Here is a 288358-nt window from a genome sequence, read left to right as displayed (position 1 = left end):
CACTGGGCTCATTGATAGCACACACAGCTTGTGAAGATAGGTCTATTCCCCTAGGAATCCCTTTCTTTGCTTTTCTCAGGCACAAGCCTAAGTAACTTAAGGGAGGTGTAATACAATAGTTTATCTCATATTTCTATTTTTTGATAGATCAAGAGCTGTAACAAGAAAAGTTCTTACCCCATGGTGCTTCAGTTGGAATACATTTACAAAATTAATGAAAAAAAATTGGAGTTGATTAGCTACATTAGATATTCTGTCAACAAATCCAGCTCATGCTAATCAGTCATAATTAGCACTGATGTTTGATGAGAGGTACAAGTAAGAGTAGCAAGCTGACATCCCTCTAGGGAACTGGGGAAAGTCGGCTCATTTTCCTCAACTTGGAAAGGAAGTATATATACTACGTTGGCCAAATTGGCAAAAGAAGTATATGCTCAACCCCTAATGGATTCAAGGATGTTCTGTGCACGGTTAGCACACTTGGCAAATAGGTTTTAGTTTTCTCCAGGAACGGGATGTGAATCCTGCAATCCTGGCATCTCAGCAGAGTCAAATGCCAACCTAAGCCATGCTTTCCACCATACTTCTCAAGCCCAAGAATGTTAGAGACTATCTCCCAGCAAGGGCGGTAGTAATTAAATTAGCATGCTTCTATGGCCTGGAATAATCCACTGGGTGAGAGAAAGGAGGCAGAGCTGGTCACTGTATTACGGCAGACACATTCCTGTAACCCCAGCTTGGCAAGGAGGGCACTTCTATACCATATCAGCATGCAACAAGCCCATCGAAGCAGACCGGGTTCCGCACAACTCATTTCCCAGCAAGAATAAATGCTGCCTTTAGTATTGCTCAGATCTGCCACGACTTTACAAAACAATTTTTTTAAACCACTAAATTCCTTGTAATTCTGCAGACGTAGAGGAGAGAAACAGGATCTAGCATCTGTGGATTTACCCGGGTTGAAGTTTTTGCTTCTACCCACCTAGCCTTCCTACCTCCCCCAGATGAAGTTCTCCTCTGTCTTACTTGTATTTTCTATCCTGCCTTTGAAAGTATGGGGTTGACCTAAAAGTTTGTTCGGGTTTTCCATAATATGTAATGGAAAAACCCAAACAGACTTTTCGGCCAACCCACTACTTTGTTCCTATCAGCCTTTAAACACGCAAGTCTTTTCATTAGAAACTCACCTTCCGCTACTTCTTCCCTAATCAGCTTTACTCCTTAACTTCGGCATCTGATTTCCACCGTCTTTACTCTGCAGGAATCTCTTCCCTCAACCTTCAGTTCTGATCTAAAAATCTTTCTTCATTCTCGAAGCTTTCTTGGGAACAGTTGACTGAGCTGACCATCTATGTTTTAATCTCCTCCTCCCCATGGTACCAGCAACACAAATTCCCTGAATTTTCTCATATCTTGGATTTATCTTCCTTTTCCTCTTAATTATAGGCTTGTCCCCAATGTGTCAATAGAGCCCTTTAGCCTCCTTTCTGTATTCTCTCCTTCGACAACCCCTTCCATCACTAAAAGTGACCACTGAAGTCAAATGCTCAGCTACAGACACCCTGGGGTCCATGCTAGAGTATAGGCCATAGTACTCAGAAGTATTGCTGCTTCTTGACTGTAAGTAATATCAAAAGCTATTCTCATGTTAAAACAAATATAAATATCAATTTATACACTTGATTTGTTTTCATTTAACTATTTGTCAAGCTCAGCTGTAAAACAATGTTAAGAAGAAAACATATATATTGAAGAATAAAAGGCAAAATAAATTTTTAGATGAAGCATAAACTTTCCAAGGAAATTTGCTTCTTATGCCCTAATTCCTCCCTCCCCAAACACCTCCAGGTCAGACCTTCACACACTCTAGTTCCACATTTTCACTATTTTCATGGACAATTCTACATAGTTCCCCCAGAAATCCATCACACTCTGCCCTGAAAATGGAATTGCTGTCTCACCCCAAGCCTGATTCCATCCCCAGGCATCCTGTTTTGTAAGCAGCAGCACCAGTTGGAGAGTGACCCAGGCCCAAGAGCTCATAGGACTGGAATTCCCCTCTCATTCTCTCTGGTTGCTGTGACCAAGCCACTGCTAAGCCTCCCGAGGCCTGCCAGTTCATCCCTGTCCTTTCTTCAGTTTTCTTATCTCCGTTCCTCCCTTCATTTTCCATCTTTTAGCCCCTACTTCTCTTTACCGCAAGCATTACAACAGTCTCCTAAATGATCTGCCTCCTCTTTACCATCCACATGCCTCTTCCACAATAGTCATTTCCACTCTCAGAAATGTCCTGTTGTTCCCAAGAACCACCTCTGTTTAATAAAGATGGAATGTCTTAGCCCAGCCCAAAGTATCCTCCCCTCTCTGGTCACACCTTCTGTTACCTTTTTCTGCTTTTATCCTCCAAAGTCATTCAGTTTAGTTCAGTCGCTCAGTCGTGTCCAACTCTTTGCGAACCCATGAATCACACCATGAATCACCCTGTCCATCACCAACTCCCGGAGTTTACCCAAACTCATATCCATCGAGTCAGTGATGCCATCCAGCCATCTCCTCCTCTGTCGTCCCCTTCTCCTCCTGCCCCAATCCCTCCCAGCATCAGAGTCTTTTCCAATGAGTCAACTCTTCGCATGAGGTGGCCAAAGTACTGGAGTTTCAGCCTCAGCATCAGTTCTTCCAATGAACATCTAGGACTCATCTCCTTTAGAATGGACTGGTTGGATCTCCTTGCAGTCCAAGCGACTCTTAAGAGTCTTCTCCAACACCACAGTTCAAAAGCATCAATTCTTTGGCACTCAGCTTTCTTCACAGTCCAACTCTCACATCCATACATGACCACAGGAAAAACCATAGCCTTGACTAGATGGACCTTTGTTGGCAAAGTAATGTCTCTGCTTTTGAATATGCTATCTAGGTTGGTCATAACTTTCCTTCCAAGGAGTAAGCATCTTTTAATTTCATGGCTGCAGTCACCATCTGCAGTGATTTTGGAGCCCCAAAAAATAAAGTCTGACACTGTTTCCACTGTTTCCCCATCTATTTCCCATGAAGTGATGAGACCGGATGCCATGATGTTAGTTTTCTGAATCTTGAGCTTTAAGCCAACTTTTTCACTGTCCACTTTCACTTTCATCAAGAGGCTTTTTAGTTCCTCTTCACTTTCTGCCATAAGGGTGGTGTCATCTGCATGTCTCTCTCACAAAAACATGTTATTTGAGTTTTAGGTCAACATTAGCATCTTTCCTGGTATGGGATGGGGGAAGGGGACAAGTGAGGGTTTAAGTCTGTAACTCCATGAACATTTCAACAAGGTCTAGCTCTCAAATCCATTGTGCCCCTTTTTATCAAAGATGGGTGTGGTCCATCAGAGGGTTGTGCTCCACCAGAGCAATGACATGTGCAAAACAGAGTATCACCTGCTGCAGACGCAGAGCTCCATTTCACTCTCACTGCTACCCTCTCCATGGACAGCACTGCTGCCACGTCCCTTGGGCCTATTGGATTTCCATGTGTGTGTGTTTCTTTGCTTCTGTGTGATCTCAGCAGGGATAAATGAACCTAAGACATTAAAATGTAATTTGTTCAGATCTTTGCCTTTAGGGTGAGCACTAAGATGCTGCCATCAGCCAGAAAATTTGTGATCTAATTTAGAAGCAGTGAGCCATGCTGTCTTTCTTCAGACACTTCAGAAAGCTGCACTGGGTCCCCGCTTTTCTATCGCTTCGCAAAAGATTTTCTTTCTAGCTCTAAATAATGTTTTTTTTTTTTTTTCCTCCACCTTAACATTCCAAGAAAGATACATTTAGTCAAGGCCGGGAGTAGAAAGCATGCTCTTTGGCTGTCACTCTGTTGAAATGCCACATTGCACAAGTGACTTCCCTTTTATCTCGCGGCTTTGCTCTATTAAAGGCTCTCCCACCCTGATTCAGTTTTTACTCAGACATTTTGAAGAAAACTCTCCCTGGTACTTGCAAACAGAGTCCCAGGATCAGCACTGAATGGACTTTTGCAAAGATTTCTAAATTGGCAGTCCTCATATGCTCTGTGATTTCTCACCCAAGTATCATTAGGTTAACATCTTCAGGACAATCACTAAACAAAAATCAAAGAAAGATTTTTATTTTACTATAGACATTTTGGGCTTCCCTGGTGGCTCAGATGGTAAAGCGTCTGTCTACAATGTGGGAGACCTGGGTTCGAGCCCTGGGTTGGGAAGATCCCCTGAAGAAGGAAATGGCAACCCACTCCAGTACTATTGCCTGGAAAATCCTATGGACTGAGGAGCCTGGTAGACGACAGTCCACGGGGTTGCAAAGAGTCGGACACGACTGAACGACTTCACTATTCACTACTCACTATAGACATTTTGACCAATTTTAGTTCATGTTCCATCTTATCCCAGCTCAAGACTGGTTGTTATTACTAGTTTATGGGTTTTTTTCCTTTGGTCTTGCAGCAAAAGAGAAACAAATTGTGGGGTTTTAAAAGGTCTATTGGGTACCAATCTTGGATTTATTATTCTTTATTAATCTTTATTATTACTTATTAATCTTTATTTTTTAATTCTAAGATTTAGTTAGGATATAAGTGGAAGGCATAAGACATGACTTTTTGAGATCAATTCAGCATAGTTAGAAACTGGAGTAAATCCAACTTAAGAAAAAACCAGGGACCACAGTCAGATGAGTGGCTGAACTTCCCAGAAAGGATCTGAGAAAATAGACTCAGAGTTCTTCTGAGAATTGAAAAGCTCCTTACACTTTTCTGCCACCCTTCAAGAAAAAAAGGTAAAGGACAGGTTTCAACTTCCTAAATGAAATTTAATTCAAGAAAATGGCATTTTGTTATTACTGAGATTAATAGGCACACATACCCCAAGAGGGAAAGAAAATAAACAAAAATAAAGGTATCCAACAGTTATTTCAGAGTAATATAATAACATAATGCTAGGCTAGTGACTGAAACACATGTGAGTTTGTCATTTCCTTTACAAAAATCCAGTAACTTCCTGAAACACAATTATTTTCAGATTACATATAGAAGAGAAAGCACTAGAATCCTCAGGTCTTCAACACAAAAGGAACCAAGTCACACATTCACTGGTTGCTGCAGACACCAGCAAGATGTCTTTTGTGAATACTAATTGATGGATAGCTTCTTAACAATGCAACAAAAGGGATTTGAGGCTTTTAAAATAAGATATTGCCTTGCATTCAAACAGTAAATCTGACAGAAAGCAAATAACACTCTCAGCAAATGCATAAGGCTACAAACTCGCAAGTATAACAGCACTTTTAAGAAGGAAGCTTTCCAGGGCAGCGGCCGCACCTTCAAACAACACTAGCAAAGCAGCAGGACAGACACCTCCTTTAAACTTCCCTTCACTTCCCCATCTCGGGTTTCATCCAACACTGGGGCTCAATCACTTACTGCAAAAAATCAGTGTGGTTTGAAAAGACCAAATGATGCCCCTGTGCTACAAATTTACCTCTTCTAACCCCTCAACCTAATTTCGAAAGAAAAATGACGAGGATGATGGTGAGGATAATACCAAAAGGTCTTGCATCAAAACTCAAAATGTACATACCTTTTCTTTCTAAATCCAGCAGATTGCAAAGTTCTCCCTCCTTTAAAATAGCAAAGATTCTCAGAGCAACTTTGCAAGCTTGATTAAAAGGCATATCAATTTCCAGAAATGTTTTTTATTTTTCAGTTGCATTTTCCTCTGTGAAAACCTTTATTAGATTTTCAACTCTAAGTGTGTTCTGACTATATAATTTAGCAAAATGCTGCACTTCAATAATCCTATTTTCATCATGCAGTCTGATTGTTTATCATGAACATAAATATAATCCATAGGCTTCAACAGAATGTGTTCAACATTTTTAGGACGACCTTAAAATAAAAGTTGTATGAATTGTCACTGAAAATTACACAACCACATTACCTGTATTTCAAATTGCACTGATTAAGACTTTCATATACCCAACCCATTCAACAGAGATAATTAGATAGCATAGGAAGCTCTAGCATTATAAAATCAAAGAATTTAAGTCTCATTGTAAGCTGTGCGTGCCAATCAGGGTCCTGTTTGAAATGTTTGTAGGGCATGACTGCCACCTACTGGCAGAGATTAGAGATTGCACCATTCGACCAAGAGCCAGGGACTTCATTTTTGCAATCTAACCAAGACAGGATTTTTCCCTAGAGCCAAAACGCACCAGTTTGGTTAGGTGTATAGTTTTCCTCACTAGATGTTAATATTTCTGTAATGAAGTCACACAACAAGTTCCACTTTTGCCATTACATTTTACATGTGCAAGCATTTTACATAATACATACATACACATACCTGTGTGTGCTTGTGCACTTGTTTTTTCAGTCTATCACCTTTTACAAGAACATAATCTCAACAACAGCAGCAATATTTTATTCACTAATGTATTCTACTGGGCCTAGAACAGTATCTGGCACTTAGTGAATATTCATTGTTTACTATGAATAAATGAGCAAAATACTAATGTTTTAAGACAATACAATGTACCAGCTAATAGCCTAAGTTCTAAAAACAAATGAACATAAGCTGAAACTGTGGTTGTCTCTATATCTTCTGCTGAACCTCAATTTGCTGATCTAGTAAAGATAATAACACCAAGGTAGTTAGAACAACTAAATGGGCAAATAAATGTTTATAAAGTACTTGGCACAGAGCAAGTGCATAATAATTAATATTATGACCCATTATTAGTAAGTTCTATAGCTCAAATGAGGGGTGGCAGCAATTTAATAAAGGCCTTAAGCATTAAGAGTTCTTCCTTCACCATAATCCTTGCTATTAAAATTCAGCCTAAAAAATTCTCCACTTTCATCAAATACTAGTTCCAAACCAGTGTCCAGTAAGCTTTCAGATAGTCATAGATCTTTAGAATTGTTAGAGGAGTTGCAGTGTGATATTTAAGAAATCACTGTTCTGGAAATCTCTAGACGGTACTGAAGCACTTAAATAGTTCAGAACTCTCTGGAGGGTTTTGCAAGTTTTCAATTTTGCAAGTTTTACAAAGTTTTAATTTGCCTTACAGCTGATATAATACTTTGTTACCTGCCAGGAAACCATTCTGTACTTGCAGGCACGCACCTTCCCATAAAGGCTTCTGTTAGAACGGTAGGCATGGAACAGAACACCCACTGAAATGGACTTAAACCTCAAGGGACTTTATTGTTGTTCGCAACAGGAAGTCCAGGCGCAGCATTGTTGATGATTTGCAGCTGGACGGTCATTACGAAGAACCCGTGTCCTTTTCATGCTATATTCTGCTGTCCAGTATGTTACTTTATCCTGAAGCTGGTTACTCTTGTGGCCTTAGAGTGTTTCCAGTAGAAATCTGGGCCATATGGCATGCTATTCACATTCAGTGGGAAAAAGAATGGTTCCCAGGTGCACCCTAGGGAGGGTGAAGGATTTTTCCCAGAGAGCCCTGACAAGTCATTTCTCTTGGCTTATTGGTCAAAATACTAAAATGTATCCATTCTTGGAACTGGCTGCCTGTAAGATTAATCTGATTGACTTGAAGTCTTAGCTCAGTCATGATCTGTCTGTGGGGCAGAATGGGGTCAGCTTCCGCTGGGTTCCATGGGCTGCATAAAGGAGGGGAGTAGACCTGCCATCGGGTCCATTAAAAAGGAAAAGGGAAAGGGTGGGGGCAGGGCACGCAGCTTCAAGTCCCCACTCTTGTGAGAACACACAGAGACACAGTGGTCTGGGCTATGAAAACAATGATCAATATGATGAATTGTTCATCATTTTTTTTTTTAATCCTTGAGATAATTTTAAGGGGATGTTTTCTGGCAGTCCACATACCAAGAACCCAAAATGCTTCCATGGCAAATGTTCATCTTTAGGTCTACTAGGACATAAATGTCCTGCGAACTTTTACTGAACATGATACAGTTCAAGCAAAGAAACACACTTAAAGCTCTGAATACGAGTGTCTATTGCTCCTCTGGGTCTCCCTTTCCCCACCTATTAAATAAAAGATGGGCTAGATGAGTTCAGAGGTCTTTCCCAACTTCATTCTGTGCAGCTGAATCCTGATCCACTCACTTCACCAAGTGAATATACTTAATAAGCTTGCACACATTTTTATTCCTCCTTTAAGTAAGTATTGACCTCTTATTGTATGAATTCTACTTGGTATGGAACTGCTAAGACAAACACAAGGGTACGGCAAGTTTCAGCTTTCCAGAACCCTCACTGGGGAGAAAAGGCAGATACAGAAGACAGGGCAGCAACCAGTAGCAAAGTTAGGCCAGAGTGGAACAGCGGAGGCAGGAAGAGTGAGGCGACGGGAGGAGGTTAGAGTCAAGCCAGGTCTGATTTAAAATATTGACCAGAATGGGAAAGCAGGAACTGATTTATGTTTATGACCACAAGATGGTTATGATGATGGACAACACTGATGATGCTTGATGGCGGTGACAGCCCCAGGCTTCTGTGACCTACCAAGTGCCACACTTCAGCTACAGTATTTCGTATAATGCTCACAAGAACACTGGAAAGAGGTGTCATAATAAAGTTCATTTTATCCTCAACTTTTCTTGCCCAAAGTATACAAAAAAGTAGTGAATCTGTGGTTAGAACACACGTCCCTACAACCTCAGAGGCCACTTGCCTTCGCCTTTACTGCACTTCTCTGCCTCTTTGAAGCTCAGGAGCTCACATCACCCCCTGAGCCTGCCAGTCCAGCTGTATGCCTGCGTATGCACAACAGCCAGTTCAGAAACACAGGAGTGTCTATGACAAGGCTACATCTTTCACACAAATGAAACAGCTTCTCTGATCCCATAGAGAGACCATCCCTCTGCAAGAAGATGCAGAGCTTCACATTTTACATTACCTAATTATTAAATAGAATTATGACAATGAACAAAATGGCACTGCTCATCAGCCACTGACATGTTCATGTCCGGACACAGATGAGAAAAAAAAAAAAAACTAAGGCAGCTTTGAGGCTTTTCTCTTGACACTGGACTGAGGAGCTCTATTGATAATTGACGCATTGCCTAGGCTGCCTGGTGCTCTGGAAAGAACCTGCCCACCAACGCAGGAGATTCAAGAGATGCGAGTTTGTTCCCTGGGTCAGGAAGAGCTCCTGGAGGAGGACATGGCAACCCACTCCTGCATTCTTGCCTGGAGAATCCCATGGATAGAGAAGCCTGGTGGGCTACAGTCCATGGGGTCGCAGAGTGGGATACGACTGAGCGTGCACACACACTGAAAAGTGAGTCGGTGCCTGCGTTGCCTCCTGCTCTGTGTGTGAGGGTCTCACTTGGCAAGAGACAACAGGGGGGCCTGTTGTCTCTGACCTCCCACCCTCCAGTCACCATGTGCCCACTTCCGTCACCTACAAAAGAGCACTGCCCCCAGACACCCAACTCAGCGCATATCTGAAGCTCTTCCAATAGCTTCTGCAGCCTGGGCATATGCTGGGCAGGGTCACCCCATAGTCTGACGATGACATGCAGGACACAGACAAACTCCATCGCTAGGCATCATTTTTCAAGTGCAAATGAAGTTCCCCTACCCTGCTCTAGTCCCCAGGAAATGGTGGATGCTGAACTTCCTTCACCAGCTGCCGTCCTCTCCTCGACAGTCATGAAAAATGCCTTTTGATCTGTGACCTGCTTTTAAAAACTGACATCGGGCTGTTAGGGTGGTAATTAGACATCATTTAAAAGATATTTCTGTCTTGTTAACTGGATGACTCTGTGATCAAATTGTGGGATAATTTAGAGGAATTCAGGCATATTGATTGTATAATCCATACCGTGTGTAATTAATAACTACCCACTAAAAGCTCTATATGAGAAATTGTAAGGATTCACAATAGATAAAACGTCAAGCCCTGAAGAGTACCTTCTCCTCAATGCCTTTTATTAACTACACATACAAGCGAAAGCGTTCCAAGGAGATGAAGTCGAGACTCAACGCCAGAATGCACTGACACTTTTGCTCCACTTATAGCCCTGATGGCCAAAGACTAGTGTCGCTTGGGACTGTCCTCGCCCCAGGAGCCTGAAGTGCCATCTCCCTAGGACTGCACATCTTTGTGGGGTGCTCTGACTGCTGGCTCCTTACAGATAGCTGCACTCTTTACTTCTGAGTTATAAATGGAGCTCGTCCGCAGCCACGGAGATGCAAGGGCTTAGGCTGATCCATCTCACAATGAGCTGATGCCAGCAGGTTGATGTAGGCTGTTTCTACTTATGCCTCAACAATGACAAAATTATACTGGTTGTGGTAACACTGATCAAGGTGAATTCTCTGTATGCTTGAATCCTATCCTGCCAATTTATAGCAACATCAGGTCCCCAAGACATATGCCCACATACACACAGACATTATTATTAACTAAGACTTCCACTCCAAACTCTGTCCTCCCATGCTGTGACCTGGGCTAGACCTCTGAGAGGCAGAAAATCTTGAGCTATACACAGGCAAGCACCTGCTCAGTGGCTCCCTTATCCAGGCCCACTCTGCTGCTGTCTGGCCTTCAAAGAGCCTGAACCAGAGCCCCGAGGAATCAAGACAGCAGAGCTCATAAAAAAAGAGATGCACTAACACAAAGAGAAGGGCCTGCCAGCTCCATTTGTACATCAGAGTAAATGTGACCTTGTTTAGTCTTTATACACAGGCTGGTTGGGCACCTGCATCAATTTATCATCCTTTTGCTACATCCACTAATGCACCACTTTGGTGGGACGGTGACATCATAACAGCTTGTATTTGTTGAGCTCAGTATTCTGCTAAGTGCTTTACACGTGCTGTTTTATTTAATCATCAAAACAACTGCAGAAAATAAGTGCCAACACTACCCCCAACATACAGGTAAGAACACTGACGAATGAAGAGGTTCAGTAACCGACACCAAACCTAGGGCTTAGAACCGGTCGAATCTAATAGGAACGGACAGGCCTCTGTGTCTGCTACCAAGAACTCCCCTAGCCATGTGCTTTCTAAGAAGTCCATCTCTTCTTGACAAAGGTCAGCATTCCTCCTCTTTAGAGGCAGAATCGGGAAAAGATAAGGAGGTCGAAGGAGAAAGAAAGGCACTGACAGATGCAGGGAAAACAAGAACAGATCTTAAGAAGAAAAGACGGCTGGGAGAAATTTTCAGTGTGAAGGAAGCCAAGACTTGTGGAATAAAGATGGCTGCTATTCAATTGTAAATCATGTCCTGTGTAGTTCTCTGATCTGAAATAGCCCCCAGCAGTCATTTTTCAAGGGCCGCCAGAACAAGTTATCCCAGACTGGGTGGCTTAAACAACAGAATTTTCTCACAATGCTGGAAGCTAAAAGTCTGAGATGAAAGTGTGGACAGGGTTGATTTCTTCTGAGGACTCTCTCCGGGGCTGGTAGATGGCCGCTTTCTCCCTGTGTCCTCATGTGAGCCTCTCCTCGGTCTGTACCTGAGTCTAATCTTCTCTTCTTATAAGGACATCAGTCATGTTGAATTAGGACCCACTCCTTTGACTTCACTTAAACTTAATCATCTCTTTTAAAACCCTATTTTGACAAAGATCTGAATACTGAAAACTATGGTTTTTCCAGAGTCATGTATGCATGTGAGAGTTGGACAGTAAAGAAGGGTGACCACTGAAGAATTGATGCCTTTGAATTGTGATACTAGAGAAGACTCTTGAGAGCCCCTTGGACTACAAGGAGATTAAACCAGTCAATCCTAAAGGAAATCAACCCTGATTACTCAATGCAAGGACTGATGCCAAAGTCGAAGCTCCAATATTCTGGCCACCTGATGTGAAGAGCTGGAAAAGACCCTGATGCTGGGAAAGACTGAAGGCAAGAGAAGAGGGTGCCAGAGGATGAGATGGTTAGATGGCATCACCGACTCAATGGACAAAAATCTGAGATGGTAAAGGCCAGGGGAGTGTGGCGTGCTGCAGTCCATGGGGTCACAAAAAGTCAGACACGACTTAGCCTCTGAACAACAACAATAACTTGAGGTACTGGAGGTTAGAGCTTCAGTATATGAAATTGGCGGAGTACAATTCAGCCGATAACACGCATGCACCCCCACCCACATGCTTTACCTCTGGATTTTCAGTAAAGGCACAGTCTGAGATGTCTTAGATGTCTTAGAAATGTGGTAGAAAACTAAAGGCAAAACTGTCTTCCATATATGGAATTGATGAAAGGACAGAAGGGAAGAAACAGACCAGGAGGCCAGATGAAGGGCAGCAGGCAATTAAGCATAAGCAAGAAAAAAACACAGACAGACATGCTAGGAACAGTTTAGTTCCCCAGCCGCCACCTCCCAGAGATACTGTGATTCCCAACTATACATGAGATAGGCCTTGAGTATATTTTGCTCTGTTTGCTTATGAGTATCAAAGGAATGATAACTCCTGATGGCTGGATGTCTTTCAGTGGCACAGTAATGAATGCTATGGCAATTTTTTAGTGAATTACCAACAGATTTTAGGTCCTCCCTGGTGGCTCAGCTGGTAAAGAATCCACCTACAATACAGGAGAACCCAGATCGATTTCTAGGTCGGGAAGATCCGCTGGAGAAGGGATAGGCTACCCACTCCAGTATTCTTAGGCTTCCCTGGTGGCTCAGCTGGTAAAGATTCTGCCCACAGTGTGGGAGACCTCGGTTCAATCCCTGGGTTGGGAAGATCCCCTGGAGAAGGGAATGGCTACTACTCCAGTATTCTGACCTGGAGAATTCCATGGACTGCATAGTCCATGGGGTCTCAAAGAGTCAGACACCACTGAGTGACTTTCACTTTCACCATCAGATTGTAGCCTACTTAAATCAAAGGTCACTCAACCCTTGTGATAGAAATGAATGCAGATATTTGACTCTTGATTATGTATCTTTCGGTTACCTCTTGATTCCCAACCCAGTTTACCACCTTTCACTTTAAAACAAACTAGAAAGGGTGTCACCCACTAAAGATGAGAAGAATAATGGGCATCTTCTCTGATCCAAGGCAGCACAGTAATTCAAAATCAAAAAGCATAGCCGGTGAATCCAACTGACTCACAAAGCTCTTCACTGCAGTCCTAGGTAATGGAATTTCAAGATAGGAATAACATTATTAAACCTCATTTGTGACCAATATTTTCAGTGAAAAATCACTGACTCCTCCCAACCCTCCTACACTGTTGGTGGGAATGTAAATTGGTACAGCTACTATGGAAACAGTATGACAGTTTCTCAAAAAACTAAAACTAGAACAGCCATAGGATCCAGCAATTTTACTTCTGTGTATTTACCCGAATAAAACAAACACACTAATTCAACAAGATACACATGCATCCCAATGTTCATTGCAGCATTATTTATAATAGCTAAGATATTGAAGGAGCCTGTGTCCATCAGTAGATGAATGGACACAGACGCTGTTATCTCTATACACACAAGGGAGTATTACTTGGCCACTAAAAAAAAATCTTGCCTTTTGTGACAACATGAATGGACATCAATAGTATTACGCTCAGTGAAATAAGTCAGAGAAAGACAAATACCATATGATCTCACTTAAAAACAGACTCAGATACAGAAAACAAATGGGTGGTTTGCTAGATGGGAGGTGGGTGGAGGGTGAGTGAAATAGGTGAAGGGAATTAAGAGGTACAGAAGAAAATAAGTAAGCCATGGGGATGTAATACACAGGATAAGGAATATGGTCGGTAATATAATAGTCTTATATAGGGATAGATGGCATTAGACTCATGGTGATCATTTTATATGGTATGCAAATTTCAAGTCACTATGTAATAATAATATACCAAAACTGATATAATATTGTACCTCAACTATATTTCACCTTAAAAAATCATTGGGTCCTCTGAACCTTAAGGCTCTGAAGTAAGTTATGCTATTAAATGGATCTCCTTCACACTGACAAAATTATTGCAAGCCACTGTGAAAGGACATTTCTGCTGATAGTGCAGAGGGACAAACTGGCCCTCTGGTTCTATCCGGGGTGGAACTGCATGTTTGTGGGGCTGATGGATAGGACCACTGTGCCAGCATGGTGCCATATGCCAGCTGGTCAGTACAGCTGGGGACACACACGTACTGAGTCCGGTATCAGAAGCCTCAGCTGGTCCCTGGCAGCCATGCCAAAGACACTGGGCCACTTGGCTGCACTAAAACTCGACCATGTGCATGTGTGAGTCTATGTGTGTCTGATGATACAAACCAGCAAAGCCTATCGGCAATGGCTTTTCAGACGGATAGTAAGCAAGAAAATGCTCAGAGTTTCTACCTTTGAAATCATGTAGAGCAAATAAGGAGAAAAGCCAGGAAAGGAAGGTAAATGAGGCATTTGACAACATATTAAGGTGAGGACTGGCACTGCATTTCTACTAAAATACACACATACTCTCACATCCTAGCTGTCCATATTCATTGTTCAGTCCCAAAAGTTCTAGTGAGGCCAGTGTGATAAGAATTATGCAGACATAAAAACAGGAAGGAAGCTAAAATAATTAAATAGAATTAGTTCCTGAAAACCTTAAGGAAACAAAATAGTCATATCTTAAAGGAATATGCATGACCCTTTAAAAATATATTAGAAAATTTTTAAATAGCTATTTTTTAAAACTCAGGTGCATAACAGCAAAATAGGAAGGCATGTGGCTAACTGATATATTTCCATAAAAAAAATATTTCAAAGGTGGTAATTCTGAGACTGATATTACCTACATTAAGAGTCTTTGAGTAGTGAGAAATAAACACTGACTCTGACTAAATGCAGAGACATTGAAGGAGAGAGAGAAAGAATTTATTAAAAGGACACTAGTAGGACTTTGTGATGCTCCAGGGACTTCATTGGTAACTTCTTATTTCTTATTATGTAACCTCGACTACGTAATAGAATCACATGGGTAAATGTGAAACACAAGCAATGTACTGGCTTTACTATGACAAATTACATCAAAATCTCTGGGGGTGGGGCCCACAACTAAGTATGTTTCCAAAGCTCCCCAGTTGATCTTACTGTATAGCCACAGTGGACAATGTCTGGAGTGTTGGAATTAATATCCCATTAATAACTCGTGGGTTCACTGCTTTTAGGTCAAATTATAAAATTCCTAGGACAGAGAATTTAGATGGTTCAGTTTATAGTCACAGGCTATCACTGAAAAAAAATTAGCCATTGTCAAGAAAGCAAGATCATATGGGACCAAAAACGGCAGATGGCAGCTGGGAGTCCTTGACTATGGATCAGAGCAGGCTGGAGCACTGAGCCAGGCAGCCACCCAAAAAGTGTACACTACAGCAACCCCTGAGGTAAGGTTCATGCTCAGCCAATTCTCCCTTCTTCAGTAAGCGCACACACAGACAACACAGCACCATAGAATCCAGATTCCACTCAGGGATCCCAGGATGACACCATCATGAGAGCAGAGATGCGTCATGAACCCTGGCCATGAATGGATCCTCCTGTATTTATTCATTTAAACGCCACTGTCACCTGGTAAACATTCTGCATTAGTAAATAAGAACAGTTTGTAAAAACTGTAATGAAGCCAAGTTTCCATTTGCTTCTGCTTTCCTTATGAATGTATATGAACTAGCAGCTTAAACAATGAAAGAAGATCTTCTCTTACATAAGTATTTCCCAGACAAGCCTGTTTATGCCAGATTCAACAGGCCCTCTTTTCCTTTTTCTTCTGCAAAAAATAAACTCTAGCCTTCATTTGGCCCTAACACAAACTTGGAATTAAAGAATTTTGAATGAACTTTAGATAAATAACTTTAATAATAACTTTTAATAAATAACAACCCCAGTTATGATAGATATTCAAGGGAAAGCACACAGCACATGTGGAATAACTTACAAAATCAAAAACAGTATCCAAACTCAAGCATCTGAGATGCATCTATGAAGCACTCAGTTCCAGGGGAAATTAAAAGTCAGGGTGAGAGAGCTGCTGCTATCAAGATAACCGATGCTTCAAATGAGTGACCAAACCTACACTCAAGAGTTCATCAAGCATCTCAAGAGAGCATGTGATTAAGAGTGAGAATGAGCGATACACAGCAAGGGCTATGTGAGTCACTGAAAGAGCCCAGTGTGTTGGCATGCACCCAGCCCTGTCCCCCGAGGCTCCAATGAATAGGCTGGACCACCTCCTTAACATCCCTCTTGAATTCAAAACACACAAGACTCAGGGACTTCCCTGGTGGTCCAGTCATGAAGACTCTGTGCTTCCAAGGCAGGGGATACAAGTTCAATCCCTGGTTGGGGAACTAAGATCTCACAAGCCACTTGGTGTGAATGAATATATAGAAACACACACACATGACAGTCTAGGTGTCAGGAAGAGGAAGATATACTCTCACAACATGACTGGGGAGAGAAGTTAGAATAGCAGTATGCGACGGAAGAGCCTGGTTCGCTGCAGTCCATGGGGTCGCTAGGAGTCGGACACGACTGAGCAACTTCACATTCACTTTGCACTTTCATCCATTGGAGAAGGAAATGGCAACCCACTCCAGTGTTCTTACCTGGAGAATCCCAGGGACGGGGGAGCCTGATGGGCTGCCGTCTCTGGGATCGCACAGAGTCAGACATAACTGAAGTGACTTAGCAGCAGCAAAGTGCCAGATAAACTACATCATCATGGTTACCCAAGGACACAGGGCCACCTTGATCTGTTCTTCCCTAGGCTTCCCTGGTGACTAAATGTAAAGAGTCCGTCCGCAATGCGGGAGACGTAGGTTCGATCCCTGGGTCAGGAAGATCGCCTGGAGAAGGGAATGGTTACCCACTTCAGTATTCTTGCCTGGAAATTTTCATGAACAGAGGAGCCTGGTGGGCTACAGTCTATAGGGTGGCAAAGAGTCAGACAGCCCTGAATGACTAACACTTCACTTCAAGCAGAATGCGAGACAAGGAATTCAAGCGCAGGTACTTTATTCAGGGGTGGGGGACAAGGGAAGAGAAGGCAGGCTCTAAAGTTTGTATACTCAAGCAAGTTACCCCTACAAGCAATCAGAGTGTCACACCACCCAGGAGGAGAACTTACAAGTCTGTGAGGAACATCCTCAGAAGCATGCCTCCCAGGGCAAGGGGGCCAAGGAATTTATACTGCCAGCAGCCATTGGTTGAGAGAAGCAGGAGGATATCAACAGGGCCTGATGGGCATGTGGGCTCCGGAAGCCAGAAGAGCCCACAGCAAGCATGATGTGTCCTGGCGTTGAACACAGCCAACCTACAAAGACATGGCGAGGCCTGAAAGGAGAGGGTGGGCTCCAGGAGTGTCTGGAAGGTGGGGAAAGGGTGGGTGAGGAAAAAGCACTCCATGTGACCCAGGGATGCCCACGCTTGAGGCAAGTTCAATTAACAGCCTTTCCTGGGGTGGCCGAGAGAGGCAAATGCAAACAGATACACACTTTACAGAACAAAGCGTAATATGCACGCCAACTACAGTTATTAACTGCTGCCTTTCAGAACTGAAGTACTGGACCTAGTACTGGAAAAGTACAGAGTTCTTCCAATCACAGTCTTGGGTTCGAGTCCCAGCTCTACCACTTATTGACCAAAGGGCCTCAGTTCAGTAACTTAACCTCTGCTTCTCTATCAAATAGGACCAATGACTAATACCTGACCCATCATGCTGACCTGGCGATTAAAAGCATTTCTGCACATAAGCCATCACAGACCATGCCTAGCAATTGGCTGGTCTTCCCTAGTGGCTCAGATGGTAAAGAATCTGCCTCCAATGGAGGAGACCAGGCTTCAATCCCTGGGTCAGTTAGACCCCCTGGAGGAGGGAACGGCTACCCACTCCAGTAATCTGACCTGGAGAATCCCATGGACAAAGGAGCCTGGCAGAGGCGGACATGACTGAGTCACTTTCACAGCAAATGGCTAGAATCCACATGTTAGCTACCATCAGCATCAGCATCTTTATTATATAGAAATCTGTATTAACTTGGGCTGCCATAACTAAGGATTGTAAATTGGGCAGCTTAATGACAGAAATATAAATTCTCACAGTGCTGTTATCATTTAGTCTCTGAGTCCTGTCTGACTCTTTTGCAACCCTGTGGACTGTAGCCCTCCAGGCTCTTCTGTCCATGGGATTTCCCCAGGCAAAAATATTGGAATGGGTTGCCATTTCCTTCTCCAGGGGATCTTCCCAACTCAGGGATTAAACCTGGGTCTCCTGCATTGGCAGGTGGAATCTTTACCACTGAAGCTGCCTGGGAAGCCCTCTCACAGTTCTAGAGGCTGGAAAATCCAAGACTGAGATGCCAGCCAATTCAGTTTCTGGTGAGAAATGTCTGCCTTTCTTGCCAATGCCTGCTTTCTCACTGTATGTTCACACGGCAAGGAAAGAAAGATTTCTCCTTTTGTTACAAGGCCACAGATCTATCCTGAGGCTCCACCAGCTTGAATGATTCCAACCCTAATTACCTCCTAAAGGCTTCCCACCTCCAAGTACTATTACTTTGGTGATTAGGACCTCAATACGCAAATTTTGAAAGGACCCAAGCATTCAGTTCATAACAAAACGTTTGAACGGCAAACTAAAATGAGCAGTAACGAAGTAAATTCTATAACCATTTATCTCCACTGACCCACGTTAAAAGGAAGTGCACCCAACGGTAAAAGGATAGATGAACAGAGGATTGGAATGCTATGACTGGAGACTGTGGAGTGGTTAAATTTTTTATGTTTTTCTGTTTCTAGGTCATCCCAAAGCAAATGTACAACATTTTCTACTTGTTCGTGGCATCATCTGGGTTGCTTTCTGGTGGGACTCTAAAGTACCCTAGCAAACAAATGCAACCAGGAGAGTACACTGTCTGTGAAACTAAAACAAATTCTTATTACAGAAATCCTTTTTTTAATGTCTGCTTCTCCGCTTTAGTAAATAGAACATAGAGAACATAATTGAATATTTGATGACTGAAAATCTTGCAGTGTCTGTGGGCTCTCATGCTGAACATCAGTTCTCATCACACAAGCCTGTGGGTATGCTTGTGGGACAGCAAACACATTAGACAGAATCTTTAATGGCCCTGAGAAACTCCCATAAGGTTTTTTGTCTATGTTCTTTAAAAATAAATAAATAAATATGTGATATTGGTTTGGTAAGGTTTATGTTTGTGAATTTTCTCCATGTGACTGAGTCTAAGGGAAATTCGTTTGCTGCCCTCTGAATGATATGAGTTCTCTCTCTCTCTCTTTACACAGAGGGGAGGAGGGTGAGAGGCTCACTCAGCACCTCCGGGGCCACTTGGGAACTAGACACTTTCCTCTCTCTGATCTAAACCCAGAGAGAACATTAGTACACCCAGCCTCTTGCCCTCCAGCATTCATCAAGGGAACTCTTCTCTTACACGTTTTCTGAGTCTTTCAGTGAAGAGCTCACCATGAGGAGCCAGACTACCCTACCCCAGCATGGTCCGCTCTGGCCTCTCTCCCTTTTTTCCTGGTTCTGCCTTTATAAGGGCCTTTCTCAAGTGATGGAATCTTCAATGACACAGGTCCTCATAATCCATCCTGCAAGATATCCTATCAGCTATATTGAATCCTGGAAGCTGTCTTCCTTGAATCAACCCCGTAATGAAAGTCAGAAGGGAAGAATCATGGTAGGGAGAAGATTCAAGGAACACAGAACAGATGTGGATTGTTCAGAAGATGATTCCTAGGCCAGTGATAGCCAATTCCCTGATGCATCAATTGTGGAGGACTCGAGTCCCAAAATTAAGGAAGAACATTTGTCTTCATCCAAGTCTTCGCCTCTCTCCACTGTTCTGGCTCCGAGGATGGAGTATGTGAAGTCATGCAATGTTTTTCAAAACCAAAACCCAACCATGTCATAGTAAAAGTACTACCTTCTTGGTCTCAACTACGTTTGTTTTTCCCTAAGTTTACACCTTTGGTACCAATTTTTTGGTGGTTATCTGTGGGTGTTTCAAGAGGAGATCTGAAGGAGTTTTATCAGGCATTGCTTATCAACTACCACAGAAACACAGAAATAACAGAATAAGCATCCTGACATTCCAGTTATATGGAAAGTTGTAGATAGAAGTCGTCTATCCATCAACCGCAAATACTGTGAATACAGTGCCAGTTTCCACACATTAAAACTCATACACTTGGCTCATGAAAAGATCTGAAATCTACCAACTGTCTAATCCAACAGCCATTCTGCTCATTCTCCAAAAGCCCAAATTTTAGCTGGGTATATTACAATCAAAAACAAAGGATTCCTTTTTCAGCCTTCCCTGCTGCTAAAGGGCTTCCCTAGTGGCTCACATGGTAAAGAACCCACCTGCAATGCAGGACACCAAGGTTCAGTCTCTGGGGTGGGAAGATCCCCTGGAGGAGGGCATGGCAACCCACTCCAGTACTCTCGCCTGGAGAATCCCATGGACAGAGGAGCCTGGCGGGCTACGGTCCACGGGGTGGCAAAGAGGCTGATGTGACTGAGCCACTGACATACTTTGTTTCTGCTGCTCAGAGTGACCATGTGACTAAATTTCTGGCCACAAATGGGATTGTGTGGAATTCCAAACAGTTACCCTGAAAGGGTAACTTCTATGCCTCCATCCTGTTGCTGGGAATGCAGATGTGATAACTGGAATTCCAGCAGCATCTTGATGTATGAGGATGATAGAGCTGTGCTAGAGATAACGGAGCAGAGAGCTGGAAGGAGTCCATGTCATTAATGCCTTTCTTGATTCCCTCTTCCAATCTTATATTTCTGAGTAACAAACCAGCCAAAATTTAGTCACATAAAACAGCAGTTATATACTATCATTATGTCTTACGGTTCCAGGGGTTGACTCGGCTCAGTGAGGCAGCTCTTGCTCAGGGTTGCTCACGTGGGGCGGGAGTCATCCTGGTGGCTTCCTCACTCTCGTATGTGAAGTTCATGTTTACTCCTGGCCCAGTGTCCTACTCAAGGCTTCCCAGTGTGGCCTGGGCGTCCTCACAGCATGGCAGCAGAAACGAGCAGTCACTGTAGAGCCTTTGTGCCCAAGCCTCAGAAGATAAATGGTGTCACACTGCTGCACTCACTCTACTGGCTGAGGTAATCCCAGACACAAGGAGAGGGGTCTCAGATTTACCTCTGAAGGAAAAGGACAGGGGATGGAAAGATCATAATTTAAGAAAAGCAGAAGGTATCGTTATGGCCATCTTCAGAAAATAAAATCTGCCATAGCACCATACTAGCCCTGAATTACCTACTTCCTGATTTATGTTATGTGAGAAACAAATATATCTTGTTTAATAATGTTATTATGGATTTTTCTATTATGTGCAGCCCAACCTGATCCTAACTGATCTGGCTCCCTAAGCCATCACTCCTATCTGATCTACATTTACTTTATACATACCTCCAACCAGCTTGCTTCATCTGGACTCTCCTTTCAAAGAAGATTAATGACCACAGCATAGAAAGGGGGAAATGCTGTTAGAATCAAACTAGGTATACCCACAGCAACAGAAACTGAGGTAAGAAACTGGAGAGCCATAAAAAGCCAACCCTATTACTTTCAAGAGGCATAGCTATCTATGGCCATTAACTAAAAAAGACAAGCAGCTTTATATGAATCAAAAACCCTAGAGATTTTTACCAAGTTCAAAAGAACAAGAATTAATGAGGGCCCTAAAATATTAAAAAGGATAGAGGCTTATTCATGACAGTCCCATTAAAGATAACTTTTTTGTACATAGAATTGCTGAAGATGATTTCTGAGAAAAGATTTTCTTGTAGGTTTTTGAGAAATAATTTTATATTCTTACACTTTTTCCTTAGGAGACTGCCAGAGAGCTCACTTAATTCCCAATTCTATTTTTGAATTAAGTTAAGTAACAAATAGAGAAAACACAAAAGCATTTTTAACTCTGTCAGGAATGTTCAAATTAAGCTCAATTTGGTACCTGGAGGAGTTACTTCAAAGCTGCCTCATCACTTCTCAAGGAGCACACTGACATCCCTTCTCAAGCCGTGAAACTGGGGCTGTAACTACGGATATCAACGGTCTATGGTATCACCCCAGCCCCTACCTTCTCATTTACAAACTAGAGTTACTGTCGTCTTCCAGAGTTCGTTATTTTGCTTTCTGTCCCAATATTTTTCTTATTTCTCCTAGTCCTAAAATGCCTTGGGATTAACCATCACTAAATTCAAGAATAAAGCATACTTCAGCTAACATCCTCCTCCCATCAACCACATAGAAAAAGAAAAAAAAAAAAAAGTAAGATATAAATCATTTTCCTCACTTGCAATGTTAAGAAAAACAAAAAACAAAAGACCCCAAATCCTTAGGCACCTTTAAATCCTTCCTTTCCTGATTCTATTTAGCCTTCTGAAATGAAATCCCTATAAACACATCCATCTCTCCTTTCCACTAGCCTTTGGAATTTTCTATGCTTTATTACCTTCAGAAACAGAGTGACATGTGCCAAGAAAACTACTTTCTTGTCAGTATTACCCCCTAAACACACTGGTCCACACCCAAGCCACAAGGAACTGGTCCCACAGCCCACAATGCTCCATCCAACACTGACTCCTCTGTTCCCAACTGTCTATTTCCTGCCGCCTTCACGTGTCTCCTCTATGAAGCCTGTCCTCTTCTTCTAAGTTAGAATTAAGCTCTTTCCACATTTAACAAATAAAGCTGGCACTGGGCACTGTTTTAGGGGCAAGATATTCAACAGGGGGTAAAATACAACATACTGCCCTCCTACTTGGAGAGAGAAACATTTCTCAAATCAACAGTGGATGAATTGGCTGCGACACACACCGTGAATGAGTGGCACACGATGCTGGGACAGGCGGAGTCTGACCAGCGGTGTGTTAAATTGGAAACCATGAAGGGTCGCAAATTTTATCCAGCTTGCGAGCTAACAAGATAGTCTGCCAGGTTTACATACGTATAATGGCAGAAAATGCAAGATAAGACTCCTGGATAAGAAACAGTGATCATTTGTTACTCATAACAAAACAGCATCCAGGGCAGTATTTTGTTTCGCTTCCCTATTCCCCAACTGCCACAGAGAAACAGGATTTGCTGGATGTTACCGACTTCTGCAGTAAGGTAGACCATAGGAGACAAGGCTCAGATTCTAGGAGACTGGCTCTTCGAAGGCTGTCGCCCACCTATCCATGCCTCAGGAAAGAAAGTGAAATTAATATAAATCTATCTCCTCCACAGGAGAAGGGGACAAATCATTACTACTCTGGAATGGAGAGGGAAGGGGAGAGATTTACTCTCAGGCGTCTCCGGCAGGTATGTTTCCAAACTCCATCGAGGCAAACACTAGCTCTAGCTTCCAAACTGTTAGTGTCAATCGCTCAGTCATGTCTGACTCTTTGCAACCCCATGGACTGTAGCCCACCAGGCTCCTCTGTCCATGGAATTCTCCAGGCAAGAATGCTGGAGTGGGTTGCCATTCCTTTCTCCGGGGGATCATCCTGATCCAGAGATTGAACGCAGGTCTCCTCTACGGCAGGCAGATTCTTAACCATCTGAGCCACCAGGGAAGTCCAATAATACTGGAGTGGGTTGTCATTTCCTTCTCTAGGGGATCTTCCTAATCCAGGGATCGAACCCAGGTCTCCTACATTGGCAGGCAGTTTCTTTACCACTGAGCCACCTGGGAAGCCTCCAAGGCTGTTTGCTATTCCAGCATGTCTTTTGCTCAGAAAACTTGGATCAACGAGGAAGGAAGGAAATTTATGGAGAACAGTCTCCGCCCATTGCAAAGATCTGAGTTCTTCCTAAAGATAAGAAGTTTGTGTTGAGATCTGAAAAATGGGTAAGAGGCAGTGGATTAGGGCAGGGAGAGAGAAGGGGTATCCAGGCAGATGAAGCTGCATGTGCAGGGCCCAGTGCCAGAAAAAGTACAGGGTTTGCAAGGAAGTGGCTGTATGGCTATAGCACCCAGAGCAGGATAAATCTGGACAGGCAGACAAGGACCCGGCCATGCAGGGCCTTGTCAGTTCATAGTAAAGATTTGGTCCCTTAGACCAAGAGCAGCAGAAAGCCCAAGATTTGTCTTAAGTCAAGGAATGCTATGATGAGATTTGCATTCCAACAAAGCCACTCTTGTATGTGAGAAAGGATAGACTAGAATGGGGTTAAGACCTTGTGTTCCAGCTTCCAGTAGAAGCTGAAAGTATGGTAAACTCTTGAGCTTGTCTCTTCCACTTCTAACTCCTCTTGTAGCCCCCACATAAGGCAGCCCAGTCTCTTGAAATCTGTCATGTGTCATTTATTATCAATAATATGCAAAGCACGAATTTGAACCAAAAGTGATTCTCACTGTTCAGTCAATAATGAGATGTCCTTACCTTCCTGTAGCTTCTATTTTAACATGCTGTAAATCTGTTCATTTCAATTAGCATCTTTGAAGTCTTCGACTTCTCTGCTTAGGCTACTTCAATGCGTCTACCCCAGGAAAGATCTAGATAAAGATGACTTAGATTTATGAAAAATTCAGTTGCTCTGGAAAATATCACCTGAGTTGAGTCAGAGTGACTTTGAATGAGGGCTGTGAGCTGACTTTGGTGGCTCTGTATATAAGGAAAAAATACATATGATGCCCTGCTGAAACTGGAGCTGGGGTAAAAATAAAGATCTGAAATCTTGACTGCCTTGATGAGGGAAGGCCAAAAATTAAGATAGAGCTGGAAGTATGTGATGAGAGAAGAAGGGCAGAGGACGTGATGGCTGCAAGCAACAGCTTCTTCAGAAGCAGCGGATGGGTTTTATACATGAGATACCATTAGAGTGGTACCTTTTGCATTTTCCCCTTTACCACAAATTTAATAACTTTATTTCCACTGCAGCTCCATCAATTTTAGTTTGGTTGTGCTATGATTCACTTCCCCAGAATGTTTGCATAATATGTATCCCGCAGGTTTCATTTCTGTAAATCACTGCTTTGTGGGGGAGAAGGGGGGGCTAGATTTCAGGCATGCTCCAGCCTTTGAGTAAGTTTTGAGACCAAAAGGAGATTGCATTTTCTGATTGCTAAGTGATCTCCGTTGTTCACTGAGAAATTATTTTCCCTATAACACTTCCGTTTGTATATTCGATAAAGTTAATATCTGTGAAATCAGTTGATTCTCACTGCGCTAAATTATTCCAAAATAGACAGAAGATTGACTTCCTGGTATTGACAAGAGAAAACTCTCAATGTCTTTTGACTTATTATCTCTGGCAGTTGGAAGGAATTACAATAAAATACAAAATTACTTTACAGGGTATGTTTAGAAAGCAAAGAAAATTAATGGAGGGATGGATTCTTAGGGTATTTTGCCTTTTGACAAAGATTTCTATTTCCTGTCAAACATTTCCTCTGAAATGAACTGCACAAACACAATGTAAATTGATTTATCTATGCCTTAAGAAATACCTGAGGTTTAATTGCCTCTACAAAATTTATGTTTACATAAATAATTCAATGGCAAATTAATCCAGCTTTTATAATTACCTCCCACAGAGGCACATGGCTCAGCCCCAAGGACTTAATTACAGCTTGATGAAGGTACTTTGGTCACTAGAACCAATAAACCATATAGAAAATTCTAAAGACATAAAGGAAAGAAAGCCATAGCTTTCAAACCTAAGCTCTCCGAAAGAAATATAGTATCTGTAGCTGATCTCAAACACTGTGGGCTTTGGGAAACAGCACTACTAATGACGAACTTTCTAAAAATACACTGTTTCAACCTCATCCAAGAGCTCATAGCACACCAAATTCTTGAACACAAGGTGAGTGACACCCTTCCTGAGATTTGTGTCCCTTCCCCCCACCATATAACCTGGTAGGAACTGCCATTTCTTCCATAGTGTTTCATTCACCGTCTCTGGCTATTCATTTTATGTTGAGCTATTCTTCTCCTTTCACTCTGCTCACTCCCCTTTTATTCTGCCCAGAGCCAAGGCTGTCATCCCAGACCTAGATCTCAGGTAGAGGAAGGACAGGTAAGCTCAGTGCCAGCATCTTACTGGATCCTTCTCCAGCCAGAGGACAACTTTCTCTTCTTCCAAGAATTCATATTTTAAAATCCAGGATTCAAAAAACAATACATCCTATCACGTGCTAGTTGGAATAGTAACTAAAATTGGCATTGAATTTTAGAGCTCATTAAGAGATTCCATTACATTATTCTACTCCAAACCAAACTCAAGGAATTAGTATAATTCAGGTTATAAACAAGGAGACTGAGGCTCAAAGAGGTTGAGAAATTACCTCCATGTGAACAAGATAATTTGTAGAGTCCGGTTTAAACATAAGTCTTATCCTAGCTCATGAATCCTCTACGGAGTAGGGACTTGAGTTCACTACCCATGGGCCTAGACCCAGCACAGTGCCTGCACATAACAGGCTCTCACTAAATATGTGCGTGAAGAAAGGATGTAGCTTCCTGCTCTTTGCTCTGCATCACATTGCCTTCCTAGGAAACATATGACTCCTCCATCCTCCTTCCACATCCAGCCTGTCGAAATTTACATGATCATCACCTAGACTTCAACACCACACTCACGTCTCCCTGCATTGCAAAGCCTTCTCACATGATTCTGCTCATATTCTGTTATCACATAATCAAGCATTGGGCCATGCACTGTCTTATACTGGCTTCTCTTGTGTGTTGGTCTTGTCTTCAGTTCCTTTCACTCTTCCTCACGTCAACAAAGCCAAAAGTGTCTGCTAATCTGCAGGTGGGCTACAGCTGTACTGAAGATTAAACAGCTCAACAGCACCATTTTGGCAAGGCAACAAGCTGAATCCGTTTAACACTTGCTACTACCAGTAGAAAAGTAGATAGCAAAAGAGAAGAAGGAGACACAAAGCCACAGAAAAGGGTTCTTCTAAGTCAAGTCAATCCTTTCCTGCTAGAAGCCAGAAGCCTGTGAGATTAGCAACAGTAGGAGGGAGAATTCATTTTATTGCATTTTGCACAGTGAATTTATAGTAGGAGAGCTGCACCTTCCAGAATTTGTGCAGAAATAAGTCATGCTGCCTGGCTGATGGCTTTGGCAATATCCTAAAGAGAAGGAATTCATGAGGAACACTAGCATCAGCCAGGAGAACTATACATGTAAATTATTTTTAAATCCTGTATGTATGTATACAGGTATGGGTGTGATGTTTAACTGAACAACTTGGGCTTTTTTTGATCATACATATTCATTCACTTTGGGTTTTGACTTTCACTACAAAGTCAAGAGCTTTCGCAGGTATGTTTACTGAGAGAGAAGCCTATGATGTTTGCCATCACCATACAGGTGCCTCGACTGGGCAGGCACATGAGCAGGCTGCTCACTTTTTGTATCCTGTTCTGGATAGAGACTTTAGCTGGGCCCCTACCACTGCCTTGCCTCACTATAGGCTAGATCCTAATATTAATACCTTCTGTAGATGACATCTTTGGGGTAACTCCTTGCCTAGATAGATTGGCAATGTCTTCCTGCTTCACAATACCCTGTCCGTACCTTCTGGGTGTTCCCTTGGTCTAGCGGAAACTCAGGAGCTATGTCCAATACTTCTCCTTTATCTCCCACAGACACAGGCAAAGAGCAAATGTTTATTAACATATATATCAAATTAAAGCCCATGCAATGAAGTAGGACACTCGAAGCTGGTGCTCTGGAGCAAACCAGAGGGATGGGGTGGGGAGGGAGGTGCAAGAGGGGTTTAGGACTGGACGCATATACACCTGTGGCTGAATCATGTCGATGTAAGGCAAAAACCATCACAATATTGTAAAGTAATTATTCTCCAATCAAAAGTAATTCATTAAAAAAAAAAGCTCACGCAAGTCTGAAAATTTAAGAAAGCAAATTCTTTCAGATATTGAAATATAACAATATGTGGTTTCTTAACCTGTAATTTGTAAACGGATTTCATTGGGCCTCCCTTCAAACTGTATGAAAATTTTCACAGTGGGTACAAATGTTCATTTTTCTGAAAGTGAAGAAAGTGAATGTCACTCAGTCGTGTCTGACTCTGCGACCCCATGGACTGCAGCCCCCCCAGGCTCCTCTGTCCATGGAATTCTCCAGGCAAGAATACCAGAATGGGTTGTCATTGCCTTCTCCAAAGGATCTTACCGAGCCAGGGATCGAACTGGGTCTCCTGAATTGCAAGTGGATTCTTTGCCATCTTAGCCACCAGGGAACTGATGACAATTATGCTCATTTTTCTGGGCTAAGCATAGTTATCATCAGCTTCTCAATGGGCTCTACTACTAAAAACATAGGGCTCTGCTACCAAAAACTCTACAGATTGCCCTCAAAAGCAAAGAGATTTGATCTTTTTAAAAAATAGGTTATGTTTCCGCACAGTCACAATCCTTTTTGTCATGTAAGGTCCCTGTCTGGGAAAAGGTGAGGACAAAAAGGTATCACTGTAGACCTCAATTTCTTCAAAATCAGTATTTACAGAGCTTATGTTGGAGCCTCCACTCCAAGTCACACTTTGATGGCCCCAGGCAGTGAAGAAATGGAGTCCATCTAGAAAAACTATCTAGCAAAATTAGTTCCTGTCTAAAAAGCAAGATTAAAGAGTCTATTTTATAGAAACATTTCAGGGCTTCAATTCTCCTAAGGGTTTCTCTGAGTCCTTTGATATTCAAATCATTCCCTTTCAAAGGGCCTCTCAGGCCACTATCAAGGTTTATTTTCCACTCTTCAATTGTTAACTGGTCTAACTCTGCCAGACCCTCATTTCTCAATATTAAGTCCCCCAACATCACTTACTTGAAACCCCCTATCCCCTGTAAAATTTGAAATTTCAATTTGCCTTGGTTTTGCACTGAAACATCAGGCGTGAGTAGTCTGGGTAGCTGGACACAAGGATTAAGCAGGAAATGTCTAAGCGCAGACATTTTCTAACTGGTCAGTTTATTAGTGAATATTTTTATGCAACTGTGTTTGAAAAATTTTGTAACTGCTGAAACTCAAAAAATAAATATTCAGATAATCAGGATCCCCTAAACATCAAAATGTTTGCAGCAGCGATCCCTAAGTGGTGTGATTATGAGTAATAAAAATGATAACTGACAGCACTCACAGTGCTTGCAAAGCAGTCTGCAGGCACAACCTCATCGAGTATTCACAGAAACCCCCTGAGAGAGAGACTATTACTTGCTCCTTTTCAAAAGAAGAACCTGAGGTTTAGAAAGGGTAAAACGCTTACCCAAGGTCACCCTGGTAAGTGGCAGGGCTGGGATTTAACTTGACTGACTGTCTTCAGAGCCCAGGCTCTTAACTTAGCATTTATTTGTATTTGCTTCATTTCATACAAAGAAAATTTATTACTAGTGATATAAAGGAGAAAACAGGATTATTTTGAAAAACCAGTGAGTATGACTATCAGCTTGTACAGCTTTTCAAGGTCATATTCCCCAATAAGTTTAGGGTCCATTTGATAAATATCACCTATCAAAGCTTATTTCTCTGGGGTTTTATTAGAACTGACACTTAAATTTCTTTTAGAAAGTGAACATTTTGGTCAAAGATTTTTAACCACTGGCCAATCTCTGATTCTGGGGAAATTGAAGGCAAGAGGAGAAGGGAGCCACAGGGAAGGAGATGGTTGGATGGCATTACTGGACATGAGTTTGAGCAAACTCAGGGAGATAGTGATGGCAGAGAAGCCTGGCGTGCTGCAGTTCATGGGGTCACAAAGAGTCGGACACGACTTAGCGATTGAATAACAACAAATCTCTGGCTAGAAGCCTGTGGCATTTGTTTTCAAAGTTCCTTTTTTGACAAAAATACCAACTCACCTCTCTCCCCTAAGTGCCTCAACATTGGAGGGCCACAAAAAAAAAAAATTGAACTAAAAAGGAAAGGCAAGAAACTGCATTCTATCTCACAGGGGACAGGAAAGATTCAGAATTTGTATTTAATCATTTGTTTTTAAGTATTGTCTGTATAGATTTCTATTCACTTTATGTTATTAATGCTTTATTCATAATATTTATGTAGTAATTAAAGTTCTCTATTAGAGTTCTCTAAAGAAATAGAACCAGTAGGATATATATATAGAGAGAGATATGTTTAAGAGGAAAGTCATCGTAAGAATTGGCTCATACAGTTACAGAAGCCAAGAATCCCACAACCCGCACAATCGGTGGCTGACAAACTGCAGAACTAAGAAAGTGTTAATTGTTCAGTCATGTCCGACTCATGACCTCAAGGACTGTAGCCCTCTGGGTTCCTCTGTCCGTGAAATTCTCCAGGCCAGAATACTGGAGTGGGTAGCCATTCCCTTTTCCAGAGGATCTTCCCAACCCGAGATGGAATCTGGTTCCTAACATCATGGGCAGATTCTTTACCAACTGAGGTGCCAGGGAAGTCAGTCCAAGTCAATAGACCTGAGAAGCAAGGGGAGCCAATGGTGTAATTCCCAGTTTAGGGGAGGAGTGGGGGGTAAACCCCAGAGTCTGAAGGCCCAAGAGCCAGCAGCACCGATGTCCAAGGGCAGAAGATGGATGACCCAGCTCACAGTGAAAGAGACGTCACCCTCCTCCACCCTTTTTGCTCTGACTGGGCCCTCAACAGGTTCCCATCACCCATGTGGCTGGGCATCAACCAGCTGTCTTTACTCAGTCTACGGAATCAAACCCATCTCTTCCAGAACCATCCTCCCAGACACACCCAGAAACAGTGTTGGTTCCAGCCATCTGGGCACCCTTTAGCCAAGGTGACATGTAAAATTAACCATCACAGTGACCTGGGGTAACTCTGATCAGCCCAGAGCTTGGGGAAACCACCTATGCCAGACTGTTCAGAAATGTTTGTAAGGAGCCTTGAGTAGCAAACTACAGCACCAGAAAGATGTCAAGAGAAGCAATGAAGGTGGAGCGTACTTCAGACAGACTTTGGGAATGATAAGACAATGGAAACAATATGGCCTTAGGAGGAAGATGGAAGAGGGCAGGGCTCCCAGATATCCCACACTACCCTACCCTGTGTGCCCCTCCCCATAACAGTGTTGGCAGCAGCTCTGTGGCAGCATAGGTGTTAGCCAGTATAAAGGGAGCTCATCTAAGCTCTAGAGCCATCAACCCTAGAATAGCTCAACATATCAGATACCATGTATTATAAAGCTAACAGCAGGATTCCCAGAGCTTCACAAGACTCCCTACAGGAGCATCAGGCTTACTGGAGACTAGTTAGATTTTTCAGTTCTCTTTCAAAGAAGTCAACATACCGTAGACTAATATCTCGGGCTGAGTAAACCTATGGATGAAGGGACTCCATGGGATGAAAAAACAATTTCCTGATAGTGAGATATGGCCTCATTAGTACCTCAGGCTGATGAAGCAGTACTATGCTACACTTACAGAGCTTATATATGTTTTTATATGATTTTCCCTTTTATCTTAACTGATTTTTACTGAGCAGATATAAAGGATTTTATATTTATATAATTAAACGTATCAGCTTATTTATACTATTTTTATATTGCTCTTATATTAATATAATTCCCAGTCCTAGAACATGCCCTGAGTATGTGTGCTGAGTATTAGGCTGAAGATTTAAATTAGATGATCTTATTCAACTCAACAATAGCTCTTAATTTGTTGCCCTTTACAGCCAGAATAATAATCCTTTCTCATGTCTTATAATTTTGTATTCTTTCTGTAAGTTCACACTTGTCTGTTTACAGTATGTGTACTGAGGCATGGATCTAAGCATATTTATCTCAGTACCAATGGTTAGTATGCATAAGTCCCACCACCTACCTCTGTGGGCTCATTTGGGTTTTCCAGGTGGCTCAGTGGTAAAGAAATCCACCTGCCAACGCAGGAGCAATGGTTGCTAGGAGACACGGGTGAGATCCCTGGTTTGAGAAGATCCTCTGGAGGAGGAAATGGCAATTCACTCCAGTACTCTTGTCTGGGAAAATCCCACGGACAGAAAAGCTTGGTGGACTACAGTCCATGGAGTTGCAAAGAGTTGGACATGATTTAGGGACTAAACATCAGCAACAAAGCAGAGTTACACTCATCTGCTTACATATTGTCTGTGGCTACTTTCACACCACAAAGGCAGAGCTGAGAAGTTGCAAACTTGAAAATATTTACAATCTAGCACTTAACCTAAAAACCCTGGTCACACAGTCTCCCAAGCCAAATGAAATAAAAGTGAAAATAAATGGGACCTAATCAAACTTAAAAGCACAACAGAAAAGAAACTATTAACAAAAAGACAGCTTATAGACTGGAAGAAAATATTTGCAAATGATGTAACTGACACAGGGTTGATATCCAAAACATACAAGCAGCTCATACAATCAATATAAAAAAATAAACAACCTTATCAAAAAAAATGGGCAGAAGGCCTAAAAAGACATTTCTCCAAAGAAGATATACAGAAGGCCAACAGGCACGTGAAAAAATGCTCAACATCGCTGATTATTAGGGAAATGTAAATCAAAGCCACAATGAGGCATCGCCTTACAGCAGTGAGAATGGCTATTATCAAAAAGTCTACAAATAATAAATGCTGGGTATGGAGAAAAGGGAACTCTCTTACACTTTTGAAAGTATAAACTGGTGCAGCCCCTATGTAAAACAGTATGGAATTTCCTTAAAAAACTAAAAACAGAACTATCGTACGATCCAGCAATTTCACTCCTCAATATGTATCTGGGAGAAAAGGAAAACTCAAACTTGAAAAGACACACCCTCGATGTTCATAATAGCACTTTATAATAGCAAAAACAAGGAAACAATCCAACTGCCCATCCACAGATGACTGACTTAAGATATGGTACATATATACAATGGAGTATCACTCAGTCACAAAGGAGAATGAAATAATGCCATTTACAGCAACACGGATGGACCTAAAGAATATTAGGCTTAGTGAAACATGTCACTAACAGAGAGAAGACTATTTTATGATATCACTTATATGTGGAATCTAATAAATGATACCAGTGCGTCTACATGCAAAACAGGAAGGACTCACAGACATAGAAAACAAACTTACGGTCCCAGAGAGGGAAGGAGCTGGGGAGGGGCAAATTAGGAGTATGGGATTAACAGATACAAACTACTACATATCTAACAGACAGGCAACAAGGTTTCACTGTGTAGCACATGGCATTATAACCATTACCTTTTAACAACCTATGAGGGAAAATTATCTAGGAAAAAATTCTCCAAGTGCTGTATACCTGAAACACAATATTCTAATTCAACCAGAGTTCAATTTTAAAAAATTAAGGGGGAAAAAAGCAATGATCACTTAATTATTCCTCTCTTGTTTTATCTTGTCTCATTTGTTATCACTATTTACTATTTCTTTGAGTCACCATATGAAAAGTACCAGACAATGTAAGAAGAAATATTTTAAAAATATTTTTAAAACTCAAGCCAAACTTTTCCTTTACTGCTGTTTAGTATTTTAGATTCTATTAATTGTCAAAAGTTGTTCAAGTGAATAGACATAGATGAACAAACTAGTTGTAGCTGTTTACTTTCACTAGAACAACAGTCAGCAAGCAACAATACCTCTCTACTATACAATAATAGACATTTACTTAGGTCATGCCTCTGCTCAAGGTTGAGGTGGTCTAAGCTGCCGGTCCAACTAGTACCATTTCTCCATGTAGCCACCAACCTCTTCCTGGGATCAACAAGCTACCCTAAGCAGATTTCTCATGATGGCAGAAACCCACAAGGTTTCTTATAACCTAGGCTCAGGACTAGCACAGTGACATCCTCACCTCATTCCACTGGCCAGAACAAGTCACGGGGTCACTCCAGAGTCAAGGGGCAGGAAATGAGACTGCAAAGTCACACAGCAAAAAGCAAGGCTGCAGGGACCGATGAAGAGCTGTGATCCGTGAGACAATGTCACATGTGTGCACACATTTGAACTTCAAAGCACATTTGCACTTCTATAGGATATACATTTTAATACTTAATCGTGGCAAATGTCCTAGGAATTAGGTATCATCACTGTTGCCTTTTAAGAATGACAAAGCTGAGTCCGTACATCCTACTTGCTCAATGTCAGTTTGGAAGTGGCAGAAGAAGGACTTGAATCCAAGCCTGACTCCAGAGGCTTTTCCTCTGACCATGTCTGCATTATTAAACTTGCTTAGTGGCAATGGTTATGGCCCCATAAAATTCAGTCCATGGTATAGGACTGTAGCTACTCAGGTGCTGCAGCCCCAAAATCAGGCTGGTGTCCCCTCCCCCAGAATTCAGATGTTGAAACCTACACCCTAATGTGATGGTATCTGGAGATGGGGCCTTTGGGAGGTGATTAGGTCATGGGGAAGTCTCATGAGCTGCATTAATGTCCTTATAAAAGCGACCCCAGAGAGCTCTCTCACTCCCTCCACCACATGAGGACACAGTGAGAAGACAGCACCTCTGAATCCAGAAGCACGTCCTCACCAGACATGCAGCCTGTTGGCCCCTTTATCTTGAAGTTCTCAGACCCCAGAACCATGCAAAATGAACATCTGTCATATAAACCACCCAGTCCCCGGTATTTTTGTTACAGCAGCCCAAATGGACTAGGACACCAGGCCCCATCACGTGGAAGCTCAAAAGACATATTTCTACCAACAAAAGTGAGCAGAAGTGATGTGTGCCATGTCCAGGCCGAGACAGTTTTCTTTTTGTCTTTTTCTGGCTGTAGCTTGTGGAATCCTAGTTCCCTGACCAGGGCCTCCTGTATTGGAAACATGGAGTCTTAACCTGGATCACCAGGGGAGTCTCCCAGGCCAAGACTTTTTAAAAGAAAGCCTTCCTCCTGCACATTTGCTTATGCCCTTGGACAGGATGAAGACAAGGCTGTCCAATGAACTTTCTGAAATAATGGATGTATCCCACATCTGCATTGTTTCATAGGGTATCCACTAGCCCTAAATAAATATGCAATATATGTTTAGTACAACTGCAGGCTTAAATTTTTAACAGGGTCTAATGCCTCTAATAAAGCAATTCTAATTAAGTTTATTGTGAAATTCAGCACACTGAGATTGAAAACAGATGGAAAGGAACTGAAAAACATAAATGTTCCCTAAACTGGTACAACTGTCTGGCAGAGGTCAAATACTGGCCAATATTTTGGTGAGCAAAATAAGGTATCTAAAAGAAACAAACTCCTGATAGAGTTACAGTTTGATATTTCCAGTTTCCTTCAGCCTGGGTAACAAATTAAAGTCTCTTTTACTACAGAATTAATTTGCCTCTCTCACTGGTAAATAATTTATCATTTTGAGGCAACCTGACATACAGTGTGCAGGCATTAAAGCCACCTTTTCTAAAATCCACTGGTTCTTTGGAGCCGTTGTATTTTTTATTGATATTTATTGTAACAACCCAATACTCCTAATGGTTGTGAAACTCAGCTGGTCCGTGCACTTTCAAAACAAATAACGCCAGAGTAGCTCCCAAACACCACTACCATCCATCACTTGAAAGACAGTTACTGTGACCGGCGCCCCGCTTTATGGATGGCTGTATGCTACGGTTCTAGAAAACAAGCTTCTATCTTTCCAGCGGTGTGGCAGAAAAACTTGGAACAGACGCCCTCGGCTGGCTAACCTTTTAACTGTGAAAGCTGGAGAGGATTTTGATCCACTGCTTACGTTCTTACTAGCGCGTGTAGAAAGTGAAAGTCGCTCAGTTGTGTCCAGCTCTTTGTGACCCCATGAACTATACAGTCCATGGAATTCTCCAGGCCAGAATACTGGAGTGCATAGCCTATCCCTTCTCCAGGGGATCTTCCTGAGCCAGGGAGCGAACCCTCATTTCTTGCATCTCCTACACTGGCAGGCAGACTCTTGACCACTAGTGCCACCTGGGAAGCTCCTGTGACTGGGAGGCAGAATCAACTCATACTGTGACTCCTTCTATTAGTTGAGTGGTCACAAGCAGTCACCTCCCTGAATCTCATTTTCCTTCTTCACATGAGGATTAAAGGGAATACTACAGATAAAGTATGTAGCGCATAGTAACTGCACACTGCATAGTATTCCATATATGTAGCTGTTGTTTCTGGAAACTTCTCCACCCTCCCCCACCATTCCCCCCAAACCACCTCTTATGCATACAGATATCAGCACCGCATGGCAACTTACTCATTTTTAAAACCTCAAAATTCATTCAACCAAAAGCATCCTCATAACATAACAGACATTTCAGGAAGCAGATGAAAAGGAAGCGAGCCTATTAACGTACACAGGTGGCTCCGGTTATGATTCAGAGAAATGGGAGATAAGTAGGTCTTAGCCAGATAGCTCTGTCTGTTACCTGGGACAGAAACTGCTACTTTCCCTTCCTATGCTAATACTTTCAGTCATAAACCTCATACCCTTTTATTTTGTAGAACAAAATCATCATGACCTCAGAATAGATGATGGATGCTGGGCCCTCCACCTTTCTCCCATTTGCTACCTCAGATGCATGTGATCTGTACTTTTGTCTTATGCTTAAGACATAGATGTTGGATATGACCAAGTCCGGCCTGACCAGAAGCTTTCTCCAGGTCCAAATCCAAGACCTTCCTTTGATCAGGACTCTCAAATATTGAATGCCTGTTGCTTACTGAGGATCTATCAGCACACTGGATGAGATCACAGAAAATGAATGTGCCATTCTGCAGCCTCACTTGGTGGTGATTTCAAATCAATTTGCAGTGATTTCCCTGCAAATCATTCTCCGCCTCCTCCTTACTGAGTTCTGGTTCAGAGTTATGAGAAAGCTGTCAAACAGTGAGAGGAGTATTTAAGATGTTACCATGCAGACAGAGGCTCACAGCCTACAAGGATTTATACAGTATTTCTTCTATGATCTGGGTCTCAGTGGGTTATGTTTTTCCATGACAAATCCTTCCATCACGTTTTCTAAGATTCTTCAATTGATCTGTCATCACTGCTTTCAGCCAGGGCTCCTGACGACAGTTTCTGAGAGAGGGAAATACAAGAACACCAAGCCACACATGGCAAACACAGCTGCACAGCAGGTATTTGTGCCCCTTTGTCTAAGTGTAGAATTATTAATAGAATCAGCTGCCTAGCCCAGAACTTTTCCTCTCCTGCTTGCCCCCTCCCCAGGAGGGAGGAGATGCAAAGATGTAGCATGTGACTTTTTCCTACTAAGGGTATGTGAACAGAAAAAAATGTGTCACTTTGTGGCTGAGATAGTTAAAAGACAGTGTGCCTTCTCCATACTCCTCTGGATGTCTAAACTCAGGCTCACACTGGAAGACACATGTCAAATATGGTGGAGCCACTAAATGCAATAATTCTGAATCCCTGAATCACTGCTCAGAGGAGAGGAGATTGCCTTGCCGGGTATTCTCCCACACTGAACTGTTTAGTGAGTGAGAAATAAACTGAAGCTACTGCAGAAGCCGGTGTTAGCATAACTAATAGCATGAGTTTTAAAAGGGAAGATAAACAGTACAATCCTATATCTGGCAGCTGGCCACTGTTGTAGTGTACATAGCTAGAAGAAACAATTTAATTGTATTAAGAGGTACCTAGCTCACATATGTCTGGTGAGAATGCAAATTAGTACAACTACTGTGAAAAACTGTTTGGCGAAATCTACTAAAGCTGAATCTTTGAATATCCTGTGACCACAGCTACATATAATTTCATCAAGTGGTGCAGGAAGGCTGGTTTTGTATTATTATTACATTTTAATTTTTTAATTTTTAATGATATTAGCCGATTGCGGAAATACATTTCTAAAATTTTCTGTCCTCTCAAAAAAAAGAAAAAGAAAAAGAAACTGTAGACTCAAAGGAAAAAGAAGTCCAAAAGGGCATCCTTCTTGCCTGAAGTCAGGAGAACCTCTGAAGCAGCTGGGGGAAATGAATTTAGAATCTGTATGTGAATGATCAACACAAATCAAGAGAGCCTAGAATTCTTTATTATTCCATAAATGGCCCACTGTATGCAGATTACCTACTTTGTCAAATTATCATTCATCTAGGAGTACCAACAAGAAATATATTTAACAATAAAAATTCTATGGTAATTTCACACTCAACAATGCCTTGTGTTCATAATTTCAATATTAGATATGATTGAATATGATTAAATATGGTCTGTGCTTTCCAAAACGAGTTGCATGATGGATCTAAATGAACTCATTAGTAGCTAATGCTGTAGAGATCTTTCTAAATGCTAATGTTTAGCTGCCTTTGGCTCATTAATTAATTTAAAGATGGTATAATTATCAAAGCTTTCCATTCAAGTATGTCTACCACTTTTTATTATTGGATGATGCTTATTTGCATGTGAGCATAAAAAATTAAATTATGTCACCCAAAGCCATGGAACACAATACCAAATCATATAGGCCATGCATTTATTCGCAAAGGAAAAAAAGCGAAGTCAGAGGGGGATGTTCACTTAAACACATGAGTTGAGACCTCTACGAATTCTCGTCTCCAGAACAGGAGTGATGAAAAAAGAGCAGGGGTGGACAAGCTGTCAAATGTTGCAAGAACACGAGTAAACCCAACGCATGGAAAAGAAAGGGAGTCTGGGCTAATTTGAAACTAGACAGCCTCATCCTAACAGTGTACTGTGGGCAGGGGGTGGGGGTGGAATCCAAGGTGATAGGAATATTCTAAATTTCAATTCTTTCAGAATCTGATCACTGGAGTCTACTTGAGAAGGCTTTAAGATCACAAGAGGCTGTTATAAACCTAGAACACCTGAAGCACAATGAGACACTTTCAGGTACTGAGTGATTTCCTTTCACACTCAGGGCAAGATTCAGTGCTAGTTGCCAACAGAAGGGCAACTGGGTCTAGTGTTCATTCTGTGTCACCATCACCACACATCTGAGGACAGTCGATGGAGACTGACGAAGGTCACCATCCCACACTTAGGAGTAAAGGCAAGAAAGTGTTAGAGGCACTGTTGGGGGGAAGAAGTGAACTTGGAGGGGTTCCGATAGATCCCACGCAGGAAGCCCACCTATTCCCCAAGACTTCCATCATCAGGAAACCTCCTTGTAAAATAAGGGTAATACAAATGAGGACAGAATTATAAGCATTTTTTTAATATTTATTTTTATCTCTTTGGCTGCACTGGGTCTTAGTTGCACCATGTGTCATCGTTAGCTGTGGCAGGTGGACTCTTGTTTATGGCATGTGGGATCTAGCTATCTGTACTAGCCGCTGGGTCACATAGGAGTCCCTAAATAAATATTTGTAGACTGTAATCTCAGTGAAAGCAATGGCACCCCACTCCAGTATTGTTGCCTAGAAAATCCCATGGATGGAGGAGCCTGGTAGGCTGCAGTCCATGGGTCGCTAAGAGTCAGACAGGACTGACCGACTTCACTTTCACTTTTCATGTTCATGCATTGGAGAAGGAAATAGCAACCCACTCCAGTGTTCTTCCCTGGAGAATCCCAGGGTCAGAGAAGCCTAGTGGGCTGCCGTCTATGGGGTCACACAGAGTCGGACACAACTGAAGCGGCTTAGCAGCAGACTGTAATCTACCTCTGTCTCTGTCAGTAATCGGGTTTATGGATATCACCATACTGCAACGTGTGCAGCTCCCGTGGGAAGACATTGGTGTGAGATTTCAACCAGAGGGAGCCAGTCTAAGCATGACTTTAAGAGATGTCTTCTTACTAACGTCTGGTACATTTTGGAGGGTTTGGGACCTACAGGGGATCTCACATTGATTTGTTCCATTATGCTTGGAAATTACTTAGATGCGCTGGAAGAAGTCCTGCAGACTAAATCAAGATCTCTGAAAGGAAACAGTCAAGACTGTAAATGCTGCAGGTGTGGCAGTGCATGAGAACAGTGACCAGAAGAACTACAGAAGGTTTTACCTACTCAGCATTCTATTTTAGCTTAACATTCCCCCCAAAGATGAGCTTTCGGGGCTTCCCAAGTGGCACTAGTGGTAAAGAACTTGTCTGCCAACGCAGGAGACATAAGAAACTCAGATTCAATCCCTGGGTTGGGAAGATCCCCTGGAGAAGGAAAAGGCAACCCACTCCAGTTTTCTTGCCTGGAGAATCCCATGGACAGAGGAGTCTTGTGGGCTACAGTCCATGGGGTCACACAGAGTCAGACATAACTTAAGTGACTTAGCTTGCACATGGCCTTTCAGAATCATGTCTTAGACCTATTGCTGTGGGCTTAATACTTGTGTGCCCCTAAATTCATGTCAAAAACCCATTTTTCAAGGTGACGGCAATAGGAGGTGATGCCTCTGCCCTCATGAATGGGACTCAGGCAATCATAAAAAAGGAGCACACAGCCCCCTGGGCCATTCTGCCATGTGAGGACACCATGTCATCTGCAAGCTGGCAGAGGGCTCTCACCTCCACTTGCTGGCTGGCAGCCTTCATCTTGGACTTTCGGCTTCCAGAACTAGGAGGAATAAATATCTATTCATTCAGTTCAGATCAGTCGCTCAGTCCTGTCTGACTTTTTGCCACCCCATGGACTGCAACGTCAGGCCTCCCTGTCCATCACCAACTCCCGGAGTTTACTCAAACTCATGTCCATTGAGTCAGTGATGCCATCCAACCATCTCATCCTCTGTTGTCTCCTCCTCCTCCTGCCCTCAATCTTTCCCAGCATCAGGGTCTTTTCAAATGAGTCAGCTCTTTGCATCAGGTGGCCAGAGTATTGGAGTTTCAGCTTCAACAATAGTCCTTCCAATGAACATTCAGGATTGATTTCCTTTAGGATGGACTGGTTGGATCTCCTTGCAGTCCAAGGGACTCTCAAGAGTCTTCTCCAACACCACAGTTTAAAAGCATTAATTCAGTGCTCAGCTCTCTTTGTAGTCCAACTCTCACATCTATACATGACTACTGGAAAAACCATAGCCTTGACTAGACGGACTTTTGTTGTCAAAGTAATGTCTCTGCTTTTTAATATGCTGTCTAGGTTGGTCATAGTTTTTCTTCCAAGGAGTAAGTGTCTTTTAATTTCATGGCTGCAATCACCATCTGCAGTGATTTTGGAGCCCCCAAAAATAGTTTTGCCACTGTTTCCACTGTTTCCACTGTTTCTCCATCTGTTTCCCATGAAGTGATGGGACCAGATGCCATGATCTTCATTTTCTGAATGTTGAGCTTTAGGCCAACTTTTTCACTCTCCTCTTTCACTTCATCAATAGGCTCTTTAGTTCCTCTTCACTTTCTGCCATAACAGTGGTGTCAGCTGCCTATCTGAGGTTATTGATATTTCCCTCAGCAATCTTGATTCCAGCTTGTGCTCCCTCCAGCCCAGAATTTCTCATGATGTACTCTGCATATAAGTTAAATAAGCTCGGTGACAATATACAGCCTTGACATACTCCTTTTCCTATTTGGAACCAGTCTGTTGTTCCATGTCCAGTTCTAACTGTAGCTTCCTGACCTGCATACAGGTTTCTCAAGAGGCAGGTCTGGTAGTCTGGTATTCCCATCTCTTTCAGAATTTTCCACAGTTTATTGTGATCCACACTGTCAAAGGCTTTGGCATAATCAATAAAGCAGCAATTGATGTTTTTCTGGAACTCTCTTGCTTTTTCTACAATCCAGTGGATGTTGGCAATTTGATCTCTTGTTCCTCTGCTTTTTCTAAATCCATCTTGAACATCTGGAAGTTCACGGTTCACATATTGTTGAAGCCTGGCTTGGAGAATTTTGAGCATTACTTTGCTAGAGTATGAGATTAGTACAATTGTGTGGTAGTTTGAACATTCTTTGGCATTGCCTTCTTAGGGATTGGAATGAAAACTGAGCTTTTCCAGTCCTATGGCCACTGCTGAGTTTTCCAAATTTGCTGGCATATTGAGTGCAGCACTTTCGCAGCATCATCTTTCAGGATTTGAAATAGCTCAACTGGAATTTCATCACCTCCACTAGCTTTGTTCGTAGAGATGCTTCCTAAGGCCCACTTGACTTCGCATTCCAGCATGTCTGGCTTGATGTGAGTGATCACATCATCATGACTATCTGGGTCATGAAGATCTTTTTGTATAGCTCTTCTGTGTATTCTTGCCACCTCTTTTTAATATCTTCTGCCTCTGTTAGGTCCATACCATTTCTGTCCTTTATTGAGCCCCTCTTTGCATGAAATGTTCTCTTGGTATCTCTAATTTTCTTGAAGAGAACTCTAGTCTTTCCCATTCTATTGTTTTCCTCTATTTCTTTGCATTGATCGCTGAGGAAGGCTTTCATATCTCTCCTTGCTATTCTTTGGAACTCTGCATTCAAATGGGTATATCTTTCCTTTTCTCCTTTGCTTTTGGCTTCTCTTCTTTTCACAGCTATTTGTAAGGCCTCCTCAGACAACCATTTTGCCTTTTTGCATTTCTTTTTCTTGGAGATGGTCTTGATTTCTGTCTCCTGTACAATGTCACAAACCTCCGTCCATAGTTCATCAGGCACTCTGTCTATCAGATCTAGCCCCTTAAATCTATTTCTCACTTCCACTGTATAATCTTTAGAGATTCGATCTAGGTCATATCTGAATAGTCTAGTGGTTTTCCCTACTTTCTTCAATTTAAGTCTGAATTTGGCAATAAGGAGTTCATGATCTGAGCCACAGTCAGCTCCCAGTCTTGTTTTTGCTGACTGTTTAGAGCTTCTCCATCTTTGGCTGCAAAGAATATAATCAATCTGATTTCAGTATTCACCATCTGGTGATTTCCATGTGTAGAGTCTTCTCTTGTGTTGTTGGAAGAGGGTGTTTGCTATGACCAGTGCATTCTCTTGGCAAAACTCTATTAGCCTTTGCCCTGCTTCATTTTGTACTCCAAGGCCAAATTTGCCTGTTACTCCAGGTGTTTCTTGACTTCCTACTTTTGCATTCCAGTCCCCTAGAATGAAAAGGACATCTTTTTTGGGGTGTTAATTATAGAAAGTCTTGTAGGTCTTCATAGAACCGTTCAACTTCAGCTTCTTCAGCATTCAGTCGGGGCATAGACTTGCATTACCATGATATTGAATGGTTTGCCTTGGTGATAAAGAGAGATCATTCTGTCATTTTTGAGATTGCATCCAAGTACTGCATTTCGGTCTCTTTTGTTGACTATGATGGCTACTCCCCTTCTTCTAAGGAATTCCTGCTCACAGTAGTAGATATAATGGTCATCTGAGTTAAATTCACCCATTCCAGTTCATCTTAGTTCGCTGATTCTTAGAATGTCGATGTTCACTTTTGCCATCCCCTGTTTGACCACTTCGAATTTGCCTTGATTCATGGACCTAACATTCCAGGTTCCTATGCAATATTGCTCTTTACAGCATCGAACCTTGCTTCTACCACCAGTCACATCCACAACTGGGTGTTGTTTTTGCTTTGGCTCCATCCTTTCATTCTTTCTAGAGTTATTTCTCCACTGATCTCCTGTAGCATATTGAGGACCTACTGACCTCGGGAGTTCATCTTTCAGTGTCATATCTTTTTGCCTTTTCACACTGTTCATGGGGTTCTTGAGGCAGGAATACCGAAATGGTTTGGCAGTCCCTTCTCCAGGGAGCTACTTATTCTGTGGTTATTTGGTTCCAGCAGCCTGAACAGACTGACACCTAGTTTCTCTCATCTGGGGCAACGGTCACTCAGGTAACACTATGAGGAAAGTTCCAGGTCTTAAGCAACATACACATCTCACTTTAGAAACCAGCCACGTGGACTTCCCCAGTGGATAAGACTCGATGTTTCCAACGTATGGGACACGGGTTCAATCCCTGGTCTAGGAAGATCCCACATGCCATAGAGCAACTAAGCCTGCACTCCAGAACTACTGATCCCGTGGCTGCAACTACGGAAGCCGACACCTAGAGCCTGCGCTCCACGACTAGCGACGCCACCGCAGCGAGAAGCCTGTACGCCATGATGAGAGCAGTGTTAGAGGTCCCCACTCACCGCAACTAGAGGAAGCGCTCACAGCAATGAAGACCCGGTGCAGGTGAAAAGTAATAATAATAAATAAACTAAATTTAAGGGAAAGAAACCAGTCACGCATAATCCAGAATAGTTTTCATGTGTTCATTCAATAGACATTTACCGATGAAACTCAGAGGAGCAAAATTTGCCACCCCAAAATATCTCTTTGGCATGGGGATTAATTTAGGCTAATTTTTAAAAATTATTCTTTTTTACTGAAATATAGTTGACTTTCAATGTTGTATTAATTTCTCCCGTACAGCAAAGTGATTCAATTACACATATATATTTTATATTTTACTGTAAGCACAGGGAATTATATTCAATATTCTGTGATAAGCCACAATAGAAAAGAATAGGCTCATAATTTTTAACAAACCGAATACTCAGTTTTCCTTGTTACCCTTAACTGCCTAAAAGAATATAGTAAAAGTCCTGTTTATAAGGGAGGCCTGTACCAAAGGGAAGTGTTTTGAATGTACCAAACACAGTGGAGTATTTTCATGGTTAGACCTTGGTTTTGTTTTCTGGGAGGCATCCCCTTGCCCACTCTGCCCTGAACTGGTGTCTTTGCCTCGGTGTTTCTTCCTTGTCCCTTGCCCCTCGCAGCCACAGTGGGGATTGGAGGCGTTTCTTTTGTGAGCCCTCCTCAGGAATGCGCACTTTCTTTTAGACTGCTTCCTATTCCAGTTTTAGGTGCCTGAGGATTATATTAGGATTGAACAATCACAAGTCCATGGTTTGTTTGGCAATAAAGTTTGCTTGAATAAAAGACAGAGTTCTGATCTTTTTATTCTGGTTTGATTAATGTATCCGTAACACCCAGAGTTCTGTACTGCCCATGATTTCTTAAGCCCATCGTATTTCCTGGCTTCTGAGCTTAGCCATCACTCTTCCTCACTTGAAAGGCAACTCCTGGGACTTCCCCGGTGGTCCAGGGGCTGGGATTCCATGCTTTCAATGCAGGGGGCCCAGGTTGGATTCCTGTTCAGGGAACTAGCTCCCATCTGCTGCAACTAAGAGTCTGCCTGTTGCAACAAAAATCACAGATCCAACATTCCACAAATAAGACCTGGCGCAACCAAATAAAGTAGAAATCAAAGAAGAAAAAAAAAGGCCACTCCCTTGCGGCCATCTGACACAACAGACTTAATCTGATCTTTATTGCTAGGACTAATTTCCCTTGTTTGGTTGAGAATCTTTTAACGGGAGTACTTTGAAGAGCACACCCGGTAACCATTTTTTGCCTTTGTGGGATCAATAACAGTTGACTTTTCCAACACATGGGTTCTATTATCTTTCTGCTTTTAATTAGCCAATTCTTGCCTGGGCTAATTTCTAATAATCACCTGTGGCAAGCAGCAAAGAACAGCCAACATGTAAATAACCTGGCTCCTTCCAACTGCTTTCTGTAGAGCTAATGATTAGATAGACATGGGGTCTGTCTTCTAAACATTGAAGACAATCTTACCAAATGTTACCTTGACAGTACAAAGTTCATCAGCTTCCCAATATCTGAAATTTCTGTTTTTCCCACTGCCTCCTCTCTAACATCCAGTACTGTGGCCCCTCATGCCAAGACTTGACTCATTGGAAAATACTGTGATGCTGGGACGGACTGGGGGCAGGAGGAGAAGGGGACGACAGAGGATGAGATGGCTGGATGGCATCACCGACTCGATGGACATGAGTTTGGGTGAACTCTGGGAGTTGGTGATGGACAGGGAGGCCTGGCGTGCTGCAATTCATGGAGTCGCAAAGAGTCGGACACGACTGAGCGACTAAACTGAACTGACTCTCTAATATCTAGGGCCATACCACATATTTAATGTTTTATAATGGTAAGTACTGATATCTGTATTAACTAGAATGACACTGCAAAAACAAGATGCCAAAAATAAGTAACTTCACCAAGACTGACTTCTATTTCTCTCATGAAACAGCTGGGGAGATCTAAGCGAGACTTCTCCAGGAGCTCAGGTTCTTTCTACTGTGTTGTTCAGCATCATTGGAGGGCATTACCCTTCCTGTTGAAGCTGGGTCAACATTACATCAATGAAACAGCTTATGGAGAGGAAAAAAAAACCAGCAAAGTCCAAGCTTAGCTACTTCTTTTTTACAAACAGTACTTGGAAGATACACATATTAGTCCTACTTAGGGGTCCACTGGCTCAAATTTTACCATGTGACCAGGAAATAAATGTTGGGAGAGGAGGAGAAAATACCAGGGAGTATCATCTGGCAGTTTCTGGTACCATGGGAAGAAATTTGCAAATCTGATGAAACCCCCTTGGAAAGCTGAACAACCCGACCAATTGTATTTGTCCAAAGATCCACCTTTGCTAGCTTAGGATAAACAAATCTGTTCACATAGTGTGCCAAATAGAAGACCTCATACACCCAGATTAGCAGAATGTTTTGTCATTCCCAAACTCCCTGCTCCCATGTTCAAATATCCCCAGGGCTGTTCATTTACATCCCAAGTTACTCTTACCGTCACCGATGAAGCCAAAAACCGCACATCTTCAGGCGACCGGAAGACTTCACCAGCATCTGCCCAGGCCCTGGCTATGTTCGAAGAGATAACAAACCAGTTTTGGTGGCCAATGCGCAGCAATCCAAACCCTGAGATGCCAAAGTTCGCAGCCTAGCGTGGAGCTCCGCCTGCCGCATACACAGGGCTCGTGGAAGAAAGCCCAGGTGCAGCAAGCTCCGGGAGAGGTAATTGGAGAGAGGGAAAAGCTGTGGTCATCCCATCTTGCGCAGATGCAACCAAGCTCCTGGCTCCTCCATGAGACATAAGCTCTAAAAAAATAGCAGTTAACTCGAGCAGAAGGTGGAGCTTCAGCCTCTAACGTCAAGAGATCACCCAGCAGTCATTGCCCATGCCTATTCAGAGGGTCGGTGGTCTTAATCAGTCTTAATTGGCTGGAGATCCAACTGGACACAGCTGACGCCAAGCTCCTACAACACAGCTTATTAACTAGGCTACTTGAGGCTTGTAGAAAACGCACATTTTTATAAAGGCAGTGAAAGGGAGCTTGATCAATGCGGGGCAGGTAGGTTTCAGGTATAAGTGGATCTGACTGATGACTAACCTTGCTCTCAGAAGCTAACAGGCATGTGTCAGGTCCATAATGTCAGTGTCGCCAGAAAGCAGAGACTGGCTCTGCCTATATTCCTCGGCTCACCTCCAGATGGCCAGCAGCAGCTCGGTCCCCCTCCTAAAACCATCTAGGCTTCTTCTGGCCTGGCAGGGTGGATCCAGTTTACTGCCAGTCCTGGTAGGTAAGAAGTCCTCCCCTCACTGGTGCCAATGTCTCACTGTCTCAGGATTTACCTCTTCCCACAATGACCAAGAGTGACAACATCCAGCCAGTTGTCACCAATGGGTACAGTCTCGACCCCAGAGCCATGACACGATAAAGGTGAAACCATAGCCTGACCCTTGGTACATTTCCAGACTCTGAGCTATTTTACTGTGCATTTGACCATTTTGTTAAGTCAGCCCAATGCCAGACTCAAGCAAGGAGGGGGGAAACCGTTAGGAGGTTTCATTGACTAGGATGTGAGTGCTGCGTCTTATGAGATCAACTGCTCGATGTTTCACTCACGCTGGGTATTACTGTGAGTTCCCTGGAGCTCCAGTGGTTAGGGCTCCATGTCTTTTCTTCCGCGGGCACAGATTCAATCCCTGGTCAGGGAGCAAAGATTCCACAAGCCCTGTGGCATGTTCCCACCCGCAAAACGATACTACTGCACAACATGCTTGTTTGGCTATTGAGCTCTCAGTAAATAATTTGAGTTTATTCAGTCGTCGCTGGGTGTTATTTGCTTATTGCATTGTATTTGTTGAATGCCTCTCTTAACAGAACACTTTCTGCTTCCATTTCAAGGCCAGATGAAAAGACACAGAATCCACACAGGAAAAGAGTCATGCCATTTACTGAAATAAAAATACAAGGGAAAGCTAAACACAATCAGATTTCTGATAAGTTATTCAACACAGTGGTGGAATGCTTGAGAGAAGTGACATTTGATCAGATTCTAGAAGGATAAGGGGTTTGGGGAAGCGGAGATGAGAGAAAACAGCTTCAAATGCAGAGAAAGTAATTTGTAAAGAGGATCAGGAGCAGCGGAACAAAACAAAACAAGACACCATGCCATGCCCCTGGGACAGGCACGATTTTGGTTCACAGTGAAGTTACGTGTCAGTGAGCAGGAGGAGATGAGGCTGGGAAAGCAGGCCCGGCCAGGCTCTGGAATGATCACAGCTCTGTCAAGTCTGAACTCTACCCCTGTAGAGACAGGACAGGACAGGCAGCATGAGAAGAGACCCCTCCACTTCCCGTTCCATAGTCACACGGTTCTCCCCTCTTCCGTGTCCTGTCTGCCTCCCTCTTTTAAAGGTACATACGATGGCATTTTGCACCCACTTGGATGATCCAGGATCATCTTCCCACCTCAGTATCCTTGGTTATATCTGCAGAGTTCTAGGTTCTTGTCATATAAGGTAATACTCACAGGTGCCACGGGTTAGGACATGGAAGTCTTTTGGGAAGTCATTATTTGGCCTACCACATAAGTCACTTTTCCGGTAGGGCTTCAGAGATAATTAGAAGTTGGCCTCTCTCACTCTCTCCCTGTCTCTTTCCCTCTCTCACTGTAGTCCTGGAGGCTTGGTTTGAGACACCTGCATTTGCAGAACATTTAACTGAGCTTAGGTACACCCGCTCAGAGAAGGCAATGGCACCCCACTCCAGTACGCTTGCCTGGGAAATCCCATGGGCGGAGTCTGGTAGACTGCAGTCCATGAGGTCGCTAGGAGTCGGACACAACTGAGCGACTTCGCTTTCACTTTTCACTTTCATACACTGGAGAAGGAAATGGCAACCCACTCCAGTGTTCTTGCCTGGAGAATCCCAGGGATGGGGGAGCCTGGTGGGCTGCCGTCTATGGGGTCGCACAGAGTCAGACACGACCGAAGCGACTTAGCAGCAGCAGCAGCAGCAGGTGCATCAGTTCAGTTCAGTTCAGTTCAGTCGCTCAGTCGTGTCTGACTCTTTGCAACCCCATGGACTGCAGCACGCCAGGCCTCCCTGTCCAACTCCCAGAGCCTACTCAAATTCATGTCCATTACATCAGTGATGCCATCCAATCATCTCATCCTCTGTCATCCCCTTCTCCTCCCGCCTTCAATCTTTCCCAGCATCAGGGTCTTTTCCAACGAGTCAGTTCTTCGCATGAGGTGGCCAAAGTATTGGAGTTTCAGCTTCAACATCAGTCCTTCCAATGAATATTCAAAACTGATTTCCTTTAGGATTCATAGTATGTGAAAAATGAACTATTTTTTAAAAAAACTGTAAATCCACTCTTTTAAACTGAATGTGTCTCTGCAAAAATAAATATGTTGAAACTTAATCCCCAAAGTGATGGTATATGAGAACTTTGGGAATTGATTAGATCATGAAAATAGAATCCTCATGAATGGGATTAGTGCCCTTACAAAAGAAACCCCAGAGAGCTCCCTTGCAGCTTCCACCATAGGTGGACACAGCAAGAAGATGGCCATCTATGAACCAGGAAGCAGGCCCTCACAAGATACTGGGTCTGCCTATATCGTGACCTTGGATATCTCAGCCTCCAAAACTGTGAAAACTAAATGTTTATTGTTTGAGTCACCCTGTCTAGGGAGAGTTGTGGCTTTGTCACAGTGGCTGGAGCAGACTAAGACAGTCACCTAGCCAGTATTAAAGGAAACCCATGGCCTTAAAGTATTGGTTCTCTGCTTAGGCAGGAGTGCAAAGCAAACAGAGCAAGGAATGACAATCATGATCACAGTGATTCCAGCCCAATAGCTGCTCCACTGCAGTCACTGGGCACCTACACTGACACCTCCCAGAGGACTCAACAATTTAATATTCACCTTCACACAACAGGCCATGAAAATTCTACGTTCAAGCCAAGTTTCACAATAACAAGGCCTGATGCTGCCTCTTCCCTCAGATTTGAAGCGGTCCTCATTATTTTCCTCAGGCTTTGTAAATTTGCATCTTGCCTCTCTAATGAGTTTACATATTTGTTTTTACTGCACAATCTGAATTCAGATCCATCTTTCTGGCTTTGGATAGGAAACATGTTTGTCATCAATATATTTTGTTTCTACTAAATACAAGATTCACTGTGGCAATTATCCAAAGCCATAATCAGCTGAAGTGGCAGCAAAGCGTTTAAGTTAAAAGAGGAGAGTCGTAGAGTTTCATTAATATGCACATAAACACACTGCAAGCGCCTCCCAGGAAGCGCGGTGCCACCGACATCTGCCAGAGAGACTGCATGTGTGAACACACAAATAAGTGACATTAAGTGATCATTACACGTTCTAAAAAAAAAAAACTTTGTATGCTGTAATATTGAATTTGATAATTAAAAACAACAAAACCCATAATTTAAGAAGAAATAAAAACTTTTAAATTCATGTATTTATTGCTGTTTATTTTCTCCTTTCTGGAAGATAGTAAAATAATGATACCAAAAAAAAAAAAAAAAGAATGTGTGGAAAAAATTTCCTTTTCCCCTAATACAAATTGAAATTATGCCATATCTTGATCTGCAATGGGGACTTTTTTTTTCTTTTACAGAAAAGTCAATATATGCACAGTCTTTAGCAACAGAGTTTTGATTTGGTTTCCTTCTTTCCATTATTTGTATTATTTTTAACTTGTTACCATATTACTTCTGTTGTTTATGTTCTGGATTTTTGGACATGAGGCAGGTGGGATCTTAGCTCCCCAGCTAGGGATCGAACCCATGCCCCCTGCATTGGAAGGTGAACTATTAATCACTGGCCCACAAAGGAAGTCCCTCCATTATTTTTAATACTCTAAACTGGACATCATGTTTTGTTGAAACAGATTAGGCTGGTGTGGAGACATTTAAAGGACATTAGTGGAGGTAACAAGGGACATGAGCAGCCCCCAAATAAATGCTGGAGTAAATGTAGTGAAAGAATTCTGAGAGTGTGTGATAAATTCTAGAATTTGGGTGAGAACAGGTTATGTTTTCGTTGTATACCGACTTAGCCTATGTCTCTGTGCTCAGCAGTGAATGGCAGACACCTGTGGCTGGGTAATGTCTTGGGATATTAAAGGGCTTTTTCTCCCCTCTGCTTCTCTCCTCTGCATTCAACCTTCAACTAGAAAGTCAGTATGTACTCATGGCCTCAGAGGAGGATCCTTTGTTTTCCAAAATACTTAAACCTGTTGGAGAATTCCCAGAGTTTGCTAGGGAGTAAAAAGCAGAACAGAAAGTCCAAGCTTAAGTAGTTTGTGTTGGAAGAAAGAGAGAGGAGGGAGGGTCAGGACAGCTCCCTCCAGATCGGCTGGAGAGCACCTTGTGCTGGAGGTGAAGCCTCCAGGAAGGAAGTTCCTTGGTGGTGGGAGCAGAAATCCTTGCCCTGTTCCTCAGTGATGTAAGCAGACTCAATGGTATGGAATTTCAAGGCCAGGAAGACCCCATCAGCCTGGCAAGGTTCCTGTGTTCCTGGGGAGCATGTGAGGAGCAAGGAGAAGCTGGACTGGGAGAGACCAGAGAGGCAGGTGCAGTGAGCTCCTCACGGACAACCTGTAAGCACCAAGAATCAAGGACTGCAGGGTCCTCCTCTTGCTTGGGATCCTGGAACCATAGCTCAACCATGGGTGGGGGAGAGGACAAGGTCTGGAGGCAAGTTCTGAGGTTAAATGTTTTCTCTAGCTTGGTGGATATGGAGCTTGAAGCCAGAAATGAAGTTGAGTATTGGAAAATAAAGTCTTTGTGTATCTTAGTTGGGGTACAATATTCATACTCTTCACTCACACTTCATAATGTGACCTAAACTGTTATTAATTATATAATTAAGAGATCAAACCAGTCAATCCTAAAGGAAATCAACCCTGAATATTAATTGGAAGGACTGATGCTAAAGCTCCAATACTTTGACCACCTGATGTGAAGAGCAACTTGTTGGAGAAGACCCTGATGCTGAGAAAGATTGAGGGCAGGCAGAGAAGGGGATGATAGAGGAAGAGATGGTTGGATAGCATCACTGACTCAATGTACCTGAGTTTGAGCAAGCTCCAAAAGACAGTGAAACACAAGGAAGCCTGGTGTACTGCAGTCCATGGGGTCACAAAGAGTCGAATGGGACTGAGTGACCGAATAACAACAATTTAATTAGGACAGTGAAAACACATAGGAGAGACATCCAGAGAGGAGTGCGGCTTCCCTAGAAATCAGTATCAAGGGGTGTTCTGAAAAGCTGTTGAAGGCAGAAGGGCAGGGTGAAGATAGCATCCAAAGGAGAAAAAACGAAGGACTGAAGAACAAGCCTTGAGATAAAAGGACAGAAATTCTTTCACTGTGCCTGAAGCATAATCTATAAGGGGGTGATACAAGAGGTGAACTCTGGCCAGATCCCCATAAGGCAATTAAAAGCCACTTGAAAGAATATAGATATTATTATGAGACCAGCAGTGAGCTCTGCTCCTGTGCTAAACCTCTGTTAACCCAGGTTTCAGGGGCCTTTCAGAACATGGGCCCCATCCTCACCTGGGCTGGGACGAGGGGTAACCTATAGCTTGACTCTGACCTCATGGCTCCCAGCTTAGCCTGAGATCACAGCCCTGGCACTCCCTCCCCTCCCACTGCCCACCCCTGCCCCTCTCTCCCAACCCCATACCAGCTGAGGGCACCTTCTACTTGCTCTGCTCTCTAACCTCTCTACCCTTGGGTAGACACTGGCACCCCAAAAGAGGAAAGCCCAGGAACTGCACATACAACACTTGTGGCCCACGTGTTGTACACACCAAGGGAAACCACCTCACTTTAGGAAGGCTCCATCCTGCCCTTCTTTCCTAAAAAGAGCCAGTGGAATTTCAGCCAGTCTGCTGTGGAAGGGGCAGGCAGGAACTTAATAGCATCTCTGCAGTCTTGAAGAAACACTTGATTCATTTCTCCATCTTTTTCTAAAGTGGGCATCCCATTCATGGAAAGAAGGAGAAAACCATTTATTGAGCTGCTCCTAGGGGCATTGCTGCTGCTAAGTCGCTTCAGTCGTGTCCGACTCTGTGCGACCCCACAGAGGACAGCCCCCCAGGCTCCTCTGTCCACAGGATTCTCCAGGCAAGAATACTGGAGTGGGTTGCCATTTCCTTCCCCACCTATGAGCATTAGGCACTTCATATATACGCTATGCCGCTGAATCCTCACCACAGCCCTGAAAGGTCAGTTATTACTACCCTCACACTATAAATGGGACCAAAGGGAGCACTGGATGAATGAAGTGACTTGCTGAAGTCGGCCAGCAGATCTAACGTGAAAGCAAAATGCAGACATGCTCTTAAAGAGAAGTGTATTGTCGCCAGAGAGCAGAACTGAGAAGGGCCCTGGGCTTTCGGTTCAGGACCGTGATGATGGCTCTTCTTCAGGAAAGGTGCAGCTGTCCCCTCACTGTGGGAGGGGCCGTTCCCCCCCCCGTAAGACTGTCCAGCACGTTACAGGATGTCAGTACCAAGTACCACACAGTGTCACTCCGCCTCTGTGACAACACCCTACCTTTCCCCAATGCTCCAGAGGACAGTACAAGAGCTCCTCCTCTTGAAAACCACTCCAGGAAAAATGAAAAGGACACAGAGAAAGGGATTCTGAGTTGATTGCTGCTCAGGTATCCAAATCTGCGTTTTTAACGAGATCTTCCTTACAATCATTCGACTGACACTGACGCCCTCCATCTCCGTGGACACTGTCACTGTGAATTAACCATCCTTATGCAGGCTTTTGGGGGTGAGTCCACTGAGGGAAAATGCTAATAGTGGGAGCTCCAACAATGGGAGCTATAGGGTATGAGGGGAAGGACCCCAGACAGCTGTCCCGTCACTGCCACAACCACACCACATTAACTTAACAAAAGCCCCAAATTTAAGATGCCTCTAAACGTGCGTCAGTTCACTAAGGTCATGGTCCCCAGGCCCAACACCTGAGTACCCTTATAAGCAGGGTGTTGTCAGTGGAAAAATTACATTTGGACATAAGTCAATTCTTTTCCAAGTGATTCTGAACATACCTTGTGATAACCAGTTAGGTGATGCAGATTACTTCCACCACATAGATTAAAAGAAAAAAAATTTTTTTAAGACCATAAGAGTTTCCTGAGGTTATTCAAATCATTACTTTCAGAGCCAAATTTATATACCACCACCAGTCTCAGAGAATAATCAATTGGAGAAAATATTAACTAGGACCAAATATTACCTTGTGGCTTTTTTTCACTGACTCAACTTATGAAACAACAAAACATTCGTATATATACTACAGGTCTAACCTCTGCTTTCTAGAACTCATTTCCTGTCTTGTATCATTGCCTTGATGTTTACTAATTTAATACTTTCCCCTATTCAACTTTGGATAGGACACTTACGCTCTCCTGGCCTCATCTCCCCATCTGTTAAAACATGCACACACACACACACCATAGCAGCCAAGTTCAAAGTTTATCTCTGAGACTCCTCTGGTGGTCCAGTGGTTAAGACAGCAGGGGACACGGATTCAATTCCCAGCTGAGGAACTAAGATCCCACAGGACACAGAGGCACAGACGAAAAAAAAGATTATATTCTGAATTCTAAAATTCCTGTCTCAAGATCAAATATAACCTGTCATCTTAATGTTCTCAACAAAACACTTATCATTTTTTAACATTAACTCTTTCTAGGTTTTTAAACTCAATCTTGACATTCCATGTAGGTTTAAATATTTATGCAAAATGTAATGTTAATTTCATCCTTAATGTATTGTCATTATTTTGTAATTTACTGTTCTCATTGTCTTAGTAAATGCACAGAGAAGCTCCTCATGGAGACTGGTTTGAAGTCCCAGAAGTAATTAGGTTAACCTATCTTGATGATAATCATGATTCATTTTTTCCCATTATCAGAGTTTTTAAGAAGTTGGCTAAATGACTTTGAATAAGTGATAGTTAAGGGTAATAAAGGAAGACTGACAATAGGAAAGTTTGATAGAATCACAAAATTCTACTGAATTGGCAGAGAGTAAAGAATCTGACTGCAATGAAGGAGATCTAGGTTCGATCCCTAGATCAGGAAGATCCCTTGGAGAAGGAAATGGCTACCCACTCCAGTATTCTTGCCCAGAGAATTCCATGGTCAGAGGAGACTGGTGGGCTACAGTCCATGAGGCCACAAAAGAGTCACACACGAATGAGCAATTGCCACTTTCACTTTTCAACCCCTAGAAAATAAAACCTAGTATATGAAGTCAACTGATCTACATTAATTAAACGTTTCACAAACAAAACCATTAGGTACCTGCCTCAGTTCAGTTCAGTCACTCAGTTGTGTCCAACTCTTTGTGACCCCCATGGACTGCAGCACGCCAGGCCTCCCTGTCCATCACCAACTCCTGGAGTTTTCTCAAACTCATGTCCATTGAGTCGGTGATGCCATCCAACCATTTCATCCTCTGTCATCCCCTTCTCCTCCTGCCTTCAATCTTTCCCAGCATCAGGGTCTTGTCCAGTGAGTCAGTTCTTTGCATCAGGTGGCCAAAGTATTGGAGTTTCAGCTTCAACATCAGTCCTTCCACATTTTTTTTTTTCTAAAAAGGTAAAGCACTGCCATAACCCCAGGACCTTGGTCTTCCCCTGACAATTATTTAACATCTGGACAGTGTGTCACAACTTTGTGTAACTATTTGATTAATCCTCAGAGCAACCCTGTTAAATCTGCACTGCGGCTTTCAAGTTGCAAATGAATGAGCAGTTTCTGAGAGGTGAAATGTAGAATGCTCCACTCACTCAAATCCAGACTCTTCTTTCTTTCTGTTCCATTCAAAGACCACGGCCCTGTAACTGGTCCAGCCTAGGCCCCCCATTAGTGCAGGTATGAACAACTGATTGACCAGACATTAAGTCTTGACCCATGTGAGAACAGCAAACATTAGATCTTACCAGTGACTAATCATGAGTTGCCATGTTTACTTCATTTGTTCTTTCCTGCATTCAACTAGAAAAAGTTTAGCATATCAGCCATGTGCCAGGTTCCTTCCTATATGTAAGTGATACAAGTCAGTTCAACTGATTTATTCATTCAGTCATTCACTCATTTAAAACAAGTGGTAGGCTCTAGAAATATAAAATGAAAAAAACAAAAATTGTCTTTGGTAGGAGTTTGCAGTTTTTATAACAGCGGCTTCCACAGTCATCAGTTTACTGTGTGTAATGAGTTGGCATTCAAATGTTTTATTGAGAATTACGTGGCTCCAGCGAGCACCTCCTTCATGAACTTACTTCCTAAGGAGTCATGATGATGCAAGGATGCTCAGATCATTCTGTTCAGACTTACTGAGATGTTTTCTATTTTCCCTCGGTTAAATCTGAGCATTCAAGAAGCAATCTTCACACTAAAGAACTCTAATTTCATTTGGGAACACAGTGTTGAAAGTGAAGCAGCATCATTTCAGGCTACTTGTCTAAAGTGCTGTCATTAACTGTCAAGAAGCAATTTTAAAGAACTTTTCTAAAGGGAAAGAAAGGAATCTGTAAAAATGTTATCAAGTTTCAATAGACTTTAGAGCAGAAATTTTTAAGTTGGTTGAGATTAAAACCTCACTGGATCTTTCTGACTACAACTATTTACCTAAAATGTGTCAAAACTGACTGATGGCCACAGTATAATTTACACTTGGACTTTTATTATATTCTGCAGTTGAAGATTTTAAAGTAAGTTTCATTTGTCATAGAACTGCTAAGTGAGATACACATAAAAAAATTTTTACCCTTTCTCAGCACAGCTGAACACAGAGACAGTTTACTTTGTAAATTCAGGCACAAAAATGACTTTCAGGTAAATTAACCACGGGCAGGAATGCCATTTGACAAAGCAATAAAAAAAAAGGTAGACTTTTTAAAAATAAAACTTAATTTCTGACTCTGAGCCACCCTCCAGTCTACCCCATTTCACAGAATCAAAGAAAAAGGTACCCTGGTATTAACTTTCCCCTTCATGGATCATAGCCTTGTTGTGGAGAAGGGGCCTGCATAACTCAATGAAGCTATGAGCCATGCTGTGCAGGGCCACTCAAGATGGACAGGTCATAGTGGAGAGTTCTGACAAAACGTGGTCCACTGGAGGAAGGAATGGCAAACTATTCCAGTATTCTTGTCATGAGAATCCCAAGAACAGTATGAAAAGGCAAAAAGATATGACACTGGAAGATGAGCCCCCCAGGTCAGAAGGTCTCCAATATGCTACTGGGGAAGAGTGGAGCACAATTACTCTTGAAAGAATGAAGAGGCTGGGCCAAAGTGGAAATGATGCTCAGTTGTTAACAGTATTGCATAGGATCCCAGCATGTTAGGTCCATGAATCAACCTAAGTTGGATGTGGTCAAACAAGCAATAGCAAGAATGAACATCAAAATCTTAGGAATCAATGAACTAAAATGGAAGGTAATGGGGGAATTTAACTCAGATGAACATTATATCTACTACTGGGGGCAACAATCCCTTAGAAGAAATAGAGTAGCCCTCATAGTCAACAAGAGTCTGAAATGCTGTACTTGGGTGCAATCTCAGAAATGACAGAATGATCTCAGTTCATTTCCAAGGCAAATCATTCAATATCATAGTAATCCAAGTCTATGCCCCAACCACTAATGCCAAAGAGGCTGCAGTTGACGGGTTCTATGAAGACCTACAGGAGTTTCTAGAACTAGCACCAAAAAAAGACATCCTTTTCATCATAGGGGACTGGAATGAAAAGTAGGAAGTCAGGAGTTACCTGGAATAACAGGTGAGTTTAGCCTTGGAGTACAAAATAAAACAGGGCAAAGGCTAACACAGTTTGTCAAGAGAACACATTGGTCATACCAAACACTCTTTTCCAACAACACAAAAGGAGATTCTACACTTGGATATCACTAAGTGGTAAATACCAAAGTCAGATTGATTATATTCTATGAAGTCAAAGATGGAGATGCTCTACACAATCAGGAAATACATGACCTACAGCTGACTGTAGCCCAGATCATCAGCTCCTTATTGCAAAATTCAGGCTTAAATTGAAGAAAGTAGGGAAAACCATTAGGCCATTTAGTTCAGTTCAGTCACTCAGTCATGTCTGACTCTTTGCGACCCCATGAATCGCTGCACACCAGGCCTCCCTGTCCATCACCAACTCCCAGAGTTCACTCAAACTCATGTCGATCGAGTTGGTGATACCATCCAGCATCTCATCCTCCGTCATCCCCTTCTCCTCTTGCCCCCACTCCCTCCCAACATTAGGGTCTTTTCCAATGAGTCAACACTTCACATGAGGTGGCCAAAGTATTGGAGTTTCAGCATCAACATCAGTCCTTCCAACGAACACACAGGACTGATCTCCTTTAGGATGGACTGGTTGGATCTCCTTGCAGCCCCAGGGACTCTCAAGAGTCTTCTCCAACACCACAGTTCAAAAGCATCAATTCTTTGGCGCTCAGCCTTCTTCACAATCCAACTCTCACATCCATACATGACCACTGGAAAAACTATAGCCTTGACTAGACGGACCTTTGCTGGCAAAGTAATGTCTCTGCTTTTGAATGTGCTATCTATGTCGGTCATAACTTTCCTTCCAAGGAGTAAGTGTCTTTTAATTTCAAGGCTGCAATCACCATCTGCAGTGATTTTGGAGCCCCAAAAAAATAAAGTCTGACACTGTTTCCACTGTTTCCCCACCTATTTCCCATGAAGTGATGGGACCTGATGCCATGATCTTCGTTTTCTGAATGTTGAACTTTAAGCCAACTTTTTCACTCTCCTCTTTCACTTTCATCAAGAGGCTCTTTAGTTCCTCTTCACTTTCTGCCATAAGGGTGGTGTCATCTGCATATCTGAGGTTACTGATATTTCTCCCGGCAGTCTTGATTCCAGCTTGTGCTTCTTCCAGTCCAGCGTTTCTCATGATGTACTCTGCATAGAAGTTAAATAAGCAGGGTGACAATATACAGCCTTGATGGACTTCTTCTCCTATTTGGAACCAGTCTGCTGTTCCATGTCCAGTTCTAACTGTTGCTTCCTGACCTGCATACAGGTTTCTTAAGAAGCAGGTCAGGTGGTCTGGTATTCCCATCTCTTTCAGAATTTTCCACAGTTTATTGTGATCCACACAGTCAAAGGCTTTGGCATAGTCAATAAAGCAGAAATAGATGTTTTTCTGGAACTCTCTTGCTTTTTCCATGATCCAGCGAATTTTGGTGATTTGATCTCTAGTTCCTCTGTCTTTTCTAAACCCATCTTGAACATCTGGAAGTTCGTGGTTCACGTATTGCTGAAGCCTGCCTTGGAGAATTTTGAGCATTACTTTACTAGTGTATGAGTGCAATTGTGAGGTAGTTCGAGCATTCTTTGGCATTGCCTTTCTTTGGGATCAGAATGAAAACTGACCTTTTCCAGTCCTGTGGCCACTGCTGAGTTTTCCAAATTTGCTGGCATATCGAGTGCAGCACTTTCACAGCATCATCTTTCAGGATTTGAAATAGCTCAACTGGAATTTCATCACCTCCACTAGCTTTGTTTGTAGTGATGCTTTCTAAGGCCCACTTGATATCACATTCCAGGATGTCTGGCTTGATACGAGTGATCAGACCATCGTGATTATCTGGGTAGTGAAGTGCTTTTCTGTATACTTCTTCCATGTATTCTTGCTACCTCTTCTTAATATCTTTGCTTCTGTTAGGTTCATACCATTTGTGTCCTTTATTGAGCCCATCTTTGCATGAAATGTTCCCTTGCTATCTCTAATTTTCTTGAAGAGATCTCTAGTCTTTCCCATTCTATTGTTTTCCTCTATTTCTTTGCATTGATAGCTGAAGAAGGCTTTCTTATCTCTCCTTGCTATTCTTTGGAATTCTGTATTCAAATGGGTATATCTTTCCTTTTCTCCTTTGCTTTTCGCTTCTCTTCTTTTCACAGCTATTTGTATGGCCTCTTCAGACAGCCATTTCACTTTTTTGCATTTCTTTTTCTTGGGGATGGTCTTGATACCTGTCTCCTGTACAATGTCATGAACAATGTCCATAGTTCATCAGGCATGCTGTCTATCAGATATAGCCCCTTAAACCTATTTCTCACTTCCACTGTATAATCATAAGGGATTTGATTTAGGTCATACCGAAATGGTCTAGTGGTTTTCCCTACTTTCTTCAATTTAAGTCTGAATTTGGCAATAAGGAGCTTATGATCTGAGCCACAGTCACCTCCCAGTCTTGATTTTGATGACTGTATAGAGCTTCTCTATCTTTGGCTGCAAAGAATATAATCAATCTGATTTTGGTGTTGACCATCTGGTGATGTCCATGTGTAGAGTCTTCTCTTGTGTTGTTGGAAGAGGGTGTTGCTATGACCAGTGCATTCTCTAGGCAAGACTCTATTAGCCTTTGCCCTGCTTCATTCTGTACTCCAAGGCCAAATTTGCCTGTTACTCCAGGTGTTTCTTGACTTCCTACTTTTGCATTCCAGTCCTTTTTTGGGTGTTAGTTCTAAAAGGTCTTGTAGGTCTTCATAGAACTGTTCAACTTCAGCTTCTTAAGCGTTACTGGTTGGGGTATAGACTTGGATTACTGTGATATTGAATGGTTTGCCTTGGAAATGAACAGAGATCATTCTGTCATTTTTGAGATTGCATCCAAGTAGTGCATTTTGGACTCTTTTGTTGACCATGATGGCTACTCCATTTCTTCTAAGGGATTCCTGCCCGCAGTAGTGGATATAATGGTCATCTGAGTTAAATTCACCCATTCCAGTCCATTTTAGTTCGCCGATTCCTAGAATGTCAACGTTCACTCTTGTCATCTTCTTTTGACCACTTCCAATTTGCCTTGATTCATGGACCTAACATTCCAGGTTCCTATGCAATATTGCTCTTTACAGCATCGGACCTTGCTTCTATCACCAGTCACATCCACAACTGGGTATTGTTTTTGTTTTTGCTCCATCCCTTCATTCTTTCTGGAGTTATTTCTCCACTGATCTCTAGTAGCATATTGGGCACTTACGGACCTGGGGAGTTGCTTTTTCTGTATCCTATCATTTTGCCTTTTCATACTGTTCATGGGGTTTTCAAGGCAATACTGAAGTGGTTTGCCATTCCCTTCAGTGGACCAAATACTGTTAGACCTCTCCACCAGGACCCGTCTCTCTTGGGTGGCCCCACACAGCATGGCTTAGTTTCACTGAGTTAGACAAGGCTGTGGTCCATGTGATCAGATTGGCTAGTTTTCTGTGATTATGGTTTGAGTGTGTCTGCCCTCTGATGCCCTCTCGCAACAACTACCAGACCGCGCAGAAGCACGCCAGCTGCTACGGACTGCGCAGAAGCGTGGCCATTCAGGTATGACTTAAATCAAATCCCTTATGATTATATAGTGGAGGTGACAAATAGATTCAAGGGACTATTTCTGATAGACAGGGTGCCTGAAGAATGATGGACATAGATTCGTAACACTGTACACGACACAGTGATCCAAGCTGTCCCAAAGAAAAAGAAACACGAGGTGGCAAACTGGTTATCTGAGGAGGCTTTGAACTGTGGTGCTGGAGAAGGCTCCTCTAGACAGTCTCTTGGACAGCAAGGAGATCAAACCAGTCAATCCTAAAGGAAATCAACCCTGAATATTCACTGGAAGGACTGATGCTGAAGCTGAAGCTCCAATACTTTGGCCACCTGATGCGAAGAGCCAATTCATTGGAAAGGACCCTGATGCTGGGAAAGATTGAAGGCAAAAGGAGAAGTGAGTGACAGAGGATAAGATGGTTACATAGCATCACTGACTCAATGCACATAAATTTGAGCAGACTCAGATAGATAGCGCAGGACAGAAAAGCCCAGCATGCTGCAGTCCACAGGGTCACAAATAGGACACAACTGAGCGACTAAACAACAACTAATATTTTATGAAGTTTCACCACCCTCCTCCCTTGGGTGGTACGATAGTTCTAGACCCCCTAGGACATGACAAAGCATGGGGAGAGAGGTGTTTTTTCAATTATCCTTTATTAGGGCAAAAGATGAGCACTTTTCCCTAAGCTTACAGTCTCTCTAGAACTGGAGATTCTCTGCTCCTCCTAAAGTTCTTCTTGGACAGAAGATGGAAGTCTGCTTGGCCACATAGGTCCCATCTGCCTGGACACAGCTTAGTGTCATTCCTCTGAGCATAACGTGGACCACAAAGTAGTCTTGTCTAGGAGCAGGGAATGGTCTTCTCTGCCCACGGACCTTTCATTCTTTCTCTCTCCACATCCTCCCCAAGCCCCTGCCATTAGCCATGAAGTCTGAAGAAAATCTTTCTTCATGTTTCCTCGTCATACTTTCTGTGCTTAGTTGCTCAGTCTTGCGACCCCATAGACTGTAGCCCAACAGGCTCCCCTGTCCATGGAATTCTCCAGGCAAGAATATTGGAGTCGATTGCCATTTCCTCCTCCAGGGGATCTTCCTGACCCAAGGATGGAACCTGTGCCTCTTGCATATCCCGTATTAGCAGGCGGATTCTTTACCACTAGTACCATCTGGGAAGCCCTGTAATATTCTTACTATGGCCCAAATCCAATCAGTTCTCTTAAGAACTTGAGCTTCTGAGTAAAATAACTCAGAAAGACTTGGAGAATATTTCTGTTTTCTACCCTGCTATATGCCTTCTATCTTTGAATAATTTTTGCCTGCAGTTGGTTGAATCCTTGAATGTGCAAACCTTGGATAAGGAAAATTGACTGTATAACTGATATGCTAATTAAAACCACAAAAGGCAAAATAGGAGTGGAAGACAAAAGTAGGAACACAGAACAGGGACAAACAATAGAAAGTGATAATGAATATGGTAGATAGCAGTCCAACTATCTCAGTAATCAGGTTTCCCAGGTGGCTCAGTGGTAAAGAAACTACCTGTCAAGCAGGAGACACTGGTTCGATTCCCTGCGAGGGGAAGACCCCCTGTAGATGGAAATGGCAACCTACTTCAGGTTTCTTACCTGGGAAATCCCATGGACAGAGGAGCCTGGATACTGTCCATGGGGTCTGAGTCAGGTGCAACTTAGTAAATGCAGCATATTGTACTGTGCTATGTGCTAAGTCGCTCAGTCGTGTCCAACTCTTTGTGACCCCATGGACTGTAGCCCGCTAGGCTCCTTCCTCTGTCCCTGGAACTCTCCAGGCAAGAATACTGGAGTGGGTTGCCATTCCCTACTCCAGGGGATCTTCCTGACCCAGAGATTGAACCCAGGTCTCCTGCATTGCAGGCAGATTCTTCACTGACTGAGCCACCAGGGAAGCCCTGATTAGCAGCATATTAGTAATCGCTTTGAATGCTGTCTAAATGTATCAATGAAAAGATTTTACATAAGCAACAAAAGTAAAAATAAACAAGTGGTGCTACATCAAACTAAAAATTTTTGCACAGTAAATGAAACAATCACAAAATGAAAAGGCAGTTTTGGAATGGGAGAACATATTTGCAAACCATATATTCAATAAGGGATTAAATCCCAAATATATAAGGAATTCATACATCACTAGTAAAAAGGCAAATAATTTTAAAATGGGCAAAGGAGTTGAATAGACGTTTCACCAAAGAAGATGTACCAATGGCCAATGGTGTATGAAAAAATATTCAACATCACAAACTATCAAGGAATTGCATATCAAAATCATAATGAGGTAACATTTTACACCCATTAGGATGGCTATTATCACAAAGTCAAAAAATTAAAAATTGGGCTACCATATGATCCAGCGATTCCACTTCTAAATATATATCCAAAGGAAACAAAATCACTACTCAAAGAGATATTTGCACTCCCATATTCATGGCGCATTATTCAAAGTAGCTAAGATACAGAAAAAAGTGTGTTAATGGATGAACAAAAAATGTGACATATATTTATGTGATCTCATTTATACATGGAATTTACATAATAAAGCTAAACTCATAGTAAGAGAGAGTAGAATGATATTTACCAGGGACTGGGGGATGGGGAAAAGGGGAAACGTTGGTCAAAGGGTACAAAACTTGTTATAAAATGAATACATTCTGGAGATTTAATGTGAAGTATGGTGATTATAGTTAATAATAATGTATTATATTTGAAATTTGTTAAGAGAGTCAATTTAAAGTATTTTCATTAAACATTAAAAAAAGGTCACTGTCAGGTAATGGATATATTAATTTAGCTTGATTATGGTAAACATTTCACAAGGTATACACGTATCAAAACATCTTGAATACCTTAAATATACATAATTTTTGTCAGTAACACCTCCATAAAACTGGAGGAGAAAAGATATTGTCAGAATAGACAAAAAAACAAGACCTAACTCTATGTATTCTACAAGAAATCCATTTTAATGATGAAGACATATAGATTAAAAGTAAATGGACTGAGAAAAATATACCATGGAGGTGGGGTGTGCATGGGCCAGACAGTTATCAGCTCAACCTGCCAAGATGTGACCCAGCCCCAGTAAAATCTGGACACTGAAACTGAGTTGGGCCCTGTGGGTTTCCTGGGCATGAACACATTTCCGTCTTGTTTTCTTGTTTATAGGGAACAGGCTTCAGCCTCCACGAGTTCCAAATGCAGGTTCAAGCAGTTGCTTATCAGGGAAGGAAGGGTACTCAGTGACTAGTGAAGAGCAATCAAGGAATAACAGGGACAGGATCCTTGGGACAGGATACAGTTTCCGTCTCACGTACTAGGCTGGTGCAAAAGTAATTGCGGTTTTGCACTGTTGAACTTTGCCATTTGACACTGGAATAGATTCCTAAACAAATGTGGTTATGTTACATATCACTTTAATGCCCATTTCTCACTTTGTGTTTTTATGCTAATGACATTGCTTGTGTGTATTTTATATTTAGATTACAGAAATGATGTTAAAAGCAAATGTGAGTGATTTTTAAATTTGAGTTCAAAATGGGTCCAAAAGCAGCAGAGACAACTTGAAACATCAACAACGCGTTTGGCCCAGGATCCACTAACAGGATACAGTGCAGGGGTGGTTCAAGAAATTTTGCGAAGGAGGTGAGAGCCTTGAGAATGAGAAGTGTAGTGGCAGGCCATCGGAAGTTGACAACGACCGAGAGCCAGCACTGAAGCTGATCCTCTTCCAACTACACTAAAAGTTGCCAAAGAACTCAACGCTGACCATTCTACGATCATTCAGAAACAAATGGGAAAGTGAAAAAGCTCGATAAGTGGGTGCCTCATGAAAGTGAAAGTCACTCAGTTGTGTCTGACTCTTTACGACCCCACGGACTGTACAGTCCATGGAATTCTCCAGGCCAAAATACTGGAGTGGGTACCCTTTCCCTTCTCCAGGGGATCTTCCCAACCCAGCAATCGAAACGGGAAATTGAACCCAGGAATTGCGGAAATCGAACCCAGGAATTGGCTCGTCTCCTGCATTGCAGGTGAATTCTTCACCAACTGAGCTATGGTGCCGCATGAGCTGACTGCAAATCAAAAAAATCATCATTTTGAAGTTTCTTCTCTTATTCTATACAAGAAACCATTTCTCAATCAGATTGTGACGTGTGACAAAAAGTGGATTTTATACAACCACCAGCAACAACCAGCTCAGTGGCTGGACCAAGAAGCAACTCCAGAGCACTTCCCAAAACCAAACTTTCACCAAAAAAAAAAAAAAAAACCAGTCACGGTCACTGTTTGGTGGTCTGCAGTCCGTTTGAACCACTACAGCTTTCTGAATCCTGGCGAAATCGTTACATCTGAGAAGCGTGCTTAGCAAATCCGAGATGCACTGAAAACTGCAGCACGTGTAACCAGCACCGGTCCAGAGGATGGGCCCAATTCCTCTCTACAACAACGCCCAGCACACCGCATGTCACACAACGCCCAGTACACCGCGTGTCCACAACAACGCCCAGCACACCGCATGTCACACAACGCCCAGTACACCGCGTGTCCACAACAACGCCCAGCACACCGCATGTCACACAACGCCCAGTACACCGCGTGTCCACAACGCCCAGCACACGGCATGTCACACAACGCCCAGTACACCGCGTGTCCACAACGCCCAGCACACGGCATGTCCACAACACCCAGCACACGGCATGTCCACAGCAACGCCCAGCACACCACGTGTCCACAACGCCCAGTACACCATGTTTCCACAACACCCAGCACACGTGTCCACAACACCCAGCACACCACGTGTCCACAACAACGCCCAGCACACCGCATGTCCACAACACCCAGCACACCACATGTCCACAACGCCCAGCACACCACGTGTCCACAACACCCAGCACACCACGTGTCCACAACACCCAGCACACCACGTGTCCACAACAATGCCCAGCACACCACGTGTCCACAACGCCCAGTACACCATGTTTCCACAACACCCAGCACACCACGTGTCCACAACGCCCAGTACACCATGTTTCCACAACACCCAGCACGCCACGTGTCCACAACGCCCAGCACACAGCATGTCCACAACACCCAGCACACCACGTGTCCACAACACCCAGCACACCACGTGTCCACAACACCCAGCACACCACGTGTCCACAACAACGCCCAGCACACCATGTGTCCACAACGCCCAGCACACCGCATGTCCACAACACCCAGCACACCACATGTCCACAACGCCCAGTGCACCATGTTTCCACAACACCCAGCACACCACGTGTCCACAACGCCCAGTACACCATGTTTCCACAACACCCAGCACACCGCGTGTCCACAACAACGCCCAGCACACCACATGTCCACAACCAACACCCCAAAAGCTGAACAAATTGGGCTATCAAGTTTTACCTCATTCACCATATTCACCTGAATTCTTGCCAACAGACTAACACTTCTTCAAGCATGTCAACAACTTTTTGCAGGGAAAATGCTTCCACAGCCAGCAAGAGATAGAAAATGCTTTCCAGGAGTTCATCAAATCCAAAGCACAGATTTTTACACTAAAAAGGAGCATAATGGGAATAAACAAGCTTACTTTTCATTGGCAAAAATGTGTTGCTTCTAATGGTTCCTATTCTGACGAATAAAGATGTGTTTGAGCCTAGATATAATGATTTAAAATTCAATCTGAAACTGCAATTACTTTTGTACCAACCTATTATCTTTGAGCTCTTCTGTAGAAATAAAACCTCCCAAAATAGAAATGCTAGCATTCTTCATTCTAGAGAAGCTCATTAGGAGACTGCCTGCCCTGCACACACACCCTGACACATACCAGCACCTCTGGCCTTGAACTACTTATATAAAACTCCCCACCAAATTCTCCTGGGTTGGGAACACACAGTTGAGGGCATGAGTCCCCTGTGTCCCCCTTTCCCTGGCAAAGCATTAAAGCAATTCTTTTCTCCTTCACCCCAAATTCTGTCTCTGAGATTCAATTCAGCACTGGTTCACAGAGGCTGAGTTTACAGCATCAACATCAAGGCTTGGACAAGGCTTCTTGGTTGGCAATACTCCACGCTTGTTGCCACACATCTTTGCTGCGAATGGTAGGGGCAGGACAAGGATGGCTAAAAGAGAAGGATTTTCAAGGGGCCAGAGCAAACTTTGAAGGGGATAGGTAAGTTCATTTGGTAAGTGTGATTATTTCACAGGTTATTTACATAGGTAAAAACACATAAACTTGTACAATTTACATACATACTTGATGTCAATCAGAACTCAATAAAGCTGTTTTGAAAAAGAGTGACATGGAAAGATGTCTTAATATGCTAAATGAAATAAAATCAAGCCAGACAAAAACAAGTATACCATAATCCCCTTTATGTTAAAGCAAAACATTGATTTATGTTTACAAACACATAAAAGTGTCTAGAATATCAGGTAGCTAACAGAAACTATTATAGGAGAGAATGCCCAAGAGAATCAGGGGTAGGGGTGAAGAGCGAGTATACTACCATAGCAAGACTTCAGTGACCTGAAATAACCATTCTTTTTACTCATGTTACACATCCCAAGGTGGTCACCAGGATGCTATTTTCATAGAAATGGCTGAAAGGCCTATATTTAGCAGTACCAAAGCATCCTGCTCAAAGCTACATAAAACTTATTCCTGTGACTTTTTTACTAACACGTACACCTCAACATTTTTTCTTAAAATTTTTCTAAAATGAGCATGTATTGCTACCATAAGGAAAAAAAAATTATATAGAACAAAAGGTCTAAGCCTAAAAAACAAAGGTGACCCAACACACAAAAGCAGAGTGCGATTTTGACATCGATTAATGTTTCAAAATTGAAGTCTAAGTGAGATAAATGAAATCAAGACAAAAGAAAGTGAAATGTGAAATGCTACTCCTTTAGAAACTTGGTTCTTAATATTGATGCAGTTTCTGATGTTCTCCTATAAATAATAGATTACAAAATGGATGTCTGGCACAGAGTTGCTTTTAAAAGTTCATTCTCCGATTCTTGACAATGCCAAAAAAAATTAGTGGGGACTAAGAATAAGACAGAAAGAATTACAAATAAAGAAACACAAAGGAAGTGATCACCCAGAGATACACCCATCACCACCATCCAAATAAGTTCCATACCACACACACACAAAATCATTTTTTAAGATGCTCCACCATAGCAAAATGCAACTATAAATAACAGCTTGTTCAATAAGTCCTGCCACATTCACACTTTATAATAGCAGTGCTTTGTAAACTAATTACAACCGATTATTTTCAACAAATTATTCTGTCAAATGAAATGTTTTCTCTGGCATGTTCATAACAGGAAAAATAGCAACAGTAATAATCATGCCACATATGAAAGCCTAATTTACGCCAGCCAGTGTACTAAACAAGTTATTTGAACACTAATCCTTCAAACTACCTTGAAATCAAGATATCTTATATAGGTATTTCTTAAATGCAAGAAATTGATGCTCAAATATAAAGCAATTTGTTCCAGCTCACATCCAGAAGAAAAACGTGGTGCTTTTTTTCACAACAGTGTGACCTTCTTATCTTCACTATTTACTCCCTATGCGTGCCTTCCATCCCTTATTAATCAGTTATTTCCTCCAGGCACTGTCCTAGGCTCTTAGAATCTAGAGAGAATAGTATATGATAGACTTTGCGCTGCAGGAACTCAGGAACTTGAGCAGTAGCAGCCCAAGAAGCCAAGTTATCACCAGAGCTATTGACAGGGTGCTGAGAGCAGCCGAGGCCCCCCCTCCAGAGAGGCAGAGGCTGGAGGCAGGCAGTGGGCAGTGAGTAGGAAGCGGCCAGTTTTCTGAGAAGCACTTTGCTTGGCTGAACCTGACAATTTAAGAATTAGGCAAACAAAGGAAGGGAGAAGGCATTCTGGGTCCAATTACATGAATATGGGGAAGAAAGCTTACAGGAGGTGCATCTCTTTCAGTGTGGCTAGTTAAGAATGTGACTGAATCTAAGAAAGATTCCTCAGCCACGTACATTCACATGACTAACCTGACCCTGCTCCCCTGCCTGCTCCCACTCTTAGCCTCTATTCCAGGGGCCCCTTCCCAGTGGTTGCCATATATTTTCATCAAAAACTTGAAGCAACCATAACCTCCAGCCATTTGACAGGTCCTCTCACTGTGGCAGAGCTTCCATCCTCCCGGGAAATTTGAAGACCAGGTATACTTAAGTCAGTTACTGCCCGTGTCTTTAACCTGGGTCATGATGGTTTCTTCTAGATGCATGGAAACCTTTCCAGACTCCAGAGACCTGAACTTTCCCACAGAGGTTACCCACACGATCCGATCCCAGGTATATCCTGACTAGAGGGGCCCGTGTCCTGCAAGTACTTGGGAGTGCCAATCCTCTGGCAGTGTGGATGGTTCAGTGCTCCTGGACCTTGCCAATCTCCATCACCACCTAAGACATCGCCCTCTCCACCCCAGGCCTGTTGAGCACTTGGGAGCACTACCGCTGGGCCTGAGTCAAGCTCAAGATATCACGGAAAGGGAAAACATACTCAAAGTTTTAATAATGTTTTTTGAAAGAAGGCAACTGTGTGCTTACTGTATGATGTGCAGTGTTCAAAGACTGATTCAGAAGGGCATAACACCTAGCCATATCCTGAGAAATCAGAATCTCAGGGACAAGGAATCCTTAGGAGTCCAGGAGTAAAAAAACCTGAGCACAGCAGCAGTGATGGCCAGAATACAATGGAGTGGTTCTCTAGGTTTCCTGTGCATTAGAAACTCTGGAAGCCTGGCATAAATTATGGGTTGAAGATCCTTGCTCCACATACATACAACATGATTTAGCAGGTCCTGGGTGGAATACCACCTGTTCCCATGTTGCTCTATTCCACTACCATTGTAGTGCAAAAGGCACTTCCCTGGACATTCTAGATTTTTAAAAAATAAGTATGTGCTGAAAAAGTAACAAAAGACGACCCCAGGGATCAAGAAAGTAAAATGTCCAAAACTGGAAAAAATTTTGAAGTCCTGGAAAAAAAGAACCACAGGATACCATTCTAGCACATGGACCAGGAATTTGGCTCCCATCATTAGTGTAAATATTCTGGTAGTTCCATACGTTTATAACTGCATTTAACCTAAATATCATGCTCTGTGGCAGAAATATTCTTCCACGTTTAAAAAACTTCCTCATATCTTTAACATTTAATCACTAATAACATAAGCTCGACATATTTGGGGTTTTCTGCCGACTCCTGCCACATTAGGGTCATTTATTGGTCTATTTTCTCTCTTGCTCCTCTATGTACATTAAAAAAATATTCAAGGCATTTTTTTCCCCAAGAAATCTCCCTTCCACAAATTACTAAGTGACTCCTTTTGAAATAACCGTTAGTGTCAGAAAATGGGTGGGTGGCAAGTTTTATAGATTCTCTAAAAATGCCTATTAACCAGAGGTGCACATCAGAATGAACTGTTGAGTCTGTCCTACTGATATACAAATATTTATTTCCTTGTTCCAGCACGACTGTTTATAATAGGAAACAGTGAAAAGAGTAAATATACATTATAGGGGCCTAATTATAGTATATAATGCAACCATTAAAAGTCAAAATAACAATAATTTATAGTATGCTCTATACAAGCAGGCATGATTTTCCAAGGGCTTCATATATGTTAACAATTTTATGTTATATGTTTATATGTTTACATAACTAATGTATGAGGCAGGTACTATTGCTAGCTTCATTTTACACATGGGAAAGCCAGGACAGTAACTCCTTAGGTCAAACAGGAGTGGAACTGGGATTTAATCCAGACAGTCAGGCAGAATCCATGCTCTAATCTCTATGGTAGACTCCACATCTACAGTATAAAGTACCTACAGTGATGGCACAGAAGGTCCTGACAATATTAGTGAAAAAGCTAGTCTCTCAAATCAGTGAATATTACAATCCCTTTTTCCTTTAAAACAAGTACTCAAAATGTTTGGAAGGATACACCAAAGCGTTAACTGTGTAACTCACCTAGAACCAGACATCCTGGAATGTGAAGTCAAGAGGGCCTTAGGAAGCATCACTACGAAAGCTAGTGGAGGTGATGGAATTCCAGTTGAACTATTTCAAATCCTAAAAGATGATGCTGTGAAAGTGCTGCACTCAATATGCCAGCAAATTTGGAAAACTCAGCAGTGGCCACAGGACTGGAAAAGGTCAGTTTTCATTCTGATCCCAAAGAAAGGCAATGCCAAAGAATGCTCAAACTACCGCACAATTGCACTCATCTCACACGCTAGCAAAATAATGCTCAAAATTCTCCAAGCCAGGCTTCAACAATATTTGAACCATGAGCTTCCAGATGTTCAAGATGGATTTAGAAAAGGCAGAGAAACCAGAGGTCAAATTGCCAACATCCACTGGATCATCGAAAAAGCAAGAGAGTTCCAGAAAAACATCTACTTCTGCCTAATTTACTATGCCAAAGCCTTTGACTGTGTGATCACCACAAACTGTGGAAAATTCTGAAAGAGATGGGAATACCAGATCACCTGACCTGTCTCCTGAGAAACCTGTATGCAGGTCAGGAAGGAACAGTTAGAACTAGACATGGAACAAGAGACTGGTTCCAAATCAGGAAAGGAGTATGTCAAGGCTGTATATCGTCACTGCGCTTAGTTAACATACATGTAGAGTACATCAAGAGAAATGCTGGGCTGGATGAAGCACAAGCTGGAATTAAGACTGATGGGAGAAATATCAATAACCTCAGATATACAGATGACACCACCCCTTATGGCAGAAAGCGAAGAAGACCTAAAGAGCCTCTTGATGAAAGTGAAAGTGGAGAGTGAAAAAGTTGGCTCAAAACTCAACATTCAGAAAACTAAGATCATGGCATCTGACCCCATCATTTTATGGCAAATAGATGAAACAATGGAAACAGTGACAGAATTTATTTTCTTGGGCTCCAAAATCACTGCAGATGGTGACTGCAGCCTTGAAATTAAAAGACACTTGCTCCTTGGAAGAAAAGTTATGACCAATCTAGACAGCATGTTAAAAAGCAGAGACATTTACTTTGCCAACAAAGATCCGTCTAGTCAAAGCTGTGGCTTTTCCAGTAGTCACGTAAGGATGTGAGAGTTGGACTATAAAGAAAGCTGAGTGACAAAGAATTGATGCTTTTAAACTGTGGTGCTGCAAAAGACTCAAAGAGTCCCTTGAGAGACTCTTGAGCTGCAAGGAGATCCAACCAGTCCATCCTAAGGAAATCAGTCCTGAATACTCACTGGAAGGACTGATGCTGAAGCTGAAACTCCAATACTTAGGTCACCTAATGTGAAGGACTGATTTATTTGAAAAGACCCTGATGCTGGGAAAGATTGAAGGTGGGAGAAGCAGACGACAGAGAATGAGATGGTTGGATGGCATCATCGACTCAATGGACATGAGTTTGAGCAAGCTTCGGGAATTCGTGATGGACAGGGAAGCCTGGCGTGCTGCAGTCCATGATGTTGCACAGTCGGACACAACTGAGTGACTGAACTGAACTGTGTAACCACAGAGGAACTGGTTGGGAATTTAGAAATGGGAATCTTTTAATATCTTTATAAGCATGTACTTACTAATATCATCTATAGCACACAAACTTTAAAAAAAGCACACATATCTAGTGACATCATATTAGTGAAAGGTTATGGTAGGGCCAGGCATTTTACCTTAAAAAGAGCTTCAATGGAATTAAGTCAATCAACATTGTTTAAGGAGTGAAATGTACTTACCTCTAGTCTTGATTATGGTAAAGTCAAGTCACTCTAGTCTTCCTTGATTTCAACACATTGGTCCAACTTCAAACTGAAGTTTATCTCAACCACTTCACAGGGTATATTTAAAAACATACTGCATAGCTACAGATTTATGTCGTATTAAAAACAACCTGAGTTATCTGATGACTGTGGGCCTTCATTAAGATACCACCCACACCAGACGTGCAGCTTGCCATTCCTCTTAGGAATTTCACTATTCCTTGCCCTGAGGTATTCTGCTCAAGTGCCAGAGTAGGAAAACCAGATAATTACCTTGGTCAAGTAGTGTATGTAAATTAAGTCAGTAAAAGCTTATGTGGAGGAGAAGGACCTGACAACATGAAGACTTCTCAAAATCCCATAATAAGAAATGTGTGAGATTCTTGGAGCCGATGTTTTCAGATAAATGATCTCAGACCGAGTTCAGTGTGACTGGATTTTCGTAACAGTTGACTGCTTGAGGTAGCCATTCACTGCTTAAATTCCTGCTCAGCAGTCCTACCAGGGAGCCCTGCGACCAATGATTTTGATATTTCTGGTGGTGCAGTATCTCTTAAAGCAGCCTGTTCTGACACTGGATTGTATCACTTTCTAAGATGGCTTGCTTTCTTAATAGAATCATGGTGTATTTTCCTGTGTAGATTACACTCCACTGGTTATCGTTCTTAAAATGTGAGTCGTTTGCACAATCGATCATACAAACCCAACAACCAAGAAACAGTGATAATTGTCTTTCTGTACTTTACTAAACACTTTGTGTTTAATATATTTTAAATTATAAAGAAATTACAAGGAACTCCTAAAAAAATTGAATACAAAAATATTACAAGTTAGGACAAGTAAGCATTGAGATATGACATTTGAAGAGAAGAAACATGCAGAAAAAGTAGCAGAGGGTTAACATTTCATTGTTGACAGAGAGCTCTGGTACAGCAGAGAAAAGCACCATAAAACTACTGTCCATAGTGTCTTTTCCTCCACTGCATTTTCAAATGAATATGCTAGGGAAACAGTCAACTTTTTTATCTGCTATGTATTATAATAGGTAAGAAATCTGATCTACAGTAAAGTGGAAGAACTAGGAAGTTTCAAATAACCCCTTCTGTAACTATTCAAATTGATTTGTTTTACCACAAGCTGATACAGATTATAATCCTTAGTTGTCCAACACTTTTGAAAAAAGTGTAAAATGCAGAACATTAACAATCTATGCCATGCAATAAAAGTTAACCCTTTGAAAATGAAAGGCTGTCAGAAAGTTCTAGTAACTGTAGTAGGTTATCGTTTAATAAAACATGACAAGGCTATGCCTGTAAGTATGCTTCAGGCACGCTTTATATGCCTGTAAGTGTATGCTTCAGGAAATCGAAGGGAAAGGTAGAATACATGGAGGATACAAGGTTTAAAAAAAAAGACAAAAAATATGCTCAATGATTCTTTAAAAATCATTACCTCTCAGTAATTCTAAAGGAGTTGGGATTAATTAAAATTGGAAGATGCCTAGTATCTTTCCTCACAGATTATAAGATTTGTTAGCAACATATACCACTAGCTAAGGAAGAAAATTATTAAATTATAGTAGGTATCTATGAAGAAAAAAAGAGCATTAAGGAAGTTGAGCACCCTGTCCTAAAAATCTTCAACAACTTATACACATTGTTTTGTGCTCAAATAAATGCACACTAATCAAATGAATCTGTCTGTTTGATTATGTGAAACAATGTCTTTTAAAGTACAATATCTATTTTTTAAAATAATTCAAAATTGCTATTCCTTAGCTGATTAAATGCTCTATTATTCTTTAATAAAAATAGTAAATTACCCTTCATTTAAAAAATCTTATCTCCTACGAGAAGTAATAAAATAGTAAAATTTGCACTTTTATCTATGGGCTTACTTTATGTGTATCTTGTAAAACAGTAAATTTATGAAATACAGTGGTTTGGGTTCTGATGGCAGTTGTTATGATTGGTAACACCAGCATGGGAGAAGCAACATGATGTTCTATGTTATGAAGGCTAACTCAGAGCAAAAAACTTTATTCTACAAAAGAACATCAGAGGAGTAATTGCAATAAAATGTAAACAAGAAATTGTAAACAAGAGCATCCCTTTCCCTTTACTTGACTAGGAAATAGTCCATACAAACTACATAGGTATCAAAGGTTTTATATATGTACACAGCCAACATAATATCAAAATATATTTTATTCTGGACCTCTTTCAGATCTGATTCAAATTACAGTTGTCAAAGCAATACAATGCAAAGGGAAACTGCAACAACAACAACAAAAAATGTGCCTAGAAAGGATAAAAGGGTCATTGGGGACAAATCATTGTGATGTGGAACCAAAATACATCGCAAGTGTAATTAACATGGTCCAGGACAGCATAGAGTATCTGTATCAGTCTTCCTTACACAACAGTCATGAAAACTGAACAACAAAGTTCTTCAACATGTACAAAAGACTGTCATGGGCTGGTTTACACTTTTACAACAGTTTTAAAGTTAACTGGATAACTAAAGAAATGATGCAGACATTTTAATCCAGTGCTATAAGTAGGCTCACAGAATTAGACCCAAAGGATTTGTAGAAATCAAAAATTAGAACATTATAGCTACAATGTCGAAGTCAGGAAAGAAGAAAATTACTTCTGTATTTAGGGATTACAGAGCTATGAAATGCAGTCTGCGTGTTTTTGTTTTTGATGAGATGGATAAGTACATTAGACTAGATACAACATGCAGAATGTTTTCTTGAACTTATCCATAAACTCCAAAGAAAACATCATGAAACAGATAACGAGAAAATTAAAAAAAAAAAAACCATATGCCCGAGTTATTCACCCTGCTTCAACACTGTCAACATAAAGGCAGAAATAAAGAATGCTATTAATACTTCAGAACTACTGATATAAGACATCAAATTTCTAAATCAGTGTATTAAAAAAGTGAACACTTCCTCTTTTTTCGCTCTCTCTTCTACACTTAACTAGATTCATGTGTTTTTTTTTAAAATTGATATTGAATGTGACACGTCAGAGCTATTACCGGAAGGAGTAACTCATAACTTCCCTACTCCCCTTCCATCCCTGCTGATTCAGAAGAAAACAAAACAAAACAAAAAAAACCAACCAGGGTCTCTTGTAGATTTGCTGCTATTCCCCAAAATGCTGGCATTTGCTGCCATGCCACAATGTTGGTCCACTGAAACAGGATTTCTGTGGAAACTGTCAACAGTAATTCACCAAATGCAAGTACCGTTTTTAGCATGCGAGAAAAAAATGCAGGTTCTACAGAAATGTACAATGTGCTTAAGAAAATGAAAACTGTTTTGAAAAGAGTAAATAGCACTGCATTTGAGATTTATTTTTTCTGCTTATCTAGTAAAACTTAACATCTTTGCTGACATAAGAATAGTCATTTCTGATTCCTTTAAACAGCAAAAATGCATACTCCTCTTCAGGCCTCTATTCAGTAATAGTTTACATAACTCTTAACAAAATCATTCTACATAAACAGATAGCTCCTTAAAAATAGTACTCTCTCATTAAATCTAATTTGACAGAAGTTTAAGGAAAAAAGGAGTGCTTTATAAGTTAAGTGAAAAAGTACAAATCTTTGGCCTTTCTCTTGACATTTCTATATGTCAAAAAGCAAAAAACCTTCATGTAATTCAATCTAATGATTACTTTTTGCACCATAATTTGTTTTTTACACCACAAAAGGAGGCACTTTCAGTATCTGTAAAAGGTGTTTAATCCTAAAGCATACTTACCTAGAGAATAATTAATTAAAACAGAATTCAGTACACCCTAAGACCTATTAGGAAATTAAAAGTTATCACTTCTAAAAGTCACGTCAAAGTTAATGATGGTACCCGATCAATGACAGTAAACCGGGAATGGAACAAAGATAAGAATTTACGGGATATCCTACATGAAGAAGAAAAAAGATATTCCTTTATGATGTTCAAGAATGACAGCTGCTCTTTCTTTACTCTATTTTAATCAGTAAGTATTCTATTCATTTAAGTTTTCCTTTCTATTTTTCCTTGTAAGTGTCTTACAGTAGCCTATACAACAATGACATATAATGAACACCACAGAAAATCTACTGGAATCAATAGATCTTCAGATAAGTTCTTAGAGGGGGCAAAAAGAAAAAAAAAAAGGAAGGAAAAAATAAGCAAGAACCTCAAATATAGAACTTTACAGGCTGTGAAACTTGGTCTCTTATAATCATGTCACTGCTCAAATTAGAGGCAATCTTACTTTTGTCTACTGGAGCAGCATCGTGGCACATCAGCAGGCAATGATGATGTCGAGAACAGCAGCAAAAAAGAAATAACTGTATGCTCACAAAGAACCCAAGCCTACAAAATGGATACCTTTCTGACAGTTTATACTTAAAAGACCCAAGACTTCAGGATAATAAAGCTCTGTATTTATAATCTTTTATATGCCCTATTGTGGCTATTATGCTTAAGTAAAATACCTAAAGATCAAACAAACAAACAAACAAAAAACACAGAGACGATGACAACACCATAAACATGTAGCTGTCGATTTTGGCAGCTATACTGCAGAACTTCGTGACTATCTTTAATCAGCTGGGGAAAAAAGGTCAATAACTGTATGCAAATGAATAAATTGTCCATATCAAAATACAAAAAGTACTATCAATAACCACCTCTGACTTTCAGATTTAAATTCAGTGCAATTGACAAATGCATCACTAAAGGAAAATGCAGCTTAAACATACTCAAAACATTTGTGTCTATTCCTGGGAGCACATTTAAAAATTATTGCACAGATTTTTAAATTTTTATTTATTTTTTTTAAAACAACAACAGAGGTCAACCACAGATGTGGACCTCCAGCGATAAAAGCAGGATTTCAAGTGCCAGATACTCAGCATATTAGGTTTCCTACGTAAGTCACAGGGTAATAGTTCTAAATAACTATAATGTGATCCAAAACCCTAAAAACAGCTGGCACAAAACCATCATGAATGACTGCCTCTCTGGATGTAAATTTTAAAAAATATTATTACAGTATCTTAGACCCCACTAGCCATAACTGGGGTACATGTAACAATGTATTGTGAAATTAAGTGTATTTATTCTCTTTACCAATAGCAAATGCTATCCTACCTTAGTAAAACCAAGACTTGCTTCAATCAATGCTGTTTTGTAAAAATAGCAAAACAACAAATGCTGAAAATCAAAGCTGCATTACTAGGGTTAAATCAGTTTCTACTTAAAACATAGGTTAAAATTTTAGCAGTAAAAGCTTCAAATAATTAGTGACAGAAATAGTGTTATAAATTTGCTAAGCTTGATAATAAATGATATTCCTTAATTAAAATTTTTGCGATATTAAATTTGACAACTATTCTCTTCAAAACTGACACTTCTGAATTATTACATTAATCATGACAAACCCTGTTAATCACACATATAAACATAGCCCCATGCTATCATTTGTAAATTCTGTATATTTTAGCTTTTAGTTGCATGAGCACAAGAGGAGGTTTGATCTGATACCTATACCTTTAAGAAAATACATGATATTATAAACAGAGTAAAAGACATGATATAGTAGTGATTACTAAAAAAACAAAACATAGCAGCTTAAATCTATCTATATTTGAGAAAATGTAGTCACAAGTACCACAAACGCAGAATCAGAGCAGCCGGGAGGTTAGTGCAATTATACCTTTTTTTAAAATTTTTGAATCACTGCTATTTAAGAACACCTTGAAGCAAGTCTTTTGTTTTAAAGATTGTTTTTAAACTAAGGTAGCAAACATTTTGCCATGTAATGGCAGTGTTATATGCCGTTATCTTGCTTTGTATAAAGAAAAATAACATGAGAGATTTTTAATACTGGAGTTTGGTTACATTACATATTTAAGCTTCTACAACAGAATGATGGACACTTTGGAGAAGCTACTCCTTATCCAGAAACATTTTAATCTCTTAAAAAAACAAAGTAAAAGAAACAAACAAACAACAAAAAAACCCAAACCTACTTTGCTCCTTTTCACAATAGTGCACATTTTTAACCATAATTTAGTTATGGCTACAAAACATCAGAAGATATTTTTATGCATCTTCTCTATGGTATTAAAAAATTTTTTGTGCCCTTCTAGTCTTTAATTGGCAGAAATATGTCCCAAAAAAAGAAACTATTGCATTTAAGCCACATCACCAAAAAAACAAACAAAACAGAAAAACCCCACAACAGAAAAACAAAGCAAAAGCAAAAACAAAAAACAGAGCATAATACCCTTTTACTGATGTGTCTTACAGATTGACATGACCAAAGTCATATAGTTCCATTTAATTTCCAATTTCCCCGTCTACAACATGCACCAATTGAATATATGCTCTGGGAGCCATAAATGTACCAAACATCTATCTCTTCAAAAGAATGCATTAAAATATTTTTAAGAATTTTTTTGTTTAAAAGGTGAAAAAAAATATAAACAAGAAACTGATTCACTCCCTTACTTCATGCATCCATAAACTAAACCAAAAAAAGTTTAAAAGCAAGAACAAACTACTGCTGCAAGTTTTTGTAAGTCCGTTTTCTCTGTACATACAAACTGCTAAACTACTGAAGGGAAAAAAGAATATAATCCATGGTGTCTGCTGATTCAAAGGGGATAAACAAGGCTGTCATTAGTATCCAAAAACTGGTACATGTATGGGCTGCTTTTATAACGCATATTTTTTCTCTCTTCTGTTTTTCATATCCAAAACTTCTAAATGCTATTTTAGGGGCACAGCAGATTTGATTCCAGCACTTGGTGAACAGAATTCACAAGCTGTGACAAAATTCTGTCATCTTCAGGGTGCAATTTTGTTTATATACACTGTTTGTATATATTTCTCTTAGATTTGGCTGTAGTGGACTGGCCATGGTTCAAGTGGGACTATAGCAGTACTTGGGTCGGGGACAGTCATTTTGGCTATATACACATTCATAGTCGGTCCATGGCTTCCAACTAGTAGCGCTATTTCCGAAGGTCTAATACACAAACCTGTAAGAAATTAAAATAATCAACCAGTGTGTAAAGAATCTCATTGTACATTTTTAACTTTTTTATAGTACAGTTTGGAATCTATTTCTTAGTTCCAAGTTCATGAAACTGATAAAACAAAAGTAATCATAGCAATGGATATAAACAACCAGATAAACTACGTGAAAGAAGATGGAGGAAATAATCACGGGCTCGCACTACAGAAGAACCATGGCTAAAATTTTTAAGATTTGCTTTCTGTTAATTAAAATGTAGAAATAAATACACTCAAAATAGACTGTTTTCTATGATATGCCTTCAATTTTAATGAAAGATACTACAGATTATATTAAGGTATCGCTTCAGTAAACAGCTAATGGCTATACTCTTTCCATCTTCCCTCTGCTTTCAGAACTTTGGAAGCCACAACGAGTATTTCTGTAAAGACATTGCCAGCCTTGCCCTGAAAGCCTCTTGGTATCACACATTCCTCAATGTAGACCCCTCAGTGCCTCTATTCCCCCCTTCCCTGGGCTACCAGCAATCTTCTACAAGAAAAGAAGCTTAAAAATAGGCATTAAAAATTCAAATCTCTCTCATAGAGATACCGTGCTATACTTAATTTCACTGATGAAGTTCTACAGTCCATTTCTTGATCTTGAAGGCACTCTGGCAAAGATACCCTAAATTATATTTACATTATTTGAATGAAACGAGTATGAAAAGTATAGAGTCTTCAGTAAAATAGATCAATACCCATATCATAAAATTTTTTTATAAAGAGCCCTTTGGCAGTCACCACCAGCACAAGCCGCGTTTATCCACTGTGCCCTCTCACACACACATGTACCCCTCTGGAAAGCTTCATTGTACTTACTGAACCATCTGATGCACTGGCTCCAACCTTGTCTCCTGCCGCATTCCAACAAACTTCAAAAATCCCACCTGTTCCCCTATAGCTGTGAACTAGAGCACCTGTCTAAAATAATGAGAAGCAGAATCTTAAAAATGATAAAGTATTATGTATGTTCAAATGCTGAGGTCAAAATATCATACGGCTTTATTTCCAGCAATCCAATGCAAGATTTAGCTTCAAACACAAGTTCTGAAATACCAGAAATGTAATATGATAATCCTTTCACAAAATGGTAGCACTAGCCTGCTCTCAACAGATCACACACACACACACACACACACACACACACACACACACACACACACACGCCTGCTCTCTGTTAACAGATCATTCACACACACACAGTTTATGGCTCAATTACTTTATTCCTTTGGTAATGGTAATCAAAATCATTCAGCTGCCATTCAATAATTAAAACTCAGTACAAAAATATATTCTCTTAGGAAACAAGTCATTAAACAGGTCAAAGGTAAGAGGTTCTGTATGAGAAACTGGAAAACATGCTTTCGGTGTTCTGTCCTGACAAACAAGGAAAGTATGTCTCAGCTTCATGGTGACCTACAAAATTCAAACTACAAGTATCAGAACTATCTAAAAACGACATGGCAGCAAGACACATATCTTGTAAACACTGTCTGACAGAGCCAGCCCTAAGTTAATCACTAAGCTGGGAGACCATTTTTCCTCGTTTTCCTGTTCAAAGTCAGTCTGGAAATACTGCAGAAACCACAGATGCATGGATACAGTTGATCACATTGGGAGAGCTCTAGTGTTTTTTCCCTCTTATCTAAAATTTCTCACAATTTAAGAGATTAATGAAAAAGTATGAGTATAGCAGGCCTTAAATATATCTACAATTAATTAGGAGGGAAAGGAGTGGCATCAACAAAACCTAAAATAAGCTCACGTACAGAGTAAATCTATAGAGAGTCAACTGTGGGCTTTAAAAAAGAACCAACACTTTCCTTCAATAGTACTTACCAATTTCTAAGCTTAACTTAGGCTATAATTGAACCCAAACAGCATGGTCAATAAGCAAGAGCCATCTACATTAAAACTGCCAAAGAATTCTTAGCATTTACTCAAATCTGTGATCAGACCAGACTATAAGAATTTATCTGTCAAATGATTAGGTAACATATCAACCAAGTAATGGGAAGGAAAAAAAAACACAACAAACTACACACATACATATATATCACATATGTATACGACAAAAAAATAATGACTTTTTCCTGCACTGAAATCTCACAAGATGCATTTTATTATTTTCAAACTTGAAAAAAAAATGACATTTTGATGCACAATAGTGAAACAACAAAACAGTATGGATAGCTGTTCAAATGTCTTTAAAAAACAGCATCTTCCCTTAGAATTCTACTGTTCTCTACCCAAATTTTATTTTACGTTAATTTACTCAAAATGGAGTAAATGAGTGACAGAAAATAATACAATAGGCAGATTATCTATAAAGTCTCTGCTATTCAGTCAAAACAGAAAGACTGGGACTTTTCTGGTAGTTCAATGGTTAGGACTCAGTACTTCCTTCCATTTCAGGGGGCAACAGGTTTGATCCCTGGTCAGGGAACTAAGATCCCGCCAAGCCGGGAAATAATTAAGATTAGAGAGCTCAGCAGGGTTGATGAAGTCAACAAAGTCAACATCAACATGCCAAAATCTGTAATGTTCCAAACATGAGTAACTATCAGTAAGTAAAATGAACACATGTTTTAAAAGATGCTATGCTGCTGCTAAGTCGCTTTAGTCGCGTCCAACTCTGTGCGACCCCATACACAGCAGCCCACTAGGCTCCCCCGTCCCTGGGATTCTCCAGGCAAGAACACTGGAGTGGGTTGCCATTTCCTTCTCCAATGCATGAAGGTGAAAAGTAAAAGTGAAGTCGCTCAGTCATGTCTGACTCTCAGTGACCCCATGGACTGCAGACTACCAGGCTCCTCCGTCCATGGGATTTTCCAGGCAAGAGTACCGGAGTGGGGTGCCATTGCCTTCTCCAAAAAGATGCTATACATAGTAACAATAAAATATGTAAGGCACCTCAGAATAAATTTTTAATAAAAGAAGATCTTTATGAAGAAATTACAAAGCTCTACTAAGGGGAGAAAGAGAGCCTTAATAGGGAGACTTCCAAAGTAACACTCATTAAAATTAAACCGATACTGCAGGGACAGGTAGAGTCACGTAACTGTTACTGAAGAGAATAGTATATGGCACGTAAAAACTAAAACACTGAAAAGACGAAAAGGAATGAAAGCAACAGAACTGTTTTCTCCATTTTTAAGAAAAGATCTCTGTAGCATTGTCCCTAGAAATGTAGTATATAGTTTTAAGTTTCTCTCTGATAAATTTTGTATTGAATCATAAAATCCTGTCCTTTAGTACATTTTTTTAACTGCTCATATATACCCTCTTCAAAGATAATTCTTTTAGAAAATAAAGAAATTACATCATTTATCTAAATAAATGCATCTTAAATTCTCATACTTTATGTCTGCAACACTGTTGAAAAAATAAAGAATTTAAATTTATTTCTAAATTTTGGTCAATATTATGGAAATCTCACTTCAGATGGTTTTGATCTTTACTAAGCTATAAAAAATGCCACCAAAAAATACTCACTTAAAAACTAAGAACTGAATGAATAACACGAAAGGAATGACAATCAAAATTGGGGAAAAAAAATTTGTTTAGACAAGCACTTCTTATTCATATAAAGATATGTGACTCTTCAAATAACCCAGACATACCTGTGTGTTCCAGATGTGCACACACTTGTCAAAAGAACCACTCGCCAGATACCTGCCATCAGGACTGAAAGCTACACTGTACACAGGCTCTTGGTGTTTTGTCAAAGTATGGATGCAAATTCCTCGGTCTACATCCCATAATCTAACAGTAGAATCAAAGGATGCACTGACAAAGGAGGGAAAAAAAAAAAGATCTCATAAGTAATGAAATTCCCAGCCCTACCCCCAAACTACAATGACCATCCTTCCTTACAGCTAGCCACAAATTCCTTATGAGAAGCAGACTGTGCTGTTAGGAAGAAGGCGCTCTGGAAACAAAGCTAAAAGGAGAAGAGGCAGCTTCCATTAAGGGCATCTCCACATCTGTAAGCTGGAAAACATAGATAAGCTAATTTACTACATTTCTTTATGCTTTAAATAACTCCTTTATATTGATTCGTGAAACACTACTTTGAATGCACACTTATTATTTATTTTGATGCTGAAAAAACTTTATTGCGTCATGCCTCAGTTACATAGGTTTTAATCAATATTTGATATTATCAGTAAATATTTGACATCTCCATAAACAAAATCCATTATGAGCTGAAATAATAAAATGCCTAAATGTTCCCATTTAAAAAATACTCCTTGCAGGACACATTCCCAATTTACGGAATTTTCCTAATTTTCTGCCACAATGTAAGAATTTTCTTTTTGTAAAAGACTCATAAAGGAAAAGCAAAACAGAAATGTTACCTTGCTAACATAAGGTTGGCATTTGGATTGCTTGTCCCTGGCCCTGTTGGACTCCATTTGATAGTATAAATTTCTTTATTATGTGCTTGCAAATCATGGACACAGTTGTCTTGTTTCATACTCCATATCTAAACAAAAAGGAAAAGTGTGTGTAAATTAGCTTTCCATACAAAGGATACGTTTATAATATGATCTAGCCAGTCCAAAATATGTGGCATAACCATAACAATAATTATAGAGATCAAAAGAATATATGCAAAGAAATTAAAATGTAGTAGGATATATTTAATATTTGTTTTTTAAAAATGACAAATTCGCTTCAAGTTCATTCTAATAATCAGTATTGTGAGGCTTCAGGATTCAATAAATTGTAGTTCTAAGATTATTTTTGAAAGCTTCAGATGGTACAAATATAAACATTCAGTAATTTCCTTGGTAATGATGCTACAATATTTAAGGCATTAGTTTTTATGCCATCCTTTAAAAATGAAGATATACATTGTTAAGTTCCTCTTAGAATTCAGAATTAGGAACTATATGGCAATGGGGAAGGGAAAGTAGATAAGGAATATACAGATAATACAGTAGGATTCATGTTGACACCAAAGGATAGGCAATAAAAGCACGAAAAAAAAAGGCAAGAGGGACTACATAAAATTAAAACATTTCTACACAGCAAAGAAAACAATCAATAAAGTAAAAAGGCAACAACCTATGGAATGAGAGAAAATACTGCAACCCATATATCCAATAACTTTCAAAATATGTAAGGAAATCCTACAACTCAAAAGCAAAATACTAATTTTAAAATGGACAAAGGACTTGACATTCCTTCCAAATCGACATACAAATGGCCAACAGGTTATATGCAGAGATGCTCAATGGCACCGATAATCAGGGAAAAGCAAATCAAAACTACAATGAGATATCACTTCACAACTGTTAGATGGCTACCATAAATTTTAAAAATTTTGTCAAGAATATAGAGAACTTGGAACCCTTATAAACTGCTGATAAATGAATACAAAATGGTGCAGCCACTATGAAAACCAGTATGGAGGTTCTCCCTCAAATTTTAGCAACTATCCCCATATGAACCAGCAATTCCACATCTGGCTACATATATATAAAACATATAAAGTGAAACTAGGCTCTTGAGGTGGTATCTGTACTCCCATGTTCACTGCAGCATTCTTCAGAAAAGCCAAAATATGGAAACAGCCTAAGAGTCCAACAATGGGTGAATGGGAAAAGAAGATGCGCGTGCACACAGTGGAGCACATTCAGACTGAACACATAAGGAAATCCTGCAGTATTCAACAAGACAACATGGATACATTTTAAAAACAAACATTGCATGATTCCATTTACATGAGGTATCTAAGAATCAAACTCATAAAAGCAAAAGAAAGAAAAAAGAATGGTGGGGATAAACAGTAAGGTCCTATAGTATATAGCACAGAAATCATACTCAATATCCTATAATAAACAATAATGGAAAAGAAGAAAAAAAGAATGGTGGCTGTAAGGAGTTGTGGTGGAGGTGGGCTGCTATTCAAAAAGTATAAAATTTCAACCCTAGAGGAGATCTGCCATACAACACTGTGTTTAGATAACAATACTGTATAGTACATTGAAAAATCTGTTAAAAAGTAGATCTCATCTGTTCTCACCATAATAAGATTTAGAAATTTTAAATGATCCATATAGAAAAAAACCATTAAAAAGGCAATAATTAAAGTTAAAATGGTAAGCAGAAAACACACTTTTCTCAAGTTGAAAACATGTTTATTATGCAATACAGATTAAAAACTCGTACTGTTTTTGAGCAAAAGTTAAGAGAAACCTGTATCAACAGTATTTCTGACAAAATCACTCAATAAAGACAAGACGGAAAATCTTGCCCAAAACAAACATACACCAAACACAAGTGCCAACAAAGAAACAAAAATCAGCTGGGATTTCACACTTCTGCAATGAAACTGAGATAATGAAACAGAATCATAATGTTTTGTATTCTGCTAAGTCGCTTCAGTTGTGTCTGACTCTGTGCAAGCCCACAGACGGCAGCCCACCAGGTTCCCCCGTCCCTGGGATTCTCCAGGCAAAACACTGGAGTGGGTTGCCATTTCCTTCTCCAATGCATGGAAGTGAAAGATGAAAGTGAAGTCGCTCAGTCGTGTCCGACTCTTAGCAACCCCATGGACTGAAGCCTACCAGGCTCCTCTGCCCATGGGATTTTCCAGGCAAGAGTACTAGAGTGGGGTGCCATTGCCTTCTCCGGTTTTGTATCCTAGGTATACATAACTCCATGTAAATACGTGCAAAAGATAAGTTTCCAAAACGTATTTCATGCCAGCTTTCAATAGCACTGATACTACTGACCATTCTCTTCAACACCTCCCTTGAAATATTCTCTACACATACATACTATTTCCACTGAAGTCATTCCTGCTAGGTTTTCTCTTGGAACCTGATTCTTCTTAAAGCAGGTAAATGTTACAGAGTTTAAGACTTTTAAAGCTTTCTTCTTCTTTTACTTGATACTTTTTACCTACACAATTTTGTCCACGCCCATGGCTTTGAATGACCATCCGTCTATTGAGGATTCCCGAATGATTACGTCAAACTTTGAGTTCTTCTCTGAGCCTCAGACCAGCCTGGCACTTCCACTTGCATGACTCAAAGGCACTATCCAAGCTAAGCATAATCTTCTCATTCATCTGCTGTTCCTTCTTCTCAAAGTATGGCTTCACTAGACATTATCCATCCTTGTAGCTTCTGCTTTAAAATTCTATGACCTTTTATTATTCTTAGAATAACAACAACAAAACTCTCTAACACTTTCTAATTCAAACATATCTCTTGAACTGCAAATCAGTAGCTGAGAGTAGCCACTGGCCTTCTTTCATTTCCTTGTATGTACCACACTCTGCTCCCAAAGAAGTTTTTTGCTCTTTATTCATTTTATAAGCATAATGTATGTGCATGCAAGGGTGCCAGGTGGCACAGTGGTAAATAATCTGCCTGCCCATGCAGGAGATGCAGAGATGCGGGTTCAATCCCTGGAGTAGGCAATGGTAACTCACTCCAGTATTCTTGCCTGGAAAATTCCACAGAGGAGGCTGGTGGGCTATGGTCCTCACACATGACTGAGTGAGCAGGTGTGTGCACATGCATGCACGCACACACTTGCAAAGTAATCTCACAAATACACGTGTGAAGAAAAGCATTTTTATCAGCAATGCTTACAAAGGAGTCCAGACTTGAGAAAACCTAACTAAAAACATAGCTGGTATTTAAGGAAAAAAAACCCACCAGGTTACCAAGCTTACATTTAATCTGTTCATGGGAAGAGGAAAAGCAGTTTTCCTTCATGATTATCCATCTATAAAGGTTATCACGTTTGTAGGCAGTGGCATTATAAAGTCAAAGGTAAATTATTTTTAGTAGAGCTAATTTGATGAAGTATACAGCTCAAGCTTCATTAATTTTGAAGATTATTATATTTTTCTTTATCTCAAAAAGCTTTTCTCACCCCTTAATTCTGGTATGTGATATACACAGGGGCTAGGTGTTAGTTTTTGCTTTTAGTTATAAAACAAGAAAAATGTAAACTCATATTGAGATGTGAATTCTGACATGTCAACTATGCTCATTCACCGATTAAGCTATATATCCACTACACATCAGTTTCCAAGCAAAGGTGATATATATCCACACCACAGCAAAAATCCAATACACTGCTCAGAATATCAGTCAAATCCATGTATCCTACAAAGATCTTCATTAATTACCTGTGAGTCAGATCTTTACACGAGCAAATAACCTTTCATTTTACCAATATATGACTCATTACTAGCAAAGGCAATTTATAATAGCACAAATCTTAGTATCATAATTCCCAACTACAAGAGACACATTCTGAGAATGGCCAGAGCAGCCACACTGTATAACTCCTCAGCCCCCTTCCTCCCTCCTATCTGAATTACCTTCAAGGTCATGTCATCAGAACAGGATGCCAGGAGATTGCCAGTTGGGTCCCATTTGATAGCATTTACTTCATTCTAAAAATAACAGTAAACATTCACATTTTCATTTCATAGACTTGGTTGTTCTTTGGGTATTAAACACATACTTCAAAACCACTGAAACATTACTTATTCATCATAATTGCTTTAAAGGAGGGAGAGAAAAGTTTCTCACCGTGTGTCCCTGGAATGTTTTAATAGGTCTGTCTTGTCCTAATTTACAGACATGAATGCACATATCTGTACTACAAGAAGCAAAAGTGTTGTTGCTCTGCCAGTCAACATCCAATGCTGGTGCTGCAAAGGAAAAAAGGCCAGGTTTGTATTCATTCCACACGGACTGAAATCTAGGTGCTTTAGTTTTAAAACATTGCTGAACATTAAGAACGTAAATGATTTGCTTTATTCTTTTTATATTAATAGAATTTTTAAGATTATGGTACTTAAATACCGCAAATATACCTTTCAGTTTGGTTGTCTCTATGTGAGACGCAGCCTAATAGAAAGTATACTGGCCTGGTAACCAGGAGATGAGGGTTCCTGAGAGTTTGCTCTGTAAATTACTAGCACTGGACTCTTGGTACCTCATTTCTAAAAGAATAACATTAAATGTGATGCTACATTTCCTTTTGTTTCTAAAATTCTGTGAGTGTTCAATGGATAAGAAGCCTTGTTTTACTATTCCCTAACTAATGGGCCCTTATAAGCAAGTCAGCTCTCACGCTATTTTTCTCTGCTAAAAAATGGGGATAAAAACCTTTACACTTAGTACTCAAGGATATTGTGAACATCAAGTTAGATAATGTGTATGAAAGTACTTTGTAAATTACAAGTGAGACAAATGTTACACTGAGTAAGTACCATTTCCACTATCTACTTAACTGATAAATGGGAGTATTACATGATTGGCAAATACATTTTGCTTCTAACTGATTCTTGTCAAATATATCTTAAATTCTACATCACTGAATTTAAAACCTCAGAAGTTCAAAAGCTGGCTGGCATTTAATACTTTAGCTCGGATATGATTAAAGATTCTTTCCTTTCTCATTTTCCCCTGTTGCAAAGTGCAAAGCTTCTCTATAATTAGCAATGCAGATTAAGGTAATGATAGCAAGTAACTGGGTTAAGCAATAGAAGCATACCAAACACTGCATTTAGAGCAGGCAGTAGGTGGTGGGGGAAAAGGTGAGAATCAAAAATGAAGCTTGCTTGGCAAGACAAGGAAAATCCCGATATATAACAAACACTTCAGAGCCCTGCATGAATTAGGTTGACCCTAGACCTTTGTCACCAGAACTGTTGCCTTCCTTGGCTCCTTTCCTCTTTCCCATCCTGCTTCTGGGAGAATCCAACTAAGTCAGTGAATAAAAACACTGGCCCACTTTGATCAGCACGATGTCTGGTATGCTGTTGTTCATGTGCACCACAACCTCTTAGAGCAATGTAGACAACCGTTCCTCTGTGAGCTTATCTTCAGCCCACTCCTCACCTCGCTCTGCCCTGCCCTTCTTTGCCACCAGGACATGACATATTGCAGGTCCCCATGCCTGCAGTACCCTAGATGGGCTCATTAAGTGGAAGAAACTGTCAGAAGTCCAAGGTCAGGAGAAAGAGGGCAGACAGGCAACTCCGTGGTCCTCTCTAAGACTGGGTCTTTGGCAGTGACTCTGATTGCTCCACGGTGCCTGCTCTCGCCAGGCAGCCTATTCTCTAAAGACACCATTTCCACTGGGTAGTTGGATCCTATCATTTTCTCTACAGTCTTAGGTTTACTGCAGTTGTTAAACTCGGAGTTACCTCCTACTTCTCTATTCTTCACTCTTGTAAGACTTCTGCTAGAGTTTCCTTATATTATGTTCCCTTTCTTGAATTACCTGGTTTAGATTTTGTCTTTGTGATTTGGAATTGGAATCATTAACTACACCTTCATTTTGACATTAAATATTATTAAGATACAATTTTGAAAAATAATTTTAACAAAATGCTTGTATGATAATTTATTACAGTGTTAAGAAGTGGGGGAAAGGACTTCCCTGGTGGCACAGTAGATAAGGGTTTTCCTGCCAATGCAGGGGACACGAGTTCGATCCCTGGTTTGGGCAAATTTCACAGGCTGCGGTGCAACCAGGCCCTTGTACCACAACTACTGAGCCTGTGCTCTGCAAAGAAGAGAAGCCACTGCAATGAGAAGCTCACACATCACAACGAGGAGTGGCTCCTATTCGCTGTGACCAGAGAATGCCTGGTGTAGCAACGAAGACCCAGTGCAAATCCCCCCCCCCCCAAAATAATTGTGTGTGGTGTGTGTGTATGGGGGTGTGTGCACCAAAAATGTAAATAATTTAAAGAACAATTAAAAGTTATATAATAAAACGCTATGAAGAAGGCCAAGTATCTGTTGTGCTCCACCAGGATATCAATCTGATAGTGCATCATCTGAAAATGTTAGATAGGTGGCTGAGAAAATCAGAAACAGTATTTAAACAAATACACTATTAGGTCCAAACCAAAACAAAAACTAAGTGTATAACCAGGTAAAGATAACTGAAGGAAGCTGGAGAATGTTAAGACATGAGCTGTATGATTAATGTTCTGTGATATGCTTGGCTCATAAAATACAATGATTATAGATTGGTGTGATCTAAGAACCCATACCTCCTTACTTTATATTTTATTCCTAAAATTTAAAAATAACTCTAGGTAATATAAGTCCTTCAGGATAGAGACACATCTTTAACATAAAATATATTTTTATGTAGGTAATACGTGAGAGGTATATTTACTATTACTGGTTTCATTTTTCATATGATGAAAAAGGCTAAGAAAAGTTAATTGGCCGAGGGTACACAATCTTCTAAATTCCTGGAGCTGGAATTCCCTGGCAGTCCAGTGGTTAGCACTCTGCTCTTTCACTGCAGGGGGCATGAGTCTGATCCTTGGTTGAGGAACAAGGATCCTGCAAGTTGCAAGGTGCAGCAAAAAAAAAAAAGAGCCCTGGAACTAAGATTCAGTCTCTGTGTCCTCCAATTCTGATTTATTTTTTGTTAACCCATGTATCTTTCATAATCCAGAAAGGTAATAAATAAACCTATGAGGGAAGGGGAAAAGGCATTTAATATTCATTTGCCTTTTTAAAAAAACAACTTCACTGAGATATAATTCATGTATCATACATTTCATCCATTTAAAAGTGTGCAATTCAATGGCTTTTACCATATTACATTAGTTTTAAAATATTGTGGTCATACATAACATGAAATTTGTCATTTAATTAAGTGCACAATTCAGCTGTATCAATTACATTCACAATATTGTACAATCATCACCACTATTTTCAAAAGTTCTGCATCACCCCGAACAGAAATTCTGTAACCATTAAGCAACAACTCTCCATTTCGCCCTCCTCCCAGCCTCTGTAATCTTGAATCTTTACTTTTAAAGTTTTGTCTGACTTATTTCACTTAGCATAAGGTATACAAGTTCTCTGGTGTTGCAGCATGTACCAGAAATCCATTTTTTTAAATGGCTGAATAATAATCCATGTATATAGAGACCTCATTCTGTTCATCCACTCATCTGCTCATGGACAGTGTGTTGTTCTCACCCTTTGGCTACTGTGAACAATGCTATAAATACTGCTATGAATTCATTCAAGTTCCTGACTTCAATTCAGTTACCTAGGAGGAGAACTGCCGGGTCATATGGTAATTCTATGTTTAGCTTTTTGAGGAATTGTCATATTCTTTTCCACAAATGTACCATTTTACATACCTACTAACAAAGTATAAGGATTCTAATTTCTCCACATCATTATGAACACTGTTATTTTTTACAGCTATCCTAATGAATATGAAATGGTTAATCATCTATAATCATGATTTATGCTTTATGTAAGAGTATATGGATGAAAATACAGTATAGGAATTAGAATATGGTAATTTTAAAAGCATGGTAGACTTCTATTCCTGGTCAAGATGGGGTAACAGGAAACAAATTTACCTCCTGCCCAAAATAGCCAAACACTTACAAAATGTATGAAATAACAGTACAAGACTCTGGGTTAGTGCTAGCGTTAGTTGCTCAGTTGCGTCCGACTATTTGAGATTCCACAGACCACAGCCTGCCAGGCTCCTCTATCCATGGAATTCTCCAGACAAGAAGACTAGAGTGTGTGACCATTGCCTTTTCCAGAGCATCTTCCTAACCCAGGGATCAAACCTGGGTCTCCTGCATTGCAAAAGGATTTTTTTACCATCTGAGCCACCAGGGAAGACTCTGGGTACGAGACAACAAAGGACAGTGGTTCTTCAGAGAAGGAAATCAACCAACAATGTGCCTTTAACTGCTCATATATGATTTGGAAAAATGTCCAGATCTTGGCCCATGGAAGAGGAATTTCCCTAAGGAAGAGATTAATGAAATTCCTGAGGGGAAGAGATAAAGCTCAGAATCTAGAGAACCACAAGCAGCTAGAACTCATAGCACAAGAAAGGAGAGAGCTAGGCAGACAGAATTCTAAAGACCTGCAGCGGGCCCAACTCACACAGTTAGCTGTACTAATCAGCATAAGTACTAGCTGAGCCTTGGGAAAGAAGCACTGAAAAGGATTAGAAGAAACAAGACTGGAAACGTGCAGCAGGCTAGAAAACCTTTTGATTCAGGGAACACTGGTTTGAGTACATCTAGGTTCTTGCCTCAGTACCAGGAAATAATTAGCTCTACACTGAGCACTGTTTCCCTGACATTTAACAAGTTTCATAAGCGTGACCCAAAGGATCAGACTATTTCCAGGTAATTTAACAATGTGCCAGAACAAAGTTCACAAATAACTAGAAGAAAAGGAGTGTAAACTTGAAAAACAGCATAGAAATCATCCCACTTCTCAGGTGGCGCTAGTGGTAAAGAATCCACCTGCCGCTGCAGGAGACGTAAAAGAGATGTGGGTTCAAAACGGCAACCCATTCCAGTACCCTTGCCCTTTCGAAGCCTGGTGGGCTATACAGTCCATGGGGTCACAGAGAGTTGGACATGACTGAGCACACCCGAAAAAAATACTGGATAAAAAAAATGAAGAGTATTATGGGAAATCAAGCAGACTAATAAACACACTCAAAACTTCAAGTTAAAAAAAATGTGGGGAGGAAGTAGAATATTCTTTAAAAATAATGGTCAAAATTTTTTTTCACTTGAAGGAAACTATGTATGAAGACATCCAAGAAGCTTCAAGGTCAAGAAACAAAGAAAACTATTCAAATTGTACAAAATCATTTATAAGCAGAAAAATCTTAAAAGCAGCCAGATAAAACAAGACAAAGTACTACAGAGCAGTAAGAATGAAAACTGGAATAAGTTCAAGTGTAAATAAGAGAACACAGCAATATTTTTTTAAAGTACTGCAAGAAAAATATCCTGTCAACCCTAGAACTCTATACTCAACAACAACAAAATCTTTCAATAATGAAAGTGAAATACAGACTTGTTCATATATACAGAAAGAATTCATCAGCATTAGATTTGCACTATAAGGAATGTTAAAGCCGTCTGGGCAGAAAATAAATGAAACTAGATGAATTAGATGTGTATGCATCTACACAAAGAAACAAACAGCTGGAAATGGTAACTATGAGTAAAAATTATTACTATTTAATCTCTTTAAAATATCACTTGAAAGTATATAGTGCTAAGTTAAAGATGTGTACTATAAATCCTGATGCAACCACTTTAATAAAAGATTTATAGTTAATAACCCACCAAAGGAAGAAAACTGTAATCATAAAAATATTCATATAATCCAAATGAAAGTGGAAAAACAGGAAAAGAAGAGATAAATAGAAATTTGATTAATTTAAATGCAATCATATCAATAATCACATTAAATGTAAAGAGCCTAAAAATTACCATTAAAAGGCAGCGGTTGATATTCAGTAAACAAGCAATAAATAATGCCTATATAAATTACACTTCAAATGTAAAAGTATGGAGGTATATATACCATGCCAACACTAACCAAAAGAAACTTGAAGGGCTACATTAACATCAGATTATGTAGATTACAGAGCATGAAAAAAAAAAGAGGATCATTAACAAAATGATAAATGGATCAATTCAACATGAGGATGCAACATTCCTAAATGTTAATGTCCTTATTAGCACTGTTTCAAAATACATAAAGCAAAGATTGATGGAAGAAATTAGAAACTGTGTTTTTCAATTATTATTGATGATTTCAATACCCTTCTCTCAGTAACAGGTGGTATAAGTAGACAGAACAACCAGTTAGGGCTATAAAAGATTTGAACAGCCTTATGAAACAACTTGACCCTCATGACATTTGTAGGAACAATGGAATTATATTAGAAAGCGGGCTTCGCTGGCGGCCCAGTGGTTAAGAATCCACCTTACAATGTAGGGGTCACTGGGTTCGTTCGATTCCTGGCCCATGAAGATCCCACATACTGCAGGGTAAAAAGCTCATGTGCCACAACTAGTAAAAGCCTGTGCTCTGGAGCCCGCAAGCCTCAAACACTGAAGCCCACGCACCACAGAGCTCGCATTCTGCGACAAGAAGCCCAGGCCCCGTAACTAGAGTACCCCCCAATCTCCACAACTAGAAAAAGCCTGCACGCAGCAACGAAGACCTAGTGCAGTCAAAAATAAAATGAATATTTTTATTAAAAATTAAAAAGCAATGCTACAAAGACCTCGAAAAACTTTCCAATTATTCATAAATTAATACGCCGAATCAAAATTACTTCAGAAAGTATTCTGAACTGAATGAAATCACAATATCTGAAAAATTGTGAGATGTCACTAAATAGTAGTTAGAGGTAAATTTATAGCACTGAATGTCAGATCCCCATTAGAAAAGTAGAAAAGTTTCAAATCAGTGACCTCAACTTCTATATCAAGCAAAAGAAAAAGATACGTCACCAAAGAAGACATACAGATGATAAATTAACACGTGACAAGATGCTCAACATCATTAATCATTAGGAACTACAAATAAAACCACAGTGAGACACCACTACACACTCATTACAGGGGATACAATTAAAAAGACTGATCATATACCAAGTGCTGGCAAGGATATGGAGGGACTGGACACACACACACACCCCTCAATAAAGCCATTTAAAAAATAAAAAAAGCATGGCAGGAAAGAATATCACAGGTAAAATGGCTTTTTATCTGTAAAGTGACTTCTACATCATCTACCCCTGGGTTGCAGCCAAGACTAAATGGGATTGTGTATAAAGAGCATTACCTCCAACACAAAGGTGGCACACATTATAAAGCAACTCATAACAATGCCACACCCACTTATTTCAATTTTCCATCACTCCTAGGATGTAGGAAAAATCTTTAGGCAGAATGGTCAGAGGTCTAAGAGAATTCTATCTGGTTGAGGACTAGAAGCAAAGGCAGAAAGGGATTAAAACAGGTAAACAGATACTGACGTGTAAATACTTATTAATGTGGTAGGCTTTAATCAGGTTGAATTGTTTAACACAAACTTGCAAAATTATGCCACTCAGATACTACTGAAAAATCATTTTGTGCCTTATTTGACTTATTGAATCACACTAAATAAAGAAATACAAAAAAGCAAAATGCCAAAAGCTTTGCATTTCAATTTTAAAGGTAACACTGTGCCACTGACTATAAAAAGGATACTACCAAAGCCTTGAAAACAACCAGAATTACTTAACTCAGCCTCCAACTTAAAACTCTTTCCAACCACAACACAATCTTGCATGATGCAATTAAATCAGGCAGTACTAAAACTACTGTTATAAACATTATTAGGGATCTTGTTCCAGTTTAACATCAGTTTCTGTTCTCAGAAACCCCCCTGAAAGCAGAAACAAAGTTCTAGGATGCACAAGAGTGTTGGTACTAAAATCAAGGTGACTCTACACATCAGGATATAAGCCCTGGTGCACAGCTATATATCATGGAGAAAGAAGCACACTATTTTGGAGATCAGATTTATCTGATTTAAGTATCAAATTATTTCCTAAAAGAAAATATATGAAGCGCCAAAGTTCCAGCAGTATCGGGAAAGCCTTATAATTTTTATTTTAGGTAAGCAAGAGGACTGTTTTAGATACATAAATTAAAATAAAACATGGCAATACCTAAACCTGTAGGAGTTTATGCAGTATTTTAATATATATGTATTAGTCTTACGCCCTTACTCAAACAGTATTATTTTTATCCCTCATTTACAGATAGAGAAAATACGGCTCAGAAAGGTTCAATGATTCTCTCAGTCTTGAAGCTTGTTAAGTGGAGTGGGATTCACAAGCACACCTAGACATCCTGGATCAAAAATCTATGTTCTTACCATTAAATATTACCAACTCTAATGGTACCAGGTTGAAAACGCTTTTTTATGGTACATTTCACAGAAAACATTTAATTATCTGAAAGCCACTGAACATCAACTCCTCAAAGGACTAGGAATAAAGCTTACATTTGATAGTTCAAGATTTTAGATGAATTATATGCTATTAAAAGTTTAATTAGGAAAACAGAAGACAGTTCTAACAGTTCTCACGTAAACTGTGAAGATTTACCTGAATGAAAAGGAAATTGTTGCTTGGCTTCACCAGTATGTGCATCCCAAATAATTGTAGTCTAAGATAGAAAAGAAAAATATATTGCTAAGAAAAGTTTATCATATATACATAAATTAAATGCCTCATCATATTAAAGCAATATGAAATGTCAGAGTGCATTTAACATTTTAGTACAATGAGGCTATATTCCACTGGGAGCAGGGAAAGGATGTTTAAACTAAACTGTTAAGCAGTTTAATTCTACCCTGGTGACTTTTCATCAGTCAACTTACTTCAAATAACAATTACTGGTTGTCTACAAAGTACCAAACATTATATTAGATTAAGAAACTCCATTGTAGTAGTGTATTTAAAGTCAGATTTTTATTGCTATGTAGCTTAAGGAGGCAAATTTTTGGTTAATATCATAATCAGCTAATTCTCAATATTAAGATTTTTAAAGCTCACATTTATAAATAAAGGCAGCTTTAATTGACAATAATTAAAACAATGTTTTTTATATTACATCAAAGTATAACATACACATCTGAATGGATATATTCACAATTTCACTAATACCCTCCCATCACTAATTTTATAACTTTGGAGTCATTAAATATTGTAGATTGGCAGTAACTATTAAAAAGGCTTTCCCCTCCCATTCCTGGCCACCTTCATATTCTTCCTTTTTGCCTACTTCCCTTTTTGACAATACACTGGTAACTATGGGCATGTACTTTCCTGTATTATAAAATAATCTTTTCTGTGATGTGTGGTAAAGGAAATAACTTTAAGAAAATGAAGGAGAAATAACAAATGCTTTCAACCTACCCAAGTTTACCAGCCATGTTAGGTGAAAGCTGGAAAGACCCTGCATTTCTTGCATTTTCAATTAAACATTAGGAGTTCAGCTAACAGACTGACTCTAAGATTTCCCATGAAATCACTCCAGAGCCATACTCACTGATGTGATTAACTAAAAACTACAGAAAAGAGATGAAGAGTATTGGATATATGACTTCACTATGGCTCAAATTCCAAAACAATGAAGAGCAGTCACACAGATAAGAATAAAGGGCATCTGCACAGATTTAAGAATGAGCTGACAGAAAATCTAAGAAAGCATTTCTATTCTTAACATAAATTCACATGTGAATTTCCCAAATATGAATGTTTTATTATTTATGTGATTAGCAGAGGAGAATATTACTCTCAAGTATACTCTTTAACAAATTAACTTTTATAGAAGCTAATTACCTTGTCTACTCCAGCACTTAGGATGAAATTTCCTTTCTTATTCCATTTTAATGCAAATATGGGGCCTTTATGCTGCCCCAAAGTGCTAGCAAGGTTACCTAAAATTCAAAAGGAAAAACATTAAAATTACTTTAAGCTTTATAATTTGGATCAACAGTAAAAACAAGTGAGGAAAAAAATGCTTTATTTACCATCTTTAGTCCATATTCTGGCAAACCCATCATAAGAACCAGTTGCTAGAAGTGTACCTTCACTCTGTTGGAGAAACACATTTCTTTCAATTATATAACCCAGAAAGGGTATTTAAATTTTATTAGAATATATTATGTTTAATCCCAAGTACAGCAGGTCTGTGACATTCTTTGCTTCAAGACCTTCAGCTTTGCCTATTTGCAAGTGTGAGAAAAGGCCTCCAGACCACCCTTCATGCTGTGAAGCTAGTATTTTGGCAGCATTCAGTCAGGGTGCAGGCCTCACACCCCAGTCCTGGAAGGGCAGTAACTGCTTGGGAGCAAGATTATCACCGCTCTTACAGGGGCTAAGGTCTACTTACTGTACTCTCACAAAGGCCTAGGACTAAAGGTGGGGGTCAGGCGGGGGATTAGAAAGGACATCAAAATCTTAATCTTATGATTTAATAAAGGTATTCAATCAAAATCAAAATCTTCCAAAATGTTTCATTAAGATTAGAAGTTCTCATATTGTCCTCCCTCTAAATCTTTTACTGTCTAAACTGTGTGTGTTCCAAATAATATTGTTTCAGATGATCAGATTCTTAAATATCACTACATTAAACATTTCTTTCTTTTGTTAATTTTTTCCTGTACCAATAAAAATAGCAACGCACACACAAAAACACAAGTTAGAAAAGAGTGTAGGCTGACTTTATAGCTAACGAAGTGAGTACAACTGTCCAGAACTACTCTACTCTGAGGAGGAATCCTTAACGTTTTCTCTAACCTTAAAATTTCCTATGGTGCCTTGCCTTGAATAATGGTCCAACGGCAGGACTTGCTAAGATCCAACTTATTCTGTGGAAATCCAAGTTTCAGAGTACATTACACAGACTATTGCTGAGATGAGTAAACATTACAGGAGAGACAGAATGAAATCCTGCCTTGCTGATGCTTTTTTTGGTAAGAGAAATGAAAACAAGATCACCTTTTCAGACCTCTCCAGTCATCTAGCTGTACAGTTAAGTGACAAACAAATGCTGGTTGTAGGCGATGCAGATTCAGTTCTGCTAGGATTTGGAAATCCCCTATAGTTCTAAGGAAGAAGGAGCAATGTTGAAGCTAATAGCACAAGTTTATTTCCAAACTGCACAAACCTTTAAACTAATGGTTTTAGACCATGGACCACTAGTAAAGTAGGAGAATAATAAGGAGCAGCTATCTCACAGGCTTCTGCTTTAGCCATGGAAATGAGCCATTAAACAACAGTAACATTTTCTCTTTCTAGGGGAAGACTTAAGTTCATAGCAAATAATAAATCTTCCAGAAGTCTATACTTTTAAAAGCTTTAACTTGCAGTTCAGAAACACCAAACTCAACAGATCATTTGTTAACCATCCTTTTCAGTGTAAACTATAAATTTCATCAAGTTAACATGGTTTCTGAGCCAAACAGCCTAAGAAGGGTATAAGGCCTTTGGCCTATGATATAGTAAGGTCCCATTTTAAGAACGGAATTCTTAGTTCTGACCCTACAATCAAATAACACTGTTGAGAATTCTCAACTTTATAGGTGGGAAAGGGTAAATACATTGTTGGAAATTTAGAAAAGAACACTAATAATCCTTACCATAAGTTCTGGAAGAATTTCATAGAAACTAAGAACTTCAGATAGTGTAATCACTTTGAAAGACAGATCTTATTTCTTGGAAAGAGATTTAGAAGATACTTTGAAAAGCCCCACAAAATGTTGTTAAAACAGAGGCCAGAGAAGGAAAGGATGTCCACTTGCTAAGGAAAGGACAGCTGACCTCTAAAATTCTTTGTAACACTGATACAGTCTAAGAAGTTACTAGAACCAGAGTTGGGGGAGTGGGAGGGTATTAAAAAAATGAACGTAAAGTTACAAGGAAGAAAAAAGACAACATGGAATAAAGGAAAAGACACAGAAACTTTTAAAATGCTAATTTTCCGCAAATTACTTGTGGGAATGGTAGCAAAGAAAGCTGTTAATTATATATTTGAAACTGAAAGGATGAAGCTTTATCAATAGTGAAATCAAATACTCTAGTAAGTAAAAGTAATATTGAATCATATATAGAATAAGAGAATTCTCAAGAGTCCTACAGCTAGAATAAAGCTTGTAATCTAGACTAACGGTTCCTAAAAAGAGCTGGCAATGAAGTTTTCATCAATTAACAGCAAAATGAGAGAAACAAGACTATGTTTCTATTACATAGATTTCTCTTGTACCCCTAACAAAGGACTTAGTAGTTAAGAACTTAATTAATACTGTAATTAGGTAGTAGCCTTTCCCTTCTCCAGGGCATCTTCCTGACCCAGGAATCGAACTGGGGTCTCCTGCATTTCAGGCTTTACCAACTGAGCTATCAGGGAATCCCACTGAGAACTTAGTACGTGTCTATCATTGGTTTTCATTTACTATTTGATTTATGAAGACCATTAATACACTCCTACTTTATATGTGATGAGAATGAAGTACAGAGTGACGGACCACCAGTTATGCAAAGATTCTATATCTAGCTAAACTGAGAGGCTGGAAGATGAACCTTGCCCTGACTGTCTTTGCTTTTAACACATTTTGGGTTAGGGACTCCTATTCTGCTGTTCTTATTAGTGAAATTCAAAAATACCTGAACAAACAGACATACCCTGCCACTAGTTTGAGGCTCAGGGAGGTTAAGCATGTTACTAACTACAGCCACCATGGACAGCACAGCGATACTCACATTCCAATCTAGTGATGTTACATCCTTGTTGCTTGGGACATCTTGCCCTCCTTCTCGTATACAATGTCTAAGTACTAACTGTGTGGAGCCACTCGTGCTGTTTTCACTAAGGTTCCATATTCTTGCTGTTGAGTCTCCAGACCTATAAGGTACGCAACATATTTTAAATTTTCATGATATTCTCAAGCATTACAGAAATCAAGACAACAGATTTACAACCTATTATTAATGAGGCAAACACAAATTACACTATCAGGCATTTCCATTTCCAGTATTTTTCTCAGTCTCCATTTTGGGGATGCCGAAATCACTCCTGAGGGAGTAATTTAAAAACTCTAACATTACTTCAAGAAGAAATAAAGATTTACAGGGCAAAATGACCACAAACAAGCAACAACAAAAACCGGAAAGTGTAAGCAACGTATTTGTAGAACACGCAATATTTCAGTAAGATACTTTTAGAAATCCATTTTAATTTCACTTTGAGAAACATACCCTGATGCCAAGAGATCACTAACGGGGTTCCAGGCACAGATGAAAACTTCAGATTCGTGGCCCCGTAACACAACTGCTTTATTAGGAGGGATTTCAACATCCCCATCCACTTCCATCATATCAGTATGATTATCTGCATCATGAGAAACAGATGGAAAATTCCAGTTAGGTAATAATATCACAGCATATTGGAGGAAAAAAGGAATTCTTAACCAGCAGATAGAGTGTAACTTTCTTATTCAACTATGTCAGGTAATGTTGAAAATGACTATACAGAATTTATCACGTGAAAAATAAATTCCAACCTTTAGTTAAACATGAATATAATTTTTTTAAAAGAGATGTGCACCTAAGTGTGTGTTCAGAGATGGGGGAGCAGGACTAGAGGAAAACTGTGAAAGGTTAGGCCCAAACACAGTTGAAAATGATAAAATAGTTTGAATTAAATATAATCCATGCCAACACTATTCTGAATTTCTGCCAGTAGGGGTTGCTGATATCATTCATATAACATCGAGTTGCCTTTATATCTCCATGCCAAAGCTTTATTGTATCTGTTAATGACTACTGTTAAAAATTATATTTAGAAATCAAATGCAGATACAAAGTTCACCTAACAGTAAAAAAAAAAAATGGTTTCTAAATATTTTTTTAAAAAGAATGAAAGTAATAAGGTCCATGAAAGTAAATCTAGCTTTACGGAACTTTAGGCATAAAAATCTGAATTGTATGATATAAGTTAGGGGAACAAGTTGGCAAAAATTAAATAGACAGTGTTAGTTCAGCTAAAATGAGGCATCCCCATAAAGCAAGTTTCTTTTTTAATGGAACTTAAAAAAAATTCTTTCAGCTCACTTGCTATAGTATGTGCTCCATTCTCCTCCCCATTTGCTGTGTTTTCTCCATTTTTTGCAGATCCTTGTTGGTTTGTCGCAGCTGCAGCAGCTGCAGCAGCTGCTGCTTGTTGCTGTGCAAGTTTATCTCTATAAGCTTGTTGTCTTGTTTGTACTACATCAGGCATTACGGCATCTATCAGTGACAGAGACTCTATTGGTCGACCATCAAACAAGGTACCATCCTGGATTTGAAAAATTGTGAGAAGAAAAATCAAAGGTAACACATTTGGAGTAATTTGTATTCATACAAGTTAACAGCAGAAAATAATCATTCCAAGAAAAAAACACTTTTCGGTAATTTCCTGAGTGCATGTAAGAAAGGAAGGAAGGAATTGGGAGGGAAGAAGGAAACTAAAGGAAGCACTGTCAACAGCTGTTCCGATTGTCTTCCTCACCCAATTCTTACTGTTAAGTGTTGCACAGATCAAAGCTGAAATACTGAAAGGAATTTTTAAAAAAAAAGTAGGCCTGGAGGGTAAAAAGGCTTTCAATTATATTCCCAAGTTCTGTTAGTCAAAAGTAATGTGGGATAGTTAATAAAATGATGAGATTTGGTGCCACATTTTGGCAAATACTTCTTTAAAACTAAAAACTTTTTAAATAAATAGTTTTGCTGAATGCAAAAGTTTCTTGTGATTTAATTAAAACATTAAGGCAGAAATAGACATCAATATCAACAGACATTAATATATACAATCACCTCATTTCACTACTGTTATTGTTTTTTTAAGTCCTTGTTGCATTTGTTATGATACTGCTTCTGTTTTATGTGTTGTTTTTTTGGCCCGAATGCAGGTAGGTCTTAGCTCCCTGACCAGGGATTGAACCCATGCCGCTCCACTGGAAGGCAGTCTTAATCACCGGAATGTCAGGGAAGTCCCTCATTTTACTTTATGAGCACAGTAAGATTTAAAGACTTCCACAGGTAGTCTATGGCAGCTGGAATCTGTTAACTGGTGCTATCCAAAGTGCAATCCAAAGACCAACAGTCCCCCCAACATCTGGAAACTTGTTAGAAATGAAGACTCAAAGCTATAAAATCAAAATCTCTAAAGGGCTCAGGAATCTCTGTTTTAACAAGCTTTTGGGGAAAGTCTTATATGCACAGTAACATTAGAGAAGTACAGCTACAACTCACAGGCTAGTGTTCTTTAATTTTATCAAGTTGCTATATTTTCCAAAGCTCCTCTCACTAGTATTGGGAAGTTCACAATAAATAAGTTCTAAAGCAAGCAGGAGAAGAGACATAGGCACAGAGCAAGTCAGAAATAGAAACAGTGCATATTAGCTAGAAACATGCATAAATGAAGCCTGGCTCACTTAAGCTAGTGAACATGCACTAAGTGTTATGATGGGATGCTCCAAGTTACAAAACACTGAACATCTCTCTGAACTGTCAATTATAATAGAGTATTTGAGGAGCTGGAGCAAGTATTTAAACTTAGAAAAAGATTAAAGCCAATATAGATATATTGTGGTGTACTATATTAAACCTAGAAAAAATTTTTTCAGAAAAAATGAGACTTCAACTCTGGCCACTGGGAGAAATTGTTTCATCATTCTCTCCAATAAGTATACTTTGGGAGGCAAAGTGCTAAAAGACAATGAGGACACATTTAACTTAGAATCAGTAGATTTTTCAGTATAGACATGAGGAAATTAAAAAAATAATCAATTTAGTACGTTATAATTATAGTAATAAATACTGATGTAGAAACCATGGAGCTTTAGTTTTTAAAATACCTGCAAAAGGAAAGGGGAATATGTCAATCTCTGAAGTGAAAATAAGGTGAAAAGCTCCATGTACCACAAATCCTGACCATGTATAAAAATTTTCAGCTATACCAGGGTTTGCAGAGTCTTTCTGTATATTTTGGGCTTTGCAGACCTAAGGTCTCTGTCACAACCACTCAATGCTGCCATGCAGCACAAAAGCTAGATAATACGAAAATTAAGGAGTGTGACTATGCCCCCAGCAAGCTTTACAGAAACAAGCAATAGGCAGACTCTGGCTCACAGGCCATAATTGATCGACACGAGCTAAACTACCTATGTCATACAGACTGTAGACAGGTGCCTTCCAAAATCACTTACAGCCAAATAACCTAAGATCTTCTAATTTCACAATCAATTATGGTCTCAGTATTCCACAGCACAATTTGCTGATCTTAAAGAAAATTATTTCTTCAGTTCAGTTCAGTTCAGTCGCTCAGTCATGTCCAACTCTTTGCAACCCCATGAATCACAGCACGCCAGGCCTCCCTGTCCATCACCATCACCATCTCCCGGAGTTCTTACTGTTTACTTATTAAACTATGTAAAAAGCAATAAGACAGCAGTCCTTATAGTTGAGAGCCATCAGCCTTGCCTGTGCGCCCTGACACCACGTTAGGAATAATGTCCTTCAGTTTTGTTTACCTGGTGAAGCTGAAGTTAGATAATGAATGAGCAAGCAAGATACGAGATATTTAAGGAAGCATTTAGGAGTTAGAATTAGTACTTGAACTAAATCTTCCTTACCTCATTAATACTAACTTCTGCCTCTACATACTGTAGACCTTTCTGGATGATAGAAATCAATGCAGCAGGCGGGACGAGGGCACCATTTATGTTAGACTGACTGATATGGCTTTCTATACCGAAGGTGAACGCTGAATGAGAAAATCCTGAAAGCAAAAGAAAAGTTGTAACAATTTATTCTCCAAATGGCAATATGCAATGTAACACAAAGGAAAGACTTCTGTAATCTTTCAAATCCACATTACACCCATCTGAAATCCCAGACTGTTAGCTAAGGTCAAATATGTTTTTAAACAAAAGAAGTATAGCAAAATCCAAACACATTAACCTTCATGTATTTTCCTCTTCACTTTAATTATATAACCGTAGCACATAATTTTCCTCAACAAATAGTATTAAACTTTAGAGTTGGGGAAAAGCCTTTTTAAGTCATGTGACTCAACTGCTTCACTCAAGATAAATTAAATGACATTTAATATTTCTGTAATATATTAAAATTTCTGTATATAAATCATCATACATCTTGAAATTCTATATTTTGTAGGCTATTTTAAAAATCTACTAGGAAATAAAAAGCAAACATAAGGAATGAAAACTGTAATTTAATCATGAAAAATAATTTTCATGCTTAACTTTGATTGTATATATGATTAAGTACTAAGAAAAAGTTACTAATTTTTTGCTACTTAGTAATAATCCATCTAAATGGAAGCTTTAGAAAAAGAACAGCTGACAAGCAAAAATCCAATTTGTATGTCCATCAACAATTCTTTGATTTTAATTTGAAATACTCAAACCAAAATATTCACATAACAAAAGTCTAATTTTAAATCAATTTAAGTCACTCTTGCTTTTTATGAAAGTCAAGTCCAAATCCAAAAGTAAAATGCTAGTAAACTGACAGACCGAGGGTGGTTATTCTCTTTACCAACATATCTGTCAGAGCTTAACTAGTGTTAACTATCATTAATGTTAAATAATTCAATTAAATTATACATCTGTACAGAACGTTAAATAAGGTAAATGAACACGATTTGGGTCTTGGTTAAACTGATCTAATCCATGCAACATGCTGTTGAGCCCGTCTATCCTTACATGTTTCATGCTTAGCCCATGCTTTTTTGTTTTGTGCTTGCACTCTCAGACTCCTTGTGGCACTTATGAACAGTCTATCATAAAATACTGTGTGCTCTCAAACAGCATGTGGCTAGAGGCTATTTTAAATGGTTAACAGAGAGTCACAGTACACCTAAGCTGATTTTCCTTAGGGCTGTCCCTTCCTTACCTCTTTGGGATACCTAACCATTTCTGTAACTACCCATAGTGAGAAGTAAGAAGATGCTTGAATTTTGACTTCTTGATTTCACCCATAGACAAACAAGATCATTATTAAAAACGTATTTATAATCTGCAACTTAATCTGAGCTCACAAGAAGGCACAAAAAACACAAATGAAAAAAGCACCGTTTTGCTCCGTCCCTATCAGGAAACCCAGAACTACTTGAGTATGAGCAGATCCCAGATCACCAGGATAGGAAACTGAGAAAAAAAGACTAGGAAGGATTGGGGAGAAAGGTTATGAGATCATGGCAGTGAAATCCGGAAGCACTGAGGCTGGAGACTTCTGTTCTCAATTTCATATCCCTCCCGAAATAAATTCTGCAGTAAATCATAAACAGAAAGGGGGGAAAAAAGCTAAATAACCAAGTGGCTTGGAGTAGAAGACTTCAAGATAGACGATATCACTTACAGAGGGCCTGCATCATGCACATATATATAATCTTATTAACTTCTCATCTTTCTCAGCAGATGAGAAAACACAAAGAAAATAAAGATTTATTCAAGGACCATGGCCATAACCACTGCATTCCCCCCATCCTACTGAGCAGTTAGAATAGGGTCGAGGATAAAGCTAAGGCAGAGTGAGCTCCTGCATATCAACAAAAAATAAAAGACTGCATCATTATTCTTATTTCATTCCAAGGTATTAGAAAGTGTCATCAGTAGCACATGAGACATTAAGACATTTTATTAATAAGCAAGATACTTTGATTTTCCAAAGCCTTCTAAACTGTAGAAAGTCTATGACTTCTGTACTCCAATTTCTGAGTACAATTTAAATAATTATTAATTACATTTAGACTCTGTTTAATTAGATGACAAAGTTCAAGATTATGTCCAAGAATATCCTGAGCTGCACGTAGAACAATGTCAATTTTTAACTGGAATGTTGCCTATGTTCTGAATTTTTTTTGTGAGACCAGGTGCTCTGTGCCATCCTAAGGTATTACATATGCACTTACAATCTTCTCAAACAGCAAGAAAACAACCCTGAAGTCATCTTTAATAGTGTTTCTGCACTTATCGTTAATATATATTTGCCCTAAAGGAGGTCCACACTTAAAATGCTCTTCTTAAACACATGCTGAATTGAACAACTTTTTTTAAATTTCTAGTTACAGCATTACAAAGCAGCTTAAAATTATGTTTGAAACTACTCTTCTTCCCGTCCCTAAAACAACTTCTTCCTTAGAAATTTTTCACCTTGCCATGCTACAGCGGAAGGTCCTCCTAACTTCCCTCAGCCCCTGGCATTCCACCATTCGCCAGACCCTATCAATTCTCCCTCTCCGGTCTCTGCCATCAGCTTTCCTTTTGTGCCCAAACCTGGATTGTAGTCCCCCACCATCCTTTACCTGGACCACTGCTGTCATAAGTTCCTTTCCTCTCTTCCCCAGCCAAGTACACTTGCAACACTATAGCTAGAAGACTACTTGTAAAACAAAAAATGATCATACCACTCCTTACTTGAGTACCTTCAACAATCCTTCTGGCCTTCATAATCAAGGTCAAACTCTCTAAGTGTGACACACAGGTACTTCTGCAATCTTTACCCTACTCATCTCTCCAGGCTTATCTCCCCATTTCTTCTCAATGCACATTAAATACAACCAAGACCTAGAACATACTGAGCTATCTCATGCCTTTGGGCTTCATGTGTTCCCACGCACTTTTCACCTGTGTGAACGGAGGTGAAGTCCTGCCTTCTGCTGCTCCAGGGTTGATACTTCTCTTCTATAATAATCCTCTAATTTGTGGGTGTGTAGCATTCTACAGGTTGTGTTTATGTGTATGATTAATACAACTGGGATGTCTGAAGATGGGGTTAATGTCTAGTCATCTTTCAATTTTAGGAAACTAGATGTCACCTAATTTTACTAGTGTTCAATAACCATTTGTTAAATCAGAATGCAATTCTACTATAATTTACCCTGGCACATCAGGAAATCTATAAATCCAGAGAAAACATATGGCTTAAATCTCCCTTGAAAAACTAAAATTTGAACAAGGGTTATGCCAAAATATATTTGCATTTATCTGTAAATATATATGCAGGCAATACTTTTTCAGGGACAGCTTTTGATCTACATAGTAAAAGGCAAAAGGCATCAACTTACAGTCTGTGAAATGCTTAAGTCTAGCCTGCTTGCCTAATATAGCATCCCTTCTTTCCAGGAGTAAAAGCAAAGCTGATATAAATAATACTTTGTATAAATACTCTACAATCAAGTATTCTACACATTCACTAGAGTGATTAAAATCTGGGAGATAGAAAAGGAAATCCAGAGAGGAGTAAGGCTGAAAACCACAAAGTTCAGTATACAGTAATTCAAGGATATTCAGTGATCAGGACCGGCAGGGGTATGGGGGAGGTCTATGTGCAGTTACTTTTGAGGCCATGCACTGTTCCCATGTAAGAAATGAGGTCACAAGACAACAATTTTCTACATATGGCTTGTTTCAGGAGTGACCTCTCTTGGGATGACAGGGATGGTTTCCTCAAAGGGAAGTCAAGTCTTTCAGATCCTGTCAACTCTACTTTGGAGGGTATACGAACATGAAAAGGAGCTCTGAACATGGTTACGGTGTAGGGTATCTGAACAGGGCCGGGGGGCAGTGGGAAGTGGTGAGGCAAAGCTTAACTACTAACACAACACAGTGCCCTATATGGAAGTAAAATCTGATTTACACAAGGTCCTTTTCTTAGCCTCAGGTCAGAAAAGCCCAGAAAATCATACCCCTGCTTCCATCACCACATACTCTCTTGACCCCAAATCTGTTTCCAATTCTATCCTATAGACCCAGAATTTTGTTTAGTACAAAAAGTTCCATACTTAAATGTGTGAAGGTTTTAGAAAAGGTAAAAAGAAGTAGAGAAAAAAATGCTACATGGGACCTTGCATGTTGAAAAGTTGGATAGACCTGACACTTCCTTAAAAAAATTTACAAAGGAAAGGAAGAAAGGAGTGAAGAAAAAAAATTACCATACCAAAACCCGAATACAACTGTTAACATATTTTATTTCCTTTTGTCCAGCACAATACGCTGGCTATGCAGTTTTGTGCCCTAATCTTGTCCTTTATATATATATATATCTGAATATTTTATATGAATTGTATTTTCTGAAATAATTTTATTATAATATTCATCCAATAAATGTACCAGCTAGTAAATTATTCACCCCACGGCTGGACATTTGGATTTTCCAATGTTCACTATTTAAAAAGACTCTTACTTCAAATATCTATGTGTATAGGCTTTTGCCATGTATATATATGTTTTTTTCTTTAGGATGGAGTCCCTCAAAAGTTGAAGGAGACATCAGCACTTCAAAGGAAGTTCATGACTGCCAAATTGCCTTTCAAAAGAACTGTACAAGTTTATGAAGCCATCAGCAATTTATACATTTCCTTATATGCTTACAATGCTGGTTATTCCTAAAAAAACAAAAAGATTACTATTAAGATTGAACAAGTTCTCTGTTTGGCAACCATTAAAGGACCTTTGTTTTTTAACAAGTATGTCAGTCAGAATGTGTAACAGGAATTTCCTCTATCAGCAAAAAAAAAAAAAAAAAAAGTCATTCAGTTTACAAAAAGAGGAGAAAAAGTGATTTGGATAAAAGTATAATTATCAGAATTTATGACAACTGCTTGCTATTTATTGTTCATTAGTCATGTGTACAACAACTGTATGTATCAAATTAATGCCACTGCATATTTTATTATAAAACAAAACTATGTACCTATTTGCAGTTTTGAACTGACCATGTACTCACAAAAACTGAAAGAAAAGACTCATGGTGGAAATATCAGATGCTGACCTCTCCTCTCCATTTCTTCATGGTGAAAGGCACATTACTGATAGCCATTTAATCTAAACTCCTTCCAGCCTGCTGTTAAAATCTGTTTATAAACGATACCAGTGGAGGATATGTAAGAAGCAATGTTTATCTAGCCCAGTTACCTTTCTCTGAGTCAAGAGAAACTATACTATCATTTAACTGTTGATACTCTACTGGCCATTGGAGAGGTTAATACAAAAACCAATAAATGAAAAAGACAAATGAATGGGCTGTTGGGTATTACAGGTCAGAACCATAAAGTTATACACAAACATTCTGGCTACTTTGTGCCCACTATGATCATTATGATCATGTTTAGATTTCCAAATTAAGTGTATGTTTGATGTGTGACCTTATAAACAAATATAACATTTTAAGTAAGCATCATGTAAGAAGTGGTGTGGTGCAAGGCCTATTTCCTGGGAGAAGCAATATCCTTTTGAAAAGAGTAGAAAAGTGAAGTGAGGTGCAGGAGAGACAAGAAGATCTTTCACGAAGTGAATGCTTTAAGCCTATATATATCATCCCTCATAAATGGAGACTACGTGGCAAGATGAATCTCAGTTCTAAAAACATGAGGATTTTTAAAACAGTATTCAAAATCATGATCTAGAAAATTATTCAGTAACAAGGACATGTTGTTTCTGCATTTTCCAGTTAGTTTTCAATCATAAAATGCAACTGTTTCCCAGTGTTCAACACAGGTTCATCCATGAGCTCCTACACACGTAATAGATGACAAAAAATCTAGAACCAAGAATTCTCCCCTAAACCAAATTCACAATTTAAGCAAAATTTCATCTTACACAAAGCAACAAGAAAAATGGGTGCCACAAAGTTCACAAATAATTGCCTGGAACAATTTCCTTAAGAAAAAAATAAACAACTACAGGAGAGTCACGTGACACAAAGGGGGAAGGAGTGAGGGGAGGGGGAGAAAATTTAAAAGATACAAACCAGTTTAGCTCCTCTAAAATTAACCCTGCATCAGTTTCTCTTGTATACAACCAACTATAATATTAGTATTTATTCTACCTATCATTGATAAATATAAGTTATTAGGGTGATCAAGTTATTAATGCCCTTGGGTAAATGCTAATTAAAGGGAACACAATGAATCAAATCCATTAATTGTAGCACTACATGTCAAATCCCAAAAGAAAAAAAAAAACAAAACAAATTTTATTCCCTAGGAAATATTTGTTAAATATGAACAGCCTAGTTCATAACAGTGCAAAATGATAATGATCAAAGTAATATGCTCAGAGTGAATTTTCCAGAGATATAAATGAGAAAGATAAAAGGTTCCAGCACAATAAAACCATACTACAATAAATTTTTCTCTTAATTAGTTTTAACAAATAGGGAACGATGGCTTATTTCAGACAGAAGTTTATAAAACATTTGAGGCTGAATACCATGCAGTAGTTCCTTTTCAGCAAGTATTACTAACAAATTTTATAAATGAGAAAATGGGAGCTCTGAGAAGTTATGTAACTGGGGGTAGGGGGAGACTTTTACAGGTAACATTTTCTAGTATTCATAATAGTCATAATAAATTTACCATATAGTATATGGAGTATTTAAGATTAAAACAAGTTAAGTGATTTTATTCCCTCAGGAGATGGATCCCAAGATACTGTGAATATACAACACCTTCTTGTCAAGTTCTAATTATCCCACGACTAGTACAGATCCATCATTAATTGCGCCTAAGAACCACTTGGAACATCTGTAAAATGCAAATTCTGGGGCCCACTCCTAGCTCTCTAAGTGATTGTGATGCAGGTGGTCAAAGGATCAAACTTCAGAATGCTGGTTATAGGTGGTTCTTAAATTTATTGCAAGCTGCCTTCCTAGAAAAACTTCTGTTAAGTCAAAATGTCATCAGTGTAGTCTGATTTTCCCCTATAAATTCAGGGCTATAATGTAAATAGGAAGTTGCCAATTTTATAAAGGGACCGGTGTTCACATTTTAGACATGTGGCTTAACATCATACTTCATCACCAGTACACCGTATATAGTTTTGTAAAGAATACACAAAGCACAACTAAGAACATAGTTAACAATTACATAGGATTTAATATGATAAATATTAGTCTACCATACAAGGTATTTAAAAAAATATCATTCTTGCTTTATGTTTACTGCAACATAAAATACCTTAAAACATAAAATTTAGAAGCATTTTTTCTGAGAACATAAGCAATTTTAAGACTTTTGATAAAATCACTGGACACTTTCATAAATTAACCCAGATTATTATTTTACCGTCCCTTTTACTTGCTGTATTTTCCTGCAGTGATATAAAACATCATCTGTATTTCTCATCCACTGATCCTTCGCACTATTTTTCACTTTAGTGTCTAATGCCTCAAAGCTCTGACTTAACTGGTGGTTGAATTCAAAGGCAGAAAAACCAGAGATTGTTCTGCCCCAATAACTTCTTTCTGCTATTGTCTAAAGTACTATATAACAATATTCAAATGTGAGTGTATGTGCTACAGTCCATGGGTCACTACCTTTTCCACTTTACTAATAATCATTATATCTTATGCAAAATATTCTACAGATTTTCTCTTTGGATCTGCCAGTTTATCAACTGAAAACAAAACAAAACAAGATCTATCAGTTTCAAAGCTTCATAACAAGTTATCCTGCATTCTTGGTTACTTTATTTTCTTCTTTTTCCCTCCCGGCCCTTGTTGGATATAATTTTCTCAGCTGTTCCAAGCCAGAGAGGAGTAGTGATGTTGCCTGGGAATAGAATATTCCCACCCAAGAGAAAAGCTCAGAACTGGAGTGCAGCTGGGAGTATTTCAATAAGAAGATGATCTAAAATCTAAGGCCTTGTCTAAACTATCTGCCTAAGAAAGGACAACTAACAAAGCCCTGGAAGAAGAATAACTGGAGTTTCAAATCAAAATTGAAGGCTCAATATCCTATCTATTCCTTTCACCCCTCCCTGAAAAGTGGCTACCAAAATTATCTTTTTATACCAAACTTTATCTTAACTAACATCCCAATAACTTTAAGTTATAATTCCTAAAATTCACACGCAGACATTTTCCATCACCAAATGATTCAATCTCATGTTAACAATCTAACTTTCCATTGCAGTCAATCTTTTCTACCATCTTATGTTCCATCCAACCTGTTTTCCCCTCTTCTAGTTTTTACATTTTCCCCTTAATCCAGCCTACATTTTCCCTTGTAATAGTCCTTCTTTTTTAGGATAACACCTCTTAATCTGTCTAGAAAACTTGGGAGATCACTGAATAACTTAATATTTAAAACAAATATCTTTCAATGATTTATATTTACTAATCAGCTCCCGATGAAATACATTATTAAGATTCAGGTCAAAGATACACTTAATCAACTGGGTTGAGACAAAAGCATTATGAAAAAGCAAATTTAGCTTTTGAAATGCTTATTGCAACTAGGACCAGTAACATTAAGCTGAGAACTATGAATGTACATTATCAAACTGATGATATCTGAGAATTTATATGTTCCTACCAACCATTTGCAGTAATCTCACTTCATTACGAACTATAAAAATGATCTTTGAACAGTGAAAGCCAAACCACTTGTTACAAATATTTGCCTGAGATGATTCTAACATATTTGAAAGAGTCAGAGAGTTAAACCATGCAGTAACACATAGCTTTAAAATGGCAGTCCAGACATTAATGAAACATACAAAGTTCAACAGTTTGGACTGGTACAAATTTCAAATGCATAAAAGGTTATTTTGAAGATATTAAAATAATTTGAGGCCTATTTACTTTATGAATGTACTCACCTGACTCTTGCAAGTATCTATATACCAAGAAGTTGACCTCATCACTGCTTATACTCATCTTTATTCCCACTTAAACCATGAGGTCACAACACAGGATATAACCCTAAAAATAAAACAAAGTTAATTAAGTATTTTCTCAATAAAATATTTTTAAACAAAATGTAAACAATGTTGTAAAAACCATTTGATTTTATTAAATAATGTAAAATGAAGATTTGATATTGCCTAATAATAAATCCTAACAAATAAAGATACTTCCAATAGTTAGTAGTAGATTATACAACCAAAACACAGCTGGGTCTCCTTTTCTGCAACATATTGGTAAAAAGGATTAAAAATTTACAAAAGGGCCTCCAGTATCATATTTCAATAATTATATTAAATAGCATAAAAAGTTGTTCCTCTTTTCTCCTTAAATGTAAAAAAGAGTTTATTTTAAGGATCAGAAAATTATTTATATAGGAAAAGACTGACTTCAGACTACAGGAACAGGGACCAGCCATCCACGCTGGTTTTGTTTACAAAATTTACTAGGATTTGAAGTCTCTATTTTCTCAACAGCTAATCTGCAATGTTCAAGTTTCAAAAAGCTCTAGGTATGCATAAGGCAGAGAGGCTGGAGTACAGTTCTGAAAACTCAAATGATATTCTCAGAAGGAGGGAAAGAAGGAAACTGACATATAGCTTAAATATATCCTGATTATACATAGCTGTTCTCATGTCACAGAAAGGATTTAAAGCAAACTCTTCTGCTCGGTGCCCAACAGTCAATGCGTTAGGCTTTGCCAGTCATATAGTCGCAACTACTCCTCCGCAGTTGCAGTGCAAGAGCAGCAACGGCACACGAATGACTGACGGTGGCCAAGTTCCAGTAAGACAACTTATCAACACTGACATTTGAACTGCATATGATACTCTTGTGTCATAAAATATTTTTCTTTTGATTTCTTCTTCAGCACTCAAAAAATTAAAACCTTGTCTTAGTTTGTGGTCCTTATAAAAAGTCAATGGGCTGGACATGGCCCACAGACCAGCTTCTCCATTCCTTGTTTAAAACAGGATACGCTGACATCTATTCAGTATAAAAAAGAAAGAAAGTGAAGTCACTCAGTTGTGTCCGACTCTTTGCGACCCCATGGACTGTAACCCACCAGGCTCCTCCCTCAGTCCATGGAATTTTCCAGGCAAGAGTACTGGAGTGGGGTGCCATTTCCTTCTCCAGGGGATCTTCCCAACCCAGGGACTGGACCCGGGTCTCTGGCATTGCAGGCAGACGCTTTACTGTCTGAGCCACCAGGGAAGCCCATTCTGTATAAAGGGGCATCTATCCCCGGGCCTGCGCTGAGTGTCCTGCCACGTCACGGATCTCTTATAATGCAGGGCAACAATATATTCACACCTCTCAAGATCAGCAAGGACTGAGCAGGCTTCTATACAACAGGAACTGCTACTGCTGTAGATCTGGAAAGCCTGGTGACTGAACACTCACCAAGCTTATCTCAGAAACAAAGGAAGACAAACAAGGGGGCGGTAACAATTCCCCCAGTGAACACACACACAGGAAGCCCTGACCAAATTCAGTGGTCTGGGAATACATCTCAGAGGAAGTGTCTTCAGTGTTCAGACCTCAAGGACAGACAGGAGAGTGAGAACACGAATATCTGGGGAGGAAGGAAAAGAACTGAAGCAATTCAGTGAGCAGTTAACAGTCACTGGAAGGTCTGCGTGAAGAAAAAGAAACAAAATGAAGTGAGGCTTGAGAGGAGCCTTGAAGGAATCACAAGAAAACAGGGAAGAAAAAGCAGGAAACGCAGGGAAGTGGTATGATTTACATTTTAAAAGACCATCCTGAATTTTAATATGAAAACTAGAAGGAAACTGGGCTGAGGAGAGGGGCCAAGTTAGGAAGGTGCTCCAGTCACCTAAGAGAAGAACCCTGAAACCGGACTGAGGCCCTGGAGCTGAGAAGCGTCCCTAGGACACCAGGATTCCAGAGACACTCAGGAAGAAGCAGACTCAGGGTGGGTGACTTGACACAGAGCTCAGGAAAGGAGAAGAATCAAAGGTGTCTTTTAGGACATTTACTGAAAGGAGAAGCCATGGGAGAAAAGTAAATACCATCCCCGTGTGAAGAAGGCGGCACCTCCTCCCATTTAATTTCAAATAGTGCAATTGAATGTGATAATCTATACACGCCACACTGAACAGAATGATACAGATGAACTCCTCTGATGACTGGCTCAGGACACCTCATCCAGAGGCCCCTGTGGCACACAGGAGGATCTGAGCTCTGGAGGAGATCCTGGTCAACTCTACCCTGACCCACAGGAATGGTAACAATGTGCTTGGCACACACAGTAGGTATAACACAAGAGTCAATTCTGAAAGCCTGGTGATTGAATGATTTAAAAAATAAAACCACCACACCCATTATATGATTACATATAACACCCATTATACAGCAGGCATTAAGTCACAACTTGGCCAACCATGGATATCTGTCAGGGAAACACTGAGTCACTACTGATGAAGAGGATCTCCCAAAATGAGTTCAGTCAGGTGGAATCCTAGTGAAACAACTAATGAAGAAAATAAGAGTATTCTTTTCCTCTAAAATATCAGTCTAATATTCAAATAATGAATAATGGAACTGAAGTACCTAAGATGTACATATTTCTTAAAATGCCTGATTCTGATACACAAAGGTCACCAAAATGTCTCAAATTAAAGCAGTTATCAGTAGTGCTTCTGTATCATTTAATGTATCTTGGGGCAAAGAAAAACACAAGTCAAAATGATATAAATTATTATCTATAAAAACTCTCATAATAAATACATGTTGGTGGCATACTTTTTGTAAAGTCAACAAGAAATACCAAGCATGAAGAGCAGGAGAGCTCTTGTCTGTTCAAATTGCTGTGAATAGATTTATTATACTGATCATAGTACTATACTAGTTTCTGTAACCAAAAGTAAATTTTTTAAGAGAAAGGGGTAAACTTTTCAAATGTTAAAAGGGTTCCTTCTAGCTTTAGTTCTACTTCAGCTAGCTCATACTTTCAGAGAGAAAGATCACTGTTTTCACTTATACCAAACATACCCCTAGGGCAGACAAGTGAAGTGAAGTGAAGTCGCTCAGTCGTGTCCGACTCTGCAACCCCTATACCAGGCTACTCCGTCCATGGGATTTTCTGGGCAAGAGTACAGCAGAAGGGGACGACAGAGGATGAGATGGCTGGATGGCATCACTGACTCAATGGACAGGTTTGAGCAAGCTCCGGGAGTTGGTGAAGGGTGGGGAAGCCTGGAGTGCTGCAGTCCATGGGGTCGCAGAGTCAGACGTGGGTGAGCGACTGAACAAAGAGCTAGGAACTGACACATGAAATAAAGCTGTCCCAAGCCGTGCAGAATTGACAGTTTTTCAGTTAAGAGAAACATACAAACAAATGTGGCCTTAAAAAAAAATAGCGAAGTTAATAAAACTCTGTATTAAAAGTTTCAGTCATAGTGACAATAAAACTACATAGGCTCAGAATTAAAGATTTTAAAATTAAAAAAATAAAAAACTATTAAAAAAAAAAACCTACATAGGCTCTTTATTTAAAGACCTGAGTTTATCCTCTTATAAAGACACTCAATTCTAGAATAAGGTTCAGTATGAAATAAGTCTGTTTAAATTCTAACATCAAAAGGACACCTGAAAAGAACAGGAAATACTAGACGTTAAAAACAAACAAGACAACGTTAAGACGTTTCCTGATTGAAAGCTTCAGTTTTCACTTTCAAAATACCTAAAAAAACTGGATGCCAGAGAACAAAGCTTGGAGAAAATGCCACTACTTCAGCAGTGGACTCACTGCAGTTTACAGAACAGGTCCATTTTGATTTGTCTGTTTACACTTCTATGATGTAGTCTTCACCTGCCCCAAGTGAAGACCAGATAGATACACAGAGACTAGCCACAACCGATCTTCAGAAGGCACACAAAAACCTTCCTGCCATACCTCTTCCACTGTGGTATCTTTCAGAACATCTATCTTTAAGCAAGGTCACAAGATAACAGTAAGACGCTCATCCAATCTACCCTGTACCAAACAGGCATGGGCCTTGATATCACGTCTGGCAGAGGTTACCACGTATAAAAGAAGTTCTGCCTCAAGGAGCCTGAGAGACTATTAAACGAGACATCCAAAATAAGCACTTGCTAAAATTACAAAACACCTATTTGTATATTCTGCCTGATCATACTTATTCAGCCCTCAAAAGTAAATGACCTAGTTCTAAAAACATATATTAAATATCTCTGTACTTTTTAATTCTCAGAAACAGCCTGTAAGATCATAAAAGCTTTTATTCAAACCCCCATCAGTTATGGGCAATGAAATTACTTAATTCAAACCCACAGCTATATTAAGGCAGCAAGAGTAAAAACAAAAACTACAATCTTAACCAACATTTAGCTGAGTATTTATATGTAAAACTACAGTAAATACTCTAATGTTTAGTATGAACTATTTTACTTTAAGGCTTCACAGACAAAAATCTAGCAAGTATTACAGAAACAGGACTGTTGATCTAAGTCAGGTATAATTGCTTCAACCGAATATACATGGTATTTTCAGCATCACAAAACTGAGTTCAGCGTTCACACACTGGACAGCAACTGCTCCAAATATTTAACCATCTCATTTGTTCTTCCACCTATCTGGTACCACATTTCTGCCTTTGGCCTCAAACAGAACAGACATGATACTCTTTTCTGATACCATATCTAGAGCATATTAGAGTCCAACTATGATCCTAAATCACACTATTTTAAATCTACAAGACTGAAAAAATAATGAAAGATATGGACAAAGAAAAAAAAATTAAAAGCTTTTCTGGAATCTCATACTTAGAGCACATTATTTAGAGGTCTGAAAACTTCTTGCAGGCTCTAAATTCAAATGCACAATCAAAATGTCCTAATCTTAGAAAAATGATTTAGTTCAAAATGTAGTGGTAGAACTTTCTTGGAGGTCCAGTGGCTAAGACTCTGCACTCCTGATGCAAGGGATCAGTTTAATTCCTGGTTGGGGAACTAGATCACATATGCCACAACTAAAGATTCCGCAACAAAGATTGAGTGCCACAGCCAAACAAACAAATAAGAATAGATATTAGGCGAAAAAAATCAAAAACCAAAATGTACAGTGGTGGCATATTATCCCATGGCAGACACATTAGTTTCATTTTTGCTTTGCTCAACATTTAGATGATTTTAAATTATTCTAAGACTCCTATAACAATATTTATGCTTCAAGTTGTTTCTTCGTCCATTTCTTTTGGTAGCTGTGCATTTAAGAATAGTCCTCAAGATCAGGAAAAGTCCCTAAAAGTAAATTACTGGACCAAAGGGAAAAGATAAATAGCTATTTTGATTCTTAATGAATACCAACAAATTAGGATCCACTCAGAAGACTGAACCAATTCAAGATACCTCCAGCTGAAACATTAGTAAAATATTCAAGGTAACCAATTATAAACAACAGCAACAAAAACATGCCGGCCAGCCATAACATTAGAAACATTTTAAAATAATCCTCAACATTATGGAGACTGTGACAAAACAGAAACTAGACACAATATCTACAACTACTGCTCATAGCTGTTTAATAGTAGAAAAAAGAGCAACAATATTAAAAGGTGCTACAAGAACTCTGATGCTAAAATAACAAATAACTGTCAAACAGTGTGACCTTGGATACCTTCAGGATACCCTTCCAAATAAATGTTAATAACACAGAGAGGCCCAAGTGACTGATATGCTGGGAGTCCATCTAGCAGAAAGTAAGATTCAGGATTCTCTGGAACTCAGCAGCTGAGACATGGTGTGATTGTGATTAGCAAGATGAAAACTGTAGCTTGCCTCTTGTAGAATCCACAGCCACTGTCTGAGAAAAGACAACACAGCAACTGCTTTCCATTTGGAGAATTATTCCATTCTCAGCCCTGTGGTTTAAATGGACAGACATCCTCATCCAAAGGAAGGTACTTAATTTGCTTAAGCCAACCAGCAAATCATATCTTTGGTTTAGGGTTGACACCTCTCCTCCACAGACACACGCCATATCCCATGTGTCTCAACTCAATCACTCCCAGTAAGTGAAACACTAGTAGAAGACATGCTGATTTCTATAAAGTCAACCTCCTTTCAGAGAGGAGTGGGCAGGCAACAAGGGCACAATGTGAAGCTTGGGATGAATGTGTATCACTGAGGTCAGAATAGAGATATCAGAGGCGGAGAAGGGGGGCAACGCAGAAACAAGAGAAACTGTGTCCTTGATGACATTAAATGTCTATCTTTCAATTAGATCAAGTACTATCTAAGTCAATTTACCACTGTACTTTGGTTAAAGAAGTAAAAAATGTATTTTATTGTCTAATCTATAAGATTTGTCAGTTGCAACCAAAAGAGGGCAGACAACCAAGAAATGTTTTACAACAAGAAAGTGCCTGAAGTTAGTGATGGATTATATTTAGAGAAATAAGCGGAGGGTAGAGGAGTGGGTGTGGAGGGAAGGTGGGTGTTTGAAATCCCTATTGTTTCCACATTGGAAAGAGGGCAGACTTACCTTACAGAAATGGGCTGCCTAGAGAGCACAGCCCTCTGGGGAGTCCCACTTCGTATGTGTTAAACTAGAGGTAAAACAGAAGACATCCCAGCAGAAATGCTCCAGAATATAGTATTACAATTCGCTGTTCATGGAAAGTGGTACCTCTGGTTCTGCTCTCTTCATACAGGAAGGTCACATTCTCAGCTACTTATATTACTTTGGGGTGATAAACCAATCCGAACAAATGCTGACTACATGCATTTGTGGAGGTGAGGTAATGACAAGTGAAAAGTAAACGCAACAATGGCCATGCTAAAGCCTGTAGGGGTAAAACGCACTAAAGCACTATTTTTCTGACATTTATTTTATTCACTCAGTTAAAGGAAAATGAGCACTTTCAATGTGTAAGGCACTATGACAGATGCTGGAGACACGGCTAAACAATGTAAACCATGGCCAGATCGTGTGACTTTACAAGTTGCTGGGAAGAAAAAGAACAATTCCAACTATAAATTTTAATATACAGATCTATGTATTTAGAAATGCCATTCAAATACTACACCTTCTTCAGAGAAGGAAAAAAAAGTATAGAATCAATAATGTAAAAGAATGTAATAACTATAAAAAGAAACCAAATTCTTAGCACAAGGAGGTTCTACGAAATTGCTAACTCCAAGGCACGACATATGTTGCCAAGGACCCATGGACACCACAGGGTATCACTACACAGCTTACACAGACCTTGATATCAGTGGCAGTCCTAAATAGTCAGCCACTGCAGTCACAAGCAAACGAATTGTAATATTTTGCTATATAAATAACAGCTTCTAAACTCATAAAGAATCATGCATCAAAACTTGTTGGGTATAAGTTCTCAATCTGTCTGTGGAGTAAAGTAACAGTTCATCCACTGCCACGCTGCCTCAGTGGGTTATCACAGGAAACTGGCAAACTGTCTTATTAAAACCACGTGCATGCATGCATGCAAGGTCGCTGTAGTCGTGTCTAACTCTGCAACCCTATGGACTGCAGCCCACCAGGCTCCTCTGTCCACGGGGATTCTCCAGGCGAGAATACTGGAGTGGGTTGCCATGGCCTCCTCCAGGGGATCTTCCCGACCCAGGGATCGAACCTGCATCTCTTTTGCCTCCTGCTTTCGCAGGTGGTTCTTTACCACTAGCACCACCTGGGAAGCCCATAGGAAACTGTCAAACTGTCTTGTTAAAACCATGACAAGCTGCAAAAAATACCAAACTAGGACAACTAACAACACAAAGTGTGTGGAGGGGAAATGAGACAGAGTGAGGAGAGAAATTAAATTAGTTTACCGATTAGTGAAGTCATTGGTGCCTCTACAATTTATGCTGAGGCCCAACTTGCAGGATTTTAGAAAGTGACTTTATTTGAAGAGGGGGTCTTTAAAGAGGTGATTACATTGAAGTGAAGTCATTAGAGTGAATCTTTCATAATATGAATATAACCCAACACGACGAGTGTCCTTTTACGAGGAGGAAGAGACACCAGGAACGCATGTGCACAGAGGAAAGACCATGTGAACAGGCAAGAAGGCAACCACCTGCAAGTCAAGGAGAGGCTTCGGGAGAAACCAAACCTGCCAGCACTTTCGTCCTGGACTTTCATTCCAGAACTGTGAGGAAATAAACTTCTGTTGTTTTTATAAGCCACTCAGTCTGTAGCATTTTGTTATAGCCGCCCTAGCAAACTGATACACACCCAACATCACAAATTCTGTAAATCTCTGATCATTCACTAGTGAAGTGAAGTCGCTCAGTCATGCTCGACTCTTTGCAACCCCATGGACTGTAGCCTATCAGGCTCCTCCATCCATGGGATTTTCCAGGCAAGAGTCCTGGAGTGGATTGCCATTTCCTTCTCCAGATCATTCACTGGAGACTTTTAAATTACTGATGTTCACGACTGCCAGGGTCTATCCTTTCAAAAATTTGCCTCTATTTTTAGGAATCTATCCTGTCCTGTAATTGCCAAAAACAGTTACATGTCCTGTAATTTGTCAAAGTTGATGACATTAACAGGATACATTAGCACTTCATAATCTTCTGCCCCGCAATGCCCCTTTGTTCTCCCTACTCCCTAAGAAACACTCTCACAAACAGCACACATACACACACACAAAATGCATTACTCTTCATTTCCCACTTCTTTAAAAATAATTAAAATCCTACTAAGGTAATAACACATTTGTGTACATAAAATATGGTACAATGAATAGGTGTACTTTAAGACTTAGCTCTGAAGTCTTTGACAAACAGCTTAAAATGTGTATAAACGTTTACGATGCTAAAGCTTAAAAGATTTCACAAAATTTTATTAGACTAAATGAAATCATATTTACAAAACTTACTCTTGAAAAACTGTAAAATGCAACAAATCAGGATTCAGAGAGAGAGAATCTCAAGAAAAAACATTAAGCTCTAATTGCAATGTGTATCTAAGCTTACTTCAGCACTAACCAAACTTAAAATATAAAACCCTACACAATAAAACCAAATTATTTGGCTGATTTCTTAAATATTAATGACAAACAGCAGCACATGTTCTTTTTATAGAGCCTTAGCCCTGGACTACAACCATGGTTTATTTGCCCAACATTTTGAAGACGTCTTTTCATGTATGCCTATAATACTAAGTCCAAAGAGAAGCAAAGAATTTTCTTAAAACAAACATTCTACCACTCCTGACAGTAAGATAAATGCTAAATTTAAACTATATTTTTAAAGATACAATCTCATGAGATAATTTTTATTCACACTATTAAAAAAGAGAAAATATCCTTTTAAGCTAATTAGTTCTGTATCTCATTTTCATGTAAGCATTTTAAGGGTATCTTTAATAATTTGAGTATAATGTTCTAGTGAAAAGTTTATAGTATCTACTCCCAGCCCCCTCCCCAAGAGAAACAAATACAATTTTTAAAAAATAGGCAGACAAGATAGTTTTTGAAGGGAAATTAGCAGGTACTGGCATTGACTTTTACCTTCCAATTACAGCACATGAGCATCTTTCAGATAATTTTCCTAAGGATGTGCCTAGCAATATGTATATTTTACAGAAACGCTAACTTTTTTTTCCCTAAACAAATCAAAGGTTTGTGGCAACCCTGTACTGTCAAATGATGGTTAATATTTATTATCACTGAAAGTATTTTTTAAATTAAGGTTATGTTATTTTTAAGACATAACGCTCTTATTACAGACACTATTTTTACACTACTGTGTTAACATAACTTTTATATGCACTAGGAAACCAAAAAAATTTGTATGACTCCTTTTATTGTGATGGTCTGGAACCAAAACTGCAATATCTCTGAAGAATGTGTGTAACTATAGGCAATTTTTATGTTTTTTTTCCTTTCGGCTGTTCTTGCTTTGTTTTGTTATATTTATGGTCAACAAAGTAGCAAATCTTAAGAATTTAACGTATAACTTAGAAGGGATAAACTTGTAAACTACTTTTCTTGTCCTTGCCTTTTCCACTGGAATCCAGAGCTCTCATGAAAATTAACAATAACATGAAAGAGAAGTCAAATCGCAGGTATCCTGTATGATTTTAGACAATGTGACTCTTCTGGGCCTCTGTTCCTTCGAGAAAATGAGGGGAGTGAAGTGCATGGTCTCTTCCTGCTAAGCCTCAATGATTTGAGTATTACAGTACAGAACATCACATAAAAATCCTGCAGGCTCACAGGACCCGAAGACACAGTGGTTTTTAATAAATCATTTTATAACAGGCTTATGAGTGCATTATGAGGTTTTAAAAACTGTCAGACCTCAGGTGGACATCTCCAGGAATCAGGAAAAGGGGAAGTAATGAGTCCACCTCATTACCAATGTTTGAGTACTTAACTACACATAGTGCTTATTAGGCAAATGGTAACCATCTTTTCATCAGAAACTGAGCCTTCTAATGTCTGTCAATTGTTTCAACTTGATCTATACCAGGAGTGTTTACAAACTCTGGCCTGTATGTAAATCCCAACCCATTACCCATTTTTGTTCAGCTCACAATACCTTGTGGTTTTCACAAAACAAGGAACTGTTTGTACAGAATATTTGTAGTTGACTTGATGATAGGGAACACTAACTTTGAATCCCAATTAAGCAATTTTAAGAATCTCAGCACAGCTCTCCAGGCTGAGTAAACTAGCAACTAGCATGTATCATGTGATGAGTCAACTTTCATTTACTTGTGGACTTCAACTTCCCAAACATAAAAAAGTGGCTGTTCAATATGAATCAAGGATGGGCTCAATAAATATGTGTTAAATGACTGACTAAACATAGTCAAGGTACACTGACAGGGGGGTGAGGATAGATAAGAAATTAAAACACTAAGTTAACAGAAAGTGAAAGTGAAATCGCTCAGTCGTGTCTGACTCTTTGCAACCCCATAGACTGTAGCCTACCAGGCTCCTCTGTCCATGGGACTTTCCAGGCAAGAGTACTGGAGTGAGGTGCCACTGCCTTCTCCAGGAGATCTTCCCAAGCCAGGAATCGAACCCGGGTCTCCCGCATTGTAGACAGATGCTTTACCGTCTGAGCCACCAGGGAAGCACACAGTTAACAGAAGACAGACCATAGTTGTGTTTTGTCTTTTTCACCTACTGAGCAATAACTGGTCATTCCAGTCAGTCTGTGAAGGAAGTCTGGAAATTAAAGTAAGGTAACCCAGACAGCATATTCAAAAACAGAGACATTACTTGGCCGACTAAGGTCCGTCTAGTCAAGGCTATGGTTTTTCCTGTGGTCATGTATGGATGTGAGAGTTGGACTGTGAAGAAGGCTGAGCACTGAAGAATTGATGCTTTTGAACTGTGGTGTTGGAGAAGACTCTTGAGAGTCCCTTGCACTGCAAGGAGATCCAACCAGTCCATTCTGAAGGAGATCAGCCCTGGGATTTCTTTGGAAGGAATGCTGCTAAAGCTGAAACTCCAGTACTTTGGCCCCTCATGCGAAGAGTTGACTCATTGGAAAAGACTCTGATGCTGGGAGGGATTGGGGGCAGGAGGAGAAGGGGACGACAGAGGATGAGATGGCTGGATGGCATCACGGACTCGATGGACGTGAGTCTGAGTGAACTCCGGGAGTTGGTGACGGACAGGGAGGTCTGGCATGCTACGATTCATGGGGTCACGAAGAGTCAGACACGATTGAGCAACTGAACTAAACTGAACTGAAGAAAATAAAAATTAAGAACCTAGTTCCCTCCCACTAGCAAGAAAAGCTCTGAGTTTATTAGAACGGGAACCAACATCAGAAAGATAAAAGCAGTTTCTTCAAAACCTTACTATTCTGATCTTGGAACAGAAATGGTATAAGGACCCATAAGACTGGAACACAACTAAAACTAAAACTACAGTTACCTAAATGAATGAAAACTTGGCTTAAACCTGAGATATCACAGGCAAAATAAAGAGAATAAGGTACCAGGTGTAACAAACTCATTGAGTTATTTAAACAAATACTACATATAACATTATTTATGAAACAATTTATTGGATAAGAAATATCCTTTAGTTTCTGGAAAAAAAAAAAAAGACTAAGTCGGTAAAACCAAGACAGCTAAGCCCTAAGTGAATCAAAACAAGTGTCCACAGATTGGTTATACTCAGTAAATTCTTTGGAAGAACAGTAGTAAAAATGTGAGGAAGACTGTTCTGGTAGCAGAGATGTATGACTGATACAGATCAAGAGCCCAAGTAGAGGGAAAAATTGTAAACAGGTTAACATTAATCCCAGTGGGCAATATGTGCTTGTTCAACTCGAGTGAAGACGGCTTTAAAACCAGGTTTAAAACTCAGCAAACTGATAACACACATACACCCTCAACACACACAAATACAACATAGGTATTAGTAAATCTTGAAGACAAAAGTCAAAAGAAAATGGAGTAGATATTGCTGATATGTATGAATTGAGGCAGGCGTTCCAGTTTTATTGAAAAAGGAGTAAGAACAGATTTCATCATGAAAATCTCACAGGTCAATTTCACAGGTTAAGAGAAAATGGACAGTAGTACAAGCCTGTAAGAGTTTCTGTTTAAAAAACAGACAAAAACACCATGTAGATACAAATAAGAACATCACTCCATAACCAAACTTTGTCCATCCTTTAGAAGTACTCTTAGCTGGTCAGGCTGTATAGACTCTCTAATGGCAAACATGGACTTTTAATAGTCTCTTATTAGAAGAAACTTCTGTTTTACAGTACATGTACTTCCTTGCTAACACCATTCAAAGTGCTCAAAACCAAAAACAAGATTCGTTATATTTGTCATATCCATGACAAAGCTCAATTATTTTAATTTAAAATTACGTGTCAAAGTGAGGTGTACAGACCCCTAGGTTGATCTTTAAGGGATCCTAGAGATCAAAAGTATTCCTTTTAGTATTATAAGATACTGTTATAAAATAATATGTCTTTTCCACTGAATTGATATTTATACTGCTATTACAAACCAATAGTTGGTAAAATGGCTCACATCTTAGTAAAAATCAAGGTACTAACACTTCATTGCGTTAGTAGTTATCATACTATTCACTGTTGTTGTTTAGGTGATGCTGCTGCTGCTGCTGCTAAGTCGCCTCAGTTGTGTCCGACTCTGTGAGACCCCGTGGGCTGCAGCCTACCAGGCTCCTCCGCCCATGGGATTTTCCAGGTAAGAATACTGGAGTGGGGTGCCATTGACTTCTCCAGTTTAGGTGCTAAGTCCTGTCTGACTCTTTTGCAACCCCATGGACTATAGCCCGCCAGGATCCTCTGTCCATGGGATTTCCCAAGCAAGAATACTGAAGTGGGTTGCCATTTCCTTTTCCAGGGGACCTTCCCAACCAAGGGATCAAAACCACATCTCCTGCTTCTAAGGAGGCGTGCTCAGTAGCTCAGTCGTATCTGACTCTCTGCAACCAATGAACTGCAGCCTGCCAAGCTCCTGGATTGAACACGCATTTCTTGCATCTCTTGCATTTCCTGCACTGGCAGGCAGATTCTTTACCACTGAGCCACCTGGGAAGCCCCCATACTATTCACTGCTGCTGCTAAGTTGCTTCAGTCGTGTCCGACTCTGTGCGACCCCATAGACGGCAGCCCACCGGGCTCCCCCATCCCTGGGATTCTCCAGGGAAGAACACTGGAGTGGGTTGCCATTTCCTTCTCCAATGGGTGAAAGTGAAAACTGAAAGTGAAGTTGCTCTGTCCTGTCCCACTGTTTGCGACCCCATGGACTGCAGCCTACCAGGCTCCTCTGTCCATGGGATTCTCCAGGCAAGAGTACTGGAGCGGGGTGCCACTGCCTTCTCCGATACTATTCACTACTCTACACTTCAAAAAAAACACACACACACAAAAAAAATTCTTCACTGAAGAGGCTCCTTGATGAAGCAAGAAAAACAATTATATTAAAATTTTAACCTCAAAATACATCTTTGCAATATCCTCTGTAACAAAAAAATACACACATAGTACTTCTGCTGCATACTAAAATGATGGTTGTTTCAAAAAGCACTATGAAAATGTCTGAATTACAAACTGAATTAGTTACTTTTTTCACGGAATACCATTTTTACTTAAAACAACTGACAAAGTATGGTTTTTCAGACTGAGAATCTGGCAGACATTTTCTTGCAAACAAACGAAGTGAAACTGTCACTTTTAAGAAAACAACTAACAATATTTGTTGGCAAGAATAAAACTTAAGCTTTTAAGAGATAATTAGGATTTGGAAAATCTATCAGCCACCATGAGCTTCCCAATACTACTCCAGAACTTCTGTGATGAGATCAGTGGAGGTGTTAATGACTAGTTTTTTATATTGTATAATGAACATTTGGAAGATCTGTATAACTCAGTGAACAAATATTTTCCCAATGACTTGCATTAAATTATGCATGAGAAAACAATCCAAAGTTCAAGAGAAACTAATGGATTTTAATATGACAGAATACAAAAAGTTCATTGACACAACTTCAGATCTTGCAGTGCAACTAACCCTTAAACTACCCAGTTGCTGAGATGTGGAATAGTATCACAGGAGAATATCCAAATTTATTTGAAAAATGAGTCTTATTTTGATTTTAAAAATTTACAACTCTATCTTTAAAAACCATTTTTTTTTCCCTAAATTCCAACTGTAACAATGTATCTCAACTTGTGAATGCAGAAGCAGATGTGAGAATCCAGCTGTCTTCTACTAAGCCAGAGATTAACAGAAAGATTTTCAAACATTTAAAACAATGCATGGAAAATGTTTGTCTTGGAAAATTATTTTTATAAGGCATACTATGTGTGTTAACATGTTATAGATGGGTTTGTTATTGTTACATTTAGGTGCATTAGTACTATAAAACTTCACAGTTTTCATTTCTGATGCAGCATATATTGATAGCTATAGCCCAATTAAAGAAAAATTTTCTGGAGTCATTAATAAATTAAGAATGTAATGAGATACTATGTCTAAAATGCTTGAGACCTCCTAGCATAAAAATTTATCCCCTCATGGCAATATTGGTGCTAACCTTCTCTGGAAAAATTCAAGAGTTTCCCTGGGGATATAGACCTCTTAAGCCACAATATTGTTCATACTGAAACATGACATAAATCATGATCAGTTTGATCTGTTATGTTTATATTACAATTACATTAGGTAGCCAGTAAATTTATATCTAATCAACAAAAAAGGGTACTCAACAGTAGTACCCTTCATGCAAAAAGTTCTTCATGCAAAAGTTCTAGTTTTGATAACACATGAAATCTACGAGCAAAAGTATGAGGGGGTGAAAATTACACATTTCCTGAGACTATACCTCTAAATGAATTTCTTTCCAGACACAGACACTTGATTCAATAATTTTACTGAAATTCAGTTCGTCCCTCATTCAACATTTACTGAGTGCTAATATAAGTCTGGCACTGTTCTAGGTATTGAATGCAGTAACAGTACAGAAATCTATTAATACAAAGAATTATATTGGACAGAACAGTCTTCACAGACAAACTCTAGGTCGCGTCCCATTTTTTACCAAATTCTTTCATGAAAAGCTGTTCAAAAGGTGTGGAGGCTGTGGTAAGGGAGCAATGCCACCATGACACGCTTCCTCCTCTAATGGTGTGGACTCCCACCATCCTCCACGTCTGCCCAACCTCATCATTTATGTTAAGAGAAATCTCTTCCCCACCAACTGAAACATGAAGCTAGCCTCTGTCTTTCAGTCTTTATATAACAAAATGCTAATAAATAACAATGGCTTGATGTCCTGCTTTCCAAGAACTTATAACAAATGCATAAATACACTGTCTAACTCAGAATTTCTCAAATTTGAGTAGTTATCAAGTACCTTCTACAAGAAAACAAAGTAACACACTAGTCCCAAGAGTTGGCTTTTATTGTATTGCCAAAATATAAATTCAAACACTATTCATAGTCCTTAACTGATAGCACTTCCAACTAAAACTTGAAAAAAAAAAATTACCTATCAATACCAAGGTATTACATGTACAATGTCTATGGCAGGATTAAAGTAAGGTCTTAAAAGTGGCCACCCAGATAATCTAAAGACTATCACATGGACAAAAATTCTTCAAATTTCTCATGGAGAAATTACTAACCCAGAATATATTTACAGATGGTGGACCTTACACACTTTGTCATCTAACAACGTGAAAAAGTGATATAAAGTGGGAGACCTGAAGACCAGAAGAAATGTTTGAGAAGGTGGCTGCTCTCAGGCCTTCAATTTATCATTCCTAACATAATCTTTTAAGAAATGGTCAATAATGATATGAGTAATTATACTACTTGTATGATTAATAAAATGCAAGTCTATTTCAACACAAATGTAAATTTGTTTTTCATTTACTGGCAACTTATGTAACATATAATTCAACCTTCAAAAACATATATGCACATATGTCTCAGAAACTTTTAAAATCTAATTGGTGTTTTAATGAAAATAGACATCTTACACTTTATAAATAATGGACTTTGTAAATAACTATAAAGAATATAGATCTTAGACTTTATAAATAATTCATATATAAAGATAAATATAATCACATGCTGAATGAGCTGGCAAGAACAGAACGGAACACTACATTAAAAAACTAAAACATAGGCCAAGACACAAAGGAACTTGGGGGAGGTGTAGTGTGTCAACTAGAGGTTAATAAAGGAGTAGTGTATTCAGTTCACTTAGGTGGCTCAGTCGTGTGACTCTTTGCAACCCCATGAATCGCAGCACGCCAGGCCTTCCTGTTCATCACCAACTCCCAGAGTTCACTCAAACTCACGTCCATCAAGTCCGTGATGCCATCCAGTCATCTCATCCTCTGTCGTCCCCTTCTCCTCCTGCCCCCAATCCCTCCCAGCGTCAGAGTCTTTTTCAATGAGTCAACTCTTCACATGAGGTGGCCAAAGTATTGGAGTTTCAGCTTTAGCATCATTCCTTCCAAAGAACACCCAGGGCTGATCTCCTTTAGAATGGACTGGTTGGATCTCCTTGCAGTCCAAGGGACTCTCAAGAGTCTTCTCCAACACCACAGTTCAAAAGCATCAATTCTTCACTGCTCAGCTTTCTTCACAGTCCAACTCTCACATCCATATATGACCACAGGAAAAACCATAGCCTTGACTAGACGGACCTTTGTTGGCAAAGTAATGTCTCTGCTTTTCAATATGCTATCTAGGTTGGTCATAACTTTCCTTCCAAGGAGTAAGCGTCTTTTAATTTCATGGCTGCAATCACCATCTGCAGTGATTTTGGAGCCCAAAAATATAAAGTCTGACAGTGTTTCCACCTTTTCCCCTTCTATTTCCCATGACGTGATGGGACCTGATGCCATGATCTTTTCTGAATGTTTTCTCAATGTTGAACTTTAGGCCAACTTTTTCACTCTCCTCTTTCACTTCATCAATAGGCTCTTTAGTTCCTCTTCACTTTCTGCCATAAGGGTGGTGTCATCTGCATATCTGAGGTTATTGATATTTCTCCCGGCAATCTTGATTCCAGCTTGTGCTTCTTCCAGTCCAGCATTTCTCATGATGTACTCTGCATATAAGTTAAATAATCAGGGTGACAATATACAGCCTTGACGTACTTCTTTTCCTATTTGGAACCAGTCTGTTGTTCCATGTCCAGTTCTAACTCTTGCTTCCTGACCTGCATATAGGTTTCTCAAGAGGCAGGTCAGGTGGTCTGGTATTCCCATCTCTTTCAGAATTTTCCACAGTTTATTGTGATCCACACAGTCAAAGGCTTTGGCATAGTCAATAAAGCAGAAATAGATGTTTTTCTGGAACTCTCTTGCTTTTTCCACGATCCAGCGGATGTTTGCAATTTGATCTCTGGTTCCTCTGCCTCTTCTAAAACCAGCTTGAACATCTGGAAGTTCACGGTTCACGCATTGCTAAAGCCTGGCTTGGAGAATTACTTTACTAGCGTGAGATGAGTGCAATTGTGCGGTAGTTTGAGCATTCTTTGGCATTGCCTTTCTTTGGGATTGGAATTACTTAGAGGCTAATAAAAACTAAATGAACACAAAACTATAATTTCCGGGCGAGCTGGGAGAATGTCTGACTAAGGTAGAAGGTTTAGCCCCACGGTTTTTCAAAATCTGCTGTACATTATGTCATCTGGGGAACCCTGAAAAAGCCTGCTGACTATGTAGCATCCTGTACTAATTAAACCAGAATCTCTGGAGGTGGGAGCCAGACAGCAGTATTTATGAAAGATTTCCAGGTGAATACAATACACAGCAAAGTTTGGGAAGCCCTTGTTCACCCTACTGAAAGCAATCTGACAGTCTGTGCAAAATGTGATGACTGAAAAGCAGCTCTTCAGATCACAGAGACAACACTTGCAAAATCCATGTGTCCTTCCGTATCAGTTTCTTAGGGCGGCTATAACAAGGTGCCGCAAACTGAGTAGCTGAAACAACACAAATGTATTGTCTCAGTTATGGAGGCTGAAAGTCTGAAATCACGTTTTTGGCAGGGTCACATACTCTCCTTGGTTCTCCAGGAAGATGTTCCCTTGCCTCTTCCAGTTTTGGGTAGTGGCCCCAGGCATTTCTTGACTTCGTGTCTCCATCTTCATTCACATGGCCATCTTCCCACTGGGTCCATGTCTTCACAGACCACATGCCGTTCTCCTATGTCCATGAATCTGTGTTTAAATTCCCCACTTTTTCAAGGACATCTGTCACAGTGGGAGAATGACTCACCCTAAAGACCTCATCTTAATTACATTTGCAAGGACTTTATTTCCAAGTAAGATCACATCCACCAGTATCAGGCGTTACAACTTCCACACATCTTTGAAGGAACATAATTCAACCCACAACACCTAACTTTCAAAACTCCCCTAACAAATCAACCATAAAATTTAGTGGTGAGTGGTTTAATGCAGAACTCCAGCTTAGACAGAACTCAACTATGTGGCAGCTTCTCAGAGCTTAAAAGAACAACAAATCTGAAGGTACTTTAAATAGAGCATCCATCCATCTCCATCTCCTCAGCAATAAGACTACTCTATTATTAAACAATAAAGGTTAAAAGAATAAAGTGCCCTCAAGCTAGTTTCTTCTAGCCCTGACTGTGGAACTTCTATTTTAAGACACACCTTTACCAAAGTCCAAAATTCTCTACCCCAACAATCAAGTCCCTTCTGATATGCCAACCTAAAGGCAGAGCTTATATTCCATCCTATGCCCTTACAATGAAGAGGAACTGGACAGCACTGTCAGTCCACGGCAGTGGACTAGTTTCCTGGGCCTGCCATAACAGGTGCCACATGCAAGGTGGATTACAGCAGAAACTGACTGCCTTACACTTTTGGAAGTCAGAAGTCCAAGCATCAAGGTGTTGGCAGGGCAATGCTCCTTCTAAAGGTGCTAAGGAAGCCTCTCTCCTAGTTTCCTGGGCTCCTGGAGGTATTACTCAAGCCACCTTGCCATAGATCCATGTGGCTCTTCACACTGTTCCTCCTCTATGTCTGTGTCCAAACTTCCTATTTTCATAAGGACATTCCCAGGTGGTGTGGTGGTAAAAAAAAAAAAAAAAATCTGCCTGCCAATGCAGGAGACACAGGTTCGATCCCTGGTCTAGGAAGGTCCCACATGCCAGGAGCAGCTAAGCCCATATGCCACAACTATCGAGCCTGGCCTCCCAAGCCCAGGAGCCGCGACTAGTGAAGCCCACGCGCCCTAGAGTCTATGCTCCGCAACAAGAGAAGCCACCACAATGAGAAGCCTGCATACTGCAGCAAACAGGAGGACCTGCTCATCCCAACTAGAGAAGAGACCTAGCTGAAGAAGTCAGAAGAAGACCCAGCACAGCCGAAAATAAATAAAAAATTAATTTAAAAAATTAATCACTCTTCTCCTTTCCTGCAATAGCTAATTCATCCCCACTCCAACAACTTGGACCTTGGTTGTATGACATAAATTGAGTGGATGAGCTGATCAATCACAGCTTTAAGCGGTATTAGAAGTATCTGCCAGTGCTCTTACTCTTTTCTTCTGGTGCAAGAATGAACATGTCCTACATGGGGTCTGTTCCAAAAGCTTGGATCCCCAAATAAGAAGACACAAAACAGAGCCACAGTCAACCCATATTATCTACACGCAAGAGATTGGGAAATAAATCTTTATTTTTGTAAACTGGTGAAATTATTTATAATCTTAAAACAAAACTAATATACTTTGAAGTAGTATTTTGATTGCACATATCCCTAAGGGATGTAACCTAGAGACCAAAAAAAAAAAAAAAAAAAAAAATCACAAAAGAAGTTTAAATTGCTTTCTGTAGTCTTATTATAGTCATTCTATTAGTATTATTAATTTGAATATTTTTTATAAATATGTAACAAATAAGACATTATGTTAAACCCATTACAAACCAAAATTTTCCAAAAGAAAAAATATACACAAGTAGGGCAGCAGTAAAAATCTTCTCATCTTCTCTGCATGCTATACTACTCTCTGTACCTCAAGCTGGCTACCCCTGAAGGATACACTGCAGTATGCTACGGAGTATGAGAAGACAGAGGATAAACGTCACATTATCCCAGGGAACACTTTTTTTAAAATAATAAATAAGTGTGGTCATTTTAGTTTTATTAAAAAATCTCTTATCTGATGGAATTTAGTAAAAAAAATTATTTTAATGTTTATAATACAGATATATTTTTAATAAAATCATACAATACAAATAAAGCTTTAAAACCTTAGAGTAACCTTAAATTTGAACTGAAATATAAGCAAGAATTTGTGATTTATTTCTCCTACTAAACATACACATTTATTTCCTTATTCTAAAAAGGCCTACAGCAACTAATGATAACCTAGTAGTAAACAGCACTCCATGCTTTGATTGCAGGCTCTAAATAGAAATAAAACCGCTTCGGAGGAATAACCAATTCCAGCACTGAAGCAGAAAACCTGGAACATCTTGCCATGCAAGAAAGCAAGGACATGACCAGAGGCCACGTGCGTCATGTCAAAAGGAGACAGGAACCACAATGAATTAAAACACCTCAAAAATAGTTCTTAATCCATGAGATTATAAAAATTAAAAATAAATTTCACATCACTGGTCACCTTGAGAGGGCATCACCAACTCATCAGTCTAAAAACTGGTAACTAAAACAACTCAAGCACATACCCTGCTTTTGTTGTTCAAGTTCTATTTCAGAATATCCTAGTACTTGACTAGGAAGAGCCCTTCTTTACAGAATTCCATCTAATCAATGCAAAAACAATGATAGGATTTTAAAAACAACAATTTTCTATCCCTAAGAAAATTAAAATCTAGGCAACAATCAGTAATGGGCACTATGACCACCAGGGGTAACGCCAATGTGGAATTTTTTAACGGATATATTAGACTAACAACAACTGAATTCACTTATCAACATCAACGCCACAAAAAGTGATACAACCAGATGGTCTATGCCTCAAGGTGAGGCAGAAGGAAGAAAAAAGGAGCCTTCATGATCAAAGACAAGTGAATTTAATCACACCTCTTAACCATCACTTTACAGAAGTTACAGGGGGACAGCAGAATGTATCAGTAATTCCACAAGGATGTGCTGGGCTTAGCTGTTCAGTCGTGTCCAACTCTTTGTGACCCCATGGACCGTAGCCCTCCAGGCTCCTCTGTCCATGCGGATTCTCCGGGCAAGAGTACTGGAGTGGGTTACCATGCCCTCCTCCAGGAGATCTTCCCAACCCAGGGATCAAACCCAGGTCTCCTGCAAGGCAGGCAGATTCTTTACCATCTGAGCCACCAGCAAAGCCATATGACTAGCCAAATCGAGAATGTGGGGAATTTGACAAGACAAATTTATTTCTACCAATAGGCGGAAGAGATTGGAATTTAGCAACCAAAAGCAGTGTGCAGATCTTGTTTGGATTCTGTTTAAAAGTAACCATCTGAAAATGTCACTGGGGAGAAAAAAATAACAGTTTTAACTCTCTTTAGCTCTTCCAGTTTCTCATCAGGCTTTCATCTTTTCCAGACCACTGTAACAGTTAAAGCCTAGTGTTTTCTCCATACTAATGAATGTGAAGGACAGGGAAATCTATAAGAATGAGGGCAGTGAGTGCAGAGACAAAACAATGACTATTTCACACTCAACATGCATCCTAGTTTTCTGACCCTGATTTGAATATGAAGTCCTGGGCCTGACTCTCCTTTCTCTGAAAAGTAAACAACTACAGAGAAGATAAGTTGGTATAAATTTATCTAGACACACTCCATTTCAGCAGACCGACTATCAAATTGCTGATCAATTTCCTGCTTCTCAAGTACAGGTATTAGAACAGCCTGCTTCCCTCAATATGATGCAAAGGCATGCTAGCTACTCAATAAATAGCTAAAACACACACACACACAAAGCCTCACTAAACAGCTAACACCCCCCACCCTCACAATAAATAGCTCACACACACACCCACCCACCCCTAAGGCACAAATTAGAGGGTAAGAGTGCTTTTCTTCTCATTGCTCCCAACTTCATCTCTTTCTTGGAGAAGAAGGAATTACATTTAGGGAAAATAAAATACTGTCTTTACCCAGAGACATCAACTTCAGAATCACTTTGATCTCCTCTGAAAATATTAAGGAGCTGGCAGTAAGCTTTATTGAAAGTGAAAGTGAAGTCGCTCAGTCGTGTCCAACTCTGCGACCCCGTGGACTGTAGCCTACCAGACTTCTCCGTCCATGGGATTCTCCAGGCAAGAATACTGGAGTGGGTTACCATTTCCTTCTCCAGGGGATCTTCCCAACCCAGGGATCGAACTCAGGTCTCCCGCATTGCAGGCAGACACTTCAACCTCTGAGCCACAGGGAATCCCCAATTATTAGTATAGTAAAAAAAAAAAAAAACCTTGATTACCATACGGTAAACAGATATTTAATCTTTGTTTTTAACTACAATTATACAACTAATACTCTTCAGAGCAGAATTTTCTTATACAATTCTCTGAACTAAAGGAAAAAGAAACATTCTTGAAAAAAAAAAAGTTTTTCAGGGCACACGTCAAAACCACTCAACTTCAATTAAAATACCTATAAGTTATAAGAGTAATCATTATGAAAAAAATGTTACAAATAAAAGTTATATGAAAATGAATACATATGTTAGAAACAATGAGCATTTGAACCAAGTCATGTAAGTTTTTAAGACTAAAACTGTTCCCACAAATCATACCTATTTTCATTCTACTGCAAGGTTTTTAGCATTTTATAGGTACCCTACTGACCTAAAGGGATTCCCTGGTGACTCAGTGGTAAAGAATCCACCAGACAATGCAGGAGACATGAGTCTGATCCCTGGGTTGGGAAGATTCCCTGGAGAAAGAAACAGCAACCCACTCCAGTATGCTTGCCTGGCAAATTCCATGGGCAGAGGAGCCTGTCAAGCTACAGTCTATGGGGTCACAAGAGAGTCAAACAAAACTTAGTGGCTACACAACAAATGACCTAGAAGCTCAAAATATAAATTATAATAAATAAAACACAAATCAGGGGAAAAAAATCTTTGTTTTTAACCTCAAATATATAACTAAACTTACTTTTTAGAGCAGAATTTTCTTTGGGCCTGCTGATACAAAATAACTGTTAATTGATACAGTCTATAATATATAAAATATTAGGAATCATAGGCTTTAGAGCTGAAGGGAACAGGAGAGTTTTCCCCTCCTGGTTAGTAAAGTAATGCTCAAAATTCTCCAAGCCAGGCTTCAGCAATACATGAACCGTGAACTTCCTGATGTTCAAGTTGGTTTTAGAAAAGGCAGAGCAACCGGAGATCAAATTGCCAACATCTGCTGGATCATGGAAAAAGCAAGAGAGTTCCAGAAAAACATCTATTTCTGCTTTTTTGACTATGCCAAAGCCTTTGACTGGGTGGATCACAATAAACTGTGGGAAATTCTGAGCGAGATGGGAATATCAGCCCACCTAACCTGCCTCTTGAGAAATCTGTATGAGGGTCAGGAAGCAATAGTTAGAACTGGGACAGACTGGTTCCAAATAGGAAAAGGAGTCCATCAAGGCTGTATATTGTCACCCTGCTTATTTAACTTCTATGCAGAGTACATCATGAGAAACGCTGGACTGGAAGAAGCACAAGCTGGAATCAAGATTGCCGGGAGAAATATCAATAACCTCAGATATGCAGATGACACCACCCTTATGGCAGAAAGTGAAGGGGAACTAAAAAGCCTCTTGATGAAAGTAAAAGAGGAGAGTGAAAACGGTGGCTTAAAGCTCAACATCAGAAAACGAAGATCATGGCATCCGATCCTATCACTCCATGGGAAATAGATGGAGAAACAGCGGAAACAGTGTCAGACTATTTTTTTGGGCTCCAAAATCACTGCAGATGGTGATTGCAGCCACGAAATTAAAAGACGCTTACTCCTTGGAAGAAAAGTTATGACCAACCTAGATAGCATATTCAAAAGCAGACACATTACTCTGCCGACTAAGGTCCATCTAGTCAAGGCTATGGTTTTTCCAGTGGTCATGTATGGATGTGAGAGTTGTACTGTGAAGAAGGCTGAGCAATGAAGAATTGATGCTTTTGAAGTGTGGTGTTGGAGAAGACTCTTGAGAGTCCCTTGGACTGCAAGGAGATCCAACCAGTCCATTCTGAAGGAGATCAGCCCTGGGATTTCTTTGGAAGGAATGATGCTAAAGCTGAAACTCCAGTACTTTGGCCACCTCATGCAAAGAGTTGACTCATTGGAAAAGACTCTGATGCTGGGAGGGATTGGGGGCAGGAGGAGAAGGGGACGACAGAGGATGAGATGGCTGGATGGCATCACTGACCCGATGGAAGCAAGTCTGAGTGAACTCCGGGAGTTGGTGATGGACAGGGAGGCCTGGCATGCTGCGATTCATGGGGTCGCAAAGAGTCGGACACAACTGAGCGACTGAACTAAACTGAATATTAATTAAAACCTCAAAACTTATTTACGTGTAAATATACAATCATTTTCTCTTTAAAAAACTGGTTAAGAAAAAAAAAAAAAACTAAGAGGGATGGCTCTAGTACTAGGTGTAAGTAGTATGCAAAACTGAACCCATGAAAACAGTGACTGCAAAATGGAGATGAAAACAAAGCATCTGCTATTTCCAAAACTTATACAGAGATATGAGCACACGTCACATGGGAGAGGAAGAACAAGAAGATCAAACAAAGAAGAACTTCATCCCCTTTCTGAGTTTCTGGGTACTCAATCAGTTATCACAGGGTTATCTAACTTTGGAAAGGTTTTCAATCTATTCACAGCCAGTAGGTAGGAGTCTGGAATTATTTTCCTTTGGACTGTTCTATACTGAAGAAGCATATTGTGTTGAAACTCAAGACTGCCAGAACTGAAAGAATGTTCCTCGTTTCCATTATGTGATGGAAATGGGTTTACCTCTTTTTGTCTTCCCTTACATTAGTGGAAAAGGAAGCTTTCAGAGTGATACTTAAAAGAATAGTAAAAAAAAAAAAAAAAGCAGCAAGAGGTAACAGCAGCAAATGAAAACGTTCATTTCAAAATTAATTTTTTATTTATATAGACCACTACTCTACAGAAACAATACCGGATCATATAATAGGATGATCCATAGGGTACGTTAGATTTTTCAAACACTATGAGGATTCAGTTAACAAATACTGTACTCTAGGAATGACAGTTTATTTGTGTTCATTAAAAAAATGCAAGCTATGTGAGAGCAGACACTTAATCCTTATCATTCACTACTATTGTGCCTGAAATAACAGTTCAATTCATAAAAGGCACTCAATGATTGTTGACCAAATGAATAAATGTTTCCCACTAGGTCAGTGATGTTTTAAAAAGACCAAAAAATAATCTCCATGATGATTAAAATTCAGTGTTCCCTCTCATCCACTCCAATGTTGATCTCTACTACTCTCTCAATTTCAGTAACTTGTATCTCCATTTCTTTGGGGTGGGGTGAGGTGGAGGGGGACCATGACGCTATGTATGAAGGGGAAAAAGGCCACGTTCCAATTTCTAGCCTCATAGTCTTACTTAGTGTGATGTATCAAAATCACCTGTGCAGCTTCTTCAAAGTAATGTTATAAATTTTGTGCCAACCAGGAAAAGTCTTTATTAAGTTTCAGCAAGTCAGACGTACAGCCCAGGCATGTCTATCTTAACAAGTTCCCCACAGCATACAAACCACGCTTGCATCACACTACATACTTCAAAAATGTCTCTATCTTTAAATCCTGTAACTGTAAACAAAACAAAATACACACACCCTCTTTTTCACTGTGTGTACGTACTAAGTCACTTCAGTGTGTCCAACTCTATGCAACCCCATGGACTGTAGCCCGCCAGGCTCCTCTGTCCATGGGATTCTCCAGGTAAGAATACTGGAGTGGGTTGCCATTTCCTTCTCCAGATGTTCCCAGCCCAGGAATTGAACCTGTTTCTTTCATCTACCTGCACTGGCAGGTGGGTTCTTTAACACTAAGCCACCAGTGGTGGCAGTTTTTCACTGTAAACTCCTTCTATCTTTGATCTACTCAGTTTCTATAACTGAACAGGTTTTCAAAATCATCTCACATTACTCCAGTTTCTCAGTATCCTCCAATCTCGCATCATTCACCTGAACTGTATCTCCATTCCCTCCATTTTCATGCAGATCAGACATTTCAACACAAATGCTATCATCATGACATTTAACTATTTTGGTGTCTAAAACAACTTTGTTCCTCTGAGTTATCTGGCAATCGTTTTACTACATTTTTAACTTCCTTCTCAAATTTGCCGTTACGGATTTTCAAAAGCTTTATAAAGATTCTATCTCACTCAAAGCCCCTTAATTTCAGGTGGCTTTACTTCTTTGGTAAAAGTTATTAGGACTTTCTGATTTTTTGCTCACTTCAAAAACCTTTATTTTTATTCACCCTATTGTTCTGTGCTGACTGAAGAAGTAGTAGAAAAAGATACAAAAGAGAAAAAGTAGTCTCCATCACAGAAGCTGTTGGGTCTTCTAGATATATTATCAGCAAATATCACCAGCCCTTCATAAAGGAATTTAATATAGTAGTGGCCAATAAAAAACAACAGCTTTTCTCTGCTCCAGTAATACGCACCTATAAATAGAGATGAGGAAACACTGTACTTAAAAGACCAAAAGTTTATAAATATTTACAAAAGAAATGAACAAAAGAGGCACAGAATCAAATGACCAAACACTATATTCAACTGAAAAATACAACGTTATCCCCACGTAGTGCAAATGGAAATGTAAAAAAGAAAAAAATCCTTGGAAAACAATCTGGCAATTCTTCTTAAAAGTAAAAATATTAGACTGGAAAAATAAGAATTTGCCTTTTTTGTTTTTTGTTAAAATGTGGTCACACAGTTGTAATGTCACAGAGTTCACCTAAGATGTATACTCTGCAATACAGAGAGATAAAAACACAAATTCCTAAGGATGTTTATATAAGAAGACTGGGTTTTAATGGCAAAAAGGTTAGTATAGTGAATGCCCATTAAGGGGAAGAATCAAAACAAGACTGTGGTATATTCATGATATTCATGGATTGTAAAGTCATTAAAGACAATAAACTCATGGAGCTGAAGCTCCAATACTTTGGCCACTTGATATGAAGCGCTGACTTGTTAGAAAAGACTCTGATGCTGGGAAAGACTGAGGCAGGAAGAGAAGGGGACGAGAAAGGATGAGATGGCTGGATGGCATCACCAACTGGATGGACATGCGTCTGAGCAGGTTCTGGGAGTTGGTGATAGACAGGGAAACCTGGCATGCTACAGTCCATGGGGTCGCAAAGAGCTGGACACAGCTGAGCAACTGAACTGAACTGATGGGGGAGGAAGCCAAAGAAAGAGTACGTGACAAAATGTATATCTAATGCATTTAAGTAAAAGAATATGTTTAAGCATCTAAAGAAGAAAACGTTTTTGTTATTGTTAAAATTTTATGGACTCTAAAGAACTTTGTTACTAATCCATCCCAAATTCAACAGGTCATCATATGCCTTCATTATTTCATACTACTTGCCATTTCCAGAACTTAAGATTAAAAAAAAACAACAAAACTTTAAACTTCCAACATGTGACTTTCTGATTCTGTCCACTTCACTGATTTTTCTTCCTGCTCTACAGTATATAGCGGACTTCTTTTTAGCCCTTTGATCTTCACTCCACTCCTCCAACTAAGGATCTCATCCACTCTGAAGAATTATAAAACCACCATCTGTCCCGCTACATGCTAAACACACACACCCATCTTTCCCATTCTAAACATTCCAATTCTAGCTGCATATGAGCCTGCTCAGTCACTCAGTCGTGTCCAGCTGACTCTTTGGGACCCAATGGACTATACTCCTCCACAGTCCATGGGATTCTGGGATTTTCCCAGCAAGAATACCTGGAGTGGGTTGCCATTTCCTCCTCCAGGGGATCTTTCCGACCCAGGGATCAAACCCACATCTCCTACATTGGCAGGCAGATTCTTTACCTCGAGCCACCTAGGAATCCCAATTCCAGCTGACTAAAGCACAGATATCTATGTCCTTTCAGTTATCATCACTCAGCACTACTGGAGTCAACTTATGCCCTATGCTTCCCAAAATGTTTCTCCTCTTGCCCATAACTATTACTAATTCTATAATTCACTACAATTTAAATTTTAGGTTTTGTTTTTTTTTTTTTTTGCATTCAAGTTTCTATCTCGGCTTCTACCTGCTATCTCTTACCTTTAAAACACCCCTTTCAGTCATGCCTTCTTTTTTGCAGTACCTATCACCTCTACTACTGCAATACCCTCAACGACTTCTAGGTCTCTTCATACTATCTTCTGACATCTACACACAAAATATAATGCTGATTATGTCATATGTATTCATGACTACCTATTAGCATCCACATTCACTCTAAATTGTTTACAGAAGCATTTAAGTTCTCCTTCTCCAATGTATGGTCTTAAAGTATCTATCTGACTGTACAGCATCTTCTTTGAATGTACTCTACATTCAAGTGAGTAAAAAATATTCTAACAAATCCCTAATTCCCACATTTATGCTTTTTAAGCTCTTTGTTCCAACTACAAGTGTTAAAATTTTTTCTGTTCTTCAAATGTCATCTCCTTATGAAGACTATTCAAATGTCAACATTAAAGGTGTTTCCTCCTTTCCTCCTGTACCCCTGGAAGCATAGTTTTAGAAAAACTCTTTTCAAAGTTGGGCAGTAGTAAAAAAAAAAAAAAATTAGGTTAGAAATTAGAGTATTTGTATTTTCTTTCAAATGTTACTGTTTTTGACAGTAAAGCATTAAATCAAGTCATTTAACTACCCTAAGCCCCAGTTTCCTATTCTGTAAAATAGAAATAAAACCTACTCTAAGAATCTCACAGGTAGTAGACATGCATGAAAACCAATTTATAATTTATGTGCTAACATTGTTATTCTGTCATTTTATACTGTGCATATTTTTCAGTCACTATCAAATTGCAAGCATTTAAAAGGCAGTCTGTAGTTTACATTCTAGCACATAATAGCTATAAACAAGAAGACCAAACCAGTCAATCCTAAAGAAAACCAACTCTGAATATTCACTAGAAGCATTGAAAATGAAGCTCCAATACTCTGACCAACTGATGTGACGAGCTGACTCACTGGAAAAGATCCTGATGCTTAGAAAGATTGAAGGCAAAAGGAGAGGGGGCAGCAGAGGATAAAATAGTTCGATTAGCATTACTGACTCAGTGGACAAGAATTTGAGCAAATTCCAGCAGATAGTGGAAGATAGAGGAACCTGGTGTGCTGCAGTCCACGGGGTCACAAAGAGTTGGATAAGACTGAGCAACTGAACAACAACAACACACACACACACTCCCGAAGTCATGAAAGCCAGCCCTCATGCATAAGAAACACAATCAAAGCGCAATATGTCAAAATAAAACATCCACAATCCTCCCCACAGATACAATCTTTTCAGGAAAACTACCATCACATAGCATTTCTGGACCTCTGACTTAGTTCACCTGAAACACAGTTAGTTAACTGGACAGGGGCCCTTTAAGACTACTGAGAAACAGTTAAACAGGCAAAGAATTCTAGTAACATATATGTGTGTTCTAGTAACATACATGTATATGTTCCAATGACATATACATATTATACATATGTAAGTGATGTAAAGTGTCCAATCCAAATTTATCCAACATTCATAGCTGAGCATTAGTGCTTTCGTTTACCCAAAATTCTAGAGGCTGACACATGGTTATTTCAGTAACATGAAACAAGAGATTTTAAAATACAAGAGAATACAAGAAAAGCACACTAATTTGGTTTAAGCTGAAAGATCTTGTTTTCTCCTACTTTTACAAAAAGCAAAATTAATGATGGACCGTGTTTATTAATGAACGAGTTAGTGGAAATGATATTTTGGTCCTACAGAAACTTATAAATCTTGAACTTACTACAAGAACTTAAAAGTCCTTGAGTTACCTTAGAAAACCACACAAATCTATTAACACCGTGTCAAACCAAAAGCAAGACAGCTACTTAAAACATCTAAGGTCTTATCCAAAGGACACAGGAACCAACCTGAAGAGGCTCTCACTAGCCAACATTAGGACATCAGGAGCAGATGCTATGATAATCTAATGATATCTAAAATGCAAATGATAATCTAAAACACAAATAAGTTTAAATCCGTGAGTTCACAGGATAAGGCATTTTACAGCAACCATGTCACACTGTTGGCTAATATTTCTTGGGATTTTGTTATTTCACAAAAAAACTGCTCTCATATTTGGTAGCACATCTGCTCTTAGATCTCATATACACACTCCTGTACTTATCTACTTATAACTCACTTAAAATCTAAATTTAAGACTCCCCAAGTCATCCTTGTAAGAATTTTAATCTACTGTTGCTATAATGCCTGGTAAGGCTACCATGGTTATGGATAAGAAAACGTATTACTAAGAGTTTAACTCTCAAAAACAATGGTCAAATGCCAAGAAGTAGTAGCAGCAAAATAAATTCATGGGTAATTGGGCTATACTGTGGATTAAAATAGGTATGGGTAAAAAAAAGAAAGATGAAACTTAAGAACGATGACACCACCTGATGAGAGTAGCAAGCCACTTTGTGCGTTCGTTTAAAAAAAAAAAAGCTCACCCTGTATGTGATGTTGCTGAGTTCCATAAACAAACATCAGGCAGCATGACGCAACACAAAGAGTCCTGGACTCAGTCAGGAGACTTCTGTTCTAGTCCAAGGCCTCAGTTTCCTCATCTGTAAAATGAGGGTGCTGAATTAGATAATCTGAAAGGGCTCTTCTGGCTTTAACACTGAGAGTCTATAGATGAGTTCAGGAAGAAGCAGTAAAATGTAGGACTTCTGTTAACAGGGAAGTTAACACTGCAAACAGCAGGTGGAACAGGGATGAAAACAATTTTCAAAAATTTTGAACTGCTGTAAGCAATCTTTTCATAACTTTTAAGTAGATTTTTAGGATATAAAATCATAACTTTTAAGATTTTGTAACTCTTAAAATGTTTACAATATACCTGCCTTAGTAAGTAACCTTAACAGCTAAACCAGATTAGGTGTGAGTGACCAAATTATGACCTCAGAAAAGCAATTCACCTTTAGCCAATGAGACTGCCCAAGTGAATCTTAAAAACAGTACAGGAATACCTTTGGGCTAGTAATTACTTTAGGTAATAAAATGCCTCATAACTGATCTCAATTCTCAATTAAGTAACTGAACAAAGTGTAAAATGACACAAAAAATGATTAGAGTAAATTAGACAATTACTTTTACTTGTAACAAAACAATAATTATATTTATGATACCCTTCTTTGTTAATGAGTGTACCTTCCCTATGCATAACATTTTTCTTGTTAGCTCTCAAAACAGAACCTGACTGCTTCTGACAACAAGGTTAACTGAAATAAATGACATTTTTTTTACCACTAGTGACAACAGAAATATAAAGAGAACAGTATTTTTTGTTTAAATTTTCTACCCTGAAAGAAATCAAGCTTCTATATATCAGTAACAAATAATGGAAAGGCTCTGGTGCCTCAAAAACTTGTGGTTTCCTAATGGCAATTTCCTAAATTACAGGTAATTAACTGATTGGTCTACGGTCTGATAAATTTTTTAAGTTCATAGATCCTCTGACACTACAGTTTGCATTTACTTTTCATTTATGTTAATACTATGAATCTCACCTGGCAGACTTAAAACTCTAGCTATATGAGGACCAATAAATGTTATCTCTACAATCAGGAATCTAGTAATATCAAAAATCTATCCTTTTAAAGCAGATAATATATATCTTTTAAAATATATAAAGATATAATGAAACAGTCTATGAAAATTTTGTTTTTAAAACTTACTTTATGCAAATCACCTAGTGATTATAAAATAACTTGGCATACACATAATTCCATTAATCATTCACTTGAACATTTCACACTGGCAATACAGTACCTAATATGTTATTCAGAATCACTAATAAAATTTTTCTCTGGCTGGTAGAAACAAAGGCAAAAATAAAGCAGCCTTGATGGTGATGAAATCTGTTCTTGGCTAGTCTTAAAATAGTTGTGATATCCATGTGCCCCTGAGACAAGTGACCTGTGAAACAAACTTTCCTTCACATTAAAAATATTTTCTACTTTAATGTGGGTGTTTTGACTTATAATCCTAATGAGCTGATTAAAATAAACTTACACTTAAGGCTTCCCTGGTGGCTCAGAGATTAAAGCATCTGCCCGCAATGCAGGAGGCCTGGGTTCGATCCCTGGGTTGGGAAGATCCCCTGGAAAAGGAAATGGCAACCCACTCCAGTATTCTTGCCTGGAGAATCCCATGGACGGAGGAGCCTGGTGGGCTACAGTCCACGGGGTCGCAAAGAGTCGTACATGACTGAGCGACTTCACTTTAACTGCATACGGCAGATATCAGGATGGATATGGAAAGCATACTGTAGTGCACTGTTCTGCACATAAGCTGTTTTCAGCAATTCACTCAAACTACCTTATTTCCCCCCTCCTCCATGACTTTTTTCAGAGACACTTAAACATTAAGCTTATTTACTACTAATAAAACTACTAGTTTTATTATAATTACTAGCGATAGGATACTATAAGCAGCATTATTTTTAGCCACTATCATACAGATATAAACCAGCTCCTCAAAAATTCAGAACTGATTGTACTGCAGAAAACACTATTCTCTTGGTACCAAGATCAGGAGTTAAATTAAAATTTGATGTTTAAATAACTAGTTGGTATGTGGCAAGAAGTCCACTGGATTGTTCCTCACTAAATTTCTATCTGTAGAACAGAAACACATTTGTTATTCTTCCTAACATTTGTGTAAGTCGGTATACAGTACAATTTTCTCAAAGACCAAAATGCTTCATTTAGATATCAATAATACAAAATTCTAGGAACAATTATAAATTGCTAAAGATACATACAAAACAGCAGCACGTTTGCTTTTTGTCTGTTTGTATTTTTGCAGCATATTTGCTTTGAGAAAGTTATAATGGAAATGGTCCCTTTTTTATTGCAATACAATTGGAAAGCTTAAAAAGTCGAAAGACCAAAAATGAGTCCAAATCTATTTCTGCTCTCTAGAAATTAACAAGCCATATATATATATATAACACAATTAATTATATATAACTTTTTATTTTCTAAAAATTAAATGTATTTAATAAGTGCTTAATCTTATTCAAACTTCTCATTTCAGGTTAAGGGAAGAAAAACTGTCATTAGAAAGAAACAGAGATGATCAAACTAATGGCGAAAAAAATCTCACGATTCTATTTCAGTATTTCATTTTTCTCTCATTTTTATCCACTTATAATTTATTCCAATATATACCTTAAAAAAATTCAGTCTATCAGAATACATTTCCTAAGAGTAAGATGAGGCTAAAGAATGAACGAGTAGTTTAGAATGCTTATACTTAATACTGGATAGTATATTAATATTTTTAATATCACTATACTCATCTCTCAAAACTTTATAAAAGAATTACAAAATTCAGCAACTATGATCATCAGTTTTTTAATAGAACTTATTAACATACAATTACCATTTTCCTAAAATACAGATTTTTTTAAATAAATTCTCATCATTCAATCTGGCTAACAATTCTAGCATTAAAATCACACAGCATTCCTCTGCTAAAGAATGAATACAACACACTAAAAAATGTCCCCTAAGTCATACTTTGCAATCAACAATTGGCCAATTAAAAGAACAGAAAGAGAATCCAAAAGTTTCTTCTATGAGCACTTTCAAAACTTGTTCAAAATACGCAACTCCAGGGACTCCGTTTCCCACCATTCACATTTGACTCTGATCATACTATTATAAATGATCTTCGTGAGATTTTGCCCTATCACTCTGAAGTCTTCAAATTATTGTGTGTATATGTTTTGTCTTTCCACTTACATTGTTTATTTCTACGTCTATCTTTCCACATCCCAAACAGTTCAGAGCTCAATGCATAGGCAGAAAAATGTAACTGATAAATTCTTTAAAATATTTCCAAATTTAAAGAACTACCAGTGTTTATGAAAGCCACCAAAAACAAACAGCAGAGATATACTTCCTACTAGTATCTTTCATAGCATTTCATGATGAAAATTTCAAACCTTCAGAAAAACTCAAAGAAGTGTACAAGGAACATTCACATAACCATCACTAAGACTTTAAAATTAATGCTTTCTTCTATTTGTTTTACCCACATCTATTAACTAATCTTAATTTCTGAAGCACTTCAAAAAAAAGTTACAGCACACATATATCCATATATACTTCAAACTGCCTAACATTAACTGTAATAAAGAATTTAGTACAATTTTTCTTGTAAAGAAAAAATTCATGCAAACTACAATAGACATGTACGGGTGCACTATTCAATGAGTTTTGACGAATGCACAAACTCAAGTAACTCAAATCCCTAACAGGACACTACCCTCACCCTAGAAAGTTCCCACATGCCTTTTCTTACTTAATTCTTGTCCCCAGCAGCCATGCTTCCATTTCTAAGCCTTGTCAATCATTTATTCCCCAACAATAATTATCTTCGTCCCACCCCAGCCCCAATACACAACAGATATTTGCCTATTTTTAGTACACTGTATAAGGAATCATACATTATGTCCTGTTTCACACAAGACTACGTTCACTCAGCATGTTTCAGAGTTTAGTACAAATTGCTTCAGGTACCAATAGTTTTCTCCTTCAACTGTTAGTAATACTCTGTGATACAAATAAACCACAGTTTACCTATTCTCTTGCTGATACCCGAACTGTTTCCAAGTTTTGGGGTCGGCCCCAGTATTTGACAGAGTCTATACCCAGAATTTGGTACTCGACCTCTGAGGTTCTTTCCTCTCTTGGACTTCCTCCCTCTTCCTCCTGCTCGGCTCCACTACTCTGAGCTGCTGTGGTAATTCTCAACTATCTGATTCCTCAAGCCAGTTTAAAACTGCAAACCACCCAAGAGGAGCCTGCTCTCAGGCAGAACACCATCAACTTGGGAAGCTCACCTCAGGCCACTCCAAACCAGTTTCTATTTCCATTTGTTTGCTCTACAATGTCCTCATACTTTTTGTCATATGTTGTCCAGAGATGGTTGTCACTACTCGCGGGACGATTTGTCCGACAGGAGCCACCACTCCATTTTTGGTGATTCTAACCCCCTACTATTCTTAAAAGCACACATATTCAAAACTGCAATTGACATAACCCCCTTTCCCACGTTTATCTCTCTCAAGACCCCGACTGAGCCAGTCCCTTTGAACCAAAGGAGCTCAACTAAATCAGAAAGAGAGGCCTCTGGGAGCTGGATCCTGTAATTCTGTATATGAACCAACACAAGTCCCAAGTTCATCCCAAGACATATATGCAAAACATACTCAATAGGCAGAAGTTTTGAGAACTGAAGCTAGGAGCTATTGTCAGGGTCCCACACTAAGCCTGAGGTGTGCACATGAGGAGATCCAAAGCAGCAGAATAAAGGCTTTGAATACTGAACTCACAGTGGAACCATTGTCCATGACACAGAAAGTTCAGTCTGGACCTGTCTGGTTTCAAACAGAAAAATAATAATCTCCTGAAAGAAAGTTGTGTCCGACTCTTTGGGACTCCATGGACTGTAGCCTACCAGGCTCCTCTGTCTGTGGGATTTTCCAGGCAATAGTACTGGAGTGGATTGCCATTTCCTTCTCCAGGGGATCTTCCTAACCCAGGGATCGAACCTGGGTCTCCCGCATTGCAGACAGGTGCCTTACTGTCTGAGCACATACAAAGAATCAAGAAAATCTAATTCTCAAAGAAAAGTGCAGTAACAGATGTCAATCTCAAGATGATCTAGATGTGAGAATTATCAAAAATAAGGTAGCTATTTTAATAGTCCATTCTCCATAAAGTAAGGGTAGGCACTTGAAATGATGGTAAAAACTCATAAGTAGAAAATATAAAAAGAACCAAATGAAAAATTTATAACTGAAAAATCAAGGGAAAAGTGATTTGACAAGGAAGTAAGTGTACACAAAAGAGAGCAAATACTGAATAAGAGAATAACATAAATAGATGAGAATAAAAATCTAATTTTAATAAAAGAAAATTCTCCTGACAGTCTGTATCTTTAGCTCTTAACTGTAGTGGAGGGGGAAAAAACCTAGAAATCTGTAGTAAAGATGCTTTCAAAGTGTCAGTCGCTCATTTGTGCCCAACTCCTTGTGACTCCATGGCCTGTAGCCCACCATGCTCCTCTTGTCTATGGGATTCTCCAGGCAAGAATACTGGAGTGGGTTGCCATTTCCTTCTCCAGGCGATCTTCGTGACCCAGGGATCCAACTCGAGTCTCCTGCATTGGCAGGTGGATTCGGAGCCACCAGGGAAACTGATAAAGACAATTTTTCTATCTCCTCTTGAGGTCCTGTGAAAGCACTCATGATTCACCTCTGAAGAATATTCAAATTCTATAAAATCTGTATGACACATTAAAAGAAAACTCAACTACAAATGAGGGGATTTGGTTCAAGTTATAGGCTCTACCAAAACTAAGTGATTAGCATCCCTTCTCTAACATTTAGGTTCTCATTTTACAAATGAATAACGACAACTTAAGCTTTGTAATGTAGACCCATGATCTAATTTTAGGAACTTTCTGAGGGTCATTCCAGTTTTCCCAGATCTAAAATTTTTTTAAAGTTGTTTCAAACTAGTTTACTTAGGCATTCCATTTTCACTCCTCAATAGACTGTATGTATTTCTCATATGCTTCTTCACTCACTCATCTAGTTCTGAAGGGTTACTGATTAGCTAACCACCTTCATAATAAGATTTGTTGACAAGTCCTGGATTTTCTGCTGGAGGTTTATTAACTTCAGTTACTTTTCCTGACAGAGGAGAATAGAGTTCACTAGCAGCTTTCACACTGTCCAAAGCACCAGACTTCTTGTCTGTTCAAGTTTGCCCCAACTTCAGGTTGATTACAGGAAACAATATCTCCCAAAAGCTTCCCATGCAAAATTGCTCTTTCCTACTGTTCCAACACCGCTTTCTGTTATCCATTCATTTCTGAGAATTTCCGCAGCGACAGCAGAGCTGGGCGGGTGTGCAGCGCCCAGCCGCAGCCCCAGGGGAAGGCGCTTTGGGTGCTGTGACGGCACACGGCTGCAGATAGCAGCCCACATGCTCTGCACCTCTTCCAGCGCCAGGCTCGCAGAGGCCCTCAAGTTTCTCTAATTACTTGTTTCTGGCAGACAAGGAGAACCTTTAAATCAGGTAGCTGTGATCAGCAAGGTATAGAACACTGTCAACAGACATACAATGCTAACCTAAGGTGTGTCAGTTTCTAGTAGACTCAAAAAAAAAAAAAGTCTTTAAGGTGGCAATTGACTCTAATAGTCTATTTTTATTTAATCCAATATATCCAAACAATATCATCTCTTGAAATTCAAGCAAAACTAAGATTTCACTTAGAAAACAAAAAAAACACAACTCTTCAAAACCCAGCGCACATTTTATATTTACAGCATATGTGAACTACAACTAGTCATTTTCTCAAGTGCTCAACAGTTACACATCACTAGTGGCCCCCACACCACCCGGCGCAGGTGCGGACGTGGGGGCGGGAGGGCGGGAAGAGGTGAGATGGCAGCAGACACATACACACACACACACACACACGTGAGATGACAGCAGACAAGGCCAAGGTGCCGCGATGGGTCATCTGTCTGCCAGACACACACACACACGTGAGATGACAGCAGACAAGGCCAAGGTGCTGTGATGGGTCATCTGTCTGCCAGACAGACACAGACACACACACTATCCCACTGGTGGGGAGAGGTGAGACACACACAGACACACACACTATCCTACTGGCGGGGAGAGGACACACACACACACACACACACACACACACACTCACTCACTCTCTCTCTCTCTCTCTCTCTCTCTCTCTCTCTATCCCACTGGTGGGGAGAGGTGAGATGACAGCAGACAAAGCCAAGGTGCCGTGATGGGTCATCTGCCTGCCAGACAGACACACACACACACACGTGAGATGACAGCAGACAAGGCCAAGGTGCGCACGCGCGCGCACACACACACACACACACACACACACTCTATCCCACTGGTGGGGAGAGGTGAGATGACAGCAGACAAGGCCAAGGTGCCGTGATGGGTCATCTGCCTGCCACACACACACACACACACACACACACACACACACACACACACACACGTGAGATGACAGCAGACAAGGCCAAGGTGCCGCGATGGGTCATCTGTCTGCCAGACACACACACACACACACACACACACACACACACACACACACGCGCGTGAGATGACAGCAGACAAGGCCAAGGTGCCGTGATGGGTCATCTGTCTGCCAGACAGACACAGACACAGACACACACTATCCCACTGGCGGGGAGAGGTGAGATACACACAGACACACACTATCCTACTGGTGGGGAGAGGTGACAGACACACATACACACACACACACACACACACACACACACACACACACACACACACTCTATCCCACTGGTGGGGAGAGGTGAGATGACAGCAGACAAGGCCAAGGTGCTGCGATGGGTCATCTGCCTGCCAGACAGACAGACAGACACACACACACACGTGAGATGACAGCAGACAAAGCCAAGGTGCCGCGATGGGTCATCTGTCTGCCAGACAGACAGAGAGACAGACAGACACACACACACAGTATCTCACTGGCGGGGAGAGGTGAGATGACAGCAGACAAGGCCAAGGTGCCGCGATGGGTCATCTGTCACACACACACACACACACACACACACACACACACACAGAATATCCCACACAGAGAGTATCACACACACACACAGACACACATACACACAGAGTATCCCACTGATGGTTACGGGACCTGTTCTGTTACAGGCTGAAGGACAAATCAGAGAAAGCCTGGTTTTGAAATAAATTTCCATCCCTACTACAGGTAGAAACTTCAATAAAAGTTGGAAAAAAGGAGACAAATGACTTATGGATCATTTCAAGATAAATGAATTAACTATTCATTTCTATGAAAAAACCACTGCTGATTCTATCCTACTTGCAACTGAGGGGAGAAAGTGTACAAGGAATACATTAAAAGACTTTATGAAACAAAAACATTCCTCCATCAAATGAATTAAAAGACTGGTGAAGGAAACACAAAATGTATTTAAAAAGTACACAATATTTAATTCAGATGTTTCACTGTGATACTTGGCTTCTGAAATTTCAGGCAAAATATCAAATCCCCCCTTCCAATGAAAACAACAATTTTCCCTGTCTGCCAAAAACAAGCGAAAGTCGCTCAGTCCTGTCTGACTCTTTGTGACGCCATGGACTGTACAGTCCTAGGAATTCTCCAGGCCAGAATACTGGGGTGGGTAGCCTTTCCCTCCTCCAGGGGATCATCCTAACCCAAGGATTGAACCCAGGTCTCCAGCAATGCAGGCGGATTCTTTACCAGCTGAGCCACAAGTGAAGCCAGAAAATAACAGAAAGCTTAAGAAAATTTGTGAATGCAAATATAATTTTTTTTAAAGGCTTCTACAACAATTTCATTCCTTAACTGTCCCTCATGTAATATAAAAGGCAACACACAATCTCTGTGAGAACCCAGAGTTCCACTCCAATTCCATCCCTTATCATTTCCATCTCAGAAAAGAAATACAGACATGTTCTCTAAAGAGAGGAAAAAACTGTGGGAAAAGACTTGGTTCAGACTTCAGACTTTAAATTTATTATCTAAGCCATTATGAACAGGAAAAATGGTTTCCTCACCTATAAAACAGAGATGGTAACAGACTCACAGTTACACAGATATTTAAATATCTATCTACTCTCTTTCAGAACACTGACTCATCGTTCCATTGTTGGTCTGATTTTAATTTACATTTTCTTGTGTGTCAAAAAACTGTAAGCTAATCAAAATGTCTTGGTGTCTCTTACATATTTAAAATATATCTCTGTGATTTGTTGTAAACTCATAAACCCCTACATTGAGCTATTTTTTTAAAATATCAGATTACAATGAACTTACATGATTCCACTAAAATTTAACTGGAAATGAATGTCAAGTGAGATGGTCTTTTATATAGAGAAAGTAGGTAGAAAAATAAGAACGCTAGCATCTTTTTAAAGAACAGATCCTCCTGACAGGAGGAAATAGTAATCATAGCATAGGACAAAAAATAGACATTGTGAAGAAATTCCGTTTAAAAGAATTGGGAGAAAAATCAAAAGATATGACTGAAATTAACTAGCTTGCAGAAAAGGACAGAACGTGAGAAGAAAACAAACAGTATCTGTTAAATTCGGCAGTTTCTGTCTTTTACCTCTCAAACTTCAGTATGTTAGTTTTTCTTTGGAACAAAAAACTAAAACGTAAATGTTTTTAAAAAGCAGTATTATCTCCTAGAAAGGTGGATGGATTGATGAAAGAAAGAAAGGAAAAGAAGATTCCAAATGGCTTTAATACATCTATAAAATATGGTTTGTAGTTTCAAATTTGGCTATATTGCTAGTATTAGACCAAGAGCCTAATTCTAATCAGGAGATGCAGGTTTGATCTCTGGATAGGGAAGATCTCTGGGAGAAGAAATTGGCAGTCCACTCCTATATTCTTGCCCGGAGAATCCATAGACAGAGGAGCCTAGTGGGCTACTGTCCAAAGGGTCACAAAAAGTCAGACAAGACTGAGTAAGCAAAGCACAGCACGGCGCAATCCTAAATGCGTCTGATCCTGTTAGGACTGAATCTAACATAGTACAGTCAGTGTGAGAAGTTGGAAAAACTTTATTTGGGGCTCCCTGAGACATAAAGAGCCATATTTTATTTTTGGTTGCATGGTGCCTCATACTAAGAAATTGTAGAACAGAGGCCAAGATTATATGACATATGAAGATCAATTTTTCAACTGCTACTCACCATAACAAGTTAATTATTACACCATACCGCTATTCACCATAACAAGTTTAACTATTCCACCATAACAAGTCAACTATTACATTTAATACAAGAATTAAATCCATGTAAGAATCTACACTTTCTTTGCCTTCGGAGTGATACCACAATCACTCAGGTTTCATTTTGGTCAGTCATATCAGCCTCACGTCACACAACAAACATCTAATGGTAAAGATGAGCTTAAACCCAACCCCAGGGACTTCCCTAGTGGTCCAGTGGTTAAGATTTTGCCTTCCAATGCAGGGGGTGCATCCCTGGTCAGGGAGATAAGACCCCACATACCTTCCGGTCAAAAACCCCAAATATAAAACAGAATAGTGTAACAAAAGTATAACAAATTCAATAAAGTTTTAAGATGGTCCATATCAAAAAGAATCTTATTAAAAAAACACAACTCCAATGTGCATGTGCTCTGCTTTTCTGAGTTTACCATTTATTTTGCTTTTACAGAAAATAAACCATACATTTTTCAAAGGGATACCTGCTCAGACATATGCAAAAGCACAGACACTTCTGAAAGAAATTCAGCCTGTAGCTATTATTTTCAGTTCCATCCATTCAAAGGGGGAGGGAAAAAAAAATCCACAAAACTAAGAGAGTTTTTCAGTGTAACTCTCTTAGTATTGATTTGAAAATTAGTTCTTCAGGGGACATAAAGTCTCCACCAAAATAAAATGAATACTACACACAATTCTGTCTATATGGCAGTATCATTTATTCTTCACATTTAGTAATACCACTTCAAAATCATGATAGTAGATGAATACAATAATGAACTTTTCTACAGTGAACAGAACAAATTATTTCATAGATGATATTCTGGGAAAGTGGAGAATAAAAAGGAACAGATCATTAGCTCCTCAATACGTACCACACTGCTCTTGGGGAGTTAGCTCTCAAAAGGGTTACAACTCTGGGGTCTTCTCCTCAGTTGAGCAAGTCATGGTTTACTTTTATCAATTCTCTTAAGATAATTAAGTTCTAGGAGAAGAGATGTTAACAAAATACAGTAGGGCAATTTACGAATGAGAGTAACTAACTCACATTGAGAAACGTAGTTGCAGGCAGACTAGAATACCCACTGACACAACAGTGAGTGGGCACTGGCAGTGCCCAGGCCACAAGCCCTGATCACTGTTTTCCTGAGCAAGTAGGCACCTTCTTACTGCAAACACCTGAAAGTCATCTGGCCACAGTGAGGTCAGGGGAGAGTACTAAGCAGCTGATGTCTTGACCTTTCCAAAGCATAACTCCACCAGTAAGGAATGGAGTTGCTGGACAAATTGCCCCTTTCCTGACTATCGAGTGGAAGAACTAAGGGGCATGTTCTACACTGGCTTCCAAAGGTCCCAAAAAGAAATGGTCCCAATTGCCTAAAATATTAACCTGTATCCTATTCTGGTCTCCTTATCTTCCTTATTTCCTCACAAGAACTTTCCGGGTTCAGCTTTCACATAAAATGGTTATAATCAAGGGTCTGATTCTACAGAAATCAAACCTGACAACTGGTCAGTGAGGTTCTATTCTTAGTAGGAAAATCTTGTTAAATCAAATTAAGTTTTAGAAGCTGTGGGATGACTGGAGAATTAGAAAAAAGGAGAAAAGAGAAGGCCCAAAGGGACTGGTCGACAAAATGGATAGTCTTTTATTGAAAATGAGAATTTATCTTTGGAAGAGTTCAAAGGAAAAAACATACAAACTGCTCTAAAGCATGTGAGATGCAAATGAGAGCTAAATTGAGACACCATTTTTCAACTATGAGATAAAATATGTATATATCCAAAAGGTTCTGACTATATACTGTTTACAAGTGGGAAAACAGGCACCCTCACACATTACTGGAAAAAAAAAGGAATGGCATAAAGCCTAAGGAAGAGAATTTGGCAAGCTGCCTCAAAATTACATGAACATTTCTGCTCATACCTAAAAGACTCATTCATGAGACAGCTAAGCTACATCTAGGTAATGAACTTCTACTCAGCTATTATAAAAACAGAGAACTAACTCTATACACTACTACAAGGTGGTCTCCAAAACGTTCTGCTGACTTCTATACAAAACTATACAAAACATTTAAGTTGACTTCTGAGCGTTTTTGATAGGACTCTGCTCTCTGATAGTTTCCCTGTTTTGTGACATGACAGGGTGTTACTGAGCTCGTCTTCTGCTTGTACATACAAAACAAAACATGTACATATATGTGTGTGTGTGTTTGTGTGTCTACAGACCCACATACACTCTCACATACACAGACTCACACATGTTTATTTATATTTTTAAAAACAGCAACCTAAGCTAAACTTGGTTACCTATAAGGAGAAGAAACTAAGTACATACTTCATTTTGAAGTAATATCACTGTTTTACATAAAATTATAAGCAAGATTAAATCAGTATTTTCAAACCCTAAGAATTAAAAATAAAATGAAACAAACAGACCTGATTCTGACCAAGTTAGTAGAAAAATCATATAAGTGGATTTACTTTGAATGTAAACCCCAGTGGGGCATGGGCAAAAGAAAAAAAAAATAAAACTGCAGTTTTCAGTAATCATATTGGTGGTAATGGTTTAAATATATAAACATATTTATAAATATAAAAATTATACTATGTACAATATTTTTTGTATTTACATATTTGTATCTTACACACTTTATTTTATAGTTTAATGTTTTATCCATGTTAAATACATATATAGCATTATACTAAAATGTAATATAAATATACAAAAGAAACAAGTTTATGTAAATACCATTAGAAAAAGACATTATTCAGCATGAGAAAGGATGGAAACATTGAAATCAAAGAATTTAAGCTTGAAAAATTAAAATCGAAAATTTTTATCAGATGCAGCACAGACAGACCAGATAGATATCCAGAATACAACAAATGCCCTCAGCACAAAACTGTGGCTCTACATACTGCCTCTCACTAAAAGGAACTGGACTTTCTGGAGACACAGCTGAGTTAAGGACTGAAGGAGGACATGGAGAAGATGAGCTCAGGAACACCCTGTCATGTAACAAAGCAGGGAAGCTATCAGAGACCAGAGTCCCATCAAAAACGCTCAGAAGTCAACTTAAAGAGGCTCCCTAGGCTAAGACAATCTGAGTATCCTAAAGGATAAAAACTACAATGCAGTAAAAAATCAAATTATTTAAATTCACAAGCTCAGAGAGACACTCTTTTAAAAGTTCTTTCTGGTCTACTTTTCCCAGCATTCTAGGAAACAACTTAGCACTTTAAATACAGGCAGATAAACTTATGTACAAAACAAGAACAGAGCTAGATATAGAAAACTGGTAAATAAAGGGAAGAATCAAGAATTTGGTATGCCGTTTCTGTGCAAACTGTGCCACAGAGTAACCAAATACCTAATGAGGGAAGTTTCTTTCTATAGAAATATTACTGATAATAAATAACGAGAGATGATCTAGGTAATGACCATCAATGGTCACAAACAGAGACAAATCAATATTATATGCCTCTCCTTAAATTCCTTAGTACCCCCTACAATATGTTCTGTCACCCTCAGTTCAGTCGCTCAGTCATGTCCAACACTTTGCGACTCCATGGACTGCAGCACGCCAGGATTCCCTGTCCATCACCAGCTCCCAGAACTTGCTCCAACTCATGTCCCAAGTCAGTGATGCCATCCAGCCATCTCATCCTGTCGTCCCCTTTTGCTCCTGCCCCCAATCCCTCCCAGCATCAGGGTCTTTTCTAATGAGTCAGCTCTTCGCGTCAGGTGGCCAAAATATTAAGAGCTTCAGCTTCAGCATCAGTCCTTCTAATGAATATTCAGCACTGATTTCCTTTAGGATTGACTGGTTTGATCTCCTTGCACTCTTGCTGTACTTGTTACTTTCTTTCCTGTGACAGTTTTTGGCTGTTGTGAGGGTTAGGGGGTTGGTTTATTTGGTTTTGGGGCAGTGTAAGCTGATGACTCTTGAGAGTCCCTTGGACTGCAAGGAGATCCAACCAGTCCATTCTGAAGGAGATCAGCCCTGGGATTTCTTTGGAAGGAATGATGCTGAAGCTGAAACTCCAGTACTCTGGCCACCTCATGCGAGGAGTTGACTCATTGGAAAAGACTCTGATGCTGGGAGGGATTGGGGGCAGGAGAAGGGGACGACAGAGGATGAGATGGCTGGATGGCATCACTGACTCGATGGACGTGAGTCTGAGTGAACTCTGGGAGTTGGTGATGGACAGGGAGGCCTGACGTGCTGCGATTCATGGGGTCACAAAGAGTCGAACACAACTGAGCGACTGAACTGAACTGAACTGAAGGTGATGACAGTAATTTCTTAATATCACCATATATCCTTTTAATTTGAACTTTTACAGATTGACAACAAAATCATATATTACATTTGGTTGCTGCTGCTGCTACTGCTGCTGCTGCTGCTAAGTCGCTTCAGTCATGTCCGACTCTGTGCGACCCCAGAGACGGCAGCCCACTAGGCTCCCCCCTCCCTGGGATTCTCCAGGCAAGAACACTGGAGTGGGTTGCCATTTCCTTCTCCAATGCATGAAAGTGAATGTGAAGTCACTCAGTCGTGTCCAACCCTCATCGACCCTATGGACTGCAGCCTTCCAGGCTCCTCTGTCCGTGGGATTTTCTAGGCAAGAGTACTGGAGTGGGGTGCCATTGCCTTCTCCTACTTACAGCTTATGCTTCACTATGTACGGCTTCTGTCACCTCACCCCCATTTCCAAATAATGCAGAAAAACCTGAATTAGATTAATCTTTTACATCTAACTACTGATTTATTTTTTTTTTAATCAAGGGAAAGAAAGGCATAAGGATGCAATCAAGACAAACATATTAGAAGGATAAAAAGAGGTAAAGCATAAGCCATACATAAAAATGACTTAAAAATGACTTCAAGGATTTTTCAAAAAATTGGCAAATGTGCTTGAGATAACTGAATTTAAAATACAGTCTACAAGCTGTTTCCCAAACAAAACAACACACAGGCTATGTGAGAGGTACATTACAAAGTCACTTGAAGGTAGGCACTTAGAAGAGAGAACCAGGAGCATCACAATTGGCTCTCAGACATCCAACAGGTCCGTGCACCTTATTTCTTGGGGGAGACACCCCACAAGTAGCTAAGACTCCAACAACCAAGAAAAACGCACAGGTTTCAAAAGTGAACTTCAAACAAAACAGTTAGTTACTCAAAATGCTTGATGAGCTGCTTATGTGAGAAACTGCAGTGCTCCAGAGGAAACAGCAGATTTAATGATGGTTTATGAATCACCCAAATACCATAAAAAACCCTTAAATATTTCATATATGAATGAAGGACCACGTCATCCTTCATGCTAGGGAGAGACAGAACAAAAATCCTTTTTTTCCCCAACATTCCGCATTACCTACTGAGGGGAAGGAGAATGGGAGATTGGAGATAGGCAGAGGTATTTTCTCATCAGCAGTAAGAATATAGAAGATAGTTTAGGCAGAGGAAATCTAACACACTGACAAGTCCACCTTGAAAATGAATCATTTCCTAGAAATATTTTCACAGATAACTTTCGTATCGCTCGCGCTCATTCTGGTTCTAGTTAATTTTTAGTACTTTTTATTTCAGACAGATGCATCTATAATTTCCCACCAAGTTCTATAAAACTTAATCAGTTTCTATAGCTCCCCAATTTAATATTTAAAATCAAAATTTGATTAAAAATAATTCAAAGTTTTGATAACGCACTATAGAAAACACTGTTGTAAGACATTAATTCTTAAGAAAATAAATAAAAATTCATAATTCATCTATTTCCTGATCCCCCAAATACAGAGCCATACCACTTATGTTAGGAATTACTTTTTGTAAGGTAAAAATCACTCTGATTTCTAGGCAACAGTGATGAGACCACTTAGCCTAGCTAGAATGAACGTTAGAAATTTAGTCCAGCGCTATCGCCTAATTTTTTAAGAGTGCTTCTGCCGAAAAGTCACACAAGACACATGCAGCAGAGAGCAGATCCCAAGTCCCACAGTCTAGTAGTCTTCGCTGTATCACACAGTGGACAGATCTTCATTCCACAGAGAAGAGATTCTAAACAATCTTGTTAAATAAATAAAGAATGGTTCTCCTAATAATTGTCCACTTACTAAAGACAGGTAGAATTTTAGCCATTTAACTGCCCATTAACTATAAATATTATGAGAAATGCGATATGACTATTTCAGGAAGATGATGGACAAAAACACAAGAGCTATTACTGCCACTGTAGCCTGAGTTTAGTACTCTCCATTCTGATAGCCACAGCAAAGACAATGGAAATCTTCAGATTGAGTGTTCTGCCTTAAAACATAAATGAATAATCAACCATTATTTTCTAAGTACCTTGAATTACATATTTTAAAAACAGTTCTTCAGTTTGGGAACATATGAATTTTGTCAAATTGTGGAAAACTTAAAATTTTTTAACAGGTTCTTAAAAATAAGAGAATAATAAAAAGAGCAATTAAGACAATCTCTGACAAAAGAAAAAGGAGAAATTCTTACCATTGGCAGTGCATTGATGTGGGGATGTACAACTCAGTATCTGGTACCGCCAATCACAAGTTGCTATTGCTGATGCTGAGGAAAAATGAAAGTAAAATATTCAGTGCATCCTAAAACACATTCTGCTGAAAAGATTTCTCATTCCAAATTTTACAGGAAGGAAATACTATCTCTATGTCTTTAAGGCCCCCACCAGAGAGTATCTGTCTCTCCCTAAGCAACTGTTGTCATAAACAGCAGCAACTTTTGAGCATGTAGTACACAGAGGCACTGAATCATTACAACATTTCTAAAAAGTTGACACAATGAACAAAATGAGGCTCAAGAGATGAATTTGCGTAAAGGAGGCACTCACCGCCATTCAACTCAACTCACGCAAATATTACCACTACTCGGCCCAGTATGGCAGGTTCATAATCTACCATCATGAGCCATGAAAAACAGTATAAACTTATATGTTACATATTCTGTTTAATGACTGAGAGAAAATATGACTGGTTTTGAAGCAATTTCAATCAAAATGTACTAAACTGGAACTCTCTTCAGACTTTCTATTCTACAGAGTTTACCCAGTCTTCTCAATTGCTGGGGCACAGCACATTACTTTTCAAGACCATTCACACACCCTTTCAGAGTGGCGGCTTTCGGGTGGGACGCCAACCAGTGCAGCTCCCACCACGGCCAAGCAGAGCGCACCTTTCAGAGTACAACCTGATGCCACGTGAAGGCATGCAAGCGATTTTCTTCATACACCAAAAAGTGTGAAGTCAGTAACACTAAAAAGATAACCTGGCAAATACACCAAATATGTGCAGAAAAAAATGCTATCCCTTGAAATGTGCTCCTCTCTGATTTTAACTTCAATTGACTGAAACCCCCACTCTGCTGATTACCAAGGCCACACTAAATAACTTCAGTGCTATTACACAACTTTCAAGTAGCTGAGCTGTAAGAAGATCTAGGAATTAAAATAATATTAAACACACCACACATTTACAAGTGAAATTATAGATGTTATTTCAACATATGAGATTTCACCGGCTTCCTGTGCTTCAAGACAGGTAAGTGAGCCCCAAGGCTTTCTGGCACAAAACACTGAGCTACTCAGTAGATCTTTACTAACACCTATTGGGAAAATGTTCTATAGCCATCGTGACTGAATCCAAACAAAAACTAGATTATTGCTAGGTTCTGTCTACCTCAGGGTTATTTATTATGGACATCAATTATTTTACTATACAAGTTTTCATGAATTTTCGAGCTCTAAGCTATGTAGACTGGCATACATTTATTCTGCTAAGTCACTTCAGTCAAGTTTGACTCTGTGCGACCCCACAGACGCCAGCCCACCAGGCTGTCCCTTGGATCCTCCAGGCAAGAACACTGGAGTGAGCTGCCATTTCCTTCTCCAGTGCATGAAAATGAAAAGTGAAAGTGAAGTCGCTTAGTCGTGTCTGACTCCTAACGACCCCATGGACTGCAGCCTACCAGGCTCCTCCGCCCATGGGATTTTCCAGGCAAGAGTACTGGAGTGGGTTGCCATTGCCTTCTCCACATTTATTCTAGTTATTTATAAATAACTAATATATGCTACTGACCTTCATACAACATTCTAGATCCTTAACAGTAAGCTTCATCAGTACTAACAGTGAAAGCAGTACTACATGTCGAATGTGTTTCTTGAGAATCTCTAATTTTTTCATCCACCTTCTAAAATGATTACATCAGGTAAGGTGGAAAGCTTATTCTAACTGTTAAAGTGCCTGCCCTACCATTTTCTTGTTTCCTATTCTTGTTCATGTTTCTGATATTCTGTTTCTTTGCAGGAACCTTCACATTATTAGTCTATTTTATGGGGTTTGGTTAAAACTGAATAATATAATCCACAAACCTATATAATCAAACACAAGTAAACTTCTAGTGAGTGAAGTTGCTCAGTCGTGTCCAACTCTTGGCGACCCCATGGACTGTAGCCTACCAGGCTCCTCCATCCATGGGATTTTCCAGGCAAGAGTACTGGAGTGGGTTGCCATTGCCTTCTCCAGGAAATCTTCCCGACCCAGGGATTGAACCCGGGTCTCCCGCTTTGTAGGCAGACGAAACTTACAGTAATAAGCCCAAATTACATGGCAATTTTCAGAAATGGAATGAGTGAATGGGCGTGCCACTGCTGCTCTGCAGAACTCCCAACCCTTTGAACACCATTATAGACCATATGTTACACATGACTCTCTGACACCACAGCCAAGTGAACTGCAGTATCAAATATTAAAAACATTTAATTTTTAAAATCTAAAATGAGCATATATGGAGTAACTGAGCACTGTACTTCAATGGAGAGCTTTTACTACGAGGATGTGTACACACCCAACGCACACAAACTTACAAACATGTACCTTTGGGAAATACTAAATCAGGTTATTCCTGTTGCTAGTCTTGACTCCCCCCTTCCCTGGTCTCTCCCCTTTAATTTTCTTGTGGTGAGTCCTCTCATCACTCTCACAGAGGTCTCTAATCTCAGTTTCCTCTGAATATATTTTCTCTTCCCTTCTTTTCATTTGTCCATTCATTTAGCTTTTATCAGGTGACAGCTCCTCATGGGAAAAGCCCACAAGAGTGATTTAATATAGAAGGGGTTAAATATCTGATTCTAGGAGTTGAAGGGTAAATAAATCTATGGAAAATGGTATATTAAAACAGGTATCTTAGTTCTTCTACCAGGGGTCCAACCTATGCCCCTTGCAGTGGAAGCCACAGCTTCCTAACCACTGGACCACCAGGGAATTCCCAGAAACTTTAAAAAATTATACACAGGGCTATATTTTGGTTTCTTCATTAATATTTTCCTGGTTGATTCATTTTGAAAGCATCAATTCTCCAGTGTTCAGTCTTCTTTATGGTCCAACTCTCACATTTGTACATGACTACATAGCTTGGCTATATGGGCCTTTGTCGGCAAAGTGATGTCTCTGCTTTTTAATAAATTGTCTAGGTTTGTCATAGCTTTCCTTCTGAGCAGCAAGCATCTTTTCATTGATGCTTTCAAACTGTGGTGTTGACCAAGATTCTTTGGAGTCCCTTGGAGATAAACCCAGTCAATCCTGAGGGAAATCAACACTGAATATTCATTGGAAGGACTGGTGCTTGAAGCTCCAATACTTTGGCCATCTGATGTGAAGAGCCAACTCACTGGAAAAGAACCCGATGCTGGGAAAGATTGAAGGCAGGAGGAGAAGGGGGTGACAGAGGATGAGATGGTTGGATGGCACCATCGACTCAACAGACGTGAGTTTCAGCAAGCTCCAGGAGACAGTGACGGATAGGGAAGCCTGGTGTGGTGCAGTCCATGGGTTGAAAAGAGTTGGACACGACTGACGAACTGAACAACAACAAAGGTGACTTAAGATAATCCAATAGGATAAATATATATTAAAACCACCTGTACTAAAGCAATTCAATTGGCCAAAAAAACCAAAACCATTATTATGTATCCTGAACACCTGCCTTTATAATCTCACGTGCTCAACCTCCTCTGCTCTCACCGCAGCAGCCCACCCTCGCTGCTTGGTACTCTGGCTGCCTCGGCACTGCCCAGTACTTTGTCAGAAACATCCCTCTACTGTGGTTTTTGCCCACAAACCTAGCCCATCTCTTCTTTCAAGTTTCAGCCCAAATCAGCTTCCTCCCTGGATTACTCACTTACTACCTGAGAGAAATGCGTGTCTCCCTTACCACAACTCTGAATTGCCTCATGCTCTCCTCATGCCTCCCCTATCAGGCTTCCCCAGGCCAGGGCCTGCTCTGCTCATGTTGCTATCCCACCACAGAACTAAGAACAATGCCTTGAACATTCAGTTTGTGGGATACACATGATGATAAAGTTACATAGTATCTATACATGCAGGAATAGGTACATACATATTTGAAAATAAAACACAGTCAAACTGAATTACAACACAAATCACAATGGCAAGGAAGAATTCAACAGTGAGTTTTGCTTTGTTTTTAATACTTAGGAGAGCCTGGCTATACCAATAATTTTAGTATCACTTCCAAGAAAGCCAATAAAGGTTGATCTTTTGCCATTAAAATAAAAAAAACTATGATAAGCCACATCATAAAATCTGTAAAACTATCAACTACTTAGTGTACTACATAAACTAAACCCATGTGCTTCACTTCTTGTGATGAAATAAATGTTGGCAGGCTTTAATTTTGTCTATAAACAAAAAGCTGTGCTTTTAGAATCTGAATTTCAGAACATTTTACCTAAAATAAATGAAGTATTAATCTTAGAATAAGCTTTCAGTATAGAAACAGACACTACTAATTCAGCAGACATCACTATACATAATCAGTTTTTTAAGATGAAAAATTCTATAAAAAACAGCATAACAGTATATTTTGACTGATCTTCAAACATACTACCCTGCAATCTCTCCAGAGGCAAATTTCTTTGATCTAAAAATCTCTTTTAAAAGCTAATGGATTATGAACCTTCTCCCTAGAAAAAGTTAAAAAAAATTTTTTTTTGCTTATAATTCATAGCAGTGACATAATCTACTCTAGAAACCAGTAACTAGTAACAAAGGCAAGAATGAGTCGCTGGTATCTTTAAGAAATAAAAGTTACAAATGAATTTTTTAAATTTGGAGGACTGCAGGGAAATTATCTCAAGAATTAAGAGAAAAATATATCAATCCTACCATAATCAATCTTCTTAGAAAGATTTTTGTTAAATGAACTTCTGGACAACAGAAAAGTCACAGATAAAGTTCAAATTAAACTGCTTAGCACAAGACTGAAAGCACAATAAATAATGGTGATTACCTCCAACCAGAAATTTAAGAAAGGAATATATTTGTAAATCAAAGAGTTTCAACTTAATCTTCTCAATTACACTGATCCACTTCACACAAAATGACTTTGTTAGCTGCTATCTTCAACATGGCAATCTCAACTAACACACTATACATTCATCAAAGCTCTAAAGCATTATGTCCCTCAGTCTCCTCATCCTACTCTCATTTCTCAGGGAATGACACACAGATATAAGCTGGGCAGCCAAAAGCGGAAGTTAGTGAAAAGGGGGAAGGAGATGTGATAGAGGATTATCTTAAGAAAACTGACCCCGAGATCAGGCCCAAAGGCAGAGCAGTTAGGCCAAACGCAATGCACCCATCACTGCCTCTGATTTCCACTTCGCTTTGTTATTTAAGGATTTAAGGGAAATGAATTTTATTATGATCCCAAGTTTTCTAAAAATAAGAAATATGCAGGACCACAAACACAAAGAAAAATATAAACATGCACTGGTGTCTAGCCATTCAACTATTACTTCAGTTAGGTTAGTTTCACTGGCAGTTATCATATGTGGTTCAATTTTATATTAAATTTATATTTTTAAAAAACCCACTATTGGGCATAAAACAAAAAAATCTCAAGGGCCCCAAAATTTGCCTGTCAGGAAGTAAGCAATCCATTTAAAGACAATAAAAACAACAGATCCATATTAAGCCACAGAGATTTTTAAATTAAAGTTTGGTTTGGGCAGTTCCAAGTGTTATTAAAAGTAAAGTTTATTTTTAGGCACTAACATCCACTCATCGAAAGCTTTCAGTCCACTAACTTTCAACGTAGAGAATCTGAATATGAGAAAAGGCTCAGAACCAAATTTAAGCTCCGATGCTAGAGGGGTGATGCAAAAATGTATTACTGCCCATTACTTTTTTAAAAACTGAGTACATCAACATTATGTAACTGTAACTAATTTCTTTTCCTTAAAAAGAAAAAGGTCACTAAATTAATGGTGCAACTGTAACTTAAGATGCCTTAAAAATATGACAGATTTGACATTGTTTTCTTTAAAAGAGCTGATAGCAGCTAAATCATTTTTTAAAAAATAGTTTAAGGGGAAGAAACAAGTAAAAGGTAAACAGAGACAATAAAATAGTATAAGGATCTAAGAAACAGTAAGACTGAAAAAAAAAAATTAAGCTTTCCCTATTTGCCTAAGACCACACAAGTAGGTATGTGACACAGAATGAGTTAGAAGTAAAAAACTGACATAATTCCTAGATATTATTAGATTTCTTACTCTTCCCATGGGGTGAATATTTGATTCAAGATGCCAAAGAATCTGAATAGGTAATTAAGCTAGACAACACAAAAATCATTCTGCTGAACGATTCATTCCCAGCAGAAATGAAACAGCTTTGCCAGGAATGCTGGGTCTTGGATTAACTCTGTCCACAGAAATACCTTTCCAGATTCTAACTTGTGACACAGAGGGTCTTTCATTTGGATTTAATTGGTCTAGGATAGAATCTGCACATCTGTTGAATTTAAAAGGTCCTACAGGTGATTCCAATGGGCGCTGAGGACCACTGGACTAGGTGGCAGGAAAGGGCAGGATAGGGAACTTTACTAGCCAAATTATTCCTCTATGCAGGGAGGGGGAGGGGGCAGGCACAGAGGGATCACATCTTTCAATAATATCAGCACTGCAAAATGAGTCCTTCTCTCATTCTAAGAACAAGAGTGGGAAACATACCATACTGAGTAAAAGTTTTATTAATTTGATTTTAAGATTAACAAAATAAACGAAAGATGAATGATAAACTCAATTCTTCTCCCCAAAAATGAATTAGAAAAGCAAGGACAATAATAATGAGGACATCTCAGAGGGAAAAAAGACACAGACCACAAAACAGGAGTTACTGTTTTAAGGAGGTACATTCATACCTTTTAAACAAAATGCGGATGATCACTCGACACGGAAATTACTACAATGGAATATGATAAGGTGTTTCAAGTGTGTCCTGCGGAATTCCTTCCAACTCAGCCTTCAAGTATCCTATCAGGACCACCAATAACCTCTGTGGCATCTTTGCACAAATTAGACTCCAGCACGACAAATTAGACAAAAAGAGAAGCCATATGACAGTACCAAGGGTTACGAGCCTGAACTATGGAACCACACGGCTCTGAAACTACAGCCAGACGGCCCAAGACAAGGTACTTAACCTCTCAGTGCCTCAGTTTCCACATCACCTGTAATATAAACTGTAATGAGAGTTGAGTACCTTAATATTTACAAACTGCTAAAGAGTGCCTGGCACAGAATTCAAATCATTTAAAAGAATACATGTAAGTAAAAAGGAGGCCTTTCCTCTGAGAAGAAGACAGTCCCGATACTAGGGAAATGGCTTGGCTGAGCGTGGCCCGAATGTCAGCACCCGCTTGTCCCCTTGGCTGTGAACTTCTGTGCAGGACAGCAACTGTCCATTCATACTCTGCTGTGCTGTGTGCTATAGGCTGTGGAGTCCAGCTTTGTCTTCTGTGAGCTGATACAAGAGCTTTATATATATGCACACACAAAAGAGAGTAATCGTGGATAAAAGTTCACATGAACATGACATTTATCTTGACCAATGTGACCACACACAGTGATAATGGATACACAGTGAAGCAGAGCCTCTCAATCACACTCCAAAACTAAGTCTTTAACTTTCAGTTTGTAATAGAAAGGAAAATGCTTAACTTTTTAAAAAATTAAGAACATGCCAGCAGATAATTACTAAAATGAAAATAGTCATTCTGAAGTACTCTAGACACAAAAAGAAAAAAATATATTTACATTTAATTAGATGTTAGGTTCAGAAATTTAAAATATTACATTTCTGTCACAAAGATTCAGAAGAGTCACTCTTGTGTCTTAAGAGTATTTATTTCCTCACATACGAAAAAGCTTAAGAACTCATTGCTTGACTTTTTATACCAATTTTTTAAATTGGTATAATCTAGACAGGACCAACAAATGTTTTGTTTTCAGTAAGCTAAAACAAATTGCTCATTCAACTACCATGTTTCTATTAGAATGGCAGTCACAAATACACCTCTTTAAGAATTCAAGGTTGTCCTGTCTTTTCAATATAATTCATTCTGAGTATATTATAAATTGGTGGTGGTTTAGTCAGTTGCTAAGTCGTGTCCGACTCTTGAATATTATAAATTACATATTCATAATTCCAAAAAATGCCTAATTCTCATCTGATGTTGGTTTGCCAAGCTGCTTTCAACTTCACCAAACTTAAAAACATTTAAACCAGCAAACACACTATTATCTGCCTATTCCACTCTGGACACACAGACATAGGAAGAGGGACACAAAGACATACTCTTCCACACTCACTCTCAATGGAAGGATCATGAAACGAAAGGAGAGCACCTAACTTTTGTAATTCAATATACTTAGTTCAATACAAAACAGTACTCCTCTCCCTACCCACCATCCAAATTACAATTCAGCACCAGTGGAGACTATATGAATACAGCAGCTCCATCTGACTTTTCAATTGCTGTCATGCAATGGTACAGAGGCTGACACTAGAGCCAGAAAGTAAGTATTTTTGGTTTTGCAGGCCACACAGTCTCTATCACAACCACTCAACTCTGCTATTATAGTGCAAAGCTGCCACAGACAATACAGAAATGAATGACTATGTTTCTGTTTACACTAAAACTTTACTCAAAAAAAAAAGGCTACAGGCAACACTTTTGGGCCCTGAAGTAATGCCCAAGACCAGCCAAACCTCTACAAACTGAGGACAGAACATAACACTTGTAGGTTAAACAAAATTTTTAAAACACTTTGTAATAAAAAAGTAACAGATCAAGCAAAAATAAATTATTCAAGTATTCTCCACTAAAATTATGTAACCATTCTACAGGAAGGCAATTTTCCAAGGCAGTCAAACCTATCTTACATGGAACTATACATAGTAATGAAATTCAATCAGAAAGGAAGAGTACTAAAACTCCAGTATTTCTCTGACATCTTCAGACCTAAAAGGCAGTGGAGGCAGAAAGGAAAGAACACAAGATATCTACCCTTGCTTCTTAAAAACACAAGTCTTTCACATCATACCCAAAACAACTGTGAGCAAGTCTTCAGTGTCCTCATCTGCAGAATGGGGTTATTCTACAAGGCTACACTCTGCAGAGATGGATAGCTTTACACCAAGTATGAACACAGAGCTTGGGTTACTATAAGGAAAAATAAATAACACTATGATTTAAAAACAATCAATCCTATTAAACCCTTAAAGATGTTTATGATTTCACAAAGAAATAATACTAATAAATATCAGCTACTTGTAACTGCTTATAGAGTTCAAAAGAATAGTTAGTATTTAAAGTTAAGAACAATCTAGAGGGGCGGTCCTAAGATGGCAGAGGAATAGGACGGGGAGACCACTTTCTCCCCCACAAATTCATCAAAAGATCATTTGAATACTGAGCAAGAACAGTCTAGTATTGAAAGATTAAAAACTTAGGTTCTAACTTAAAAAAAAAAAAAACCTGTTGATGACTATTATGACATACCATGAGATTACAAAAACAGCAATGGGAAGTATTTAAAAAAAAAAAAGTCAAACAAGAAGGAACAATGAAGGCATAGAAATAGCAAAGTGGTCCTGGAAATGAACTCTCTTGGCCAGAGCCAATGGAGCAAGAAAACATCTTGACCGTAAGTTTCGCCAATACTAGCTCATGTTCACCAAGTAGTGGGTAAGGACAAATGAGAGTTATTTTGCATATTTTTAATTAAGAGAAAATGATACTGTATTTTAGTTTTCTGACATGGTTAGTGACACCTGAACACCAAAAATCACTTCTATAATGTGAATTACACAGTTACTGCAAAGGATGTTTTTACATTTTCTAACAATCTTAAATCATAATTCACATATAAATCTGGGGGGGGGAGTAAACTGCAATTATCTTTTGAAAAACAAGTTCATAAAACTATCCACAAACAGAATAATATTTAAAACAAATATCAATTTTCTTATATTCTCCCACTTCTCTAATATCAAACCAACTAAAAACTCCATCAACAGCAAAGGATCTGAATGCAATAAATGGACTCTCTCCATCAGTGAAACATTAATCACCCAAGAAAATGCAAATTAAGATGAAAGCCTGATGCTCCTTCAGGAGACCAGGATGCAATGTGATTTAAAGTCCATGTTCATCCCTGAACCCAAGTTAAATAGCAGTTTGCTTTCTGGGATTTTTGTTTGTTTGCCTGCTTTCAACTGGTTGTTAAGATGAGATGTATCCTGCAACACACAACAGAACTGTGAAAAGATGAAGGGGGGACGGCAGGAGAAAGAAGGGGAAGACAAGTTTTATTAATCTCTCTACTACGTATTGTTTACGTTACAAGTTAGCCTTTGACCAACAGTGGAACAAAACTCACTAACGTACATTAGTAAATAAAAATCCTTGCCCTCACAAAGTTCAAATTCCAGCAGAATTTAAAATCAAGTGTTATGTAAAAGGTGATAAATGCTACAAAAAATGAAAAAGGGAATTCCTTGGTGGTCCAGGGGTTAGAAATCTGCCCTCCCACTTCAGGGGGGCACATGTTCAATTCTCAGTTGGGAAACTAAGATCTCGCATGCCATGGTGCAGCAAATAAAATAAATTAAAAAGCAAGCAAACCACAACAAAAAAAATTTTTTTTAAAGAAAACTGAAAAAAAAAATGCAAGTAGGCTAAGAAAAATCAGGACTTTTCACAGGGAAGGGAGGTGCTGACGCCCACAATGCAGCAGAAGTAGGACGGTCAGAACTGGTTTGTATTTCAACTGAGAGCCGGTGAGATACTCAGGAAGCTGCTCTTACGTTTGTTCTGTGTTCGGAAAATCATGTACGAAGATGTGTCTTGTCTTGATGTTGTCAGCTTAGTGTTAGAAAGAGAACCTCATATCCACAAACTATAAATGACCTTCATGTTTCAATGAGTCTAATTTTTTCCTCTGTCTGAAATATCCGTTCTTACCTATATTTACTATGTATTATGAAGCTCTAATTCCTAGGATAGATACCAGGTGTCACAAATGACAGGCTTACGTAAATATTTAGCATTATATATAATATTATGAAAGCGGTCACAGAAGTCATCAAATGCAAAAGAGAAACTTCTTAATTGTTGCCCAGGGTCTGTTCATTGAAATTATTTTTCATACAAGCATTCTTACAAAGTTAATATCAAGGAACTTCAAACTTTCTCAAGACACCGGATACTAAAAAACGGAAAAAGGCCACTGAAATGGAATGCCTGATCACTTAAATCCTACTACAGTCTAGATAATAGACTCAATTTTTTAATATCCACCAAATGCATATATTGTGCCTAGCACTACACATACTTAACTACCCATCATCACCTTAAAATATTTTAGTTAAAAAGAACTAAACACAACTATGGATATAGACCAACATGTACTCAAATGACTAAGGGTCTCTGGTCTTGTTAGCCTTCCTCCCACTGTGTTCCATATTCTTTATTAGTGCAACAAGAAACTCAGCTATAAAATCCTGGAAAAAATCAGAGTTATCTCTATAACTTGTACCTACTGTCATTTCTAAAACATAATTCTAGATCTCAAGGATGGGGGTGGCAGTGGTGGCAAGATTTGTGGAGGTCAGACTATGGCAACAAAATCTCACCTCTTCCTCAGAAGATGGGAAATAAGCCAGAAATTGTTAAAAGAATATTTTGAGGAAAACCAAAGAGGATGAAAATCTTTTGTGTGTGATTGTTCTATGGCCTTTTGATCTCAAGTCAAGGCTAACCAATCAGATGAAAAGAACTACCCTGATGATTCAGACTAGAGGAAATCCTAGACCTAAGCAGACCACAGCTGTAACCTGTTCACGCAAAGGCTGCAGGGCCAGAAAGCCCAGCAGGGTAGCAGCAGGCCAGATGTGTCAGCAGAACGCGCACTCCAGGAGCCGCTGTCTTTGCACTTCCTCCTAACCACCACCACATGACTGCTCAGGTGCAAGGGTACAAGACTCACAGGAGGCTGTGGAGGCCACCCTGGCTTGGAAACCTTAAGCTGGAACCAACATCCTCTTTTAAGGGTCTCATGGGTATAGCTTCCACGGGACCCAACCCATCAAGGGGCACACTCAGAAGAATGTACCGCTTCCTCCTACCAGGTAGTCACTCCCACTCCAGATGCAACTCACAAATCAGGGACCATTTTGCCAGGCCCCACACTGGTAATACCGCCTTTATGTGCCCCATGAAACCCAGCTGAAAATTAAACCAAGGTCATTTATCCACAGAAAGAGAAAGGTTTGGTGAACCTTTTCGTCACAACACACTTGGGTCCTTATCCCTACTCTGCCTCTAGGATGCCAATGGTCTTGGGCCTGTAACTTAAACTTCTATGGGACTAATTCACCTCCTATACAAGCAATGACTGGGTTGAACTGTGAAACTGTCTGGACTCTTTAAAAATAAATAAATAAACTAGGCTCACTGAAATACAGACTCTCAAAGGAAAGAAGGAAATACCTTCTGAGTTCTAAGAAATAAAGGCAACACAGATATAAAAACTAACCAGCTAAAAAAAAGTCTTATAGGGAATTCCCTGGCAGTCCAGTGGTTAGGACTCAGCACTTTCACTGCCATGGGCCCAGACAGGGAACTAAGATTCCATATGCTGCCCACGAGATGCAGCCTCCCAATTTCTTTTTTAATTTAAAATTTTAAATTAAAAAATATCTTATTAATAGCACAGAATGCTTGTTTTGATGATATGAAGGTTAAAGCAAAGCAATGTAGTTATATAGTTCACAAACTTGAGGTCCAGAGGTTCAGTATTCCTTACTAAAAGTAACAAAATAAATATTAAATTCTGCATTGTTTACATACTCAGTATCATTTAAATCTCAAAACAAGCTTGTACAGTAGGTATTACTATCTCTGTTTAAGAAACAAGCTAACTGGGGCTCAAAGGAATTATCAGACCAAGACCACCAATAAGAGGAAGAATAAGGTACATCAGGTGCTGGGTCTCTTATCAACTTCTTCTCTAGGTCTCTCAAGTCCTTTTTCAAAGTCTTTGCTTCCAAAGAGTTGTCTTATTCCAACATAACAAAGAATTTGTAATGAGAGTATCACTTTACTTAAGGGGAAGAAATCTATATCCATACTCTTACTGCTGTAGGCAGGATGGAATCAATACAATATGGATCTCGGGTACCCCCACCAGGGGACAGTATAAGTACACTCACGAATAAATACAACTTTTTTGCCAGCCACACCTACCCAATTTTCCAAATACTTCTGACCTAGAGTATTTTGTACAACTAACTAGTTCTTCAAATGCCATGTAAAAAAAACAGGGGTTGGGGAGGGCAGCCATCAAGCAAGGCAAGGGAGGCGGCTAGGGAAGCGCCGCTTTCCCGAAAACAAACAACAGATGCAGCATCTCCTTCTGCCGTATTATTTAACAGGGTGCCTCCTGAAGCAGTAGCCATTCTTCACTGAGCCAGTGAGTCTGATGGAATTCCTTTCACTGGGGACAATGGGATAAAAAAAAAGAAAGCAACTTCTTTCCTTTTTTTTTTGAATTTGTTTAAAATAGTACTTTCAGTTACTTAAAGCCAACTGGACATCATTCTCTCCTAGATGTCCCCAAAGCATTGCAAACTTAACTACGAAAAAGAAGTGAAAGTGTTAGCCGTTCAGTCGTGTCCAACTGTATGTAACTCAATGGACTGTAGCCCGCCAGGCTCCTCTGTCCATGGAATTCTCCAGGTAAGAATACTGCAGTGGATAGCCGTTCCCTTATCCGGGGGGCCTTCCTGACTCAGGGATCAAACCTGGGTTTCCTGCATTACAACAGGTGGACTCCTTGCAGTCTGAGCCACTATATAAACTTCATTCATCTCCCAGCCCAAACTTGTTCCTCTTCTCATATTCTCTAGTATGGCTCTATCCTCCAGTCACTCAAGCAAGAAATATGGCTCCTTCTCCTCCCTCGTCTCCTATAGCTCATCCAGTCAGCAAACACCATTACTTTCCATCCCTAGGGTGTTATTTCACAAACGTGTTTTCAGTTCCCCAAACCTCCCACATCCTCATGACTCTGGACGAGGTTATATCCTCCAACTAAACTTTAGATCACCCACCTAAGTTCTACCACCATTGTGGAGACTTGTTTCATATGTCTATCTCCTTTCAATAGACAATACATAGCTTGAAAAATGCCCTAGAACAAAGCATAACAAATATGATCAAACATACCCTTCTCACAAAGGAGTGCTAGTGATTAAAGACTTCACCTGCACAGGTACCAAAAAACTATGACAATAACATCACTGACATGTTATTTACTCATCCACAAAATCAACTTCATGAAGAACGAAGACAAATGTTAGTCTAATGCAAACCATATGTGAAATTAAGAATCCTGGAAGTATAATTTTTGTTTCAAGGGTAAAAACAAGAACTATGACCACTTATTAAACAACCACACTTTGCTCTGAAATACTGTATCACCCACACTAGTGAACTATAACACTGTAGTAAGCCATTGAAAACTATTTCAATACAATACCACTCTGTACAAATAAAAACGCAAATTTTAAAATATAAAGGCTGCTCTTAAAAGGCACTTCCAAGTTTTGCCCTTTTAGGGACTATAGTTTGATTGATCCTGTTGATCACTGCAGACCAGATTAGAGGAACTGGTAATACAAAGGAGAACTACATAAAAAGAATTATCAACAGCTGCAAGTGAATCACTGAGAAAGGTCTAAGATTTGCTATTTTTTTCCCTTCCTTGTGCTACAGACAAAAACTGGACAGACTAATCAAAGAAACTGGAAGGCTTACAACAGGCAGGGACTCCGTTCATCAACAGTTTCTAACCCCAAAATCCTGGAAAGATAGACAAGGAAGGTAGATTAACTCGCTCTACTGGCATTCTAACACTGGAGGAAATAAAATCCAAAAGAATACAGATGTGCCTTACGTGTTTACTATAATGAAGCTGTCTGTGCATTTTCAAATCTTCTAGGTTTATTTGTGCCACTATGAAACCATATCACTATCTCATACACATCATTTTTACTTCTTGCTTTCCCCTCTCAAAATAATTTGAATATTTTATGTCCTTGTTCTCTTCTAGCCACACCAAATTCCCTACTCCTTCTGACACGCATCTAATAATCCTATGCCAAGCCATTTCTTTACAATACACAACTGTTTAAAAGGGGGGGGGGGGTGCTAGTTCTTTACCATTATTCAATTGTATTAGTGCATTCGTTCAATAAATATTCACATTGCCTTCTATTTCAGTTTTGCCCATTCTTCACCAAATTCAAGCATTTAAGGCAGAAGAAACTACACACAGAACTAGAACTGCAACAATACTGTGACTCCACCACTTACTGAGATGATACATCAGGCTGGTTATTTTATTTCTCTAAATCTGTTTTCTCATCTGTAAAACTATATAGAAGTGCTGCGATGATAACTAAAAGAGAGAATGCATAACAAGCATTTAATAGCAACTGAGATATAAAAAGTAATTAGTAGCAGTAGTGTTCACTGGCATTCTGAAAATGGGGTATCATTTTTGGATAAATATTAGATATAAATAAAAGAAAAAAGTTATCCAACAGGAAAGCAGAAGTGGGTCAAGACTTTGGCTGCTGCAAAATAATATCCATTTTTAATAAGCATCACAATCAATCATCTGTATTCAGTATTGGATTAATCAAATGTCCGTATTTTAAAGAAATATAAGTCTAACATTTTTATTCCTGTTCCCTGGCTTCCAACCAGTAGCTGAGAAGCAACGAGACTACCACGTAACACAGCAACACTTAATTTCTGGGAATCACAACTTTCAGTGATAGCAAATGATGGGTAAGTTTAGTAAGGCTTCAATTAAGCCTTCTTCACAATGAGACAGTATCTTTAAATATTACCTTTATTTTATTTTTGAACGTCATATAGATTACTATCTGTGTAGTTTTTAATCATTTTTTTCTAGATAAAACATCAAAAATATTTTAGAAACATCAAAAATAAATTACAAACATGCAAATTGTAATCTCCTATTCCAGAAAGTTCCTTATAGGCAGCATAAGCTCTCAGTTCTCCCTGATGTGTGCTACGCTGGACAATTTAATGTCTCTGTAAATTCCATTAATATGCGTCTTCTCTAGTATAGTAATAAAGATGTTAACAATATGATTCAGTCTAACAGTGTCACTAGTAAAAGACTAATTTTACTAATTTGAAAGAAGTCAGCAAATCCCACCTGGAGTTTTAGTCAATTCTGCTTGACTTCTGTGTCAGTGATTGGAAGAAACAAAATAAAACGGGCTATTTCGTTCAAAGGGCAGAAAAGCAGTACTGGAGAGCAGAACAGGATCAGCAGCATCAGACGAATGTCAGCCAAGAACCACTGAACATTCATTCTGACCCCGTCAGTTTGCTTTTTCCTACCATGCGGGGTAAGCAGTAAACAGACAGAAACAAAGTCTACTTTGCTATACAACAGAAATTAACACAACCTCATAAATCAACTATACATCAATAAAATAAATTTTTGTAAAAAGTCTAAGGTCAATGGCCTTTTATACATTTCCTAACGATATATAAAGTGACTCTTTTTTTTTCTTTTCCTCACTTTTTAAATCCATTGTTCCTAGACAGAAATTCAGGACACACCAAATGCTCAAGCTATGACTGCCGTGAGCCACATACTAAGAAACTTTTTTCATTCTAAGTCAATGTAAAACATCTGTTCTTTCAAAATCACTTCTCTCTTCAAACTCTCAAATATCCTTGAACATTCATTCATTTATTCAGAGCCTATTTTAAGGACCACAGATTTTACACTGTAAAGGGTGAAAGAACAATCTAGTTAAAACCATACTACACATGCAAAAATAAACTTTTAGAACTGCTTCAAACTTTTAAGTCCCCACAGAAGTCTCTGAATGGAGGATGACTTGGCAGATTATGGATCTCCTTGAAGTTCAGTTCTACCCAGATATGTATTCCTACACTGACATTAAGTATACAAGGAGAACACAGAGAAATACCAGACTTTTGTTCAAAGTATAACCTTACTGCTAATTTGATCCATCTGATACTGAGAAGTAATACACACACACATACATACACATATCAGTCCCCAGTTCCTGGCACAGAGCTCTTAAAATCCTTGTAACTTCCTAATGATACTAACACTGGGAATGTTTTTTGTTCTAATATTTGATGTTAGATCTTGGTTTTTCACAGAGGTCTTAAATTCCTTGGAATTTGCTGGATGATAGAAATGACTTTAGTTGTAATGAGGAAACTCTCGGTGAGCTACTAGACAACTTCAGGATGGAGCTCGTCACAAAAAAGAACTCCACCATTGTCATCCTCCAGGAAAGAGAGAGTGGTGACTGGGTTAAGGTCTGACCATGCTGCATGATGAAGCCTCCATATAAGCCTCAAAAGGATGGGATTCACAGAGCTTCACTGAATCCATAAATGCACTAGCAAGCATGGCTCTGCACCTCTTCCCCCACACTCTTGCCTCACGCATCTCTTCCATTTGTCTGTTCATCTGCATCCTCTGCTAAACCCTTCCTTTTACAATAAACTGGTAAACATATATAAGTGACTCCCTAAGTTCTATGAGCCATTCTAGTAAATTATCAAGCCCAAATTATCAACTCACAGGAACTCCAATTTATAGACAGTTGGTCAGAAGCGACAACCTAGAACCTGTGTCTGGCATCTGAAATGGGGGTAGTCTTGTGGGACTGATCCCTTTACTTGTGAGATGATGCTAACTCCAGGCAGTGTCAGAATTGAAATGAACTGTAGGACACATGTTCATTACCTTCTCATGTTTTATGTCATGTTTTCTTATTACCTTTTCATGTTTTCTTTACGTCAATCTACAACGATTTTCTCTCCCCAAGCATTATTCAAAGAACATATATTTCACAAAGACATTATCATGGACATTTCACTCAAAAGTTGAAGACAATAAATGTGGTATACAAAGCTCACAGACAAAGAAAGACAAAAATAAATATATAATGGGAACCATCAAATGGAGAAGGCAATGGCACCCTACTCCAGTACTCTTGCCTGGAAAATCCCATGGATGGAGGAGCCTGGTAGGCTGCAGTCCATGGGGTCGCTAGGAGTCAGACACGACTGAGCGACTTCACTTTCACGCATTGGAGAAGGAAATGGCAACCCACTCCAGTGTTCTTGCCTGGAGAATCCCAGGGACGGGGGAGCCTGCTGGGCTGCCATCTCTGGGGTCACACAGAGTCGGACATGACTGAAGTGACTTAGCAGCAGTAGCAGCAACCATCAAAAGAACCAAAACACAAGTTCTCAACATTACTGCCTCCCGAAGACAGGGATACTAAAGCAGCCCCCTCCCCCCCCCCCGCCTTTTCCTCACTTTATTATGTGCACTCATCGTAGTCGTTGCTGCATCGCCAAGCTGTGTCCAACTCTCTGTGACCCCATGGACTTGCAGCCTGCCAGGCTCCTCTGCCCATGTGACTTCCCAGGCAAGAATAATGGAGTGGGTCGTCATTTCCTTCTCCAGAGGATCTTCCCAACCCAGGAATTAAACCCCCATCTCCCACTTGGCAAGCAGATTCCACCACTGAGCCACCTGGGAAGCCCCATGAATTCACTACTTCCAATATATATTTTTTTTAAAGCACTGAAATTTCTGATTTTCTAAGTCATCCAAAGCCAGAAAATTAAACTTCTGTCATGCAAATAACAAATATTAACTATACACATGCCTTTTGTACACCCCCATCACTGGTAATTTGATAATTTAATAAGATTTAATATAAATTTTATGTAGAAAATTTTTAAGTATTTACCAATGTTTTAAAATTTAACCACTAGTACAAAGTAACTTATAAATTTGATGGTTTTTATTAAAGGCTGTTAAATGTCCTTTCCAATTAAAACTAAAAACCTGGTCATGGCATTTTTTTCCAAAGTCATGAATAGATTCCTAGACAAAATCAAAATATGATTTGTCATATTCCCCTTTGACTGATCAAAGCAAAGCCCATAATCAAAAGGGGAAGGAGAAAGACAGTAGGTAGAAAGACGTTAGGGAAATTTTTGAAGAATCCATTTGTGATTTCTCTTTTTATTGGGCTTAATTCATAATTAATTATTACTGGGATTAATTATGCATTACACTGTAAAATACCGAATCTCTTCACTCATTTGATTACTATGAGTTGAGTGCCTACTATAAGTCAGGATCATTTCCAATGGTAAAGACAGAGCAGTAAAGAAAATTCCCTTAAGTTTTTATTTTAGTAAAAGAAGAAGAGAACAAATAATTATGAGTACATTATAATATATGGGGACTGTCTTGTCTCAGTTTCTAAAAACAAGAGTAAATACTTAGTTTTAGCACTGTAACCATTCAGGTTCACTGACTGCAAATACAAGAAAGAAACTCCAGCAAACAGGATTTACTGAAATTATTAGCTCAGAAAAACCTGGATAGTCAGATTTTGAAATAAAGAAACCACAGCAGTTTTATGGATCAAGAATATTCCCACTCAGCCCAATTAAGTTTGTTCCTGGAATCTGTTTCAACAACTTGTGGTCCAATATGGTCCCATGGCTCTTCTATTCCCAATGAATGACTGGATTCACACATAATTAAGACTCCCATTGATTTTATTTATAGGTAGGTAAATAAACAGAAATGAGTGGAGGGTGAAAGGTTATCAATCCTGAGGCAGAGAGATCTACAAAGAACAATTATTTGTATACCATTTCTCCTGCCACAGGACGGGGCTGTTGAAATCTGCTCCAAATAGACAATCTCACACACTGCGTCGTGATGTGCTGCTGATTTACCTCCCGGTTCAGGCGACAGCACTGGCTACCAACTTTGAGGATTATTTTAGTTTCCTTCCAGAACCTTTTATTGTTCCTGCAACATCAACAGAAGCTCCAAAATCAACTGACATGCACAAACATTCCAAAAATCTCCTTGGGCCTGTATTTCAACTTCCCGCATTTTCTTCCAGGTCATTTTATTTGCAGTGTTTTGTCCTTGCCCTTTCCTTCCATTAAGTCTTGGTATTTCTAACACCAAATTTCTGGAAAGAGAGGATTGAGGACCCTCCTCTCCAACAAAAAGCGCCTAGGCTCCCTAAGCAAACAATCCACAAACCAAAATGCGGCATAAAGTGAATCTAGTTATATTCCAATACATATCTCACCAAACTTTATTCAAATAACAGAAGGCCATTTTCCTACTCCACAACTCTTAAATGCCACACATAATTATAAAGATCCTACTTACAGAGCCTAGAACAGACCACCTTAGTTTCTCATTACTTTCTAACATGCATCCCTTCTTAATCTGTGATAGAATAGGTTTATTCTCAATGGTGCCCTCTTTAATTTAGTATGCTTATTCTAACAGCTTCCCCTTTCCTTCTTGTCCCATCCAGAGCCTATCCATTTTTCAAGATCCAGCTCTATTCTTTCCTGCTCAAAGTCTTTCCTTAATATTCCTACCTATCAGTGATGTTCCTCCTCTCGGGAGAACTCTGACATACAAGTCATTTCACAGTGCTGGAAAATACAGCCCAGACAGGTGAAGTGATCTGCCCCAATTTAAACAACTAGTCAAAGACAGAAGCTGGAATATAAGCCAGGTCTTTAAACTCAAAAGACTAAGGTTTATCACTAGTTCTTGCAATCTTCTCACTCTAATCTTACTTCCCACACTAATCTTACCATATTGCTTCACCCTTAAAAATTTCTCATGGATTCTCTACAGATCACAGGTCAAGTGTAATCTTCTTTAATGTTTCTGTTTGACAGCTCTAATTCATATTAATTTCCCTCTTTTCCAAATCTACCACATTTGAATCAGTATCTCACAATATAGCAACTTTTTATGCCACATATGTTATCTCATTTAATCCCCAGAACAATTTGAAAAGGCAGGAATATATTTGTCACCTTTACAAACGGCCCTAAGATGTTAAGATGCTTACATTCAAACAATTACAGTAGCTCCTCCACCAAGAGCTGCTATTTAGAACTATGTCACCACCTCCAAAGTATATGCTCTTTAAATACAATGTATTTCAATTCTTTTTTGTTTTCCTTCTCACCACACACACATACAGAGTAGAAATTATGCTGAGGTGACAGATAAGCAATTCTATCTTTGTAACTAGAACTCAGACTCTTAATTTTTGATACAGAATTCTTTCAATTATAACCAATAGCTTTTGCTTGTTAAAGGATTTCATCCTTTTCTTTAAAACCACAGTTAACATAATCTGAACCCGTTTCTGAGGAAGCAAACCCAAACTGAGGAATATTCTTCAAAACTGTCAATGTCAATGTAGTAAGACACAAAGAAAGTCTGAGGCCAGACTAAAGATTAGTCAGTGTGTGATCTTGGACTGGATCCTATATCAGAGTAAAACAACTGCTAGAAAGATCATTTCGACAATTAGCAAAATTTGAACATGAAACACATTAAGTAAAAGTACTGTATCAATATCAATACCCCTAAATTAGACCATCGCACTATGGTTACTGTAACAGGAGAATGCACTTGTTCTTTAGAAATACATACAAGCCCTGCGAGATAAAAAAATCATGATGCGCAACTCTTATTCTCAAATGGTTCAGCTAAAGTAAGAATAATGAGATTAATAAAAAATAATGATAAGAGACAATGAATAATAATATAAAACAAATGTACAAAAATGTCCAAAACTGGTAAATCTATTTGAAAGGTATACAAGAGTTCAAATTTACAGAAAAGTTGAAAAAAGATATTATTGAGAGAGGAATGGATGGGCATAATCCAACATTTTCTGGGAAGGGCCAGATGTTTGGGGGGCCTTCTAGTCTCTGTCACAATTACTCAGTGCTGTCACTGTAGCACAAAGACAGCCTACAGACAACAACATAAATAAATGGGCTTAGTGTGTTCCAACAAAACTTTGTTTACAAAAAAGCAGGCCTCAGTTTTGCTGACCCTTGATACAAATGCAAAAGACTGGCCATGCGGTGGTAAATGTCGGGAGCTGTGCAACAGGAACACGAAATTCACTGCGTTTTCTCTTACGTGTCTTGACATTTTTCATAATGAAGATTTAAAAACAAAGCCCTTCACCAAGAAATCTTCCTGTATGTCAATCTCTTCCTTCCCTTCCACAGCCTACCTCTTGCAGAGGAAAAGTCACAATTGATGTATTAATTTTCTCTTTAAATTCTAAACTCCCTGATGAAAGGGTCTAACCTGATGATTAACATAAATTTGGTGGTCTAACAGGATGATGGAGCACCGTTCATCTCTGGCTCTGAACACAAGTCTCTGCTTGGCACATGGGAAAGGAGACTGTTTCTGTGAGGTGTAAGGAAGGCAAGCCTGGCTGTGGTACAGGGCACACTGGCAGCTGTAGATACCTTGACAGAGGCTACCACTGTGTATAGTGGACACACTTTTAGATTTTACAAGATTTTTCTTGCTAAAGAAATAAAATTGGTGGAAGCTGCAACTAATTAAGAACCTCAGATTACTAGAAACCTAGAAAAACACAGGGTTTGAAGCAATTAAAAGAAGCATCCTTGTTCCCCATCCCACAGATGGAAGAAATGGGGGTAATTCCAGCATTCTAATTAATAAATGTGAAGTCAAAACCATGAAGCATGTTGAAAAACTACAGCAATATTAATAAGCAAACTTTTATTCTATTAAGAGAAGACATACTTAAAATATATCTGTACAATGTTGACAAATTATCCAAAATTCTGCTTCTAAGCACTACTGTCAAATGTACTTATTCCAAAATACTGTCTCTTAAGTAGAGTACATTCTATTAGGTGATATAGGGTATACAATTATTCAAATGTTTCCCCTTGTCTAAAATAAGATACATGAAGACATGAACTGCTATACAAGGCACATGTGGTGAACACTATGAGCCTGTGTGTCAAGGCTTCTAAAACTGTTAAGAACACCACTCCAAGCAGGGGTAAAGGAAGAAGTGAGATGACAGAATGGAGAGAACATCAAAAAGTTCAACATATTCCCTGGAAACTGCTAAGTACTAATCCAAAGTCCTTAATACTGTCATGAGATCAGCCTCTAACACAGACGTCAAATTTGGCTCTATATACTATAATTTGAACTCTTGTGCACTTGAAGAAGTCAAGACCTCTGACCTGAAATGTTAGAACTATAAAATACTGCAAGTCCACCAATAGTAAAGCCACACTGTTGGAAATTCAATTTTGCAGGGCTAGCTTTCATATTGCTATTAAGAGTCAAGTTTGAGGAAAAGCAGAGCTTTAGGATCAATGGCTCCAGTCTAACAGAGCTAAATAGGCTGTTGCAAAGAGCAACAGGTTCTTTAAATAAGTGGTGGTAGCCTGAATCAAAGCACAGATCATCATATACGTGCAGGAAAAACTCGTGGTCGGGTATCTATCTTTTCGAGCTCTTTTGCAAATAACAAATAATTAGCATCCATATCCTCACCTTCCAATTCCAATAGCATTTCTTAAATTGCAATACAGCTAGCTCTTCCCTGGTGGCTCAGATGGTAAAGAATTTGCCTGCAATCCAGGAGACCCAGGTTCAATCCCTGGGTCGGGTAGATCCCCTCAAGAAGGGAATGGCAACCCACTCCAATATTCTTGCCTACAGAATCCCCCAGACTGAGGAGCCTGATGGGCTACAGTCCATGGGGTTGCCAAGAGTGGAACAGGGCTGAGAGACTAATACTTTCACTTTCACTACTTGAGTGCAGGGTACTATTTAATACAGTGAATTCCTCTCTAATAAATTAAGCTAAGTGAAAGTGAAGTCACTCAGTCGTGTCTGACTCTTTGCAACCCTGTGGACTGCAGCCCACCAGGGTCCTCCATCCATGGGATTCTCCAGGCAAGAGTACTGGAGTGGGTTGCCATTTCCTTCTCCAGGGGATCTTCCCAACCCAGGGATTGAACCCAGGTCTGCCACATTGCAGGCAGACGCTTTACCCTCTGAGCCACCAGGGAAGATAAAAGAAGCTAAGAGTGCTGTTAAACATTACAAGAAGTCAACCATAGGAAAACATCAGATTGTACGATTATTTCCTACACATACTATCCCATACTTCACATTTATGTCTTTTGCCTATAAAGTGAGAAAAAGTGAAGTCTTTTTTATTAACTTGTAGAGTCACAGAAACCTGTGAACAGTGAGCCATTCAAAAGCAGGCAACAGAAATGAAAATCTTGACAGTATACTTTAATTCAGTTCAGTTCAGTCGCTCAGTCATGTCTGACTCTGCAACCCCATGGATTGCAGCACATCAGGCTTCCCTGTCCATCACCAATTCCCAGAGCTTGCTCAAACTCATATTTTAAAAGTCTTTTATTAATGTATAAGTAGTTTCAGGAAAAAAAATTCATGTACATGAAAAACAGTATTTTTACTTCAATTTTTTAACATCCAAATAATTTTGTATTGGGATATAGCCAATTAACAACATTGTGATAGTTTTAGGTGAACAGTGAAGGTACTCAGCCATACATATACGTTTCCATTCTCCCCCAAGCTCCCCTCCCATCCAGGCTGGCACATAACACTGAGCAGAGTTCCATGTGCCATAAAGTAGGTTTTTGTTGGTTATCCATTTTAAATATAGCAGTGTGTACATGACCTTCCCAAAGTCCTCAACTATCCCTTCCTGCTGGCAACCATAAGTTCACTTTCAAAGTCTGTGAGTCTCTTTCTCAAAACAGTATTTTCACTTTCTTAAGCATAAAAGAACACACACATTAATAAAAACTTCTAAATTTAAGTCTTAAAAAGTTACAGTTACATAAAATCTTCACTTTAATTGATTTGTACCAATTACACATTGAAGCAAACCTATACCAACATCACAGAAAGAAAGCTTTTATTTTAAGCCAATGTTTCCCAACCAAAATCCAGGCTATTCTCAAAGTGAGAATTTTGGCACAGTCTTTAAAATAAAAGCCTGTAAAATGAGCAAACAAGATAAATGTTTAAAACATGAAACAGGCTAAGCTCAGTTTTTTCTATTTTAAAAGCCACTCCAAAATCTCACTTCAAAGAAATAAAGACACCTGCTTTTTTCATGTTCTTAATTCTTATTTTCAATTTGAGTCTTATCACTAAAAGGTCCTTAAATCATTCTGCCTAAAAGCCAGGTATTTAAATATATTTGCATCAATCAGCTTATATAACTAAGAGGTTTCTTTCAAACCTTAAAACAAATGATTTAAATACACCTATCACCAAAGTACAAATAGGTACTAGTACATGTTCTCCTCTAAGAATACTCTCTTCTAATGGATCCTTTACAAAGTAACAGCATAAATTCCTGAATCAGGAAATGTACCTTTTAGATTTTCCTGGAAGGATAACAATGAAATTCCATTTACACTATCACAGTTTACAGGTTTGTGAAATCTTGCAAACTTCAATCCGCAGTCAACGAATCCCAACTATGACAAATGTGATGGACTAACGCTTTAATTTTCAGTTCTCACCAACTTTTCCCTCTTGCTATAGTATCTCATTCCCACTGTTCATTGTGTTTTACAACAAGCTTAGTTAAGCAGAAAAAGAAAAGAATTAGCTCAAGAAGGTGATCAGTTTTCAGGATAATGCATAATAATGTCGGCTAACCAAATCCTTCAGGGCAATAATCTATTTTCACTCTCTCATTTTGCTATTTGACAGAAATGTGGAAACGGACGAACCCTGAAAAGAACAACCCTTCATAAATATGAAAGCAAAGTAGAAGAGATAAATGGAAATCCTTCAACAACCTTTGTTCCATGCAGAAATCCATTCTGTCAATTTAAGGACAAAATAACTCAATCTCTGCTTGAGTTCCTTCAATGATGAGTGCTTTCATGTGAGGGTGCCCATTTTACTCAAGTATTAGCTCAAACTGTTACAAAGTTCTTTCCTCTCTAGCATTCAAAGGTAGATACCTTTGAAGGTATCTACAGGTAGATACCTGTAACTTCTACTTAGGGCCCCTGCTGCTGCTACTGCTGCTAAGTCCCATCAGCGCAGCTAAGCCGCATCAGTCGGATCCAACTCTGTGCAACCCCGTAGACAGCAGCCCAGCAGGCTCCCCCGTCCCCAGGATTCTCCAGGCAAGAACACTGGAGTGGGTTGCCATTTCCTTCTCCAATGCATGAAAAGTGAAAAGCCTCTAGAGCTACATAAAACAAGCTTTTAACCTGCTCTAAATGAAAACCTTAGGTACTGGAAGGACTTTCTCTCAGTCTCATTCCCAAGTGTTCTATTTCCCATTTTAAAAGATTGTGATGTAACAATTACAAAAGCTGCTCCAGTTTGTGTCCTTCTAAAAATATGACCCCTACAATGAAACACAGTACTTTTATTTACAGCAGTTTTTCTTCAATACTTAGTGAATTTGTTCTTATTTTAGACAACAGGATGACAGCAGTCAGTAAAACTCAATCTCTTCAACCACTAAGAAGATCTAGGAAGTACAGATAAAAATTCACAAAATATTAATAATCAATAGTCTGTAATAACCTAAGTGGGAAAAAAATTTGGAAAAGAATAGATACATGTATAATTGAAACGAACACAACACTGTTCATCAACTATACTCCAATAAAAAATAAGTTTTTTAAAAATTCACAAAAATCTGTCATTGTAACAAATGGATGCTGAGACAACTGAATATACACATGCAAAAGAGTGAGGCTAAAACCCTACTTCCTATCACATAAAAATCAGTTTAAAATCAATCAGAAACCTAAGTGACATTAGATTTAAGCAATGGTTTCTTAGAGATGATACTTAAAGCAAAAGAAACAAAAGAAAAGAACGTTAACTGCCATCAAAAAAATCTGAAACTTTTTTGCTTCAAAGAAACACAATTTAAAAAAAATAAAGTTATCAACAACAACAAAAGCCCCAGTAATAATGGTTATCGAGGATATGTATAAACAGTAAACCTCACACACTGCTGGTGTGAATATAAAATGCAGTCACTTTGAAAAATGCTGGCATTTCCTCAATTATTAGCATTTCGTTTGAAATAATGATTAGAAAATTTTTTAAAAAATGAAAATTTCAAAAAGATACTTAGTGTAAAATTGACATGTCATTAAAAGATTTCATAAAAATAAAAAACTTTATCAGGATATGTTTCCTTTCTATACAGTACTTACCAATGACTACAACGACCCATCTGCAATTGTCTTTATACTTATTCCTGACAATTTAAAAAATTCACTAAATTCTTCAGTTACTAGATTTTCAAGTTTTTAAGATTAAAAAAAAAAAAATTATCCCTCACACTGACAAGAGATTATATTATCAAATAGTTACGTTGGAAAGCAATGACTTGTAATCAAAGTTATAGTACGGGTGATTAAAAATAGCTTCTAGAGGAAAATCATGTATTTACAAAAAAGTATATGCAGAGTACATCATGCAAAACACTGGGCTGGATGAAGCACAAGCTGGAATCAAGATTGCCATGGGAAATATCAATAACCTCAGAGATGCAACACCACCCTAATGGCAGAAAGCAAAGAAGAACTAAAGAGGCTCTTGATGAAAGTGAAAGAGGAGAGTGAAAAAGTTGGCTTAAAATTCAACATTCAGAAAACTAAGATCATGGCATCTGGTCCCATCACTTCATGGAAAATAAATGGGGAACAATGGAAACAGTGAGAGACTATTTCTTTGGGCTCCAAAATCACTACAGATGGTGATTGTAGCCATGAAATTAAAAAACGCTTGCTCCTTGGATGAGAAGCTATGACCAACCTAGACAGCATATTAAAAAGCAGAGACATTACTTTACCAAAAAAGGTCTGTCTAGTCAAAGCTATGGTTTTTCCAGTAGCCATGTATGGACATGAGAGGTGGGACTATAAAGAAAGTTGAGCACCAAAGAATTGATGCTTTTTAACTGTGGTGTTGGAGAAGACTCTTGAGAGTCCCTTGGACTGCAAGGAGATCAAACCAGTCAATCCTAAAGGAAATCAGTCCAGAATATTCACTGGAAGGACTGATGCTGAAGCTGAAACTCCAATATTTTGGCCACCTGATGCGAAGAACTGACTCACTGGAAAAGACCTTGATGCTGAAAAAGACTGAAGGTGGGAGGAGAAGGGGACAACAGAGGATGAGATGGTTGGACAGCATCACCAACACGATGGACATTGAGTTTGAGTGGGCTCCGGGAGTTGGTGATGGACAGGGAAGCCTGGCGTGCTGCAGTCCATGGGGTTGCAAAGAGTCAGAGACGACTGAACAAGCGAACTTAAGCTCTATCCAATAAAGCTGATACAGATACTGCATTTTCCCCCACAAATTGTGAATAGTAAATGCTTGGTTCTCTCAAAATAAGAAAATACTCATAAAGCAAAGATTGCTCGGTACCCCTTCCTCATCCCGAACTTCGTGATTCAACTGCTAGGCTTGGGACAAGATCAGGGATTTGCATTTATTACAAGTTATCAAAAGATGCTGATGCTCTCAGAGGCCTACTACATGATCCTGAATCATATTAACAATATTCTGCTGAGAACAAAGATTGGTAACGTTTATGATCCAATTATCATTTGTCAAACATATTTTACCAAACAATCAGTACATGCTTCCATTAACATGCCCATGAAATATCTTTCAAGCCTTTGCTCAGCTATTCTGCATCCATGAAGTCTTTGATTCTCCCGATGGGAAATAACTGCTTACTCCTTTGAATCCAAGCCCTTTCTTGTACCATCCATAAAATAACGATTATCAGGTTTATTTAGTTTTAGCTTTATTTAGACAAATAATTAGTATTATTTGTCTAGCTATTTATATTCAAGACTTATATCATCTATTAAACTAAGTTTCATGGTAGCCAACAGCTCTTCAAGAGTTCTCGGCACAGGCGCTCCAAAAATACTAAATAAAAACATGTTCAGAAAATAATCAGAATCAATATCTTTCATTTAATCTCTGGAAAAGAGGAAGGCGTAGTACATAAGCTTTTAGAGAGACATGAATTGAAAACCAAATCCTTTTCAAATGACTGTACATAATGCTAAATTATAATACTTAACAATTTAGGCACAAGATTAGGAGTAAGAACACTGGACCAGAGGCTCAAAACCTAGCTTCAACAGAAACTTAACAATATAACTCTTGAGTTGGTCAATTAACCTACTCTGCTCATAAAATGTATTCATAAAATATATTTACAATCTAAAATCAGACTATATGCTTTCAACATGAAATCTGCCAAGGACAGATTAAAATCAGTATATACCTGCTGTCCAAGTTCAATTATATTATTTATATTAAAAATATCTTTTATGGCATTTATTAGATATGCTGTCACCTGACCTATATAAACAAACTCTGCTTGTACACATGGTGGTTTAGTCGCTAAGTCATGCCCAACTCTTGAGGCCCCATGGACTGTAGCCTGCCGGGCTCCTCTGTCCATGGGGTTCTCCAGGCAAGAACACTGGAGTGGGCTGCCATTTCCTTCTCCAGGGGATCTTCCCGACTCAGGAATTGAAGCTAGGTCTCCTGTATTGCAGGCATATTCTTTACTGACTGAGCTACAAGGGAAGTTCCCACCAATTTCCTTGAAAACAAGAATCATTCCTATGGTATCTCCAACATCAGGGAACATCACAGAACATAGCAAAGAATTTAGCAACACTTTTAAAATGTTCAGTTATCTGAATTTTCAGCATGAGTTATAATTCTATATTTTCACATAACTCCAATGTATTATCTTTCATCTGTTTACCCAACTTTAGCAGACTACGAGCTCCTTCAAGAGAAAAAGGGGACCCAAGTGTTATTCATATCCCAATGCCTAACACAGAACCTAGTGAACAGCAGGCGCTTAAGAAATACACAAAAGTACTGCGTCTTTCATGATCTCACATATTCTTTTTCAAATAAGTGTGTAAGACTATTTTTTAGTATCTACACTAGCAATTTAGAGAAGAAATGAGATCCAAAGCAGCTCCAGCAACTCAAGTCCTAAATATAAGAAAAGCATAGCATATTTGGAATCCTATCTAATCTATGATGAACTTCAAGATCAGAACAATAAAGGGATCACTTTCTGAAACATATCAGGTCAATTTAAGGAGTTTTAGAGGGACAGGAAGGCTTTCCCAGATGGTGCAGTGGTAAAGAGGCCTGCAATGCAGGAAGACTCCGGTTCAATCCCTGGGTTGGAAAGATCTCCTGGAGTAGGAAATGGCAACCTGCTCCAGTATTCTTGCCTGGAGAATCCCATAGACAGAGGAGCCTGGTGGGCTACAGTCCACAGAGTCACAGAGTTGGACACAAGTGAGCAGACACACATAAAGAGGGAGAGGAAGGGCTGTTTAAACACACACAGGCAGTCCTCGTTTTGTACAGTCGTGTGGGACCATAAAAATGACTTTGTTAGACGAAATCAAGCCAAGTAACCTTAATCAGCGGGAACTGTTGGATGACCTTTTAAAACTGTCAGTTATATATGTATAAGAGGATAAAATATAGGAGAACTAATACTCACAGTACACCCTAATTTAAAAAATGAGAACTGTGAACCAAAGTGCTTTATTTGCTTATAAATAAACTTTTCCAGCAGTCTGAATAGCACTTGCCTCCTCTAATGGTATAACTTACAATACAGAGGGAGAGCATCTTTTACATTTTACACATCTTGGGAAACTGCCATAGCATTGTCTAAATTGGGACCAGCTTCTAACATTTTATCCCCTGCACGTTCAATGTTAGAAGAGTCCCATTAGTGTGAAGATTTCTGCCAGCATCACTTCCTCTGGACATCGCCCTTTTCAGCACAACCACTTTCCCTCATTTATTCAGAAGTCTGCCTTCATTAAGCTCCTCTGACTGCAAATTCAGAGTCTCTAGAACAGTGGCAACATTCTTTTCTTCTATAACTCCATTTACATCTGATTCAAATATCACTTTCAGAGTTATCACTTTTCATTTCCTTATTGTACTTTCATTTTTATTGACATTAAGGTGTGGCTTAATAAAAGTTCTGTGATGTTCAGAAGACAGTAAGTAGATTTACTGAGGAAAACAAGTAAGGAACATTATGGAGGCAAATGTTTAATGGCCATAAAAATTAATTAGGTTATGTAATTTTTTTAAAATCTACATGCCAAAACCATCATATGCAAAATTAAAAGGTATGATTAACTGAAAAAAAGTTACAATTCATTTCCCACATAAAAAATTAACTTCCTTCATATATAACAAGATCTTTAAGGAAATGACCCTCCATTCAGAATGTAGGAAACAAACAGCTTACAGAAAACAAAAATTTTAAAGCCTGAAACATGAAAGGATGCTCATAAAAATTTAAAGTTTGAAACATGAAAAGACAGTCTTCCTGTAAGAGAAATGTAATTAGGAGTTCACCAAGAACTTCTGATAAAACCTGGATAAAACTCAGATATAATGCTGAGCAAGTTATAAATAAGGACACTTACTGTATGATTTATATGAAGTATGAAAAAAATGAATTGATACTGTAAGTCAAGATGACATTCACCTTTCCATAGGCTGGGGCCAAAAAGAGGAAGGAGGCAAAAAAGGTAAAACAGTGTTACTAATATGCAATATTTTAGAGGGAAAAAGTTGAGAGAACATATATTATTATTTGTATGTAACATCATCTCTGGAAGGACATATAAGAAAATGAGAACACTGGTTTCTCCAAGGAGGGGAACCAAGTAGTTGCAGGAAGATTTTTCCATGTATATACTTTGGCAAAATTTAAACTTTGAGCCAGGTAAAATGTTTAAATCTTCAAAATGATGACACTAAAAAATGATTACTTGAAAGAGAAGCAAAAATAGGAATCCATAAAGAGATTATCAGAGCCTAGATTAAAATAATTGCTCATCACTTCTCAGAGAAAGACTATCTAGAAATGTTTTAAAAGGAAAAGGCCACAATATTTGGGATTTAGATACACTGTGAAATTAGTTAAATTACTGCAGCTTATTGTGATGTCCCAATACAAGAGCAATAGGAAACTATGTTTCTGAGAACAAAGAGAATTTATTTAGCAAAATAGGGATGTTCAATCTCAACATATCTTTTTGACATGAATCCAAATAAGAGAGAAGAGACAGTTCTAAATACTTAAGTAGAAAGGAAACAGAAAGAAAGAGACTAGACAGAGCCCCAGAAGCTACGTTTAATAAGGAATCAGCGAACTGTAAAGGGCAGAGCATTGAATTCTTTTTATATTCACACCACATAAAATGTTATGGTCGTGAGCATTCACGGTAAGGTGCTTGCTGTCTTCCACCTCTACTACCTTGTACAATGAGAACTCTGGTTTGGGAGCCCCGAAGACCCAGATCCAAATCTACCCCTGCCCGGTCATTACTAAGAACAAGTCTGGGCACAGCACTTCTGAGCCTCAGCTCCTACTTGTTTAAAATCAGGATATTACCACCCACACCTTGTAATATTCTCATAAGGGTTAGAGATAATGCATTTAAAAATAAAAATCGAGTAACAACAAACCTTAGCACAATGCCTGGTGAATAAAAGGCACAAAAAGGGGGGAGGGGTATTTATTCTTGCCTCCTCTGCATGTAAAAATACTATAATTCTTTTTACAGTGTGTGCTAAGTCACTTCAGTCATGTCTGACACTTTGTGACACTGTGGACAGTAGCCTGCCAGGCTCCTCTGTCCATGGGATTGATTCTCTAGGCAAGAAAAGAATACTGAAATGGGTTGCCATGCCCTACTCCAGGGGATCTTCTCTACCCAGGGATCGAACCCACATCTCTTGTGTCTCCTGCATTGGCAGGCGCGTTCTTCACCACGAGCGCCACCTGGGAACCTTTTCATAGGAGATGGTTTGATTTCTTTGTGTCTAGGACACATGACAACAAACAAAAAAAGAAAACTATTTTATTTGCCTAGACACAAAGACCCTTCGTGATGAAGGAATAAGAAAGCGAAGAGAATCACACTCACTTTTATACCCATTCCTTCTCATTAATCACTGCTTCCAGCCCTCAGTACTGCATGAAGTGCCTGGTCCTTCCCAAAACACTAAGGTCCCAAACTTAGAAGGAGGAAAAAAGAAAAAACCTAAATGGAAAAGGTACCTTTGGTCATTCCGAATACCCACTGTCAAATCTTAAACACTTTAGGAAATCATCGACAACTTTCAATACAAATTCCTGCTGTAGAGGCCTTTAGATTCCAGTGGAAGAGAAAGAAGTAAACATAAAAGCAAAAAGCATTCTGAGGGTTAATTCCAGACACAGTATATTCCTAAAACAAGTTTCTTATATGGCAGCCATGGTCGAAGCACAAAACACAGAGACGCAGACGTAGAGAACCGACTTACGGGCACAGAGGGGTCAGGAGAGGGTGGGACAAATTGAGAAAGTGGCACTGGAACACATTCATTACCATATGCAAACCAGATAGCTAGTGGTGGGAAGCTGCCATACCATGCAGGGAGCTCAACCCCATGGCACTGAGCGGGCACGAGGGAGGTTTAAGAGGGAGGGAACATATAAATATGTATATTTGTGGCTGATTCACATTGTTGTACGGAAGGAGTCAACACAACACAACATTGTAAAGCAATTATCCTCCAATTTAAAAAAAATACACAAAAAAACCAAACATACTGGTTAGTAAGGTTGATTTGAAACTATGGGTGCAATAAGCTTTGAATTGTTTGTACCAGCAATGTTTATTGTTCATTGTTAACAGTGTGATTGATGGTTTGCACCTGGTTTTGGTAAGACCTCCAGAGAGCTCTGCCACTGGGGCTGGTTACATAGCACAAATACGCCTTTGTTGCCAGCAGGATATGAGAAGTCCCAGCTGAGACTCCACTGTCGGTTCCCTGGTTCCAGGGTGCTTCGTGCACACTCACTGATCCTGACCTGAGAGAAAGCATAGCTGGTATGATCTACAGAGGCAGGTCCACTGCAGCTCACGCTCAGCCTCTTCAGGCCCACTGCCTGAGGCAAGCTGCGGTTGTGAAGCACAACCTCACCCCAGTGCAGTCGCTTGCTACACCCTTTTACAGCAGTAAACCACAGACTAATCATAATCAGCACCATCATTTCAGGTCCCTTGAGTCTTCTTTAGCAATCAAACCCTGCCTAACCACCACTATTAGGGGAACAGATTAAAAAAAGAAAGAAAAAGAAAAAATAACTGTAATAACTGTGATGAAAAAAATAAAACAGAATGATCTGATAGTGAAATGCAGTAAGAGGCATTGAGATTAGAGACTACAGCCAGGAGGTGGGGGTGGGGGGGGGGGTGTGGTGTGGAGGGAAATATGAGTTAAATTCAAGCAAATGCTAATCAAGGGTGGGAGAATTCCAATAAAGTACATAGACTCTGGGATGAGAACAAGCTGGATGTGAGCAAAAGTGTGGTTAGACAGTGGTTAAGTAAGGGGAAAATGGTAGGAAATTAAATCAGATCAGAGGACCTAATAAATGTGCATTTTGACTTTCTCACTGGTCCTGCTGCCTCTATCTTTTTAAACAGTCCTTCACCCTCACTCCAACCTTTACAATGCCTCCAGAGTAAACTTTATAAAAGGTAAATATGATCATATAATGTGGCATATTAAAATAAATGAATGTGAAATCCTGGGAATGACATTATATTTGCTTATTATCTCTCCTCTCATATCACATAGTTTCAAAATACCCTAAGGTTGAGTCACATATTTCCCCAGAATTCTGTTCACTTTTTTAAACCACACAGCATGCCCAGTATACATACTTTATGCAGGATAATGATTAAGAACCAGACACATCTTCTCTCTAGAGTTTGAAATATATACACATATATACCCCTCCGCAAACACACACATACACACACAAACACACAGTATTGGACATCTGTTGTTTTTGGCTGTAAGCATCCAGTCTCCTTCTGGAACAACATCTAATTTTGCTTTTAAAACACAATACAGCTCCTACTGCGCCGAGTCCTGGTTGGATTTTCATTCAGCATTATCTTCTCCTCCCCTGGCCAAAGAATGAAAACAACTGAAGCTAGGCAAATCAGATTCTCTTCTATGTATCTGAATGTGAAGAGAGAAAAACTATATAGGAAAATAATTGCAGATTAGCAACTTCTGCCAAACCAGCTCATTGATCCCTATGACCCAGATCTCTTGCTCTTCAGGGTTTTTTGTTTTGTTTTCGCTTCATTCAGCCACCACATATCATTCCTCTTTCTCTGCTTCAACTTCTGTTGCTTACAACTAAAATAGCCAGAAGTCAAAAAATCAAGTGTGACACAGGTCAGCAGAAATCACACTGCAGCAGAAATCATAAAGAACAGTAGAGGAAAAGCTGGGATCTAGCGGGAGACAAAACCCTGTGTTGCTGCTATTGAAGGGAAACATGAGAATTCAGTCCCCACGACTGTCATATTCTTCAAGATGTCCAATTATTCATGAAGTTAGAAAATGGAAACAATTCGTTATGGTCAAAGCACAATTGCAATTTTCTGAAATGCTTGGCTTTGCAGCTTTAAAATGATTCTTGTTTTTCCTTTCCTCTTTTATGCATCAAATTTAACTGGAGGTAATTTGAGAGACCCTGTTCCTTGGGGAAAGAGAGGGCACACCTGTAATTTCCCAATGCAGACTTTAAGTTACTATACCTCTAATATGCTCTAATGACATCCTTTTCATCCTGTAGGACAGTTACACCTCTGTATTAATAAAATGTTATCTACTTCCCTAAAAGCAAGAACATTTGAATCTCAGTGCCTACTTAATAGGACAGATGGCATATAATAAAAATAACCAAGATAATAATAAACCTTCCAATTATTAAATATCTACATCATTCCTAGCACTGCTAGGCACTTTTCATTTATTTCCAATTCTCACAATCAAGGTAACAAAATATTATTATTTCCAGTTACAGCTGCAAAAACAGGCTCAAAGGAAATTACCCAAAACTATTAAGCTAGAATTCCCTCAGTCTTTCAGAATCCAAACCCCTCCATCTTCCCACTTTTCCCAGAGACCAGGATTTAAACCAGGAAGTTTTTCAAACTGCAGGTTATAACCAATTAGTAGATCATAAAATAAAGTTAATGGGTCATACTCTTTTTGTTAATGAAATAGATAACATGAGTGTATCACATCAAAGGCAAACACTGTTTCACAAAACTCTTAATTCCAATGTTACATACTACACAAGACAGCAATGTTAAATGTATGTCTTACTGTGGACCACAGACCAAAAGATTCTGAAAGTCGTGGATATACTCATGGTCATTATTGCAGTTGTATGCACTGACACGTCTCAATTTTTCATCAAAAGTCTGATGTTAAAAACATTTGGGCAATAAAATCCTTCACCCAATATCAAAGACACTACCAAAGAGGAGGAGGGGGATGGGATGGGGTTTACAAAATTTTAAGTGAAAAGGCAGTATTTGGGACATAAGTACCATATTTTTCCCCCTCCAGCAGAGTGTATGCTAAAACTACACTGAACACCCATACAGGACTCAAAGAACAAAAACGTTCTAGCTATTCTCTTATTCCTTCCCCCCAAGTTTTTACTAAATCATTTTCAAAAATACTTCCTTACTTTTTGCTGTGCTTCACTAAAGATATCAACACAATTTTATCAGTTTTCTGACCATCTTCATGAGTGACTGGATATTCTCCAAGATATACTGTCTCTTTGAAAAATATGTGTATTCCCTAGTAGTCCAATGTTAAGACTGCCTTCCAATGCAGAGAATGCAGATTCAGTGCCTGGTTGGGGAGCTAAGACCCACATGCCTGACCACCAGAAAATCAACACCATATCCTAACAAATTCAATAAAGACTTTACAATTAAAAATGACTTCACTCACATGTATAACCCTACATACCAAAAAAGGGTGGGAGGGGCATTCAGAAGGTGATGGCCGGCAGGGTCACTATGGTTATGTGTGTTTTCTTCTACAACAGAACAGCAATGAGCATTACGACTTAGATCGAAAATTAAAATATTCTTTACTACAGGGGGACAGGGCCGGATGATTTAGTAAATCTTCTAAGGAACACTGAGAGAGAGACGTTGTTTAAGAATGTGTTTAAGAACATCAGGAAGATACCCTGGAGAAGGAAATGGCAACCCACTCCAGTATTCTTGCCTGGGAAATCCCATGGACAGAGGAGCATGATGGGCTACAGTCCATGGGGTCGCACAAGAGTCAGACAGGACTGGGCAACTAACACTTTCTTTTTAAAGACGGATCTACCTTTTAAAAATTAGTCACAAATTGGTCAATTACAGTAGGAGGCAGTGGACTGAAACAGATGTATCTCTCACTCCTCCAGCCCAAGGTCCCACTGAAATGACAGGGGAAAAAAATTAAATTTAAATGATAGCACTGTTGCAGATCAAGAAAAGACGTCACTGGACAATCATAAATTTTAAAGAATTCTGGGTATATAGAAATTATAATGGCGAGACTGCAATAAAAGAGGGAAAAAGGATGAAATCACATGTAAGACACTAAAGTCCTTTCCAGGACAAGAGAGAGAAATTCTACGTTATAATCAAATTAATCACAACTCCCAGAAGGAGGAAACAATTAGGGGACTTCACCAGGGTACTGCATTACCCTACTCTGGACAGATGATCCCCTCCCCCCTCTCTCTGTGAACTGAGATGCAAGGAGTGGCAGCTTCTGCCTTTAAGATAGAGCCAGGGGGCTGATCTCCACAAAGCAGGCACTTCTGCCTGGATCAGGGTTCTTATGAGTAGCCAGATCTGAGGGAAAAGCAGAGCAGAAAGATGGAAGGACCATCAAGCTTCCAACACTAAGAGGGAAATAAAAGGGGAAAGAGGGAAAAGGCAAAGAAAAGCGGGGCAATGCAGCAATCTCAATACTATCTGAGTGAAATCTAAAAAAGCACTACCCCACTCCACTACTTAAAGACTCCACAGGTATCCAGGCGAGAGGCACACTGCCCTACCCACTCCTCAGCCACTCTCTCTCGGAGGCCTGGTCTGCTGGTCCACATCTAAGAATCTATCACCATCACTACCACTCAACACAAAGGCCTGGTGGAGAAAGAACTACTTACTGAGGCAGACACACTTCAACTGCCAGCATCAACCATGATTCCCCAAACATCTGAGGAACACTTAACAGAACAAAAGTGGAGCAAGATGAACCAAGAGCAGAAAAACGCATGTGTGTTGGGGGACGGGGGTGGGGGGGAGGTACAGTAATACACGGACAGGCAAAACTAAACACCAAGTTAGTTATCTATACCATAAGGCTGAAGAGATTTTTCCCTTAAAGGGAAGGGAAATTTACCTTACTTCCAAAGTAAAGGAAAATACACACATAGATGGTTAACTGTAAGAAAATAGAAAATGTGAATTAAAATCTAAAGGGCCCAACATCCACTTACATAAGATATACAAAAGTGGAGGGAAATTAATCCAAACAAGGGGACACATTTAACTTTCCAAGAGCTAAGCAAAGATTCAGTCATCAAACTGAAAGACATGCAATGCAACAAAAATCAAGTAAAAAAAATAATAAATAAATATCCAGGATGATGCTGGAAAAATTTCAGAACACTGAGAAAGGTTCCAGATACCAGAATCACTCTAACATTCATTTTCTCATCAAAAATACAGGATACTAAAAGATAACAGAGCAGTTTCCTCCAAATTCAAAGGGAAAAATATTTTGAAACCAGATTTCTACAGACCTTCACCAACATGTGTTACAAATTAATGGTTTACCAGATAACCTGAAGAGCCAGATGCCTGTGTTGCAAACAACTTCACTCACCACGCGCACATTATCACTTTCTATACAGATATTACAGCATGAAAAAGGTTGGAAAGCACTGCTCTCACAAGTCAGATTTCCCATCAAGAGTCAAAATAAAGACGTTTTCAAACTTTGAAAAACTAAAATTTTACTTACTGAAAAAAAAAAAAGATACACCACCAAAACAGAAAGGAATCCAATAAAACACAATATGATATGGAAGAAACACTGCCAGCTGAATTATATCAAAATAATGTATGAATAAGAAAATAAAAAGAGGATCCACTTATCCCTAGCAGTAGATAATTCTCCTCTTACAGTAAACATTTAATAAGACAGTATTGTATCTTCCTCTTCAAAAATACTACATAATAAAAAAAGTTAAACAATTAGTAACTCTTCATTTCTAAAATCATTCTATAGGAAACTAAGGCACAGAACTAAGCAGTTTTAAACTCCAATCTTTACTTTGTAAAAAAGTTAGGCTATCAAGTCAACAGAACAGTATGCATATACTCCCAATTGCTACTAAACTGTATGTAAATGAGTCATTAAATATTTTCACATTGATATATATCAATAATATATGTACATATAGATGACACATAGATCAATGTATATACTTATATATCTGTGTGTATGTATATGTATCATACTCCTTAGCTGCACAAAAACACATTTGAAAGGCTATACACCAAACTCTTCAGCTGTCTCTAGTGAATGGAATGAGGTCAAACTGAGAACTTTTACCTGTCACTTTATAATATACATCTGTTTAGTTGGGTCACTCATTTCCTTATGTATACATGATATATCAAAGATAAACTTACTTCTAAAAGCAGGGTCTTGAAGAGATATATGCACACCCACGTTCACAACAGCCAAAAGATGAAAGCAACCCAAGTGTCTGGTGACAAATTAAAGGGTAATCGAAACGTGGTCTATATACATACAATGGAATATTAGCCTTAAAAAGGAAGAAAATTCTGAGACATGCTACTATACGGATGAACCTTGAGGACATTATGCTGAGTTACAGAAGCCAATCGCAATAAGACAAAACACCATACAGTGGCCACAGTGTAATCAAATTCACCGAAACAGAAAGCAGAAGGGTGGCTGCCAGAGGCTGAAGAGAGGGGAAATAGGGAGCTGTTCTTTAATGGGTATAAATATGAAAAGAGTGCTGGAGACTGACTGCACTTGAAGGTGCTTAACTATTTCATTATGTGTGCTAGGTCGCTTTAATCGTGTACAGCTCTTAGCCACCCAATGGACTGCAGCCCGCCAGGCTCCCTGTACATGGGATTCTCCAGGTGAGAATATTCGAGTGGGTTGCCATGCCCTCCTCCAGACATTATTTTACCACAATTACTGGGGTGACCAAAAAGTTCACTTGGTTTTTTTCTGTAAGATTGCTCTAGTAGCACTTGGTTGTCTTTTACTTCATTTGAAACAATTTTGTTAGATTGTATGGTGACAGTTGTCATATCAGCATGCATTTAAAACAATATTTATCAAAACTGGTCAATTTTTGTGTAGCCATTTTAATATTGACAATGTAAGAAATACCACATTTTCAACATATTATGCTTTATTATTTCCAGAAAGGTAAAAACACAACTGAAATGCAAAAAAAAGGCTTGCGCACAGAAGGTGCTGTGACTGATAGAATGTGTCCAAGCAGTTTGCAAAGTTTCCTGCTGGAGATTTCTCACTGGATGATGTTCCAGTTAGGTGGATCAGCTGAAGTAGATAGCGATCAAACTGAGACATTAACTGAGACATCAAACTAAGACATAAACTGAGATCAATCAATGTTATACCAGGTGAAAGACAGCCAACATACTCAAAATATCCAGATCAAGTGTTGAAAATCATTACCCCAACTCAAGTTATGTTAATTGCTTTGATGTTTGTGTTCCACAAAAATTAAGCAGAAGAAAAACCTTCTTGATCGAATGTATTTCCACAGGTGATTCTCTACTGAAACTAACAAAAACATTCCACTTTTAAAACAAATTTTGACAGTTGATAGAAAGTGGATATTGTACAGTTACAGTGTAACAGAAGAGATCATGGGGCAAGCAACCTGAATTACCAACAACCAAAGGCCAGTCTCCATCCAAAGAAGGTGATGTTGTGTATATAGCAGGATTGGAAGGGCATCTTCTACTATCAGTTCCTTCTGGAAAATCAAACGATTAATTCCAACAAGTATTGCTCCCAATTAGAACAACTGAAAGCAGTACTAGATGAAAAGTATCCAGAATTAGTCACCAGAACATACATAATCTTCCATCAAGTTAATCCAAGAACATATTTCACTGATAACCAAGCAAAAACTGTTACAGCTGCTGTATTCACCAGACATTGCACCTTCAGATACCCATTTATTATGGTCTTCATAAAATTCTCTTAATGGAAAAAAATTCAGTTCCCTGGAAGATTGCAAAATCACCTGGAATAGTTTTTTTTGCTCAAAGAGATAAAAAGTTTTACGGAGATGAAATTATGAAGTTGCCTAAAAATGGCAGAAGGCAGTAGAACAAAAGCAGTGACTACACTGTTCAATAAAGTCCTTGGTGAAAATGAATAATACATCTTCTATTTTTATTTACAAACCAAAGCAACTTTTTGCCTAACCCAATTAAAAATAAGGCTCAAAGCAAATGAGAAAAAAAAATTAAAACATAAATGATAAATTGTGGCATCTGGGAAGACACAGTCAATCCTTACTGTTCATTGATTTCATATTTGTGCAATTTGCCTACTTGCTAAAAGTTATAAGTACTCCCTAAAGTAATACTTATGGCATTTCTCCAATCTTTAGACAGCTGTAGAAGATCAAAGAGTAAGTTACCTAGAGAGGGTGTGTTTAGCTCTCTTCCTTACTGTTTCTGCTCCCGTTCTGTAAAAAAAAATGTCCCCTGTGAGGTCAACTTATTGCCACATATTTGTATTTTGGTGCTTTTCATTGGTGATTTTGCTACTCAGCATAGGGCTGAAAAGCTGTCTGCTGTTCCTAAGCACAAGAAGGTGGATGTGTCTTATGGAGAAAACGTGGCAGATGGGCTTATTTCATGCAGGATTTATAATGCTGTTGAGCCATGAGTGCCATGTCAATGAATCAACTATATATTCAATAAAGTGTCTTTAAACAGAAGCACACAAAACAAGGTTATTATTGATCCATTGACAAATCTGTTGTGACCAGAGGCTCACAGGAATGAAACTCTGTATTTCCTAGCCAGCAACAGTTCAATATTTTCTAATTCAGTGTTCACAGCAACTTTATAAACTAACTACCGTGAATAATGAGAACTGACTGTATTTATCTACAAGTTTTTTTTTTTAAGGAGCAATATTATAGGCCAAAAAATTAAGTTACGTCAATCACTCCAATTTAAACTTAATGAGATTTTTAATACTTTAATGGCTAATGAAGTTTTTTATAGTACATGGTGTATGAAGGGGTAATTTATTTCTAATTGAAAATAAATATCAGCTAATCTTTATTGAACACTTATATAACAGGCACTTAAATAAGTACTTTACAACTCATGGACAAAAAAGTGCTTAGCTCAGTACCTTGCACACAGTAAAAACTCAATAAAATCTTAAAAGAGTTTCCTCAAACACCACAGTTCAAAAGCATCAATTCTTCATTGCTCAGCCTTCTTCGCAGTCCAACTCTCACATCCATACATGACTACTGGAAAAACCATAGCCTTGACTAGACGGACCTTTGTTGGCAAAGTAATGTCTCTGCTTTTGAATATGCTATCTAGGTTGGTCATAACTTTTCTTCCAAGGAGTAAGCGTCTTTTAATTTCATGGCTGCAGTCACCATCTGCAGTGATTTTGGAGCCCCAAAAAATAAAGTCTGACACTGTTTCCACTGTTTCCCCATCTATTTCCCAAGAAGTGATGGGACCAGATGCCATGATCTTCATTTTCTGAATGTTGAGCTTTAAGCCAACTTTTTCGCTCTCCTCTTTCACTTTCATCAAGAGGCTTTTTAGCTCCTCTTCACTTTCTGCCATACGGGTGGTGTCATCTGCATATCTGAGGTTACTGATATTTCTCCTGGCAATCTTGATTCCAGCTTGTGTTTCTTCCAGTCCAGCGTTTCTCATGATGTACTCTGCATAGAAGTTAAATAAGCAGGGTGACAATATACAGCCTTGACATACTCCTTTTCCGATTTGGAACCAGTCTGTTGTTCCATGTCCAGTTCTAACTGTTGCTTCCTGACCTGCATACAGATTTCTCAAGAGACAGGTTAGGTGGTCTGATATTCCCATCTCTTTCAGAATTTTCCACAGTTTATTGTGATCCACACAGTCAAAGGCTTTGGCATAATCAATAAAGCAGAAGTAGATGTTTTTCTGGAACTCTCTTGCTTTTTCCATGATCCAGCGGATATTGGCAATTTGATCTCTGGTTCCTCTGCCTTTGCTAAAACCAGCCTGAACATCAGGGAGTTCACGGTTCACGTACTGCTGAAGTCTGGCTTGGAGAATTTTGAGCATTACTTTACTAGCATGTGAGATGAGTGTTAATTGTGCAGTAGTCTGAGCATTCTTTGGCATTGCCTTTCTTTGAGATTGGAATGAAAACTGACCTTTTTCAGTCCTGTGGCAACTGCTGAGTTTTCCAAACTTGCTGGCATATTGAGTGCAGCACTTTCACAGCATCATCTTTCAGGATTTGAAACAGCTCAACTGGAATTCCATCAGCTCCACTAGCTTTGTCCGTAGTGATGCTTTCTAAGGCCAACTTGACTTCACATTCCAAGATGTCTGGCTCTAGATTAGTGATCACATCATCATGATTATCTGAGTCGTGAAGATCTTCTTTGTACCGTTCTTCTGTGTATTCTTGCCACCTCTTCTTAATATCTCCTGCTTCTGTTAGGTCTATACCATTTCTGTCTTTATCGAGCCCATCTTTGCATGAAATGTTCCCTTGCTATCTCTAATTTTCTTGAAGAGATCGCTAGTCTTTCCCATTCTGTTTTTTTCCTCTATCTCTTTGCATTGATTGCTGAAGAAGGCTTTCTTATCTCTTCTTGCTATTCTTTGGAACTCTGCATTCAGATGCTTATATCTTTCCTTTTCTCCTTTGCTTTTCCCCTCTCTTCTTTTCACAGCTATTTGTAAGGCCTCCCCAGACAGCCATTTTGCTTTTCTGCATTTCATTTATAGCATTAAACTCCTACAATCACTCTGTGAGGTAGGTACATGAGCAAACCTTCAAGGTAATGGGAATCTGAGAATGTATCTAAACTGGCTGGTTTGAATGCACTGCAAACACAGCTATTGAAGATGATCTCTGACAATTCATTCAGGCTATGACAAAATTAAATTATCAAATGTGGTCGTCTGTGATGAATTAAGTCTTTGGGGATCGAGTGGTAGCAGTAGTACAAAACTATGAAAGGAACGAGGTAGCCAAACAAGGACAGCCAAGTAGGACTACTGCTCGTAACAGTGTGTAAGAGCTCAAAAAAAGATAGTGACATATTCACAGTGTAAATTCTTGACTCAAAGCACTGACAAAAAATAAGGCAGCTTCTAAGTATGACTTAAACGAATTTTTCTCCAAATTCTAGAGCAGCAATCAGCAAACATTTTCAATAATGTGCCAAATAGTGATTTTTCTAAAGGCCATGGAAGGTCTCTGTCACAACTACCAAACTGAGAGCAGCCAAAATTATACATAAATTAATGTGGCTTGTGCTCCAATAAACCCTTATATATGATATTCTGAATTTCATATAATTTTCACTTGCCATGAAACAGTATCATTCTTTTGACTTTTTCCCCAATTGCTTTAAAATGTGAAACATATTTTTAGCTATGGATCATCTAAAACCAAGTGCAGGCCACATCTGACCTGTACAGTGTAGCTTGCCAACCCCTACTCTAGATCTCAAAACCAAAATGCATAAAATGATTCTGTTAACTGCCTACTTATAACATCAAGTAGTACTAAGCAAGGTTAAAGAAACAGGAACATACTAGTTATCAAACTGATTTACCTGCAAGAATCCTTTCTTAAAAGTCCCCAAGATCATACTGGGAAATCCCACTATAATCCTGTGTCATTTTTAACAGAGATCCAGAAACAACAAGCTATGGTCCAAATCTGATCCCTTATGCTTTTATAAGTAAAGTTTTCTGGGACCACAGACACACCCATTCACTTATGTATTATCCATAGATTCTTCAGCACCACAATAGCTCTGCTGGGTAATTTTTTCCACAGAAAAGCCTTAGATATTTAATATGTAGCCCTCTACAGAAAAAGTTCGCTTACCCCTAATCTACTCAAACAACTCCAGGTATGGTATATAGTTAAGCCTGACTAAGGGAACATAGGCCACAGACTCTCAAAGTTCCCAGACCCAGAGCCCCTCAAATAAGGGAAAAGCAGAACTACTGCACAATTGCACTCATCTCACATGCTAGTGAAATAATGCTCAAAATTCTCCAAGCCAGGCTTCAGCAATACATGAACCGTGAACTTCCTGATGTTCAACTGGTTTTAGAAAAGGCAGAGGAACCAGAGATCAAATTGCCAACATCCGCTGGATCATGGAAAAAGCAAGAGAGTTCCAGAAAAACATCTATGTCTGCTTTATTGACTATGCCAAAGCCTTTGACTGTGTGGATCACAATAAACTGTGGAAAATTCTGAAAGAGATGGGAATATCAGACCACCTGACCTGCCTCTTGAGAAATCTGTATGCAGGTCAGGAAGCAACAGTTAGAACTGGACATGGAACAACAGACTGGTTCCAAATAGGAAAAGGAGTACGTCAAGGCTGTATATTGTCACCCTGCTTATTAACTTACATGCAGAGTACATCATGAGAAACGCTGGACTGGAAGAAACACAAGCTGGAATCAAGATTGCCAGGAGAAATATCAATAACCTCAGATATGCAGATGACACCACCCTTATGGCAGAAAGTGAAGAGGAACTAAAAAGCCTCTTGATGAAAGTGGCTTTGATGAAAGGAGAGTGAAAAAGTTGGCCTAAAGCTCAACATTCAGAAAACGAAGACCATGGCATCCGGCCCCATCACTTCATGGGAAATAGATGGGGAAACAGTGGAAACAGTGTCAGATTGTATTTTTTTGGGCTCCAAAATCACTGCAGATGGTGACTGCAGCCATGAAATTAAAAGACGCTTACTCCTTGGAAGAAAAGTTATGACCAACCTAGATAGCATATTCAAAAGCAGAGATATTACTTTGCCAACAAAGGTCCGTCTAGTCAAGGCTATGGTTTTTCCTGTGGTCATGTATGGATGTGAGAGTTGGACTGTGAAGAAGGCTGAGCGCCGAAGAATTGATGCTTTTGAACTGTGGTGTTGGAGAAGACTCTTGAGAGTCCCTTGAACTGCAAGGAGATCCAACCAGTCCATTCTGAAGGAGATCAGCCCTGGGATTTCTTTGGAGGGAATGATGCTGAAGCTGAAACTCCAGTACCTTGGCCACCTCATGCGAAGAGTTGACTCATTGGAAAAGACTCTGATGCTGGGAGGGATTGGGGGCAGGAGGAGAAAGGGACGACAGAGGATGAGATGGCTGGATGGCATCACGGACTCGACGGACGTGAGTCTGAGTGAACTCTGGGAGTTGGTGATGGACAGGGATGCCTGGCGTGCTGCAATTCATGGGGTTGCAAAGAGTCAGACACGACTGAGCGGCTGAACTGAACCGAACCTTCAAAAATGGCTCTATGATTGCATCACCAGCACTGTGATTTTTGTCGTGGCTTTCCAGAAAGGATCAACAGCCACTTATCAAAATAACCACGCACTTGGCAAAGAACATACTCCAACCTCCTCAGGACTATGAAATCTAACTCTTAAAATAATCCTGAGGACCCAAATAGCACCACTGTGACATCTGTGTTAGAATGAAGCCAAATAATATATGAAGTTTAGACCCAAGGCCATTTATCAGAGTGGAATAATCTTCCCATCTTATAGTTATTTCTTCAGGAATTGAACATACAGCTGAAAAGTGTAGTCTCAGGCTGACTACCCACTGAAAAAAGCCCACACGGATGCCAGGACAGGTGGAGTAGTGGGGTAGTATTATACCAGTAAAGGCCAGAGAGAGACCCCTGGAGCTCTCCCACCAATCAAAAATGCCATTTCTGGGGGATTATCCAAGAATCAAAAGCAATAAGGGCTGCAACCCCTAGCAGATATTCACTTTGTACAACTGTCTGGCTAATGCAGAACATACAGAAGTTCTTAGAGAAGAAGTGTTTTAACCTTAATGACTACAAGCAAAGTTGGTAATTCAAATTAAATCTCTTCCGTGCAGCAGCACCTGGTATAAAGCTACACTTCTGGCAAATGGTGTCTCTGTCTCTACAATCTGCTTTAATTTCACTTGGATAGCAGTACATATTCACTATATTGCCTCGCTAAGTTTCTACTTTCTTAGACTGTAGTTATCTCATCACACCATTCGACATCACACTGGCTCACTATAGTGATAAACTCAAGCCAAAAGAACCTTTTGAAAAAGAAACAGCAGTGCTCTAGATGCCTTAAAAAGACAAGTATGCCAGAAGACAGAAAATAAGTCACAAGAAAATACAGGGTCCTGACACCAGTATGAAGTTCTAGAAGCAGGTGGAGTGTGGCAATTCAGGATATTCCCTTCAAAATAAAAAGCAAGTCAATACCCACTGTAACAAAAAAAGAAGCAGAAAGCTTGCTGGGCCTCTGGATATTGAGAACAAGATATACTAGTTTGTGTGTGCCGCTCTATTTACTGAATAACCTGAAATCCAGCAGCTTTAAGTTTATCCCAGAGCAAGAGAAAATGCCTGAGTCAATCCAGGTTGCAGTACAAGTAGCTCTGCCATTTGACCATAATGACCTTCTGATGGCAATGGCGCTCCAAGGGTCAACAGATGAACGCCATAAGGAGATACTGGCAAATCCTTTAGGAGAATCACAGCAACCACCCTAAGAGTTTTGGGGCCAAGTCATACTTTATTAAACTAAGACTCTCTTGAAAATAATTCTTGTACCTTTTGTACTTTGGAGAATGAACACCTAGCCACAGGTAACTATAAAACCTGAGCTGCCTGTCAGGAATTGTCATCATGGGGTCCACCATGTAAAGCTGATGCGACTGAAGTGCTCCATCGAGTGACATGATACACACCGTGCAGGATTCAGGCTGGCTGGGAAGCATGAGCAATGGCTCACGTTTTCAGTGTGCCTATTCCTGACGCACGGCAGTCATTCTCCTCACACGAGGCCTACCGCTACATAGGGGATCCTCCATTCTGGCCAAGAAAGAAAACATCTGACCCTGGATTACAAGTGACTCTGCACAACATGCTGGTATCACCCAAAAACTCTTTCCACCCTACCGTCCCATTGGGAACAGCTGCTAAGGAAGGTCAGAAAGGGAAGTTCTCCCACTGGGCAGTACATCTCATAATCCACATTGTCAATAATGGGAAACACAGTGAGGAAGCAATAATCTGGCTAGATTTCCAGGTCAGGTTCTCAAAAGAGACAGGTATGGACAGTGATTTTAAGGATGAGATATATGGATGGAACTGTCAGAAATGACCAAGTGTTAAAATATTTCTGTTCCATGCAAAGGCTCACCAAAAAGTCCCAACTGTAGGAGAAGATTCCATAATCATATGGAATCGTGCGGCAAGATAATCCATTCCTTGGAAGTCGGTCAATATCTTTCACCAGCAACTTCAATGCCTAATCAGTGACCTCACAAAAATCAGCCACAGTCATAACACAGAGCCTCAAGAAATTGTATGAACTTGTACTTCACAACAAAGTTGACTCAGCTACCCTGCCAGTGTACCATGTCTCACTAGGTTATGATTTAGCAGCAAACAATTCTGAAAATCTTAATAGTTACAACAGTAATTCTTAAAATATTTTGGGCTGATAATTCCTTTATACCCTTAAAAATCGAGACTCTCAAAGAATTTCTGCTTACATGGGCTCTAACAATATTAATTACATTCGAAATTAAACTATCCTTTTTTTTTTTTACAAATAAATAATACAGACATTTATTAGAGAATTATCTAGTTTACTTTCAATATACTAACATTAAAAGAAAAGAAAAAGAAAGAGCAGAGAGTATTATCACCAAGCTGGGCTTTGACCAACATCCAGACAAAGTGGTCCCGTGTCACAGCACATCCCAACTGAGAAAGGGTCCCAGGCAGTTCTTGATGCTCCGTGGGTGAGACTTCAAAGATTTGTCCATCCATTTTTAAAATAATAAACCAACTACATGTTAGCACAAATAAAACTTTTTATTTTAAAATAAACTACATCTTCCAAAAAACAAAACAGTAAAATTTTAAGAAGAGTTATATTTTTAAAATCTCTTTGGGCTTTCCTGGTGGTCCAGTGGTTAAGATTCCAAGCGTCCAACACAGGGGACATGGGTTCGATCCCTAGTTGAGGAATCTGGTACCACATGCCACATGGCACAGCCAAAGAAAATAAAAAATAAAAATTTAAATAAAAAATAAAATCTTTAAGATCTGACTTAATAAAATATCAGATTAACATATCTGTTGCAATACCATTTTGGTTGAAATATATGAGAAAAATAACTCACAGATATGTATTTAGAAAAGGGGGGAATATTTAATGGCTTTTTTGAATAGCTTTGAGTATCATTCTTTGATTCTATCTCAAAGCTTAACAATAGTGTCTTAAAGGTTCACTGAAGAACCTAGAACATTATAAATCAACTATACTTCAAGAAAACTTTTTTTAAAAAGCAGTTCATTTAAGTATAGAATCGTTAATCTTATCAGTTAACTCTCATACTGCTACATTAATCCATCAGTCTGGCAACATGAGTCAGTCTTTTGCTTATGTATAATTTTGTAACATCATTCATCAGTCAGTTATAAATATTGGTCCACTGAGTTTGGTATAGCTCCCAAATGTTGGCATTTCATAATACAGTATTAATTATTTTAAAAAACTGCCTTCACTACTATTACTAGCAAGCTCATCAGAAAAAACCTAAGTACTGGGAAGCTATCAAGCTCACACTGCCTGATAATTTTCTAAAACATTAATTTACACTTGAAATCAAATTTTATCACTGGCAACAAATATTGCCAGTTGCTTTCCTTGAAGTAAAGGGTCACTTCAATTGACAAAACGTCCGTCAAACATTCACGTCAAAATAACCCTCATAAATACCTGTTTCAAATGAAAATTATATTCCATAGAGGCTAGTTTGCCTCATAATTCAAATAATCACACAAGTGCTTTTCCCTGTGACAAACACATACTTCAGCATCAGAAGTGCTTCATCAATACTTTCTGCTTCATTCAAAAAGGCTTATAGAAAGATGCATATTTAAGATCAAGATTTTTTTTAATTACTAAGTTTAATCCTCAAGTATAATTTTTTGTTTACTATAAATATATGGTGACATAGATAGAGCACAGCTTGAAGCCAGCCAGTGCACTGATTTTTGCTAAGGCACCATCAGTTTTCTCCCCACCATTGCTTATGAACCATAGTGCAACTGTCAACATAATAAAAAAGGAACTTGGTATTATTATTAAAATAGCTTTGATCCTTAAAGGGTCTTAGGCGCAACAGACAACACTCTGAGAACTACTGTTTTATGAGGTAGTACAGTTGGTAAAGAATCCACCTGCCAATTCAATCTATGGGTCAGGACGATCCCTTGGAGAAGGGCATGGCAACCCACTCCAGTATCTTGCCTGGATAATTTCATGGACAGAGGAGCCTGGTGGGCTACAGTCTATGGGGTCACAACTGAGCACATGGGCACACACAGTTTACTAGCACAAAAACATATTTCTCATTTTTGTTATGTTGACTTTGGGTTGATTATAGGTATCATCTTCATTCTGGAATCCTGGAAAAAGGAAAAGCCTGTATCTGGCACCTGCTTTCCTCGTGACAGAGAAAAATGAGCCAAGGTCAATTCATGCAATGGCTTCCAAAGCTTCTCAGACATGACATATATCACTTCCCATCTTCCACTGACTTTGGTCAAATCCCAAGGCCAAGCTTGATGTCAATGATAAAAAGAAGTACTCCTCCCATAGGTAGGGACCCTGTAGAGAGAAACGCAATAAAGAAGGAAGCCAACTGCTTAGAATAATATAATCTGCCATAAGCAGCAACTGACTCCCTCTGGTTTCCACACCAAACTGTACCATATTTCACTGTGGACAAACAGCTACCTGGTAGCAAGCTGATAACACTCAGGATCTTTCCACCATGAAGGAACTTATCTCTGTGAAACAGACACTTGGCTGGTGTAAACAATCTTATGCTTACTACCCTGGAAACAAGTCCATTATTAATAACCTTTTAATTTTGAACACAGAATATATTCTAGGTTCTAACAAACCAATTCACATACTAACTTAGAACAGAAACCTTTCATACATTATAGTTTTTAGGTGAGAGCTTATTATAGTTGTTTGAACCCTAAGTACAAAAAGAGGTATATATACTAATAGTTAAGTATCTACTATTGTGGCTATCCATCATACTCATCACCACTTAAAGTTTCAACAGACTTTAATTTGTGGATATTTCTACAAATTTTATGATCCAGTGCCTAATGTATTAATGTAATTTCTAATTAGCTCATGTCATCTCTAATGCAGAAATTAGAATTTAAAATTTCCAGTCTCCTTTCTAATTATGGACATAGCATAGTATTCTGTATTATGTAAATCTCCAAGAGCCTTTGATTTGGAATTAAGTAACAAGGAGAATTTCCATTTTTGCTTAAACCCCACATATGGCTTTTGATGGTGGTGGCAGCAATGTTAGTCACTTTCCAGTGGTTACAATATAGAGTTCCTGCCACTGACAAAGCACAACAGCAGTAGCATCTGCAATCAACTTGAGTATCTGGCATTTAGAGCTCAGCAACATTACCTTTCTCAAACCGAGTCCTGCAGTATGGTTTTGGGAAATGTTCCCTGAGGCTTGGACTAAAGTCCAATCTCTAGCACTCCCCAATGACTAAGAGCTACCAAATATTCTTTAATAATTTCCTACTCTGCTTACATTAGCCAGGGTGAGTTATTGTTTAGTATAAAGAACTATGATTTACAACATGTGTAGCATTCCAATTTTACACAGAAAAAAACTAAAGGTTTAGACTGGATTTCTCAGATTTGAAAGCTTAGACTTTGTTCTGTTATATTACACAAATTCTACAATTGATTACTTAAATAGGACAGGGCAGAGATTTAAACAAATTTATCAACATTCTTCTAAAGCATGAGTTGGCAATATACGGTGAATGGGCCAAATCCAACGTGCTTTTTCACAATCCATAAATTAAGAATAGTTTTCACATTTTTAAATGGAGGAGGGGGATTATATTAAAAATAACATGAACTTCAAATTTCAATGTCTATCATAAATAAAATTTTACTGGAATACAGCCATGCCCATTCATTTACATATTGTCTGTGGCTGCCTTTCCACTACAACAAACAGACTTGAGTAGCTGCCTAAAATATTTACTACCTGGCTCTTTACAGAAACAGTATGTTGACCTCTGCTCTAAAATTCTTCTAAAATAACTGAGAAAATGCCAATGTAAACTAATATTAAAATAGGTATATGTGTATTTCTATCATACTTGCTTACCTACTTTGAGAACAGAAGACGTGAAACACTGCACAATTTAGCCCACAGTTAAAAGTGAACCACAAAGTCCAATTTTCTTCAGTCACTCTCCTGCTTCTACAGCAAGGGCAAACACATCAAATTAAAATATTGTGTCAAAAGTTATTTTCAGGATAACACCAAGTCACCAAGAGCCAAATGTAACTGACTATTCATTTTCTCTAGAAACTGAAAGAGCCAGCAGTAAGGAAGCCTTTTTAAAAAATAACCGGTATTAAGGTTTTTGTTGGGGAGGAGGGGGAATAGGATTCAAAGATTATAGGAAAGGAGCAAATAAGTATGGTGTCAAAGGGTTGACATTTTTCAGAAGATAAAGAGTACTCAATTCCTTAAACAAAATGAGCCCAAACAGGAAACTCACAGGTAGATGACTGGAACATACAATCGCTAAGAAATGCTCACAATAAGATGCCTTCTCTGCATCCAAAATCCAGAGCCCAGAAGTCACCAGATCAGTAAAAAGCGAAAATCGACCCATTCCTGATCCTTTCTTCTGCTTTCAGCATCTACGAACTGAGTTACCTAGCAAAAGAATATTATTTGTCTCTCTGAAGTACTCTGATTCAATAAAATTTTCCCCTTTCATATAATAACCTTTTAGAAAAAAGAAGGGCTTTCCGGTGACTCACCAGTAAAGAATTCACCTGCTAATGAAAGACACAGGTTTGATTCCTAGGTGGGGAAGATCCCCTGGAGAAGGAAATGGCAACCCACTCCAGTATTCTTGCCTGGAGAAGCCATGGACAGAGGAGCCTGGCGAGCTACAGTCTATGGGGTCGCAAAGAGTTAGACACAACTGAGCACGCGTGCAGAAAGAAAAAAATGTCCTATCCACTGGTAGTAGTCCTTGCTCTATCTCCAGCCCCCAAAATGAAGTGACCGTGAGGAGTAAGTAATGTCTAAGCCTTTACTCAAGTGCCATGCAGAAAGCGACTAAGTTATCTAAAGATCCTGCAAAAAATCCAAACAGGCTCAGAATGAAGTAGAGGAAATTACTCATAAATGAGAAACAGTCAAAGTTTTATACTTTACCTTCATTTAAAAATCAGGACCAAAAAAAAAAAAACCAATATTTTAACGATGGGAAAAAAAGGACGCAAATTGGAACAACTTGTGAGAATCTGAGATTTCACCTCACCATGTAATATAGAATACAAATCTACCACTGATAAAAAGGTCTGGAACATGAGTGTGTTGTTCAGAACTTCAAATGTATTCTCTCTAGTGAATAAGGTTATATATAATGTACTTGTTTCGAAGACAGCTCAGAAAAACTAATAATAAACTAAAATTAAAAAAAGAAACGATCACAGAATCAGATATGCTGATTAAAGCTGACATTCAACTCCTTTATTTTACAAATACTGTGGCTCTGGTGAAGAGAAAGTTGGGTCACTTGCCCAGTGTCACCATGGTATATAAAATCAAGGGTTAGTTGCTCAACTGTGTCCGACTCTTTGTGACCTACGGACTGCAGCCCACCAGGCTCCTCTGACCTTGGGATTCTCCAGACAAGAATACTGGAGTGGGTTGCCATTTCCTCCTCCAAGGGATCTTCCCAACCCTGGTGGGAAACCAGGCAGATTCTTTTTTCACTGTCTGCCCCACCAGGGAAGCCCATATAAAATTCAAAGCTGGTCAAAAAAACCAGATCCATGACTCAGTACAGACATACATTTTCAGATTTCACCATCTCTACATAACAAGTATATTTTATGTATAAACATCCTAATATGGCATAACTCTATTGGTATGTATCAAAAGAAATATTTTAAAAACACTTACCTTAGATTGTGTTAGGTGGTGATGTTTTACATAATAAAAGTAAACAGGCTGAGTGAGAACACCAGCTGCACTCTAGAACACCTGTGGTGTTTTCAATTCCCTCACCTATGGTGAAATCTCAGGATAATTTTTCACCAATCAAGAGTAAAGGGAGTTTTCCCTCTAGATACAGTCCTAAATACTGTTTTGTCCTATATATCGCTAAACACAATTGGTTTCAAGTTGACTCAAATGGATAACTGTGAGGGACTTACACGAATAAATTAAATACAATTACAGCAAATTAAAAATTTTGTTAGATTACTCAATTGGCCTGTGTTACAAAACTTCTTCCATAGACGCTCCCAGCAGTCACACTTTTCTCTTCAATTGCTGTGTGAAAGTGAAAGTCACTCAGTGGTGTCCGACTCTTTGCGACCCCATGGACTATACAGCCCATGGAATTCTCCAGGCCAGAATACTAGAGTGGGTAGCCTTACCCTTCTCCAGGGGACCTTCCCAACCCAGGGATTGAACCCATGTCTCCCGCACTGCAGACCAATTCTTTACCAGCTGAGCCATAAGGGAAGCCCAAAAATACTGGTGTGGGTAGCCTATCCCTTCTCCAGCAGATCTTCTGACCCAGGGACTGAACAGGGGTCTCCTGCATTGCAGGCTGATTCTTTACCAACTGAGCTATCAGGGAATCAGTTGCTATACTGACTGTGAATTATGAACCTTACTTTTCACTCCCAGACCACTATCCTTGCTCTTGTTTCTCCAGAGCCAAAGGATTAACTAATTTGAGACCCACTCTACTCCATATTTATTTCTCTCACCTACTCAGGCAATGCTGGCCCCAAGTTCTATGTATTTCTATCTTTTTCTACGTAGATCTCTCTATTCCTCATTCATAAAGCCTCCTCCGAGCCTAATATTCAATTTACTTTGCTTCCTAAATGAACTAATATTGCTTTCATCTCCCCCTGTTCTTTTTCTGGTTTCCATACAGCTTTCCTCCAAGTCTGTTTATCTCTTGTTCTTCACAATTCCTGTTCTCACATTCTTATTCCTGTTCTCACATTCTACCCTGCCTGAAGACTGGTTTGCAACCAGCATATGTAACTTATTACCATCTATGAACCCAGAGAAGGTAAACTGATCTGCCGAGTAGTGCATATTTGAATAATGGTAAGGTCTAGTCAAGGCTATGGTTTTTCCAGTAGTCATGTATGGATGTGAGAGTTGGACTGTGAAGAAAGCTGAGCGCCGAAGAATTGATGCTTTTGAACTGCGGTGTTGGAGAAGACTCTTGAGGGTTCCTTGGACTGCAAGGAGATCTAACCAGTCCATTCTGAAGGAGACCAGCCCTGGGATTTCTTTGGAAGGAATGATGCTAAAGCTGAAACTCCAGTACTTTGGCCATCTCATGCGAAGAGTTGACTCATTGGAAAAGACTTTGATGTTGGGAGGGATTGGGGGCAGGAGGAGAAGGGGATGACTGAGGATGAGATGGCTGGATGGCATCACGGACTCGATGGACGTGAATCTGAGTGAACTCCGGGAGTTGGTGATGGACAGGGAGGCCTGGCGTGCTGCGATTCATGGGGTCGCAAAGAGTCGGACACGACTGAGCGACTGAACTGAACTGAAGGTCAAGATTTAATAGAGAAATTCTTCACCAACCAAGCACACAGCTTACTAAGAATATTATAAAACACTGCTTGAAAAATAATCAGAGGGGCACAGAAGAATGAAAAGAACAATGTTAAAAAATTTTTATTCAAAACTAATATGTAATACAAATAACAGAAAAGGAAACGGAAGTAGTAATGAAGCTACCGAACAAAAACACTTACTTGTTAAAAGCTTAAGCTTTGTCAAAGAGGATATACAAATGGCCAATAAGCACATGAAAAGATGCTCAATATCATTAGGTATTTGGCTATTCCAAGTCAAATACCATAGTGAAATACCACCTCAGGCCCATTAGGATGGCTACTACCAAGTAAACAGAAAACAAGTCTGTGCATCAGAGTATACAGCCAACAGTTCAAAGGCAACTTAAGGAACGTAAAAAAATCCTGCAAGTTATATATCTGATATGACGTTAGTATCTGTAATATATAAGGAACTCCTACCATTCAACAATAATTTTTAAAATCTCATTTTAAAGTAAGCAAAGGATTTAACAGACATTATGGCAAATAAGATACACAAATGAACAAACTTATGAAAAGATGTTCAACATCACTGATCACTAGGGAATTGTACATCAAAACAATAATATACTTTAGTATGATTATTAATTTTTAAAAAGCCACACCCACAGAAAATGTGTGTTGGCAAGGAGATGGAAAAATTGAAAACCTGGTACACTGCTGGGGAGTATGTAAAATGGTGCAGCTTCTATGGAAAACAGTATGGCAGTTTCTCAAAAAATTAAAATTTAATTACTATATGACCCTATATTTCCACTTCTAGGCATATACCCACATCTGAAAGCAAGGTCTCTATGACATATTTGCACATCCATGTTCCTAACAGCACAATTCACAATAACCAAAAGAGGGAAACAACACAAGTGTCCGTCAAGGGACAAATGGATAAACAAATTGTGGTCTACATACAATGGAGTACTATTCATCTCAAAAAGGAAGGAAATTCTGACACATACTATTATGCATATTAACCTTGGGGAACTTTCTGCTAAATGAAAGAAGCCAGTCTCAAAAAGACAAATGCCACATGATGCCACTCATGAGGTATCTAGACTCCTCAAATCCACAAAAACAGGTGGATGTTGGGGACTGGAAGTGGGACAAGGAGAGGTTAGTGAGTTGTTTAATGGCTAGAGAATTAAAGTTTCAAAAGATGAGAAGCGTTCTTGAAACTGAAGAGTGTACTTAACACAACTGAAAGGTATACATAAAATGGTTAAGATGGTAAAAAATCTTGGTTGTATTGACCATGCCACAATTAAAAATAATGTTTTTTGTTGTTTTTTTTTAAGCCAGAAAATACCAAATGTTGGAAAGGGTTTGGGTAAGGTGAATCTCTTGAACACTAAGAATACAAAATGGTACAGTCAGGAGTCTCTGATGGTCTAGTGGTTAAGACCCAGCACTTCCCGTGCAGGGGCATGGGTTCATCCCTGGCCGGGGAACCAGGCTCCTAAATGCTGCATGGTGTAGCCGGGAAAAAAAAAAAAGGTACAACCAATGAGGAAACAAGATGGAGTTCCTCAAAAGACAGAATTGCCCCTCGATCCAGTAATTGGATATCTACTCAAAAAGAACTGAAATCAGTGGCTCAGATATTTATATACCAATATTCAGAGAATTATATATATATCCACATTAACCAACAGGAGGAAACCACCCAAGTGTTCATCAATAAATGAATGGATAAACAAAACGTAGTATAAACATACACAAAAGAATATTATTCAGTCATAAAGAAATAAATTCCTTTTTCACTGGTAGTCAAAGGTACAGGCTTCCAGTTATAAGATAAACTAAGTTCTGGGGATAGAACATGATGATTATAGTCAATAACACTACAGTGTATATTTGAAAGCTGCTAAGAAGATAATCTTAAAAGTTTCCATCACAAGAAAGAAAATAAACTGTGTGAGGAGATAAATGTTAACTAAACTTATTGCAGTAATTATTTCACAATATATACATTACCAGTTCAGTCTCTCAGTCGTGTCCAACTCTCTGTGACCCCATGGACTGCTGCACACCAGGCTGCCCTGTCCGTCACCAACTCCTGGAGCTTGCTCAAACTCATGTCCATCGAGTTGGTGATGCCATCCAACATATACCAAATCATTATGTTATACACCTTAAATTTACAATGTTCAATTACAGTGTTATTTGTTCAGTAGTGTCTGACTTTTTGTGACCCCATGAACTATACAGCCCACCAGGCTCCTCTGTCCATGGAATTCTGCAGGCAAGAATACTGGAGTAGGTTGCCATTCCCTTCTCCAGAGGTGTTAAAGAACCTGCCTGCCGATACAGGAGACATAAAGAGATGTGGGTTTGATCCCTGGGTGAGCAAGATCCCTGAAAGAGGGCATGACAACCCACTCTGGTATTCTTCCCTAGAGAAGCCCATGGACAAAGGGGTCTGGCAGACCACAATCCATAGGATTGCAAAGAGTTGGAACATAACTGGAGCGACTCAGCATACACGCCATCACTGTCAAATGTATTTCAATAAAACCGGGGAGAATTTTTTAAGAAGTGAAATTCTGATACATGCTATGAAATAAGCCATACACAAAAGGATCAAAATTACATGAGATACCTAGAATAGGCAAATTCTTAGAAATAAATAGTAGAACAAAAGGTTACCAGGTGCTGAGAGAAGAGAGGAATGAGGAGGTATTATTTAATGAGTACAGCGTCTGTTTTGGATAATGAGAAAGCTCTAGAAATGGATAATGGCCCAGGTGACTTTTCCGGTGAAATGTATGAAACGTTCAGAGACAATACCAAACCTACACAGTCTTCAAAAAAACAGAGAAGGCAAACTTTTCTCAATGTATTTTCTGGAATTAGCTGTACACCAACATTACCAAAACCAGACAAAGAGAGAAAGAAGCGAATAAACAAAAACTATAAATCAATGCCCCTTGTGAACACAGATGAAAAAAAGTCTTCACAAAGTATCAGGAAATAAAATCAACAATATAAAAAAAAGAACAGTACATCATGACTCTGGATGCAAGCAAAGATGACTTATCACTTAAAGTGCTAAATAACAAAGGAGAAAACATATACGATTGTCTCAGTAGATGCAGCAAAAGCCTGTGACAAAATTCAACACCCACTCACAATAAATACTCAGTAAGCTATGAACAGAAGAAAACATACTCAGTCTGATAGAGTTTCGATGAAAAACTTGTAGCTAACATCACACTCAATAAAGAAGGACAGAATGCTTTGCCCTCACATTTGAGAACAAGGCAAGAATGTCCTATATCACCAACTGTAATATGTACTGGAGGTCCTAGCCAGTTGAAATAAAGTAAGAAATGAAAAAAATTACAATCAGAAAGAATAAATTATCTGTATTCACAGACAGTATGATCAGGCACACAGAAAATTTTAAGAACTCAACCCTCCCCAAAGATGGTTTTTGGCAAAGGATAGTCTTTTTCAACAAACGGTACTGAAAAAACTGGGTATTCACATGGGGGCGGGGGGGAGAGGGATGAGTTTACCTCATACTACACACGAAACTTAAATCAAAGTAATGTAATGCTTGATCCCAGACCTACACGTAAAACTCTAAAACTTTTAAAAGACACCATAGGGTAAAATTTCTTAGGATATAAAAAGTACAATCATAAAACAAAAAATTTATCATCTAAAGATTGAAGGTGGGAGGAGAAGGGGACAACAGAGGATGAGATGGCTGGATGGCGTCACCAACTCAATGGACATGAGTTTAAGTCAACTCCGGGAGCTGGTGATGGACAGGGAAGCCTGGCGTGCTGCGATTCATGGGGTCGCAAAGAGTCGGACACGACTGAGCAACTGAACTGAAACGACCAAATAGAGAAGGCAATGGCAACCCACTCCAGTGTTCTTGCCTGGGAAATCCCATGGGCAGAGGAGCCTGGCAGGCTGCAGTCCACAGGGTCACAAAAAGTCAGACACGACTAGTGACCATGCAAACAAACAAAATGTAAAACTTTGATTCTTAAAAAGAACGTGAAATGAATGATACAGCAAGCCATATTACCGGAAAAAGTATTCTACGTACTCCTGACAAAGGACTTACACCCACAGTATATAAAGAAAACCATAACAATTATATGAAAACATACACCCCAACAAACAATCAGTAAAATATTTAAAGAGTTCACAAAAGACACATGAATGTCATCAATGAAATAAAAACATAAGGAGATACTATGAAATATTTACTAGAATGGCTAAGATTAAAAAGGCTAAAACTTCCTGTTGGCAAGAATGTGGACTGAAATAACTACTTTAGAAAACAGTTTAGTAATTCTTGTAAAATTAAACATACACATATCACTTGACCGAGCAATCCCACTCTTCTGTGGAAAAGAGTAAAAACATTACATCCATACAAAGACAAATATTCATTCACAGTAGCTTTACTTCTAATAATTCCAAACTGAAAATATAAACGTTTCATCAACAGGTGAATGGATAAAAAATTGTGATACATCCATATAGTGGAATGGGACTAAGAGTGAAAAGGAGCTAACTATTGACAGAGATAACAGCATAATGAATCTTAAAATGGCAGGAAGGAGGGCACAGAAGAGAAGTGTATCACTTTCTACTGCTATTATAACAAACTACCCTGATCTAGCAGCTTGCTGCTGCTGAGTCGCTTCAGGTGTGTCCGACTCTGTGCAACCCCACAGACGGCAGCCCACCAGGCTCCCCCATTCCTGGGATTCTCCAGGTAAGAACACTGGAGTGGAATCCAGCAGCTTAAAACAATACAAATGCCTTACCTTACAGTTCTGCAGGTGAGAAGTCTGAAACAGGCCTCTGCACTCAAATGAAGAGCTAAGAGCAGAGCCACATTCCTCTACAATGGCTTATGGGGAGATCCACCTCTTTGGCCTTCACAGTTTCCAGAGGCAGCCCACATCGTTGGCTCAAGCCCCTCCACTTCTCCATCTCTGGCCGTCCTTCAGTAGTCCCCTCTCAGACTACAACTGTAAAGGACCTGAGCAATTAGATTATGCTCACCTGTATAATCCAGGATAGCCTCCCCTTCTCAAGGCCCAAAATTTAATTACATCTGCAAAATCCCTTCTGCTGCATAAGGGATTCAAGGTATTAGATCTGATAGACAGAATGCCTGAGGAACTATGGACAGAGGTTTATGACACTGTACAGGAAGGAGGCAGTGATCAAGACCATCCCCAAGAAAAAGAAATGCAAAATGGATGTCTGAAGAGGCCTTACAGATAGCTGAGAAGAGAAGAGAAGTGAAAGGCAAAGGAGAAAAGGAAAGATATACCCATCTGAATGCGGAGTTCCAAAGAATAGCAAGAAGAGATAAGAAAGCCTTCCTCAGTGATCAGTGCAAAGAAATAGAGGAAAACAATAGAACAGGAAAGACTAGAGATCTCTTCAAGAAAATTAGATACATCAAGAGAATATTTCATGCAAAGATGGGCTCAATAAAGGACAGAAATGTTATGAACCTAAGCTGAAGATATTCAGAAGAGGTGGCAAGAATACACGGAAGAACTGTACAAAAAAATCTTCATGACCCAGATAATCACGATGGTGTGATCACTCATCTAGAGCCAGACATCCTGGAATGAGAAGTCAAGTGGGCCTTAGGAAGCATCACTACGAACAAAGCTAGTGGAGGTGATGGAATTCCAGTTGAGCTATTTCAAATTCTAAAAGATGATGCTGTGAAAGTGCTGCATTCAATATGCCAGCAAATCTGGAAAACTCAGCAATGGCCACAGGACTGGAAAAGGTCAGTTTTCATTCCAATCCCAAAGAAAGGCAATGCTAAAGAATGTTCAAACTACTGCACAATTGCACTCATCTCACACGCTAACAAAGTAATGCTCAAAATTCTCCAAGCCAGGCTTCAACAGTATGTGAACCGTGAACTTCCAGATGTTCAAACTGGATTTAGAAAAGACACAGGAACCAGAGATCAAATTGCCAACATCTTTTGGATCATAGAAAAAACAAGAGTTCCAGAAAAACATCTATTTCTGCCTTATTTACTACGCCAAAGCCTTTGACTGTGTGGATCACAACAAACTGTGGAATATTCTTAAAGAGGTGGAAATTCCAGACCACCTTACCTGCCTCCTGAAAAATCTGTATGCAGGTCAAGAAGCAACGGTTAGAACTGGACATAAAACAACAGACAGGTTCCAAATCAGGAAAGGAGTACATCAAGGCTGTATATTGTCACCCTGCTTATTTAACTTATACGCAGAGTACATCATGAGAAACGCTGGGCTGGAAGAAGCACAAGCTGGAATCAAGACTGCCGGGAGAAACATCAATAACCTAAGATAGGCAGATGACACCACCCTATGGCAGAAAGCAAAGAACTAAACAGCCTCTTGATGAAAGTGAAAGAGGAGAGTGAAAAAGTTGGCTTAAAACTAAACATTCGGAAAACTAAGATCATGGTATCTGGTCCCATCATTTCATGGCAAATAGATGGAGAAAGAGTGGAAACAGTGAGAGACCTTATTTTCTTGGGCTGTAAAATCACTGCAGATGGTGACTGCAGCCATGAAATTAAAAGACGCTTGCTCCCTGGAAGAAAAGCTACGACCAACCTAGACAGCATATTAAAACGCAGAGACATTACTTTGCCAACAAAGTTCATATAGTCAAAGCTATGGCTTTTCCTGTGGTCATGTATGGATGTGAGAGTTGGACTCTAAAGAAAGCTGAGTGCCGAAGAACTGATGCTTTTGAACTGTGATGTTGGAGAAGACTCTTGAGAGTCCCTTGGACTGGAAGGAGATCCAACCAGTCAATCCTAAAGGAAATCGGTCCTGAATATTCACTGGAAGGACTCATGCCAAAGGCGAAACTCTAATACTTTGGCCACCTGATGGCAAGAACTGACTCATTGGAAAAGACTCTGATTCTGGGAAAGACTGAAGGCAGGAGGAGGAGATGACAGAGGATGAGATGGCTGGATGGCATCACCGACTCTATGGACATGAGTTTGAGCAAGCTCTGGGAGTTGGTGATGGACAGGGAAGCCTGGCGTGCTGTAGTCCATGGGGTCGCAAAGAGTCGGACATGACTGAGCAACTGAACTGAACACAGGGTAAAAAATACACAGGTTCTGCAGATTAGGGTATGGACATCTTGGAAGAGGGGCCTTTATTATGCCTACCATAGAAAAGAATGGAATTTATATGAAACTTAAAAAGAAACAAAAGTAATCTGCAGGGTTAGACAGTAGATCAGGTGAAGAGCAGGACTGACCACAGTTGGGAACAAGACAACTTTTTCTATAATGAACATAAGCCTTGGCCTGAACTGGGTGGTTATACATGTATATTTATTTGTCAAAATTCATTGAATTAAACACTTCGAATGGGTACCTTTTATTATATCTAAAGTATGCCTCGTTTATTTTAAGTCATAAATACTATCTTTAGTAAGTATCGTTTTAGTTGGTTCTTAACCTCCGTACTCCAACCTATCTTTCTCATATACTGTAAGTTCCCGCTGTGGCAGTTTTCAGTAAAACGATCTATATGGCTAAGGAGAAAGTAATATTTACCACTGAAGAAGTAATAAACACTCTTGTAATACTGTTTTTAAAGAAAACACTGCTGCAAATTCCAGTTCAAACACAGGAATTTAGGACAAGGCTACAAAAAATGGCAGTGGTAACAACCCTAAATTTGATATTTTATAGTAAGAAATGAAGATGCTGCATGTTAGTACGGTACTGCCTCTGGACAGAAGAGAGTTCAGAAGCAGTAATTCAGAGGAGCTCAGAAGCCAATCTACCGGGGTGTGGCTGTGACTGGGCAATCACCTGCGGCACCACTGGACAACCACTAACAACCTTAAGGTTATATAAACCCAGAAAATTAGTCACCTGCCTGCAGTAATACAAAACAAGTATTCTTCTACACACACACAATATAACTCAAAAAACAGGTATACCCATCCTATAGGCCACGTTTAAACTACTGAGGCTAGCACTAAGAGGACATCTCTCCTCACCTCCAAAACTAAAGCTATAAAGAAAATTAAAAAACCATCAGCATTCAAAAGGCCTCAATGTAAAAATACCCTTTTAGAGTTTTAGAGCTCCAGTTCTAAAATGTAAAAATAACAGGAAGAATTCCTTTTAAATTCCTGGAGTGACAAGAGTTTTTTTTGTTTTGTTTGTTTTTTACTTATGTGGCACCAGATAAATTTTCTCAATGGGAGAAGAGAAGAAATCCTTTTCCATCATGGGTTTAAAATGCTGGGCCTGATTCTTGCTGCTAAGGAAAGTAAATAGCTCACTTCCAAAACTGAATGAACAAGCTTCTTGAAATTATATCAATTCTCTAATGCTAAAAAGATTCTCTCCAAAATGGTAAGTAAATTACCACTTACAGCACAATTTAAAGCATCACTTTGAAATAAGGACCCTCTATTTTAAAACAGAGCACTTTCAACACTGTTATGAGAATTGCGTGATTTATTAAAGAGAAAAACCAAATAAAAGTCAATATATATTTACACACATATAAATAACAAGTCTGATCAAAATTACTTGAAAACACAAAGGCGTAAAATTCTCATCACATTTTTTAGTAGCATGAGTTTAAATCCAGTCTCTCTTCTTTCTTTAAATAAACATTTATAATAACCCTTCCAGGTATTAAAGGTATATAAGCCCTTAATATTCTAGCGGAAAAAGAATAGAGGGGAAAACGTCACCCAAAGAAATGTATAATTATAATCAGTAGTAAAGTCTAAAAAAAAAAGTACTACTTCCTATGACACCAAGAAAGGCCTCTCTAAGCAAATAACACTACTGCAGCCACCTAGTGCATGGGGCTTTGACAAAGATTGATCATGACCCTTCACATTTTCAAGACAAGCTAGACACTACATCTTTATAAGGACTCAAAGTTTCAGTAAAATTTCACATACTTTAACATGCTAAATTTAGCAAGTTTAAATTTTTCAACTAAGTCACTCTGCTATAAAGCAAAAATTAGCACAACACTGTAAACCAACCATGTGCGCGTGTGCTCACTCAGTCATATCCGACTCTGCAACCCCAGGGACTGTAACCCATCAGGCCCCTCTGTCTATGGAATTTTCCAGCCAAGAACACTGGAGTGGGTTGCCATTTCCTACTCCAGGGGATCTTCCCAGCTTAGGGCTCGAACCTGTGTCTCTTGCATCTCGTGCAGTGGCAGGCAGATTCTTTACCACTTCAATTTAAATAAATTTTTTCAAAAGCATAATAAATGCATCAAGGTCACTGATATCACCATGTTCATGTACCTAATCTCATAGTTTAGATCTAGTTTCATTTACTAACATTAAGCAGTGGTTAAAAGCATAGCTAGAGAATCAGATTAAGTGAATCATGTGCAAATCTAAGAGAAGAGAGAAAAGAGGAATGCGAAGATACATAAGTAAGAGTGCTTTTCTCTAGGAGCTTGGTCAAATAACATAAATTAAAGAGCTGCTGGAGGCTTTGTTCTGCTGATTTGTGGACCAAGTGAGTAAAAGTACCTAGTTTGCAGAAAGAGGAACCATATAATGTCCAGAACAGTCTCCACTGAGTCCTCACTATGCTCCCAATTTCACAACATATCCTCACACCAAATTTCACAAGACACTTTCCAATCAAGCTTTTTCATCAAGCTCTCAGTTATTGGGTTTTGTAATTTTAAACTCAAGAGTCCGAAATCATAAGACACACCTAAAGTCTATGACACTCTAGAAATGCAAAAAATTATAAAGTACTTATCAGTCAAAACCAGTTAAACAACAATTTTATATACAAACAAATCTACACAACACAAACACAAATGTACACAAACACATTGGTTTTAAAAATCTGATAAATGTTTAACACTGTAATTTTCCATTTCTGTTATTATCTAATAGTTGTTTTTCTAATAGTTCTGCCCACCTACTATCTCAGACACCCAAGCCAATTCCTGCCTTTCTCACTTTTCATGTGGTTATTTTAGCTGGTCTATGTGCCCTTTAAGTTTTCTTTTACCCAAAACCCTTATTAAAGAGAGATTTCTGCAAATAGTAGGCAAACAGATTATTCCCTGCATCTACCTCACATTTTTATGTACTTTATGAACCTCTTAAGTTAATTCCATTTGCAATTAGTAAAATGCAAGTCGGAGACTCTGACCTCAGCACTACATGTACATAAAAGATAATCACTGTAAAACGGCCACCAGCACCAGACTGATTCTCCCAAGCAGCACTGGCCAAGGCTGTGAATATTCAGAAGGCAGTAAATAGCTCAGCAACATATACAGGAGAGTGGTTTTGTTGTTGCTATTGTTGCTTGTTGTTTCGTTTTTCTGTTTGTTTTTAAGCCTTTTCTGAATTACATGTTTATATACTCATGTATACACACAAAAAATTACTGAATCAGGACATTATGATTTCTTTAACTGAAGGAAATAATTCAAACTGATCAATGTAGAGAAAAATGCTCCTCTCTGATTTCATACTGTGTATTAAATGTAAGATACAGAGTCTTAAAATAGAGATTTTTTTTTTCTTTTTACAATTAGTGTTGGCCAGCTAACATCACACCATACCTGTCCTTGTTTGTGATTACACAACCAGCATCAACATTTGCAGAATGGAGGTTAGCAACTTGGGAAGCTGAAACATTAGCTGGCCACTCTTTTACACCCTACAAATCAGAATTAAGATAAAGAGGTACAGAAGCTGGAGAATACGAAAAGTTTACCAAGGTTCATAAAGCTAGAATAAAAAAAAATAAACCAGATCTGCATGACGTGCTCATTCACATCCAGCTCTGCAACCCCATGGACAGCAGCCATACACCCCCCACCCCCATCACCCCACCCCTGACTCCTCGGTCCATGGAAATTTCCAGGCAAATATACTGGAGGAGCCATTTCCTCCTCCAGGGGATCTTCCTGACCCGGGAATCCAACTCAAGTCTCTTGTGTCTCCCACACTGGCAGGCAGGTTCTTTATCACTGGGACACCTGGAAGTTGCTGCTGCTGCTGCTAAGTCGCTTCAGTCGTGTCCAACTCTGTGCAACCCCATAGATGGCAGCCCACCAGGCTCCCCGGTCCCTGGGATTCTCCAGGCAAGAATACTGGAGTGGGTTGCCATTTCCTTCTCCAATGCATGCATGCATGCTAAGTCGCTTCAGTCGTGTCCGACTCTGTGCGATACCAAAGACGGCAGCCCACCAGGCTCCCCCGTCCCTGGGGTTCTCCAGGCAAGAACACTGGAGTGGGTTGCCATTTCCTTCTCCAATGCATGAAAGTGAAAAGTGAAAGTGAAGTCAGGTCTACTTAATTGCAAAGTCAGCTTAAGAGCAAAGCCTCAATGGCTTTTAGGTGTTTGTTTTGTTATGTTTTCTTAATTCTTTAAAGAAATGCTCCTCCCATCTCCCCACCAACACTCTCTCCGGTACAAAAGACAATAGAGAAACACAATAGTAAGTCAAAAGGCACCTCGGAAGTCCTACTCTAAAAGTGAAAAATTAGGGGAAATACTTTAACCAATATATTCCATGTCTATTTTCCTCTCATTTATCTGGAAGAGTAGTACATACAAAACTAAAAGTATAAGGTAAAGATTCTAAGAGGTAAAAAAAATCATGTCAGTTTAATAACATTTTCCCTATCATACGGGAAAACGTGTGTGTGCACTCACTCACTCAGTCGTGTCCAACTCTTTGTGACCCCACACGCAAAATAACAAAATATCATACATTTGGGAACACATTAAGTTTGTTAAAATATGGTGACTTCAGAATGAAGCAAGACTTTCTAAAGTATACCACAGAACTAGGAGGCAATTTTGAAACAATTAAAATTTTAATCAAAATAAAGTCTGCTTTACTTATTTAAAGTTTACTCACTGTGATTTCTGCCAGGCAATCAAAAGTAAAAGACATACTACAAACCAGTAGAAAACATATTTGTAAACTCATATCACAATGGGCTTATAAACATACACTATTAAAAATAACTCCTACAAATCATTCCAAGATCCATCACCCAGTTAAAAAACAAGTCAACAATGAACACATGAAGATACTCAACATCATTTTCACACAGAAATTCAGATTATAATCATAATGAGATTCCACTGGAAAGGCTGAAACTAAAAGGACCAAGATACGGGCAACCAAATCTCAAACACTGTGGAAATATTGGGTAGCTGTTTGGCAGCATCTACTAAAGTTAAATAGACATATACCTATAACTAACGTATAGCCCTCAGTCCATTTCTAACATACTATAAAGATGTAAGTTCTTAGATCTGCCAAAATACAGATATATGAATATTCGCTGCAGTTTTATTCAAAGAGACCAAAGCTGAAAAAACCCAAGTACCTGTCAATCCACAATAAAGTTAACAATGGTTATATTCCCATACACAGCAATGAGAAAAAACAAAACACTAACACAACAGGGTGATGACTTACAAGCTTACTAAATGTATCTACAGTTGACCCGGGACATTGTAGTGGTTACCTTTGGTGGCAAGACTGCAGGGGGAGAACAGGAGAACCCACTGCAAGGCAAGAAATGTTCTCTGTCTTGACTGTGGTAGTTACATGAGTTTATAATATGTTAAAAATTAACACACACAACTAATTGATGGTAAGAAATCAGAAAGTGACTGCCTGAGGTAAGGAGAAAGGAAAAGGGGATGGAAAGGAAGCCTGAAGGAACTTACTTCTGGGCAGTGGAAGCGCTCTAGATCTTGGAGGGCTTGGTTATATGGCCACATAAAAATGTCAGAACTCATCAAAACTGTACACTTAAGATCTGTTCATTTTACAGGAAATTACACCTCAATAAAAGAAAGTGCACTGAGTTTAAAATGTGCGTGCTGTACCTTATACAAGTTACACCACAAAGAACAACAACAAAAAAATGGTGAGAGTCCAAAATACAATGATAGCTCACTGAAAGAAATGACCAAAATATATAAAAAGATGCTCAAACTCACTTAAAAACAGTAAATACCATCTTTACTATCATGTAAGCAAAAAGCAAAACTGTTTCATTTGGTTAACACTACGCTGGCAAGAGTGTGAGCAGTTACTCACATTGGGATCAGTGGTATGAACTGTGGCAGCTTCTGGAGTCAGTCCAGCAGTGACTACACCACTTGCTTCCTGTGGCTCAGTGGTAAAGAATCCGCTTGCCAAGTAGGAGATGGGGGTTCAATCCCTGGGTTGGGAAGATCCCCTGGGAGGAGGAAATGGCAACCCACTCCAGTATTCCTGCCGGGAAAATCCCATGGACAGAGGAGCCCGGCAGGCCACAGTCCGTGGGGTCGCAAAGAGTCGGACATGACAGAGTGTGTGCTCGCATTCACACAACCTGTGAGTCAGCAGCTCCAATTCAAGTAGTTCATCACACGAATGCCCCTGCACATACAGGCGACACACAACAAGGTTATTCACTGCAACACTGTCTGTAACAGCAGCAGACTGAAGCAACCTAAACATCCATCAACTGGGCAAACAAGTTGAACATGTTACGGTATCTTCATGCAATAAAACACCTCACCACCACTAAAAAGGGGAAGGCGAGCTCTTCGGGTGTTGATATGAGATCTAAAATACACCAGTGAGAGAAGTGAGATACAGCAGAGGGACCTAGCATGCTATCGTTTGTGTCCAAAACAATACTGAGGAAATTACACATGCACTGGATTTTTTATGCATGGTATTCCTCTGGAAGGATAGGGAGGAAACTGATATCCCTGTTTGATTCCAGGAAAGTAATTGGTAGCTAGGGGGGTTGGGAAAACAGGAAGAGAAAGAACACTTCTGAATTTCGAACATTTTGAATAAATTACCCAATAAAACCATTTCCAAAGTAGTCAAGAGCTTCACTTACTATACAGACATATTTCTATAAACATGTAAAAGATATAATGATCATAGACTCCCCCCAAAAAGTATCTGAGTCTGGATTAAAATTTTGTTGTTTTTAATCTTTAAGAAGTATCAATAGTTTGAACTGAAGTTGTTACAACTGAACAGAAAATATTCAGCACTACTTTGTCCAAGGAAATGCAGATTCTGAGCCCCACCCCAGACAGACAGTAGAAACTCTGGGGGTGGGGCTGAGTGATGTTAGAACATGTTTTAACAACTTCTCCAGATGATCCATACTGAAGTCTGAGAACTACTGACACAGTTCTTGGTTAAGACTTGCACTTCACACCTCTGTCATGGCAAGAGCCTCAAGAAAGCCAACACATCCGCCAAGGTGCCAACAGGATGATCTGATCACATTACCCTCCAACTCCTTTAAAATGTCCTTCAACTCTTCAGAGCTTGGCTTGCCCCCAGGAATTTCACGATCTGTATCCTGCCACCACGTCCCCCATCTCCCCCAACACCACCACCCACATATGGATCTCTAGACCTACCTCACTCTTCATCATCCCCAGTGGTCTTGACAATGCTATTCCTCCTCCTGGAATAGCTTCTCTCCCTTACCCCTCCTCTCCACTCAATTTCACACTTAAGATCTAGTCATTTTCAAGACTTGTTCCACATTCCATCTGGCCCAATTCAGGCTTAAGTACCCCTCCCATGTGTTCCTAAAAACAACCGATGCTATCCTTCTCCAGCTCTTATTACTTCCTGTTCACTTGTAGTACAGTACCTGGCACCTAACAGGCCCTCAGTGTATGTTGGAGGCGGAAAAAAGATCTGCTTTTTCACATCTAGACCCCTTGGCATCAATGACCATGTCTTATTTGACCCTGGATCCCTACTAAAAATGTTGGCATACGAATATTTTTTAAAAGTTTGCTGAGTGAATAAATGTGGTTCAGAAACCATAAGAAAAATCTGACACAAGCCAATAATGACACTTTGTAAAATCCACATAAAGACATTACTTTCTGAATTAGAATAAAATTTTGCTGTGATTCCAATAAAAGGGAGCCAGAGTTTCTTGGAGACATGGCTGATTTCTAGGGCTAGGAAAGGAAAAATACAAGATGAACCTGGCACAACTTGCTGGTTAGAAAGAGATTAAAAAAACAAAGGATGGGTCATGTTGAAAGGGTGCAGAAAGCAGCCTAAATGAGTTCCCAGTGGCCAAAGCTTGAATCTGAGCAACAAAACAAGGAGTTATTAATATTAATGATATTAATTTATAACCCAAAGACCAAAATAAAAATCCATGAATCCACATGCACATAAACAACTGAAAAAATAAATGACTGAAAAAGAACACATTTGTACAGAAAAATCCAATTAATATATATAGAAGGTATGAGAGAACTAAAGTCACCATTAGAACCCCCCAGCAATCACTGGTGCAAACAATGCCCTACTGACGAATGCTCAAATTACTGGGCAAAACTTTAAAGAAAAAGGCTACCTACACATTCTTAGAGCACCTTCCCGAAATATTTCTTGATTACTATAGTAACTTCAACAATTATCTACAAGTTCTTTGATACTTTTCTCTCTAGCTGGTGGAACTTAACGTCCTTCACATTCAAATGAGGGCTGAAGTTAATGACTTACTTCTAATGAATGGAGTGTGGAAAGCAGAAAAACAGTAACTTCATAATGAAGAAACTTGCTGAAATGATAATACTGTGGTTACATTAGGATTAATAAAACATGTTGTTTAACAATAATTTCACTTATCACTTCTTTCAGTGTGATTACTAGAAAACGTCAAGTTACATGTGTGGTACTCAGTACATGATTGGATAGTTCCAGTCTAAACAATTCTGTTTGTGTGCCAAGTCGTTTCAGTCATGTACAACTCTTTGTGATCCTATGGACCATAGACCGTCAGGTTCCTCTGTCCATGGGGTTATCTAGGCAGGAACACTGAAGTGGGTTGCCACGCCTTCCTCCAGAGGATCTTTCCGACCCAGGGATTGAACTCACATCTCTTATGTCTCCTGCACTGACAAGCAGGTTCTTTACCACTAGTGCCACCTGGGAAGCCCCTAAACAATTCTACCAATAGATAAAAGGATAATAGCAGTCCTTATCAAGTGATCAGGGTTAATAACACCAGTAACAATTGATACCATGTAAATACAGACGTGCACTTGATACAAGACAGGCACATCACCTCTGTGGTAGTCATCCCTGAGTATCCATAACCTCAGCCCTGTACTCTTCTGTACTGTCTAAAATTATTTCAAAATAACAAGCTTTTTAAAAAGCAAAATTTATGCAATTTTAATTACATAATGTTAAATAGTACTCAATTTAGATTAATTTCCTAGTTATCAAACTGAGATTCTAATGACTTTTATGCTAATAAAAACTTTTTTAAAGCTTTGAAGATATATGAAAATGTGACTAACCTAGAAAAAATTATACCCACTAGAATCTTCATAAACTAGTAAAACTGTATCAGTTCACTTTTTTGGTGACTATTCTCCAGTAAATACCTAATTCAGTTACCCCTCAGTTAAGATTCATGATGACACAGGCAATCTCCCGCTCCTTTCCTTGGTCCCTGATTTTATCCATTAGCCATTTGGACAACAAATTAGTTCCCCATCCTCACAGATCCACAGTTTTCATACCCCTGTTCTCCACAAAAAGAAAAGCAGTAGCATGCCACAGAGAAGCAAATCTGGTTGCTCCATTCGCTCCTGAATTTCCAACTGCCTTTTTTTTTACCTCCAGAATTCAGAAATGTGGATGAGTTTGCAAGACTCTCAGAAATACGTGGTCTCGTTCTCACCAATAACACTATCAGATCAAGTTTCTCCCTTCAGTCCAGAGTTAGGCCTTTCCCCCTGAAACCATCATGTCATTCTTCATGCACTATATCCAGGGATAAAATACAATCCTGCAGTTAGGCTAAACGTTCCTCACTGGTTTACTGCCACAGAAGAATGTCCAAATTCTTTATCACAACAGAGCAGTCATTCCGTGGCATGATCCCGACTTACCTATCCTGCCTGTTCTCATCACTCTCCAACTTTCGAAGCTTATGCTACACATAAACCAAACTGTTTGCCAGAAAAGACCAACTTGTTTGGCGTCTCTATGCCCTAACATATATCCTCTCTCCTTTTGTTTTATCACTCACATAGCTATTTTTATTGTAAATTATTTTAATACACACAGATTCGCAGTAGTTAATATGAGCAACACTTGAAATTTATTTTAGTATTTAAAAAATTACAAATGTGAACAGCATTTTCTCATAGTACTTAAGAGATACACTTTCGGTACAACTTCTAATAAAACCTGCTGAAAAATTATTGCCGTTGACAGTCAGCAATCATACAATTAAGGACATTAAAGAAAAATCATTCTCAAAAGTGTGTCTGATGCTATCTCTTTCAGTTTTCTCTACAGTGAAATCAGATGTAACAAATGTTTCCGAACTCAAAGATTATTGGATTAAATAAAAGAAGTGTCTTTTCAGACATCTAAAAAATATTTTCTTTATGGCTTTTTCAAAATTAAAACAGTGTCAAAGAAATGCAAGCATTTTCTTTAGGAAAAAACAGCCCAGGTATTGATTAACCTGAAGAGACCAGTATAGTATATTTTCCATTTAATTTGGCTGAACACAGACTTAATTTTTAAATTATATGTGCAATCTCAGGGTCAAAGAGCATTAACTCCAAAAGCAACCTCAGAGACCTGGTTCAGTGTTTTGAAGATGAAGCAACTGCTGTCCAGAAAGACTATCACTTGGGTGGCAGAAGGCTTTTTGTACACAGCTAACCATTTTATTTTAGTGAATGCTGAAACACTGCTCAAAACAGTAATTGTTTGGAATATAAAACCTGTTAATATTACATGCTAAAATTATTTAACTACCTAGTTAGGATGAAGGTCGTTATCTTCCTCAGGGATTAAAATATTCCCTAAATATGTATAATTAACTTCCTGATAACTTTCTAATAGCTGATCTCAAATACTGCCTTCTATTAGCTGTTTACCAGAAGCAATGTTAAAAACAAAACAAACATAAATAGCATAAAATTATTTGCTGTGTAACTCATTTTGAGAAGACATTCATTTGAATACTCATATTAGCCAGAGACTGAGTTCATAAAATTACAATTGCTACCACACACACGTGTGTTAGTCGTGCAGTCGTGTCCGACTCTTTGCAACCCCATGAACTGTAGCCTGCCAGTCTCCTCGGTCCATGGACTTCTCCAGGCAAGAATACAGGAGTGGGTTGCTACTTCCTTCTCCAGGGGATGGATCTTCCCAACCCAGGTCTCCTGCACTGCAGGCATATTCTGTACTGTCTCAGAGACGAACAGAACCCACATGAAAGACCTCAATTGTTCATTTAAAAAACGGATCTGAGTTTGAAAAGACTGGGAACCCCAGAGCAAAAAAAGAAAAAAAGAAATGTCACTTCAGGTCAACTTTCTCCCTTCAATTCAGAGCTAGGCCCTTTACCCCGTGAAATCCATCTCGTCATCTTTCACACACTATATCGAGGAATAAAATATACTTTCCCGAATTGTTAAAGGAATTTTATCTGACAATCTATGGTGGATTAAAGGCACCATCCCCCAACCATAAGCGGAGTCCCATTTTGTGAGACGGTGACGCAGGCAGCGAGAGAAGGAGGGGAGAGGCTGCCTTCCCAGCCACCCCCGATCTCACTCAGTCCCCATTCCCAGGGCTCCCCCACCCGCCCTGCCATTCCAACCAGGGACTGGAAGCAGCCGTAGTTTTGATAAGGCCTGTGGCCATGGTGGACACCGTCCCAAATCACACTTGCCAGGTGGCACTAGTGGTAGAGAACCTGCCAGTGCAGGAGACGCAGGTTCGATCCCTGGGTCGGGAAGATGCCCTGGAGGAGGAAATGGCAACCCCCTCCAGTATTCTTGCCTGGAGAGTTCTGTGGACAGAGGAGACTGGCCGGCTTCAGTCCATGGGGTCCCAAAGAGTTGGCCACGACTGAGCACTCACGCAGGCAAGAATTTTAAGTGAAAACCAGAAGGAGGTAGGCCCTTCTCTACAGCAGGAGAAAACAGAGAATGAAAACTGGCACTGGCAAGTATTCTCCTCCCTGTAAGAAAGCAAAGCTACTGTGAAAAAGGGAAGCTCATCCACAAACAAACAAGAGACAAGAGTATCAGCAAAGATGACCAGTAGCTTTCAAATCGGTGTGCTTCTAGCTGTCTCCTAAAGCCCAGCTGGCTCAATGCTCTTTCTTACAAGTGAGTTACCTGATCCATTTTGATTCTACTCCCTTTTTGGCTTAAGCTAGTCTGAACTGAGGAGAAGGCAATGGCACCCCACTCCAAGTACTCATGCCTGGAAAATCCCATGGACAGAGGAGTCTGGTAGGCTGCAGTCCATGGGGACGCTGGACATGACTGAGCGACTTCACTTTCACTTTTCACTTTCATGCATTGGAGAAGGAAATGGCAACCCACTCCAGCGTCCCTGCCTGGAGGATCCCAGGGACAGGGGAGCCTGGTGGGCTGCCATCTATGGGGTCGCACAGAGTTGGACACGACTGAAGCGACTTAGCAGCAGCAGTAGCAGCAATCTGAACCGAGAAAGGTCTGAGTCATATACCAACTTTGGGAAGCTGACCATGACTCTCAAGACAGAATATCACAGGTAAATATAACTAACGGTAAATTTCAAAATCTCCTGAACCTGTACAAAGCCTAAATGGGGGTAACCAGCCCTTGTCATTTTTCGTGTATGAAATACACATCTTAAAATGAAGTATTAACCTACTAAAATCTAACATTTATGATTAACACAAGCACATATTCAAACTGGTTTATCAATTACCCATCTGTGTTTTTCTTTTCCTGTTTCAAACACTGTAAGTATGTTTCTCCAAGAAAAGCAGACAGCACTCACATATGTCCTTGGACTTCCCCAAATGGAGATTCCAAGGTACTAAACTCTCTTCCAACCCTCCCCTAAATGCTGACCTTTTAATGAATTATTTCCACTATTCTATTGTAAGGACAAACCAGTTTAAGTCTATCAGCTGGTCACAAAAACATTCCTGAGAAAACAATTCACTCAAATATCTACTGAACTATCAGGTCCTGTTTTAGGTCCTGGTGTGACAAGACAGAGCCCATCCCTGTTCTCAGGGAGTTTAAATTATAGCGATGCACTTAAAAAGATAAATCAACAATTAAGGCTATCAGAGAGAGAGATAAGTGCTATGTGACTGAAAATGGCTAGGGAGTGGGCAGCTACTTCATTGTGACCTTTCTAAGGTCTCTCAGAGGTGAGGGCATTGGAACTGAAATCTGAATGACATTAAAAAAAAAAAAAAATTTGCCATGACAATCTCAGGGCAAAGCCTGAGGCAGAGAGTAAAGCAATTAAGGTGTTGAGACAGGAACAAGCTTGGTCTGTGGGCGTGGAGCTGGTGTGGCTGGACACAGTGAACAAGGGGAAGGGTGCCATGAAACAGGATACAATTTGTGAGGTGGCCAAAGGGCAAATCATGTGCTGGTGGAACCTTCACAGGCTAAGGAAAAATATTTCAATTTTATGTTAAGTATGATGGAAAACCCACAGAGAAAAAAGAAGGAAATTGACACTTTTTGAGCATTTTATATAGTATCTACACAATAGTATGTACAAATGTCTCTGCCATGCATTCTATAAAACTATATATGCATTCATGTAAGTTATACCATATGTAATTACCTTAGTATTTATCAAAAGATATGCTGTTATGCACAATTTCAAAAAAAAAAAGCAGCCACTCTTCCTGTTACTACCAGTTCTCAGTTATCAAGTCACTTCTACATCGATTTGTCAAACCAAATGAACCAACCAATACTATCTATTACCAAAACATACATGAAGAAAATGCAAGACAAGTGAGACTAGATAAAAATAAGGCAGCCAGCTATTCACAAGAGTATATGACCCCAAAAAGGGAACAAAGCAAGTAGAGAAGAAATGAGAAAACATACCTAATACAAGAAGCAAAGAGCCTACAGATACGAAAGATTAAGTTATCTACTTAAACAAAAGTACTCTCAGGCAGACAAGTAAACAAAGTGTAAAAAAACGCAAAAGCTTATTCTAGGATGAATCCTGTGTTCATTCCATTTAATAGTACTCTGCCAGTTTTAACAACATTACAAGTGAAAATGTTCATCTTTTAAATGCACTAACCTTAGGAATTTTTTAAATCTGCTGATGAATTTTAAACTTTAATTTATTAAGTACAAGTGTTTCTTAAAACATCACTGAAATGTTGTTGCAAAACTGAAAATCTTACCTTCCCTGGTTTCCAGAGAGCAACTATCTCCCTCTGACAAAAGAATCATCTTTTATACCTCAGTAAAGCTGGAGGTGTGCAGGGGGGCAACCTCCTCTGTGGAAGGCTTCAAATGATAACAGACACATCTACCAAGATTGCTTATCTCTAAACTCCACTCCAACACCCAGTGTCTCAGATTATCCTGGACATTTCCAACAGTAGCTAAAGGCAGAGGATGTTGCCCCACTTCACCCTAACAACTGAATATTACCATACCCACTCCTATTTCTTCCATCTCTGATCCTCCTCAATCTTCCATCTCTGTCTCATCATCAAATGAGAATGTAATGCCACTGCCAGCCTATACTCAGTAACAGAAACTCAGGAAAAAAGTATAGGGTAACCTCATGTTAGAATGTAGATAGCTGTAGATCAGAAGAAGAGGTCAGAATTAAGACCCAATTTGGGCCACAGAGTCACCTGCACTGCAATGCCTGGTTTAAAGAGACAAGGGGCATGGAGTGTGTTAAGCCCTAAGGGAAGGCCACGGTCAAAGGGGAGACATCAGTAGATGTATCGACTGAACACACATACCAGGAGGTCAAGCAAGAAAGGCATTATCAGTATCAGGTAAAAGTTCCAATAAGGGGTGGAGGGGAGACCAAGAAAAAGTACACGAGTACCACAAACATGTGGACAAGTCCACAAAACATCCCAAAATCAAGTGTAACTGCTAATGTCAGGTCAGGGTCTTTGTTTCTTTTAATTCAGGTTTTGATCATACTCACTGTCTCATATATAGACACCAAAAACAGGATGTTAGATCATCAAGCAGACCCTCACAAGTCTTAAAGAAAGAACACAAATCCAAAAGTCAATGAATTTGTGAAAATGGATAGATCCCTTTTCTACTTCTGCATATCTGAATCACTGTCTCAGAAGTCAGGGTTTACATCAGCAGATGAATGGATAAGAAAGCTGTGGTACCTATACACAATGGAGTATTACTCAGCGGTTAAAAAGAATACATTTGAATCAGTTCTGATGAGATGGATGAAACTGGAGCCGATTATACAGAGTGAAGTAAGCCAGAAAGAAAAACACCAATACAGTATACTAATGCATATATATGGAATTTAGAAAGACGGCAATGACGACCCTGTATGCAAGACAGCAAAAAAGACACAGATGTGTATAATGGACTTTTGGACTCAGAGGGAGAGGGAGAGGGTGGGATGATTTGGGAGAATGGCATTCTAACATGTATACTATCATGTAAGAATCGAATCGCCAGTCTATGTCCGAAGCAGGATACAGCATGCTTGGGGCTGGTGCACAGGGATGACCCAGAGAGATGTTATGGGGAGGGAGGTGGGAGGGGGGTTCATGTTTGGGAACGGATGTACACCCGTGGTGGATTCATGTCAATGTATGGCAAAACCAATACAGTATTGTAAAGTAAAATAAAGTAAAAAAAAAAAAAAAAGTCAGGGTTTATACTAGAAAACCTGTACCTCACTCAGAGAGCGTCATGGATTCAGATCAACATGAATGCAACGTCTATCCTGTGCAAGGAATTGGACAGATGCTGAGGAAAAGATGAGTGAAATGCAACTGTCTTCAAGGAAGGCCATGCGCGTTGAGAGAGTGTTAATCAACAATTAACACTCAGTCAAACAGAGATGTGTGCCAGAAACAGATGATCAGTGGGCACAGGCCAGGATGTTAATTGAAGGATGTCAGAGAAGGAAGCTTGATCTTCAATCAAACCGTGTAACTTTAGCTGGTCAATATGTTAAGATATGTTAGTTTTAAATAGTACAAAACAATTACCCATATTTCCTTCCTGATGAGATGTAAGAAATTTGGTATGATGGTTACTCCCTTGTTAATAATTAACGCTCTTATGAGACGCACCCAGGGTTCTTAATCCAGAGCTGTTCGCAGATTACCCCTAAAAAAGCCTTTTATATTCACATTTATTAGCAACCAAAATCCCTTACGATTTGCATGTATACGTTACAAAAATTGGGGCATCAGAACTTCAGAATCCTAACAGAGCCTCAGAATACTACCTAAAGACGTGAGAACCAATAACTGTAATTATCTATGCCCTACCATTCAGAGCAATACTTTGCTTCTGATTTTTGAGTACTGATTCTAAATCCAGTGAATAATGAAATTATTACTTGTAAAATAAAATCAGCTTACCAGTTTATAAAAGCATGTTTAAAATCAGTGTAGAAAACAAGTGCGTACCACATATTAAAGCAAGCACAGTTTCCTGAAAACTTACTTATTTTTACACCGATACACACCCTGTGTTACCTATAACACAGGGTGTGTATGGGTGTAAAATATTCATGTATTTCTTAGTGAAAGTCCAATTCCAAGTTTGCAGACTGTGTAACACTAGTATTGGAAATGACTCATCATCCAAGCAGTGTCCACTGAGAGCCAGAGCACGCTGGATCTCCCAGACTGGAGAAAAAGAAGAGTGATTCCACCCCAAAAAAGCAGGAAGATTTTACTGTTTTTAAAAGGCAGTAACTTTGTTTTCTCTTGATGCATCTTATCAAGAAGTGACCAAATTCAATGCAAAACATCACAACATCACTGTAAAACAACATATGTATTAGAGACACAACAAAGCTCCACAACACACATCCTCATTTTAGAGGGAGCAACAAAAGCTCAGTTGCCAAATCCAGTCACAGCTCTCTGAACTGGAAATGGTAACCATCCCCTTGCCTGCAGCTGCCACAGAAAGCCATGATAGTTTACAGGAGAGTGTCACTTTCCTGTCTCTTTCCTCAGCTGTTGCTGTTGCAGCTAACAAAAGCACCAAGCAGTAGCTAGCATTTGAGAACATCCTATATGCTGGCCCCATGACAACTGCCTTCACATTTCAATCCTCACAACTGCTCTACAGAGAAAAATTCCCATTTGTCAGAGTAGAAACCAACTGGAGTGGTTACATAACTTTCCAAAGCCATACAACTGATAAGCTGGGGTGCTGTTTGCTGTGCTGAGTCGCGTCGGTCCTGTCTGACTCTCTGCGACCCTACAGACTATGGCCAGCCAGGGTCGATAAGCTGGAGTGACAGGATTCAAATCAGGGACGCTGAGCTCCAGAGCCTGAGCTTTTTGCCACAGTAACACCCTGCAGAAAGAGTTCACTGCCAAAGATCAGACACAGAGCCTACCTAGGCCTCTCACTGCTGAAGACAGAGGCCCGGCCCTCAGGAAAGGGTGGCATCAGGTCACAGAGCAGAACGTGATGCACATGAACAGATGCTATCTTCTCAGAGGTTGTTCTAGCTTAAGTTGAAAACTATGAGCACAAAACAAGGCAAGACCCTCTACTGGTAAACAACCAATGAACAACTACAACTGACACAATTACAAGTGACACCAATTGCAACCCAAAATAGCATCAAGATCTAATGTATCTATCTCCTTAGAGTCAATAACACATTTACCCAAACTCACAAGTAATGTTAGAATCCATGCAATATCACAATCCACAATTCCACAAATCCCATTATACCACAGACTTATCATAATTACTGAAATTAACTACTAAACTATGAGAACTTCCACTTTCACCCAATTTCCTAAGCCCTGACAAAACAACACTTTTGAAATCAGGCAACACTGCTGTAGCCAACATCTCTTTGCACTGAGTTAATTTCAAATTATCAACCATGGACATGACTTGAAAATCATCAGTTTGCTATCACTAAACAATTCCACTATGACCCAGTCATGACACAGAAATAACACGTTTTAATCATATTCAGTGACTAATTCTGCCAACAAATCTGAAAAATAAAAATAAGTTTTTGCAAAAATATATACAGTTCCAGCTCTTTAAGAACTGACTGGAATGCATGGAAGAAATGAACAGTTTTCTGTCTTCTTCTGACAGCTCAAACTGAAAGAGCTAGGAAGATTAAGAATTCTTAACTGGCTGTCTTGCTCTTTCACAACTGCTACTTTTTTTGAAATGGTAATACTAACATAGCAAAATTCAAGCAGTTCTACAGATGAACATAAACCTTTCCCACATCTGGCCACATGATCTCCCCACCTCAACCCCACTCCCCAAACCCTGTCACTGGTCTCCTGTGTATCCTGCTGGAGTCACATGGAACACACAAGCATACATGCAACACACACAAGCACACATGCACACTCCATCCTGGGTGTCCTTCCCATTCCTCTCCCCGTTATGCTAAAATGGCAGAAAGCTGTACAAGACCTTTTCTGCCTCCATGTTTTTTCATTTAAATATATCTCTGAGAAGATCTTAAAAGTACTAGAATTTAAACATCAAATCTGAACAAAATCTGTATAGAAACAGTACACACAAAACATCTCTCACCAGGTGTTAAAACTGGTGACCTCTGCTGGCAGGACATATAGAAGCCCAAAGTCAAAGAAGTAAAAAGGGTCTGTTAGTTTTTGCACAAGAATAGGGAAGTTATTGGTATTTCCCTGATACAGCAACAAGCTTCACTCCAAACCCCAGTTTAAGATCTCCAAATATATATTTGCTTACTAAGGAAAACAGACAAAGGTGATTTAGGGAAAATCCATCACTTAAGTGGGTGAAAAATTTTCAAGTATACTGCATTATGGAGAACGCAATGGCACCCCACTCCAGTACTCTTGCCTGGAAAATCCCACGGGCGGAGGAACCTGGTGAGCTGCAGTCCATGGGGTCGCTAAGAGTCAGACACGACTGAGCGACTTCACTTTCACTTTTCACTTTCATGCACTGGAGAAGGAAATGGCAACCCACTCCAGTGTTCTTGCCTGGAGAATCCCAGGGACGGGGGAGCCTGGTGGTGGGCTTCTGTCTATGGGGTCGCACAGAGTCAGACACGACTGAAGCAACTTAGCAGCAGCAGCAGAATACTGCATTATACATTTTAAAATAAAAGATGATAAAAAACATTGATACAGCTACAAACAGCATCTAAAAATTCACACACATATAATAAATTTTATTCTATAAAACAATAATCATACAGAAAATGAAAAAAATATTAAGGAAATTCATTCATTATCTACTCCCATTACCTTATTTCACAAACCCAAAGTAGATGACCCAATTGCCTTACACTGCCAGTTAATGACATCTGACAATCGCAAAATAGAAATGGAACAAAATTAGTACACACTCTACCCAATTAGTCTGCTCAAATTAAGGGGAAAGCATAAAACACCTCTCCCTAACCCTTAAGTTGTGCTCCATTAGCAGTTGAAGGTAACCACCGAAATATGCTATTAACTGTGAAACTCTGGCAAGGTGTTTGCTTACACTAATGTCAAGTACTTCCTATTTATTATTCTTTGTAAGATGCAGATTTTTCAGTCCTCCAATATACTAAGAAAATTTAGCTCTCTCTCAAAAAAAAAAAAAAATCACAAAATTAAATGACCAAAATCTCAGAATTTTAATATAGGAATTGATTGTACAAGTATCAGTAGAATGAAAGAGCAAACTTTAGGAAGCATTTCATCTTATCCTCTTATACCTTTCTGGAAGCTAAATGACTTACCCACATGACTGGTTTTGCCAAAAAAAAAAAAGGCCAAAAATTCACTTAATATTGAATCCACCATTCAGGTACATAAGCAGTTAAGAACAAAAACACAAACATCCACTACCAACCAAGGCACTGGTCACCTTGTTATGATGCCTATCACTCAGGATACAATGCAGAAGGAAGGAAGGGGGAAGGGAAGGAAGGGAGGGAAGGAGGGAAAAAGAGGAAAGCAACGGTACCAACTTTGATCTCAGACAAAATAAAGACGCAGATATCTAGTCCTTAACAAGTAAAAATTCTTTGTTTTAAATTACTTAAAAACAGAAAACCTCACCTTTGTTTAAAAAAAAAAAAATGTTTGAGAGTCCTGAGTACAATTTCACATAAAAATAACATAAAGAAGTCACTGGAATGACCATCTCTGACCCCTGACTGCCGTGTTTTCTTCTGTATTTTAAATTCTACCTCCTGAAAGAAATGTTCAATAAAGAGGGAAACAGGTGGCAAACTCCCCAGTTTAAACATTCAATACCTAGTCTTCCTCATTTATTCCTCAAGTTGATCATTTCACATAAATATCTTACTTAACCCTCTGGAACTCTCCATTTACTGAAATGGAACTTCTGATCTTCCAGCATGACCCTTATGGTCTGACTGTACTATTTCTGAGCTGTGACTCTAAGCTCTCACAAAGCAGGGTAACATTTAACTTATTTTGACACTGAAACCTTCTATCTTAAAACTCTAAATGTTAAAAATTTCAAAAGGACATAATACCAAGATAGTTGCCTTTAGAATAAATTACCCAGGTGGACTGGTACCTCTTTACCACAAAAAACTACTGAAGAGGGAACTCGCTGGTGGTCCAGTGGTTAAGACTCTGTACTTTCACCGAGGTGGCACAGGTTCAATCGCTAGCTGGGACACTAAGGTCCCACATGTCGCCTGGCCAAAAAAAAGGAGGAAAACTATTGAAGAGAGATGGTTACAATGACATTCCTCTGGGAGACCCATTGACGCTGTATGATAGATAGTTAACACATTCATAGTAACAGCTCAGATGGGATTCCAGTGTGGTCAGAAGGCTGTCACATATAGTGAGAGCTAAAAACATAACCTTATTTAGACATACTACTGAGAAAACAATAAGCAAAAAAAACTGACAATTAAAAAAATAAAATCCAAAAATCTTTAAGTTTCATAACAACTAACACAAATATAATCAGATAAAGACAATTTAGCGTGACATGATTCCCAACTAGACTAGGTTTTTCACCAGGACTGTGGCTACTATCCCAGGATTAAGAGAATAAAATTATCCATTTTCATTTCACTCTAAATAATGACTAGGTTCTTTTTCTCCCCTTCCTTGTCAACACTGGCGACATCAAAATTCAAATTAATGGTTATGTGACTATAGTATAACTAAACTTTGAAGGCTTAATTCAAAAAGAAGCTTGACACAGTACCAAGAGTGAAACAGGACTGTCACTGTTCTTATTTAAACATGGGCCCTCATAGAAACAATCCATTTTATCATGAAGATAGTATAATACAAAAGAATTTTGCTACATACTCTAAGGAAAATTGGAGAAGGAAATGGCAACCCATTCCAGTATTCTTGCCTGGAGAAACCCATGGACAGAGGAGTCTGGTGGGCTACAGTCCATGGGGTCACAAAGAGTAGGACATGATTGAGCAGCTAAGGAAAATGGTCTTTTCCTTCAAGAAATCTAATGGTAGTTGAGGCAATGTGACACATTCTCACAAAACAATAAATAATTACGGAGTCTGCGACATTCATTAAATCCAATCCAATCTCAGAGAAAAAATAGCCTGAGTCAGGATGGCCAGAAAAAGCCTCATGAAAGTGGGACTGAAATGAGGCTATAAAAAGGACGAAGGGAAGAAGAGCACACGCAAAGGCAGAGTAGTGAGTATGACAAAACTGCAGTGCCTATTTGATAGGCAAGCAAGAAGCCCAGTTGGCGAAGAGTGGGAAATAAAGCTGCACAGGTTAGAATGGAGCCTTAAAGGCCAGACTTGAAGCATACGAACTACATCCAGTTGGCAAAGGGAAGCCATTACAGGTTCTTCAGCAGGGGACTGACATGATGAACCAATATTTAAATGAACTACACTGTCGGCAGTTAGAGAAGATAGAAGAAAGGCTGCCCAAAGCACCCGGCCAGAAAAATAAAGCAATAACCCAGAAACCTAAACCCATTCCTTCCTTCCTTCCTTCACCAAGAAAAGAGACTGCTGGTTAAGAACGTGGCCTAGCAAGTCAGACACACTGGGCGGAAGTCCCTCTCAGCACCCCTTCCTTGCTACCTGAGCCTTTGTTTCCAAGCAGTTGGTAATTAAAAGAGCAGTCACTCTGTCACAAGTACCTGCCAAAGCACCTTTGTGGTCCTGACACATGGGAATTCTAGTAGTAGTTAACACTACTGCTGAATTAAGAGTGACAAAAAATGCAAAGGGAAAATAAGACTCAAGGATACTTCAAAGGAACAGAACCTCCAAGCGGAACTGTCTTGATAGCAGCTGAAAATGTAGAACACTAACACAGATAAAAGGTTGAGACTGAAGAAAACATTTATAACCTACTTAAAGTAATCACTCCAATTTAAAAAGCAGATCCTAGACACTGCGGATCCATCCTCGAAAAATAAGATCTCTCTTTATTTAAAGAGTTAGAAAAGGTTTCAAATGGTTCAAGCAGAATTTAAAAGTCCAAGTCCCAGCAACAGAAGGACAGCAACAAAGACACACAGAAGACCCACCACTGGCTACACCAACCATGAACTTGGTATCGCTTCCACTTAGCGTTACAACCCAGCCTAATGCTTCCAGTAAGCCTTACTTAAGTCACAACTTCAGGAGTAGATAAATTACGCTAAGCATATGTCAACTATTTTGCCCAAGAATTCAGGAAATAAAACTGCTAAATACTTTCTATGACATTATGCCCCTACTTAAATAACAAGTAAATAAAATGTAATGCAAAGAAGCAAACTTCAAATCCAAAGCCATCATCATCCTCAACACCTTATATTTCCATAATGCTTATTTGTCAGCAACTGCTCTCAGCAACTTACACATACTTTTTTTTTTTTTTTAATCAAAGTGTCCTGATGGCTCGGAGGTAAGGAATCTGCCTCCCAATGCAGGAGAAACAGGGAAGATCCCCTGGAGGAGGAAATGGCAACTCATTTCCTTCCATGTATTCTTGCCTGCGGAATCCCAAAGACAGAGGAGCCTGGCGGGTTACAGTTCATGGGGTCGCAAAAGAGTCAGACACGACTTAGCAACTAAATTCAGCAATAGCTGATTTACATTGTTGTGCTAATTTCTACTGTACAGCAAGCGTCTCAATTATACATACATACACATTTTTATACATACATTCTTTTCCACTATGATTTATTCCATGAGACTGGCTATAGTTCCCTGTGCTATACAGTAATTCGTTGTGTATCCATTCTAAACGTAGTAGTTTGCATCTACCAACCCCAAACTCCCAGCCCATCCGTTTCCTTCTCCCTCCCTCTTGGCAGCCGCTAGTCTGTTCTCCGTGTCTGTAAGTCTGTTTCTGTTTTGTAGATAATTCATTTGTACCATATTTTAGATTTCACTCATATCATACAGCATTTTTCTTTCTCTTTGACTTACTCCACTTAGAATGATAATCTCTAGTTCTATCACATATATAATTCTCTTAATCTGCTCAACTCTATGAAGTTGACTGTCCCACTACACAGAGGAGCAAACTAAGACACAGTGGAATTGTTCCCACAAGGTGATAAAATTCGTAAGGGATGAAGCCTGAGTCTGACGCTGGGGAGTTCACCTTGAGAACGCCTGACAGAATCTGTCAGCTGCACAAAATGACTTTTATGATTTTTCTTACAAGTTTTCAGAAATATGTGCTCTGAGGATCTGCTTTTCCTTCTTAAGTATGGAATCACATTTCCTTATTTCTGCTGGCAGTATATGGAGAGGCTACATCACTGCAGTGAGTCTTAAAGTCGGAAACACAGCAGTGGACAAGAAGATTACATCTTTCTAATAAACAGTTCTAGAGTTAAGCCAATGATACGTGTGCCTTATGAATTTCATTTATCTACACAATGACTTGACCCAGTTGGTAGCAACCCCAACTATAGAATTATAAACTTCATTAAAAACAGTAGTTTTTCAAAGGATATCTGCAGATAAGACTGACAAAGCTTAGGCCCAGCTAAAGTCATCTAGAAAGAAAATGGACTAGGGCTCAAACAGAGGTCTGAATACTAGTGCATCATTTGATCCTTTTGTGGCCTTGAACAAGTGAATTAACTTACCTTCACCTCACTAGTTTTTACCATCCACAAATACTACCCAGCTCAGGATTAGACTGGGGTATGAATGACATAGCAAAGCACCTCACACCTTTCCTAGAGCACAGCCCAAGCAGACTTCCTTTCCTTGGACTCTTGATAATAGGGCTATTAACTGTACTCTTAAGGAGTCCAAACCCGGAGGTGGTGAACAGTAAACCTCTCCAGCATAGCCTCTCTCACATAGGTTTTTTAATTCAAGTATCTCTTGGCAATAGAACAGGATATACCAACATGTGGTCTCCAAACCAGACCACACTCTTACCAGTTGTTTGCTACACAGCCCTGGGGTCCTAGCCTTTCTGTACTATGGGGGTGTATAAATAACTCGATGTTGGCTGCTTTTTTTTTTTTTTTTTTTGCATGTTAGCGACTTACACTATGTCATTTGAAATGAGTCAAATTCCATGTACTAGAAAAATATAAAGTCCCAGACAGTGCCAATATTTCTGCCATCTCTCTCCCCTGACTTACAACTATTCACATTCTTCTCAATTCGTTTTCTACAAATAACACAGAAAATGAATAAATCCAACAAATTATGTCTTCCTCAAAATGTGTCAAGTCAGAAATTCTATGTAGTAATAACTGCTGTAGTAAACTGGAGATGAATCCTTTATCAGCTACTCATTTGACAAGGTTGTACTTATATTTCATTGCTATATATGAACAGATATATTTGTTCAACAGGTTGTCATTCAAAAGGTCCATTAGTCTCATCTCTTATCAGTAACCCCTATGTTTATAGTAATTCTGCCCTTTCTGCATGTTAGCCTGAAAGGCTCCCAGTACACAGGAAGTAGTTACTTCTTATTCTTACTCTCCTCCTGGGCATGTTCTCATGATAATCATGATAAATCTTATGTTGAGAACAGACCTAACAAAGATCTCTGAACATGCGCCAAAAAGTTATTAAAATATTCAATACTTCTTTGAAACAACCAATGAAAAACTATAACCTTCACAAGGGGTCATTCCATTTACCACGGGTGTTCCCCATATTAACAACCAAAGCTGGTACACGTTGGAACAAAAAAAACCTCTTATAAAACTAATGATGAACCTTGCAACAATTTTTATGCCATTAACAAATAATTAAGTTCCTTAACAGTAAAAAAACTTTTTCCTTGTACATACTGTTTTCATACCCCATTCGGTTTAGTGCCTTGCCCTCTAGGTCTGATTCTAACAACTCAAATGGCAAAAAAAAAAAAAAAGTCGTTTATGGATTTAATGGTTGTGATTACATATATTACATGGTGCAAGACAGCAGAACTGGGGTGAAAAAATATATATTCCAAAGCAGCAGGAAAACCTCGACTTAAGAGCAAAAAGTATAAACACAAATCACAAGCCTAACCACTCTCAGGCATATTTTCTGCTGCCCCTCCTCCACAGGTAAACGCTAACTATTTCTAGAACGGCGCTCAATGATAATTTCCGAAGCTTGCTTGCCATGAACTCCCATGATACAACCCAACATACACACTGTTTTCATGGAGACAAAGCTGCCCTATTTCGCCAGACTATAAACTTATTAAAAGAGTGAGAACATACAGTCCCAGGAAGTCAAGATTACTAAAATACACCAATGCAGCATGAGTCTGATTTAACAAAAATGAAAATAAACCACACTGGGAAAACCAAAAAGTCACTCACTGTATCTTCAGCGTGTAATCAGGATATTTATCACTTTTTAAGTAAATGAAAACACCACCAGGGCCTCATATTATCCGACCAGATAAAGGAGTCTTTAGGAAAAAAGGGGGGAGGAAAATGATTACCTAATTATATGGGGGAGGGAGAATTAAACCATTCAGACTAAAAATAACCTACATTTCACCCACCATATTTTATGAGCAAGCTTGTTTAGATCAACAGAAGGGTCTTCCTTGGAAAACCAGAAAGCCAACAGTCAACTTCCCTCAGTCAACTACAAATCATATAGGCACTAAAACTCTTCACCTTGGTGCCCGCACAGTCCACCGTTTTAAGCAAACTCCAGACACAGAAAAATCTAGTTTTTAACTTGGTTCCAACACTTTAGTCATTCGTAATCACCACATTATTTTCGAGAATATCATTAGACAAGCTAAGAACGGGAGCGTTTTTTAAAAGCCATTACAACTCAAATTTTACATGAAACACACCATTTTCACAACCCAAATTTATTCTCGGTTGCCCCTGCAAAGTGATGCCTATTTCAGCAAATTAGGAACTTCCAAAAATACTGAACACGCTCACACACGCATGGCTTCCCTCGAGCTGCCATTTCAGATTAATATTTCACTGAAATAAAAGTCTGCTGCTGTTCAAAAAATGACATCGGTTGCAAAGAGGAAGTTACCGAGAAACCACCCTCACAACGTGGCCTTTACACTGTCAGAAAATAATGTGACTCTGAGCCACCCAAAACTTACCAGGAAGCTAGCAATAACTTTGCCAATTCTACACTTCTGAACCCAACTTCAAAAAGGCTCTATCTGAACCCAACTTCAAAAAGGCTCTATCAAATGCCTCCTCAAGACGCTAAAAAGCTCTAAGTTACAAATAAACACGTCCCGGAGTGCGGCCCTGCGGCCGCGCGCCCCTCCCCCCCCCCCGCACCCCCGCCCGGGACGCGCGCCCCAACAGCCGCCCCCCGCACGCCGGCCGGGGTCGCCGCGCCGGGGCCTGGGCCGCGCCGGGGGAGGGGCGCGGACTTCCATCGCTGCCCGAGGTTTCGCCAAAAAACGTGCACCGAAGCCCTCTCCCCTGCTAAAAATAGGCTATAAAGGAGTCGGCCTCATGATGGCTCCTTGATTCAATTTGCTGCAAATTCTTTCCTGAAAGCCTCCCCCACAGACACATACACACACACCACACACAAAAAGGGGGTGTAAATGCACGAAGGGTGGAAGAGGGGGAGCAGGCCGACGTGCACATTTTCGGGGACAACAACATAATAAGGGTGAGGATCCCCCGGGACCAGGAAAGGGTAGGGGGTGGGCAGGCACGTGAGCATTTCAAAGAAGCCTGGGAGAGCAAAAAGGGGGGATGGGGCACCCTAAATGCCGTCCCTCCCTCCCCTCCCCCATCAAACCCCTAGCTCCCCGAAGGGCCAAGTTGAAAAATGCATGTTCCACTTGCGCCCATCCCCCCCCCCACCGCCGCGGCCTGCCGCCCCCCAGACCACCGCGGCCCGCGCCCCCCGCCCCGGCCCGCGGCCGCCCCAGCCCCGGGGTCCGGCCCCTGGCGCTTACCTGGAAACGGTGGCCTCCGACGCCGCTCCCCCCCTCCCAGGAATGGAGGCACAAGGAAATTCCCCTCCTCGCCGCCGCCGCCGCCACCTCCAACCACCCCCAAAATAACCCCTCCGGGGGGTGAGAGGCAATTATAACCCCGGCGAGCGGAGGGCGCGGGGGATGGGCGCCGGGCGGGCGGGGGCGGGGAGCGCGGCGCGGGTCCCCAGGTGGCGAGCGGAGGTGCTCCCGCCGCGGGGGGAGGGGCGGGGGCGCACGCGGCCGGCGGCGGGGGGAGGCGGCGCGCGGGGGAAGGGCGCGAGCGGGGAGAGGAATTGAGGCAGAAGGTAAAAGCTGTTACTAAGGGAAAGAGCCAAACGGTTCGGAGCAGCCAACGGCTCAGACACTCAACACTGGGGAGAGAGGAATGGGGACCAGCCAGGCACAAATGAGCTCGCGAGGCCCGCGGCGGCGGCGGCGGCCGCGCAGCAAAACAAACCCGAGCGGCCTGCGCCGGGCGGGCGCGCGGGGGAGGGGCCGGCGGGGGAGGGGCGCGGCGGACGCGGGGAGGAGGCGGCGGCGGCGGCGCGGCGGGGGGGGCCTACGCCGGCCCCGCTCCTCTGCCTCCCGCCCGCCGCGGCGGCGCTGGGGGCTGGGCGGGTGCGGCGCAGGCGTTTAAAAAGAAAGCAAGACCCGCGGGCGCTCCCAGGCGCCGCCGGGCCCCCGGCCGCCCCGCCCCCACCGCCGCGCGCCGCCGGGTGCGGGGCGCCTCCGGGCCGGGTGGGGGCGGGGAGGCGCCGGTTAACTTTCCCGGGGAGGCCGGCCGGGCTCCGGCGTGGTCGGGGGCGGCCTGGCCCCGCGCGCACCCGGGCAGCGCGGCGCGGCCGGCGGGCCACACGCACGCGGTGAGCATGTGCGGAGAGCGCGGCGCAGGCATCATATGGACATTTGTTTGGGAAAAGAGCTGCTCGCACCTTTGTGTGCATAAATACATATGTTTCGCGGAAGCCTACCTGGAAAGGGCCTTTATCTGTAATAAGCGATTTTCAAAATGTGATCCAGAGCACCGGCTCTGTGGAGAAAACACGCGCACACAAGAAAAGGGTTTTGATACTAAACACAAAGCTGTAATTGAAGTGTTTATGCCCAAATGTACTGTGAATTAAACATATGGTGGTATTTATCGTCTGGTGGGTCTGTTTGAAAGGTTTTGTCGATCAGTTCTCGTTTTACAAAAATAAAATAATGAACTAAATGTTTGCTAAACATACATACCTCTACGGCAGCATCGACAGTAGAAGTTTATTCACTTTGTCTACTTTTTGCATGTGTGTAGCTCATCAAGGCGATTTATAGATTATAACTTAGATGAGTGATCATGTAACAATATTGGTGAGGGCAGCGGGTTGTTTTTAAAAAGGGTAGCACTTCACAGGTTTGAAACAAATGTGTTTGGTGTAAGGTCCTCAAAAAGCAGAGCTTGGGGTTTTCTAGGACCTTTGTATAAGCCTAAGGTATTAAAAAAGCAGCTTACTCCTTTAAGATTTGGCCTGAAAGAAACCTTTTTTGTTAATATTTTCAGTTACTGCTGTCTTCAAAGTAAAATAACAATTTGCAGCCTTTTTAAAAGGTTAAGGGGTTCTGTTTTCCTACTTTTGTGCTTTCATATTTGGAAATTGGGGTAGTCAATATTGTAAAGCAATGGTAGTTTCCTCTCAGTATCAGAGACCTAAATTCTCACACCAAAAAAAAGTTCATTAAGACTAACTTTTACACATCTGGACTCTGGGTGGCCTAATAAGCTCAGTGATGAGACAGGTGCCCTTTTTTGGCCAAAGTCAAAGGCTCTTGCCCCTGTTGAGTTCTGGAAGGAACTGCTGGAGGCCTTTACAGACCTTTGAATGTCGGCTGGGGGAGGTTGGGGAGCGGGTAGGAAAACCATCAGAAGAGAGGGAGTGAGATTGGAAACTCCCTCCCAACCACCAGAAAGTGTTCAAAGCCTCTCTGTGGTTTGTCCTTAGAGCTATTTTCATATATGAAAGAGGGAATGTTAGATTAAACAATGTCATCCGATGGGAATTTAGATAACTGCAGGTTTCCAAAACACTGTATTGAGTGTACAGGGAAACAGCACAAAGAGAGCTGGTTTTGCATCAGAAAGATTCTGAAGCTCAGACTGACTTACTGCAGAACTAACACCTTTTGCAAAGGCTCTTTTCAGAAGTAATGAAAATATAATATTTTACTTTTTTGTCAATATTTGTAGTGAAATACATATAAATGTAACTAAGCATCACCTTCTGTTCAATTAGTAAGCTATCTCAGTACAACTAGGGTTCATTATCTGAGCCACCCAGTGAAACACATCTATGGGCCTAGCTTGTTTTGAAGTTACACATTGTGCCACCGTGCGTGGGTCCTGTTCAGGCAGTAGCTACTGGAAAATCAAACCGCCCATCTAGTGAATGAGGACTCCTCACACTGTTTCTTGACAGGGTTATCTCCAAACCAGGGATCCCAGACTTACCGTCCCTTGAAATGACATCACTCCCTCCCTTCACAAGGGAGGGCCCACCCTGCCTCGGGTTCCTAGGGTCCAGGGCTTCCAGCCTGAAATTCTTAGACCCTACACCAAGCTGCTATCTTTCCTAACAGAAATTCCTAAACTGTTGTTATCACATTGATAATAATAATAATTTGTTTGCATCCTTGAAGTTTATAAAGCATTTCTGTGCATAAATGACTTCATTTGAATATCATGAGAATAGTCACCGAAGGTGGGGACCTGTGCCATAAACTTGTTCCAGTAAAGTGAACTTCCTCCCCTGTGCTTACTGAAGACAGACTTGAAGTGACCTTTGGACAAATAAAAGCACCCAATGTGGAAAAGCCTTGGTTCTCCCTGTGAAGGGGTTTTAAGGGAGGCTTAGGGGCTTCCCCGGTGGCTCAGTGATAAAGGAGTCTGCCTGCAATGCAGGAGACACTGGTTCAATCCCTGGGTCCGGAAGATCCCCTGGAGGAGGAAATGGCAACCCACTCCAGTATTGTTGCCTGGAGAATCCCATAGACAGAGGAGCCTGGCAGGCTACAGTCCATCAGTAGACCCAATTTAGCAACTAAACAACAACAATCCCTTTGACTTCTATATTCCAGAACCTATCTGATATGATAAACATTGTGGCTTCAACATGAAATACTCAGATAAATGAGGCACCATTCAAATGTCACATGTATTGTTACCTCCACTCACTAATCATTCCAACACTTAGAGTATACCAGATCAGAGGCCTCACCAAAATGCAATAGTTAGGCAAGAGAGCAGCAGCAACAAAGAAGTAACTATTGTTACCAATTTCCAATACTTTGTCCTAATCTAAAAGCTGTCCTTATGCTTTGAATATAAATGTTAATATGTTTCTAAAAAAGAGAAATTATTGTTACTAAGAAATTTTAAAGCAAAGTGAGTGAAGTGGCTGAGTCCTGTCGACTGTTCCCGACCCCATGGACTGCAGCCTACCAGGCTCCTCCATTAACAAACAGGCACATTATTAAGAAGTTCTCTTGAACTTTCTAGCTAACTCTCCACAAAGAAAAACCTGGGGCCAGTAACTGTTACCAGAAGTTACATGTTTGTTATAAAATGACTAAACAAATCTTGACTTGTTTTATTTCAGTAATATTACACCCAGGGGGTGTGCAATGGCAAGATAGCCTACACCTTTGCAACTTTCATCACAAAGGAAATAGAACATTTTAAAATTAAGGTGGTTTAATCCCAGAACAATAGGATATCATTACTGTATTTTTAAAGCCACCGTGATGTTTTAAGTTGTTTACGTGAGCTGATCTATGTAATTAAAATATTCAAAACAAACTTAATAACATGAAAAAGATATCTGATACCAAAAATGTGATCCTGGCACTGTAACTCTTTTTCGTATTTTTACTCACCCGGGAACGCAGTGGCTTTGTGTCTGCAGCATTTACCCTCAAGCGTCTCTCTGGCACCCTGTGATATATTTCTGTTTCATTCTGACTCAGTTTGTGCAATTCTTTGTGGCTCTTCCAGTGTTCAGGGTTTGCCATCCACAGCAATGCACATCTCAGACACGCATCTCAGGATCTCACCATACAAGCTCCTTTTCTCCATCTGTGCTTAGCACACGACGTGTGACCTTTCCTCATCAGTGTGAACCTTGTCAGTTTTCTGTGACTCTGTGACCCGATTTCATTACAACAATGAACTTTACTTGGGAGTCTTCATTTAAATTACAAAAGCGACACACAACCATCTTACAAGTATTTAGGCCTCTCAGATAATGGAAATAGCAGGTCGTATCCTGCCTTTGTGATTAGTCAGAATAGAAAACCAGCCACACACAGAGCATACTGCTGTACCCATCACTTACTTATACTGACCAGCCATGTGCTTCCTTGGGCAGTGATCAAAGCCTCACATTATGTTGATGGTTTTGCTATTCATTCGACAAACTTTTATTGACTGTTTAGTGTATCATGCATTGTTCAAGAAGTTGTTTACAGTAAACCAAACACACCCCCTATACCCATGTGGAATTTATGGTCCAGTCCAGTCAGGAGGGGGTTGGAAGGACAGATTTCAAAAAATACATGCTCTTCCCAGGTGGCGCTAGTGGTGAAGAACCCTTCTGCCAATGCAGGAGACATAGGAGTCGCAGGTTCGACCCCTAAGTCAGGAAGATCCCTGAAGAAGGAATGGCAACCCACTCCAGTATTCTTGCCTGGAGAATCCCATGGACCGAGGAACCTGACAGGTTACAGTCCATGGGGTCACAAAGGCTCAGACACCACTGAAATAACAGCATGGCACACATATTAGGCTACAGTTTGACTTCCATAACAAAGACAATATAAAAAATTGTTTAAACAAGATAAAAATTTATTCCCTAACGTGGCCATTCCAATGTAAGCATTACAGAACTGGTAATGTAAAAAGGACCCAGCTTGTTCTACTAGCTCAACACGTATCTTCTTACTGGTTGCCTAACTTCGCCTTTCTGGCTCCTGCCATCACATTCAAATGCCAGTCATTGGGCTCTTTCAAAACTTGTCCTGGCAGTTGTGCTTATCACTTCCACGCAGACTCACTTGGCCAGAACTTGGGTATATGACCATACCTAAGTGCTAGTAAGTCACGTAAATGACAGGTACCAAACTTAAAAAAGATGGGAAGATGGTTGGGAGCATATATTAGTTTAGATAGGGCTTTTAGAGGAGGCTGCTCAGTTAAGGTGACCTGTGAGCAGGAAACAAAATTGGGGGGTGAGTGAGCAAAAGCAGAAGAAGGAGGAGGGGATATCAAATACAAGAGGGTGAGAAGGTAAAGGTCTCTCAGTCATGAGAATCTTTGTGACCCCATGGACTGTAGCCTGCCAGGCTCATCTGTACATGGAATTCTCCAGGCCAGAATACTGGAGTGTGTAGCTGTTCTCTTGTTCAGGGGATCTTCCCAACCCCGGGAATAAACTCAGGTCTCCTGCACTGCAAGCAGATTCTTTACCTTCTGAGTCACCAGGGAAGCAAATACAGAAGAACAGAGGCAAAAGCTGTATTTTAGGGGTAAAAGTGATGCCAGTGAGCCAAGCAGTGGCCAAAGAGGGAGTCAGGAACCAGATGTGAAGGTCTTTTTCTTTTCATGAGATGGAAAGCCATCAGAAGGTTTTGAGTGGAGAAATGACTTGCTCCAACTTCCCTTTTATTATGGGCAGTGTCAAGTGCAGCTGTACAACAGTGGAAAGGGGACGGCTGGTTAGGGACTAATGTAGAAATCCCAACGAGAGGGTGGCACGTGGGGGATGGTGGCAAGACCTGGTTAAAAGATACTAAACTCTGTGTACATTTTATTTATTTTTAATTGGAGGATAATTGCTTTACAATGGTGTGTTGGTTTCTACTGCACAACAACGTGAATCAATTATAAGTATGTGAGCGAAGTCGCTCAGTCGTGTCCGACTCTTTGTGACCCCGTGGACTGTAGCCCACCAGGCTCCTCTGTCCATGAATTATAAGTATACATATACATATACCCCTCCCTTTTAAGCCTCCCTCCCACCCCTCTAGGTCATCACTCTGTGTATATTCTATTTAATTTTAAAAATAATTTTATTTATATTTAATTTGTTTTATTTTTTGGCTGTGCTGGGTCTTCAGTGCTGCATGCACTTTCTCTAGTTGTGGCAAGCAGGAGCTACTCTTCATTACGGTGTGCAGGCTTCTCATTGCAGGGCTTTCTCCTGTGGCAGAGCACAGACTCTAGGGCTCACAGGCTTCAGCAGTTGCAGCACATGGGCTCAGTAATTGCAGCCCCCAGGCTCTAGAATACAGGCTCAGTAGTTGTGGTACACAGACTTAGTTGCTCTAGAGCATGTGGGATCTTCCCAAGTCAGAGATTTAACTCACATCTCCTGTATTGACAGACGGATTCTTTACCACTGAGCCACCAGGGAAGCCCTCTGTGTACATTTTAAACAAGCATCAGGGAATATACTTGTGGCATGAGAGAGAAACACAACAGTCAAAGATGATTCTGAGATTATAGACCAAATAAGTAGAAGAATGGAATGGCCATTTATCAAGATGGAAGAGGCTGGGAGATGAGAAAGTTTATGAGGGAAAAATCAAGAGTTTTGCATTACACTTTGATGTGCTGATCAGACATCCCCATGAAAACATCAAATAGACAGCCAGAGACCCAAGTCCAGTGTTCAGAGGAGGGATCAGAGCTGAAAAACATCATGTTGGGACTCATCAGTTAGGTAAAGATATTTGAAATCATAGATCTGGATACAACTGGCTAGAGAGTAAGGGTAGGCAATAAAGAGCTCTCTATTATCTTATACTGTCTCTGGCCCCAAATATCTCCCCTGCTCTTGATGGGCTCAGAAGCCTAAACGTATTTTATCACTGGGTGGATGTAAGGTGACACTCTATTTGGACAAGGACATTGTTGAAAAGAAACCACAGATCATATTAATGGCTACCAGTTATTAAAGCTTGTTGCTTGTTACCAAGCACTTTTATCTTTGCTGCCCCTAATTTTCTCAAAAAACCTGGAGAGGTAAATAATATTGTTATCTCAGTTTGACTCTGACTCATAAGAAAACTAAAGTAACAAGACCAAATAGCTTATGGAAGTTCGTGTGCCAAAGGGCAAAACAAGAATTTGCACCTGAGGCTGTCTGATAGCCCTCTCTGCTCTTCCACAGAGTGAAACTAAGCAGGTCACGGCAAGAAAGTGCAAGTCCTTCCATGAATGGAGAAGAGAGAAATGTAAAGTGGAAAAAAGGAGAAACTGCTTGAGGGAGGAACCACATCTTAATCTCGGTTATGTGACCCACAGTTTCTAGATTAGAGTCTCCAAAAATTATTTACTGAATGCAGTGGTTATAATCAATCAACTGCATTCACTCGTTTGTACTCTGAGCTGTTAATATTAGTCCATCTGCACAAGGAAGGAAGGATTACATAAGAAGACCTTTGTGCCACTTACTCCCTGCCTCTCACCACCACCTCCCCTGCCCCCACGTGGCAATTTAGCTGTGGACTGTTCTTAAAGACAGATTTTGCGGGCAAAGAAGGCAATATACAGTAATTCAGTTTCCTTTATTACAAATTTGAAAACCTAGTTTTCCTTTAAGCTTTCAATTTCAAGTTCCATATCTAAGTCTCTCTTTTAAGTGAATGTTTACAACTTAGTTAATTAAATTCCTTTGAATTATTAAACTGCATTTATACATTTAATATATTCAATCTTTTTAAAATACTTTATTACTCAACAAACAAAAGAATCACAAGTCATGCTCATAAATATGATAAATTAATTATAAAATAGGATGAATCTTGTTCTTTTGAATATTACAAAAATACAGATTTAATAAAATTATCATATCTTTTCACTAGAAATCACAAATCTAAAACAATGACAGAGATTATGGAGACAGTTTAAATTGGCATCTCGAGGATAACCTGTTAAGCATTCTAAAACGTCAAATTATCTTAAACATTATAAATGTTTACAAGACCAAATACAAATATGCACAAATTATTTCTAAGCATAGAATAAAAAATTTACTTTAGTAGACTTGAAAAGTTTAAGTAAGTAAAGAGATACTTCTCTCTTTGTTTGACTTGATGCTTTCCTAGGACTAAAACAAACATGCTTCAAATAAAATAATTCTACTGGTCCAGGTGAGTTAGGATGAGTGGCTAATCGTCCTAAGAGGTTCTGGCTAGATATGTAGACATCAGGGTAGCATTTCTCATAGCTGATAAAACATACTGAATCCTCCTTAATGCCAGTCAATGGAAATAACAAATTATTGCCTGCAAATGGCTAGTGGTCTTGCCACCATTCCTGTTCACAGATTCTGCCTGCATCTATTTCTTCCAAGTTATTTGTATTTGTGCCCCTCCTGCTAGACTGGGGCTAGTGGTAAAGAACACGCCTGCCAATGCAGAAGACATAAGAAACACAAGGTCAATCCCTGGGTCAGGAAGATCCCCTGGAAGAGGAAATGGCAAGCCACTCCTGTATTCTTGCCTGGGAAATCCCAAGGACAGAAGAGCCTGGCAGGCTACAGTCCGTGGGATCACAAAGAGCTGGACACGGCTGAGCAACTGAACACAAAGCACTGCTAGACTGCTGACAAACCTAGCTGAATTCAGGCAATTTATGAACTATTTCATTCTGGATTTTATTGGTTTTCATCTCTGATGAGACTACAATTCTTACAGAAGTTAACTGTGCACTCTCTCATGTCTGTGACTGGCTCTGCAGTTCTGAACACACACACACACACACACACACACACACACACACATCTTCAGTATAGCTAGTGGAAAGTGAGCAGACTTCACTTTATAAGAATATGCCAAATGCCCTCACGTAAAGATTTCTCAAGCTGTGTTCCATTCATCGTGGACACATCGCGGGTCGTATAGTGAATAAAAGGGTCAACATTTTAAAAGTCTGGGAAATCTCACATGTTAAAATATCTTCTAGATGTTTGCAATGTTCGTTAGCATGTTAAAGACTGAGAAACTTTGCAGTATGAACATCTTATAAACCCACTGAACCCCCTTTTTGAAGACATATCTTTCAAAGTCTTGCCAGGCTAGCATTCTGTGAAACATGTCTGGTAAACTGTGTTCAATTTGGTAAAAATATCTTTAATTCTTGATCTTTTTATTTTTTACTTTTTGGAGATTCTAGCTTAGATATACGACTGAATGGACTTCCTAATACTTCCTTAGGGCTTCCCAGGTGGCTCATTGGTAAAGTATCCACCTGCAGATGCAGTTGATGCAGGAGACATAGGTTCGATCCCTGGGTCAGGAAGATCCCCTGGAGGAGGAAATGGCAACCCCCTCCAGTATTCTTGCTTGTAGAATCCCAAGGACAGAGGAGCTTGGGCTACAGTCTGTGGGGTCACAGAGATTTGGACATGACTGAGCGACTAAGCACACACAATACTTCTTTTCCCCTAAACTTATCCCACCCTCCGTAGACAAAATTCAACAGCTGAAGCTCTTGCCCACAGAGGAAACTGCTCTCCCAGGGGAAAAAGGCAAGAGAAACTGTGTGTCCTGTGGCAAGTCCCCTCCAAAGAGAGGGGGGAAGTCCCTGAGTACCTTGTGCTCACTCACTTCCGTCCCGCAGGCTTGAAAGTCACTGTCCTTTGCAGAGACTCAAAGAATGCCTCCTGAGCCACAGGCGCCCCCATCCTTCTTCAGCTTTTGACGCTGTGATCTTCCTTGAGCAACACAAAGGGAAGACTGTGAATGCCAGAACCAGCTTATTGTTGAGTCAAATAAAATGCACTTGATTTTAGACACATTTAGTGATAGGAATAACCACCACAGGACTAGGTGAAGGGTCAGAGGAACTGAGTTCTAGATTGCAGCTCCACTTAAGTTGTGTGTAATCTTAGACAAAGCATCAACCAGCTCAGCTTCCTCATTAATAAAAAGGGAGGACATGAACAGCATTGTTCCAGAGTCAGGATTCAAAACATTTCTCAGCCAGTTCTGGCCACACGACATTATCCTGCCAACTGGCAGCCTCACAGCCTATCTCCATCACTCAGTCAACATCTATCGGTGCTACCACGTGCCAGCAATTTCACAGGGCTGACGCATGCATCTAATTAAATAATGTTTGTGAAAGCGGATCACAGCCTCCTTTCGAAAGCAAAGTATTTTTAGTCATTATTATTCTGTGTAATAAAAGGTATAAAGAATAAGAGAGATGGGAAGCTTCTTAGACACGTCTCACGTGTTTCTCCATCTTGCCTATCCCCCTAGGGGCAGCAAGATTAACTTTGAGAACAGAAGTCACTTCAAGCAATAGCCAGAGGAAGTGGAGACCTGGGCCAAGACCAGCCTGAGACACAGCTTAACCTCAAAACATCAAGCAGTAGTGAGAGCGAGCATGTTATTGAGTACTTACCACGTGTTAGGTTTCTTGTTCAAAACCATTTTATGCAGATTAACATTTAATCCTGGCCATACCTGGATGAATATATGTGTGTGTGTGTGTGTGTGTGTGTGTGTGTGTGCGCGTGCATGATCAGCCCTGTCCTTACTCTTTGTGACCCCATAGACAATAGCTCACCAGGCTCCTCTGTCTATGGAATTTCCCAGGCAAGAATATTGAAGTGGTTTGCCATTTCCTCCTCCAGGGCACCCTCCTGATCCAGGGATCGAACCTGCATCTCTTATGTCTCCTGCATTGAAAGGAAGCTTCTCTACCACTGCTCGCCCTGGGAAGCCCAGTTGGATGAATGAGGAGCTATTATTATCCCCTGTCCAAAGATGAGGAAACCGAATCACTGGCTGATTCAGGGACTTGCCTGAGGTTCCCAGCTAGTAAATGTCAGCACTGGATTTTCTTTTAGGCAGATGAGTTCATGTCCTTAATCACGACTCCATACAGGGGTGGGGGTGGGAGAGAACTGCAGCTGCCAGAGAGCATTCTGGGCCACAAGCCACACCTGGAGGTCCTGGGAGGCCTGAGAGAGGAGGTCTCAGGAGCCGACATCTCCACAGCTCTTACAGGGAAGACACAAGACCCTCGGACTCCAGAAGCTCCTGGCTGGCAGGAACCCTTGCCCACAGGCATTGAGAATTGGGGCACCCACAGCCTGAGGAGGGGCAGCTCCGGGGCATAGCACAAGGTGGAAGTCTGGGAAGGGGGCAGGAAGAAAGGAGGGGAGGATGCAGACTGCAGTCCTCCGTCCAGCTGGGGAAAGGCAGCCAGGTCAATGGGTTTGCCTTTGGGTGGGAGGATTAGCTCTACTGAGTAAATACACCTGGAGCTGAGGGCTGGGCCGGGACTTCCTCCTCCTGAGGAGTCAGAGATAAGTTACAGGGGAGTGAGGGCAGAGAAAGGGCCCTGGCAGGCTGGGAAGCTGGGGACCAAACTTACTGTAAAGGGCAAGATAGTAACTATCTAGCCCTTAGGCTTTGTGGGTCCTGTTCTTTGTCTCTCCCCCTTCTCCCCTGCACCCCCCCACCGGCCCCTGCCCCTGCAACCTTTTAAAAAGGTATACACAGTTTCTAGCCCCAGGCTGTGGCTGAATTTGATCTGCAGGTTAGTTTTGCCAACCCTTACTCTGGGCTGCCCTCATGGCTCAGATGGTAGAGAATCCATCTGCGATGGAGGGGACCTGGGTTCCACCCTTGGCTGGAGAACATCCCCTGGAGAAGGGCATGGCCACCCAGTCCAGTATCCTTACCTGGAGAATTCCATGGACAAAAGAGCCTGGCGGGCTATAGTCCACGGGATCACAAAGAGTTGAACACAACAGGGCGACCAACACATTCACTTTCTTCTTTCAACCCTCACTCTAAATAAATCATCGGTAAACCTCACGTTTTACCTGAATCTGACCCTGCCCTCCTCTCCAAAATTGGCCATTGACCTTGAACTAGGAACCTCCAAAAAATTGGAGGGACCCTGGTTGGACCTTATTCAAGGAGTTGGATGAGGAAAAGGGCATAGGATTCTAACTCTGGTGATGCTTCGTGAAATCTGAGTGAGGTGTGTTCCTCTGAGGTGCCTCAGGACTAACTCTTTTTGGCCACCCGAAGGTTTGCTCTGGAGATGTTTATGCCATGCACAGCTGCACACATGAGCAACTCTGCAAGAGTTATGTCCCATGCCACATTCCATTTGAGAAGTGATGCCTGAGACAATATTGCAGAGCAATGATACTTGGTATTATTCTATTTCAGGGAAAATGAAGTAGCCACCTTTCCCTCTTTACCCCAAAATGGAATGTCCCGACATTTTTGAGAAGAACCTGACCTTAGCAGGAAGAGACTGTACCTTTAAGTAAACTTGGCTCTCGGTCACAATGTCTCCTTTGAAGAGCCCAGCTATGCAATAAGGAAGTTCAGGTGTAAAAACAAGCTGCTTTACATATTTTGCTCTTAGAGGGGCAGCTCATTGTCCTACCATCTGCCCCAAACTGTCTCATATCTAGACACAAAACAGTCTTCTTTTCCCACCTTGAGGTTGAGCTAAAGCTATTTTTAACTAACACAAAGCCAGAGGTTTTTTGGCTGTGCTGGCTCTTCACTGCTGTGTGCAGGCCTTATCTAGTTTTGGTGAATAGGGACTGCTCTCTGGTTGAGGGGCACAAGCTTGGTTGTGGCCCCACAGCATGTGGGATCTTTCTGGACCAGTTGGAAGACCATTTGAGCTGTGGGCAGCAAAGGTAGGGTCCCTCCTCAGACTCCCCCACTGCCCACCCCTCACCCTAGTCAGCCTACAGGGGCATACGTTCTACCAACAAGGGTAGCAGGGTGAGAACTTTAAGAAGTATTTTTAAAAGAATTATAAAACACATCCAAAATATAGAAAAAAGATTCCTTTTTCTTTAATCCTTTAAAAATATGAGATCAGGATGATAGTAATAAGTAAGATTCATGCCCACACCCTTACAATTTCTTAAGACTAATCAGTATGTGGTAAAAATTGTTTTCTAAAGCATATACTCTTAGATATTTCTCTGTATGTAGACATATACATATAGCTAAATCCCTGACTAATAGAGGAAATATTTGAGGTAATATAATGTTATAGAAATTCCAATGTTGTCTTACATGTTTGTGTTTAGTAAATATGTTAAATACTCCAGCTTGATTTAATGTAAAACAGGTACATAATAACACACAAGCAAAAGTATATAAAAGGCCCACTATAACCAAAGTGTTTAATAAATGTTATTTCGTTATTTTTCTCAGATATGTGCCAATGAAATTGTAAAGTGCCAAGAAAAGCAGGAATGGTATTTAGGGTTCTGGCCAGCTTTGGACTTGAATTTAAGTTTTCGACCTGAAAGTTTCTGAAAATGTGTGCTTTAAAATTGATGCTGGTATCTAGAACAGATATTCCAATCAACACACATACACACACATACACACACACACACACACACACACACACACACATGAGGGAGGCAAGAAAAGAAGTATTTCGGGAGAGAGCAGGGATTCTTATATGTGAAGATTATTTCCTTGAACCACGGTCCTGTGATTCAGCATTCATAAAATAAATCGTTTACAATTTGAGCAAACTAATGTCAGGTTCCTGCAAGGCTAAAGAAAATGACTTGTGGGAGCTAATAGGAAATAGGGGCCGGACAAGTGTGTGGAGACTTTGTTCTGTTCCAAGGGGTTGACTGTCCTTAGAAGGCTTACAAACCACTATTTATGACTCACCTCTCCACCCACACTTCTCCAAGCTCTTAATACCACTTAGGTCTTCTTGTGTTATCCTAGGATTTTAATTCCACAGTTCAGTTCAGTCGCTCAGTAGAGTCCGACTCTTTGTGACCCTGTGAATCGCAGTACACCAGGCCTCCTCATCCGTCACCAACTCCCGGAGTCCACCCAAACCGACGTCCGTTGAGTCGGTGATGCCATCCAACAATTTCATCCTCTGTCGTCCCCTTCTCCCCCTGCCCTCAATCTTTTCCAGCATCAGAACCTTTTCAAATGAATCAGCTCTTTGCATCATCAAAGTATTAGAGTTTCAGCTTCCACATCAGTCCTTCCAACGAACACCCAGGACTGATCTCCTTTAGGATGGACTGGTTGGATCTCCTTGCAGTCCAAGGGACTCTCAAGAGTCTTCTCCAACACCACAGTTCAAAAACACCAATTCTCCAGCGCTCAGCTTTCTTCACAGTCTAACTCTCGCATCCATACATGACCACAGGAAAAACCATAGCCTTGACTAGATGGACGTTTGTTGGCAAAGGAATGTCTCTGCTTTCTAATATGCTGCTAGGTTGGTCATAACTTTCCTTCCAAGGAGTAAGTGTCTTTTAATTTCATAGCTGCAGTCACCATCTGCAGTGATTTTGGAGCCCCAAAAATAAAGTCAGCCACTGTTTCCACTGTTTCCCCATCTATTTCCCGTGAAGTGATGGGACTGGATGCCATGATCTTTGTTTTCTGAATGTTGAGTTTTAAGCCAACTTTTTCACTCTCCTCTTTCACTTTCATCAAGAGGCTTTTTAGTTCCTCTTCACTTTCTGCCATAAGGGTAGTGTCTTCTACATATCTGAGGTTATTGATATTTCTCCCAGAAGTCTTGATTCCAGCTTGTGCTTCCTCCAGCCCAGCGTTTCTCATGATGTACTCTGCATATAAGTTAGATAAGCAGGGTGACAATATACAGTCTTGACGTACTCCTTTCCCAATTTGGAAACAGTCTGTTGTTCCATGTCCAGTTCTAACTGTTGCTTCCTGATCTGTATACAGGTTTCTCAAGAGGCAGGTCGGGTGGTCTGGTATTCCCATCTCTTTCAGAATTTTCCACAGTTTATTGTGATCCACACAGTCAAAGGCTTTGGTATAGTCAATAAAGCAGAAATAGATGTTTTTCTGGAACTCTCTTCCTTTTTCGATGATCCAGCGGATGTTGGCAATTTGATCTCTGGTTCCTCTGCCTTTTCTAAAATCAGCTTGAACATCTGGAAGTTCACCATTCACACATTGCTGAAGCCTGGCTTGGAGAATTTTGAGCATTACTTTACTAGCATGTGAGATGAGTGCAATTGTGTGGTAGTTTGAGCATTCTTTGGCATTGCCTTTCTTAGGGACTGGAATGAAAAGTGACCTTTCCAGTCTTGTGGCCACTGCTGAGTTTTCCAAATTTGCTGGCATATTGAGTGCTGCACTTTCATAGCATCGTCTTTCAGGATTTGAAATAACTCCACTGGAATTCCATCACCTCCACTAGCTTTGTTCGTCGTGATGCTTCCTAAGGCCACTTGACTTCACATTCCAGGATGTCTGCTCTAGGTGAGTGATCACACCATCGAGAAGATCTTTTTTGTACAGTTCTTCTGTGTATTCTTGCCACCTCTTCTTAATATCTTCTCCTTCTGTTAGGTCCATATCATTTCTGTCCTTTATCGAGCCCATCTTTGCATGAAATGTTCCCTTGGTATCTCTAATTTTCTTGAAGAGATCTCTAGTCTTTCCCATTCTGTTGTTTTCCTCTGTTTCTTTTCATTGATCGCTGAGGAAGGCTTTCTTCTCTCTCCTTGCTATTCTTTGAAACTGCATTCTTTCCTTTTCTCCTTTGCTTTTCACTTCCCTTCTTTTCACAGCTATTTGTAAGGCCTCCTCAGACAGCCATTTTGCTCTTTTACATTTCTTTTTCTTGGGGATGGTCTTGATTCCTGTCTCCTGTATAATGTCACGAACCTCCATCCACAGTTCATCAGGCACTCTGTCTATCAGATCTCGTCCCTTAAATCTATTTCTCACTTCCACTGTATAATCATAAGGGATTTGATTTAGGTCATACCTGAATGGCTTCCCTGGTGGCTCAGACGGTAAAGCATCTGCCTGCAATGAGGCAGACCCAAGTTTGATTCCTGGGTCTGGAAGATCCCCTGGAGAAGGAAATGGCAATCCAATCCAGCACTCTTGCCTGGAAAATCCCATGGACGGAGGAGCCTGATAGGCTACAGTCCATGGGGTCACAAAGAGTCGGACACGACTGAGCGATTTCACTTCACTGAATGGTCTAGTGGTTTTCTCCACTTTCTTCAATTTAAGTCTGAATTTGGCAATAAGAAGTTCATGATCGTAGGATTTTAATTCCATGGCTTCCTACTGTTCTCCAATCATCTGCCTTCTCCGTGTGTGGGGACCCTGAGAAGGACTGACTAAGGCATGGTAGTTGAGGGTGCCTTTCACCCACACTGACCTAGATTCTTCTAAGTGGCTGATGACTTGGTTGTCACTGAGGGGGCCTTATGTGCCCCCAGCCTCTCCTGGTCTCAGAACAAGCTTCTAGCTAGGTTCAGGCCTGTTCTCTTTTCCTTCAGTTCAGGACACAAAAGAACTGAAACTTGGCTTGGTTGCTCCAGGTCCAGATGCTTTCTCAGATCTAACCAGTGACAGCTACTTCATCCAGTTGTGTTTCATCTCAGACCCCTGGCAGGGAGGCCAGGCCACCAACCTGCCTTCCTTCAGCCTAGATCCTGTCCTCACAGCACTCCTCAGCCCTTCCACCAGCCCAAAATTGGGCGTAGGATGGATGCAAGCCCTGCCCTGATCTGGATCGCAACCATTAGGCTGAAACTTAACTTTTCAGCCTCTTGACACTCATTTTCCTGGAGACTCAGCTCTGTTTCATCCCTTCTAGTGCCTGCTATCAACAGGTCTGCTTTCTCTGACCTACATTTCCTCGCTTCAGTCCTTATTCTGCCTCTAACTCTGCCCTTCCACTTCCCTGCCTAGGTTTTCACCGAATTCGCAGTTCCTCTGGGCATCTGTTTTGATTTTCAGCCCTGATTTTGATTTTGATCCCCTGCCTGAGTCTGCTTTTCCCTGAGAGGTTGCTAGGGTCTGATCAATCCTTTCTTTATTCACCTCCTGTCACTCCAGGTCTGCACCTCCACAAAACTTTCATTTGCACATGTGCACATGCACAGGTGCCCACGTGCACAGACACACACATACACACTACAAAGGAAGCATCCATCCATCTCATTTGTAGCATGGCTAGAGTATACGTATTCCTTTTCCATTAACAGGCACTAACACTGATGATCAGGGAATATTAATGGAGAATAGAAATGGCCATTTTCTCATCATAGACAGCTCTGGGGAGGCATGTAAGCAGCTGGGTGGCCTGTGACAGACTTGCCCTCCACCATCGTAGAGCTCTCCCCAACCCCACAGTTTCCTGACTTCTAGGCATCCCAAATTCTTAACACTAGACAGCTCTACTAACAGACAAGAGCAATGCCACTCCCTCCAAGCTGGAAACAGACATAATCTCTGCCCTTTTTCTTCCTATACAACTACCTTCCCCAGCAGCAACCACTCTCTAGGATAGTTCTAGTCCTTCAAGTGACCAGTTCCAATGTCTTAGAGGGAGTTTAGTGTTTACTGGGCAACATTCTTAAATGCCACGTTCTTGGAAAGAATCTCCAGCAGACACTAAGCCTTATTAGACACTGAAATGAGTTATGGAAGAAGGTTTAGCTTCTCACTCCCCGGAGGTTTTTCAAAGCAGGACGGATTCTTATCTGTCCAGGATGATTATGTGGGATACTGCTAAGAGGCCAGGGGACAGATTGGATCATCATCAACAAATAACACTTATTAAATTCCTGGACATTCAGGCTCCTGTGCTACAGTCCATACATATTAAAAGATAATGTAAAAGACACAGCCCTAGGGCTTCTCTGGTAGCTCAGTGGTAAAGAATCCACCTGGCAGTGCAGGAGACGTGGGTTCAATCCCTGATCCCAGAAGATCCCACATGACCTGGAGCAACTAAGCTTGTGTGCCACAACTACTCAGCCTATGCTCTGGGTCCTGGGAGCTGCAGCTACTGAAGCCCACACTCCACAGAGCCTTTGCTCCACGATAAGAGAAGCTACCACCATGAGACGCCTACACACCGCATCTGGAGAGTAGCCCCCACTCTCCACAACCAGAGGAAAGCCCACACAATAACGAAGACACAGTACAGCCAATAAATAAATAAATATTTTTTAAAAAACATACAGCCCCAACTCTCAAAGAAGTTTCTAACAAATGAAATAAAAAGTGTGTATGGCATACAAATAATATAATGAATGTCACCAGTGCTTTACATTTTCAAAGCATGTTGATGTCTCAATTTCTTTCTCTTCTCATACTCCTCAGTTTTGGGTTGGGACTAGGCAGAACAATATTTGCAGTGAGCAAAGTTTTCTAGCTCATATTTTGCAATAGCTGTGAATGATGTAAAATGTGAGCAGATATTGGAAGAATTAAGTGGGGCAGAAAGCACAGAGTGGCCTCCATTCTATCATGCAGAAAGCATGAGGCTGTTGGATTTGGTCTTGAAGGATTATCAATTTCTAACACCCTGGGATTCTGGGTCAAGGATCACTTTGGGTCAAAGGGGGAAAGAAAGAACTATAAGGAGGTAGGAAGAGACCAAATTATTGAGTAGTTTTCCCATTAGAGTCAAAATAGTACTGGCCAGGGGTGTATGGTTTTCAGTAGACAAATAAAATGATATTCTTTGAGACCCAACCCAGTCCTATAGACATCTTCTTAAGAAGTGCATGCTTTGCCCAGGAACAGGTCCACCCCACTTCCTCTAGCAAAGCACCAATGATGTGGCCCTAGGTTCATGCTGTCCAGAATGCACAGAACACAGGAGGGGCTGTTTTTACAGTCATACCTACACCCTCATGAGAAAGTCTCTTTCTGGGTTACCCCCTTTGTCCTTCTCACTGATGAGACAGGGCCTCAGCCAGCAACCCCATGTCTTTGTATTTCTTCTGGGTGGACCAGTTAGAACTAGATATACCTTTTTCTACTGGGACCTACCACTGGTCAGAGGGAGTGGCCAGAGGGAGCAGGGTAGATGCTAGCTCTCAATTTTGCCACTTTATACCAGGCCATCAGGCTTCCCTGGTGGCTCATATGGTAAAGAATCTGCCTGAAATGCAGGAGACCTGGGTTTGATCCCTGGATCAGCAAGATTCCCTGAAGGAGGGCGTGGCAACCCACTCCAGCAATCTTGCCTGGAGAATCCCATGGACAGAGGAGCCTGGAAAGCTGCAGTCCATGGGGTTTCCAAAGAGAGGGACAGGACTCAGCAACTAACACTTTCACTTTTCACTTAATGAAGGGATTTTAAAAGTTCTATACATGTATGTTTCTGTACAAAACAAATAACTGATACAATTTGCTTAATGAGTTTCTCTAATTTCTCTGCATATCGATGTGAATGAATCAAGTTTCTTCATTATTTACTTCTAAACATAGTCCTTTTTGGCCACGAAAAGAAAAACATGGACAACTTTCCTCAACTTTCAGGAAAGCTGGTGTTGTGTACATTAAAAGCATTGTAATGTAATTTCCATGTTCAGTTTACGGGTTACTTTCCCCTTCCAGGAATATACAGGAAATAGGGTGTGGTTAGTTTTGCGGCTCTTTCACTTCAGTGAGTTTCTTCAGCTGAGCATACCTCATGTTGCCATCCTCTTAGGCAGAGTCAGTGAACCTCTGAAAACATAATTTCTAGACTCCTCACATCCAGTGGCCTCATTGATTTTATTATTTTTTTTTAAATTAAAACATGTAAGTTGAATTTCCATAGGTAAATAATAAGAGTGTAAATTTAATTTTCCAATAATTTAGTCAAGGATTAATTGCTCAGTTAATAAGGAGTGAATAGAGTGAGTGTTAGCTTGTTTCATTCACATTAAAAAAAAGAGAGAGGGGGACTTTCCTGGTAGTCTAGTGGCTAAGGCTCCGTGCTCTCAATGCAGGGGGTTGGGGTTTGATCCCTGATCAGGGGACTTAATCCCACATGCTGCAAATGAAGATCCCAAATCCTGCAACTAAAGCTTGGCACAGCCAAATAAATAAATTTTAAAAAGAGAGAGATTTATATGCCAACTGTGATCAATGCACAATTGGTTAAGTCTTCAGTTTTATTTAGTCAACCATTTAATACATTATAAGGGCTTCCCTGGTGGCTCAGAGGTTAAAGCGTCTGCCTGCAATGCAGGAGACCTAGGTTCGATCCCTGGGTCAGGAAGATCCCCTGGAGAAGGAAATGGCAACCCACTCCAGTATTCTTGCCTGGAGAATCTCATGGAGGGAGGAGCCTGGTAGGCTACAGTCCCTGGGGTTGCAAAGAGTCAGACACGACTGAGCTACTTCACTTCACTAATACATTATATAATTCATTAAATGTGTAGAGTAAAACTCTAATCAATTTATCCATAAACAAACATCTTAGGCTTCTAAACATATTGTACAACTATGCAATTTCCAACATTAAAGAGTCAATCTAGGGAATCCCTGGTGGTCCAGTGGTTAAAACTTGGTACTTTCATTGCTGTGGACCCAGGTTCGATCCCTGGTCTGGGAGCTAAGATCCCAAAAGCCGAGCTGTGTAGTCACACAATAATAATAATAAATATATATAACTTCTCATAAGATAAATCTTTTTCTACACATGCTGTCATTAAACAGTTGTTTTTTTTAAGTGCTGATTTACCTATGTGCCTGATAGTTCAGGAGAAAGATTTTCAATATAGAAGGGTTGATAAAGGTTAAGTCTTCACTCAAGGAATGAATTCTCCCACCAGGAGTTTAGCAGATATTCCAGTTTCAAAGATGGGACTAATTTTATTCCTTTGTAGTCAACTGTTAAAAGCTGCTAGTTTCAGGGGCCAAATCTGTGCCAGTGAACTCCGGGTGCTCTTGAACACTCATGGGGAAAAGAAGAAGGTGTCCTTTGGCCTTATGATCAAGGATCAAGCTGATCCCATAAATGCAAGAGAAGGGAGGCTGGGGCTCATTTCCTCTGGAGCAATGAGGCTTCGAGCAATTTACTCCACCAGTCTAAACATTTAGTCTCTTTATTTGTTAACTGAGAATAATATCTATCATGCAGAGCATTTGTAAATATTTTAAATATTATATATAAATTATTAATCTTACTGTTTTTCACAGTAGATGTTCAATAATTGGTAGCTGTGCATTTGAGCATTTATCTCCTTGTCCTCCCTCCATGGGCAATAAATCCTTCAAGAGTAAGAATTTTATAGCTCCTGGTACAGATTGTTCCATGTTGCCAGTGATCAATAAATATTTGTCGAGTTGAAAATTTCATTTTTGAAAGACTTTTAAAATAATCTTGCCTTTAGAGTCTTAGGCCATTGAGTCTGACTCATCTTTCCCTTCAGTTTCCTAAACGCTAATTTCCTGATGTCTAGCAGCACTTCTGACAACTTTGGGTATCACACCATCTAAACTAACCTGTACACTTTCTCCCTGAGACTTCACATCCATTTCACAAACAGTTCTCTCTCTCTTTCTGTTAGAATTAAATACAAAGTAGCAGTTCTTCTGGTAGTATCCTTTACCCTGTAAGAGATGAAATCATCAGAAAAACAAGGTACTAGTTTGTCAGATGCTTTGCTTATAGCACACTGAGACTTCCAACACATGCCCTGATAGCTGAATCCCCCTTCACTACTCACTGTACCGTGTTTGCATCAATTTTGCATTTTGTTGAGGGAATGTGAAGTTACAACATATCCTTTTGCCTTATCCTGGGCAAATATCCTATTATTAGGATAGCCCTGGCATGAAGTATCAACTTTCTCTACTCTGTTCCCCTTCTAGAACTCTCCCTCTGACTCAGATTCTGGGGTTCAGTATCTCTGTACCCTTTTCCTCATCTATCCCCTAGTGAGAAGGTAAGCCCACCCTTTTACACATGCGTATTTGTAAAGACAAAGGAGTCTTTGTTTTAATTAATTTTATTGGATTGCAGTTGCTTTGCAGTGTTGTAGTAGTTTCTACTATAAGCAAAATTAATCAGTCATTTTGTTGTTGATGTTCAGGGGCTGACTTTTTGTGACCCCACGGACTGCAGCACTTCAGGCTCACCTGTCCTCCACTGTCTCCTAGAGTTTGCTCAAATTCATGTCCATTGAGTCGGTGATGCTATCTAACCATCTCATCCTCTGCCGCCCTCTTCGTCTTTTGTTTCAGTCTTTCTGAGAATCAGGGTCTTTTCCAATGAACTTTTCACATCAGGTAGCCAAAGTATTAGAGTTTCAGCTTAGGCTTCAGTCCTTCCAATGAATAGTCAGGGTTGACTTCCCTTAGGATTGCCTGGTTTGATCTCCTTGCAGTTCAAGGGATTTTCAAGAGGCTTCTCTAACACCACAGTTTGAAAACATCAGTTCTTTGGTGCTCAGCTTTCTTTATGGTCCAACACTCACATCCATACAGGACTACTGAAAAAATAATAGCTTTGACTCTATGAACCTTTGTTGGCAAAGTGATGTCTCTGCTTTTTAATATACTGTCTAGTTTTGTCTTAGCTCTTCTTCCAAGGAGCAAATGTCTTTTAATTTCAAGGCTGCAGTCACCGTCCACAGTGATTTTGGAGCCCAAGAAAATAAAATCTACCACTGCTTCTACTTTTTCCCCTTCTATTTGCCATGAAGTGATGGGACTGGATGCCATGATTTTAGTTTTTTAATGTTGAGTTTTAAGCCAGCTTTTTCACTCACCTCTTTCACCCTCATCAGAGGCTCTTGCATATACATTCATATATTCCCTCCCCTTTGGATTTCCTTCCTGTTCAGGTCACTGCAGTGCATTAATTAGAGTTCCCTGTGTTGTACAGTATGTTCTCACCAGTTATTTTATACATAGTATCAATAATGTATATATGTAAGGAAACCATAAGCAAGGTGAAAAGACAACCCTCAGAATGACAGAAAATATTTGCAAATGAAGCAAATGACAAAGCATTAATCTCCAAAATACACAAACAGCTCATGCAGCTCAATATCAAAAAACAACCAACCCAATCTAAAGATGGGCAGAAGACCTAAATAGACATTTCTCCAAAGATGACATACAGATGGCCGACAAATGCATGAAAAGATGCTCAACATCAGTAATTATTAGAGATGAAGTTTTGTCTCAGGCCTGGGCTCAGTCCACCTCTACTTTGACAGTTTGGAATGTTTTCAGTTGCAAGGGAGAGAAAACCAGCTTTAAAAATGACTTAGAGGAACAGAGATCCCCTCTCCTGTTTCTCCTCTTCCTCCTCCTCCTCCTGTGGCACAACAAGCAATCGAGATCCACAAATCCACAAGGTTAGGGTCATTGTCCCTCGTGTCCTCCTGCTTGGTCCCTTCAATCCTTAAGCAGCTGCCATGACTAGACAGGTGTCACACCTGGATCCAACCAGGAGGAAAGTGTGGGATGGTGCTAGTTATGTCTGCCTTTTATACCAAGAGAATGAAAGCATTTTCAGAAGCCCCCAGGAAACCTCTAAACGGCCAATATGTATCACATGGACCCATCTAGCAACAAGGATACATGGGACAGTGAATTGCTTTTCCAAACTATTGCTTTTTTTCTTTTTCTTTGGTCTCTCCACCTGCCATGGGGATCTTAGTTCTTCAATCAGAAATCGAACTAGTGCTGCCTGCACTGGAAGCACAGAATACTTTTTTTTTTAAGATTTATTTATTCATTTAATTTTTGGCTATGCTGTGTCTTCATTGCTGTGTGTGGACTTTCTCTAGTTGTGGCGAGTGGGAGCTTCTGTTTGTGTGGTGTGTGGGCTTCTCATTGTGGTGGTATACACTTGTTGTGGAGCACGGGCTCTAGGCATGTGGGTTTCGCTAGCTACAGCTCACAGACTCAGCAGCTGCAGCATATGTGCTCTGTGGTGTGCATGCTTAGTAGTTGTGGCTTGTAGGCTTAGTTGCTCTGCAGCATGTTTGATCGTCCCGGACCAGGGATTGAACCATGTTCCCTGCACTGGCAGGTGGCTTCTTAACCACTAGACCACCAGGAAAGCGCAGCACAGAATCTTAATCACTGGACCACCAGGGAAGTCCTACCTTAGTTAAAACAGCAAAGCAGTTGGAATAACTCTTGGTCAGCCAATCAACAGTATATACCATAGCTTTATAGTATAAACTTGCAGAGAGCTGACACACCACATTTGCAGCATTATCCTAGACCAAGGCCATTGTTATTTATGGCTCTTCTCAAAGCTAATGGCAACCAGAAAGTATTGCAGGTAGTAAAACCTGACACTCACCATTAAAGCCTTTGCCAAGTTGTGTTTTCCAAACTTACCAGATTAAATGAATCAGAATAAATAATCAACAGAAGTACACATTCCTAGTGATTTCTCCCAAAGAGTCTAGTTCAGTTGGTCTAGGGATACAGTTGGGGTTCCCAGGTTGTGCAGTGGTGAAGAATTCTGCCAATGCAAAAGATGCAAGAGACGTGGGTTTGATCCCTGAGTTGGGAAATTCCTTTGGTGTGGAAAATGGCAACCCACTCCAGTATTCTTGCCTAGAAAATTCCCTGGACAGAGGAAACTGGCGGGCTACAGTCCCAAAGAGTCAAAAATGACTAAGCACACGTGCAAGGATATTTAGGAATTTATAGTTTTAAAAAACACGCCAGGGGATTTTTCTTATCAAATTTGAAGATGATTGGTCCAAACGATACCTCTGATTAGCTTTGCCCTGGTTATAAATATTTGGCTTCTTAGAATATTATCATGCTTCTTAGAATATTATCATGAGCAGAATGATATTAACACTTTTTCCCTTCAGATGCTGCTCCACGTATTCTTTTTCTATGTGCTCATAGTCTTTCTCTTGCATATTTCTGTGATACCATTCCTCTTAAAAATGTTCTTCTCCAGATACATTCCCTCTACTCCCCTTCTTCTCCTGTCCCATGGCTTCACTACAAAGACCTCTTCATTTCTTGTAAATCGGTCCCAATTCAGCCCTGACCTCACCCTTTCATTTTTTTGCCTAACACCTAATATCCAACACAGGTCAGTGTGTCTTCTTTCAGTTTTACTTCTCTATTTTGTTACATCGATTGGTCTCTTACACATCTTCCTATAAAAGTCATGTGACCTCACTGAACATTTAAAAGAAAAATTCTCATTTACTAGGTTTACATGTAACCACATCTCTTCTAGAACATGTTTTTCAGAAGTGAAGAGTGTTGTGTGCATAATCAGTACACAAAGATGTGAGCAGACTATAAGAGGCGTTGAACAAGATGAGGCTGCTGAGGGCTGAAAGGGTTGGGCAAGGCACAGAGTAGAAAAAAAGTGGCTTTGAATCTTGAAAAGTAGTTTATGTTTAGAAAGGCAGCAGCAGCAAAAAAAAAAAAAAGAATTCTATAAAGGAGGGCATCGCACTGTTTTTCTTCTTCACACTTAGCTTCTAACGTATTCTATATGTAACTTCTCCCTACTAGGATGGATGCTCCGTAATGCAGGAATTTTAGTGTTGTTAGTTTAACTTTTAAATCCTCAATGGAGCGTGACACAGAGTAGCTACTCAATGAATGTTTGCTGAATGTGAGTGACTGAATGAAAGAATGGTCAGATCACCTGATCGAAGCCGTGTTCCTGTGGGGTTGGAGTAGAAACTGCAGTTTGTGAGTTGTAAGAATGTTGGATTTGAGGCAAGAGAGGAGTTCTCCTTTAGGCAATGGGAGAGGGAGGGAACACGATGGAACCCCTCAGCTCATCTCGCCTCATTTCTATATTTAGTGGAACTGTTGCAAAGGCACTGGAAAAGGAGATAAAAATGCAGAAGCAAAGCTGCAGTCTTTCTTGGAAAAGGATGATTGCTGACATGCTGGCTCCTGAGCTGTGGGCTGGCTGTTCCTCCACGAGACAGGGCATGAAGGCATAGATCCTAGTCTAGTGTGATGGACACTAGGCTATTCTTGGGGGCTAGTTTCTCTTTCTGGACCCAGGGACCACATCTCTCACATGTGCCCCTTTGCTTCCACTTTTGCCACTTTTATCCTAATTCACAGTCTCTATAACCTCATTTGTGGATTGTTAAAAGTGCACCTTAGGACAGCAAGCTTTCTTTATTTCAAGTCTCTCTGTCCCTCCTTTCTTTATACACACACACACACACACACACACACACACACACACACACACAAAGTCCTCTTCAGTGCAACAGCAATATATGCCATCCTAAAGGACGCTTTCATGGTGTAATTTTCCTGGTTAAGGACCACTGCAGACCTCTAGCAAACATCTCTTTAACCCATTCCATCTTTAAGTCTAGCTTGCTCTCTTTCCTTTCTCCTCTCCAGCCAGTAATCAGTCTTCTCTATACACTTTCAAAGATTCTTGTATTCTAGTCAAATAATGCTTACCCATATCAATTTGGTAAAACACAAATGGGTCAGATATTGTCCATGTGTATCTGGCCCCTTTGAACTCACTTATCCCCTGTTTTGCAGGGTCTAGAAACCTGAGAACAATTCTCATATTTCATTGCCAGCAGGGTTTCAGATACTATCTGGGCTCTGCCAATCAGATGCATTGGTGAGAGACTGCAGGCAGAAGGGAGAAGGCAGTCAGCATTGGCTTTTTCCTCTCATGGTGGTGATGGGCAGCCTTTGTCACCTCACCTCCTGGGTCTCAAGACTGTGAAGTCAGCAGAGACCCAGCGCCCTCCAGACTCTAGGAGGCAGACGCTCTTTGATGCTTTGTGTAAGGATATGGCAAGGCACCATCCTGCTCATTAGGGAAGATACAGAGGGAACAAATAATATGTTAGAGTAGAAATAGCTCTTATTAACACATTTTTATGCCTCAACCTCCCCCATCATTTTAACGTGTGATTGAAAGCTACATAGCTCAGGAACTTGTATGACAACAGAGTGTTTTTAAACAGTAAATAGATGTTGACTATTAGACTGGGAGTGAATTTTTTTTTAAATTTCACCACTTTTATCTATGACCCAAGACAGTTGGCATTTCAGTAACATCATAATATATTATAATTGGGGCTTAAGAGATAATTATTTTGGATAATTAAATGGTTTTAAAATCATTTTAGGATGATGTTTTTGTTCTATTTTTCTCATTTGGTATTATGTTGCTATAATTTTAATAAAAATTTCAAGTGTGTTACTTAATACATGTTGATTTGAAAGGGAAAATTAAAGAGGAACACTTTAAATTCCTTATATGAATATACTAGAAAACACCTTTAAAATGTAGTGAATTTCAAGAATGGTTCTATTCTGCACACTGAAATGAAAAATAGAATATTTTCCCAGATAATTGGATAAAAATACAGTCACAGATATATCTAGATATTTAAATTAGATCTTTGAGGGCTTTCAAAAATTATTCTCATGTTTTTTTCTTTTTCTTAAAAATTGAACTTAGCAATTTCAGTTTTTTAAGTGCACAAAGAGTATATGAATACATTCACATTACAAAAATTTGAAACAATGCAAACCAAGCAAAACTGCCCCCTGACAATGTTTCTCCCTCCTCGGAGAATAAGGATATCAACACAATTAATGGACTTCCCTGGTGGCTCAGACAGTAAAGCATCTGTCTACAATGCGGGAGACCTGGGTTCGATCCCTGGGTTGGGAAGATACTCTGGAGAAGGAAATGGCAATCCACTCCAGTACTATTGCCTGGAAAATCCCATGGACAGAGGAGCTTGGTAAGCTACAGTCCATGGGGTTGCTAAGAGTCGGACTTTCAACACAATTAATAGGGCAGGAATAGAGATTCAGACGTAGAGAACATCTATCTGTGAGCACAGTAGGGTGGGAGGGGAGGGTGATGGGGTGAATTGGGAGATTAGGACTGACGTTTATACACTACCACATGTAAAATAGATAGTGGGAGCCTGCTATATAACACAGGGAGCTCAGTTTGTTGCTCTGTGATGGCCTGGGTGGGTGGGATGGAGGGGAAGTGTGGGAGGGAGATCCAAGCGGGAGAGCACGTATGAATGCATATAACCAATTTACTTCTTTGTACAGTAGAAACTAACAGAACATTGTAAGGCATCTATACTCCAATTTAAAAAAATCACCTATATGGGAAAAGAATCTGCAAAAGGATATATATATGACTAATTCACTTTGCAATACACCTGAAGGTAACACAACATTATAAATCAACTATATTCAAAAAAACGACGTTAGCACACTGGTCCTTGCCATCGTGCTTCCCAGCCCCTTCCACCATTTTACTGTAAGATTGTTATGGTTGGTAACAATTTTTGGTAACTTTATGAATCTTTTGTAATCTTAATCAAGTCTTTTGCTCTGTAGGTTGATTTTGAGAGACGGAAAATATTGAAGAGCACTTACGTTATCATATTATCATGACTATAAATACTGTTCACTGCAGAGATAAACAATGTGATGTGCGTCCTTCTCTGTTGTTCCAAGGTCACAGCGCTGTTGATAGCTAATACAGTGAATTCTCCTTATCCCAGTCTACTAATTGCTCAAAACCATGCCATATTAAAAAATATTAACAGCATACCTTATATTATGGAGTTTTGCTTTTACTTTTCCTGCTGTTTCTAATTACCTTCCTCTCACTCCTTTTTACTGCTGTGTGTAATAGTCTATCGGAGAAGGCAATGGCACCCTACTCCAGTACTCTTCCCTGGAAAATCCCATGGACAGACATAGGTGCACTATAATTTACTTCGTGCTCCAATATTGTTGAGCACTTGAGTTGTTTTCTTTTTTCCTACTTTGCATAATGCTTTAACAAATGTCCTTGTTCATGCATTTTTGCATACATACAAATTTCTGTAGGATAGAATTCTAGAGGTAGAATTTCTGGGTTGAACGGAATGTATATTGTAATAACTACTGCCAAATATCCTTCAGAAAGATCACCATTCAAATTCCCACCAACATGACACAGGAAGGTATAACTCTATCAGTGTTTCTGAGACTCATTCACCTTTGTGATTTTTGTCAGTCTCATGAGTTAAACGTATCTCATTGCTGTTTTAATTTGCTTTTTCTTCATTACTAGTGAGGTAAAGTATCTTTTCAAAATATTATTGGCACTTGGTATTTCCTTTTCAATGCTTTGTTTTTTGGTCTTTTTTGTGATTCCTTATACATTTTGCTAGTCCTTTTTCCTGTTGGATGGGTTGTAAATATATTCTACCTATATGTCAATTTTCTTTCAATTTTGTTTGCAGTGAGTGTCTTCTGTCAAAGAGCAGTTTAAGTTTGCCTGTAGTTAAAAATCAATCTTTTTCCTCCATAGATTTGTACTATCTTGTTTAAGATGGACTTCTCTAGTCTAAGGAAATAAATTTACTTTCCTATATGTTTGAAAATATCTGTGCATATTTTCTTTTTATATTGAACTCTTTTACCGATTGAAATATTTTATTTTTATGTGCGCATGAGTGCTCAGGCACGTCCAACTCGTTGAGACCCCAGGGATTATAGCCCACCAGGCTCCTCTGTCCATGGAATTTTTCAGGCAAGAATACTGGAGTGGGTTGCCATTTCCTTCTCCAGGGGATCTTCCTGACCCTGGGATCAAACCCACATCTCTTGTGTCTCCTTCATTAGCAGGCAGGTTCTTTACCAGTTGAGCCACCTGGAATCCCTTTGATTTGTTTGTATATGGTGAGGTGATTTTCCTCATTCTATAGGTGCATATGACAAATTGTACGAATTCTCCAGCTCCTAAGTAGAAAGGAGACAGGATAACATCTTCTTGCGCTTTTTAAATTATGTCTTCCCACTTCTTATTTCTCCCCTACTCCTAAGGAAAAAACAGTCAGCATAGCGCATCTCAATAGACCTTCCTAATGCTATGAGAGATTCCAGCAGCTCCTCAGTGCACAGTCCTTTTTCTCTATGGAAGACGTTAGTAGGGCTTGCCTGTGTCCAGTTCTCCTCTCAGAACACAGAAGATGCCCTGAGCAGATCCCGTGTGATTAGTGGGGGCTGTGTAACTGTTTCGGCCAATAACTTCTGAGGGGAAGAGGTGTGTCATTTAAATGGCACTTCAGATTGAGGTGTAAACTGCTTGGCCTTGCAGCTTCTTTTCTGAGCCCTGTGTTGGGATGGTAGGGTATGTGGGAGCAGCTTGTATACTGAGGCATTGTGTGAGAACAGCTGCCCTGCCAACTTGCTCAAACTACAGGGGACATGTTATCACGTGTTAAGTCACTGGGATATTTGGGCTTGTTTTTACAAATCAAATGGCAGATGAGTAAAGAATGATACCGTTTCCCAGTCAACCTTGATTCTGCTCTTTTTTTTTTTTTTTAAGTTGACACTTTGAAGTTTTGGTACTTTATTATTCAAAACAAATCATTTGCAAAATACCTTGCAACTGCTTTGAAGAACACAGATATCATTTATTCATTATTTAGATATATTTATTGAATACATACCCAGAGCCAGACTCCAGACTCTGTGAATAAAATAAGAATACAAGAGTCTCAGTCTCTCCCCTCATGGAACTTGGCAGTCATCCCATTGAGAAGGCTGCACAGTGAATCGTTAAGGGTAGGGTTCCAGAACCAATGCTCGAAGTTTGAGTCCCAGCTCTGCCTCTCACTAGTAACCTAGTAAACTTAGGCAAATTAATTAACCTTTCAGTGCCTCATTTCCTCATCCATAAAATTAAGAGTAAATAAATTATTGCATGTAAAATATTTTTGAAAAACAATAGCACACAACAAATAATGGTTATTACCATTATTGGGACCATAAGCCTGGAATACACCAGGTGACTTGAGGGTATACAGAGATGTATTCTCAAAACATGAAACCAGATCATATTCCCAGCCTAGCAATTTGCCTTGTGTCTCAGCATGGCATACTCACCACCAGAAAACTAGCAGAAAATCCAAACGCAGTAAGAAGCAGAGATTATGAAAAGTAACTTGTGTGCTCATCTCTCTATTTTTAATGTTTAATTTTTAATGTTCCAGGGCAACTGACTAAACAAAAGGTATAATCTATTTTTAGATGGCTTATAAAAGAGTGATAAGTCTAGTTTATGGACTCTGAAATTCTCAGCTTAAGACTATAACAACTTTGTATATTTAGCTTATGGATTCATATCCCATCCATAAACATATACTTATAACTATGTAGATAGACACACATTAAATGGGGCCCTTTCTATAGAGGGTGTCAGATTTGTTTTGAATCCTGAACTTAACATTTATCTGTTACCCAAGATCACACTAGTCAGTAGCAGAGACAAGATTAGAATCATGAAATCAGCAAATGCTCTTTCCATAACAACCCGGTCTTGTGGAGGAAATAACCAGCTTTGACTCACTAGAGCTGCAGTCAACACGGAAAAGATAGTAATATATTACGCATGCACACATTTTTATTACCAGACCGTATAACCTTATCTTCAACTGAGGTTTCAATATTTTCTCTGTAAATACACACCACTTCCTTTGCACACCACTATAGCTAAATTATTAATAAACACAGAAGAAGGTAAGGTCTTTGGTGTAACTGTAGATCTAATATTAGGTCAATTAGAGAATCTAACTTCTTTCCTGCTATTAAAAAAATATTCTATACATTTGTATTATTATAGCCCCTTCTAAACCACCCATCAAATCCCCAAGGGAAAGGGAAACTAACATTTATTGTGATACTTACATTTATATGCTAGGAACTGTAGAAGAGTCTTAACACAAACACAGACTTTCCACAAATACACACTTAATTTAAATATACAGATTGTGCATAATCTTATTTCAGGTTTATAGGACACACACACACACAAAGGGCCCACAGAAATGTGTCTCAAGGAGAAAACCTGTAGCCTTTTCATCGTTTTTACTCTTGCTGGTCTGAACTTGTGGTTCAACAGAATCGCTAAACTATAACATGTTATCTCTAAAGCCATAAAATGTCTAGATTGTATGCGGGTGTTTTGTGTATATATATGTTATATAGATATGTTATGTGTGTGTATGCTATGTGTATATGTTGATTATAAGCAATATGTGATTGTTGTCAAGATATGTGACATGTGATTAGCAAACTTTTGAAAAAATTTCTATGATCTCACTATTATCAAGTGAGAAAACCACAATCAATACTTTGCTATATATCCTTCAGAATTTTTTCTGTGACTATATATATATATTGTGAATATATTTCCACGTCCAAAGTATACAGCTACACCATCTTTGTTAAAGTTCACGTATTTTTCCTTGTACCGTAACTGTAATTGGTAAGTCAAATATCCTATTGTTGGTCAATTAAGTTGTTTCTAATTTTCTACCATCATAATGAATCTTACTGAAACTGCTGAAACAAATTAATCAGGACAGATACCTCAGCTGTCTAAGGTAAAAATCAAGTAGACAAGCCTTTGGTTCTCAGTGTTCAGTCCCTGCATTCTTCTCTTCCTCAACCACAGAAATATTAATATCAAAGGAACATGGGGACTTCCCCAGTGGACCAGTGGTTAAGACTCTGTGCCTCCATGGCAGGAGGCACCAGTTCAATCTCTGGTCAGGGAACTAAGATCCTCCATGCTGAGTGGTGTGGGGGCCCTCCAAAAAACAAAATAAAACAGAAACAACAATGAAACAAATAACATAAAAATAAAACCAAAGGAATATGGATTTAGGAATGTATGGGATAAGAATTACCACCTCAGTTCTGGTTGCTAAATAGAATAATTACTTATTATCCATGGGATATGGATAGTTGGATTTACATATCAATTCTGATTACTAGTTAATTTTGTGAAAGTCACATTCAGATACTCAAAAGTGGGAAACAAGTATTTTGAGAACTAAAAGTGTATTATCTTAAGTGAACAAAGCATTATTGTTTCAATTTATCAATTAAGACACATTAAGCTATGAGACTAATAATAATAATATGAGCCTTTTATTCAGGGATCATACTACTGGGATAGTATCTGTATCATACTATCAAATGATAGCATTTTCAGTGGATTCTTAGCAATGAAAATACATTAACACTTTCTATCAAATATCAGCCCTGTAATGGATGATTATAATTGCTCTGTATTCTCTTCTGCACTCTAATTTATACCATCTGATACAATAAACCATTTGGCTCAGAATCAGTAATATGATGAAATCAAACTATTCCAGAAGACTTTTAAGGTGCTGAGTTGTTTTCTGCCTTGTACTTTATTTAAAATGTAATATCCCAGAATTGAGGCATCAAAGGTTACTATTACTGAGAGTCATTTATCTATAGCTTCAATAACAAGGCTAGTATCAAATATGAAGCCATTCATAATACTCTTCAGCAAAAAAGTATCATTAAAGTAACCCTAGGGTTCCAATTTAAGCTCACAGGACAAAAAGAAACGTTGAATTGGAATTGCCTCTGTAGCCTCAATTTACTGTTTGAGTGGTTGGCATGGACAGTTAGGATTTAATTCTTTCTCCACAGGGAGAGAGAAGACCACCACGAAGTTAAAAAACTGTCGACCAAAGGCCTTTCCGCTTCTGGGAGGGGAACCCATTTTTAATTCCCCGAGAGCTGAGAGATGTTTGTTAGTGACAGCGAGGAGAGCAACCATGCCAGATTTGCTCTGTTCCCCCAGAGTTCTGAAAGGACCAGCTTGTTTGGTGAGATGTAATATTATACTTTGATTTATAGTAATTTGTGTATTTGTCTTATCTTTTCCATGAGACAGTATATCTCCCATGGGAGTAATTGTGTGTTTTTTGTGTCTTTGTGAAAGGATCCTGAAATATGGAGCACGCTTTTGCACTGAAGATGACCTTATTGGGTTTGGCATGACAAAGATGGGCCTAGACAGAGTAAGTTAGGGTTTAGAAGTGAATTTCATTAAATTAAAACTACTGAAATACCTATGAAGGGGAGAAAAATGTGATGTTCTCAAATTAGGGGCAGACTAAGGCGGAGAGTTGAGAAGAAAAAGGGATTGCAGTGAGGCGGAGGATTTTTTATCAGCAGGTAAAAGTTGGTAACGTGGAGTAGGGGTAAAAGACTGCGGGGAAGAGGCCCGCTGTTCTCTCTGAGATTCCGTGGAGGGTGCGTGGTGAATGCCTGCCCTGTCTCACTGGACTCCCACCTTCAGTAAAATCAATCAAATAGCAGAAGGACTGCAAGAGTGGAATTTGCAGGGGAGGGCAGTGGAAATTGAGCAGGGATTCCATTTCACAGTTAGTTGGTGCTGCCGTGGTTAAGAAAAGTGCTTGAGAAATGGCGTGTGTGTGTGTGTGTGTGTGTGTGTGGGTGTGTGTGTGTGTGTATGTTAGTTGCTCAGTCATGTCCGACTCTGCAACCCCATGGACTGTAGCCCGCCAGGCTCCTCTGTCCTTGGAATTCTCCAGGCAAGAATACTGGACTAGGTAGCCATTCCATTCTCCAGGGGACCTTCCTGACCCAGGGATTGAACCCTGATCTCCTGGATTGCAGGCAGATTCTTTACCATCTGAGCCACTGGGGAAAGGGATAATGGCCTGAATAAGTTCTTCTAATTCTGAAGAACAAAGAGGTCACGCCAGAGCTGAGTAGAATAATGTAGCTTCACAGAGATCACGGTAATCTTGGGGAAGGCCATGGCACTCAAACAGCATATCTCAATTATAATGGACATGGAAACTTCAGTGGAAACTGACTTACATAAACTGCTCAGGGTGCCTGGCCCAGTCCTTGGGTGTTGGTCAGAATGGGCCAACTGCTATAACAGATGGCTCCCAAGTCTCAGTGGTTTAGAGATAAAATAATGAGTTTATTCTTTGCTCACAGAACAGTCTAATAGGAATCTATAGTTTCAACAGCAAGGCTGGTTTTAAATACAAAGCTCTTCAAGCTTCTCAGTAATGAAGTCCCATTGAAATAACTTAGGCTTCAATTTAAACCCCCATCACAAAGAAACCTTAGATTGGAATTAGGGGAGGTGCTCTGCCCCACTCAGGAAGTCGGAATCCTCTGGCAGACCCTCTGCAGATGCGGGTAAAGGAGCACCTGCTTTACTGACATAGTCAGAGGTGCCACCCCTCACTCTGCTCACAATCCACCAAGGAGCTCTTCATGGAGGCTTTCTAGGTGCAAAGGGCCTGCCCATGCAGACCAGCCATGCACCAAGGAGGCTGAGAGCATGAGGAATGGGGAACAGCTGGCTAGGTCTCCACCATTCTCAGTAAATATTCACTAGTTTCAATTACTTCCCTCCCACCCTTGTTTACTAAAATGAGTCATCTCAGGCCTTGCACTTGGACCTTGCTAGGACTGGCTATGGTGAAATAGCTCCCTGTTTAGAGAGCACTACTGTATGTAACAGGAAACACCTGAGGGGCACAATTCCTTAAGCCAAAGCAGTGTGTCGAGGATGGTGAGAAGAGGGTCTACCTGACCTAAAACCTCTGAAGTTGCGTTTATATATACTTGACTGTTGAGACTAGCAATGTGTTTTTAGCTCTCTGGCATGTCCCATGTAATATGTTATACCTACTGACACATAGAAATACTTGTCCTCTGTCAGGCTTCTAAGTGCTTCTC

At 39.7% G+C, this 288358-nt stretch overlaps 1 protein-coding gene and 1 non-coding gene across 3 annotated transcripts; one reads left to right on the top strand and one right to left on the bottom strand.

Annotated features, from left to right (window-relative positions):
* Positions 1 to 79802: 79802 nt before the first annotated feature.
* On the bottom strand, positions 79803 to 253014 carry TBL1XR1 (TBL1X/Y related 1). 2 transcript variants are annotated; one of them, XM_052638498.1, is made up of 16 exons: positions 252950 to 253014; positions 162552 to 162626; positions 114332 to 114434; positions 105338 to 105483; positions 102777 to 102999; positions 101922 to 102054; positions 101427 to 101568; positions 98696 to 98759; positions 98505 to 98602; positions 97266 to 97326; positions 88859 to 88980; positions 88645 to 88719; positions 84653 to 84780; positions 83915 to 84080; positions 81111 to 81212; positions 79803 to 80254 (listed from the first exon to the last, which is right to left on the bottom strand). In XM_052638498.1, exons 3-16 carry the CDS (start codon positions 114387 to 114389, stop codon positions 80228 to 80230), a joined length of 1545 nt encoding a protein of 514 aa, XP_052494458.1. In that variant the 5' UTR covers positions 114390 to 114434; positions 162552 to 162626; positions 252950 to 253014; the 3' UTR covers positions 79803 to 80227. The 2 variants fall into 2 exon arrangements, with proteins under 2 accessions (XP_052494458.1, XP_052494466.1); XM_052638506.1 differs by lacking the exon at positions 114332 to 114434 and having other exon boundaries at positions 252950 to 253008.
* Positions 253015 to 273310: 20296 nt separating this feature from the next.
* On the top strand, positions 273311 to 273383 carry TRNAE-UUC (transfer RNA glutamic acid (anticodon UUC)). Its single transcript has one exon. It is a non-coding gene; the product is annotated as a tRNA-Glu (tRNA).
* Positions 273384 to 288358: the final 14975 nt, after the last annotated feature.

Source organism: Budorcas taxicolor, chromosome 1 (genome assembly GCF_023091745.1).
Source record: "Budorcas taxicolor isolate Tak-1 chromosome 1, Takin1.1, whole genome shotgun sequence".
NCBI lineage: Eukaryota > Metazoa > Chordata > Mammalia > Artiodactyla > Bovidae > Budorcas > Budorcas taxicolor.
The sequence above is the reverse complement of the archived record's forward strand: the minus strand, read 5'-3'. Positions and strand labels throughout refer to the sequence as shown.

Bases quoted from the DNA above. Each gene is read 5' to 3' on its own strand.
- TBL1XR1 (XM_052638498.1), bottom strand. From the start codon at position 114,389: ATGAGTATAAGCAGTGATGAGGTCAACTTCTTGGTATATAGATACTTG. The intron at 105,484-114,331 runs GTGAGTACATTC...TTTTGCTTTCAG, and splicing joins TAGATACTTGCAAGAGTCAG to GATTTTCTCATTCAGCGTTC. The intron at 103,000-105,337 runs GTAAGGAAGATT...TTTCAAATCCAG, and splicing joins CAGAAGTTAGTATTAATGAG to GATGGTACCTTGTTTGATGG.